Source organism: Vanessa tameamea, chromosome Z, assembly GCF_037043105.1.
Source record: "Vanessa tameamea isolate UH-Manoa-2023 chromosome Z, ilVanTame1 primary haplotype, whole genome shotgun sequence".
NCBI lineage: Eukaryota > Metazoa > Arthropoda > Insecta > Lepidoptera > Nymphalidae > Vanessa > Vanessa tameamea.
The window spans coordinates 20128-264650 of record NC_087341.1 but is presented as its reverse complement, the minus strand read 5'-3'; the positions used below and the strand labels follow the sequence as shown (position 1 = coordinate 264650).

Genomic DNA, 244523 nt, shown 5'->3' with positions numbered 1-244523 from the left:
AAAATAAACACAGTTCGACTGAGATGTATTTGTGCATCTCGTTACCTACATCTACTAGGTAAGGTTTGTATTACATGGCTCAACCTTAGATCGAAACATTTCTCGGAAGTTACTGACGACCGACGTCCCCACTTTTACCGACCGTAAGTAAATATATCTTGAATGCTTTTTTCGAAAGTATTCTTCTCGTAATCTTAATATTCCAACATCGTTACATCACACCTGTCAATGGCTGAATAAATAATAAATTCACAGCGTAATACATTTAATTTGTCTCGCTCGGCTAGTTCGAGTGTGTAGTACGCCGACGGGAGTACGGTCCGTACACAGACTACTACTACTGTCTGTCATTCTTTTGAGTGAGCCGACTCTAGAGACTGAGACTCGATATCCGCTTAAAGATAACTTCTACTGTAAAAGTTTTTAGATATACAACATTATAATAAATATACATTAACGCGTGCAGTCGCTTCCATGAATATTTATTATGCATAACTACCCGGTACATTCACGACTACCGCCACGCATTACGTACAAGCTCTTCACGTAACTTATTTCGTGTCCTTGGTCATAGACACGATAAAGTTTAAAAATTATCTGCCGGATATCCATTACTCCCGAGAAATTTCTCTTCGATCTCAACTAATATGGAGCTGCTGTAATTGTGGGACTTCATTATATATTAACAAACTCCAAACAAACGGACACAATATTTTATTATTTATCATGATGTCATATCATGCCGACTAACGCACTGTTTACAACGTTTTTTTAATATTTCTCGTGACAAAGACGCGGCTCGCGGTCACACTCTGGTACGAGTATAATACCTGAACGTCGGCGGCTCCGCGCGTGGGTGTATCTTGAATTTAAGAGAATAATACAATTGAGTTATATAACAAGTATATTATATTTGTGACATTTATAGCGACATTAACAACCGCATTATGTTTTAAAAAGTACAATGACGCAATAACAGCGCGCCGAAATCATTTATTGTAATTTAAGACTATTTCTTTCCTGAACGATTTATGAACTACGAATTATTATATATAATAATAATAAAAAAATTAATCATTAATAAGCCGAGTAGCCTCTCTGTTTCCTTTATTGTTGTTTTAGTACTTAAATAAAAGTAAATAGTGGTGGCCGACTGCTGTTGAGAGTCGATTAGTGGCCTAGTAATCGATTCTTAATTTAAATAGTCCCTCGTGACGTGACGTCACGTGACCATTTGTAGGTACAATAATGATGACCTTTTCAAATAGGTACATAGGTACAGTCCAGCTCAACACGAAGACTTTTTTTAAGAATTATATTTAGGTACTAAAGAATATTATTTTTTCTTAAGTACGCGACTAAGAGATGCTTATCTATGAAGACCCTACACCTATGGATTACTGTCAAGTGCGCCGTGCACGTTATTAAAACAAGAGATGGCACGGCGATAAAGCATTCGATAAGTTTAGCGCCGCCGTTTAGCCCGGATCTCAGAGAAATATTATCGTATCTATTAAACATGTTTCAGCATTCATCCGAGGGAACGTTGCGTAACACTTCTTTCAGCTATGTCAGCACGCATTCATCATTTAACCGACGTCGTCGTGACCTGCAACTTGGTGGATAATTTGTAAATACTAAGCCTGCACTATGTAGAGCTGACCCAGTTTTAAATTAAATGTCGAATGCTCCATTTGCATCGGTTTTATAGAATAGCAATTTCAAATTACTTATTTATTCGTTTTTATGTTCCAATTGTTATTATCTACGCGTAAACCGCTTTGAATGAACTTTTGTGTTTTCTTTTTAAGTGACAGATATAATTACCTTGTTGGTAGGGCTTATTGCAAGCCGGCCTGGGTAGGTATTACCCACTCATTAGATATTCTCTTACAAAACAGCAGTACTCAGTATTTTTGTATTCCGGTTTATAGCCAGTGTTAAATACACTAGGCACAAGTGACATAACACATTAGTTTCAAAGGTTGGTGATGTATTGGCGATGTAAAGATTGGTTAATATTTCTTTTTTTTATTAGACCACTATTGTCTATGGGCTGTGGTGACCACTGACCACTTACCTGGCGGCCAATTTACTCGTCTGCCTACTAATATATATGATAGTTATAATGAGATTGATTCATAGCGAAGTATTCGTAGATTCCTGTATGGCTACATACACATAGCTATGAATCAGCTCAAAACCAAAACATCAAACAGGTCAAAACCAAAAGTCGTGAAATTGTTTAATGAAATCGTATAGAAAAAAATCGCGATAGTACTAATTGAAAAACGATCATCATCGGAGGGTAAAACTTATGAGCACAACTCCTCACGTTATACATACAATGTACTAAATAGTAACAACATACTGCGAATATTACATTCATATGAACGTATTGGCTCTTATCGTTTAATATTGTGCACACCAAATTGATTTGAACCAGGAGCATGTGGTGTTAGCTAAACTATTTAAATTAGGTATACGCGAGCTCTCTAGTGGACTCGCAAGTTTTTTTTTTTCGAAAGGATAGTTGCTGTTTGCCAGAGTGGCCTCTACATCGTCACCGGGCGGGGACTCGTAATGGTAACGACGTTTTATAATGCAATTCAACGTATTAAGTGGACGACCACTCCCTCCTGTGTGCACTGGTGATACGTTGTTATAAATATCAAACAAAAACTGATTTAGCCCTGACACATGGTGTGAACTGACGTACGTCACTTCTTTTTATGGACTGCTAAACAGAGCTTACAGTAAATGTGTAATTTTTGTTTTTGAGTAAGTAATTCTATACATTATATTATAGCTGAATACTGAAAAACTGATAGTATGAATTAGTAACGTATGTTTAGGACCATTGTATAATAAATAACATTGACATCATACGATAAATTGTCTCCTATAACCGGTTGAATTGATTATTAAGTAACAAGGGACTAACGTAATCAAATAGACACAGGCAGGCTGTTCTTATTTGATTACAAGTTATGTTAAAAGGTTTTCATTTACCCAACAACCCCGCTTAGACATTAAGATCACTCGCGAACGCGAAGCGGTGTTTTAGTGCATTATTATTGGTAATAACTTTTCATATATATGATACAAAATACCCAAATGACAAGAGGATATTTTAATGAACATTTCAGAAATAGCAATATTTTTTAAACAGCGTCCAATAAAAATTACGGTTTTCAATAATTTAGTATGTATCTGTGCATGATATAATTAATGAGTAAAATAATCAAGCTAATTATATTTTAATAGTAATAAAGTTAAAGTAATATAAACACTTGTAGCCCAAGCCGTGGATTGCGCGTTGAATCCGTGATCAGGTGAAGGGCAATCGAGCTGTTCACCTGACGAACAGGACGCAGGGAGTAGCGACGCTCCATCTGAGGGCGAGGCGATACAAGCCCGTCCCGAAACACAACATAGGATAGAATGGCCGCGCTGCGGTCTAAAACATGGGCGACCGCCGGATCAAGTTTTGTTTGTGACTGTGAATTTGCAATTTGCATTTTATAGTCAACTAGCGACCCGGCCCGCCTTCGCAGTTTTTCAGTCATTAGACAATACAAACCTATGTCCCTGCGCTTTAAATCTGTAATCTCTTCGAAAATGTTCATTTAAATTACATGCTGTAAAGGTACTTAATTGGATAAGAATTAATGCTGTATTGCTTAAAATCGCTTCGAAAATAAGGCAATATTTATCGTAAAAAGTAAAGGATAAAAAATGCTGTGGGGTATGCCTAAGAGATAGACATAATATACCATCGCGGATTTTTTTGAAGATCTTTTTAAGGTGTATAATATAGGAGTACATTATTTTGATCTATATCGTACGATTCAGCCAGCATTTGCAATGTAAGAGCAAAAATGAGTTTATTATATTCTCTAAAATAATAAATAAAATAAAAAATAAATGTTTCTCTACTACATTGAGCATGTTATATACATATAAAACTTCCTCTTGAATCATCAAAATCCGTTATGTAATTTTAAAGATCTAAGCATACATAGGGACAGACAGCGGTAAGCGAGTTTGTTTTATACTATGTAATGATGATGATGATATTAAATGCGTTGTTTCACTACGGTGAGCATGACTTAAGAAAACATAATTAATCATAGTTGAATCACCGGGGAGTTATAGTTTCGAATTTATTTATTTAAATATTTACATTGAGGATTTAATACCCACATCAATATCATCCCCATATCATCAATTATTATTATTATTTTTTTTTTTTTATGTCATAGGTGGCAAACGTGCAGGAGGCTCACCTGATGGAAAGTGACTACCACCGCCCATGGACATCTGCAACACCGGGGGGCTTGCAGGTGCGTTGCCGGCCTTTCAGGAAAGAGTACGCTCTTTTCTTGAAGGTTCCCAAGTCGTATCGGTTCAGAAAAACCGCTGGCGAAAGCTGGTTCCACAGAGTGGTTGTGCGAGGCAGAAAATGTCTTAAAAATCGCGCTGTTGTGGACTTTCGGACATCTAGGTGGTGCGGGTGATATTTGGAATTTTGACGAGATGTCCGAAGGTGAAATTCAGCAGCCGGGATTAATCCGAACAATTCCTCGGAACATTCCCCGTGATAAATTCTGTAGAAGATGCAGAGCGATCCAACATCTCTACGCAAAGCCAAAGGATCAAGCAGATCGGAAAGGGCTTGATCGTCGATAATTCGAGCCGCTCTAGAGATACAGGAAGCCACGCGACTATTGATGTACGCTACTATCGCGAAGAGCTAGTCTCTTAAAGAGTAGTGAATATACTACAAAAAAGGAAAACGTTGCGGGTGTAATGATGAGCAATTTTAATTAGTAAGTGCTTCAAATCATCCCATCACACTGAGTCACATCATGAAAAGGCCTGAAATGAAACGGACAAAACTCTCATATACTGGACCGAACCTTGAATGTTTCTTTATTCGGGATCCGAGCCATTTGATCCATTTCATAAATTTGTTTCATAAACTTTCCTCTCCGCCTTCTATTTGCTATGTATGTTACTGTAAGAAATTTGACGATGACATCCGTTTCTACAATGCCTTATAAGAACTAAGTGCATAAAGTAATATTACTAATTGATTAAATATACCACGCGGGCGTCTGTAATGTCCTGATCTGTAAAGGTCAAGTAGGAGGTTCCGTTTAGAGATTATTATATCTGTTAGGGATATTACATATTAGTAAAAAGTAGTAAATTTATCTAAGTCAGAATCCCATTGTCTTTGATTCGTAAAGACTTGAGTATATATAACATTTGTCAATATGTATGGGGAGGATTCTGTAGTAACAATCAGTATATACTATAAACAGTAACTAAATAAGATCAAGAACTGAAAAGTGACAAATATACAGTAACTACACGTTATATTAGCGAACTTATGTATAACAATTAGTCTCTAGTTTACTTTCTTAGAGTTGTCATTACACAGGAATCTTAGGATGCGTTTTAAACATCAAGATAATAAGGTTTATTTGACATTTTGAAACCGCTCTTTCGATTTTCCGCGTTGACGCCGCGTCAGTCAGACAACGAATTTGCCGCGCCTGCCCCGAGACGTCGCGTCGCCCGTCACTGATCCATTCCTGATTGGATGTAAATGAATTATAACACCAGAATTTACAAGAAAATAACTCAGAGTAAGCATTTTAAGTTAAATAAAGTATTTCCTTTGTTTAAACAAGACACTGTTCTTGACTAAGATTTAAAAATCGTTTGGTTTAAAATAGCAACGTACCTTAAATATGGCTGATTAGACAAAGGTCTAAGAATAAGGCTTGACGTTTATAGCACCGCTATGGGTTGGTGTTGGTGAACTTTATTCGACACGTGCAGGTTTTCTCGCTACTTTTTCTTCATCGGCGAGTACAAGATTAACTACAAAGACTGAGCTATGAAAACTCAGAAGTGCCGAGTTCTAATCCGCGGTTTCCACTGGGCCGTCTCAGAACTATCCTTTCGATCGTACTGACAATTTCGTACAATCGAAACAGGTAGTTACGAATACCGTTTTATATAGGATCTGATCATTCATTAAACTTATTACTTATAAGTTTAATGAAAAATTCGTTCATAAGCGTGGTTCATTCAATTTAAGCCCTCAATTTGCCCAGGACTAAAATCAATAATTTCCTAACTATAGCATTACCAGAGTTGGCTTCACGCGCGGTAAATTAAAAAATATATGTATACCTATATGTACATTACTGCGTTTCAGTGTTATGTGTTTGAATATTGGCTTTGTTGGCGGGGCTCAAAGCTTTGTGTAGTTTTTACCCTATCGAATGTTATTAAGCAGAAATATTATAAATCATTGAACGGTGGCTGTTTTCATGTAGCCGATACTACGGTGTTTTTAGGAATAGCATTGGATTCTAAACTTCAGTGGAGACCTCATTTATAGTCCCTAACAGAAAGATTCAGCATTCAAAAATTAGCCCACTAACAGATATTGATACCGCTCGTCTAGTATTTTGGTTATTTTCATAGTATTATGTCATATTACTTTGGAGTAAATACTCATTACGTATATTTACAGTAACATTGATTACTTTGATAAAATCAGTCATAATCATTGTATGTCCACGACACATGTGTGCGTGGTACCCGACTCTGCAAAGTCAATAAATCCTTCTTGGAGCAAGGTATAAATTATTTGTAAAAATACATGAATAAATATAGCATATTATTCAACACAAGATTATGTACATGATAAAAAAGTATGGAGCTAATACTTGTTGACTTTCAGGCTGGATATTTTGTATAGTTAAATACATATTGAATTTAAATAACATAACTTTGTATTTTTGAAATACAAAGTTATGTTGGAAAAGTGTAACTACTGATTTTCTTGCCGTTTCTTCTCAGTAGAATTTACATTCCGAACCGGTAGTGACGGTGGCTTCATTTAATATTATTTTGTAAAATCAGTGCTTGTAAAAGGCTTCTTGAAAAAATCCCATCTGGGTAGTTACTGCAGGTCATAACTAAGGACGCAAAGTTTTAGTTCCCATGGTTGGCGGCGCATTGGCGTTGTAAGAATTGGTTAATATTTTTTAAAGCGGGTATGTCTATTGTCAGTGGTAACTACTTACCATTATTTGGCCCATTGGCCCGTCCGCCAAATATAAGTATATCCTTACATACTCTCCGAAACGCCAGTGAACGGAGAAAGCTGTTTTTTTATAATATTGTAGGGTAGAAGAGGCTCCGAAAAGCCTAACCTGTAATTTTCGAATATCATTTTCTATAAACTTTCTCCGCCATCTTGAAAGAGGTGCTAAATCTTTTTTTCTGCGAATAATTGGCTTTTTAGGCATCATCGCTACTTTATTTTTAAACATCATAACGTTGGTAACATTAAGTTCTATTACCCGTTTACCCAGGACACAGGGTTAAAATTTTTTTGTGGGACAATTTTATGCGCTTTTATACCAGGGAGCCAGAAAACGTTGAAAAAATTTCAATTTCAATATTTATAAGAATCATTAATAAAATATAACCTTAGTGTAATACATTTTTGAGTGAGTCTCTAGATGTTTTATATTGGAGGCGGTAGGCGGCGCTGCGCTAGTAAATACAATTCTTATTTCACACGGACAAAGTCGAGACGGCACTTAGTATAAGATGACTTGACTGACTGACTGATTCATTATCGCCGAGCATAAATAGTTTACGTAAAGTAAAGTAAAGTTAGAGCCATGAAATTTGGTGTGTAGGAATTTTTTTATTGAGTAGACATCCACTAAGGAAATATTTTTTGGAAATTCTACCCCTGAAATAAGGGTTGAAAGTTTGTAGGGAAGTTCATCATTTTTTAAGTTAGAAACATGAAATTTTATTTTTGGACTACAGATTAATAATGAGTTGATACGTATTTAAGCATTTCTGGATGTTCTACAGTAAGGGGTGAAATAAACGCCAATATGGTATATAAAGAGGTCTTAAATTAACGTAATGTTTTAAGTTAATCTGTAAACATATTCAACTACCACGCGAGTAAAGCCGCGGGCAACAGCTAGGGATATTATTAAATTACAAACTTTTTATTTAAATCTAGTTGATTCAGTGAATGTGCCTGTATTATTAATATAGCAATATTGAATTTTTGTAAAGTAAGTTTATTATAAATGATGTAGGCGCTCTTACAGTGTTCCACAACTTTTTGTATGTACCTACTAACCTGTTTTTTTCTTGATTTTATTAAAATATCTTGTAACATTTATAAAACTGTTTAGTTTTGTAAATGTGTGATCTCGTGAATACGTGTTCACACAACTAAAATGTCTATGAACAACATAATTATTACATTATTTTATTAGCATTATCGAATAAAGGCTATTTTAAAAATAATTATAAAATATAGTTACAGCATGATACTAAAAAAATAATACTGCATACTCATACAATACCTACGAATCATGAATTTGTCTTTTAACATCAACTAAACGACTGATATGTATGTAATGTTATCTAAGTACTATTATTCGAATAATCAATGGGATAGTTATTATGATTATATATTTTATATGTGTTATATTAGTAAAATTGTGAAACGTGAACTTTTATTTTTTTTTCAGAAAATGATTAAAGTTAATGTTATATATTTGATAAGGATTAATAATGAGTGTCAAATAATTTGACCCAAAATTATCGGGAAGCGAACGAACGTCAATAATTGAGCGTTAACGTAAGCTGTTATGCATATGAGCGACTGCACGACCGATTTCGATAAAAATACGCGATTTTGAGCGAATACCATGAACACGCTTCATTTAAGAAATAACAAATTCACCGATGTATTTAAAAGATAAGGTATGTGTCGGTTTTCGGGAACTGGTATAATATATTGTACAGGGTTTGTGTGTAAATATTGCGTAACTAAATGCTGTTTTCTTGGAAATTTGTGCTGTTATTATGGGCTTTCATATAGTAAATAAATGAATAGATTGTCATTATTCCAATTTCAATTCGTTTTAATCGATTACGCACAAAAAATGTATATTTCGTTGTAAAATTTTAGTTATAAATAATTGTAGTTGAAACAGTATTCAGAATTGACCCTAGTTCAGCTGAAAAGTAAAGATAATAATAATTATTGTTAACCAAAAACCAAAGTTTAGCTAATTTTAACCATGAATCCATTGCGCGCATTTCAAGAAAACAGTTCAACGGAATTTGGAAAATACCTTAACAATTGTCTCATGAAACCCCTTGAAAAAACCGTTAAAATAGGTCCAAATTGATCTCACAAAAATATAATAAAATTACCGATGTGGTGTTGTATCCAGCATCAACAACGTGATGTCCTTAGCAACCGCACTGTTCTCAGAAGTGCCCCCATTGGCACCAAATTTATAGCTCTGTTACCGATTACGAATTATTATAAATATAATTTAAAGGTATTATATTTATCAAAAATCGAAAGTGGAATTTGCAATTTCTAAAACTGAAAAGAAAGCATTAATTATTTGCTTGAAAAAATAAAGAATGAGTTAAAAACGAAATCTCTGATTCATTCTCTCGTGTCGGCTAGATTAGGCTTCTAATACTAAATGAAAATACTGATACTACCTACTATTCAAGCCGAATTATAAGTTTTCTAATTCAAATGCATTGAATTTTCCTCTTCAGACGAGGTTTGCCTAAAGCGCATTTTTCACTCGAATGAACACTTACGGCACTCATTTCTCATCCCAAATAGTATAACCGATTTAAAAGAAACTTACATTTCGCTAACAGCATAAAGTTCATTCTATAAGCAATATTCTCATTTTTATTATAACGGCAGAGATAAATCAAAACTGAAACACTTATAATATTTTAATTCATGTTTGTGCACTATACCGAGAGACAACTGTTTTCAAATGATTTTACGAAAGAAGCGTTGTTATCGTACAACTACTATTACTTCAACATTTGGTGACAAAAAAACGTTCCGCTTATACGAGACTCCCAGTCAAGGTAACCTACTCAATAAAAATATGAATCGGTCCACAACCGGCAAAGATATCGCTGAAAAAAGCTCAAAATCACCAAATAACCTTTACTTCGAAGTCGGCTCAAAAGTCTTATTGCAAAGTGCACTCAATTTGAATAACTTGAAAATGCGAAAGGATATTTGTTTGTTTGCCCTTCATTCGCGCGGTTCCGTTGCTCACGATTTTTGAATAGAGTTACATAAGTAGGTATACTTTTTATCCCAGAAAACCCAAAGTGGGCGATAGACCTGTAGCGTTACTATGGTAAGGGCTTCAGTTAACGTTTGCTGGAAGGGATTTTAGGTGAGAATAATAAAATTTGAGTATATTAAACATGTTTTTGTTTGTTGTTTGTTTTCCGAGGAGTGGCGTCGTAATTACCTCCCTGAGAGGGAATCGAGAAACAAATTAATAGAATAAGTTAGGTATTTGTTATGGTTTATCTTATTTTAATAAATAAACAAAATAAACTTATACTTTGTCTATGTACACTAAAGTCATTGATATTCAATTAAAGTCAAAAAAGAAATCATATGATTAATTTTTAAGCGTTATAACAAACTAGCTAAGCAGCCCGTTAAAACAACAACATAAAATTATTTAGTTGTTAAATTTAATGTAATTTATTTGTTGTGCTACATCATACAGGACTCAAGTAACAATATAAAAATTAAATAAGACTTGTGTTAACGTGCACTTTATTAGTTTTGCGATATAGCAAGGTTCGATATCGTTGGAATATGTTGTACCCGTGTGATTAGCTACGGACTATACATATTGGCTATACCTTATGTATAGAGAATTATGCCAAGCTCGTAACTTTAGACGCGCAGACTAATCATCCGGCCGCGTAGAGTGGTGTACACCATTAAGATAGCCTTTGAATTCGCAGGAAATGATGAAATTCGAATTTGCAAATCCTTGTTCCATGTCAAGAATAAAATTCCTAATGAATATAAAGACTGCGTATCTGACCACAATTTATTGATATAGAAAGCCTGATGATAAAGTTAGATGAAAATCCGTTTCGTCACCTATTATTTGAGGATTGCAAACACATATATTGCAGTATATAAGCGTGAGGGACCCCGTGTCATTATAGGATCAATTGATATAATGATCGTGCCGCTTTAACGGAGCATTGACAGTTTTAGGGAATGGTTTGTATTCTATGCAATGCCAGACGGAATGAGCTAATTGACTTTGGTCACCTGTTCCGAACCAATTAAAAAAGAGAAATAGCGCACACATACAGAACGTATATTCATTATACATATCTTAATCTATCTTTTGTTGTTTTATTTGACCGCATCCCAAATACGAAGTACGAACATAGTCGTGCGCAGGACTCGTTGTGATAAAGACGATGCTTGTACCGTGTTATATTATATCATACATGTAAACAAAGTAACGGATGAGTTGCTGCAAAAATATGCGGAAAATCTTCCAGCACTTGCTCTAAGATCGGTTGCGTAAACGTCGCCAATCATTTACGATTACAAAGTGCAATAACAACACAAAACTGCCGCGTTGAAATTTAATAATATTTGTACCGTTTGTATTTAGTAATTTTTCACAGAGAGGGAGGTTATAACATACGATTGAATCCTCGCTATGTTATCGACTCGCCCGGCTCAACGGGTATAAAATAGCCACACGTTTTAGGTATAAAAGTGTCCATGACACTCTGTATGAATGGTTCGGTGAATCAGTTAAGCCGTTTCTATATTATTTTATATTAGAAACGTCTTAACTTAATTACAGTTCGAGGGATATCGCTGTCGTTATTGAATTTCGGTACTTTTTCATTTTCTCATACATTAACGTTTTCTCTATAATTTTAAAATTTGAGATGATTGTGGTGTTGTTGAGATTAAAATAAACATATTCATGAAATATTACACTCTTTCGGGTCTTCGTACGAGATCGTCTTGTAGGTACTGATGAAAGCAAAAAAAAACTCTTGTTACAATCTAGAGCATTTATTTAAAGAAATTAGTTAGGAAAATTAACACCATCTGCCTTAGCGCATTACTAAAGCGCTTGATATACTACATTTTATTTTGACGTCATCTCCACATCATTAACATCTACTATTCTACCATAAGAACAAAAGGCTGCAATACAACGTGCGGTACATTAACACAAACAACACGCATACTTCTTGCTTACTCTACAGCTCAGGTACCACGCTGCAGCAGCTGAAAGCGCTATTACAATAGACTCAGATACTAAGTCTATGAGCATGGTATACCACGTGGAAGCTCATTTGTCTCTGGTGACGTATACATACCTGCTACTAAAGAAGAAAATACAACAAGTCATACGAGTTTACCACCAGCACATATTGCAGTTTCAAGAGTCATGTGCGTGGAGTCAGTATAATACAAAATTTACTCCACATAATAGCCGGAACTTAATGTTTAATCAATATAAATATCATAAATTGCATTTCTCTTTGGCTCTCACGGCACTGAAATATACTCGCATATAAAATTCATAAACAAAAGTGCTGGTTTCTTTCGCATATTTTATTCTCTAACATGAGGAACTTAGCATTGAGGACATCGTTTCGTCGAAAGAACTCGAACCCACTGACAAATTTGTTTGTATCTTTAATTTTACTCGTCTTTTTATTCTTACAACAAAGCCCACAGAGAGTTGCAACTTATGTGCTGAAAGGTGCCCCTCAACCGCGCGTTAAACATAAAGTTTTGACGTTATGCCACGCCCCATTTTGTTCGGCTACGGGCTGATCTTCCAATACGAGTAGGAAGCTAGCTTAGTTAGTGAGCTAGCTCACTCCGTTACTTAATTGACTCCGTTACAAAAGAATATACATATTTATAAAGGCTTTTTGGAAAATACAATAAATTCAATTAATTCATTAGACGGTTACCTTTAAGAGGTGTTGCAAATATACAACATATTCTTGCTTTATTTTATTTTCTTATTTATAAAATGATTTACGTGTCGTTTGTCTATTTTCGTTTCGTTGATACTTTAGTTTTATTCATTTAGTTTAGAAAATAGTGCGTTTAGTTTAAGTTTATATACAAACATGATAAATAATCGTCACTGTAATTGTGTTATCATGCAGGTACTTTAACTTATTAATAATAAACCTTTAGGAAGTAACGTGAAGCATATTTTGCTTCGTTTAGTAGAAAAAATAGTAAGGTCAGATATATAGCTTAAAACTGCGTTGGTGCCGCTTGTCAGTAGATGCGCTGCTTAAATGTTTTTACGCGAGCCGAAGTCGGGCGACCCAGAACAGTGATCTATTATTCAAATATTAGTGTTCCGAGCACAGTTTATTTCACGCGGACCGCGCTGGCACTAACGCTAACGCTGGCGCTTGCGACGCCCCGCTGGAAACAATGACATAGTGGCACGGGTACTTGGAGCACAGTTTGTTCCGCAATAAAGTCAATATCAATGATGATTCTTTCGAATAAACTTTACGACTTCGGCCGGACTTCGATTCGCAGTTTGACGCTCGAGAGTTCATTTAATGTCCGACTTTCACTGTTAAACTTGTTTAAACGCACCTTATAAATTGGATAACTGTGATTTGCGGCTTTACATGCGTGTCATGTGAAATGTAAACATTGCGCTGTTAATCTTATTAAATTATTTATTTCGTTATTTCAATAAGTCTACAGATCAAAAGAGGGTACCACCCACTTATAAAGAGTATACTCGTTACAGCTCACCCACCGTCGCCCACGTTGCGAATCCTCGTTAAGAATGTTGATTTTTATGAAATCCATTTTAGCGTTTGCATGCATAAGGAACATGCACCAAATTTCAAGAAAGTCGACCGACCGAATGCTGCCGACCGACCGAAGACGTATAGTTCGTATATAATTGCCGTAGCGATTTAAAGTTCCACTTTCCAGAGAGCTCTTTTTGTCGTTAAAAATATCAAAAAGTCTTGTTAGTACATCCCTGTAGATCGTACTAGTAGGCAGGAGTCTTCAGGGTGTATATCACTCACGTACCACAATCCGATAAACCTAAATACTTTTATCGCTGTGTTCCAGTTTGAAGTGTCATCGTAAATGCAGGCACAAGGAACGTAACATCTTTGTTCCCATGACTGATGGTGTTAATGGTTCATATGTGGAATGATTACAATTCCCATCATGGTCCATCGGCATTGGGTCTAGGGGCTTTCAGGAGAGCTTTTTTTAAATCTCTTTCGGTTGGCCAGATGATTCCACAACTAGAAAAACAATAATGTATAAAAAGTAAAGAACTTTGTCAAGAAATTTGGAATTCAAAAGGAAGGTTGTTTAGTAAACACCTTACTAGTCACAGGTGAATGACTTCCATTAAGTACAAACAATACCAGTACTCAATACACCACAGCACTAGTGGGTGTTTATGACAGAATATTGTCTCGATAAATACACCATCGGATTTTGTAGCACAAAAACACTATAATTGAACCTTTTGTTTGAGTCTTTTGAATTGAATATTTCTACAATCAAAATAGTTGTAGCACCCGCCACTGTCACTCAACGTCTGCCTCTGACACACGAAAATGTGATACTCGTCGGTTATTTAATTTTCGCTTTTATAACATGAAAAGCAGATGAATTTAATGTTTTGTGTGTCTAAAACAGCGGTCGCGCGTGCCTGTCCGGTGAGCGAAATTGATTGAATTTTAAATGTTATTATCAAAATTAATTGTTTGCAAGCTGATAGTTTGAATGGTTCCACCAGATAGTTTCAGTAACGAAATGTAATTATACATATAAGGTATACACGTAGAGGAATGATGTCACTCCGCGAGCCTAAGGAGTGCGACAGTCGTCATCAACCATCACGGCGAACTATAACCGAAACGTCAGTTCCCTGTTTTCGTGTCGGTAAAAATTTTAGAAATAAGTCATACTTAATTTTTTTGTTCTTTGTACCTTTTGTTGAACAAAATATTTTCATTAGCTTTATTAAGAGGTTCCAGCTGAGTAAAATAGAGTCCTCGTATCAAAACGTAGACGTCAAACTCAAACTCCTTTATTCAATATAGAAGCATTATACTTACTTATTGATAGTCAAATTAAACACTACCACCGGTTCGGAAACGGAAACACCCTGACCTGAGAAGAACCGGCGAAAGAAACTCAGCGGGTCTTTTTTTTATGTCAATCTATTTAAGTACATATATTGAATAATAAAATCATAAGTTCATCCATTCTCAGAGAAGGGCTGTAAATGTTCACACACGTGGGAACTCCTCTTATAATCTGGATGCCTTAGCGTGGAGGCGTGAAGAGGCATCTTGCGGACCGACGAGGGCGACTAGTGCAGCTCATTCTCGCTGACTGTACTGGCCGTCTTCGCGTTGGACTCCACTTCCACTTACCGACAGGTGGAGTGGAGTGATATGCCTACCCGGATGGTATAAAAAAAAACAATCTCTTTATTCATACGGCTCCAACACGGCGCCATCCACGGCTGCGGAGTACGGACTACGATTGGGTAAATGATGACGATCATCATATTTCGTACATCGTTTCACTCTGTAGACTGATTCAAGGAGCTCGCTCAAGTTGTTCCTACAAAATAGGTATAGGCAATATAATAATATTTAAAATAATACCTGAATATGTTTGGTTAGCTGAACTGTGTCCTGTCATAGTTCGATGTATTGTCAAACGATCGGCTTAAGAATATTTCCCACAAATTTCAACTGACATAGAAATAAAGATAGCAATGATATTATAATGCTCAAAAAATGTTAGGAAGTATGAATTGAACGTGAGCGTGTAACTTTGTAACTTCGCGAAGTTGTAATGAAAGACGTGTTTCATAGTTTCACTTGTTCATATTCCGAATGTTTAAGACGTCGAAATTTCAGTATAAGTTTATATATAAAGCCTAAATACTGCATCTAAAAGTCTAACTATTTCTTATATTAATAATATTTTGAGAGTTACTTTCTCATTAACAGGGTCCGATGCTCCTCCTGCTAGGGAAAATACAGGACTTGCGGCTGCAACGCAAAAGAAAGTAGTTTACATCACTGAACCACTTCGTTTTCTCGTATTATGCAATCATGAGATTATGAGACAAAGAACTATCATCAACGAGTATGATCTCGTCGATGATTTTGACAAAGGCAATAACATACAGAACAATGTAAAACGTTTTAAACAATAGGACCGTGTTATAAATGAACATTAAGCGTACTACGCTTTTGTAAATGTCCATTAATCCAGCTCAAACCTCAAAATCACCATGTTACAATTATTTTCGAGATAAACCACGAAAATGACGAATTCAACTTTGATTATTCACAGTATCGTGTTTTGTGGAATCGTCGAATCAAACGTGCTAAATGAACAAAGTTGATTTTATTACAGTCTACAGTTAAAAATACATCAGACAAAATCTAAAAAGTTTTCAAAATGCATCAGAGTTAAGGCTTCTCTTTTTTAATAATAAGCTAACAAAAGTTTGTAATTAACTTTTCGCATTATTGTAGCGCACGGAGCGGCCCCGTGTCGTGTAAACGATCCGTCAAGTGTGTCACGTCCTTATGGCCCCAAATTTTATGACTGAAACTCCCATAGACTGTTTTATAAATCATTTAAATGTCTATTAAGGCCTTGTACGCTACGTAACGACATCACTATAAAACAATTAGAAATTAGGCTGGCTCCGAACCTTTAGGCCATCAGGTGGTAATTGCTTAGCCTGCGTCTAGCTAAGGTTCTAATCGTTGTCAACATTGTTCTTGTTAGAGTTTAAAGGGAAAACAATCAGTTGTACCGTCATGTACTTTCCGTATCGAGCCCCAGGAGATGACATCGATCCACAGGCGTCCATATTAATAAAAAAAAATATATATATAGGGGTGCGTGGGATGGAAACGGTGAATCATGTGACTCGATTCAATTTTTTTTATATAAATTATGTATATTTTTTGGATACACTATAATTTTAAATTCCCAAAATGTAGTACAATTTTTTTACATATAGTTCCAAACATAATGTCCGTCGTAAGGTAAAGAAACAGACCAAACATCAATCGGCCACTAAAGAATTTACTAATTGAAGTTAAATTTGATCGATTTGGAGCGAAACATTTTCATTAAATTATATATCAAACATTAAATTATAATAATTACTTACTTTGTGGTAGGGCACAACAACAGGTTGTACAAGCCTGTCTGGGTACGTGCCACCCACTCAAAAGATATTCTACCGCCAAACGGCAGTACTCAGTATTGTTGTGTTGCGATTTGAAGGGTGAGTGAGCGCGTGTAACTACAACTAACAAGGGACGTAACATCTTAGTTCCCATTGGCGATGTAAGGAATGGTTAATATTTTTTACAGCGCCATTGTCTATTGGCGTGGTGACCACTTGCCATCAGGTGGCCCATTTGCTCGTCCGCCTACCTATATCATAAATAAAATATAAAATATACAAATAAATTGTTTGTGTTTTGTATTAAACTTAAAACAGGTACATGTTTTTTATTATTTTTATGGAATTGCTATCAAAGTGTGAACTTCACAAACAATTTGGTTTTAAAAAAGTAATATTGTTAGATAAAGTAAAAAAGTAGGCACGGAACGGTTTAGGGAATCTTGGTAGCTGTCTATGATTAGTGGTAAATTAAAATCCACTGATGTTATTCACTTCTCCATAACAGGAGTCCGTTGCAGACAACACTTACACCAACGCCGAATACACGCACGCGGCACGACACGACACGCGCTGGAAGCAAACGAATAAGTAGAAAGTTAACTTAGTATTCGACTCACTTGACAGCCAAAGTTATAATTCGGCCCCATAAGTGCCTCTTCCGCGGCTCGCAACCTCAACGAATTGTTTGCCTTGTTTAATTACGAAGTATTAATTCTTACATTTTAGTTAACAAAAATCTTAAGCAGCACTTTCGCTGTACAGGTACTTTCTAATTTAAACTTTTGGATTTCTACAAAACGGGAGCGACCGCTGCAGCGCTATGGTCTATGGTCGCCATACACGAGAAATAGCAACTTTAATTAAATTATAGAATTTCTTGCAAATTACCTTCGATATTGATAAAACTTGTTTGTTAAAAAATATAAAGGATTTTCATAATTATCAATCGCTTTATAATTATTTTGTGGATGTACCTGTTCGTCTTTATACTCACTGACTACCTCTCAGTCGGGGATATAACTACGCAATTTTTAGTTATTGATCAATAATAATATAACGACGGACTGTTGAATCTTCTTGGTGACGATTTCTAATGACAAAGTCATTCCGTCGTTCATGGCAACAACATTTTAATATTACACGTGGACCTTAATTTAATTGAAATGATTATTTACATAATTCTTTAACGCCAGTCGAGGGATGCCTGTCCGTAAACTTACGCGAATCTGACATTTATTACGGCCTGCGCCAAACGAAACACAAGTGAAATAATCGGTAGTAAAAATGTATTCTTATCGTGCATTTTTATAAATAATGCTCCAAATGTATGATATAGTTTCATATTATTTTACAAAGACTACGTGTAAGTTTACGCATTATATTCAATTTTTAACTTTTTCGACTACTGGCACTCAGTTACCTTGGCATTTCAAGGGCACCACATTTTAATAGTAAAGTCTAAAACTTCCTTAAAAAGCGCGAAACAACACATACTCAAGTTCAAACCGGATCGAACCCGTTCGCTGTCTCAACTAACCAAACATGTAGAAATACGCCCTCTAGGGACATTTGCTCTATTGTATATTTATAGAATTTCATTGCAAGAATCCAAATGTAAGTTGAGCTAAAACTAAAACCTTCGGTTGTTGGAAAACTAAATGTTTTCAGAAAATTGATGATGGTACCTCCATACTGACGATTGATCGACTCTATACGAGGAGAACGGAATGTTACCTATGGGTTATGTGTTGTTCTAAACTTTGACCTACTCGCAGATTAAGTCCAATATAACGAGCGCGGATTCGTCGCGATTGTCGCCGCTCGCTGCAGATGCCGAAAAAAATAAAACTTTAATTTGAGTGTTTTTCTTCGCATGGCGAACGACGAAACGAATGCATCAAAGCGTTATGAAGTTAATAAATGTTTTAACTGTATGCTTCACTTCGTTATCCTTACATTTTATAATATGTAAACATTTTATATTCGTGTAACAACTTGCACGTTGCACGAATGTTTTGTTCATAAGTATTATAATACTTATTTTATAAAGTTGTTTTTAAATCGTGTAATCGATGTTGCAGTACTTGGTGATAAATATCATTTAAACATTCTCCTCCATAAATATGTTATCCTTATTGTGGAACCAAAACTGTTTCAAGTAAAAGAAAGCCATACCTATGTATGTATGGTTAGAGTATTTTATCTACGAATGTGGGATAAGATGACCTTTAACAATATTTCTGAAGATTATTCTCTTAATTGTTCCTATAGTGATACTTTGTTGTATATACATATGTTATCAAAGAAATGTTTATTAATTGAACCAAGTTTTGGGTAAAAGTGGAACACGTCGCATTTGCCGCGCGAACGAGGAGATCACGTCATCGGTCGCGTGCGTGGCGAACGCGAAGAGGAGCCGCGTCACCTACAACTCGACAAACTGATAAAAATATAATTATCTCGCTCTAATATATGCCTAAAAGCGCCATCGAGAAGAACACAGTACTGCCGGGCAGTGCAACGGCGAAGCAGTAAACTTTATACAAATTCCAAGTTAGCGGAACGCACTCACTTCAGTTGTTTGCCAGCGGTCGTGCGGAGCGTACGCGTATTCTGTTCATTCCATAACTTTTCGTAACTTCGCCATGACATTACGCTGCGTTCTTGTGGTGCTGGCACTAGCCGGAGCCACGTTTGCCGGGCCCGAGGTCACCGAACTTAAGGTCGACGTAGTCAGCGTACCTGAAGGCTGCTCTGTCAAATCTAAACATGGTGACATGCTCACGATGCACTACACCGGCACTCTCGACGATGGCCACAAGTTCGACTCGAGGTAAGTGTTCTTCCCACGAAATTATATTACTGTTCCACGCCACAGTTTCGCAAGCGATATTTACTGTTATCTGTAAGCGGAGTTCAATTCCGGCGGCGATTGCTCGGTTGGTAATGAGCGTCGATAACGCGTTACAATGATTAGACTACATACGAGTATTAAAAATATTATTTGGCCTACTTATTGTGAAGTTGTAAACCTATGTTCTAGAACAATTAACCTAAATTGAACAGATTCACAGAGATGCACAACTGTTACTGGGCAGTTCTCGGTAATCATAATTTATTACTTAAGTTATTCCGGGAATATGATCATCATTGTTTAATTACACTTTTAAAATGGGTTGTGTGCGTTTGCTACTGGGCGTTTAGCGCTGGGAATTGCATTTCAGATAATTCAATTCGGGACGCATTTGTTCATTGAATCTTGCAGTAATTTAACGCTCATATAATATTGGAATGCACAACACCAATAGCCGTTGGTTTTATCAACAATTAAAACAATCAATAAAATTTAATTGAAACATTTAAAAGTTATGTTAAAAATGATTAGAGTATCTCGTATTACAGTATAACATTCTAAGCAGAATGCAATACGAGTTTCTATCATTATCATTTTTGTTATTTATTCGGTTTCTTATTAATTAAGTTTTTTTTTAAATGCCTGCTTTTTCATTTATTTTGCCTTCGTTTCGATTAAAAAAGGTAAACTTATTGATTATACGGAAATTAATAGTTGCTGAATAATATAACGCACCTACCTAATAGAATAAAAAAAATTCTTTAATCCGAAAAAAAGGCAGACAACGAAGCGAGTGTCACCGCGTAAATAATGATTTACATAAATATTTGAACATTATAATAACGACGTTCTTCCACTAATTAGTCGTCTATTGTTCTTAACCATTGTTAAGATGGCTTCCCATACTATAAATCATAACATAAATGCATACGAAAAACTTATAACGGGTCTCTCTTTGCATTCCGGTTAAAAAAAATTGATTTATTCATTAATCAGATGAAGTAAAGTTTGTTGTGTTTATTTCTCTTAGTTCGTCCAAGTCGGCGAAAAGCGTTGACAGTCACGTGACCGGTGCAAATAAAAAGAACACTCCGTGAATTATACAAAATTTAAAAACACTTTTAAAAATGTCTCGACATTTTTAAAAGTGATGTTTCAAATTGAACGGAAAATCAGGAAAAGGAAAATAATAATTACGGCGTAATTGATAGTCTTTTAAGATATTAATGTACGATTTTTTGTTTAATATAATATTCACATATTCGTAATCGTATTTTAAATCGAATATCTTGGCTTTGTGCGAGCCCATCTCGTTAGGTACCCCATTTATCGCATATTCTGCCGTCAAACAGCAATCCTTATAGTATCGTGTTCCAGATTGAAGGATGAGTAGGCCAGTGTAACTACAGGCACAAGTAACGTAAGATCTTAGTTCCCAAAATTGGTGGCGCATTTGACATGTAAGATGTTTCGTACAGTGTCAATGTCTGCACGGTGGTAAGCGTGGTAAGCAATTATTTAACTTATTCTATTATTATTAACAGAATAACTTTCAAAAACTGTTAGTTAAAGTATGAGCGAGAACAAACACACAGCCAGCAATACGGAATCCCGAGGAGGTGTTGTTTCCCGCGGAACTTGGCGTTGTTCACACAACTCCGCGTTATTGGCGCTTACGTGAATCTGCAAATTTCATCTTATACTTAATTTCACACCCTCGAGACGTCGCGCCGCGTTCGGTGCGAAATGTTCTTTAAAAGTGTTTAATTTTTTAATCGACGACTTGGGCACAATTCTAAATGTTTTGCGTCAAATGTGAGAACGGAATCATGTTAAAGCTCTCAGATTGTGTAAATTATTCACAAATAGGTACTTTTCTTCAATTTTTTCCTGACGAAGTGATTTATTATTTAAGTACAAGTACGTCCGACGTACAGGAAATTCTTAATACGTGATATATTATTTTTATCACAACGATTATCACCGGTAAATGTGATTATTCAATAATATGGGTTAACCCGCGATCATTTTTTAAAATACAAATAAATTGATCCAAAACTCTAAATAAATATATTCTTATTTGAAGTACTTTTTTCTCAAATGAAATACAGTAAAACAATTTAATTAATTAATTAACGGTCGTTGTGGTCACACTGGTGGTAAAAGTAATGTAATATCGAATCAGATTAAGTTGAGAGACAGCCGTCGACACCGCAGCCGAAACTTGGCTATTTAGACCAAACTACTAAACCAAAATAAGTAGGCGATTGCGGTCCCATTGAATGCACTCGGCTTAGTAATCTGCTTGATGGTTGCAGTACTAGGTAATTGCCAATTCATTAGCAAACACAGAGTCGGATTTAAAGGTCCAGAGGCCTTGGGGCCACAGAGGTGTGGAGGCCCTTGACCAACAGAGGCGGTGAAACCCTAATTATGAACCCCTATAAATTACATTATGAATTTTAATAGTTTAATTTCAATCTGTAAGCTGTAATTAATTTACCTGTATCGGTAACTTTTAAAACAGGTATTTGTTACATTATTATAGTTTGACTATATCTAGATAATCGTTAACTCGTCGGAATCTTTGCTGTGGGGTCCCCTCTCACGTGGGAGGTCCCTGGTCAGTTGCCCCGGTTGCATTCCCCTAAATCCGGCCCTGACCAAGTATGACTATATATTATAGTAGACGGCTAAGACTGTTGTCCTGAACCCACCATGCGCGCTGTGTTTCTTTTGAGACCTATTAGAGATCACAATGCGGTTGTTTATCAACAAAGTGATATCATTGCTATTGTTGCTCGGAGGAGATAATCTTAATAAATATTATGCCTTGCCACTACTTCAAATGGCGTTCCTATTGTTCATAAAACTATCTAGAGCATTTGTAACACATTTACTCCTTTCGCGTTTTAAGTTGCCCCTAACCGCTGAACTGCAGAGGCTTTGAGAACATATTTTTAAAATAATATTGTTATTGTGTGAGGCCAAATGTCCCAAAGCTGAGCGAACGCTGTTTGACCGCAGGTTGGTGCAATAATGATAGAATTTCTGGCGTCGCATTATTACTATTTAAACTCGTGAAAACTCTGCGTACTCCGTTTTCATCCCGCAATCATCTGTTGAATGAAAGCGTTCTCTCCTCTGGGTTAATTAACAAATATTTAAAAAACTATATGCTTATAAGTGACTGACGTCGCCGAAGCCAAAATTATTAATAAAAGTTTTATTTTTAAGTTAGTTTCTATGTACCTTTAAGCATTCAGTCCCATATAAAGTGACAACTGTAATCGCGGCTTCGCTCGGGGGTTGGGGTTGTTCGTCGGGTGTCAGGCATAAAAGGTAGCCCACGTCCTTCCTTAATGTTCACGATTGCTTCATACCTAATTTTAAGAAAATCACATTTAGCCCTGAACGAGTAACAGACAGACAGATAAACAGAGCGACTGTATGAAAACATTAACGCAATGATGGTCGAGTCGTAGATCTAGAGGACAAGTGTATTTTCTACACCGCGGTTTGTCTTCGTTATCACCCGCTTCATAGCTACATACAAATCATTATTATATCCTCCCCGTGGAAACTTGTATCATACAATGCAATACGAACAATAAAAACCGTTAGAGGAACATTCAAAACACGGTCTTACGGTCTGGGTCTACAGCCTATATCTTTGTACTTTATTGCTTTATTTAATACCATAAATGAATTGAAGTTATGGAAGTCGAAAACATTTGAACTTCAGTTATAATTTCTGAAGGTTTATTTTTTCTAAAAAATGTACGTCCGTTCCTCGAGAAACGAAAGATGCAGTGAAATGTTTTAGTGAAACAGCAAACGTCCTGCGTCCGTTGGCTTTGTTGTTATTTTATTTAAACGTAATTCCATCAAACGCTCGGCCGCGGAAGTTAGGTTAGAAGCCTTATTTAGCCGCTTTGCCTCGACACTTTGGTAACTTGCTCACAACTACTTACCTACATTAAAATTTTAAACGGAGATTATAATAATTTGCCTACATTAGACGCCTGCACGTCGGCGACTCGACTACGTGTAAGAGTCGGCGAAATTATGTTCAGGAGCAATTTAAGTTACGCGAAGTCAACTCGTCCGACAAAAATGAGCACTGCACCTTCCTCATCTAAATAATGAAAATTGAAATCCACTCGTCGATCGCACTCTCTATGAGCAACATTTGAAACGAAGTCCTCGTACTTTGTGTACTCTTTGTTGTTGGACATCACACGAACTTCGGTCAGGAATCCGCCAGGGATGCGGCATAAGACTAGTATATCTCATCAAAGCGGACACTAAACTATTAAAAAGTTTCTGTATTTGCTTCCGCTAAGTTCACGTAGAGAGAAATAAGTAACCATACATGTACTCTAAAATAAACAACAAGCGTGATGTGAGTAGGGAGGCTGCAACTGAATGATAACTCTTTGACAATTTCAGCTCATTTCGTTGCTGTTAAGGTCTCGTTACGCGATTTTGTGCGAGTGATCAAGGAAGTCAGTGTCATTACTTCATAAAAGTAGGATTGCTCCAAGTATTCGATTGTCCCTACGTAATGTTATATTCACCTAATGTGCAATACTGTGTTCTTTTTTATCAATTTGGCATTAAAATTATTAAAAAGAACTTATCTGTAGCATATTTTCATATTGAAATTTCAAAATAATCTACTCGGTTCTACAAAAACTCTCGTAACTTGTACAGTTTTAAATAGCACACTTCTATAAGAAACTATGAAAATATTTTGACAATGTTCTACGGTATCTTGCGCAATGTACGATGTGAACGAGCCCCCGAGCCCCCGGTTGTGCCGGGCCATAAATACGGTGCGTAAGGCCACAGACACCACGATTAGACCACGAGAGGCAATCAATTCGTTCCGACGTTTCATTATACAATTTTGATTACTTTGTATTTGTATTGTCCGGCTGTCGCCTTTGCCGCTTGATAGAAAATTAATGAGAAACTTCTCAATCGAGCTGAAGAAAATTAAGTTTCGAATGTGGAGGGATTTAGGGAGCGCAGCAGATAATTAAATGAGTAAATACGAGCGTGGTCGGCGCTCGGCGGCCGGCGGCTCGCCGGGCGCCGGGCCGGTGCAGACTCGATACTTTCATCATTACGTTTCGTTACATTATATTATATATTTATTAAATAAATAATCCATTCGATTCGCAACTCGTATGATTTCAGTGTTTTCTTGAAAAAAAAATTATCTTCTGTATTTTACTCATCAGCATAAGCATCGATTCTGAAAAAATACTGATGTTCATACAGATCCTCCGTTGCCGGCAGCTACGAGTTGCCGCGATTGATTCAACGCCGACTACTTGTATTATTGATCGTTTCGTTTATTTTAAATAAGTGATTTAATTAAAACTCTTTGCCGGTTCATTTGCATTGTCGGTGCGGAGATGGAAACCACAGTTACTTTTAAAATTATGGGGTTGAGTTAAAAATCGAATGTCTGCAAAGTTTTCATTTGTGTCAGAGCAGTGTACCAAATAAAGACATAATACATTTTGACTTCATAATATGATATTTATAAACTCTAGCTTTATAAAACAGTAAAGGTAAGTATAGATTATATGAAATGCATCGTTTGTTAACAGAATAGGTAGATATACATACTATACATACATACACACACATACACCAAGGTACAACAAGAATATTGATATCTTTGAAATGTGAGGTACGACACTGTCTTTATGTAATTGTGTAAAAACTAAACGCGCAAACTACACTTATCTCGCCAGAGATCTCGATTTTAAATATTGTTTTTTTTTTATGAAAATGTACTTGAAAGTTTTTTCGCGTGTTTGCAAACTTCACATCGCCTTTGATTGTGTTCTGTTGCATTGTTCGCTATTGTTGGCATCTCAGACAAAGTCCGTTCCCTCAAGATGTTTGATAGCTGTAATTGTGCTACTGTTCACATTATCAGATTCAACACTCCACTCCACTCAGCTCGCCTTAATTAACTCAAAACGTTAAATGACTGAATATTCAAAATATGTACTTTTGGTGCTCTAAAAGTAAAAAGCGACCTTGTATAACCTGTTAAGTGCCTGTTTAAGTCGAAGGCGTCAGAAATTACTTTTGAATAAAAAAAGCAGGTAATCTAGTAAAATGTAAACCGTTATCGTCGTAAATCGTAATGTATACCTAAAGAATCGGTCTCGGAAACGTGCGCGCGCATAAACCGCCAGATCCAATTAATTTCTTCGTCGCGCTTTAGACGACGTGTTGCTCCATGATTGCTACGCATATCGAGATAACTCTCTGTCACAGCTAAAGTCTTAAGAGTTCATGGATACGTGGCTTTAGTTCGGATTTATACATTACATTTGAAGTTGTAAATAATTACAAAACTAGTCAAAAGAAGTATCCGCTCAGCTTCTTTCGGCGACATTTTAGTAACAATAATGAGACTAAGGTAGGGTTTGATGTCGTACTACAATGACTATTAACGTGACCATCTGATCAGAAATTCACTCAATAAACCGTCTGCAATGTTTTCTATAAAGCCCTTTATAAATTCGAAGTAGTTACAAGATCAATTATTCGATCATACACGGAACGGCTAAATTGAATTTCTTGTACACGCGACAGCGCTCTTGCATCTCACGGATGGTGAGCCAGGGCTGTCGCCGGGCTGTCGATTTCATTATTAATCCACGTAGAGGTCCGCCCGCAAACCCCTTCCGTTGGAATATCTTTATTGAATGCATTGTCAGTAAATGAAAGCTATTAAAACGTGTGGGCCTATAACGACTGCCGACTGACTGCGCGTGTAACGGGCCTATACTTACCTGATTACAGAATTTGGCGTCTGTTTTTACGTTTGTGATTATTTTTTTCACAACTCTTATATTTTATGGTAGTCTGGGGTATAATCCTAAACATAAACTACCTCTATTTGACGGATCAAAAACGAATTACAATCATTCAAAATTTACTAAATATTTTAGGTAATTGTTGTGTTAGTCTATCCTCTTTACAGAATAAATATTACAAGTAAAGTATAATTTGTACTTATAAAATACGTTGGTTGATGGTTATACAGAAAACATATTTTCTGTTGTTCCTGAAAAAACGACTAAACCAGATTATAAAATATATTGCAAGCAAATTGTGGTTGTAAGAAGAAATGACGCTTTCGTTTGATATGGGCGGAGCCTACGAATGAGTTCAAAATAGAGATATTGATCTGAATCACATTTAGATACAATTTACACATTTGAGATATTCATAAGCCCCATATGAGAGACAAATACAAACTTCTCGTACACACAAAACAAAGCGCTTCGCACGAGTGTGGGTACCTGATCTGTGTAATCTCGAATGGAAGCTTCGAATGAATGACTTTGATCCTGTTCGTACGAGTACAGCAGGGCAGTTTAAAGGGTTCCACGAGAGTGCGTATAAAGTGCGTCTATATAGTATCAGCGACCCAGGTAACATTGTCTAATATTCAAACGGTATATTTGCAAGCAATATAGGATGGACTATAGAATACTTGCTTCCTTATAAATACACAAATATTACAAACCGTGACAACTAAATCGGTCATATTACGTTGCGTAGCTCGCCTATTCAGTACGGGAACATATTGTTTGTACGGGTGGAGTAGAACAATACAATTATTAGAATTAGAAATAATATTAAAAAATACGCTCTGCTGAATATATTTGTTTTATTTTCAATAAAAAATATATAACCAATCATCTATTCATTCACAATGGCCTTAAATTGTTTAATGTTTAATGAAATTATCCGCAAATATAATCTAATTTATATTTTTTTGCAGTCTTAACTGTCACTCGACTTACGCACGCTAAGACACGTTGTAGGACGAGAGTCGCTCAGTCAAATAATGCACGCCGATAAAATATTTGAACGTGGACGGGCGCGCCTTCGTAAGTGAACAGATCTATAATATATAAGGGCGGTCTATCATAAAAGGCATGTGTACCTAGAGAAAAATGCAGACAAAAAAACACGTGATCGGCATTTATAAATTGTAATTTTCATTCCAAATAATAATGAATATGCGTAGTAGTAGGTTAATCTTCTGCTTAGCAACAAACACGTTACCTACTGTTGTGGGTCCAGGTTGCTGGTCACCTCGGCAACGATAAAGAGTGATGTAATTAATCGACATTTTGCCGAATGATTGACAATGTCGAGAGGTCGAAATCGATAAACTTTTTGTCTGTCATTGAAGTTTCCTTGGATTACTATCAATAACAAAACAGGTATCGCTTATATTGCTACAAATGTTATCAAATATACCGAAAACAATATTTTGTTTTCAAAATAAACTTTAATTTCAAATGTGATTTAAATAAGTAATTAATACTGCTATATATGGAACTTAATATCAAAATGAATACGCGTTACTGTTCGACATTCAGGCAGCCGTCTTGTCTGCCGGCCGCTCCCGAAATATATTTCGTGCAGCAACACGTGTACTTGACGATCTTCACCTCCGACGAGCCGGCGAATTCAAATTAATTTAGCGTTTTTGTTGATCTAAAACTTCAGGCTCAAAGCCTCTAGCAAAAAGCATACGGCGCTGCGAAGACTGCTCTGCGAATTCAATGGCTTTGCGATTTGCTATGAAAGATTACTAAAGTATGCTTTTTGTTAGAGGTCGTCGCAGCTGAGCATCCGCTGAGCCCTGCCGCGAGTACAGGTGGGTATTGCGTTTGAAAACTGCTTCCATTCACTTTTCCTGCAAACCTAACAATCGGTACACCACCGACCCCGGCAGATATTCATCAGCTGAACTGCACGCGGTATGAGATCGAATAGGCTTAGGATACATTTAGGCAGGCGGTGGTAGAGCCTATTAGTTATAGTATTAGTTAGTACGAGGGGTGGCTAGTCACTGCTCTTTTTTTAAAATAAGTTTTTATTCAGTTCTAATATTACAGATACAATATCACTTAGGTTAGCTCACTGTAACCGCTATTCATACGTACCTATATACATGAAATGTTAAAGACTTTGTTGTCTTTGTTACCACTCAGTCTCATTAACTCAATCGGCATCGTGTATAGCTAGATATAGTTTGTCTTAACATCTGTTTGTGTGGATCAAATGTTGAAACTGAATTTTGAACCACAAATATTTTAAACTTTGGTGCTAGCGACAATACACAATACTTAACTAAATTTACGAAAAAAAAGTATTCTTATCAAAAATATTTTTAAGATTCCCCTTTTTGATAATTGAAAGTGGAATAAAACTTTATTTTACACTACAACGCAATTGAATATATCACAACGAATTCGATATGAATGTTATCCTTCCATCACGTATGACATACAGCATAATATTCGCTCGCATGTTCCCCTTCTGACTACGCACGACAAACTTAACAATAGTTAGTTTTGCGATGTTTTCGATGATGATAATACTACTTACGGATCAAGAGGCTACGAATAACCGTTAGTAGGAGAAAAATAAAAACATGACAGATGTAGTATGCTTATTAAAAAAATGCTATGCTATTATATGACCCTTTCAAATATATAGTAACACAGAAATTGCTGCTCTTGATTTGGTGACGATGCGGATGCCTTAAAAATGTTAATTTAGTACTTAAATTTTACTAAAGTACTTAATAGTTTTGTTGTCGGCAATGTTTACGCAAATGGAGATCACATAAATAAATTTAGACTCATCGGGCTGAGTACCTCGGGCCGACGCGGCGACGGTCACTCGTCGGCCTTCTGATAGACAGTACCCACACAGTAGGAGTCAGAAGTGGATGATAACATTTTGGACGAATGTGTTATCTAATCTAATCGTGGCTAAAGCCAGTTAAGTGGTTATCGAATTTGGAAATTGATTGTCTTATAAATTTGATATAAAATGATCTTCCTAATTTACCTAAAATACTTATATAAATGAAAGGACTATTTGGGTGTAAATTAATTCAAATACGTCTCGGATTTCAACTTAAAATAAGCAAGATGCATCTTAGTAGTTTCAAGTATATTTTTTCAGTCTCGTTTGGAAATGGTTTATCAACTTAAATGCAATTCTGTTCCCGTAAAACGAATCCTATATTTACAGCGGTACCTCCCTTGTCTCGTCTTGACTCAAACGTTTGCGTGTTTTGTAAATGATTCCTATAAACAAGCGTAACGATAAACGTATAGTGTCATAGAGCTGTAATGAGTTTGTTTTCCTCATATACGTTATTAAAGTGAATTAAAGATAATATTTAAATAATTAAACTATACACGTAACATAAACATTCGAATCCTAACATAAATATCGATGTACTTCATTTAAATCCAACTCCAGTCGATAAAACACGTTTGTACGGAGACGTAGGAGCAGGTGATACACCGCGGCCAAACTTTATGTTCGGGGCGAGGTTTACCGCTCCTTAATATTTAATATAGAAAAAATACAACCAAGAACCGATACATTGCTATTGCTACTTTCAAACGTAAACGTACTCGTTCGCGTTCTCGTGGACTTCGATCGACTCCAGAAACTGGATCATCTGGATTCTGGACTGGTTTCCAATAATATAGTTGTATTAATACATGGTGACAGTTTGTCTCTGAACAAAACGAATTTGGTTAAGGATACAAAATTATTATTTGAAATTCAAAATCAAAAGAAATGCAAATTTATAATTAGTACTTTTCCATATTCACATACCTTTACAGATGCACAGAATTTACATAATTATAACTTAAATATATGTTTATGCAATTTGACCCGATATTTTAGCAATGATTTTATGTTATTTGACATTAATAAATTCATTTATAGATTTAAGTTGACAGAGGGTACTGTGTACCTACCGATAAAATCCAGAAGACAAATTGGTAACCTGATTGCTCACAATATTAATAATTATTTTATGTGTAATGTTACCAAGGGTCATATGTATAATAATAAAAATAATAATCTAATTTATATATTAAAGTAAAAATATTAAAATTCATAATTTAACCTAAATAAAATGACAAAATGCTCTCCTACTTAAATAGTATACATCAAAATATGCAGGGCATAGGTGGCAAAGATCATGAAATAGAATTATTTTCGGAGTGTTATAAAACTCATATATTTTGTTTCACAGAGCATTGGATTAAAAGTTGTGACATATTTAATATCCCAAACTTTGAACTGTCAAGTACATTCGTAAGAGGGAATGATATTCGTGGTGGCTCATTAATATTAGTACGGAATGATATAGTTTGAAAATCTCGAAAGGATATTGTGGTTCTCTCTATGGAACGTACTATGGAACTATCCTGCGTGGAATTTCCCCAGTAAATGTACTGGGGAAATTCCACAGTACGTACATACATGCGTGTACCGGCCCCATCAGGAGATTTTTACCTATTTGAGACCACTATTGAGGATACTCTTAAAAAGATATGTAAAAGTAATAAATATGTAATCGGATGTGGTGACTTTAACGTCGACCTATTAAAAGAAACTTCGTCGAGTGTTCGGTCGGTCACCTTGTTAAGTCATTTAATCTAACGCACAGAGTTAATGAACCGACACGAATAACCAGCGATACTTCTACGTGCATTGACAATGTGTATTGTGACTGTGAAATATACGAAGTGTCAGTAACAAATAATTTAACTTCTGACCACTGTGGTCAGACTAACTGACATTGATACCGCTCGTCTAGTATATTTTGGTTATTTTCACAGTATTATGTCGTATGGAATATTACTTTGGGGTAAAGTTGCAGATATTGAATCTGTTCTTATTTTACAAAAGAGAGCAATCCGGTCTATTTATAATTTTGGAGCAAGAGACTCTCTTCGGGATGTTTTTAACAAAGTAGGAATACTCACTGTTGCGTCACAATATATTTACAACAACATTATGTATATTTACAGTAACATTTATCACTTTCATAAAATCAGTGGTAATCATTGTATGTGCACAAGAAGTAAGGATAAGCTTATAACGCCAAGTTTCCGACTCCGCAAAGTCAATAAATCCTTCTTGGGGCAAGGTATCCGTTTCTATAATAAAATTCCGGAGACATTTTTAACGTTGCCGTTTCATAGATTCAAATCATTTGTAAAAAATACATTGGTAAAGAAGGCATGTTATTCAATAGAAGATTATACAGATGATAAAAAAGACGTTAGACGTGGAGTTAATGCTTGTTGACTTCCAGGCAATATATTACATACATATATACGTAATTGGGATGTTGGGCCCAGAGTTCCTTGTGATAATAGACATATGTGTTTATGGAACCGCTTACGATACTTAAAAGCAAGCACTCACACAAGCACGCGCACGTGATACCAATAGTATACTCAGTTTGTTAGTTCAACGTTATAAAAAAAAAATGAACAACATTTGCATTAATTTTTGATGGAATATGTTCGTTTTGACACGACGTTCGCACCAAGCCTGGTTAGCAATCACGGCACTCGGCTATAAGTTCCCCTAACGAACGACTTTGATCACAACGGCGTGTGGTGCCACCGCAACGTGTTGATTCAGCCGTAATTGCCGGCACACAGTCGCGTAAACATTCTTACGTATTGGCAGCCTGGAAGGCTTCATATACTAGTTACGGTGAGGATTCTCGCGTAACGTTAGCGGATTAGTTTAATATAAAATTTATTTTGAATATTTTTAAATATTACGGATTATATTCATAATAAAATTGTAATAGTTATAACTTTTCATTACTGGAACATAGGGAATGTTAAGTAAATGTCTCGGTATAAGCAGATCTTCGGCTCTCAAGTGATTCTCCAATAAACTCCGCGCTGACTGATGTTTTCAATCTTTATTTATTTGAGACATATTTCGAAGTTATCCCGGCATAAAAACCGCCGAGTAAATATACGGTAAAGGCGCGTCGGTTAAAGTGTATTTACTAATAACGTCGGTGATTGAAGCTGCACGATCTTTGGCACGCCGCGCTTCAAAACTGCGTGAAACAGTCGTAAAAAGGCTCGCACAGAACCTCTACGATACACCCTACCGTAAAGACGTACCTACCGGCGACTAGCGACTCCACCCGCGGGCGGCGGCCACACTAGATGTGCCTCGTCAGCAAATTATAAAATATTTTGGCGGAATGAGACGATTTTTTTTAAGAATACGGTTTTTAAGGAAATTATTTTTCTCTCACAACATTTTTGATTAAATTACATAATTACAGGGCTGTTTAATTTCATGTAGCACAAACGAACCCTTTTTACGTAAATTGCGTAGTTTTAGGAGCATAAAATTTGGCACAGTTAATGTTTAATTGGAGAAGGAATGCAATGAAGCTAATATATAATATATAAAAAATAAATTAATTTGAAATACATTAAATTGATAAAAAATCATTCCATACACCAGTACACGTTTGACACACGCTTAGGTATGGACATATCACGCTTAGATCAAAATGAAACATTCATAGTTTACGTGTATACAGCCAATGATATAATACACGTCATACAATCATGTCGAAGGAAAAAACAATTCAACTTTTTTAACATTTGTGTTTTTTTAATGTAATAATGATCTTTCGAATCAATGTATTGTATAGTTTTATTGAATTAGTTCATTTCGAAAAAGCGACCACTAGTAATATATATTTTATGAAATTGTTAATCAATCGAAATAAGTTTTAATAGATCGAAGGCAGCGCCTTCCAGCGCCTTCCAGCGGCCGTATATGTTGTTGTGGCGCGGGCTGGCGCACGGTAACGATGCGGTCGCCGCCCCCCCCCCTCCCCGCTGAATTATTAACACGTGCCATCCAAGAAGTTGAATCGACAGAATTAAAACTTAGCGAGCTCTTTCATATTTCACCTACTTACGTTGTTTTCCCTCTGTTCAACCCATTTAGGAGCCCTCCAATTAATGCGGCCCTCGAAAGCCCGTGAAAGATACTGTGGAGTGTTTAAGAAAATTCATATTTTTATATAGCTATTTTATTACAGCTCGGACCATGGACGCATCAGCTTTTCGATTGCAATCGTGAATTACATTAAAAAAATTCATCCCAATGGGGTTGTATGGGGTAAATTGCACTTCGACGAGCCGCTGGAGCGTACGCGTATCGGGCAATGTTTTATGTTCCGATATTAAATGCAAAGAGGTATCGTGCCTCACATTACTCAATCCTCTCCACTCTCGCCATTAATCTCCAAGACTATCACGGAAGTAGGCTGGTCGGGAATGCTTGGTGCATCTTCAATGTAACAAATAGAACGGACGAACCATTTTTCCAATTAACTTTATATTCGTTTCGAAAAAGCGAAACTTCTCGTATTTGCTATCACGGTGGACCGTGAATTGTCAGCGGACACATGTGCTCAACTCTACCCTCCTTGAATAATACACGAACGGTGTACTGGCTTGAGTTCTTCGCACGTTTTATTGCGGACGATTGGCTACGGAATTTCGTTAGGTTTCGGTACGGCGGTCTTTTTAAAAATAAATTACGCAAATGTACGAGCAGAGTCTATGCAACTCGAGAAAAAAGATTTAATATTAGTAAAAGTAAGGGTTTTCATAAATTTCATTCATTTAGCCTATCTAAGTTGTCTAGCCGCCGTGGTACGGCGTTGTGAGCTTAGCAGCGTAAATAATTAAGAGCACTTTTGCACGCGGCGTCTCTCGCACCGCTCTTGGCGACATCGACGCCGTGTACCATATAATGCGTTCCGTCACGAGTATGAAACACCACGCCACCACCACAATACACTAGCGACGTTAATAATTTCCTTATAATAACAATTTGCAAAACCTGTTATTTCTTGTACAATAATTTCCACTGGTCTAAATAAGGCGTACGGTAAAGACGAGAAGACTATGACAAACGGATCACGTGCTAGAACAATATGTTACATCACTTAAAAAACACAAAATCTGTATAAAATGTATATTATTAATAATTTACAATTAGTAAAGTTATTTTAAGTAAACACTCGATACAATTTTGGAAACAACCAAATCGAAACTAGTAGAAATATAAAAGCATGCGACGGGAGCCGCCGTAGAAATGTTTGTATCCTGGGAACCGCCGCCCGTGAATCGCAACTGCTCCGAGCGGGTTCTGTGTCTTAGCGTTGAAACATTCATATTTTTAACGACTAAATGTCTCAGAGAGGTGAAGGCGCGCATTTTTTCAGGCCACACGTTTTCCTACAAAGTTAACATAAGCCGCACTTGACAAATGCGACGAGGAATGCTTATTTTGTATACTGTTTGTTTTTATTTTACAAAAAATATCCTCGCGTATACGATATACTGAGACATATGGTTATAGCTTAAGCCGCAGACGATTATTTACATCTTTCGGTTTTTCGAACTGTTTTGTGTCACTGTGGCCTATGACGAGGTATTTGCGTTTTAATCGAGCGTACTCTTACGGAAACCGTAATACTTCAAGTTCTACGTAGTAAGTGGACGTGCTTTGTTAATGGATTGTATAGCTTAGGAAAGAATTTTAATTTTCGAAACACGTATCGCTTAGTTGTCGATGTTAATTTGGTTGCGAGTTTTGTTAAATTCTTTGTCTCGTCCGAACAAGGTCATATACATTTAAAAAGAAGCAAATTCAATGAGTATCATATCAACGACACCTACGAGTCGATACTTCCGCCAATCACCGGCCAGCAACTAATCAACGATTCAGCTTCCAGTGTATCTGTCGGCTGCGGCTCCATTTTGACTTTATGATGATCTTTAACACTTTTAAATATTTAATGTCTGATTCTCAGCTATCTAGCAGCCGCATTATACCTTAGACGCCGGTCGACTATAAAACGTTTCAAAACGTCCTATATCGTATAAACTTTATTGTTTATATTATATTTCACGTACAATTTGTGGGTTATTTATTTTTATTTGTTCTTTTATAGTGTACATGTATAAAACTCTATTGCACTTCCAAATGATCACAACTAATCTGATGGCAACCGTCGTTGCCAATCCCTGATGTTGCGGCGTATTAATGAAATCCTCAATGAAAAATATATTATAAAAGTTAATTTTTTAAATCATAACGATTGTTGTCGAAGTAATCAGCTAAAAAAGAGCGCGCGCCCTCATCCTCCTCGCCTGATTGATCGCACACCCTTCTGTCCAATAAATATTAAATTTGTTCGGGCAATTTGTCTGTCTCACTTAGTTGCGAGCAAATGATGTATTAATACAGAAGATGCATCGTTCTTCGTTCTTCGAGATGTGCACAGCGGACGTGACGACTGCTTCGAGAGAATTGCGCCCGCAAACAGGGCTAGGTGTGTTTGAAATAGAAATTGCAACTGATATATAATAGAATATTTCATGAGATCCGCAACTAAACGTACTCCGCTAATGGAGTTGAGGAGATGCTACCTTAAGAGATTATTATATTCGGGTCGATTTTGCGGCAGTTACTCGATTTGAAACATGTTTTTGTTTTAAAAAATAATTAACAACAAACAAAAACTAAGACTACCAATTATAAATTTATAAAATAGCCGTCTAAGAAACTGTGAACTCGGACACGTTGTGCACGATTGGCACAGAGGATTATCAGATATGTAACTCGGTCACTGAAGACTCGAATTCCTGGTCAGTTCAAAGCAAACCTAAAGATGGATGAAACGTAGGTACATATACGAATGAATCCAAGTTCAACTTGAAGTAGAAGAAATTGTATGGCAAACGGTTTTATTGCATTTTCAATAAGCTCGAGTTGAAATTGTTGCAAGGACAAAAGGTTTAAAAGTGCTTGTCTATAAAATTGTGGAAGCTATTTTCTTCTTGGTCAGTGCGTGCTTGCACGTGTAGGTATGTAAGCTGGAGGACGTCTACAAAGCTTATTGGGATCTTTGAAAGTCTTTTGTGAATCCCGCCCGTAATCCTGTTAGTGACGGAGAGCGGTTAGCAAACGATAAAGTGACTTTCGTCTTGCGAGGCTCGAAACGAAAACTGACAGTTGGTTTTTAAAAAACTACTAACTATAAGCTGTCTCAGCAGTACTTTCAATACAGTTAAATAGTGATATTAATTTAAGCTTAGTTTCTAGTACTCGCGTCGACTACGAGTTCAAGCATGTATTCACATTCCACATTCACGGACGTGTGCAATATGTTTAATGCGTATAATATATAGTGAGGGTTGGGGGGTGAGGCCACGGAATATTTTTAACCCGGTCGAAAAATAGAGTGCATAGTTGTGTTTAGCAATATCCCATAGTTAATCTAATTTGGTAATAATGGACCTCCGTATAATTAGGCTTCAATACACGGACACGGAACGAATCAAAGCAAGCTGGTTTTGTATAAAATCGAATTGATAATTCACAAATGACTTTACTTATTCAGTACAGCTTTAAGTAGAACACAAACATACCTTTTAGTGACAAGGACGTTGAGGAAACTTTAGCAACAATTTGTTTTTACAAAAACATGAATTGAAACTTAGTTTATTGGAATCACCCACGTTTATAAATAATAATTGATAGTGCTCATAACGACCACAACAGTTCGATACTGAAACAATTGGTTTTGTTTATAAATTAAATATAAAACAATTACGAGTTTAAATCATTTATTTTTCTTTCAAACAATACCAAGGAATGCTATTCATTGTATTTGTGTCATTTAACAAGATTTTGAACATTATTGTCGTTGGTTGAAACAATAACACAAAAGCAGGTACGGTTGAGAGTGTCCTAAGATTTGATCAGAAATTGATTTCGGTTTTGATGAAGTCCTGTTTATTTTGCGGTTACTTGCGGGCGGCGGGCGCGGGCGGGGCCGGGCTGCGACACATAATGTCAATTCAGAATGCAATGAGCTCTGTACATTTTTGTGTGAATTTTCATTCGTAGCTTACAGTTTTAAATCTAAAATAACACAAACAAACAATACGCAAAATATTTACTTATACTTGTCGGTGTATGCGGTTAGACCTGTTTCAATTATTTACCAACTCGTCATTAAGAGTAATTGCAGATTCACTGTTGCAGCGTATTGTTTATTCAACTCAAGCAGTTAATAAAAATAGTTCTAGACTAAGCCACAAATAATTCGTCTAAATGTAATCTCGTTACCAGCTACGTACTTATCGAGGTTAATAAATTAAATCCTAGACATTACATTTCATTCTTTTATTAACGTGATTTCGAAAGAATTCATAAAGAGAACGCCTCGAGGGTTCAAAAGAGAGCAACTTGACTTTTTTAAGTATGAACCCTAACACTACTGAACTAATTCTGTAAAGAAGCCGCTTCAACTGTAGCACAGACACGCCCATACCGCCCATACTGCTGTCTGGTAAAAAACGTAAAATAATTTATTACTCGTTTGAATTCCTATATAAGCCAATAACACACCAAGCCCCTGTATGATCTTTATTTTAATTGTTTACAGTTTTTTTATTATTTACCTTGTGTATAAAAATATTTTTAAACATGGCTTCGACTTACCGTGCCCGTGCCTTTCTGTGACGTTTTAAGCTCAATATGTAAATAGTCCACGTAGGCGTTTATAATAATAAGGTACCTCCTATTATGACGGAACATTATTGTATACAATCGGCATCTTGAAGAGTGGCTCTAATACATTTATAATGAAGGAAAAAGTTTAAATACATAACGATTATTAATATTATTTAAAGTAACAGATAGAAACGGCTGCCACGAAACGATTGTCCATTATTTCGGCAGTTGCTAGATTTGTCCCCCCCCCCCCATGCCGACGTTAGGACCGATACTGACAAAAGCAAAATATCACTTCCTTCTTATTATAATTCTAAAACGTCGCGGTACGTCGAGTCTCAAAACTGGAAAAATTGTTACCCGATGTCTCATAACGTTACAAAAAGGAGTGTTGCCGGCTATAAATATTAAATTTGGCGTAGTCTCAGTTCGAAGCATCTGGTTCCTACACTAACCGTGATGTTAAAAATTCATCGCTGTGTTATCGTACCGGCTATTGTGGTTCTTATACGTGTTCGTTAGTAAACTCACTCGCACACTTTAAAATGACACGATATGGCTACATTTGGATGACAGCTTTTACGATTCAACTAAAGGAAGTGAATAGTTTTGTTTATGGTAAAAGCTAAACGTCGATATTTATAAATAAGCGTACTACAGAAAGAAAACACTTTCCGCGTTCGAGAGGATATAAAGATATAATTGACTAAATCATTAGCGGAGTGATTTGTGTTAGTAGCTGTCGTTGGTGGTTAAGATAACATTTTATACTAAAAATTAAAAATAATTTGATTTAAAAACGGTTCAACATCTTTCTCTTGATATAGAATGAAGAATAAAAACGAAATCTATAATTCGTGATTTTGTGAGACACATTAGATGTAAAGCTACGCCCGTGCCTAGTGTCGGGTAAGACACTAAGTTGGTATTCTTTTTTCATCATAAATCAATAAATGATTGAAGGCAGCCGTGGTTTAGGATGTTTTAATAGAATTCACCTAGGTAGTATGTTATGGTCTTTAGAAATATGAATATAACCTTATAATGAGACATCGCGGCAGACTGCGGAGTCGTGGGCGACATTGTTTGTTCCGTACGTAAGCACTGCACATGTAATTCATAAATTTCGGGAAATGATTCTCGTACAGTATTCGTTCGGAGTCGTCCCACTTCCGACTAAATATTTCACATCCGCCTTCGCCGCGGACTTCGGACTCCCCAAGACTTATTCGGATTTTTTTTTATAAAACTGTACTAATATGAACACTGTGCAAACTACATATATTACAAGCATACACAGCTAGTTTGTGTTATGTGTGCACACCTAATGACAGGGTTTACTAAAACTAGGCTCCTTTCATTTTGTATATTTTTACACGAACGTAAGATGTTTGATCCGATTTCGATATTTTTGATATTATTTTAAATAGATATAGTTGACTTTATTATAAATCGTAAAATAATCTTGTCTTCGATTCACTTGGACTTACTTCTTGGTTGTTGCGACTTTGGTTAAGGTTGGTAGTTAATGTGAGCAACACGGTAGACTTCCAGCATTTCTTAATTGAGAATAACAAAGGGACTATTTATCGTACTGTACAGGCGGTAGACGCCATCGCTCATTTTATATTAATCAGGAACAAAAGGCAGCTCCGTTCCATACAAAATAGTTAACCCTATTAAGTGATGTAGAATCACTTAAAAACAAATATGCATATTTCGTGAAACTGCATCACGTGCTACTCACGACTAATTGGTATTATTTATCATTAAAAAAATATATGATTGTATTCTATACGGTACTTTGACAGCGTTTGTTACGGACTACGATGTTATGACAGAGCTTAAGAATGCAATCACGGGTCTTATTATTCTGCGCGTCAACTGCAACTTAAATTGAAACTTGACAGCGATAGAAATGCGGATAATAGAAACTTCATCGTCGAAGTGGTTTCGATAATAAAAGAATCGTTCGGAATTAATAACAAGATCTCGCTCCCGGTGAAAGTATTATGTTTAAAATTGAGCAAAGTTTATATTGTGAGATGCGTCGAAGACTGTCTGATATAATATTAAGTATCGCGCGAGTGTGGGGGTGTGAAAAATTCAACGCCAGCAACCGCGCGGGCGCCGGCTCACGACGCGACGCCGCCCGCCTCTCGCCCGCTCGTCTCTCTGCGAAACGTGATGCAACTTGTTCGAAATAAATACAATTATTTATTTGCACTTTTCATTTGATGCCTCGAATTCATAGCGCCTTTTCGACTTCGTTTTGTTTGAATTGAAACCTAGAATTTGTGAAAGAAGCAATATTCAGTGCAATCGAAACGATATAAGTTGTTGTTCTTTGGCGACTTTACTCTGAATAAATAATTAGCGAATGCAAATTGCAAAACCTAAATAATGTTAAATCAATCGTTCGTTTGCTCATTAATAACTGATCAAATTATTCGATTATTAAATATATGTAGCCGTCCCGCTGCCTCCATACCTGTGACAATATTGTCTTCGCCACCACCAGGGTACTCCTTTTCATTTGATTACAGCTTAATAATTCAGAAACTCGTGAACGGCTCCACGAACGTCGCAGACGAAGACGCTGCCGAGTGTGTCCTGGGCACACACACTTGCATAATGACGTTTAGTCTTTATCGGAGTGAATTAATAACCAAAATTAGAATTTGAGATATACACGAAAGCCGATTAATGTATGGATTATGTTTAAAATGCTTATAATATATAATGTTAAAATAAAAGCTGCTGTTTCGCAGACTAAATGGCCAATGATCGATGACAGTGATGGTACTCGTAGTCTACCGTAACGATCGATGGCTGCCCATTGACGAGTGGCGACCGACACGCAGACGGACGGCCGGCCGACCGCTCCTACCACTTTCACTGACATGGTATTCGCTTAGAAATTGAATGTTTCATTAAACAAGATTTCCGCGACGAGAATTAATAAGCGCTTCTGAACAATTATGCGAGAACACGAATAATTCGTGGATCCCATTTCCGACGTTTGTCGAATGCACGCGAGTAGCGAACTCGCAAACGCTCCGCCATCGAATGTTCGCTCTTTAATTTAATTAACTTTGCTCCTCCGCGCTGTGGACTCAAGCGCCGTTATACTGTCCTACACACTAGCTATTCATATAATACAGTATTTAGTTTAACATTATAATTTTATAAATATTATTAATTGAAATTTCAACTATTCTCGGTATATTACTTTAAAACTCAGTCTTAGCTCAACTTGTAATTTCGGTTCGTTCGAAATTAAAGTGACTGATAGTTTGGTGAGTTTGAAAATAAACGAAAAGTTCGCATGTGTAGCGGTTTTTATTGTATGTGACGCAGTGGCGAAGTTATGAATTTTAGGCAGTGGTGACCACTTACCATAAAGTGGTCCAATTGCCCGATAGGTATATGATAGAAACGTCGTACGTAAAAGTTTATACAATACTAACATTCGTGATCCGCGTCCACAGGTGGCAATAAAGACAAGGTAACATGTTCCAAGCAGTATCGTCTCCGTCAACAACATCGTTTATGACGATTAAAATTTCGAGGAATATTTTATGCACCGACGAGCTACGTTTTAACATTTATATTTACACGCATATCTACTTATACAATGCATTGGTGATGGAGCTGAAATGTGTTGCTTCCGAACTAGAGTTTCTATTATAGGCTTATAGTGGCTCGTACGTTAGACGTCTACGTTGGTTAAATCCATGCGTGTGTGTGTGAGACAATACACATGGGCGTAGGCGTGTTTTTATATAATTATATAATTCCTAGAAATATCTAACCGCACGAAGTTTCCTCTCGAGGATATGCATCGAAAATTATCTCGTAAACACTGATAAATGCTAAGTTCAATCTGATATAGCGTTGTTTTATTTTAATGAACGTCAACTTAAATAATCTTAAACATTTATTATCGCGGCGTCAATTACTAAAACTAATCCAATAAACGTAATCGTTTCAAAAAAATATAGTTGGCTTGACTGATTTTCCTTTCTTTCTCCAGAGTTTCCGTTTATATATATCTATGAATATAAACTTTTTAAGCTTATTTTGAAATATTTTAGTAGTAGAATGTTCTAGTTATCGTATAAAACGACCATCACTTTTAATGCATTTTTTATATAATTCAAAAATCTAAATATCCATTCAAACAGGCTCTTACGAGCACTTTTGAATCGCGATATTATATGAAATGTTAAGGCTACCACCGCGGTCGGAATGTACGTTTTAGGGAGGAGATTTCTTACGAGTATATTTCGTAGTCTAAGCTTAGGCAAATATTTGCATCGTACATTTGTATTATATTATAAACTATGAAAATTATACGTTATCCTTATGGATCGTGTATTTACAAGGTGGATATTTGAGACGGTCGGTCAGACTAGCTACCTTCACGGTTATGACCACACGACGATCTTAAGACTGTCGATGAGTTGTGGTGATATGTTGTGACGTATGTTCCTAATAGATTGAGAAAATACTAACGTCAGCCAGAAAAATGGTAATGTCATTAAATCCGTTTCTAGTTAAACTTTACAGCGGGAAGGCATTGCCTGGCCGTTTATCGCGCCGAGAGCTCTAACAATAGTTTCACCTCTCTCTCGTGACGACTCGCTTTCGATTCGCGAACTATCTTGACCTCACTTTCACAGTGTCCTGTCGTACTGTTCGTCTATTAAGAAATCTTTAGCTTACATAACATATGTAGCTCCGACTCCATGTTAGATATTATGTTTTAAACCTTAGAACTAACCACATTTATAATCTGTATGCGCTACATTCGTGTTAGAGATGTGTGTTAGATGTTATAGGCAATATTAACTATCGTGCTCTGTATCCTGTCAATAGAATATTCTAATTAACCAACAGTAACACTTTACTTGGCGGCCTCGTTGATTCAACACTCGTACTTATAATAAATTACAGACTTAATTAGTATATAACATAATTATGAACTGATATTAAATGTAACTATGTGATACATATATCGTAATTCTGCAATATAAATAAATAGATAAAAGAAACACGCCGCAAGTGATAAACCCCCTTGAATGTATTGTACTACGCTACGTCTCAATGAGCATACTCGATACGATCGGGAAGAAAGTTTTAGTAGAAATAAACGTTGGTCAGTTAGCTGCGGTAACCGACAATGCAATTAAAACATGCTTGCAGAAATAACTCTCTCATCCGTTCGGTTCGACAATTATGCGCGGAAGGTTCGATCATTTTCGACGGCGGAAATGTTTAGTATTTACGGATTGCGACAGCGATAACAACTGTATTTTACAATACAAACCCCGCCTTCGATTGCTTTAGTGCGGTTAACTGGACGACTGATACGTTTTGGTGCTGCATCTACTTCGGCTTAATCTAACATAAGTGTATTATCGAACGTGGGAGATTTATCTCCGCGCACCGCGCTGCGGTGTCGCTCGCAAAAAATGTATGTTGCACTCTTCTAAAGTCTTCTTTTCTTAAGTTCTTATTGAATAAATAACGTTCGTTCCCTTTCTCTTTAGCTTTGGCTTCGTCGGGCTCTTCTCGCCCTGCGCGTTGTTTCGTCCCAGGGGCGAGTGTGATGACTTCTAACACTTGAGTCCGAAATGAAACTATACCAACTGTTGCTGGTTGCCGGTGAGATGACTGATCCTGACAGTCAGTCGGTACGGACAGTACCGATACGGGCTCGCTCGTACTATCGGTGTAATTAAATTTAATGACAAGATCTTAACAAAATTTCCGGTGAAAGTTAATTTATCTAAAACTTTAGTTGGCTTTTAGTTTTCGCTTTTTAGAGTCGCATATCATGACCCCTTGTGTTTCTCAATGAATGAAATCAAGTTATATAAAAACTCCAAAGCAGGACTTACGACAACTAGCTTTCACATTCGTAATATTAATTAGGGATTCGCTGCACACGGCGTGTCGCGGTCGTTGCTTCTCGCCGAGTCTTGCCTTTTCTCTCGTGGTGATTAAACAAGAGCAACTAGGCGAATATTTACACAGCGAATGGATGATGCAACGAAATTTAGTGTCACGAGTTTAAACATTGCAAGAGTCGTTATTAGTCTTCGTGTGTGCTCGGCGCACGTAACACGAGGATATTATGCGGATACTCCGCGGGTAGGAGAGAAAGTTGATAGGTCACTAATTCTACGAACACGTATGGACGTCGAGCAGACGTCGTGACGATGGGCACGCCAGTATCAGGAAACGACTAAAACACCTCTATGACGCGGCCGAAACTCTGAGGTTGTAGGCCATATTCATTATTTATGAATATGTTTTATCCTATATGATATTATAAAGTAAATAATTCCGCTTGTCACGCATCTCATTAAGCAGTATGCTGTGTGATGATGTTATACCTAATCGTTGGTTTATTTCAATATCCAACTAAAGTTTCATAATAAAGTAACCGCTCTATATTTAATGATTTTCCAACGTAAATATAAAATAGTAAAATGTACAAAATGTAGCAAGTTTTAGTGGTTCTTTCTTACGTGGTCTGGTTCGTCTTTGTTCTGTACTCGTTTCTTTGCACTTGAACTTTATTGAGTATAATATATGCGGTGACTTTCAAAATAATAACAAGATCTTGCCAACGAGTTACTGAAATGTCATTTCCGCAAGACCCGCTGCTCACTGAAGTTTATGTCGGCTCTTAGTTCTTACGACACCCACTGGTCGACTCATCGCATAAACTAAAACTGTACATAAAAGATTTCATCTTTTCAATTAATCGCGGGATGCCGGAATCGATAGTGTAATATTATATAATATCAATACATAATATCATTGCGTCGAGGCCGCGCCGGAATCACGCATGCATCATTAACGATACATCGAGCACTATGCAGAGCGTACTACAGATGATTTCATTCCGAAAAATTAAAATGTATAACCGAACATCGAAGACATCGAAGTCACGGACGGTTGCTGATGTATACGTCGCGTACTGGATACTTGACTCGAATTTCTTGTAAACATTGGCCCTCGACCGTCAATTAACCATTCATAATACATTTTTGTTTTCTAGTTTTCTATAGTTCCCTATGTTCGATTTCATCGGTTCAGTTGACCGCACCGTGCAACGTGACGATGTAATGTGATATAAATATTACAATATTTATAAGAACTGCGACTTCTCACTCCGTTTAGTGTCTCCGACTTTTCCAGGCGAGGACCTGTAAGCACTCGCGTATAACTTTAATTAGATGGTAATTCGGCTACTATGCAAAATAGAACGCGGAGGGCTTAATTAAGTCTGGTACAATGCCTGAACGGCGTTTCGAGATTCATACAATAAACACAGTTATTATCTGTAATAACCTCTCAGGATCTGCCGCTGTCGGAGTGATTGCGTTTAACAATTATTATTATGAAACTAATATACAATTAGAGGACGTTTTCATTTTCATAAGTACAATAACTGTCGGATTTCTATCGAGGGTATCCACAGTCAGTATACAGCTACTGTCTAGTCGGTCTCGACGTCGCGGGTACGCCTGCAGGTCCCGCTATATCAAATTCAAAACAACAAAGTTACAATCAGGTTTTCCTCAATTAATTTTCAAAAGCAACTTTACTAGTTGGGAAGTGTGTAGATCCGTGTGCCTTGAAAGACACGTTGGTAAGAAATATCATGAGCTCTTACAAAAAAAAAGTTACGAAATATGAAACGAATCTATTATTGTTGTTTAATGATTTCAAAGCTATTTACTAACTTTAATACTGGTTATATGAAAAGGAAAGTTATTTAGTTAGTCACGCCTTTACGTTTCAACGGATCTTCGTACAATTTAGACAGTTTTGAACACGGCTCATTTGTAACTCAGTTGAAACAAGAACACGAACTTACGTATTTTAACGGCAACAACTGAGAACGTTATACAGATACGCTTGAAAAGATTTCATTTTTAAGCGAGAGCATAGACCACGGACCGTCATTTGCAGCTACATATCAGTGCGAACACAAACGTAAATGTACCACGGCTGGGCAAATGTGTCCACCCGGTCCATATTGGAACGGGTAATCTTGTGACCACGTGATCTTTTTAAAAGTTACCTTACTTTAGTTAGGTACAACAGCGCATGCATATTTTAACGACCATGTAAAAACCCTTGACGCCTCATTCGCAATACATTCCCAAGAATGCTTCTGAATTTATTTATGGTGCGTTAGCAAATCAGTTATGAATGCGATAAGCTGTAATGGCCGCTGCAAACTACTTGCAAACAAAAGCCTATGTAATAGCGTTATTCCGAGCCGATTTATCTGATGGTCAGGCACATCGCCCAAATATATGGACAATATGCGCTAAAATAATATAAATAGTGCCTATGGCTTCTAGCATTAATGCAAATATGTTAATTTGTCTCTCCCGTCTGTGTGTATTGTTTGTTTGAGGAACTTCTAATTTAATACATACATGTATTACGTGTCCTACTTTTCTGGACATTGAATATTAGTTTCGATACTAAGACAAACTGCATTCAATCAGTCTAAACGCTCCCTCTATTAAAAAGGTGTATAAAGTATCGGCGATTTATATTATGATTCCACTTCCTCCACCGTATTGTCTAAAAGGCCACAACCGCCAGCTAAACCGACACTCAAAAAATATATTTCACTAAAAAATGAGGAAGTATCACTTATGACCAGTGCTCAATCAAAGTTGCACAAAGGCAACAATTTTGCTGCCAAAAATCTAAATAATATGAACGTAGGTACAGAGCGGAATACGGGGATCCACAATTCGGGGTCTTTTTATTTTAATGTTAGTTATGCTAACGGGATTACGTGTACGGACTCTAGGAAACACGGTTCCAATCTTCGTTTGGGGTCCAATTTTTGTTTTAATTAGAGTATTTTATGCATCAATTATTCATAGTTATATCTTGATAAAAGACCAGTAACTCATCTGCCTGGTGTTGCTAATATCCATGAGAGTTACTTTCCATCAGTTGAGTATCGTGCTCGTTTGCCACCTATGCCAAAAAAGTTGAAGTTTTATCGTCCTAATTACAACGAGAAAATATGTTTTTTATTTACTCGTATAAAGTAAGTGGTAAGTGGGCTGGCAATTGCGCCACCTGATGGTAATGGTCTAGACCAGTGATTCCCAAAGTGGTCCAGCTGGGTCTACGTAGGCGTGAATAAAAAATGGGGGTCCATAAGATGTTAATGGGGGTCCACGAAAATTTATCTGCTTTTGATAGTAAAGAGCAAAAATGTAAGGATAGTTTTTATAAGGGCCTACCTACATTGTTTTAAGTACCCAACTAAGCAGATAATATTTTAATAAGGCAAGCGACTGTTACTTGTCTAAACTTGCGTATTCGATATTACGTACAATTTCGTGTACAGACTTGCAAAGCACTATCCGCCCGACAATGCTTAATGCCTGTTCAGACATGAACTTGATCACCACTATAAATACTTGATGCCAATGGTAGCTACCTTTTTTTTCGTCATCAGTTTGAGAGAATCACTAACAAATTCATAGATTTTTATTGGTGAAATACTCGTAGGATTACTAAGGATAGAATTAAAAGCACCAATATTAACAAATTTAAATTTATTTCAATATTTAGTGTTTCTCTCAAACTGTGGTTACGGACACATGCCAATAGGTGGTCCACGAGAAAAATAAGTTTGGGAACTACCGGTCTAGACCGCTATTAGATATTGTTAATATCAAACATTCCTTACGTCGCCAATGCGTCAACAACCTTGGGAACTAAGAAAATAAGTAGCTTGTTGCGAACTATTCCAATTCTGTTGAGTTCACTTAAAAGAATATTATGTCGTCGCTCGTGATCCTTTCGTGTCGTTGCTATAAAAGAGTTAGATACTTTGTTTATTCCCTTCGATTACGCTCACCAGATTATTATAACAATATTCAAGTCTCAGATAGCGAAGAGCGAGTCAATTAAGTATTTCATAGATTGTTATAACAATCTTGACGTGTATATTAATATATAAGTTACAAGGTTTTCGATTGCTTTCCGCAGTCTTACAAGTACAAAGTTTAATGTAAGTCAATTTAAAAGGACGTTCTTGTTTCAGCTACGACCGCGACCAGCCCTTCACTTTCCAGATCGGAGTCGGCCAAGTCATCAAGGGCTGGGACCAAGGTCTTCTCGACATGTGCGTCGGTGAGTGAAGAATTTTCCTTTATTTTCTGTGTAAATTAAATGATAAATATAGATAAACAAAATTAACAATACCTGAACAGTAAAAAGGAAAGTGTCGAGAAGGGAACGGCCATATTTGCTTTTAGCAAACCGCATAAATTAGCATGAAAGCATTTTTGTTTGGAAAACTGTAATCGTTGCCGAATGTGAAGTTAATAAAGCGATCGGCGATGGCTGCCGCGAGGGTCATTTGCGTAATATTTACCGCTTTGCCGCGTCATTTCGTGTAACAACGGTAATGAGATCGCCGTTCATCTCTGTAATAACTCCTGTTTCCTAGTTGGAATACACAATGTACTGTTTATATGGAAGAGTAATTTGCTGATAATAATGTATACTAGAGTTAATGATTTCAAAATACCTCATATGATTAAAGTACAAATTGAAAAGCACCTTAATCAACCAGTACTAATAGACCCCTCCCCCCCAACACAATTAGCTACAATATATTTTTTATTAATACGTTTTTCACATTAAATCTGGCTGTAAGTGTCACATCCCCTGAACTAAGAATTTGTTCATGCATGTTGAATTTAACTAGCTCGAAGCTACACCGAAGCTCATTGTGCGAAGTTTCGTAAGCAACGTTGTGTACAGAAGTGAGAGGGAATCATGAAAACAGCAAAACTAAACTTGTTGCTCCCGGAATCTGCTGTGTTAACTAGTAGCTGAACTACGTAGTCGCCGTGACAAGTTATAATTACTGGCGATAACACGCCGACAGCGTCTAATACATGATCATACTGCAGTCGTAGAGTATTCAGAGGCCAATTGATGTGAAAAAATTATAGCCTTATTGATAGTTGCAAATTACACCAATTCTTTAACATAATCGTAACCTAACTTCACCTCATACTTAACTCTACTCCTTTATAGCAAACACCGACATAAATCAGCAAGTGGGTATAATATATCCATGTGTGTAAAATTGCACATAAATATTGAATTAAAAAATCATCACAAAGAAAGCTGTTCTTCCATTTAAGCCGTTTGCAAACTTTAACTGAATTGTTATAACTTTTGAACTACATTGTTTCATATGCAATTAAGACAAATATTTATTTAAATAGTTCAAAAGCGTTCTTTCTTTCTGGGCTTGAGCCAAAGGGTCAAGTGCAATGCTAGAAAGTTTGAAGCTCAATAGAAAAAATTCAAACAACCAGCCAATAATGCTCTAAAACCATCCAAGGTATTTTAAACCTTGAAGCCTTTGAATTTTATCAAGTTAAATTTTAAAACTAAATGCTTACAAGTGTTTCAAGAAATTAATCATATCCAAACAAAAGTTAACCTAAACAAAGACCTTAAATAATATTTAATTAAAAGTAATATGGATACTTAGGCAGTATACAATAAATAAGGAAAAAAACGTAGAATTAGGATTTCTTTAAGCGAATGTAACTATTCATAAAGAGCCATCACGGCTGCCATTGCGTCCGTTGTCCGCGACACCGACCGAACGGAATTTAAAATGGTTATAAAATGTCGATGAATCGAAAGCTCGATTGTTGGGGATAACATGTCATTATTGCATTTTAAATATTTAACCTAACGCATGTACCGCACACAACGTTTTTTCGCAACCTGCAAATATTGCTTAGAACATGATAACAGCTGCGAATATATAATATAAATGTATTTGTGATCGAGGCTTCAGGTAACAGTCATTCTATGTTTCAGGTGAGAAACGTAAACTCACGATTCCATCATCCCTCGGCTACGGAGAGCGTGGGGCCGGCAACGTGATCCCTCCCCATGCCACCCTCCACTTCGACGTGGAGCTGATCAACATCGGTGACTCCCCCCCGACCACCAACGTGTTCAAAGAAATTGACTCCGACAAGGACAACATGCTATCCAGAGAGGAAGTGAGTATTGACTTAGCGTTCCGAGCGATGGATTCAGATGGCGATAACGAGCTGTCGCGAGAGGAGGTCAGTCACTGATAGTTTTATGGTGAAGGGTAGTCCCGCGGTCCCACGAACCCCCGGACTCGTTAGTGGTATAGGGTCTGATGCAACAAGAGTACCACTATATGCATGGCTTCTTTAAAATATGCCTTCGTGTTTCACATGTGTATCTTTTTCAAATAAAATTGTATAATATTTAGATTTTACAACATAATAAGCTATTAATAGATTCGAAACTGATAACTTATCCTTGATTATATCTGTCGCTAATTAGCACTAATCAATTAGTCGAGTCGAGGCTTCAATTAGAACCTTTACAATATATTAATTAGATCGTTTCCTTTGTGCAGGTGAGTGACTATCTTAAGAAGCAAATGGTCCCCGCCGACGGGGCGGAGATGAGCGAAGATATCAAACAGATGCTGGAGAGTCACGATAAACTCGTCGAGGAGATCTTCCAGCACGAGGACAAGGACAAGAACGGCTTCATTAGCCACGAAGAGTTCTCAGGACCGAAACACGACGAGCTCTAAATTTATTATATTTAATACAAACCGCTCCTAAGCACAAAATATTAAAAGTTATTAGAGCGTGGACGTACTCGGCTCTTGCTCTAGGGCTCATATTTTACTACCAATTAACTAATTAATGTGCTAACATTATATTCTTTGATTAATCTTTTAGGATTTTTTTGACTTAGAAATACTCAAGTCAATTATTAACCGAGTTACCCATAAGGGGTCCGCCTGTAGCTGAGCACGTTCATGATAACATTCAATGTGGAGACGGCCTTTAAGACTTACGAGTGATCCTAGTGTTCTTATTCTGATACAAAGCATACCATAGTTACTCTCCTACTGTTAAAATCGAGCACAATGTCTTGTCTGTTTGTGTTTTTCAATATCCCGTGACACTTCCTCACATCGCTTCGTAGTATCCGTTGTTGTGCACGAGTTACTTTTCTGTTGAGTTTAATGTACTTAGTATACTTAAGTTGTTGGCGGCGCGATGAATTTGTTGTAACATTAAGATAGGTACAAAATATGTAATAATTTTATATAAACAAAAACATTTGGGCGAATCTTATTTTATATTATTATATAAAATGTTTCCTTTATATTATACTAAGATGTTATATTTTATACGTCGGTTTTTTATGTCTTATTTTTGTAATTACTTATTTATTCATATCGATTTGGTCTTTTGTTTTGCGTCTGCAAATTATATCGTGTGTCGCGTTTTTCTTCTCAAGATTCTCAGTTTACGGGGTACCGGTGTTGTGGATTTATTGATATGGAGGAAGACGACGACTACGGAATATATTTTATACACATTAACTGTCGCAATTTTATGTTTAGTTTCATAAGTCAAAAATAATGTTAAATATCAACTGATTACGTTATAAGTGTCTGCTAGGACACGAGCTGTGCAGTAGAAACCTGAGCATAATTATTGCAAATAGCAGGGAATTTTTAGTTAACTGTTCGTCACTTGTTCAAATAAAATATACTTACTAGGTAAAGCACTTTTATTTAATCACGTCCTACACGTTTTCATATGCTTAATATTGTGAAAGATGTCGAGACACGTCCTGTCTTTTTTGTGTAAACATCTCGTAATATTTCTAAAACTAGTCATTCAAATTACAAATTGTGAAATTTTAATTTTCTACATTTCTCAAGTTTTCAACCTAAAAATAGTCTTTATTTATAAAAGCGAGATATTAGGTTCACATTTAAGATATTTACAATTTTTTGTAATGTACAATTTTCCCTCCGACCACTTACAATACATCGTATGTGCGGGCTTAAACCATCAACTACAAAAATATACAAGTTCTAACCGTACGATAATATACATATGTTATATTATATTATAGATGTTATACAGACTTTATATACATATATGTTATTCCGTAATATAGTTTTTGCATGAAACTAGAAAAGGACAAATCTTGCTTTGAATAGGATTGATACAAGTGCTGCAGTCCAGACCATTTTCAACTACGATCTTCTGTCACTATGAGTTAGGAAAATGAGGGGTAGCCTACCAGTTAAGGATGAGTTTTATTAAAACGAATATTATAAGACTTCTTACTAAGAAAAAACCAAGTTTTTCTTATAAAGTATTTTAAACTTTTCTATAGTGAAAATACGTGAAGTTGTTGTTTATTATTTCTTCCATTTTGTCTGAGAAGGTTCACTAGAACTTCATAAAATGAATCGAGAACTATAGAACGTACAAAATAATTCTCCTTTTTTATTGTAGCTGCTGGAACACAACCGGCTGCATTCGTAAACTGCATCGCTGTAGCGGCTGATCACAATACAATAATTAGATGGTATCCTATATACACTTATTTATGTTAAGGCATCTTCCTATTGTATCTCCGCATATGTTTTTGGAAATAATACCAGTAAATGTTGCAAATGAAATAATACAAGTAGTACAATTTTACACGATGTCCGTTAGTAAATCAATATTTAGAAAAAGCGCATTAGTATTACATAATATATTTTGTTAACAATAACTTAACATTTTCTTATGCTTAAAAATACTATTACCTATACTTAGACTAAATTTCCATAGATTACAGAATTAATATGTATACTTATTATTCTAATTTGATAGAATTCATTTATAATAATAATATAATAGTACTCAAAATATTTAGTGTTTTCAATGATATAAATGATTATTATTATTATTATTGCTATCCACCCGAAATCAACTGTCGGGCTGGAAAATAGATCGAATTAAAAAAAACCATGACGCTCGGGATACCGCATCTTTTAGGTCCGCGTAAGTATTAAAAACGGGATCTCCCGCCAAAAGAAGTCTCAATGTCTGGCATATATATTAACAATTTCCATCACACCGCAGTTCATTGAATTTAAAGAGAAAAGATAAGCTAGAATAAGATATAAAGAACAATGATCTATTTATGAGAAAATTGTAAACAAAACTTTCACAATGTTCTTAATATGATTCCAGACTTATAGTACGAGATGATATTCACCACATTTTGATAGGCAACCTGGTGGAAATAAATTCTCCTAATCATAAATATGTGTAAAAATTTGGTTTTTAGCAAACACTCGATGGGTACACTGATTCTGCAGCGGGATCTTAGACTATAATAATTTAATATGTGTAAGTTCTAAGTAACATCAGTAATGCCATCTGTATTGGCGATTTAGTAACTAATTTATTTTATTATTTTTTTGTTTCAATTCAAGGGTTTTTCAATGTAACTCAATAAATTTATTCTTATTACAAAAATTAAGTCTTATTAAGTCCTATATTTAAAATGAAGTATAAACTTTTAGTTAAAAATTTTACAATTTTAGATATATGATTTACAATCATTTTTATTACTGGTAAGTAACGCGCGAGTTACTCTGTTCATATGGTCTATAGATCTATTGTCTTTGGATTTTCTTGTAAAGAATAAATCTTTAAAAAACGTTTTTCAAGATTACAGAATAAAATTAATTAAATAAAATATAATCTTACGTAGTTGAATCTTATCATTTTATTTTTAATGATTATTAAAAATTAATATGATATTGTCGTGGGCTATCTTCTTATAACTATAAAATAAAATTAGAGACGAATAGTACAATTTTGTATTGTAAATTGTATTGTATAGTATTCAATATTTTTTTTATTTAGTCTGTCAACTATTAGACAGTATGGAGTACAGTCCGACTGTAGATTCGAGTCTAACTGTCAGTCTTGACTGACTTTCACCAGGAAGCAAAACCTAACGTTATTTTGTCTGTTTCTAAGCTGTGTTCAGTTTCATATTTTAAACCAACGTATATGGTAGTGTCACCGCTGGTTCCTTAGGTATTCACTATCAACAACTAAAATATAAGTTTTAATATTTTTTTATCAATATATTATTTTTACTACGTGTGCCCTCGAAAACACAGGCTTATGTCTAATATAAAATGATATCTAACAAACGGTTAGTAGCAACATGTGCCATTATTTTTTGCTGCAATATAGCCCTACTAGGGTTGTTTGTAAAATATAATATCGGAGAAAAATGTTACATTACAATCGACGAGCACCAAAAATTCCATCCTATTATACCCGATGACTTTTTAAGTTTTGGTATTGATACGTCTGAAATAGAGAACTACGATAAAGTTAATTTCACCAACACAAGACTCAGAGAGCTAGCTGCAGCTCTGGCTCCCGCGAGACTCCGGCTTGGTGGTACCATGTCCGACCGTTTAATATTTAGTTCTGAAGACATTCCGTCAGCGACATGTAACCATTGCCCTTTGAGTGCTGCTACCGAGACCTGTACTGCAGTTCAGACTCTTTGTAAGCACAAATTTTTACCATTTTTTATAATGAGTGGTCAGAAGTGGACAGAAATAAACGAATTCTGTATAAAAACGAATACAAAATTACTTTTTAGTTTAAATTTATTATTACGTGATGATCATGAATGGAAGAGTCAAAACGCTATTGAAATTTTAGAATACTCAAAACATAAAAATTTTGATGTTGATTGGCAGCTTGGCAATGAACCCAATTCATTCCACCATGTTTTTAACTTATCCATCAGCCCACAGACCTTGGCTCATGATTACAAAAAGCTTAGAAAGTTACTAAACCATCATGGTTACAAAAAGTCATTGTTGGTAGGTCCTGATACAACTAGACCACAAGAACACCAACCTAATTGCCTCAAATACATGGTAGAGTTCCTAGGCAATGGTTCTCATTATATAAATGTTAGATCCTGGCATCAGTATTACTTAAATAGCAGAACTGCCACTTTGGAAGACTTTTGGAACCCAGACACTTTGGAACTACTGAGTGAACAAATTAAAATTATGCAAAATCACACCAAGAAATATCACAACATACCAATGTGGCTAACTGAAACGAGTAGTTCCTATGGGGGCGGGGCGCCTGGGCTATCCAATTCTTATGCAGGTACCCCTCTCTGGGTAGACAAGTTGGGTTTGTCAGCAAAGTATAATATAACAACTGTGATAAGGCAAAGTTTCATTGGTGGCAATTATAGTCTGATTGATGATAAGCTAGAACCATTACCAGATTGGTGGGTTAGTGTCTTGTACAAAAGACTTGTTGGAAACAAAGTTCTGAAAGTAAGCTGTAAATGTTCCCGCTACCAAAGGATATATGCCCATTGCACAAATAGAAAATACACAAATGATACAACAGCTGTAACCATTTATGCCATCAATTTACAAATGGACAAAGCAAAATTCCTCCTTAATGGAACTGCCTTTCACGGTGATGACTTGCACATTGACGAGTATATTATAAGTGCTCCTTCCAATAACAGAAGAACAAAAACAATTCTATTGAATGGCTGGCCTCTTTATTATGAATCATCTGTTCCAGAAATGCAACCAAATCATATAAAATATGGTAATCACGTGTCTATGCCACCATATTCCATAGGATTTTGGGTAATTAAAAACACTTCTTTAAAGAACTGCAAGTAATCTGTAAGTATCATCCAAGTGACCTGTATGGTCAGATTTCAGAAAATTAGAATAAATTTATTTTTATTAAGACTTTCCCGTGATTTTTGGATGCATTAATAGTGTGTAGTTATGACATACTTAAAACTCATATTATTTATGGTATAACTGTAATACCACTGCTGGAGCTCAGTTCTATTGTCATTTTGCTCGAATATAATAAATGCTACAACTTCAGGGTCTGCTAACTTGCAATCATAATCACTTTTGATCTCATATACATTTACTTTTCTACTTTTTATATAATAATATAATTATTATCCAGTTATATCCTCACTATGTAATGGCTACCTTTTTTAAACATATTACTTCACAATTTCAAAAATGTAGTTACATGTAGGTATAAATAAGAATTATTAAGTGTTAGCATTATGAAATGTTGTGAAGGGTTAGTAAGGTAAATTATGATCTTGATGGCTGGTTCATGCTAGACACATTATACATATGATTGTATGTTCTGATTGCATAATCTGCCACAACTGACGTCACCTAGACACAAATGTGTGCTGACATTAAAATTTATTGTTGCTCTTAATAAAACTTGACAATTGGCTGCCTTGTCCAATGGTCAAGGAAAGTTCTATGAGTGACATTGAATTGCATCTGGAACTTTGGTCTTTGTTATCACTGTTCATTATAAGATTGTCTAGACTTGATGTGAATACTATATTTAGTTCTGATTATTATTTATATATATACATAGATTATTATATTGACTGTTGATTGATGTACTGATTTTGTGCTTAGATTGATTTTTTAAAATATTATAAAATCCATATTTTTCCAGAATATGTCAAAAACTTACAAAGATAAAATAATTACACTTACACTGCAGACATATTTTTGAACCAATTACACAACTGTTCTTATTTACATGTATGCCTACTATTTTTCGACTTACATTTGTCATACATTTCAAGGTCTCACTCAATGTTTTATTCATCAATGTGGATGTTTAAAACACATGCTAGGAATGAATCTTTCAGAATATGTTGTAAGACTAATTGTTTCAGCAGAATGAACAGAATTAATGTTTTAGAAAAAAATCTATACATACAAAACGAATACTTTGTGATTCGTTAATTATAGAAACTGTGTTCAAACATGTTCTTCCATAATTGTAAACCTCACAGAATATACCAGCCTTTTTGTTATTTATTAAAAGTAAATATATATATATATATATACCGTTTTGTACAGTAATACCCGGACTTGCGTAACACGGAGGGACGGCCAAATAGAACGAGTATGTATTTATGAAGTAATTTTTAAAGATATAAAGTAACGACGCAAGTTCCTATGTGAATGGGTGCTTCTTGCACCTTTGAAGTGGATGGCTCTCGATTATTTCATGAGTTAAGGTAGTTCGAGAAATGACGCAAGTCGAGGGATTACTGCACATGAATTTGTGCTATACTTATATACAAATAATATTTCGTGCACTGTTGCTGATGTTGTTGATGTGATTTGAGGTGCCTAAATGTAAGACTGATTAGAATTACAATATTATTATTTTTAGTTCTATAATGTGCCTAAGACGAGGTTCAAAATAACCAACTGGTTGTTCGTTGATATTTTATAATCGAGTATATCTTCCAAAAGTTAATTACTCTAGAGTTTACCTAAGTACGGGAGTCACGACGGACGGACGGACTACTTTACAAAACAAGTGAGTCTAGTTGTTCATTTGAGTGAAAATTAATGAACAGTAAAGTGGATCTGTGCTATCTCGATATGAAAACACTTAGTGAAATTTATTTATGTCTCAAGGCCGATATATCTTTTAGCGAATTCATTAATTATGTGTATGTCTTAGATATAATTTAACGACTTACAATGACATACATCCCAGAGATTGTATGTATTCATGAAGATCTGTTCTTAAAATCGCTTGTATTTGTAATATTCTATTTATTATCTTAAAAACTTATTTAAAATGTGTCATTATTAATTTCTCAATGCATTTTTTCCTTAAAGTTAAACCGTAGTATTTTGTATTGTATAGCTACAATGTTTAATTTTAATCTTTATGTTTCATAAAAAAATCGTAATCACAGATGATCCCAACGACAATGTAAAGACAAACATCACTAAATGATACGCAAAGGTGACTTGACGCTCGATAAAAAACAAATAGCCAACTTTATCAGCCAGCATGTCCATGTAGGCTGCGATAACCCGAGATGTGTAGCCTGTCGACCCATAAGTAATAGAATTTAAATTTCTTTATAATAATTAATGCTGCAATACGTCGTTGTCAGTGCCTTTTCCGTTTTATGCTCTAGTTTGTATTTTACATACAAATGTGTATAAAACGTATATTATGTATAAAATTACAATAATTTATATTTTGTTAAAAGAGAGATTTAGTAGCATTTTCTACATACTTAACTTATAAGTGAAAATCCAACGTGTAATGTTTTATTGCATTTGGAACTTGTATTGTTAGATAACTAGTAAATTAATTATAATCATTTTTTAAATAATATAAGTGTTAATGTATTTTTACGTTACTACATTAGTAATATACGTTGTACTGTTTATAGTACTGCCACTAGCTATGTATACACAGATTACTACTACATATTTTTACTAAAGTAAACTTAGTTTATTCCAAACGTACATATATATTTCTGTCAATCAAAAGTAACCGAACCAAACAGGACATAACATATATTACATTATATTTTGTGAGTGTATCGTAATTATTTATACATAACAAAGAAAGCTAGGACATTAGGAAAATGTAATTTTTTTTAAATAATTGAACAAGTAGCTTGAGATTTAATTTTAATATTTGTTTACAATCATGGTGAGTATTTCGTAGGGCTAACTAATGCTTTCATTACCTAAATCTAAAATGCCTAATGTCACCAGAGGCTTACTCGTGTATAAATGTTATATGTAACAGAGCTGCATACGTCTATAAATAAAAGCATTATTCCTTCATTGCCTTTTTATTTCCTACATTGACCGATTTCGCTCACGGCTAGCAAACCGCGCAAGTGATACTATAGTGCAAAACGATTTGGGCGCGAACACGTGCTTTCTTTATTACGTCAGTCGTAAAATAAACCATGGGAATGTAATCGGGAAAATATATGCAACGCCGAACGCCGATGACGAAAACCCAAAGCAAGCTTGTAAAAAATAGAAATAATTAATGTATCATAAGATATATCATTGTGAAAGGTACTCGCGTAGCATACCCCATCGTTTACTGCTCGCTACAAATATAATATCGGCACTCGCAAAAAGAGCTAAGTCCACCGTGTTGCACCATTAGGAACTAGTGAATATACATCCGACTCCTGCGGGTTGCCTCATGATGTTTTTAGCACAAGAACAACAATAAATATAAATGAAGCATATGAAAACTGTATAGCGTCCGACCGGATTTGAGTTTTCGATCTTTGATTATGATTGACGTGTTCCATTCGCCCTCTTGGCTTGCGTATGACATACATAATAAAATTGAGTAATTTCTAGAAGAATTTGCAGATTGTATTACATAAGATGTAGTATAATTGAGATATTTTTTGCTCTTGGATCCTACGACGCGGATCACAAGAGAAAATCCCTTGTCGGTTATGTATGTTCCCTATACAAATGGGATTTGAGGAATATCCTAGGTTTAATCCTAGAGAAATCCTCATATCAATTCAGATTCCAGGAGTTTTCTTTTCCTTTAGGTCAAAACGAAATTAATGGAATAGTCACAATCGATAGTGATCATTCCTCTTACATATACATCGTGGTAAATGTGTATTCTTTAATTTGTCTTTCAGCACCATGCACTAAAGTTTACCTAATACATATCTGTGTATTATCTGGTTTCGAACTAAAAACAAAATGTAGCTCTACTATCTATGTACGACCGCGCTATTAAAAAGTCAAATCTTAAAATAACGTAACGAATAACGATGAAAAAAATTATCCTTATTAGGTTTTCATTACAGCGCGCTAAATTAAGAATTTATTTTCAAACAAGTTTAAAAGTCACTACCCATTCTCAGGTTATTTTCCTTGGTCAGGATTAATTCAATTATTATCGTAGTCACAAATAATTTTTCTAATATAGTTTTAAGTTAAATCATTTTCTGATGCAAAAACAAACGAAGACTTTACCGTAATTTAGAAAATTATACTAATTTATTTTTACATGTCAAATGTTTTATTTTCAGGGTAAGGTTTCTGAACGCTTCATTTTCTATGCTAGTAACACGATTAATCTAAATATAAATATGACATGTTCGATCAAAATTAAATTCAAAACTGTTTTACAATCAGTCAGTCAGAGTCCACTGTTCAGTCAGTGGCTCAGTGGGCAGTGCAGTGATCAATGAGTAGAGAATTCCTATATTTTAGATTCGTTCTTTTCAGTAACATAACACGAAAAGCACTTTATATATAAATGAAGTGATGAATGCCTATTAGTGGATGGTGATCAGTATTTACTGCTGCAAGTTACGTACATAACGAAAAATACTGTATACAAAATGAACAAGTTTATGCTCCTGTTATTATTGGTGACGGCCGGCTTCTGTTATAACAAGAATGAAACTGTATCATCGGGTGAGATGATAGATCTAATTTTTTATACAATTATAAATAGTAATAGGAACGAATATACACTTATGTAACGCAAAGTAAATATTTATTTTTAGAAAAATCAATAGTCGTAATCAATAATATTGCAAGTTGCAACTATGTGCGCAGTCACCCTTGAGAAGGAGCCATTTTGAGGATCGAGTTTCAGCTTTTACTTATTGATTACACAGCCTCCTAGTTGTTACTTGAAACTTCAGTTCCTTGCTTCTTAATACTTAACACTGGACTATCAAACATGTTATTTCTATTTCATATGAGTCTATGCATAACACTCATAATCTTCATAACACTTTGACAAGTTGTCTATTAAATTTCTACAAAGATTTGCTTAATCAATCAAAGAAAATAAAAGAAAATCTTATTTGTTCCATCCAATAAATATATTTTGTATAGAACTCCTATATGAAGGCTGAATGAGCAATTATAAATACTAGTATTATACATGAGTTTGTCGGCACATTTACATTTAATGCCTAATAGTAGCTTATATTTCTTAGTGTCCTGGTCTCGAGTAAAATGTGAACTCGAACTATTGTTTAGCTTATTCACTAGGCTACATGCATGCTTATAAAATGAAAAAATATTTAGTAATATTCAACTGTCTTCTAGCAAGTCGCAGTTCACATATCTAACAGTAAACTTGAGAACACCACTCCTCGGGTACTTGAGTTTCTTTTAAAAAAAGTATTTTTATCTTCTCCCAAAATGTTTCTACAACGGCCATCATGTAACTACTATTCTTTAAATTTTTCATCTTGTATTGCTTCTGATCAGGTCTTGAAAATAAAATGGATATGCAAACAATTAAACTATTTCTGTTTTGTAAGGGCAGCCAGTGCACTGCTAATGCCAATGTTGCCAGGACATCACAAGCACGCAAAGAGAGCTATATTTGTGTGTGGGTGTGTTGGCCAGACTAAACACCTCTTGAGCTCGCAATTTACTTTCGTTTCTGATAGCTTTCCACAATTTTATTTGTTTGGCATTGTATATGACTGAAGTAACAATATAGGAAGCAAGAAATGGTTAAGAGCCCCCGAGACATGCATTGCGTAGGAGCTCGCATAATGGCTCCTTAACACAGACAAAATATCTTGGGCTCATTATCATATTTTCAGGCTCTTGCTACAATTTTATTAGATTTAAAGCTGTAATGTAGATTATACGGAGAAGAAAAAGCAAGTACCTCAGTAGTTACTCTTTTCTGACAATCAAGTTATATAGATAATTAAATACAATTGTATTGTGTAACATTAAAATTGGCTGTGAGCATTGACGAGTGAACTGTCAATAAAATTTAAAATTATATTGAGGCAAAAAAAAATTAAAAAAAATCGGTAGAGTTGGAAAAGTTTTTAATCTAAACAAATCCTCAAAAGAAAGTGCTCCGGAAGTCCGATAAATTATTTTAACATTACAAATAGATTTACAAAAACAAAGTAATTTTCTTATAATATTCTAAATTTAATTGCTAACATAATCGGGCACCAGGATGTTTACTTCCATTTAAATTAAGCTTAAACAAATATTTACTGAATATAAAAAAAGTTCAATAAAAATATTTGAATACATGTCAACTTTAGGTAAAATTATTCAAAATAGACAACTTAGTTACTTAAAGTTACAAATAAGTCAAGTTTATCAACTTGATTAAACCAAATTTCTAAATAATTATAAATTAATTTAAACAGTAAATTCAAATAGTGAAAAATAAAGTTTGAATGCCAAATTTTTTATAAATGTAAATAAATTTCTAATTAAACATCGCGCGGTTAAATTTCGGCGAAAATAAATATGTAAAAATTACATACCGAGATCCAGTAATATAAATTAGTGCGATAAGGTTTTACTTCCTTTAAAGTTTCCAAAAATCCATCTTCACCAAGTAAACTTCAAATTATAAGTTTCCCAGAAGTAAACTTCTATTTAAATCTTCAAAATATCCATCGAAATGAAGTTGAAATGTTCATCGAAAAGCGTTGAAAATATCCAATCGAAGATAACGCCAAAGAAAATAATTCCCGAAAATTATTCAAGAATAATCATCCCAGTAAATAACTGAAGAGATTAATCCATGAAATAATTGAAGAAAATATCGTAGAAAAATAACTGTAGAAAAATAATGTTGAAAAATAACTTTCAAAAATAATGTTGAAAAATAACTGTAAAAGGAGAAATAATTCTGATTAGAATCTATTATAATTTTCGAGATACTATACTTTTAACTTTAATATTTCAAACGACTTACCCGGTCAATCCCGGTTATTTTTCACAAATAACAAAATGCATCGTGGGAAATATTCTAAAGTTCCCTGTAAAGAACCACAATCGTTGTTACGACACAGTACAATTCGAATACATACAAATTTCGAAGAAAGATTCAAAACTTACCACGACATGGATTTATTTCCAATTCTTCATAATAGAACTCACTGTTCATTAAAACAACTATTTTCAGCAATATTCAAAGTTTAAAACAAAATAAAAGTTATAAAAACTTCGAAAATAAATTAGCGTCACATTTCGCCTCAAAAAGCGGAAGGGAAGTGAAGCTTTAGACAAATGTCAAAGATCATCTCAAAGATAATATAAAGATAATAAATTACAATTAGTTCGGAAATGCATAATGCATAAAAAGTGCATTTAATTTCAAATGTCAAAATTAGCGGTAATTTTAAATTATGCGTAAACATAACCTTAGAAATTATTGTCAAAGTCAATTGACAGATGACATCCTATATTTTATGTTAGAAATTCAATAATTTTGTTGAATTTACTTTAAAAGAATGTAAACATTGAACGTGCGCCAAAATTACGTTACAGTTGCTATTTATCCTGGATGTTGAGTAATAAATTCAGCACCTTGCATCTGCACTCTCACTCGCACTTGTAGAATAAGGAAGTCTGCCTTTGAATACTTTCACACTTTTAATATGATTGTTACCACATTTTTATTTGTGTAGGTTAAAATCGGAACCTATCCATCTGTCTTTTTAGATCATTATGATATTTTGTTGCACTGAATGTTCAATGAATTCTATTTATATAAGACTCTAGCAATTTAAGTGGTCTATCCGTCTCACTGATACATGATCGTATCATTATTTCAGATGACTTCAAATGCTCCCTTCCAGATGTCACGACCGTTGACGACAACCTCGATATTAGCAGGTTTAGGGCTGACTTCGCGAAGATATCAGAGGTGAGGAATTGTTCTAAATATTGAATGATACTAAAACATTTCCTTCTGTACTTGTGCTACGGCAACACAAGTGTTTCTCAGTTATTTCTATTTTTTCAACTAAGATTAATAATATCTTTCTGACATAGGTGAAGTTTCCTGGAATCATCGGACCGACAAATGAGCATCTTATTTGTAAAATAAAATGCATCGATGGAAATTGGGTGGGCCCCCTTTGTTCCCAAACACCAAGTAAGTATTTTATGAGAGTCTATTATTTTTATTTTTTCCTTTTCTTTTTAAAACGAAAAGGACAATACTAATTTATTCAGTAACAGTCAAATCAATTACAGATGGTAGATTCCAGCCGGTCTTCCGTGAATGTCTATACCGCAATCAAAACCCCTTATTAGCTGTTGCCTTTAAAAATGACTCTATATTGGTAAGTAAACGTTTTGTATTTTATTTTGATACAATAATAAATTTAATTGACATTCTTTAAACTTCTGTCATAGATGATAAGCCTTAACTCTTCAAACTTAAACTTTCAGAGAGAAAGCGACCGGTGAATATATGTAATGGTTAGTCGTTTTAAATGGATCATTCCACTGATTCCTAATAACTAAACAACTTAATAGTTGGTGGTGGTGTTATTTGGTTGGTGTATATTTTAAATTCTAACATTACAATACTAACATTGAACCGCTGTGTAAGAAAGAAATGTCTCGAGTTAGTATTCTTTGACACGGCACTATATTTCAGATCGATACTTACTTTCCACATGGATCTGTAATAGTTGCCAGATGCAAGCACTTTGGCTTGTACAAGCTTACAGGGGAAAACATGCTACGGTGTGAGAACGGCGAATGGTCGTCTAAGATGCCGCAGTGCGTTCCAACTTCTGTGATCACGAACTATACAGGTACACACAATACACAGTGAAAGAATACGACTTTATTGTTTGTTTAATGTTGTTCTTTTCGAAAGTCATAAGTCGTTTTAATTCTCGATCTTAGGTGGTGCTCCGCCCACTATCCAGTACATCGCCGTGACTGGCTCCGCTATAGTGGAGCTGAGCGGCGAGCTTTACGTGTACCCTGGAAGCACGGTGTGGCTAGACTGCCTCTGGCCACAATCCATGGGAAAACCGGACTGGAGCTGGACCCAGTTGTATAGACATCATGCTGGTAATGACACAGTTGCAGTATCCGAGTTTAATGACTATTTTGTAGGATATTTTGGGTGTGTTTGGGTGTCCGGCAGAATTCAGTTAGATACACGGTGCCCAAAGTTACGTAATGGTAGGAACAAGCATTGTAATCGATCGCATGATGATATATATGGCCACGCCCCTTATAAATGGATTGATTACTCGATTGCATTAGGATAATTCAGAAAGCGTTCTAAATGCCTCTGTTGCTGTTGCCAGATTAAAAAAATATTAAAGACGCAAAAAAGTACAATTAATGAGTGCTACTTGGGAATTAAACGATCGCCTCCTGGCTATTTCTTTGTAACATTGATATTAACAAAAAAAATACCGGTTTCTTCTCAGGTCTGAGGTGTTTATTTCTGAACCGTTGGTAGCTTTTTTTCTTGACTATCAATAAGTAAGTGTTTTGCGTCTGTAATGAATAAAGAAATTTGGTTTGACTTGATTTGGGAACGGCTTGCAGAGTGGGCCAGCCACACAGGCGAGACGGACCTGCACTACCGCCTCGTGCTGAACCGCGTCTCCGCCCGGCACAGCGACAGCTACACGTGCACCTCCCCCGCCGGGAACACCAACACGGTCGCCATTAAAGTTGTTAGTGAGTCTTCTTGCATGGCTATTTAAAGCTTGCCTATTAAGCTTGAGCCGTTGACAGCAACCCACCGAGCACCTCGGCTGTCGTGTGCTTTGTAACTACGTGTCCGGGTTTGTCTACAACCGACAGTCATCCTTTTTATAATGAGCAGTTGATATGCACTTTCCTCTCCAACAAGACTCATTTCACGTAAGTTTAATTGCATGATCTTTATGTCGTTGTACCAATTCTAATTGTAATTGTTACTGCTGTGTTACTCGTATATAGATCTCTTCACTCACGTAGGCGCGCCTCCGCGTTAAATTATCGGAGTGAATTTACTGATACAGTCTAATCTATATTTTTTACTGCGGTTATTCTTGAAAGTGTCATCTGCGTGAGATGATAGGCGTAAGTAAGGCATCCTAACTGATCCATCCTGTAAGCACGATACTCACTCTAACGCACGCCGATAATTGAACGCGGGTGGGCGCGCCTTCGTAAGTGAAAAGCCAGACGTCGTTACGCCGTTAGCAACAGCAAGCGCATGCCACAAAATATGACGTTATCGTTTGAAACGACGAATATTTCAGACAAGAACTGTTTTATTTAGAACATAATATAAGCCCTGTATAGAACTGTTTCTCTTCAGAAACACTAGCTTCAATTCTTCACATTATATCTTCACACCCGTAGATACTCGCAAGACGATTCGCTGACCGAGCGAGAGGGAAAGGCGCGAGAGCGAGACAGATGATATTTTTAAGACTATATAGGGTGGCTCTTTTATATATTGTTTTCCTATATTTTAATTGGTTAATTTTATTTTCAATTTCTGTATAGATAGTTAATAATTTTTACAAATAAATATTTCTTCTTATACTCGCTACAAAAAAGTAGTTTTACTATAACGTCCATTACAATGCTTTAGTCTAAATCAGGAGAAAAAACTGCTTTTAATTTTGAAATCATGCTACTGACGAGAGCATTTGTTAATATTTAATTAGATTGGAACCCTTTTATGTTGTAGATGATTTAATTTCAACTTTATTATTTAAAAAGTAGGACTTAATTAGCCCGCCATGTGCCCTTGTATCGCGACGCGTCTCTAAGGCTGTTGTGTTTTTGCTTCCAGACATAGTTTGTCCGCCGATTAACGTTTCGTCACCCCATGTTCATCAGTTCGCACAAGGCACGCGGCTGGGAAATGCTGTTCACTTCAGCTGCCAGCCGGGCTACCACCTCAACGGTTCTGCTATTGTCAACTGCATGGGTGACGGTGAGTCGCTTTCAGCGATTCCATTTCAATTATATTGCAATAGGAAATGGTCGCGATGCTCTGACATATATGTATTATGTATATGTTTCATACATGTCGTGATGTTGAAGTGTTCTTTATTCCCTCGCAGGGCGTTGGTCATCACAACCGCCTACGTGTGTAGAAACATTTTGTCCAGTGCTCCGAACGCTCGGAAACCACCTTAGCGTCGTGGAGTATAACTCATCTTATGGCGGACGCGCCGTATTCGCTTGTTCGTGGGGGTATCGACTCATTGGAGCCCCAGGGCTAGAATGTGAACTGGATGGAAAGTGGTCTGGCGAGATGCCGCACTGTATCGGTGAGTATATAGAAACGTCCCCGAAAGTTACTTACGGACCTGACAGGTACTCTAAAACGAGCGTTCTTGTTCACAGCTATCTATTGTCCCGACCCCCTCGTGCCGGAGAAGGGTCGCTTGTTAACAACGGCGACGTCCAAGGACGGAAAGTATCCTGTCGGCGATCTAATCATATACTCGTGTGAAGAAGGTTACGAGATCGTCGGTGAAGCTTCAATAGTGTGCACTGAGAACGGGTTCTGGTCGCACCCCCCACCCTTCTGCTTACCTCCGTCAGAAATAAAAAAATCTGATACTATTTATATAGATAATACGACTCTTGTCAATTTTGAAGAATAATAGCCTACAAAATATTTACATTAAAGATATTTAGTAGAACATTTTAGATCTTAAGAAAAGTATATCGATCTTATTGACAAAAGTGATCGCTCGTAAGTGTTCCCTTTTAGAGCTCCTTTAAAATATATCTCACTAAACTGTATACTGAAGTTTATTCTACAGATGATATTCTTATATTGATAAAAATATACTTTAGAAAAATGGATTACTATTTTGTGAATTTTTCTCAAACGATACGCTTTATGAAAAATGTCCTAAAATATAATAGATTATTAATATATTTAAGTAGCCATTTAAATTATAAAAAACATATGTAATAATGTATCGATATATCGTTCATTTCAATCAAATTTGTACACAAACAGATCCAAACCGAGACTAAATTGCTTTTACAGCAAACCACGCAAGGTAAGCTAAATATTGTGACACTCTGTTTAACCTTTATACAAATTTGTATGAAATGAGCACTTATAAATAAAGTAATCGAAGCATGAATCTTTTTTAATTTATACGTAACATCAGAAAATTTGTCCAAAAGTCGATGTCGAATAACGAAGGCTTATTATTTACACGACGGGAAACGTTTAGATGACGTCCAACCGAGTGATCTCGTATTCATCGCCTTCAGACTTTAGGGTTCCTCAGAAATTATTGCTTAGACATCTTCGCTAACGATGATTATAAATTAGGAAGTGCATTTAGTTACGTGCCGTTATTTTGACTCAATAAATTTTTCTCACAACCGTTATTTACATGGCTAGGAGTAAGGATTAGTCTCAATTAGTCTGGCGACACATAAACAAAATATTTCAACAACTAAGATTCGATGAATCTGTATTAAAGTTATAATATAAATAATATAACAAAGGTAGTGCAAGTGACATTATTACAATCATTCTAGAATGAAATGTACGAAACTTACATTTTAGAATATTTATTTTACAATGTTTATTTTATGACGAATTTAAATTGGTGTGTTACATAATAATCAATAATTATTACTATACTAATAGTAATACGTAAATTATTATTATTTCTTTGTAATTCATTATTTTTGTGCAATTAAAAACTATTTTTTAATTATAGATTAAAATTATTTAAGTATAGATTTAGATTATGATCGGTTGTATAGTTCAGACTGTTGCCTACTGTTGTAATGAAAAGAAAAAAAACTTATGTCAAAGTTCAGTCGGACCGAGGCTGGAGGTCATTCCAGTGTCCTGGATTTTGTTGATTTGAATTGCATGCATGGGCCCTGCCTGCTGGGTATGACGAACAGTGCGCACCGCGGTTTCCGCTCATTGTTTTGCGTTCTTGCTCTCAAATGAGATTTCATTCCTTATTCATTTTTAAATCGTGCATACGTGAAGACCGTTATTCGTAAACTCATATATTAAATTAATATTCATTATATTTTGAATAAACTCAAACGTTACTTTGTGTCTGCACTATGGCTAACTATAAATCACAAGTGTTTCTCTTTTTGGTCGTATTCGGGCGATATTTTGTTTGCTCTGGTGATTTTTATGATAGTTCTGTAATGCCGCGAGTTGCAATTTCGATTTTAGCTCGGAATAAAGTTAATAGTTTACCGTATTTCTTGACCAGTCTTAGGCTATTGGATTACCCAAAAGAGCGCATTGACCTTTGGTGAGTATAATATTTTAAATGATTAGCATAACCTGCACTACGCATCCAGAATTTAGGTTATCTACTGTGGTAAGTCTTTGATCGATAGATTCCAGAACAAGTCTAAGCACAGGATGCTTAAAACGCCATCTTGTTACATGCTAATTAACTCATATGTACTTATATTCAGTAATACTACAAATGTACGATCACTGACAGCCTCTTTCTTAAAAATAAAAGCTTCACTATAGTCTATAGTGAAGCTTTTATTATGTAAAATTAGTAGATCATGGGTGATAGGGCTGATAGGCCTTGCTGTGAGCCTGTCTGGTTAGCTATAAACCAATTTTCATATATTCTACCATCAAGCGGCAATACTTAGTATAATTGTGTTCTGGTTTGAAAAGTGAGTGTGCCAGTACAATTATTGTCACAAGTGGTGCATCGGTGATGCAAGGAACTTGCAGTGATGACCGCATACCATCAGGTGGCAATTGCAGTTCCACTTACCTTCACTTTAATCTTTTAAAGTGAAGGTAAAGGTTTTTACTATATTCAAGAAAACAGAACTGCTATTATGACTAAGATTGGGTTAATAAATTAAAGAAGTTTGTGACAATGCTACTGTGGATAACATTTACATTAGCATACATTAGCAGCCTGTAAATTTCCCACTGCTGGGCTAAGGCCTCCTCTCCCTTTGAGGAGAAGGTTAGGAGCATATTCCACCACGCTGCTCCAATGCGGGTTGTTGGAATACACATGTGGCAGAATTTCATTGAAATTAGCCAATGCAGGTGTCCTCACGATCTTTTCCTTCACCGCCAAGCATGAGATGAATTATAAACACAAATTAAGCACATGAAAATTCAGTGGTGCCTGCCTGGGTTTGAACCCGAAATCATCGGTTAAGATGCACGCATTCTAACCACTAGGCCATCTCGGCTTATATATATTATAAATAGAAGGCTAATTAAAAAATCTACTTCCAAATAGAAATATATCGATATACGACAATTTTGCGCATAACAATCCAAAGAGAAACCTGTATATGATAAAATATGAATTCTCTGTAAAATTAGTTTTTATACACTTTTTAAATAATTACTAAATAAAAACTGCAATGGTGTTTCTGGTGAGGACAAGATTTATCTGGAAAGTAACAATTCAAACAATTAATTGTTATGAACATTAAAGTATACATACATATTGTTCATTTTTATTATGACGATGATAAGATTGAAATGAGGTTAAATTTCAGAGTGTAGTAAGCTACTATGGCTCAGATATTAAACATTTTGATTATGATGATTTAGGACCAATGTACATTTATATCAACACTGGATAGTTGTGAAACATTTAAAGTACTAAAACTGTAAGCTACCACTGATAATTTCATATTCAAGAAATGTGTTGTTTTTTATTTATATAAGAAAAACAACCTCACAACTGCATAATCATGTATTAACGGCTGCTTCACAATATATTTATGATAATATAATTTATACAGAAGAATATACAAAAGTATTCCATAAAAGATGATATACATACTATTGATACAAGAAATAACAATAAACTTGTAACCCCTACTTTCAGTTTGCATACAGTACAGAGAACGTTTTTGGGCAATGGTATACGCATATATAATAAGATACCGGGAAATGTAACCAATTTACCATTTACGAAATTTAAAAAGTTTATTAAGACTAAATTAATAAATAAGTCTTATTATTAATTAAAAGAGTACTTTTTAGAAAAAAACACCTGGATTTAGGCTCGGGTTCCATCACAGGACACAAATTTTTGTAAAAAAACAGCATTGTAAATCTGTTTATTTGAAAAGAGCAGCTATGCGAGTTTCTTGCCGTTTCTTCTGGCTGGAGGCTGCTTTCCGAAACGCTGGTAGTATTTTAATATCGACGATTCAAAAACGCTTCATTGTGAAGTTTACTTGAATAAAATTGATTCGATTTTATCATAATCTTGTCTCTCTGATTAGAAAAATAATATTTTAAACGAAAATGTATATTAAATGAGCTATGCCTATCTAAAGCCAGCATTGCTCATGCTCATTTGAATAAACAAACACGATAGGGTTGCATGGCTGCCGACCGCCTTCCCCGAAAAGAGTAAATAACTAAAACATTAAAACGACACAATGTCGAAGGTCATCCGGCCGGGCCGGACGTCCTGGATTTTATTGATTTAAAGTGAAGTCTGGAACGGGGTGGGGAGCGCGGAAGCTAGGTAGAACTAGTTTTTTATAGGATGCGCGTAGTGGAGCCGGTCAACGCGTTATTATTCATTTGCTTTTGCTAAGGGAAGACCGTGATTCGTGAACTCGTGAATATGTTGTTGATTTATTGATTCATATTATTTTTTACAAAGTGTCTGCACTATGGCTAACTATAATTCGCAAGTGTTTCTCCTTTTAGTTCTCTTCGGGCGATATTTTGTTTGCCCCGGTGATTTGTATGACAGTTCTATAAGGCCGCGTATTGCAATTTCAATTTTAGCTCGAAATAAAGTTAGTACTTTACCGAATTTCTTGACGTGTCTCCGGCTATTGGATTACCCAAAGAGCCGAATTGACATTTGGTAAGCATAATACTTCTAATCGAATTTTTTTTAAAGATAAACAATTCTTATATTTTCTACCTTATACCTATTACATTTTTCATACGCGTTGCTAATATGTAGTTCTTAATTATCTTTATTTACCGTACGATACTATTCGACTCAACGACTTATGTATATCCACTTAATATAATTCCAAAGTTTCGATTGCAAATTATCAGCATTGAAAACGTTTTTTTTTCACGATTTCTTAACGAATACCTTAGACTATTCAAGATCTCGACCAATATCGCGTAAATTCAATGTCAAAGTTGTTAATTTGCTTTTAATCCAGTGATTGGATTACATGATCGATCCAGAGTTGCGGTCACCTACTGCAATGCGACGAATGCACTGCGCTTGTGTAAAACAAGTCAAAACATGTCTATTTCATACAAATCCCTCTTTTTGCATTATTGTTCAGACCGGTCGAGAACACAATTATAATTAATTAATTAAACAAAATGATTCCAATAATTACAAACTAAGGCATTGTATTCTGTTTATAAACGAATGATATAAGTATTATATTTGTAAGAGTTAATTTCGTACCAACATACTTAGTCGATAATAACCCAGTTTGACGTCCGCCCAGAGACGTGCGCGGCATATCATGAGAGCAGTTTCTGGTATACGTTTGTTTTTAATCATACGAGAGTGTTAAAACTGCCATTGTTGATAACATTTGCGTGAATATTTCGACATAGTGTCAACGAACTATTTATGGTTGCATTACTGAATCAGATAAAATAATGAAATAGTCATCGCAACGTATTTAGACTATTAGATATCTCGTAAAATTTATTTAGCTAATAGAACATTAACGGCATACTTTTCTTTAATGTCGAACTGACATAGCCAGTGACGGTGATAGATTGGTACAGAAAATTGAATGACACTGATGTACGCTTCTTACAAAAAAAAAGTAATCTGCTTAACCGTTCGCAACGACTATCAGCAAAGAACGATTCTATCGTAATCCTTTTATTTAAATTATAGTATTTAGTGTTAGTCTAAATTAAATAATTATTTACAGGATCCACACTGAAAATAATTACGATGAGACGGAAGAAATTCTGCAGAAATGGGCTGAAAAATATAAGAATTTGTACCATTCATTTCACTTGTATTCGCAAGTGTCGCCCGAGCCCAAGGAAGGAAAAAACGAGGTGAAAGTTTTCTGGGACACGGCGCAATACAAGCACGTCTCGAAGCTGAGAGAAGAGGCGCTGAACTACGCTAGGGACATCCGGGCCGACTACCTGTTTGTGAGTGGTTTTCCACCCAATCATTTCAATTTTATTCGATATCAGCGGCAGTTCCGTGGACTCAAACTTATGTCCCTTTTAATTTCCAGACGTTGGATGCGGACGTTATCCTCACGGAACCGGCGACTTTAAAGATTCTCGTCGGTCGCAAATACAAAATTGTGGCTCCAATGCTCATTTCGGATGGATTGTATTCAAACTTCTGGTCAGTTGAGTACAGGTGCTCAATTAACTGTGCCTGGTTCGCGTTCCTTCCTCCAAACTCATCGGCGAGCTTTGTTTCAGGGCTGGCGAGTCAAAGGACTACTCCTACGAGGATTCCTCTTACTTTATGAAGTTCTTTAAAAGAGAATTACCTTACCTCGGATGTCACAACGTACCGGCGGTACACTCCGCGGTGCTGATCTCGCTAATGAACGAGTCGTCCGATTATCTCACCTACTATCCTGAAGAGCATTCGGATTATATGAACTACGGCGACGACGTCACAAACTTCGCAGCGAGCGCGCGCCGCATTGGTATTGTATACCTTACCGTATATTAGACACACATAGTGCACTACGCACACACAGCACAGTATCTACTATACGTCCTATTAAACGACATTTACGTTCTTCCAAAGGTACCAAGATAAAGCTGTGCAACGATCAGTTGTTTGGCTTCACCACAATGCCGAACAACGACAACGAACCGGTGAAGGAAACGCAAAGATTTATCAACTTGAAAGTGGACGCATTGGGTCACGAAGTTGATTTCCCGCTTGACTCCGATCTGAAGAAGTACGTGACGTACCCGAAGTGGTCCAAGTTCGGATGTGACATGGTATACATGATAAATCTCGACCGACGGCCGGCCCGGAGGAAGCTGATGCTGAAGATCTTCAAAGAACTCGGAATAGAAGTGAAAAGGTTACCCGCTGTGGATGGATTGTACGTATGACATTCGCTCACTCAGCATTGCGCTTAGGGCTACTGCTCCGACGGATAATTTAATTCGTATATTTTAATTTTAGAAGACTGAACCGGACCATGCTTCGGCGCTTGAAAGTGCAATTTATGCCTGGTTATGAAGACCCCTACCACAAGAGGTAACTTTACTGTTGGTGACGTCATTGGCCCATTCATGTTTTACTTCTACAATTATTAACGACTTATCTATTTTCAGACCAATGAAAGCGGGCGAAATAGGATGTTTCCTGAGCCACTACAACATCTGGAAAAAGGTAATCCACAGCTCCGTGTAGTGGCTTAAGTCAGCCTCAAGGGACATCTCTAATCAATCTGTTTCCACAGATCGTTAACAGGAAATACTCTCTGACCATGATTCTCGAAGACGACGTGCGCTTCTCGCCGAACTTCCAGGACAACTACAGGAAAATGTTGTCTGAAGTTAGAAATCTCGATTTTGACCTTATGTAAGTACCATAACGTTTTGATCCTCCAACTCTCCAAAACGCTCCGACAGCAAAATTATTCAGAAATAAATTAAAATAATTGTTTTAATTAGCTACTTAGGAAGGAAGATACTTATGGAGGCCGCTGAGGAACAAGTCACTCCTCATACGACTCGGCCGCGTTACTCGTACTGGACTGTGGGATACTTGCTGACCGAGAGGGGAGCTAAGAAGCTTCTCGATGCCAAACCTCTTCAGAACATGTTACCGGTCGACGAATTCCTTCCGATCATGTTCGACCAGCACCCGAAGTGAGTACCGACACCTTTCCACAGAACACATTACAATAACGGGACTCGCACTTATCGGACTGCGTACTCAACGTAACTTTTTATTTTCAAGTACGACCTGGAAATCATACTTCCCGAACCGCGACCTCGTAGCTCTCTCTGCGCAGCCGCTCCTGGTCCAGCCTATGCTCTACACCGGCATGCCGGGCTACGTCAGCGACACGGAGTTGTCCTCGGTTATCAACACCAGGACCTTCTCCTTGCGGAAAGATCTGTAACGCGATATCGAAACTGGATTCACTGATATATCTTTTAAATGAATTTTCTGCGATCACTGCGACGGACGATGACTATGGCTATGATACTCCCTGACAGGAGTACGTATTTTAAGAAAGGCATAAAGCAAAGGGTCCGATTTACTGTAAGCTAAATATTGTACGTTACCGTGCCATTCCATAGAATGGTAGTAAGTTGTAACTTTTAACTTCTCGGTGTTATATGTAAGTTATTCCATCGTAAGGTTCTGGCGATGAGCGAAGCGCGCGGAGCTCGAGTGTTAACATATCGTGACAGTGATTTCTAATCAACGAGAACTGTCTCTTTAAATTGATCCTTTGTTTTAACATTGTTATAACTTTTGACTTTTACAAAAGAATACCAATCTTTGTAATAACATCTATTTCTATTTTAACATTCGATTGTTTTTGTATATTATCTATTGTGGTGTTATATTTTTATAAAAATTTACACAATGACTGAACGTAGTTGTTTTTATTAATATTATTATATGTATATAGGTTAAATTAAAAGATATTATTTACACGATTAAATAAATGCATTTATAGTTTTACATTTATAATAAGTTTATCTTTTATATTTTCAGACTAACTGTTTTCTCGCCAAGTACTTACGTATTTTGTGTCGAATTTATGCTACGTTTCATTTTGTGGGTTTTTGTTTTACGAGAAACTCATTATGATTGAACTTCTTCACCTGCGTCTGTTCAATTGTTTGTCAGGAAGAGGTTACGAATAGCACTCTTATAAATTAGCCAACACTATCACGGGATCATTGTTGCGACGGAACCGCACAAACTAAAACGTAGAAAATACTAACAACATAAATAAAAAATGTAACACTAGTCGTTTATGCCATTCATGTATTTTATGTGCCATGTAATATGTTCCTAGGTGTTTATTAAATGCAAATTAAAAATCCAACGTATTTTACTTATCAAACAAGCAACAATCATCTCATCTTAAACATAGCGACCCGTACTACAGGACCTACACTACCAGGACCTGGCTGGGTGCAGAGTCGGAGAGCCGGGAGCTTTGAGGCACCTCGCGAAGCTTTGAAGTTGCTAGTAGTATATACTGCACGTTCTCGCTGCCCACGTTTCACACTCGAGGAAAGGATTTGTGGTTTCAATACTTAACCTGAAGTCTGGACGAACTGATTTTTATTCCGGAAATTTTAACAAAACAATAGAAACACCTTAGGGAATGGTGTTAATCCTCATAAAGTCGGTTGTGTTTGAGTAACTTATAAAAATATTACTTTTAACGATGAAGAGAACCATAAGTTTCCGGCTTTATTGAATGTCGCCAAGTATTCAATATCAAATCGCTCTGTTAAACGATTCCTCAAATCTTTCATATTTTCCTTTTATTCGTAATAATGAGCGTGTTTTAAATAAATAAATAAATTTTATACAATCGTTGGGAATTTTAAGGTTTGGCACATTTACAATGAATACTCCTATAAATAAATAAATTAAGAAAATTTTGTTATAGCGACCTCCACTCAGTACGAGTTTATGCATACGTTTCCAACTATGATAATTACGCAAGACAAAACTAAATCATTCATTTAGTATTGCCTGAAACCGAATAATTTGGCTCGGATAAAAAATATAAAGAGGTCACAAGTATCACGCTGATACTGACTAAATTGATACCAATTTTTTTCTTCGAAATGTGGTTAGTTTCTCTGTTTTTGCTTACTTTTTTTAAACAACTCAACGGATTTTGATACAGTTTTCACAAACAGAATGTAAACGAGAAAAGTATCTCAGGTTCCAAAACAAATGGGAGATTGATCGCATGTGACACTAAAATACAAATTCTCGGTAGCACAAAACGCGAAACGACGCATCTTTTTGATATTACGTCAATAATGATAGTGACAGGCGTGAGGCGACATGACATTTGACGTAATTAACAAAACGGGACCGCTCAGAGACGATAGTAACTATTTTTAGATTTTTTTAACATATGTAATACATATGATGTATCACACAATTAAATGTTTGATAGTATTATCACTTATTATTACTTATAACACGAGATAGTCTTCATTTTAACCGTTAGAAGTCGGGACAGTAATCAAAATCAAAATATACTTTAGTCAAGTAGGCTTTTACAAGCACTTTTGAATCGTCATTTAACAAACTATATTAAGTGAAGCTACCATAGGTTCGAATGCAGATTCTACCGAGAAGAACCGGCAAGAAAATTGGTAATTACTCTTGTTCAACATTTAAAAATACAAAGTCATGTCAGTTAAATACAATTATATACCTATGTATATAATACATCCTACCTGGAAGTCAACACGTACTCTGCGCTAAAAGATATATATATATATTTATTATAAAAATAAATTATTATGAACTATTTTGTTTATTATTTTAATATATTTATTTGCTTCCCTATACATAGGTTTAGTGAAATTTTGACAGACAACGTAGCTAGCTATATATGTCCAGATCGCTGACATCACTTTACCTTTATCGGCAGAAAATATATTAACGGTTTATTTTAACAGTTTATTTATTTGAAGAGATTAAAATTAAAACTTATTTTGTCCTATAATCGCGAAGTTAGTTATTTTTATTGAGACTATATGTAAACAAACTTCTAGTGACGAGTTAAAAGTCGATATTCATTTATAAGTACATGGCCCTAACTGTAGTCAATACAAATACTTAAAGCTAGTTATTTAATCTCACTAACATTATTAATGCGGAAGTTTGGATGGATGTTTGTTATTCAATCACGCTAGAACCGCCAAAACGGTCGAACGGATCCCAATGAAATTTGGCACAGAGATTATTGTGGATTAGCACGTCGGTTACTTTTATTCCAGAAAAATGTACCCTTACACCTCAACCCGAAAGAATGATAATTATCTTTGGTGTAGACCGCCTCCTTTTAAACGTCAAGTTATTATTTTAGGCATGTGCTATTTTCAATGTGATTATTATTTTAAGTAATAGATCGCTTCTTAAAGTTTTATGTTACCTACATTTATCAAAAATATTATCGATTAAAATTGTATCGATATTAAATAGTACCCTATCAGTGGTTTACTGTAATGATAAAGTTGACTTGGCGTACAGAGCACACTTCCTATGTACGACCCGTGGTGGTCCAAGGGTTAGTTTGTAAAATTTTCGGATACTTAGTAAAGTTTTCTTAGTCTGTCCTTTCGAGAACTACAGTGTATCAATGTATAATACCCAATAATAGAGTCCATTGATCGGGTTTCTGGTTTTGGTGTGAGTCCGGAAACAACAAACAAACAAAAACACAAAATTATTATCTCGTTATAACAGAAGCATATTACAATATTACTAGAGGTAGAACCGGAAACAAGTACAATACAAATTATAGTTTTCATTAAATCAAAAGTTAATTATATTACGTTTCTAGTTATTTTGTACATAGCTATTGAGTTGGATTGTAGGTGAAAAGAAACCAAGCAATGTTAGCAATTTTTTTATATTTTAGCAAATACAAAAATTTATTCGTTTCGAAAATATGTTTTAGAGGAACTCCAATAAATTGAGAAACAAAATAAAATAATATTACAAACAATATTTAGGAGCAAGTCAATCACAACTTAGAATCGGCTAATAGTTGAAACATCATTTCTATCACTGTCCTCGTGGGCCGGCCGGTCATTCCTCGTTGGAGATAGGGAAAGTCGTGACCCCTTGTGTAAGCAACATTATATGTGTCGAAATGTACCCATTTACTGTCACAAACGAACTGTTTTAGAAAGGCGGCACAGTTTGCTGAATCGCCGAAGTCATCACGACTCGTGTTTGCTACGTCTGCAGTTTCGCAATCTTTTATACGTTCTTCGTAATACTTCCATAGGGGCATACGCCAGATTCTATCTCCTGTTTGACTGCTGGCCGTGGAAACGTAACAAAATAATTCTTCCGAATTCGTATAACAAGCACACGCTGCTCCTCCCAATGAGTATATTAGTTCTTTGGACATCGTCCCTATGTCAAGAATAGCCTTTGGCCAGTAGTTCCTGGCGTATACTAAGCTATCTGCGATCAAAAGACGTCCTTCACGTGATGGCACTCTTATATGAATCGATTTTCCATGAGCATTTGATATTACATCTCCAAACTTCGGACATCTGCCACTTGGCATTAACTCGCATAGGGGTAGGATGCCTCGAATATTGACAGGCAATTTAAGAATAGCCGCGGCGCGTGTAATTGCTAGTACACAAGCTGCACCTGCCATGTCACCTTTCATTAACATTAAATCTCGCATCGGTTTGAGGTCTAGACTGCCGCTATCAAAGGTAACGCCTTTACCGATAAGTACTATGGGTCTGGTGCACTCGTCTGCGCCGAAATAACTTATCTCAACGTAAAGAGGTGGCTGAATTGAAGATTTACCTATAGCAACGAAACCTCCCATTTCGTGACTTGCTGCCCATCCCTGCGTCTTGATTTCGACGTTGATGTTTAATTCACAAAGCAACTCAACTGCAATTTTTGCAAAAGATGTTGGGTTTAAATAATTTGGAGGCATTTCTTGGAGATATCGAGCTAAGTTTTGAGATGCAGCTTTCAGTGCACCAATTTTCCATCCGTAAAAATCACAGTCATCGAAAAGTTCAATTTCAGCATTTGGAACAATTTCTTTATTAGAAGGGCTTTTGTATTCCTGGAATTTCCATGTTGACAGAGTAGCACCTTCTGCAGCGGCTTCGGCATTACCAAATGATTCCACGTGAATAACAGAGGGCTTAAACTTTTGAAGGGCTCGTGCGCCTATTCCCGCTGCTATTCTTATGGCTTCTTTGCTTTCATCTAATTGCTCAATCGTATTAAATGATAGACATTCAGTTCCGAGACCAGCAACCGCTACATAACCATAAGTGCTATCCAAATCATAAAATATTCTATACTCCCCAAGCCGCGGTATGGGGGTCAATTTTAATTGATTCCAAAGTTTACCACCACATTGTTTGTCATATTTTTGACCACTTGCCGTTAAAATCGCCCCATCATCTTTAACGTTTTCATTAAAATATACACCTAGAACTAACCCCTTATCTCGAATGGCGCACAATTTCGGATCGTTCACTCGCTTTGGTGGTCCATATGAGACACAGTCTGACCTAGGTATTTTAAATTGCGATATGCACCTGATACATCTGATACTATTTCTGTAATGAAACATTTTTGAAGTAACTTTATTCAATGTTAAATATAAATATTGTCTAATTTACATTAAATTTACATTAAATTGAAAAAAAAACAGATTTTCGAAAAGTACTCTGTGGAACCGTCATTATTTCATCGCCTAATAGATTAAATGTAAAATAATTTATATCCTTTTTTATAATGAATTCATAAAACATATAAAAACTTCATCATTATAAAAACATAATTATTCAGCGAAGAAATTCACAAGAACTCACAAACACACATATTTCACAATACAATCAAATAATCACACTTTGTCTTTTGGAAATCGTCAAGAAGTCTTCTTTTTCATCCACTGAGGCAAGTACCGGTTAATCCATTCGGGAATATTCTGCAAGATAGATTCTTGTACTTGACGATAAATAATGAGTATTAATAATGGAATCGCTAATCGTTCATCTTTAAAGAAATAAACCCAGAACGCTACGAGTAATAAACAAACATCAACCGTGTAATCAATTGCTGACCTAACGTTAACTTTAGCTCTCTCTTCCATTTTTTTATAATCTATAGGTATCACGACAGTTGCTCGTTCAGTCGTTTTAAGCAGAACTCGCGTCTCATTCGATTGCGGTTTTTCAGTTGTAAGTGTACTAGAATTGAACTTTTCTGTATTGTCGGAAATCGTCCTTTGTTTTTCCAAAAGATCTTGTTTCGTTTGGTATGTTTTCTCGGGTGATTTGGGGTTTTGTATTTTTATTGAATTCACTTTATTTTTCTGTACTTTTTTAACGACCTTTTTCTTTTTTGGAACAATGTCATTTTTCTTAATGTCTTCTCTCGTTTGTTTTTCTGCGACTTGTTTCAGATCTTCTGTGTTAAGGTAGAGAGGCGTACTTGCCTTTTTATGACTACCATACTCTTTTACAATATTACCGTAATAATCGATAACCGTTTTACCTTCGTCGCTAAGCTTATCGTCAACTGCTTCTACTTTTAACTTTTCTTCCTTTACTTGTGCATTTGGTTGCGAAGGTTTATCAGTTTGTTTTTTGCTTAGCATTTTAGGAAAACTAAAAGGTTTTTGCTTTGTAATTTTACTAAACAAATTTATTTTGTCATCTTTCTTTTGTTTATTTTGCAAAGACTTATCTTCTTTTATAGTTTTTGATGCAATAGTTTTATTATCTATTGCGTCGGTTTCTCTTTTCTTCAATATTGGCTTCGGTATAAAATTGGGGTCTGGTAATAATAAAGGTTTCAAAGGTTCAGTTTCAGGTTCCTCTTCCTCTTCTATGGGTTCACTAACCGAAGACGAAGGTCGTGTAACTTTGTTCCTTGGGTTGTAGGTTTCCTCTTCTTCCATTAATTGACCTTCCCTTTCTAATTCTTCATTGAGACTATTATCTTCTTCGTCAGTATAGTCCCCATCCGTCGATACAGTACTAGCGGTATAATCTTCGTCGAACGACATATGTTGCCATTTGTCTGAATTGATAGAATCTTGGCGTGGCGCTGGATTGAACTTGATATCCTTGCTGTCAAGTGATTCAGATTTCGTTAAAACTTCGAGTGTAGTTAATTTATTGTTAGTCGTATCTGTTGCTGTCGCGCCGGCGTCGGTATCGGTTTGTTCAATACTGTTGCTGTACGGAATGTGATTTTGTTCGAGTGAGAGTGATTTTTCATCTAATTGTTTACTTTGTTGCTCCTTCAAAGCAACTGCTTTATAAAATCGAGCCATGGCGCGCTCGTGAAGTAATTCCGTTGAACTGACAGCGTTGCGAAGGGGTTTGAAAGGCATCACACATCGCGAACTTAGCTCTGGAGCCGACAATGATATCGGCGGAGGCGATAGCGAGTCTTCTAGATCTAATTGAAACGACTTCCTTTTTTCTGAAAATTAAATATTTTCGTTTTTAATCTTGTTTATTTTTATATATACATTTAATAAGATTAAATTAAAAATAGATATCGCCTCAGTACGTTGTATTAACTAGCTAGCCAATATATCGCTTGAAATGTCAATCGATAGAATTATAAACATTCACGTTCTCTAAATATATAATAACGTAATCATACACACATATAATACGTATGATTATGTTATAAGAATTTAAACACTCGTGTGCCTCAAGATTACAAAAATAATAGCTTGCCAATAATTGGCTCGTAACTTAACAATTCTTATACTCATACAACGCTCATTAAAATTTTATATACGTTTGAAATTCGCAAAAGCATCGAACTTGTAGATTGATATGAGTTCTGTTATATATGATAACATAACTCATATCAATACAAGTTCGGGTTTGTGTGTTTCGGGCGATGGTATTCTCACACTGACACGTGACTAATAATAGCTCAAAGAGCCGTTCAGCGCAGTAAAACTGGAATACGACGATTCGAAAAACTTTATTGAATACCCATTAACTACACAAATAGTTTGTTTTAATATAAGTAAGAATTATTCAACACGAGCGGAGTTTAAATAATCTTCACGATAAATGACAATTCGCAAATTTATCTCCATGGATATGTATGCATGTCGGTACATATTTTTAATTTGCAGGACAAAACATTTGACTGTTAAGATTACATTCAGTCTATTAGAACAATGTTGGATAATGAAACAATTGTGTACGTAAACAGATGTTACCATTGCAAACATATATATATGTTAAAAATAATAATTCTATTCTATTTGGGTTCACAGATCGACCACGTGTTAATTATGTCTTTACCATCCTATACCTCCATTGAATGCACATTGTTTTTGCGGTGTTGTAGATTTCAAATATACATTCGCATATACTTCCCAACGTGTATCGCAGTGTCAGTCAAATCGCAGTGGCACGAACAAGTTTATTCAATAATGAACACATAAAATACAATACCGATATGATTTTGTGGTCGAGTTCGCCGTTACTGCTCGCTTTCTAATAGAGAAGTTGTTTCTATAGTATATGTATTCGCATGCTTTTTTATTGAAAAATAAAACGTAAATGTCGATACGTCTGTAAAGATAACGTAAAACTTACCGGATTTTTCGTTTGATTTGGTGCTGTCTGGACACAGCACCAACATGAACTCGTTGCTCGTGGCTTCGTTAGGAACGGACACTCGTTTTTGTTTTCTAAGAGGCGCCGGTGAGGCGGTGGCCGCAGCTGGTACCTGCACCGAAGAGGCAGCGGCCCGTTTACGCCTCGGCGCCGGCGATACGGGCACCTCCTCGCCTCCCTCTCGCGTCATTGCTTCGTTTATAATACGCGACTCTACAGCTAGGAACTCCATATCCACAGAGCGACCGGGAATTTTCACTGGCACCGACTCTTTACTGGGTGCGCTCATTCCATATGGGTTTTCGGCCTTTACACGAAACCTATACTCACTGCCTTCAATTAGATCAAACAGTGTGACGTTTGTCTTACGGCTCGTAGTTGCCTTCAGCCAAACATTCCACCCACTGCGATAGTATTCGACTACATAGTTTCCGATACGACAGCCTCCGTCGTCTGCGGGCGGCTCCCATCCCAATGTCACCGACTTATCGACCTGTCTTGCTACTAATACATTCCTAGGGGCGTCAGGAGGGGCAGTCACGGTCACGAGGAAGGCAGCCGTATCCTCACCGATATTATTCTTCGCATGAACCTGATACTCGCCGCGATCGCTCCGACGTGCAGAAATTATTTTTAACATGGAAAACTTTGGTGTGTTAGTTATTGTTACACGATCGTCCACGATTAAGGGCTGCCCGTCGTGCCGCCATTCCACTACCGGGGTAGGCTTACCGACGATGGTTGTTTTGAGGAATACCGTTTCGTTAATCTCGTATAGTAGTCCATCTTCGTACTGACGAGGATAGCGTAGTTTCGGAGCAGCTTCCAGTGATAGCTTCGCTTTGCACACCGTGTGACCGGCGCGGTTCGTCGCTGTGCACTTGATTTCTCCCTCGTCGCTAGATAGAGTCTGATAAAAAACGAGTACGCTCGATGATTCATTTGTAGATATTGTCGTTCGTCTGCTGCTAAATATTTCATAATCGTCTTTGAACCATGCTATCGTGGGGGGAGGTGAGCCTGAGAAAGTCACTCGGAATTCCGTTTTATCATTTTCAAGTGCGGTGACGTTTTCTATATGTTGGTGGAATACGGGGGGATGCTGAACTGGGCTATCGGTATTAACCGTGAGAACATCGGAGAGTTCGCTGTATTCGGAGCGACCTACGGCGTTTATTGCTGCTACTCGGAACTGATAACGATGCGGAGGCTCGAGTCCTGTGAGCAGCAGCTCGGGGCGTAGTACGACGGGCGGGGCGGTGCGCACCCAGTCTATCGAACCAAGCCGGTTACATTCCACTTGATAACCACGCAGCGGTGCGCCACCGTCATGGGCGGGTGGCGCCCACTTTAATGTTATCGCATTGGGCTCATCATCCGATTGAAGTGGAATTATATCCGGCTTACCAGGCGCCGTCGGCCGTCCTGGAATTGAAAAACGAACTAATGTACCGATTGCATAAGTAGGCTTTGTACTGAGTAAAGGATTCTCGATCAAAATGAACTAACAGAGCGTTTTTGGATTGTATAATAAATATGAGTTCCCTTTAGATGACTTCTTGGTTGTTGTAAGTTTGGTGAGCGAACCTTATAATTCATAACGTACCTCGCACCTGATCTTAATCTTGCGAATACGTCTTATGAAACAATTCATACGAACTTTTCAATAAATATTCATTATTGAGCTACTCATTATTATTATTATATTATTGTAAATATTCGATATTTGTCACCAAACCGACAGATAAGTGAATAAAACTTTTTAGAAAATAATGCGCGTATGAAACCATGTCGGCTTAACATAATTTACAAAAATGGATGTTTAATTATCGTTCCACAAACCCAGGCCTTTCGATTTGTTTTGGTGTGCCACGCTAGAAAAGCAGCGAGCGGTCTCTTTATAAATAGACGTATAGGCTGGGTCTTGGGCCAACGACAATCGCGTGTGGGTACGCGAGTTCATTCGTGTCGAGGGGCAGGTGTGAATGTCCACTAGATATGTCGGAGCATAGTGTGATATTCACCTGCTGACTTCCAGTGGACGTTCTTCCTTGTCTTGTGCGCGGCGTGGGAGGAAGAATGGTTGCCCATGTCGGCGGCGACGCGCGCCGACACACTGAGCGGGCGCCCGCGCACTCCGCCCCCGCCCGCGCCTCATTCCGCCGCGACATCATCTCTGCGCTGGGAATAACTCACCGACTAATTCCCGAACTATTACGAACTCTGATTGATGGTTACCATTAGCAAGGGGCAGGGAATGATTAGACGTCACTCAATTACATCTAAGACATGCCGTACTCGCAAAGATAAAGTTCCTACGCCAATGTTTCAAATATATATAACTCCTGTTTAATCTATACGAACTGAAATGACATATAAGTATTGCATACTGCAGTATCGGTTCCCGCATATAACGTTCTGCTCATAAACGACTTATTTATAGAATATTGTGTTAACATCTACTGGCAACTTAAATAGTCTTTCGCGCCATCTCTCGGAATTACGGACACATAGCAAGTGTTGCCGTGAACATTACGTAGAAAGATATCGTTACAGACTTCGTTAGCGAGTTTTACAGATAAATATGTAGATGGCGGTAAGCGAAGTGCCGAACTGCCGACAAGTTATGAAATAGAATACGGTCTGCTTTTTTTTAACTTTTTTTTAAATATTAAATAGCATTCAAAAAACGAAACCATAATATGTAGATTTATGTTAACAAGTCAGGAGCATTCTTTTGTTTCAGCTTTTATAAGTGACCTAATAAACATTTCATAGCGTTGGCGGGACACAATCGAAACGAAGAACATGGTATTTTTTAATAAATTATAGAAACAGGTAGGTTTCTACTTGTCAACTAAAAATATTTATATTAATTTACAATAAAGAATATTAAAAAACACCGTACTCAAAAATGGAAGAAAACTTAAAAAGGAATTTAAATAAAGAATTAAAGTTTTTTCAGCCATATATGGCTTTTATTTTTATTACTATTATATACATGTTACTTATTTATTTTTGTTACAATTATGCATTTAAAATATATATATTTTTGTGGTGGTATTTACAGCACGCAAAAATACTAGTTAACATCGACTATTCGATCGATGAAATCATAATTCGAGGTCGCACAGCGCGCTGTAGAGCGAGCTACAAATATTACAAATTATCAAGTGATAAAGACAATATAAACATAAAAATAAATAAACCACAAAGCAATGAGTGAGATTAAATGACTAAAACAATCATCATTATAAAACTAATTTGAAATTCTTAACTCCGTCTATTTTTGACTAGAAAGATCTTATTATTATTAAATAAAAAAGGTTCAAGTATTATCCCAGCAGCTCACGCGTTTCAGGGGGTTGGCGTTAGATATAAAAGGCAGCCTGTCTTTCCTTGGGGTTTAGACTTGCTTCATACCGTACTTGATTAAATTCGGTTCAGAAGCAATGCCGGTTTGGCAGTAAAAGCGTAACACAGACAAAAAGACAGACAGACTGAGTGACTTTGGCAATTTTTAAATTGGCAGTTAGTTTAACTACACTGTCAATCGATTCAGTGGCGCATTTTTACCTAAGTTGGCCTTTTGCTAAGCTACCGGTAAGAATAACCGGCTTCTATGTGTACGGAGTCTAGTAGGCACTTTAAATGTAATCATAGCGAGCAGAGGTAGCGTTGCATTGCATATGCATGTTATGTGATATATTATAATGACTTTGTTCATGCACATAAACGAACTGCAAGAACTGCCGAATGTTTCTTTCAGTTGATAAACACAGAAGATTACAAAAAGTCGCACGGACTTCTATAACTGATGATATTTTTTGCAAGTGTACACGTGCCATTGCTGGACTACGGCTCCAGGCTTCTGCAGCCCCAATTTGGGTTGGTATATATTCTGTAGAATCACGCAGGTTTCCTCAGGATATTTATCTTCACTGCCTCGCACAAAATGAATTGAAAACATAAAGTAAGCACCCGACAAGTGGTCGGTGCTCGCACGAGTTAGTATCCCGTAATCTTCGGTTAACAATCACTGGGTCACCTTTGTACAAGTTGTACAAGAGTATAGACATACCAAAGGAATATTATACGTAGGTCAGGAAAAATAGACTACAAGTAGTAAAAGGAGTAGTACCAGTAAGTACCGGTCACGAACTAATGTTCCTATTTTCAGTTGTTACGGAGACGCAATGTCACGTCGACATACAGCGGCTGCTGTGCGTTATTAGATAATATTAACTTAGGAGGGGATCTTTTCTATGTGAATATTAAATAATTAAAAATGTCAAACGTTGATAAATATTAATAAAAAGCTTTGAACAAGACGAAGCACTATACGTAAACCATGGGTGCGGCTGGCAGACGGCTTGGACTAAAGGACGTTCCAAGGCGAGAAGGAAATTCGTGTTAAAATTTCAGCGCAACACCGGGGGGCCAAGGCCCCTCTTTTAACTACTTGGAGTTCAGTTATTCAGAATTACCATTGTCCGTAAATTGGCACTGTAAGAAATATTAACAAAACTATAGATAGCCAATGCGCCAACAAACTTAGGAGTCAAGATATCATGTCCCTTGTGCCTGGAGTTACACTGGCTCACATTTAAAACCGGAATACAACGATACTTAGTATTGCTGTTTGGCGGTGGAATATCTGATGAGTGGATATTAACCCACCCTGACGGGCTCGCACGAAATCCATCCTCCACGGGTACACGTGAAACCAAATATAACCAATAACCATGTACTAATGCTAGATATGTTATTTTTTAAGGTTTTTAAATGTATTAATTTATTTTTATATGGTTCTATAGTGAAATTATTTAAAACCTCTCTCTGAGCGCGGGATTAATATCTATAACTATAAGTTCGTGTTCTCAACTATCCCCTAAAAAATATCCTCAAAACTACATTTAACCGATAACGGTTTTGTCGATAGCGCGAAAAAGATCGAACCTCGGGATGACATGAATAGTTTATTCGGTAATTTTAGTATTCTGTAATCGTGAAATATTCAACTGAAAAGTCAAATTACTCAAAATATACGTTTTAAATAATATACAATTTGTATGCAGTATATAACTTTTATTTATTTCTTTTTTATTTTGTCGTCGTGGTTCTGTGACGGGAAGCTGTTCATGAATATTTCGTCATTACTGGCTTTTTCACTCTACGCAAATTTGTATTTTCCGGAAACGTGGTCAAGTGGTCGGTTTCCCTCTAGCTTATGACACTCGATAGTCTGTCTATTCCATAAATAAAAAAACAAATTAAAAAGTATAGAGATGCTGTTGTTACACACCACAGACAGACTTAACACACACATTGCCACTCGCTGGCGCCGTCAGACACGAGACTATTAGACAGAAAAGTTGGTACGTAGACCAGAGACCTCGCTCTCGAGACATTGACGAGGCGAGCATGTTCTGCACAACCCAGACACTGTCAACGCGCTGCCAATCTTCATATCTATCTATGTTACATTTCTTCGTGTTCTAACGGAACTGTAAAAAATGTTGTTGGCAGCAAGCTAGGATAAGTATGAAATAATAGATTGAATCCCTCCCCAGATATGTCTATATATCGTAGATGGGTACAAATTACACAAATATTTCTAGAACATGTTTATTTCTGTCTGGTAACGAACGATTCATGGTGACTTCAGTCAAAAAAACGCGAAATGTGACTAATGAGCCAATTACGTGTAAAAGATTCCTTATGATATTCGTTTAAAACGATATAGATGTGTAAGCGCGACCTACATCGCGCTGGAGCCGAGCCAGACCCGGGAGTACAAGGTGACGGCGTGCTCCGCCGCAGGAGTCCGACGCCGACTCCTGTACCAATCAGATGTATCTTGGCGAAGGAAACGGTCACCACATCGAAGTATACATGTTTCTACTCGTCTGAGCTGTATCGATCTTATTGATAACATATGTGTGTATATCTTATAACCTAATTTTAAGTTTATCTATGTGTACAGTTTTATCGACCTATTAATAGCCATTGTAAATAGATTAATAATGTTTTCAAATGGTCCCAGAAATAGTTTCTTTAAATTTTAGGTAGGTCGGGTATTTCTTACGTTACTCAATAGATATTTTGTAAAAAGATTATTATTTATATTTTTATAATATACAAGCTTCGAATGTTTCGTGTACCGGTGCCAGTCCAACCCACAACCCAACCCAGAGTCAAAAAATTTAACAACTGTTTATTTCAATCTCAAAAGTATGAAATAATATATTTTTTTCAATGAGAGGATACCTTGACACTTTGACTGAGGAACACAGTAACGACTACCGCAGCTGTAATGTGGAAGTTATAACACCAGTATACCCGTATAAACGGGCGGTTTCCGTTCATCAAGTGACATAGACAACTCGTGGGTGCTTTGGCTCATTATATAGATAATACTTATTTACTACAATACTTTTACGTTTACATATGACCAGCTTCTGTCCGCGGCTTTGTTCGCATTGAAGATGAAAATATTCGTGAAGTCCAAGTACATTAAGGGGCAGTTTTAAATACATCATCAGTGAGACAGGAACTTTAGGACATCAGGTAAAAGTTGTTATAGTCTTATTATGTAGGTAACTATAATTTAGTAGTACTTGATCATTATTTTTAAAATATAATATGTCCTAACACAATTAATATTATGTTTATAAAGCACCTTCGCAAATGGTAAATTGTTTGGGAACAAATTTGGTTACCATAAAAAAGGTTATAGTGAGCCAAGCTTAAAAAATATATAAATGCTGTGTGTACGTAACTCTAAAATTATGTCATGAATGATTTTTGACGCTAACCATTACGCAGCGCGCGCAACGGAAGCTCTCAAAACTAATTAATGTTCTCCCTATTTGGTACCATTTTTCATGGACACTCCGCTCATATTCGTCGTAGATACATACTTATGATAGCCCTTCCTCAGCCGTTTCCCTCTAAACCTCATCCTCTAACGTTATAATTTTGTTCGTCTGCAAGTTACCTATTGACCCATTGTTTAGTGTATTGTTGAATGTATAATGGTCAATTATAAATTATTGTATAACATTTATTGTAAGTAAGTTTGCTAGCAATCTTGCCACCATTCTACGCGGTCAAGATTTATACAGTAACTATTTTTAATTCATATTGAGTACTTAATGTTATCAATTCTTATGTTAATAAATTTATTATGAGTATTGTAAGTTAACATAGCACTAGCGAGAGCCAGGTCAGCGTGGGAGTTCAAAGCCAAAGCACCGCGCCGTTTCATATGTTTACTACTGTAGCTTGTAATGCGTGTGAATTATGCCCTTTAGGAATCACAAAGGGCGTAATTGAAATGCTTGTGGGTATATCGTTAGACTTGAGCACTTCTGTAGACAGTTTCCCTTAATTTTGTGTCTGAATAAAAGCATTTGTTGTCATTGATGATTATGAATTATGATATATCCTTACGTCGATATTTGTTCGGCGCTGACAAAACCTTGTATGTATCCCTCCCACGTAATCGGGGGTGTATGTGAGTCTTCTGGCTGAGGGCCAGATTACTCATTAAAAACTCTCTTCGTGGTGAGTGCTGCTCGCCTACGGAGACATGCCGCGGTACTCGCCACACCAATATACACTAAGACAAGTCAACACGCCTTACAGTTAACTGTAAGGCGGATTACTAAATAATTCGTTATTTAGTTCTATTAAAAATACAAATTTTGTAGATAATGTTTGCTTTGCATAATGTAAGAAGGATTATAAGGAGTAGCGATCTTAATGTAACCGATGGCAAAATATGTTAATGTTTTGTATGTACGCAAAAAATAAACGATTTTTCCAGCAATTGTTACGTAGGTATGTATGTATTAATACTAGGAATAAGCATAAACTTGTTACTTCAATTACCCGATACCACGTGGTTAGTAACTCTTTTGTGGGTTAACAATGTATACGTTATTAGGTTATTACAAAAGGATCCCAGAAAACGTTCCAAAATATTCATTTGTAACATTTAAAAGAATTGTTAAAGGTCTTTTGTGTGCTAAAGGATCTTAAAAAAATCATTTCTTTTTGTTGTGCAATCAACTGAGGAGTCATTACTCATCATCATCTCATCATTAGTTGATTGCACACTTTGGGAACGAGGCGAACGCCTCCAGGCTGATTCAAATAATGATTTTTTTTTATTGTAGGATAACAATAATTGTAAAAATTTACATTTATAACAAATTAGTAAATTTCGCCTCATCAGGTCCGAGGTTTTTATGCACGAACCGGTGACAGATTTTTGAAGATCAATAAGTAAATGTACCTAACGCTTTTATATTGAATTAAGATTTTTGACAGGCAGACTAAGCTCCGCAAATAATGCTGTTAGAAGAGTTAGGCAACTGAGTAGCAGAGGTATGGACATGCTCGATTAGAAAATTTTAGTATTTTTCATAAGTTTCTTGTCTTACAGTATTTTTCTTCAGGATAAATATTGTCATAAGAATTATATTAGGATAATTACAGACTAAAACACAAGCAGAGATCTGTCGTGTCTGCTCGTGTTTATAACGTTGAGATGTTTTTATAAAAGTTGGAATAACGCATGTGTCGCAACGCATTACCGGGATTATTGTGTTATCGATGACTTCGATCAGTCGAAGCGCGAACAACACAACACTTTTGTGTAAACTTATATGTTACACACAGTTTTCGCTGCCAAAGCCAACACATCGAAGCTTTGGTTTCTATAACATATTGTAAATATTATTTGATACATCGTGTAATAATAATTAAAAAATTATGTGCCCCTTCACCACCACCACGAGACCACACAAAGCTCATTAAATCATCATTACTACATCGTACGAATATCGTATCGTATCATATCGTAGTTTTGAGTTTTATAAAATTCCAAGGTCGCGTATGTTACTTAATTGTTCAAGCAAGTTAGAATCTATATAACATTTATATCAAATAATTATTTTATTAAAAAATTAACTAGCAGTTTTATTCCAAGTAAATTGGTAGTAATGACAGTTTCTAACATTGAGTGATATTTCATTATCTTGCATCAGTTGCGAAGACCATATTTCATCTATCAATCTTCAGGCTTTATTATTTTTAGGGCCAAAATGTGAGCCCCGTGGTGCGCCCGTTGGCGCTGAGAAAGTATCATATTTGTGACTACTTACTACTTTGTTTTTTACTACTTACTACTTTACTTGTGTTACTACTTCAAAAGTTCTTTAAACTAGATATGATTTGAATCAGTGTAACAATGAGCCACCGATACCTGCTTGTTGTCAACTTCGTCAAAGACTTTACAAAATCTTTATAGCTATATTATATCAACAGGAGTTCGTTTATCAATTTTATTGGTTTAGATAATTCGGAAGTAAAGCAAAGATTTGTTGTTGATTGGTTGACTGTGATTTAACGAACCCATGCTAGTTATTTGGTGGTGCAGTTATTTATTGTTTTAAATAATAAGATAATTTTTCGAATACTTTGGATAAAGAAACTAGAATAGATAGAAATTAGTTGTTTATCACCAGTTTCATAAATTGGGACTTAGTTGAATATGATTAGACACAAAGAGTTCTTATCCGTAGAATATATTCTCCGTAAAAGTGCTTCTTCAATAATGAATAGCCCCCGAATTACTTCCTAAATCTTATCGTTTTCCTCGTTTTAAAATATTGTATTTGTAATTATAGTATGGATGTATAAATCCATACTAATATTATAAATGCGAAAGTTACTCCGTCTGTCTGTTTGTTGCTTTTCCACGGCCTACATACCCGAAATTGATGAAATTTTGTATGAAGCAAGCTTGAACTGCAAGGAGGGGCACTGGCTAATCTTTTTTATGCCTGACAGCTGACACCAACCCCTTAAACGAGAAAGAAGTCGCGTGCGACAACTAATATAATATAAACCCACACACACCAGGCACAACATCAGACATAACCTTGCTAAAGTTAGCTAATATCATGAGTGACGCAAAATAAAAAGGTGTCATACGAGCAAAGTATTTGGGACGATTGCAAATCGAATTCGAATTACAAAAGAAAAATATATAAACTTTTTACTTTGAATATGATGATTTTTTTATTTTACATATTACTCTACTTAAGGCGGAGCGAGAACGTTGTCATAGAAACCACAAATGAAAACAGACAGAGAAAGTCAGTCAGTGACGAGTGAGAGTCCGGTGAGGAGTACGTGCGTATGTATGGTAATGATAGGACGGACCGACGGACGGACGGACGCTCATGACGCGTTTGCATTTGCATCGATTCGCCATCATGATACTGTATTTATTTTTTAGTTTAAATATGAATAAAAGATCGACTGCTCCATATAATTGTTACTGAGGTTTAAATAAGTATACAGATACTTTTTACATATTGACGGTATACAACAGTATACCTAACCTAACGGGGGAGGTCGTCTATTACGTATATCGTATATATATGAGAATATATTTTAGACCAGCTTTGGTTCCGACGATATAACAACGGCCCAAAGTATTACGCATAAGAAAATCAGTCAGATAATCTTTTTTATCAGAATATACTTTTTAAATTGTATTACAATGCAGACTAAACTAATAAATATCAATTTATATTAAACAATGAGAACAAAAATCTAAATATATTTTTGACGCAAGTCCTTATGGCGAACATTGTAGCGGCCACGGCGCCGGTGGGCCCGTTGTCATCAGACTCCTTTTGTAATATTTTTCTTTTGTCCCGAGTTATAATGGAAAGTGAAAAGTTTTTAATTTATTAACATCTAGGTACAGAAGTTTTCTGAAGTCGTCACACAGAAGTACGAAGTCAAACAAGAGTCCGAAGTCGCTGGAGTTGCTACTCGAACAACATTCATACTTTCACACAACTTATTAATTTCTATATTTAAATCAGTTCTATTGCAATATCAGACAAGCGAATCATCTCGTAGTTCAGTGCGCAGTTGACCTGATTGCCCTCTCGAGAGACGTATCTCATTATACATTGATTGGCGCTACGTGGCTCTGTTTCTTGCTTATAATTAGAACGCTGAACGCATCTAACAAGAAAATTATGTCTTTTTCTATAATAGCAAATCAAAAATAGCACGCGTTGCAGAGAGATCGATTTGAATGTCGCTAAGGATCTTTACAGCACTTTGCAGAATAATGTTTATAGCTCACTAGCAACAGGTCATTACGAAGTTTAAATTGACTCATTGCAATTGTGTTCGTGTTGCATCTAATGCCGCCTGACAGCGGATTCCGTGTTTTAGGTCTTATTATTATAATCGATCGATTGCACGGCCTAAAAAATATCCACCGCCATCCTAAGTGAGGTCGCTCATATAAATCCTAGTAATCGATTTCAATTATAATCTATTAGGGACGGACACTGGATATAAATCTATGTGTTCGTTTTTTTAAATACCTGTTGTCAAATATTTCATTGCTTACAGTTCGCTAAAATACGTAAAATACAAAAACGATATTCGGAGGGAAGCTTTCAGAGTTAATTCTAGAAAATATATACCCAACAAATATACTCTGTATGGGAGAATTGAAGATGTTTAAAACTACAGAATAGTCTAGCGTCTTATACATATTTATACGGGTAAGTACAACTGTTATTGAGACAATAACAGTTTTGTTTTTTTTTTAATTAGGATCCGTCGAACTTCTTATATAGCTCAGCTAAATAGTTTCAGTATTAAAACACGATAAACTACGACACGTATAAGTGACAGTACCTCTTTCGGTGTTGTTAATGTTGGCTTATAGTATTCTCATTGATGTTGGCGTGTGATAGTTCGGTTGCCAGATTCGTTACCTTACTCGTATATAAAGACGTGAGCTTAATTACTCAATTGCAGAATACCGTGCTTGTTTTAAAAATAAACCTCTGGGGTTACCGTTTTGTATACTGTCGATACCTACCAGTATGTGATGTGATGTTACGTTGGATCGATTTAATGATCACAAAGGCCATATGTGGTAACATAAACCTTGCCCGTTCGAATAGAACGGTTCAGCTTGCGCACGTTCGAGCACGAGCCTTGCAGGCTTCGCTCGACTGCCACCGCAGACATTATCGCTCGGTAATCCTCTAAAATATATTTTATATGCTTAATGTAATAATAATAAAGGTGCCTTGTAATTGTAGTAATGCCTTGTATAAGGTGGTGTGTTGTACGCACGCGTACGATAAGATACCAACATGATGTTTGCCAATACTATGTATGCACAACGTATGTGGAATGTCGAACGGGTTCTTTACGTTTACAAAAATCCTTTCTAGTTAAGTACGTTTCAGTTGCAGTACATCGTTTTGAATCTATTAGTTAATGTTAACGTTAACTATAAATTGTGTATTTTGATTCTTATTAGATAAAGCAATTACTTTTGGGTTTTTAGAAACACGTCTGTGGGTCGTTGTGGTTTATCTTCTTACGCTCTGGAATAATACTTACTTTCGAATCGCATATTTTGGTATTGAGAACAAATTAATGCATATTAACAACTATTTCGACTACATGCGTAGCATACTTGTTACTTCCAGGCAGGATATATTATATACATATGTATGTATGTATCGAATTTAAGAAAGACGGTTATTTTTTAAAAATACGCAGAACCGCTGACCTTGTTCTGGTCATCGGCTCTGCTGATAGTTATAATAATTCTATGTTTATACTGCAGAGCTACTTTAAGATATCGACGGTATTTGTTGATGATGAATATAAAAAGGTGAGTGTTAACAAAATCAAGTAATAGTTCAGAATAATTAATTTTATTTAACCAACTCAGTTTTTTCTTATTTTAGCCACATAGATTTGATTTACAATCTTTTCCCCTCGGAAGTCGGTAGCAGCGTGTCTTGCACTCAAATCAACTCTCTTTTATTAAATCGCCCGCCCACTAGAGGCGAATTTTATGTAGAGTATAATAAAATCACCCTTATTAGCTATATACTATATTGACTAAAATAACTTTGTATTTTAAATATTGAAAAAGAGTAACTACTGAGTTTCTTTCCGGCTCTTCTCGGTAGAATCTACATTCCGAACCGGCGGTATCTTCACTTAATATAGTTCTGTTAAATGACGATTCAATGGTGTTTGTAAAAGCTTACTTGAATGAAGTATTTTGATTTTTTATTTCCATAGTAATTTCGTCTAACAAAAGTCATGCTTTTTCGAGGTACAATTAACGAGAAAATAACTTTTCATTAGGTTTAGTAAGGTAAGTTTTCATCATTATAAGTTCAATATCAATCATAATCCAACTGCATACTACTTATTAGGTAAAAGTAGATAATATAATTCATAAATATAAAACTGATTCTTCGATCCCTATGTGTGTAGACAGACTAATTTGTTTAGTATTATTTTTATATTGTATTTTGAAGTAGGTGCTGTTTCCCGGTGCTCACCGGACATGGTCACTTCGATAGGTATGCACCAGATAAGAAGCGGGAGGTGACATCATCTTCGTGTCGTATATGTATATGGTATTAACAGATGCTGGATAGAGATGTTCTCTTTATGCGAAAGTGTCTTGTCGCAGAAGCAAGCCTCGGAGCGGGAGCGCGAGGAGAGTGCCTCCGCTGACCCGCTCCGCCGAAGAAGATAGTTGCCGGAGCCCAACATTTGACAAACTGTTGGGGTGCCGAGTCCATTTTATTTTTCATGAACATACATGTTATGCATATTATTAACACTTGTTTCGTAGGAATGCTCTCATGCTCGTGCATAAGTGCTCTCGATCAGGCCCCACTGTACTTTTATGTTTAGCAGTGTTCCTGCGAACGGCGTAATAATATAATGCAGCTTACGTTTGTAGTCGGATAATAAATATTAGCGTAATGCAAATTTACTGCGCCAAGTGTTTCGACTTCATTCTGCATCTATTCTTGGCGCAAAAGGCTGTGATTGTGAATAATTGCAATAATTGAGTTCTCCTCGTAAATATGAATGACTTTATAAATGTAGTTGCTATCCATAAATAACGAAGCAGCCTTTCGTCATGAAATGAACGCCACGCACGAACTATAAAACATGCAAACGGATTCCTTCTGTGGCAGAAGTAAAAATCATGATTATCTTAATATTTTAGACACTAGTTTCGATCACTAAAAATGAAAAATCGTTTTACTGTTGTGTTGTTGTTTAGCAGGGCATTACTAAAGAGTTCGTTGTCTGGATTTGTGCCACTTTCAGGTTTCCACTGAAAAGATTTTGCTTGAAGACTGATATATTATATACTGGATTACTCTTCTTCGAAACGGAAGACAACCATACAATATGATTAATCCTTGCATATCACTAGAAATGTAAATAGAGTGAAATATCAGTGTTTTAATTAAACGTATTTTGCGTATACGAGCAATGCTCGCTGTTTTTCGTGTTGCGTGTTCACGCTTCCTTAAGCCATTGAGTTGACTGTGGCAGTTGTGGACACGTGAGCGAAGGTTTCTGGCGGGGTCAAGGCTGAGTAGATGTTGCGCGATCTCTTTACTTTTGTTGTAAAATAAATAAAATGGTAGAACCATTAGCAGTTGCAGAGCATGCATACGAGCATGCTCGGGATTTAGGTATATGTTTCCTATAGTAAGCAAGTCTACTTTAGTAAAAACGTTTGAAGAAGGTAATTCGATATTGAGTTTTTAAAAATAGTTATTATTGTGTAGCGTTATAACGTTGTTTATTTTTATATTTTCGTTGTGACTGTTTCATTTTAATTGTATACAATGTAAGCAGCCTTCTCGGACCATTGGTGCGTGCCGCTGGCCAGCCGTGCTGCGGATGGACAGACAGTGACGCACACTCAGGCAAATCATTATCTTCCTCGCTAGCTTGCCAAAGTGCTATATCTTGTATGCCTTCGAAATTTCAATCTCGTATTCGCAGGTCGGCAAGCACGCCACCTCTCGATACTGCAGTGTGCGGTGCAGTGATTTCTATTTTTGTTGTCATCTTCTAAATCTAAACGATTCAGAGACTGACTAAATTGTAGAGTTTGTAGAAAATTATAAAATAAAGGAAATCAGGAAAATTGTAATCATCAAAGATGTAAACTGAATCTCCATAAAATCATTATTCTTGCGGATGTGCCCCTCAGTCGCCTATTCTCCACTGAATGGACTAATTTTAATTTATTAATTTCTCAAGTATCAATCTTTAAATATTTTGTTTGTACTTATTTGAATTATTAACTATTAAAATAATCTGAGATTAATTATAAGCAATATAAGCAATATATAAAGTGTCCGTGAATAGACGTTATAATAAATTTAGTTTTAGAGGACCACCGCAGAACAACGCAAAACTACTTGAACGTTTGCCAAGTTAAAGGGGCAATATTCCAATTGGAAGATTGGGATCTTTGAAGAAAAATTCCAGTGACGTCCTTGATGTTTTTATTATTTCTAAGTAAATATATGTATATATAAAAACAAGATCAGGTTATCGTTGCATTATCTATTCCAAGGAAACTCGCAGTAGGCACAAGTTGTAGTTATGTTTATTTGAAAACATATTTCTCTATTCAACAACGCACACGGGACACACTTCTCTTTTCGTTATTTCCCTCTTTTGTAACTCTCTCAGTAATTATAACCAAAATATATGACATGATGAGCCGCTACACAATCTTTGTCATCTTCATTCAAATGTCCCGACCCGAATAGTTATGTCCATAATTCTCTATAACCTATTCCAGAGGAAATGGGAATAAAAATAAATTAACCTTAGATTTACGTAATTTATGCGATTTGCTAATAACTCAGCTGTATCGTGCACTACTAAGAGTTTATGATTAATATATTTACTGATATAATAATACAACACTATTACACAAAACTACTTATTTCCACTTTAATTTTACTTCCAAAATTCCGATTACAGTTTCGTCGACGTCCAAAACACAATTATTAATCAAACTCTAGACCAATGATATCGGGTCAATGTGATGTCAAATGTTGTTTATTTGACTTTTCTCCTTTTATGGTTAGAATAGATTATATGTGTATTGGCCTATCAAACGGCGTTTTTTTATTCGATTACAATGATTACCTTGCAAATCTTTACAATATGACCATACAAGTGCGCTGATAATTAACAAGTAATCGCAATCGATATAAAACGAAATTCGGATAAAATGATTATCTGTTTACTTCCTCAATGTTATTTTATCGTCTGAAATGTGAGTCGACGGCCTTTCTAGGGATAACCCTTGACTCCAAACTTCAGTGGGGCACCCATTTGAATGCCCTAGCAGGGACACTAAGTAGTGCCATTTATGCAATAAAAACAATATGAAAACTCACGGACATAAGTACTGCTAGACTAGTTTATTTTAGTAATTTCCACAGTCTTATGTCATATGGAATGTTGTTATTGGGTAATGTAGCAGATATTGAAATAGTATTTATTCTGCAGAAAAGAGCTATCCGAACTATTTACAATATTAGCTCTAGGACATCATTACGCGAAAAATTTAAAGAAATAGGTGTATTAACGGCTGCTTCACAATATATTTATGATAATATAACGTTTATACAGAAGAATATACAAAAGTATTCCATAAAAGATGATATACATACTATTAATGCAAGAAATAAGAATAAACTTGTAACCCCTACTTTCCGTTTGCATACAGTACAGAGAACGTTTTTGTATAATAAGATACCGGGAAATGTAACCAATTTACCATTTACGGAATTTAAAAAGTTTATTAAGACTAAATTAATAAATAAGTCTTATAATTCATTAAAAGAGTACTTTTTAGAAAAAACGCCTGGATTTAGGCTCGGGTTCCATCACAGGACACTAATTATTGTAAAAAAACAGCATTGTAAATCAGTTTATTTGAAAAGAGCAACTATGTGAGTTTCTTGCCGTTTCTTCTCGCTGGAGGCTGCTTTCCGAAACGGTGGTAGTTTTTTAATATCGACGATTCAAAAACGCTTCTTGTGAAGTTTACTTGAATAAAATTGATTTGATTTGATTTGAATGTAACCACATATTTGTAATTTTTATAATTAAACTGTTAATGTTAATTCTATTCCGGTTTCATCAGACGTCTTCTTATTGTCATTTAACTTTGCCATTAATTTTCTATCTTATATGAGTATACATTTGTATAGACAATGTTATATTAGGTGAGTTTTGTAAATGTGTTTCCCGGTTCAAGTAAAAACATATTGCTCGTGGTTTTTCAAGACGGAAAAATATCAATCTTTCGAACCAAACGGTGACAAAAGTGTAATGGTAGGTTAGGTTAGGTTAGTTAGTCCAAAAATTCTGGGGTACATGTCAGTCGCCTCCTCGTGGCGTACCCTGGGCAACGAGGCCGGCTTGAGCTTGCTCGTCGGCCACGGCTAAGACTGGCGGGAGGGAAGCCGCGGGGCCGCTCCTGGTACGTCCCTGATCGGCGTCAGGGCGGACCATGTGAGTGGCCTCGTTGGCTAGGAGGGAGTGGGAGGGCTCGCTACTCGAGCCTCCCAGGTGTTTTACACCGGCGGTCGGCGGCGGAGCCTACCATCTTATCCGCCGCAGGGCGTCAGCTTCGTTGACGCCCAGCCTCCTGTGGCGGACTCGGGGGAGTTCGTCACATTCACACGTGGAGGATGAGGGGGAAGGCGCGCACTAGGCGCGCTTTCCATGTATATTCAGCCGCCTTACGGCGGCTGCCGCTGGTGGGGTCGCGGTTGCATGCCCTTGGCGATCCCGTTGCCTCACCACTCGGCGGCATGGTGGAAACCCGAGGATGGTTTTAGTGGGTAGGACAGGGCATTAGCATCAGCGTGCCCTGGCACGGGGCATTGGGCCCCGGTTGAGTCCCACATACCCGTCCCGGTCCCCCGACCGGGCGGCATGCGTAAATGCATTTCCTCCTCGTTAAACAAAAAAAAAAAAAAAAGTCCAAAAATTCTACGAAGAAGTCAGCGTGTCTTTTACAGATAGTGTGTTTAGACGCTGATGTTTACTAGTTTTGTTCGCAAATTGTCTTTTGCTTGTTTTTGTGGGCACAAGTACGGATTATTTTTATTTGCGGTGCTATAGCCTGTGTTTTTGGGTTCTGAAGTGTCGACGTGTAGGTTACGGGTCAATAAAAGTCACGGAGGGCGCGACTACTAAGAAATAAAATTTCACCAACTTACGCCGCCCACGAGTATCACAGTTCCCATTACTATCTTTAAATAATAGATAAAATTAAGGACAAATTAATTAAACGAAAAAGGTCACGAAATATATATATCGAATCTTAATTGTGAAGAATTAAGACTTTTAAAATGTAAAATAAATTCGACCTCATCTGATACTTTAGATAACAAATCAGACGAAGTCAACTTGCTTCGACTTCATTAAATCTAAACAAATCGCTTGAAAATGATCGCACTAATATTATCATCATAGAGTTTTAATTAAAATAATATGTAATTAATGATATTTTACATTTATATCATCTTTATTATTTCTTATATTTTGATTTTAAACATCCATTTGCCACCTCCTTGTTATAAATAATATTAAATGGATGTTTCCATAATCCGGGTTGTACATCCACCTCATCCCACTTCGAGCTCCCCGTCTCCACGACACCTCCAGCTCCATCGAAAGGCTTTATGCGAGGGGGATTAAATATGAAACAATAATCGGCAATGCATTAAGGGATTACTCCTAAGTTATAAGCCGCGGACCGCAAACGTTTATATCTGTTCACCGGTAAGTTGGCACTGACGTATATCACTATTTGCCAAAAATCATTAAATTGTGTTCATAAATATCTAAAGACAACGACATGAAATAATCTAATTTATACTATGCTTCAGTTAAAGTCAGAAATTATACATTTTATATAGACATTTGATCTGACATGTCTTCAATATCTGTTTATTTCAATTTTACTACTCGTTACTGATGTTTAAAGCAAATAAATGTGTTTTTATTGAGTCATTTCGCAAATTTAAAGCAAATTATTAACTAAATAATGACGTGCCAATGCGAGTCGCATGTGTCACGCGGTAAGCGAAGCGAAACAAAAACAAACGTGGAAGTCAACAATCAACATGGCCGCAAGATACTTCATCGCCGCACCTACCTAGGTACCTAGGACTGGGTGCCGGCACGCACATGCGTGTTCTCGATATGTATGTATATATAGACGTGAGTGTTGCGGAGGATTAGTTAGGAGGACTTGTTTATGCGATGTTGATGGCGAAGCCTTTCTCAATAAGAATGGAATTACTACGAAAAGTCCCTTATCCCGGTCGAGATCATCGTTAGTTGTTCAGATTCTTGATTGGTTAGTTAGTTGTCTTATTATTTGAGTATGTAATGAAAGAACTAACGTCTTATAGACATCTGCTTTCTTTATAATATTTTAACTGATTTCCTCCGCGGTTGCGGAGAGGAAAAAGCAACATTTTTTTACTTCGGTTCTATGTACACGAAGCACTTGGCAAGAGTTTTTATTGTCGACTCAATTAGAAATGATTCGTTTTATTACTGGAACGAATATAGAGCATAGAATGATCTTTGTCTCAACAAAATATGTAGCTAATGCTCAGCTCGACAAGTGTTTAATGGCGGGACGTTGGCAAGGGTACGTAGTTAAAATATCAGAATACAAAAAAAATTGGTCATATTTTTAACCATTATATGGTTAAATCTGTACCATGTTAGAACGATCATTACAAGTTTAATATGATTAAAAGTTTAATTCAATCAAGTATTCTCAGTCAATTTTGAAGTACCTACAGCGTACAGCAATTTTGGAGCGCAGCGTTGGTAATGAAAAGTCTATTTGAATTTGTATTTATTTTACTGCCAAGAACTACGAGTCGTTTCAGTACCGAAAGTGTTGCAGCGTAATTAGAAACACAATAAACTTGATGGGTAACTTGATCTCATTTGCCAACTCCAAGATTGCAAATCTCAGCGTCGTAATTAGCCGACTCCCGACCATAATAGCGGTACCGTCTCCCCTGAGTTGAGCGACAGTTGACCTACTCGATCAAGTATTTATCGGCAGAAGTTGTGGTTGAATTCGGTAACTGCTTTAATTCTTAGTACCGCGTTATTTGTGCCAAGTTTCGTTAAAATTGTAAATGCAAAACAAACAATCTAACACATCAATTATTTATTGCACCGCGCAGACGGACGGACGGAACTTATTTTTGTGTCGTTGTTTTCTTGGATACGCCAAAAATGTTTCTCGAAGTACAATGATTTATTAACAGTAAAAAATGCACGGAGTTAGGCTGGCTGTCGTTAATAAAAAAATAAGGCATTCATAAATGGACAGTTAAAAAATTTTTCAATGGCGTAGCACTAAAATATGAATAATAATTTCATTATACCGTTTTAATTGTTGATCAATTCCTGACACGACCGAAGCTGTCTCCGTCAGTAGGTGATGTTCTTGCAGATATTAGGTTAGGTTTCGTCAAAGCTGGTGTTAGATACTATTAAAGGATACTGACTCCACGCAATTTTATTTTATCATATATATTTGAGTTTGTTATATATAGATATTCTTGTATTCTTTAACATTCCTATTTTTCATGATCAATGATGAAAATAAACCAAATTATACTAATCGATCTGTTAAAATTATCTGCATTGACCCAATCAAAGACATTTGGAGGCATCATTCATATTTAAGTAAAGAGTTTAATTTAACAGTGAGATATTTTTCATGTTTCGAAGAACATGACTGAGCTATTTCGAATCTCAGCAAATGGGATGCGAACAGATGCAAAAGATAAACCGTGAAATATAGAAACAAATATAAGCGATTACCAACGACAGCTCACGCGCTAAGATCGAAACAACTCATCTCCCGTTGCAGAGTTATGTGAGTGTGCTGAAAAATCGCCGTATGTATCCGATTATATAGATTGCATAAAATAAAAACATCCGATATATAAAATGCAGTTTCACGGATGTGTGGCGGCTGCCAGCTTGTTTGTAGGTGGTCGATATTTTGGGCGAAAATCAGAAAAACAGCCGTCGCCCACGAGCTCTCGCTCCGAGCTGCGAGTGCTGACTCCACCCTTCTGGTATTCGTGAGTAACAGCTTTGCGTAATACAGGTGATTTATTTTAGGAATTACAGGGGATTATCGACACTACACCTGTTGATTTTAAGGCGCTTTTAGTGATTGCGTCATTAGTACTAAAGGATAGAAAAATCTAGCATTCGATTGCCTGCAGCGTGTAGTTTTGAATCATTTTCGTTAAGTAAATATTTTTGGACCGTTTAAAATGCAGACAACGTTCGTCGACTAATATTGCACAATATATTTGCTCAGTAAACATCGAGATAGCAAATTGTAAGAGATTACGGAAACACAAACACACGACGCCTGTAGTCCTTTGTTAATTTATATCGTGATGACTCGACTGCTCTTACTACACTTATTACTATAAAATGCAGAAAGATCTGCAAATAAAATCGAACAAGATTTTTTACGTTCTCAGCTTTGTCTTAATTTTACCGACAACATTGTCAGTATAATATTTGTTACAATAATGTCATCGTGGTAACACGATGCCATGTTGCGAATTCGTAGCGACTTTAATATAGACGTGTTTTTATTAATATCTCACCTAGACACGGACCGCAGGCCCACACTCGCGCTCACCTGCGCTCCGCCCACTCCAATTAGGACTGGAGCGAAATATAACATCTCCAGTTTCATTACAATTTTATCATTTTCAGCTTTTTGAAAAAAGGGTGTCCTGTTGTGGTCAAAACGTAGGTGTTGATTAAAAACCAAGCCCTGTAATGTTCCTTTCCCGATAGTTTTGTATCCTGTACACAGTATGTGTATAATATATCCGTAAACGATTGGAAAAATCAGAATAGTAGCCTCGCACGAGTGATAACTATTTTAACACAAATAAAAATGGAATAACCACTTATGCCGTCTGATTATTGTCAGCAATTCCAAATTATTAAATATCCATTCAATTTTATGTCAAAGTAATGCTACACATATCTACTTACGTGTCCTTAATATTATAAGCAATTTAGAATAAGAAACAGAAAATTATTTTCATGGATTAAGACGATGGACAAACTGAAAATAGACCAAAAACATAAACCGGGGTCGCGAGCGGTGACAGGACTGTTTACAAACCCTTGTGTTGTCGGTGGAAGGTGTAAGGTGGAGTGTTAAATGCTTCATTTCATAAATTTTGAAGCATTTATTGGTTGCAAGACAGAAAATATTTAAACCTACCGTTCACTTTTATACAGTATTTGAATGACTTCAAAGTTCTAGAATAGTGCTACAAGTCGTGCAATGTAGATTCATAAGTATAATATATTGTTACATTCTCGTAAAAACAGTAACTAAATACTCTAAACGTTGTGATCGTCATCAATTTTTCGATTTGGCACCGCGTCCGCTGGTCATCGTGTGCCTTTACGGCATATAACTACAGTCCGGCAAAGCGCAGAGCTGGCCGTCTGCGGCACTTGGTATGTTTCGTGCCTGTGTACTGGGCGACGGCCAAGTGTCTCCTCGTAAATTGTTTCGGCCTAATCAACAAATTACACTATTTGTATTTGGAATGTTTGCTATGGTAATTAGAACTCGCCCTTTTTGCCAGCGCCCATCGTATCAATACTATATATTTACATCGACATCGGACAGCTCGGATTGTCATGATTAGTTACGTTTAAGTACTAATTTCAGGAGACGACGCCGGTTAGTTTGATGAGTTTGATCACAAGTATATTTGGAAAACAGCATCTTCTTTTGTAAAATTAACATTTTCTCTTTTAGCAAATTCTTATTATTTGTCTCAGGGACATATTTTCAATTGAACATTGTTAAAAATATTTTTATCTACAAATTTGTAAATGCTCTTAATATAATTAACGTTAAAACGTGCCAATAGTGCCATGTTAAGGTGGCAAGTCATATCATACACCCGTGTGTACATATTTAAATTTAAAAGACTATATATAAATACTAAAGTAATGTATTGCTTTGTTTGATAATTTTTTCACTTCATGGTAACATTCTTGTATAATAGTGTTAAAGATAATATTAGCGTTCTTTAAAAATATGAACTGTATTTGTACTTCTTACAAAACATTTATTCGCGTAAGCAATTATTGGAACGAGTATGAACGGTATGCGCATTAAAGCCGGACTCGCGACGAATATACCCGTGACGTCATCACCGGGACTCGTAATTAATATTCTAAGAATTCGTCTCGGGGGTGACCACTGCGAAGTACGAACGAATTTAAGTAATATTGTGAAAAATATGTTTTGTAGTATTTAATTAAGTTGTTATCAAGGTCACGGGCTCCAGACCGTGATATTTTCAAAACACTTTTTTCAAATATTGTCTTAATTTTTATTTAGTATCTGTACTCTCATAGGGAAAATAAATTTAATGGAATTAAAAATTAACCCGATGGTATATTAATGTTATATAGTAAAAGATAAAACTAAACATATATAAATTAAAGTATAAATCACTTTTGAGTTGCAGAGAATTAAGCCTAATTAGCGACGTATTTAAGGTGAACAGCACCGCGTATGTGTGTTACGGTTACAACCAGCCGCAGCTGTAGCGGTGCCAACAAGGCAGGATAAATCTGCCGAATTCAATGAGATAAAAGAAATACGCACTCGGATAATATCGCGGTCATATTAGATATGTCTCACACAGAGAATCGTTAATAAAATCAGCCTTATTTTAAAATAAATAAAGAAATCTTGTCTAAATAAATATTTTAAAGAAGTTTTTTCAAGAACCCCTGCGGATCGCGAGCGCACCCCTAGCCCCCCTTCCCCACCCACTGCACTCAAAAATAGCTCATAATTATGTGTCACACCCGCACTGAGATCACATTCACGATCGCTTATGAGAACATTTTACATGACGTGAGCGTAAGTTATGAATCAATGGTATTTTATACAATTCGACTCGTGCGCCGCGACGGCAAACGGCGCCCGCGCTCTCCTCGCTCACTTGCCGTAACGTGGAGTCATGTTCACTTCATTGTTCCTGCCTTATCTTACGCCTTAGTTTTTACTTTCAATTGCCATTAATTTCGATGTTTTACACTTGCTACGCGTCCCTAGTCTGTCTGCTTGTAGAGTTAAATAAATAAATAATTTTATTTCAACCGCAAGAACGTTCTATAATGACAAAACAAAGGTACAGCGACTTTATTGTTTAAAAAAATGAAACAGTAAAGACAATAATAAGTAAAAAAATATTAAGTAATCGGTCCGTTTGTTTTTTTTTATCACAAATGGTATATTTGAGAACTAGATGCACACGTCTCTTTAATTCATTTCTATAAGAACTCCCTTCGCATCTCATTCTTGAAATGTTATAAGCGACTTACGGTGATATGCTATTAAGACGCGTGTGTCCTTTAGGTGTCCTATTATTTTACGATAGTGTTCTCAGGTAGATGTGGATGTCAGGGCGGCAGGAGGAGACTTACTGCGGGATAAAGCTAGTTACATGTGTGAAGCCTCGAAATATCTTTATCGATATTCGTAATAATGATTCGTTATTGCTACTGCGAGTACGTCCGTTGCAACAATTAAAATCATTCGCTTGATTAAATTACACTTTGTATACTTTATTGCAGAATGGAAATGTTTTTGTGATATCAGATGTAAGGAGAATCAATGATGCGATTGTAAATTAAGTATCCATGCAGAAAATGTAGTCAATAGTACTGCATACGGGCTCTTTGACCAGTGATGCAAAATTAAGCACTTTTAACGACAGCGCCACCTAAATGAATGGTCATTATTATTAAGATTCTATATAAAAACAGAATAACTGCATTTCCGTCCTTTTATTACATAAAAATAATAATTTTAATTACTCAAGACATTCTCAACGGCCACTTGGCTGGCGTCGGGAAGATCCGACACGTCAGAGCACCTCGGTGCCGTCCTCCATCTAATCTCTTGAATAGTAACTACATAGTTCCGCGGTCTTAGGCTGTCGATCGCTTGTATCCCGCGTACGAGACATTCTGTTTGCTTCACACGCCGACAGTCAAAGGCTCAAAGCCTTTCGGCCTTTGTATATCGATAGACTTAAAGGGAGGTCGTTATACTGATCTAGACTTATATGTTCGTGCAACACAGATTTGTACTAGCCCGTCTGGGTTACCACATACTCATCACACATTCTACCGCCAAGCAGCAATGTGCAGTGGTGACCACTTACCATCAGGTGGTCCGTTTGCCTGTCCACATACTAATGTTATAAAAGCTAATACAATAATGCTGTTGTAAGCGCACAAACGATCCATATATTCGTGTCTTATTCCAAATTATGTTTTTGTCCCGTTTGCTGTTGATACACTTTGACCTTGGAGTAGTACCTAATGCAAAGAGCTTTAGCCAAACTATAACTCCTCGCCTTACTGCCTCCACTGACGACAGGAGGGCTGGTTCGTTTTTTGCTCAGAGGATCGGAATTGCGATTCAACGGGGAAATGCTGCTAGCATTCTTGCCACCATTCCACGCGATCATGATTTATACAGTAGGTATTTTTAATTCTTATTTGTATATATTTAAGGACTTAATGTTAATAATATCGATTAAAACAACATAATATTATAATACATTCAAAGATAAATGTTATAAGAAGTATATGTATATATATGTTCGATAGATGAATTATTATTGATGTTTAGGTTTTGTAATTAATATTTCATGATTAACATAAGTGGCTATATATATACGTTTCCGAGATTTTCAGTTGATGAAAGAAATGAAATGTTTGATAAACGTTCGATAGTTGATGTGCCTACGAACTGAAATTATTTTTAAGGATTCGTATTGTTTTTTATTTGTTATTGGTGCTGCAGGCTGGCGGCGGCGGCGGCGGCGCGGGAGCGGGGCGCGTGCAGGAGGCACGCGGGAGCGCGCGGCTCGAAATAACCCGTCGTATTTCGGTCGCGCACCCGCCGCCCGCCGCCCCCGCACCGTCCGCACCGCCCTCACAGCGCCGCCGCCGGCGCAGCGCCCGCTCAGCCGCTCCGCACTATCCGCTAACTATTCGCAATCGACCGACGTCTTGGTTGTTGGACTTGGGTTATAATGACTTGACTTCTGCTAAATGAACCCGTGGACTAGTATAAGTTTATCGCAGTGGCGTATTTTTTTTTTATTGGGCGAGTGCCGAAGCGAACGCTCCCATACGATAAGGACTAATAGCGTCGAGTGAGAGTTTTTTCGTGCGTTGTGCTGCCGAGGCGGCGTGATGGAGAAGCAGTCCAGGTGGTCGGAGCAGCGCTCCGAGCAGCGTAGCGAGCAGCGCAGCGAGCAGCGGGTGCAGCAACACTCCGAGCGGCGCGAGCAAGTCGTGCAGCAGCAGGAGCGCGTGCAGCGCACCGAACAGCACTACACACACCAGATGCTTTCACAGCAAGGTCAGTTCAGCTCGACGTTAGGAGACTAACATCATGTCGCTTCTAACACGCCTGCTGACATCGTCCGCTTAGACCTGACATTGCCATCGCGACCTCATTATATTCTGTGTATTTCGTACTTATACAATTTTAAGTAACATCATAAATGTCACACGCCGGTCGGCTGTGTGAGCGGCCGCTGCGATCGGCCAGCGACTGTCTTCGGTTTCTTTATTTTAAGTAACACGTCCAGCAGGAAGAAACCGAAGACGGCAGGCACTATTTGTGCATAGCGCTTTTCCACCGAGCGAGATAGTGCGGCTATTCTGGGGCGCGCGTGGGCGCACGCCGCGAGCCGCGACCGGGGCGCAGGAATGCGTTCCCGCTCGCATATTTCTCACACTTGTTATTTTTTTACATTTCGAGGAATGATCTCACTGTCTCCGGTCTATCTTCGATTTCAAATGAGAATCGAAAGCGAATTGTTTCTTTATGACGATTGACGGCGAGGCGACGAATTTACGCGGCGCAGCACGGTGCCTCCGAGGCTGGAGCGACCCCGATCGGAGCCTTTATGCAATATTTAAATCGTAAATGGCGAACCGAGCGATATGACCGCGTGACTTCTCTCGTATCTCCGTTAAGGTTGCAGTGCGAATTCATACATTAAAACTTGTTTACTTTTATGGCACAAAGTCGCGCCCATATAAGGCTCAGAGCAAATAAGTATGTATCCATTCAAGGGTCAATTTTCCTTAACATGAAAACGTCGACTTGTTTTGACAAGGCTACTCACGTTTACTGATGCAAGTCATTTAGAATAGAGACCAACTTTGATACACCTTTGGTCAAAATGTGATAACAAAATGAGGAATTCAATTTCTTATATTCAATTTGGTAATCGTTTAATAATTATAGAAATAATAATATCTCGTTTACATGTCTTAAGTGACGCAGCAGTTGGTTTGCTAAATGCTTATTAATAATAAAAATTGATTAAGCGTGTCACTAAAAAACGAGATCGATCGTATCAGCGTGTGCGTGTCGGCGTGTCGGTAATGAGAGAACGCAAAAAAACGTAAACAGAGGTTCAAAAAGTATGGCTGCCGTTACGTACGGGAGAAACTTCGAAGCACGAACTCAAAAAATGTAACTAGTCCGAACTCTTAAAACCGTATACTGTAATCGTACGTGACAGCGATCGAGGGAATAAAATCATAATAACGAGACGACATCGATACGCTAACGCTAAAGTCGCTAAACTATGTAATCGGTTCGTACATCAGTAAATTAGATAAGAAGACGAGACCAACGCAAAGCGACCCTGCGCCGTCGAGCAGCAGTTGTTCAAACTAAGATTTTGTTAAGTGTAATGAAAATAGTAAACACTGGAGGCATGCGTGACTCACTCGCGTAATGGTACCCGATATTGTATAATGTACTCGGCCGCGATCGGCCGCGATCGGCCGCGATCGATCTTATAGAAAACTGATTAAAACAAAAACAGCTCTAAATCGAGCCGATGTGACTCGTATCACTTAATTACAGAGCCCTTCGGGCTGTTCCGTTTGAAATGAACTTAATGGTACGAAAAATTAATAATATTGTGATTTATATTGTGATAATAATTAATTAATTATATGCATTATAGAAAGTGCTCTAGCAATTACACTTCAGCTGTAGTCATTCCGACATTTAAATTTTTTATTCAAATGTGTCGTTCACTGAAGCGAAAAATTTAGTAAAAAATAAAGTAATATCACTCGCATACAATACATCCGATGACGGTGTGCAGGCGTGACGTTGACGTTTTTGTTCTCGCTTGCTAATTATCTGTTTTCTATTTCACCGTGCAGTGGGAACGCAGTATAATAGCAAGTTTTGCTCGTCGATTGGAAAACGTCGGCAAAGTGTCATCAGTTTTCACTATCTTTCGAATCAACCTCTTCTTAAATTGTACTTTTAATGAGATCCACCTGATGGAATAGTTTTGGTTGTAACCGCACATTTCTATGTATTGTGTACATTCCTGCTAAGCGCTTAACATTTAGACAATACTAAAGTATTTTATTGATAAGCTGTTATGATGATGATTTGTGAGAAATGGTATTTTAAATGATCGCCGCCGTTGTTGCCGTGTGCTGGCAACACGTGTCACCCGGAGCTAGAACATTATATTGTAATGCATTGTTTAAAATACTATTTGTCGAAGAATAAGATGCGCTCGCGTTGTAATAATACCGCAAAGCAAATTACTTCTTCCGCTTCGCACCGTTCGTGAATGTCGCGTACTTTACAGTTTACAATTAAAGTTAATGATCACCTGCCTTGCAACTTTCACATTCTTCTACTCATGTAACCTAATATGTTAACCCAATATGAAGCGTGCCACAAACACACACAACAATTCGGTTGACTATTTACGGAGTCTCGAAACTAAATTATTCAGTCTAGACTTTTGTCTACTTTTATAACTGTCACGGAGATAAGTTTAAAGCAAAAAATTTAAGAGTGTTAGGAGTATTTAAATAACAGGGTTAATGACGATGACTATCAAAAGTCCCGGGTTGAATCCGCGCTCGTAACTAATGTGCGCAAGCGCATGTAGCATGGTTCCGCTACGGACCGAGGTGCTCGCTCATCATAACGTAACATCTTAACTGTAGCCCGTCGCGGTGCTTGCTCTCATCTCGTCTTTAGGTAACGTCGTATCTTACATCTAAACCTTACCTTCATTTTTAGATATACAGTTGAATAAAGTAATTAACCCATTCATTAAAAATATATTTAATTTCGTTGCGGCGTTACATTGTTTTCCATAAGTTGCGTTTTATGCTCAGTCCTATCCATAATGTACTTATCGACTGCCAACAGTAATCCTATATTGCGGTCAATAGAAAGGCTGTAAACTTCAATTCGTCTACGGTTACGGGTTAGAGGTTTACGTCACAATTCGTCGAAACGAGCCGATTCAAACACTATAGAGCGATCGAGATCGAGATGAGAAGTCGATAGCTCCCATACAGGTGTGCGAGCGAGCGTTGCAACGAAAGCGAACGAAAGCGAAAGGCAGAGCTGTCAAAACATTCCGGCAACATCGCGTACCTCAACCCGGCGTGCTTTTATCCTGAATATCATCTTTGCCGTCGCCTCACTGCTACGAAACGCTGCGATCTTATTACAACTGATCACTAGAACGGGATCTGTGATCAGCATTAATATCTTTGAGAGACTATATACTAAATATTTTATTTTTAAGTCAGCAATCGAATTTTCGTTAATCACAGCGAATAACGTTCTTTGTTTACAAAGTAACAAATAAAATTAAGTGCACAATTAAGTTAAAGACGATTCAATTATTGTAATAAAATTGTATGAGCCGTCTTATACAATTATTATTATAAATATAAGTTTAGTCGAACCTTATATATTAATAGCCGATTTTTGTCCCAGTGATTATGGGACGATAGCTGCACATAAAAAAACGGTTATGGTCTCCTTCTGAAGAGCTCCAGCCGTAGATGTGCAGAAAATTAAAGAGGATTCTTGATGGCATTTTATTAAATTGTTACGAACTAACAAAGAATTTCTTTTGAAAGTCATTGGCCGGTTAGAGAGCGCCGCTATAGATGTTTAAAAAAAAATTAAATACGTAAACAAAATTAAAGTAAATTGTTTTCGACAAACTCCAATTCTAACTGAACTAATATATACTATTTGATATTAAAAATTTCATTTAAAAGAGGATTCATCATTTTCGCGCCAAATGAGTGACTTGCCGTTTACAATGAATTGAAATCAAAACGAAATGTCATAGGTTTCGAATTCCGAAAATTCCTAAAACATCTTTTGAATAAACGCGAAGTTTCGCGGGAGACCCACTAGTAAATAGTAAAAATGCAAATTGCGATAGCACATAAAATAATTTAGCAGATGATAATCTCTGATTGAAAGTATTTTAACAACTTCCTCAATTCAAAACTGGTACAGACATTTGATACCGTGCACTCAGGTGATTGACCCAACGAGTGCCTAACAAAGATTAGGTTTTGTCACGATCGCTTGTTGGGTAACCTAACGAGACAGCAACGTGTCTGTCGTGTCGTGTAACGATGAAGAACAAATCTTAGTATCAAAATCTAGTATATAAATGTCATTAATATATAATATTCTTGATACTCTCATATTCACTTTTCTGTAAAATGGAAACATTTAAGGAGTCTATGGCAGATACTCGATTACCCTACACTTGCGACCTCTCTAGTAGTTTGAACTCGTAGTCGTTCAAAACTTGTTGCAATATTTATTAGCTCGATAACGTTATTTAATCTTTTATCATGATCTTACAGCACAACCAACGAAACGATACTAGCAACTCATAAGAGAAACCTTGACATATATGTACAAAGGCATTCGTCGATAGCCTTCATTAACTATTTGATTCAGTACACTACGGTATATAATAATGTTGTTTTCCAACTTTGTATTCCTATTAATGCTGAAGACTTAGTCGGCACCGCTCATAGAAGATCAGATCATTCGATACATCGCGCAGATACCGTAAAACATATCAAGTGCTTACCGAGTTTTCAGCCACCGTTAAAGTGAATTATACGCAACTGTATCGGCGGTTATCTGTAGTAACAGTAAGTGCCAGCCTGCATACAAGCAGCGCCGCGTTGGACGCACCGTATTATTATACTCCTAAATGATTATAACGTTTCTGCAGTTACTCGCTACCCTCCGGAGATGTTGCGTATTGTCAAGCAATGTGCATTAATACGACATACGACACCAAAATAACCTTTTGCTATAAGCTTTTTATATTGATTTTAACATATATATTTTTATTATTGTACTTAACACTTTGGAAACCATATAGATAGATGTTAATAGAAAGTTTGGAGTTGGACGAATTGAAAAATAAATAGAGATCACATGTTGCAAAATATTTACTGTTTTTGCAGAAAAAGTCCAAACAGGGTACGGTGACCGAGAAAATGAAATGTTTTTCGGTGCAACCTTTACGCAGTACTGGTTTATAACGTTTGCAATATTCGTTGGCGTTTATGTCAGGTGAAGTTATATCATTTCTATGTAGCGAAAATGAATTAGTCAAACAGGAGTAAGAATACATCGTTCAGCCATAGGAACTATATAGATTTTTTACTGATTTTTATATAAAAGATAAATGGTTAAACAAAAAATATATCTCCAGCTTCCAGATCTCGGGGCGGAGCAAACGGCATACGAGCACGACAGTATTTCCTACATAAACATTTATATAAACGACGCCAGCGTTAGTCTTAGCCCGAATGTATCGAAGGTAGAATGCAGTAGTCGTAATATAAGCATTTCGTACTTTCGTACTTCGTATTTCCTCTCTCTAGTGTCGGCCATGTGTCCTTTTGGTAATTTGATACTTTATTTTGATTACTGAGACTAGATGACTAGCTTGCGTGCGTAAAATAAATAACTTAATGTTATTCAAGTTCCTTTAATGAAATATCTCTTATATTTTATAGTTATGTATCATCGCCCTCGTGATTTTGCTTAAATTATAAAGAAACGGGCGCCACCTGGGGCATCGTCTAGGTTTCGAATATAAATAAACATACATATAAAACCTTCCGGGCGAGATCGTCACGAAGTTAGTCCGGGAGGTAAACACGTTCGTACATTGATTCGATTACGCGCTTCGCAAGATAATTCGATGTTGCGGCGAATTCAGTTACTCGATAAATTATCGAGGTAGAGATTTAGTAAAATTATCAAAAAAATGTACGCATGTAAAATTATTAAAAAAATACGCGTATCTAGAGACGTATGTACTTACGCACTGCTAAATAAAGTATATGTACTAAATAATTGTAGGATTAGGTAATTTAAATAAATTACACAATAAGGGTGTTGCCGATCACTAAGCATCGGTCGACTCTCGAGCATCGGTATCGGATTGTTTACGAGCAGTTCAATAAAACCGCCAAAAGCAACAGATGTTGTGCTATTTACTTTTAAGAGCTTGATTTAGTGCGGAAATTTGGAATTAGTCTGAAAAGTTGATTTTACTTTGAAGGTATTTGCAAAATTGAATTAGCGGTGCGATGACTGATGTTTCGTTTGATAGATATTTTGTTCATATAGGTATGTTTCCACCGAAGGAAATTCTTTTTTAGCTTAATTTTATTACTGTATGTGAAATAAAACAATAATACAATTTTTAAACATCTGAAGATTTTCTCTTGTTTTATGTTTTGTCATTAGTTAATTGAAATAAAGACAACACTACGATAGTGCTCAGGAGCTCTTTAATCGATGGCAAACGAATATCAATTAATTATACCATCTCAAAGAAGCCTTATAAAATGATTAATAATATACACGTCATAAAAGTAACCTCGAACCAACTTACTACACGACCGTTATGATTCATAGATGTAGAGGGCCAGTAGAGGGCCAGTGACCATATGCTCTGAGTGGGTCAGTCCAGCAGCCACGGTCTGTGGGGCAGTGCGCGTCACTACGCCTAGCTACTAGGACGCTTTCGACCACGCAATAATAAACACTGAAGCTATTACGATAAAGAACATTTTGACTAAACTCGTTAAATGCGAAACTTGTTGTAAATGAAACGACAACGCCTATAAGTACACTAGGCTTAGGTCTTCATTTGTAAGGAAATCAAAATCGCTCCGGCTGAGAATTACAAATTACCGAAAACTACCCGACTCGAATACGTTGCATTTGCGTCCCTCGTTCCGTTCATACCCTCGCGACTGATAGAATCTGTAAGCATTAAATGTCGAATCACTATTTTGTTTAAAATTATTTATTTGTAGAGATCTAATCATGGTTACACGTAAGTATTCAAGTTTCTAGTACTTGCTAATTGCTTGTTTGATGATCGTTATATTTGTTGTTTATACAATTAGCAGAAATCCATAACATCGCTGGTATCATCAGAGATGATATGGATATGTAAATTCGAATGTGGATCTGGATACGAATTTATGAATAATATTTTACCGATTTGGATACGTATACGAAAGTATTTCGGATTATCCGATTGTTTCGGATCGTTTTAGTTATAAACATTACATTATTGTGAAATTGAAAAAGAAAACATTACAAGATATTAATTTCGCTTAATTTGTTGGCTATTATTTGGAGTTAGGTGTGCGCAAAGATAAAACAAATAGCCTTTAAATACAATTAGCAACTCTCTTCAAGTGTAACACTATACAAAAACTAAATTATACTTGATATATTTTTCATCGGATTCGAATACGATTACGAAAATGCTGCGCCCACGGAAATTAATAATTAGCACTGACCATTAGGCCAACCGACATTATTTAATTACTCGCCGAGATGTTCCTCGAGGAACAACTTTGATAGCCTTTCTGACTGACACCGTCTTAATCGGCTTATCTACGTGAGTACATAACTTGAGACAATTATAAAAATACTTCCATGATAGATCTGTGGGTATTTATAGAATTCGGGGTAAAAGCTTTACTATGGCGCGGACTGCGGCCGCGTCGAGAGTAAACTAATTGATCGAGTATGACGGAGAGTCGGACGAAAGAATTGCTTATATCGATCAGCAGCAGCGAACAGCAGCCTCAATTAACAAATAGTGTTTACTCACTCCCAAAAATATTTCAGACCTCTTTGTAATCAGTGCTATACATTGAAATAATATTTACTCCTACTGGCGTTGGGTAAACCAAAGGTACAACTATCTAAGTAGCCATCTCAAAAACCTCGTAGTTAGGACAATAGTCACATTAATAACGGACCACCGACTGATGATAACATCTAATGCAAAATTGCTACACATTGAAAGAATTTTAACACATATTTTTTGTTAAAAATCATTAAGTTTTTTAAAAAATGTTTTTAATTTCATGGTCGGTGATTCTAAATGTACCGTTCGCTTTCAACATATCGCCAAACTCGTCTTCGTTCCATGCGGCTCGGGTCCGTATTGAGTCACAGGTTACGCGTGTTCGAAAGCTTGTTAAGATAATGCATTTAATTTAAAGAATAAACTATGATTATCTATTAGAAATATCAATAATTTATATCTTGTTTATTCTCAAGTAATATTTTCCTTGGACTCTTTACATTAACTACTTTTAGGTAAATAATAAAATGAAGTATATGTAATTAAATGTTGCCGTTAGAAAATACAAAAATATTTATAGAAAAGACATGTCCAAATGTGTTATTTCATAATACTGACGTGTCTTGGGCGGGAGCCAACGGACGCCCACTGACTGACTACGCCGTCCAAATAGCTCGGCTTACTTAAAGCTTGGTAAAATGTTCCCTGTTGGCTAGTTCGTACTGCCAGCGAGCAGCTGCCTCGGCAGATCAAATCTTATGACTTTAGGAATAGTTTAGACGATATGCGGTATGCTAATTATTTATATTGAACGTTAATTTTTAAAGTGGACGAAATGCAAATTAATTAATACATTATTTAAAAAATATATATTTTCTTTAATGATACAAAAGGAATTTTGCGCAAAGTTATCTGTTAAACCGAAAGAACACAAATATGTGTTCACAAACCGATACTTACACTATACTTTTTTTGTAAGAAATATTTTATTAGACATATGATTGGCAAAAAATATAATAGTGGTCCTGGCACTGTATTGTTGAAAACCTGCAAAAAGATGTTGGTATGTTTTTAAGATATTACGGTTTATTTGTACCGTCCAGCGACCTCTTTTTGTCGTATACAATAAACACACACAATTTGTCCAATACTCGGCATTTTTAATTGTTAAACTTCGCTGAACAGTTAGCATCTAGTGGAACATAAACAATACGTTTGTGTGTAATGTGGACGGTTAAGAAGTTACGAAGCACCGTGACCTTGACCTTAAAATAATATCGAGGTTTATCAATAACGTTCCTATAACACCGGGCTTGTTAAATAGGCTTCTTGGCACAAACTGTGTTCATGACTACATATTTGTTTAAATAATGAATTCTAAATTATCTTTACATTGACTTATTAAAGTGATTAAACTTAAGAGCCGGCTCGTATAGAAAACGTCCGGATAAAGATTGCGTATTCTTTTTTTTTGGTAACCTACAAATAACATATTTTATTTTAATCTGCTTCCTAGGTGATTTAAAAATAATTAATCTTTTTAATATCACATTCGTCTTTACAAAATTAAACACGTTTTTTTTTAAAATATTAATAAGCGAGTAATGAATTTTTAAACACATTTGTCAAAACATATATTAAATGAAAAATAAACGTTTATCGGGAATTGCCGAGCTACGACCGCGCAACCGGTTGCTCGTTTTGTAAGTACGCATCGGGCCGACCGACGACCGGTCGTAAAAACACGCGTAAATGCACTATTACATATGGTGTGTATATCAGAATATATGTATAATATAATATATCTTATATTGTAATGAGATTTATTTTACTGCAATTTAAATATATGTAAATTTGTTTTTGGCTCCTGTCAAATCAATAATGATAGTATTTTTTTTTGATTTTTATGTTCGTAATTCGTGTACTTGTCTACTGAAATGGAGTTCGTAATAAGATCCGAGTGTTGTGTACGAAAATAGATGGGCGAAAAGAGCTCGATCGCCTCGTCACCGCTGACTCACTCGTATCCGAGAATTGTAGGTTTTATAACGGAGTGCGGCATATATTATATATGAGATTATTTCCAGATTATGTAGATATTCTTGTAAAAGTTTGTAATCAATTAAAGCGAATATTTTATATCACGTCTAAGTATGAGACAAGTCATGTTTTCGAATCATTTTAGTTTTTAAGCTTACGATTTTTTTCATTTCATTTTAAATATTTTGAAACATTTTATATATATTTATATAAGCAACATTGGCTTTTTTAATTGTTACAGTTGAAAGCGCTGGTGGCGAACGCATACCGATCACTTCAGGGAGACATGGAGACTTGTCTCCACCTATTTTCGAGCAGATATTTAAAAATGCAAGATTTGCGCAAGGTGGCAACGCTAAATTTGAAGGAAAACTTCGAGGAAACCCAACACCTGTTGTTTCATGGACCAGAAAAAAGGCACCATTGGTAGAATGCAATAAATACAGCATGAGTTACAATGAGCAAACTGGCGATGTATCTCTACTCATCAAACAAATAGGACCTGGTGACGAAGGAGAATATACTTGTACTGCCCGAAACCAATATGGTGAAGCAATTTGTTCAGTTTATATCCAACCCGAAGGTGTTCCAGTGCCCACCCATCAAGCTTCACAGCAGCAAAGCTACAAGCATGTTAGTGAAAGTGTTGAGCACAAATCTTATGGAACACAAGAATATTCAACCGAACAGTCCCGGCAATCTCAAAGGTTCGCGTATACAAATGGTTCCGATATTTCATCGACTGAAGATTTTAAAGTGGACACTTTTGAATATAGGCTATTGAGAGAGGTTTCATTTAGAGAAACTATTACCAAGAGATTTATTGGTGAAACTGACATTCATATAAACACAGAAGTTGATAAGTCTTTGGGACCAGTGTCGCCACCTAAAATATTTCAGAAACCTAGAAATTCTAAGTTACAGGAAGGTGCCGATGCACAGTTTCAAGTACAATTGTCGGGTAATCCTCGACCACGTGTAACCTGGTTTAAAAATGGCCAGAGGATAGTTAACTCAAACAAACATAACATTATAAATACTAATAATCAAACGATCCTTAGAATAAGAAATACACAAAAGTCTGATTCTGGTCACTACACTCTTTTAGCTGAAAATCCCAACGGATGTATTGTTACTTCTGGGTACCTTGCCGTAGAATCACCTCAAGAAACATACGTACAAGACCAAAAATCGCAGTACGTAATTGATACTCAACAAGTAGAGACTGAAAGAATAGAAGTAAATGAAAAGGCCCTTGCTCCGCAATTTGTAAAAGTCTGCCAAGACCGTGATGTAACAGAAGGAAAAATGACGCGATTCGATTGCCGCGTTACGGGCAGACCTTATCCAGAAGTCACGTGGTTCATTAACGAGAGACAAATTCGAGACGATTATAATCATAAAATTTTAGTAAACGAATCTGGTAACCATGCGCTTATGATTACGAATGTTGACCTTAGTGATAGCGGTGTAGTTACTTGTGTAGCACGAAACAAAAGCGGAGAAACATCTTTTCAGTGCCGTTTGAACGTAATAGAAAAAGAACAAGTAGTTGCTCCGAAATTTGTTGAACGTTTCAGTACTTTAAACGTGCGAGAAGGAGAACCTGTTATACTGAAAGCGCGAGCAGTCGGCACACCTACACCGCGAATCACATGGCAGAAGGACGGCGTTCCGATTATACCCAATCCAGAGCTACGAATAAATACCGAAGGTGGAGCCTCGACATTGGATATACCTAGAGCCAAGGCGTCGGATGCGGCATGGTATCAGTGCACTGCACAAAATGTCGCAGGCTCCACAGCCACTCGGGCGAGGCTTTATGTGGAAGTACCAAAAGAGCCTCCGCCTGAGCAAAAGCGTCTGCACTTACCGCGACCCACGAAAATAATTGAGCCAGAGTAAGTATAATAATTTACTATTATTTTGAATTTCAATTATTGTTAATTTCTTGAAATTTAATTTTAATTATAAATGTTTTAGGCCCGCACCTGGACCAGAAATTATATATTTAAGGCACGTGGAAAGAGCACGACCATACGTTCCTCCGGGTGAAGAAGACCGCGTCTATCCTCCACCACAGTTCATAGTACCACTAAAAAGTGTAACACAAATGGAAGGTGGTAAAATTCATTTTGAAACGAGGATAGAACCGGTCGGCGACCCAACGATGAGAATTGAGTGGTTGAAAAATGGACAAAGCATTGAAGCCAGTAAGTAGCATTATTGTACAAAAATAAAAACAAAATGCGTGTATAGTATATAACATGTAGACTGCTAGAATAGTATTGTATATTTTTATAGTAATTGCTTTGGGGCAACATTGCAGATATCCGGGTTATTTGTGATCTAGGGCTACGAGACTCATACAGTAGATATACTTACAGTTTCGTCCAATATATTTACAGTATAAGTTAGATGAAAAACGCTTGTGGCAGATTTTAATACGATATATTCAAATTCCTTTTCTAGGTTTTCCTAAATTACAAACTGCAGTTGAGATTCTTTCATTTTCTTGCTACTGTCAAATTTAATTGCAACTGATAAACTAATATTTATGTAATTTTGGGAAATCGATAGTACTAAGTTTCTTCGCGGTTATTTTCTGTAACATCTACGTTCCTTTAATATAATTTATATTGAAAAAAATATGTATCGTTTGTATAAGTAGTTCTTTTTTATGATTTACATATTTTATTTTAGGTTCAAGATTTACCTCAGTATTCCGTTTCGGGTATATTTCTTTAGACATGCTCAGTCTTAATATTCAAGATAGTGGTGAATATACGTGCAGAGCAGTAAGTGCTACTGGCATTGCAGAAACCAAAGCGATTTTACAAGTGACTCCCAGAGCGACGATTGAAAGAACAAGTCAACATCCAGAAAGTTTGCAATATATTCAGCAACTAGAAGACTATTCCAAATATCAACATCAGGAGTCTATAGAAGAACAAACATCGCAAAGACCACAATTCATAAGACCATTACAAGATCTTGGCGAACTACAAGAAGGCCGGAATGCGCATTTTGAAGCGCAACTTACTCCAGTTAGCGATCCTACTATGAGGGTGGAATGGTACAAAGATGGCAAATCTATTACAGCCAGCTCGCGAATCACAGCAATCTTCAACTTCGGCTACGTCTCCCTTAACATCATGCACCTACGGGCTGAAGATGCAGGTTCGTATACAGTGAGAGCTGTTAATAGGTTAGGCGAAGCTATCAGTACCGCTTCGATAAGAGTAGCTGCTAGGAGTACAGTTACGACAGATCTCGGTATACCTGAACAACGTAGATATATAGAGAAGACTGAGCAGTTAGAAGCTTATCAACAACAACAGCATCAAAAGTACTATCAGGAAATACCTGAGAGTACACAGAGACCAGAATTTAAAACACCAATCAAAGATCAAATTAATATAAAAGAAGGGGGCTTTGCGCATTTTGAAGCTCGCCTTGAACCAATTGGAGACTCCACACTTAGAGTGGAATGGTTAAAAGATGGACGTCCAGTAGAAGCTAGTTCACGAATTACTACGTTCTTCAATTTCGGATATGTAGCTTTAACCATAAAATCTGTAACTATTCATGATGCCGGTCACTATACATGTCGAGCCTATAATGCACTTGGTCAAGCTACTACAAGTGCCAATCTCACTATAGTTACAAGAAAAGATATTATAGCTGAATCACAGCATCCCGGAGGACTAGAAAAAATTCAGTACTTAGAAGATTCTAGTAAGTATTCGAGACGAACGGAAGAAGATGTTAGAATTACTCAAAAACCTAGATTCCTTGGCCCTTTGAAGGGTACAAACAAAATTGTAGAAGGACAAAGCGCCCATTTTGAGGCAAGAGTAGAGCCACAAAGCGATTTAACAATGACTGTCGAATGGTATTTCAATGGAAAGCAAATTAAATCGGCTAATCGAATTCAAACCTATCACAATTTCGGTTATGTGGCTTTAGACATAACTAGTGTCCGGGCGGAAGACGCTGGCGTTTATACCGTGGTAGCACGTAACGCTGCTGGAGAGGCGCAACTCAGTGCTTCTATGTTAGTTGAAAGTAAGTTATAATAAATATGCTTAGAATGTTTTTATTTTTATTAACAGTTTTTATTAACTATATAATATAATACTATTCTGTGTTTTTTTTATTTTTTAGCCCGCTCAAGTATTGATACCTCAAGCATACATCGTGGCTTGTACGAAAAAACACGACAAATAGAAGAATCAAAATTTGTTGAACCGATGTATCATATTGAAGAAATCTCGAAATCAAAGCCTGTTTTCGTACAACCTTTATCAGATCCTCAACCCGTGTCCGAAGGTAAAAATATTCACCTCGAGTGTCGATTGGAACCTATGGGTGATCCAACAATGAGAGTTGAATGGTTCCATAATGGAAGAGCAGTAACAGTAGGATCTCGATTTAGGACTTACTACGATTTTGGCTTTGTAGCACTGGATATTATTCATGCTACTTCGGTTGATTCAGGTGAATACACTGTTAGAGCAGTTAACCATTTGGGGTCAGCGCACACATCAGCAATGGTGAGGATTATTGAAAGATCAGATATTTTAACTGATACTCAAAATGAGCAAGCTGTAGAACAAATTCAAATGCTAGAAGATGCTAGTCGTCGTAGCAAACACGTGCAAGAAGATATAACTGTCATGCAAGCGCCTCAATTTTCAAGGGCGTTACATAATATTGAAACCGTAGAAGGTACCAATGTGCACTTAGAATGTAGACTGCAACCAGTCGGGGATCCTACTATGAAAGTAGAATGGTTCTGCAATGGCAGACCAATTAAAACAGGTCATAGGTTCAGACCAGCTTACGAATTTGACTATGTCGCCTTAGATCTTTTAAGCGTATATCCAGAAGACTCCGGTGTATATACATGTCAAGCAACAAATCAATTAGGAGAAGCTGTTACATCTTGCGCCTTACGAGTCATGGCCAAGAAAGACTTAATTTTCGAATCACAGCATCCTTCTGGCTTAGAAAAAATTCAATATTTAGAAGATACTACTCGTTATAAAAAAACAGATGTTGTAGATGAATCTATAAGTATCAAGCCTCGATTTATAACAAAGCCGAAGTCAATTGACAGTGTTAAAGAAGGTAACCATGTTCACTTTGAGTGTAAGCTGGAACCAGTTACTGACTCAAATCTAAAAGTTGAATGGTTTAAAAATGGTCAACCAGTTACAATCGGCCATAGATTTAGGCCAATCCACGATTTTGGTTATGTAGCCCTTGATATCATTGACCTTATAGCCGAAGACTCAGGTATTTATACCTGCAGAGCTGTTAATCTTGTTGGCACTGATGAAGTGAATTGCAAATTAACGTGTCGAGAAACGGCCGATATTATAAGAGCTACTCAAAATGAAGTAGGTTTAGAACAGATACAAGTTTTAGAAGATAGATCTAAATATCACAGAACTGATATTATTGATGAAATAACTACTCAAGCACCCATATTTACAACATCATTGAAAAATGTTGAAATCAAAGAAGGACAACGAGCCCACTTTGAGTGTAGACTCATTCCCGTTTCTGATGCAACAATGAAAGTAGAATGGTATCATAATAATAAGCCGCTAAAGAGTGGTTCTAGATTTACGGAGACAAATAACTTTGGTTTTGTTGCACTCGACATTATGTCTTGCTTGCCAGAAGACTCAGGTACATATACCTGTAGAGCAATCAACGCCCTTGGAGAAGCTGTAACATCGGGCACTGCAATAGTACATTCGAAGAAATCAATTTATCTAGAATCCCAACATGAAGGTGCTCTACCAAGACTTACACAGCTAGAAGATTCTACAAGACATCAAAGACAATCGACGCAAGAAGAATTAGTTACCCAAGCGCCTGTTTTTACTATGCCCATGAAGGACATTCGAGTTGCCGAAAATCAAGCAGTTCACTTTGAAGCCAGACTTATACCAGTAGGTGACCCGAAATTAAGAGTTGAGTGGTTGAGGAATGGAGTTTCTATTGAAGCTTGTAAGTATATCAAAAATATATTGTATTGATATAACATCGATTAGTTCGTGTGTATTAATCGTTTTTAATATTTTCAGCAAATCGTATCACTACCATGCATGACTTTGGCTATGTTGCTCTGAACATGAAGTATGTGAATCCTGAAGACTCGGGTACTTATACTTGTCGAGCAATAAATGAACTCGGAGAAGCGGTAACATCATCTACCCTCTTCGTTCAATGTAAGCAAACAAAATATAAAATGAAATACGTACATTATTTTTTAAAATTTTGTTTCTTATTAATCATAGATTACATAATCCTATATTATATGTGTATTTTTAATCATATTGTTGTTTAATACAAATCATGTGAATTAATGTTATTTTTAGCTAAAGCATCTTTACAATTAGAAACGGTTCATGAAACTGCGTTGCAAAAAATACGACAGTTGGAAGATACATCCCGCTATCAACGCAGAGAAGAAGTTGAAATTGCTGTAAACCAAGCTCCTCGATTTATTACACAATTAAATGGGCCTTCCAAATTAGTCGAAGGGCAGAGTGCGCATTACGAGTGTAGAATAGAACCTTATCCCGATCCGACTATGCGAGTCGAATGGTACTTTAATGGAAAAGTTTTACAAAGTGGGCACCGCTATCGCACGGCTTATGACTTTGGCTTCGCAGCCCTTGATATTCTAACAGTATACGGAGAAGATTCTGGTGAATACACTTGTAAAGTTATCAATAACTTAGGTCAAGCAACATCATCTATCAAACTCAATGTTCAATGTAAGTGTAACTATTGTAATTATTGTTTTTTAAATATATGTGATACTATGCACTTTTATATAAAAATATAAAAAGTATCCATTCTTATATAATTAATTTATGTACTAAACTTAAATCTAATACGGCAAACCTAATTCTTGTCTCTATATAATGGGTGGATTTTAATAAGATAGCAGTCTTCTAGTCCAGGCGGTTGCCTTAAAAAACGTGTACAACAGAATCAGCACTAGATAACGTTCTTATTAATGATGTTTATTTTCTACTTTTTTTTAGCAAAAGAATCAATTATTAGAGATACACAACATGAGAGTGCTTTAGAAAAAATTCAATATCTTGAAGATGACAGCAGATATAAGCGAGTCGTTACAGATGAAGGATTTATTGCTGAGAAACCTCAATTTGGAAAACCTCTCAAAAATGTACACGTTGCCGAGGGCCAATCGATACATCTAGAGGCTACCTTAACTCCTGTAAATGACCCCACGATGCGTGTAGAATGGTATTGTAACGGAAGACCTATTCAACAGGGCCATAGATTTAAGACTACCTATGACTTTGGTTATGTGGCATTAGATGTTTTGTATGCTTATGCAGAAGATTCTGGAACTTACATGTGCAAGGCGACAAATGCTGTCGGTGAAGCAGTAACAACCAGTTCTGTAAATGTAGATGGTATGTATTTCGCTTTTATTATTTGTTTGTTAATTTTTGAATGGTTTTATAGAATTAATGAATCAATTTTTGTTTTTTATTAGCCATGGCTTCATTGTATCTGGACACATTAGATGAACAACGCTTGAAAAAGATCAAAGAGCTCGAACAATACGAGAGGCCAAAAGCCGTCGAAGAAGATAAACCAGGACAACGGCCTGTATTCTTAACTGCTTTAACTAGCTTAGAGAACCTAAAAGAAGGTGACCGCGCTCACTTCGAGTGTAGAGTAGAGCCTATTAATGATCCTGATCTCAATATTGAATGGTTCCTTAATGGTAAAAAAATAAAGACAGGTCACAGGTTTAGAACAACACATGACTTTGGATACGTCGCATTTGATATATTATATTCCTACGCTGAAGATTCTGGAACGTACATGTGTAAAGCCACTAATAAACTCGGAGAAGCAGTAAACACGTGCACGTTGAAGGTTGCAAGTGAGTATTAAAGATTATTATTATTATCTTCTGAAAGTCCGAGTGGAATTGTTATAGATTCCGGGAATTAGTACTCAACGGCTTATTTTCCCAAGTAGTGGGTTTTTATGCCATGATTTTTAATGTTTTCTGTAAAATTCTTAAAAAATTTACGCTTACTAATTTAAAGTGTACAGCATTTGTTTCCTTAACACATTACTTGCATGTACATTATTTTTATAGGTCATCGAAATATTATCTTAGACACCCAACATCCTAATGGCCTTGAGAAAATAAGACAATTAGAGGCTCAAGGTCATCAATCAAGAATAGAAGTTGAAGAGCCTAAGATTTCGCCTCCAAGATTTGTAACAGAACTCAGGGGAACAACCCATGTTTTTGAGGGTCAAACGGCACACTTTGAATGCCAAGTTGAGCCAATACACGATCCCAATTTGCGCATTGAGTTCTATCACAACGGCAAAGCATTGCAATCTGCGTCACGGTTCCATATCACTTTTGATTTTGGTTATGTGTCATTGGATATACAGCACTGTGTCCCAGAAGATGCTGGCGAATATTCTGTAAAAGCGATTAACGCTCTTGGTCAGTGCACTTCCTCGATTTCAATGACTGTAACCGCAAAAGGTAGTATTATATCGGAATCTCAACGTCCAGAAGGTCTCGAGAAAATTAGAGAATTAGAATCAACAGAACCATTTAAAAGGCCAGAAATACCTGAGCCCGTCACTAGGCAAAGACCTGTCTTTACGCAGCCTCTCCAAAACATCGATAATATACAAGAGGGTCAGACGGCTCACTTTGATTGTAGGCTTATTCCTGTTGGAGATCCAACACTCAAAGTAGAATGGTTCAGAAATGAAAAATTAATAGAAGACAGTTCTAGAATAACCAAAACACATGATTTTGGATATGTTTCTATGACTATTTCTCACGTGCGTGATGAAGACGAAGGTGTTTATATGTGTAGAGCATCAAATTTATTAGGTGAAGCAGTTACAACAGCTGCCATGAAAATAAAAAGTAAATACTTATTTTTTATTTAATTTTTTTTTAATTTACAAAAATAAGTCGTTATTTACTAAAAAATAATTTTAATTAACCATAATTATATTTATTTTTATTAGCAAAAGCATCAATTCAAATGGATACACAGCATCCAGAAGGAATGAAGAAAATTCAAAAATTGGAAGAACCCCTGGCTAGAAAAGCTGATGAACCAGAAAGAGAATTTGAAAAACCAATCTTCACTCAGGTTTTGACCGGTCCATCTGAACTATGGGAGGGGCAACACGCTCATTATGAAGCTCGAGTGGTCCCTGTTGGCGATCCTAGCCTGCGATTTGAATGGTATATTAACGGCGTTGAACTTAAAATGGGTAAGTATTTATTGAATACTGTTATTAGTAAACATTGTTTAATATTAGTGTTTGGATATAATATACTATAATTTATTATAATTTCATTCAAAAATACTACTTGATTTAACTGCTTGAGTTTGACAAATCAATTTCTTTATATATATGATAAATATAACAAAAAAGACTAAGATAAAAATGAAAACAACATGAGAAATTTAATTAGATATTGTTACTCAATTCACAGGTTCACGATTCCGCACTACGCACGATTTCGGTTTTGTTACTTTGGACATAAATTCAGTTGTTGCACAAGATGCAGGATTGTATATGTGTAAAGCAATAAATAAGGCAGGAAGCACTGTGTCTTCCACTTCTCTAAAAGTAAAAACAAAATCAACAATTATTGATGAAGCTTTGAGACCTGAATCATGGCAAAAAATTCAGATGAAAGAGGCAGCCATGAATAAAGTACCAGAAATGTTTATTGACACTGGTGTTCAACAAGCTCCTATATTTACCACTCACCTTAAAAGCTATGATAAACTTGTTGAAGGACAACATGTTTATTTGGAAGCCCAAGTTGAACCACGGACGGATCCTAACTTAAGAATTGAGTGGTTTAAGAATGGAGTATCATTAACCACTGGATCAAGATTAAAGAGTACTTTTGACTTTGGCTTGGTAACGCTCTCTATTAACTCTTTAAGAATTGACGATTCAGGTATATATACATGCAAAGCTACAAACTTGATGGGTGAAGCGGTTTCCACTGCTTCGATTAAAATTGAAGACCGTCATTGGCTGCTTGGTGAATCATTACACCCGCAGTCTTTAGACCGTATCGGAGCACTAGAACAACCTAAACCAACTAAGCCAGAAACACCTGAACCAGTTTATGAGACTCCTGTTTTTATTTCTCATCTTAATAACATCATATGCAAGGAGGGTGATAATATTCACTTTGAGTGCAATGTTGAACCATCTAGAGACCCGACGCTAAAGATTGAATGGTTCTTCAACAACAAACCTTTGCCGTCCGGGACTAGATATAAGAGTACCCATGATTTTAGCTATGTGTCATTGGATATTACGCATACCTATGAAGAAGACTCTGGTATTTACACATGTAAAGCTACTAATAGCAAGGGATCTGCTACAACGTCTGGTTCTTTGAGGTGTACTGGAGATAAACATATTTATTTGGACACTCAGCATCCACAAGGCAAAGCTGGTTTAGAAGCTGTTGAACAAGCAGAAGAAGCAAGACTATCCAAAACAAGAAGGACATCTGTTCCAGATGCAGAATATCCTAAGCCTGAATGGGTGGTACCAGTGGCTGCTGAACATCAGTTAATTGAAGGACAAGCTCTTCATCTCGAGGGTCAAGTTGAACCTAAGAATGATCCTGATTTAAAGATTGAATGGTATTTCAATGGCAAAGTTTTAGAGCAAGGCTCTCGGTTTAAATTGACAAGCGACTTTGGTTTTGTTACATTAGATGTAACGGACGTGTATGAGAGGGACAGTGGAATTTATACATGTAAAGCTTATAATAAAAAAGGAGAAGCGTTTACCTCTTCTACAATTTATTGCACCAGTAAAGAAAACCTTATTGAAAGAACTCAGCATCCAAAAGGTAAAGAGGGATTAGAAAAAATACAAAATCTCGAAGAATCTCTTCGAAGAGAGCCTGGACAGAAGCCTGAAGATGATACAGGAAGACCACCTGAATTTGTAACCGTCTTCCAAGATATTACTGATATTAGTGAAGGTCAGATTGCTCACTATGAAGCATCTTTAATACCCACCGGTGACCAAAGTATGGTAATCGAATGGTTTTATAATGGTAAATCAATTGAAGCTAGTCATAGGATTCGTACAGTATATGCTTTTGGAATGGTGGTGCTCGAAATTTTGGGTACAAAGACTTCTGATTCTGGAGTATACTCTTGTCGTGCTACAAATAAATGGGGACAAGCCGAAATAAATGTTAAACTTGAGTGTGTAGACAAAAGCAAAGGACAAAAACCTAAGTTCACTACACATATACAGAGCATCGAAGGTCTTAAAGATGGCCAATCAGCACACTTTGAGTGCACTGTAATTCCAGTTGATGACCCGGACATGAAGATCGAATGGTATCATAATGGCCAGCCATTGCGTCATTCTACAAGAATAAAAACTATTTCTGATTTCGGTTTTGTAGTACTTGATATTGCGTACACCCAGAATCATGACACCGGAGAATATATTTGTCGTGCCTATAACAAATATGGCGAAGATTTTACTAAAGCAACTATAAATTGCTATGGAAAGGGTGGTGTTTATTCCGATAGCTTACAACCTGAATCTCTAGCAAAGATCAGGGAGCTAGAAAGCTTGCAAGGCATGCAACAACAGGTACAAGCACTCGCTTCTGCTGAACCACCTAAATTTATAACACAGATACAAGACGTAACAAAATTAGTGGAAGGACAAAGCGCCCACTTCGAAGCGAGACTAACTCCTGTGGACGATCCCGATCTTAAGGTTGAATGGTTCTATAACGGTAAAAAATTACCACATGGGCACAGATATAGAACTTTCCATGACTTTGGAATTGTTATTTTAGACATTCTTTATTGTTACGAAGAGAATTCTGGGGAATATGAGTGTGTCGCGACGAACAAATTGGGTCGAGATTCAACAAAAGCCATTCTAAAATGCACATCAAAAGAAAATTTAATTCTGGACTCGCAACTCCCGCGGGTAATTTATTGAATATTTAGAAATATATTTGTGTGGTTGAAATAATGCACTAATTTTACTAATATATCTTTTTTATTCTTTAAGGGCATGGAAGGTGGTTTACAGAAATTACAAACACTAGAAGATTCTATGATACGCAGAAAGGAAACTGAAGTAGAAGAAAAACGTGGAAAAGCTCCCGTTTTTACAGTTCCTTTATCAAACATTGAGAATCTAAGAGAGGGTGAGAATGCTCACTTTGAGGCTCGTTTAACGCCGACTGATGACCCTAATCTTAAAGTATGTACTGAAAGAAAACCTTTTTTTTTCCAATTATGTCTTTAAACAAAATTATATCACTAACTTATTTTTTTTTAGGTGGAATGGTATTGGAATGGAAAATCTTTGAAGGCTGGGTCTAGATTTAGAACATTCTGCGATTTCGGTTTTGTAATACTCGAAATATCTCCAACTTATCCCGAAGACTCTGGTGAATACTTATGCAGGGCATATAATAATTATGGCGAAGCAGTGACAACAGCTACAATGAAAGTACAAGGAAAGAGAAACATTATTTTAGAATCCCAATTACCAAAAGGTATGGAGGGCACAATCGACAAGATAGCTGCCCTGGAAGGATACACTGGTACTGTTGACTCACTTACACCAGAAACAGAAAGTGGTAATCCCCCTGAGTTTACTACGACACCGTCTGATCTCATATTATCGGAAAATTCATCAGCTCATTTCGAATGCCGTTTGATTCCTGTCAATGATTCCAGCATGATAGTTGAATGGTTCCATAATGGCAAACCACTTTTAACTGGCTCTAGAGTAAAGACAATTAATGATTTCGGTTTCGTAATATTAGAAATTGGTGGTGTATATCAACGCGACGCTGGCCTTTACACTTGTAAAGCAACAAACCGACACGGTGAAGCAACAGTATCATGTAAACTTCAGGTCAAAGGTAGACAAGGTATTATCCTTGAGCCTCAGTTGCCTTCTCATTTTAAATCTGGCACTGAAAGTATTCAAAAACTAGAAGAGACGCTTCACAAACGCGAGGAAATTACAATTGAGGATGAAAAACCAAATCCTCCTAAATTTACTGTTGAAATTAAGGATAACCTAGATGTAAACGAAGGAGGGCCTATTCATTTCGATTGCCGGGTTGAACCTGTCGGTGATCCCACTATGAGAATTGATTGGTTTTATAATGGTAGACCTTTTGCGACGGGATCTCGTGTACATATGCTAAACGATTTTGGATTTATTGCATTGGACATTGATTACATATATACGAGAGATGCTGGTGAATATACTTGCCGTGCTACCAATAAGTGGGGTTCGGCAACGACAACTGCTAAAGTCACATGTAGTACTAAGCGTGACATTATCTTAGAATCTCAGTTACCACAAGGTATGAGTGGCGAGAAAATCAAAGAATTGGAAAGAGGGCGCGTTAGCGACGCTCCTAAAGAAGAACCCGTAGTGAATACACCACCTAAATTCATTACTCAAATTCAATCGCACACTATAGAAGAATCTGAATCTGTGCGTTTTGAATGCCGCGTTGAACCAAAACAAGATCCTAAACTACGAATCGAGTGGTATAGAAACGGTAAACTTTTACCTTCAGGTCACAGATTCCGAACGGTGTATGATATGGGATTTGTTTCTCTTGATATTTTATATGTTTATGCTGAAGATTCAGGCGAATATGTATGCCGTGCTGTAAATGACTTTGGAGAAGATTTTACCAAAGCGACTGTATCTTGCAAACGTAAGTATTTAAGTATACAAGCAGTTATTTTGGTATTTTGTAATTGTAATTCATATTCACTTTTTTTTAAATAGAACTGCCAGACATCATTTTACAAAACCAAGTACCGAAAGGCATGAAGAAATCAGAAGCATTAACTCAAATGGAGGCAACTATTAAAAAATATACTTCCGAAGTATTCTTAACTGAAGACGATCTTTTTGACATCGATAAGAAACAACCTCCTCGGTTTGTAACACAAATACAAAGTCAAACTACCTTGATTGAAATGGAATCGACCAAATTTGAATGTCAGCTAGCGCCTGTAGGAGATCCTAACATGAAAGTTGAATGGTTCTTCAATGGCAAACCTTTGTTACACAGTAAGTATATGTTTACTAATCAATATATATACTTTTTTAAATGACAAGAGGAAACTTTACTTTTTCACCTTAGTAGTTTTACAATAAAGGACAATGGTCGAAATTCTATAGAACTTTTTCTCATCTGAAAAGTTAAAAAACAAGTATGCATAGTATTTTATTGTAGCCCTAAGAAGGTGCAATTTTTTATAATTTGTAAATCTAAGCACAACAATGAGGTTATTTTTGAAATAGCATTGGATGAATATTATTTGTATTGCATTAAATATATTGTAATTCCGTGCATGTTTCACTGCAATCCCGAAGGGTTTACGCTTTAAAGGTAAATATACAACTTAGTACATACCTGATGCTCCAGGTCCCATTTTGCGTGAAGAATCAGCATTATGGTCCCAATCTTAGCGCAAGCGAAAATTTTATGTATTTTGAAACGATGCTTTTACGGAATCACTATTGTTAAAATTTCTTGTTTTCATGAGATGTTTTTTATTAATTTATATTTCTAGTATACGACAGTATTTGGTAGGGCAGAATCTGACATTGTCAATTACCCATTCTGAATCGCAGTTTCCTATAATTTATTATAATCATATTATGTTTTATTTTGGTTTAATTTGGTTAATCATTTTCAGAAAATCGCTTTACACCTATTTATGACTTTGGTTACGTTGCCATGAACTTCGGCTGGGTATATCCAGAAGATAGCGGTGAATATCTCTGTCGAGCTACTAATTTGTATGGTATGGATGAAACCAGAGCGGTTATAAAAACTACCGGCAAACCAGGCATTGTATATGATTCTCAATTGCCAAAGCATATGAAGAGTATTGAAAAAATACGGGAGATGGAAGCTTCTTGGCAAGTGTAAGTATTATTAAGAATGAAAATTGTATAACAATCATATTTAATTTTTCTGAATGTTGTGACTACGTATAAATATAATTGTAGTGGACCTGAACAAGCCGTGGAAGAAACTAAACCTCGTTCAGCTCCAGTGTTCGTAAGCCGCCCAGAACCAGTAACAGTCGAGGAAGGAGAGTGGGCACGTTTTTGTTGTCGTGTGACAGGCCATCCAAAACCACGCGTGATGTGGCTCATCAATGGAAATACTATTGTGAATGTAAGGGTTTTTTACGAGCAGATAATTTTGACCGTTAATAACTATAATTATTGAATACAATCGATTTAAATTCATATTCGTATCTTTTTTGAAAGCTTACAAATTTAAATTCCGCAGGGGTCTCGATACAAGTTAACATATGATGGAATGTACCATCTTGATATACCAAAAACCAGGCAATATGATACAGGCAAAATCGAAGTAATTGCTAGAAGTTCAGTAGGGGAAGCTTTAGCAACCACCGAGTTAAAAGTTATACCGAGACACGATGATTATAGAGGTGTTCTCAAAAACGCACCAAGGCGTAAGTATATCAACTTATTCAATAAAACACTGTTGGCAGCAAGTATTTAAAACTTAAGGTGCTCTTTTATCTGCTTACAATGAATGAGTTTGAAGAATAAGGCTTACATAATTCTGCTGCACTAATACACCTCCACAAATCACGCAGACCACACAACCGCTTAAGCACAAATATCCCTCGCTTCCTTGAAATATTCCCATTTACCATATGAAGGAGTGCCGCTAAACACCTGCTTCTATCGCCTTAGCATCGGATTCTAGCAAAGGTATGTTTTGTAGTACTGATCTAAAATACTAAAAGCTAGGAACAATATTTTTATATGAATCATTAATTTTATATACAGCTTGGTATGATGAAACAACTCAATATCAACGCACTGAAACTGAGTTAGAAAAAACATTCGAAGAAAGGCAAACTATGCAACGTCAGGGTGTTATTGACCACAGACCTGAGTTGAAGCCAAAACTAGTTAAGGATGCTGAAACAGAATGGCAACAGACAGTGAAGAAAAAGAAGAGTGAGGAGTATTACAATAAATTGCAGGAGCTTGAAAATGAACAAATTGTAAAAGAGAGTCGGTTAAGAGAGTCTTCTCGTCAATATTCTATTCCTGGAGAGAAAGTAACAAGCTCTTCAGTCGCTAGAAGTATGGCACAGAAATATGAAGACAATTTGTACGTATTTAAGTTTCATTTAATATGAAAAGATACGTAAAAAACTTTAAAATAATTTTATGATTCTAATAAAATATCTTAAATTTCAGGGATATAACAGAAGAAGTTGTTGAAACGCAAACTCAAAAGAAAGTTCAAAAGCCGAGAATACCTGGACCATCAGAATCTACAGTTCACGGCAAGGAAGTGCATGTCGCAAAACAAAAACAAATTCAAAAAGAAGTTGTTGGAGATACAGAAATTACTCGAAAAATTACATCAACAGAAACAACTGAAGTAGAACATAAAGCTCAAACACAAGAGAGAGTGGTTGAAGGCCCTGTCAAACCTTGTACACCAGCAGTATTTACTAAAAAAATGCAACCTTGCCGTGTTTTTGAACATGAACAAGCTAGATTTGAGGTAGAGTTTGATGGAGATCCATTACCACAAATAAAGTGGTATCGTGAAAACTTTCCTATTAAGAATTCACCAGATTTCCAAATTCATACATTCAGCACCAAATCCGTTCTTATAATTAGACAAGTTTTTGTTGAAGATTCTGCAGTATTTGCAGCCGTAGCCGAAAATAGAGGCGGTACTGCAAAATGTAGTGCTAATTTAGTTGTGGAAGAACGTAGACGTCAAGGCAGGGGTGGAGTCATCCCGCCTAGTTTCACTTTGACAGCGCAAAACGTCAATGTCACTGCTGGTCAATTGGTGAGGTTTGATACCAAAGTTACAGGGACAAAACCTATCGATGTATACTGGTTGAAAAATGGTAAGAAAGTTCAACCAGACATAAGAAACAAGATCTTGGAGGAAGATGGCACATATACTCTTCTTATTTTAGAAGCTTTTACGCAAGATTCAGGTAAATATGAATGCGTGGCCATAAATAGCTCAGGCGAAGCAAGATGCGATGCTGAATGCGCAGTTAATGCTCCAGCTACTAAAGATAAACCAAAGCCCCAAACTAAATCAGCTAATTCTCCGCCCGAAATAATAGAACCGCTAAAAGACAAGGTGGTCACTGAAGGACAAGCTATTGAGTTTGGATGTAAGATTGTCGGTAAACCTGTTCCTACGGTGCAATGGTATAAAGGTGAAAAATTAATTAAGCCATCCAAGTACTTCCAAATGTCTAGAACTGCCGACGATTACACTCTACGTATTTCTGAAGCTTTTCCAGAAGATGAGGGTGACTACAAATGTGTAGCTTATAACTTAGCCGGTCGTGTGACTGTTGCTGCTAAACTTAAAGTTCTGCAACCAGACCAGGCGGAAAACTTACCGACGCTTACACCTCTACGTGACGTTGTCGTATACGAGGGTCAACCCGCACAGTTTAAAACTCACATCACTAGCAAAGCAAAGCCAACCATCCAGTGGTTACGAGAAGGTGCTCTTATACCGGAAACTCCTGATTTCCAAGTAAGTCAAACATTTGTATTTTTTTGAAATATTAATAATTATTACGTAGTTATATAAGTAATTTTGTTCGATTATTGTTTGGTTGTTTTCGTAAACGAAATATGAAAAGTAAAATCTTATAAATCCCATTTCTTATCACCTCCACGTAGTAACACTTCTTGGTACAGATCTTATTCCAATAAATATCCGTGGTGTTTAAGTTAAGACCCACGTGTTCTGTCCATTGGATCAACTGGGCTAGAATATTCTAATAATGGAAATAAATATGTAATTATTGAAAGCAAGTTTATTAAATACAAAGAGATCAAAGAAATTCTGAGAATTTGATTTATTTGCAGATGATACACGAGGGCAATAACGCTGTGTTGTTGATTGGCAACACTTATGAAGAGGACACCGGCACATTCACTTGCCGTGCTACTACCGCCGCGGGCCAGGTCGAGACCTCGGCTAAGCTAGTCGTCAAAAGTAAGACATAGATACAGGCAGCGAGCTCGCGTCGCGCACTCTTAATCCATTAATGTAGTGTTTCTTTGTTTCATCTCTATACCTCAATGAGATCGGGTGAAAACTACTACTTAACTACTCAGTTGACAAGCGAAAATAAACGAACACGTTAGACGGCATCACACAATCGTAGCGGTTCCCGCAGTAACGATCCCGCCCGCTTCCTAGCAACCTCGCGTAAACTCAAGTCGTGATATTATGACGCATAGACCTATTGGCATGCACCATCTAGCTTATCTCAAATGTCCAAATCATAATTACGATGTTGTACAAAAGACAGAACTGATCCGCGCGCTCCACATTGGACCACGGAGCGCGCACATCTAACAAAACTCGCTAGTGGAATACTGTAAACTTAACTCGGTAGTACAATTTGCGCGATACTGCATCTAACATTGCTGTACAATTAAGCTTTTTGTGTAAATAGTCATAGTAAGACACCACAACAGGCGACGAAGGGCTACGAGCGTCGAGCGAAGAGCTTCTGTAAATTTGGACACACGGAACATGTAATTAACACGACACGAAATATTCGACGACTTGTTTTGTTTGCTTTACCGCTACGATGTTTACTAAAAGTATTTGTTACCGAAAATATTTGTGAAGTAGAACACATTGCGTGATACACAAGACGCGTCTTTTGGCGAAACGTCAAATGTATTTTTCACCCAATACTCTCCGTAATGTTAGCCTATGCTACTTTACTCGACTTTACTATTTATTTGGCCTTATTAACATTAAAAAATATTTTATGCTTTTTGTGTTTTATTGAGATCCGACCTGTAAAACTTAAGTAACGATCTCAATTTCTATCATTTCATCAAGCACATAATTTAATTTAGGAAAATAAATTTCATTTGTAAATGAAACTTGGACTTGATTAACATCAAATTGTGGTATGACACGTGAAGAGATTCAGTCGAATCAAACACACGTACGTCACACCCGTGTGACGTACTTACACCGCAATGGCCCATTCGTACGGCATATCGACTCGTGCGATACGTACTCAAGTCCTCGTTTTAGCTTTATCCTCGAGCATGTATCATATTTGTAACGTTATTTCAACTTACCGCTATAGGACCCGTCAATCTAACAAGTTGCACGCACGCTGCGGTTTGTTTTGCCGTATTCTAATGTCACCTAACAGTTGAGACTAACTTGTCAGTGTCACGTCATACTACGTCCTACATTTACGTCTTTGTATTTACCGTGAAGTTGCGAGCCCGCGCTGGTAGGTGCACGCGGGCTCGGGGTGGTTCGTTCTCGTGAACGCAACATTTGCCGTGGTGATTACTGCAGTACTTCAACTGCTTTCGCTTAAGTATCTGATCTATATTTTTTTCCGCTGTCAACTCTACGTGACAAAGAAACATTCAAAGAAATGTCAATCGCGCCTGCGACGTCGAGCACTCTCCTAAGTTCGCACGCGTTACTTGCCTTGCCAGTTTCTATGTTTTGACAAACACTGCCGATGTTGGTGACCTTATTAATGTTTTCTGCAAGTACAAATCCGAATTGAATGAGATTTTTATAGTTTAACGTTACAGTGATCTTTAACTTAGTTTGATTTAAGTGCACGATATTGTTAAAATTAAATTGTGTTGTATGTTTCACCTAATTGTATTAAATTATTAGGCGTGACAGAATTTATCACTAAATATTTAAGTGCCTACCTATCCATATTTAATATATTTATAAAAAAAATTTGTATGTTACCTTTATGTGAAAACTGTTTAATAAACGCTATAAATTAATCATTTCGCATTATTATACACACAAACAAACACGGCATAAAAACATCCCGATATAGTACGATAACTTTAAACTTCTTCTCATACAAAGAGTTCACGAATATACGATATACGATTCACGAATATTTATTTATGTTATCCACACAACGCACTGACACTTACGTTTAGTACCGATGTTGTCCATCAAAATGTTGAATGTCCATCATCATATTTGAAGGCACAGAGTTGAAGTTACCGAAAAAGTAATTGCGACATTGATGGACGGCGAGGTAGCTACAGTTGCTTTATCTCATCGACTGGCACACCTCTATCTAAACCTCTATTCTATTCATGGCATTGAAAATTTAGTTTTAATATATCATAGATTTTTCTTTGCTACTGTTGTAACTAAACAGTCAATTAACTTTACTCTAATACAGGTTTGTTAGAATTTCACCATAGATACATGTTAACTAATTTTGAATGAGAGATAGTCTTGTGGGAGTTTTAAATTTGTCCTAATAATAATTAAGACAATTTAAAATAGGTATAGAGGTATTGAAATAGGCAAAGACATTAACAGACACCTTACACGAATACACAATATTATATAAGTAAAACATACACTCGGTATGTCGTTGAATCGAAGTACCGAAATGTGTGCAATAGTACAAAGCAAGCGACAACAACCACCCAAGTGAGACGTGAGTATTCGATTACGTTGCACGAAGGTAAGTTCAAAGTCTTTCATAAAAATAATTGTTCGAGCTTCGAGGAAATAATAAGAATAAGCTTATGACTTTTTGTATATAATATTTTTTTTTATGAAGGAAATAAACTACACGGGTCGCAATATGTTTTCATTCTATGTAGTGATATTAAAATAAAAATATAATTTATTAATCATTCAAAAAAGCATTAACATACGTATCGTGCTGTTATTCGAGTTCATGTTCCTAGTGGAAAATCGAAAGTAAAATTTTAATCAGAATGCTAGAATTAGCTTAAACATTATCAATTGAAACAATGATAAAGGAAAATAATTTCGTTTCAAATTTATTTTCATTTTAGTGAAAACACCGTCGGTGTTAAAGTTGTCAAATTTTCACTGCGTGGCGCTTCGCTCCCCCATTTTATTAGCACCTTATAATTATCGTAGGCAGAAAAAAATTACAATTTTGTATTATTGCCGTCAAACAGTATAACAACGCGAACCCTAAGAATGTCACGATCAGAGTTTTATAACAATTAATGAGCACAGAAATCACAAGCCTGCGAGTGAAGATTGTATTATTGTTATGTATCCTAGATATTTGTATTTAATTCATGGGATGCCGTCTCGACTCTAGTTTTGTGAATAGTAACTATAGAAGCATTGAAAATTTTTAATAATTACACATACAATGACACATTACATATTTCAAACATTTATGATTTAGAAACAACACAGGTATCGTGTGTCTAGTATTGCGATCTAAAAGAGCGTTCGATTATAGTTAGCTCATAGTACTACTAAACTAATTAACAATGTCATTAAAATACGGTCTGTATTTAATTAGTTATACAAGCCTTCCAAAATGCTATTTGCATTTCCCGAACGACGTCGCGCCGCTGTGGGGAATATATTCAGTACTAAAATATCAAAGAAATACGTTGTCTGCCTAAATACTAGACTGGGCAATCGTATTATTATCGTGTCCCGAATATTCTACAATGCTTTTAAATGATAATATAGCTTTTTTACATCAAGCGAGTAGTCGCATTTTCTTTTCGGATGCCAGCAACGTTCACTTTACGCTGTCTATAAATATCAGGAATTATAGACAGCGTACATATTGACGTGCAGAATCGCCTGATTATTTCTCGAAATGAAACAAAATATTTGACAAAAATATACAACCGACAAACAGGAATATTTTATAATCTCCATTTTTTTGCATCCTCCCAAAATATAGTTTCAATTATCTCTTAAACAGGTTTTTATGTATATGAATGTTCGAGAAATCTCTAAGAGTTTTAGAAGATAGTATAAAGCAAAAAAAATATTACATTACGAGACATTCGGGGAATTCGTCTAGCCTGTTTCATCTTAAGATTTAAAAAATGTCTGCTGGGGCAGCGGAATGAGATTTTAAATTTCCTATTGACATTAATGAATAATATTTATTATGTGGCCGTAATGTTTCACGATTTCTTTTTGATCCCGGAGTGACCCACTTTTTAATGATTCAACAGGAGTAAATTCAGCTGACCTAGAAATTCCCGTAAAATAACAAAGTTTTAAAGTAGTGTAGTATTTTAACTGTTTGATGTTTTTACGACGTGTATCGATATCCACGGCTGCATTTTCTAATCTTATTAAGCATTCCGTATTGTTTAGTAAGCTTTGTACCCTCTCTGTCTGATGCTGTCTTTTCAGCATCACGGATGTTTACTATTCCGATTGAATCTTTTCGTGACACTATTTGAACTAATGGGGCAACGATGAGCTCGTCACTGTTGGTATCGTTTGATTTATCAAGATTGATCGGATGTTATTTAATAGCTTCTTTTGAGCTTCTGTGTTGGTGTTAATTCTATTATTACTTTTATACAGTTATTATCATCACTCCTATTACAATTATTGTCCACGCGTGATTTATCGGCTGAGCAGACGAGCTTTGGACGTTCACATTTTTACACCTTTACCTTCTCTTGAGATATGTGAAAGTCAACAAAATTATATTGATAAATTTCGTTTATTTTTCAAGATTAAGTCCAATTAAAGAGAAATAAAATTCTAAAAAATTCTAAAACTTGCTAGTTAATCTCATAAAATGAACACTTACCAACCTACAGTGGCGGGTGTTGGAGTTTTCTGGTGTTGCGAAAGAATCAATAAAATATTTTGTACAAACAGGTGTGTTTTCAATTTTTTTTTACTGTTAATTCTGTTCTTCGTAATAAAGTAATCCAATCCAAAAAAATATATTTGGGGTATTTTGCGATTTTATAAAAAGGCACAAATTTTACAGCACCCGATATATGCAGACTATCAAACGTACGATTCGCGAATGCACGATGTTTAATTTATTATGTTTAGTGGGCATAATACTTTTATTTTGCACTGTATTTAATTATTTTAAAATATTTCAATATTTATTTAAAATAAATGTGTTGATAATAGGAAATTTAAAACATAGGTATGTAACCTCTACTCCTGCTGCCCCTAGCGGATATTTTTTGAATCTTCAGAAGAAATAGGCTAATTTGTTTCATGTAATAATCATAAATAGATAAAATGAGTAACAAATTGTACAAATAGGCCAGTGAGCGAATACACACTGTGAAAAAGTTTCACCACGTCTGTCGCTACCAATATTAAATGTAGTTGAATATAATACCATTTTAAATATGTAATAGTCAATACAGACTTATCACTAAATAACAGCTCTTACTAATGGTGACTTGAACCCTGATTTGAATTAATTATATATGATGCGGACTATATATTATGTTGTTCACCTCTTTATTATATAAATAAATTATTGCCATCATATAAATAATATATTTTAAAAACGTACGTATTTTAAGACTGACAAAAAGATTACACGGAAATATAAAAGTAAATTTATATTTATTAATCTTAGTTTCTGCATTTTTAACTACTAAAGAACAGGCGCTTATATACAAAAATATAAGTTCCATCAAGAAAGTATTACATTGCTGCATGCTATTCAATTATTATTATTTATATACTATTTTATAATTTTTAGATTTTAAAGTCAGTAAACGATGTCGGTCCTGTACCCGTTTTGGTTTAGCTGGGAACCTGCACTCTTCATTTCCCAGATCCGTCGTCGTCAGAATATTGTAACAAGTAATCTAACAACAAGCGCTGCCAGAATGTCTAGCGTACCAAATGTTATTCGACTGACGTCATGATCGAAGAAGTAATCGGAATAGACGACTCCAATCGAAGGCGTAAAGATTGTACACGCGTGTCATGCAACTGGCTAACCGTTTTCTGCTGTATCGGGCAATACAGAAAATTCTTGATGAATATTGTATGACAATGTATACCTTCATTTGTTCCAATAACGACTTCAATTACATTCAACACGCAGTTTTCTCACGAAACCAAAATAAACTCCATAGCTCATTGTTACTATTGTAAGTATTTACCTGGGGTAAAAATATCCTGTCGATTTGTGAAACGAATCAAGTTCGAAGTTGTTTCTTTATTTATACTTCTTCTTCGATCGGGATAGGCTAGCGATAATTTTATATTCGGAAAACGTTTAATTTATATGTACGCGAGTAGACAAATGTACTTTATTGATTTCTCTACTTGCGACGACTATCGTGAAGGACGTCAAACCAAAATCAAGTACCAAAAATTGTTGATCGCTTCCTTTGATCTCGACTCGTGCCACCCACCGTAGCGAATGTAATGATTACGAATATTAACGAGTGACGGGTCCTCAACAATAATCGCTTCCATTTCCAACTGCAATTTAGTATAGGTACATTGACTATTACAAATGACAAACTTCGACCGCAACAATTATTAAAACCTTTCCTACGTGACATTGGCGAAATAATCTGTGCCTTGCCGGCACAACCAAAAGCCATTAAGCTAAGAATTTAATTGAATAAAATTTTAGTGCTTACGACTCGTTCACGAATCAAAACGTACCAACCGATGAACACTTACAGACGAAATCTATTTAATAAAGTTCCACTTTTACTAAATGTTCATGATTTATGTTATTGTTTATAAATCTCTATAAAGACACTAAGTTTTGTAACAGTATAACGTAACGGAAGATAACGGTATAGGTATATCGAAATCATTTATGAAAAACTTAAAAAATAAATCTACTCACGACTTACAGCTATTTTACAGATTTCAAAATATAGCGGTGCTTGATGGTTTTCTTTCGAGATAACTTACATATTCTTATAAGAGTAAACGAGGGATTTATGTAAAATAACCTGAACATCTCCCTCACAATGATTAACTGTCTTAATAAAAAGTAAAATGATTGAAACGTATTGTTCTAAAATCAATAATTAATTATGTTAATGATGTATATTTAAAAAATTCAAAATTTGAAAGATGTTTTTGATAAATAGATTCTTAGTAGGGTACAAAATAAGACAGTAAAAACGTTGTGAATATAAAACATAATATACATATAAGTCAATGATATACAACACCAATTACCTATTGACTTATACGTCGTATCATTATCATCCTGCTCTTATCCCAATTTTATTTGGAGTCGGCGCAGCATGTCTTGTTCTTCCATACTTCTCTGTCTGACAGCATCCCACAATTAACATTCTTTCCAGCCATATCATCTTTCACACAATCCATCCATCGTTTCTTTGGTCGTCCCCTATCTCTATGTCCATCCACGTCCATGCTCAAGACGGGTAAACGGGACGGGAAAACGGGGTCACAAATTGTTCCCGTAACCTGCCGCCATTTCATCCACCCTGTGTTAATCCTGTGCTACACCGTTCGATCTATTTCGCTATCGCCTTGAATGAGTGAACCGAGATACCGGAAGTAGGAGCGGACTGGAAGGTCCAAGCCATCAAGCGTTATGGCTTTAGAAGTCAATGTTATTTCCAATTAATCCTTATTTGATTTCTTTTCGTCTCGATAGAAGCAACTTGCCACAAAAAGATCAACAGTTCTTATAACTACTATGAAGGAAAACTACACGTAAATAGAAATATAATTATTAGAAATATATGTAATTCATAATAATTAAAAACTACATTTGATTATAATTACCATTTATTTGTCAAACTGTACTGAAAAGCTTAGGTAATAGTATCAATTATTATTGATTTACGTATCGTAGATAAGGTTACAGGACCACATACTGATACAAGACAGTTTCCACACAATATAAGTTTTATAACGATTGAACATTATCAACACCGTTTTATATTAATTAAATCAAAAATAATAAAATGGCATCGGTAAGTAAACGTATAGTGATAGAATAGATTAAATTACATCGGAAATAAAATAAAATAGATAATTAATTACAAGAGTTAGAATTAGGGCTGCCAGCTTTTAAAAAATATAAACAAAGAATTGTTTTGTCATATGAATAATTATAGTTACACAAAATACTTTTTCAAAACGTATGCTTTTATTATGAAACCAATTCAACACTTATCCAAATAAAAAACTACCCTATAGTAAAATATTGAAAACCGACTTAGGATGATTCGTTATTTTATTATGCATATCCTGTCTAATTGGATTTGTAACCAATAAAACTAAAAGAGTTAAATTTAATAATTGCACTAATTTAAAATTATCAGTATATAGTATATTAAAAATAAGCAGAAAATTCTTATATTTGTCTGAAAACATAGGACATTTTTGTATAGCTCAATTAGATTATACCTATGCGCTGGAACTATATTAAAATATTAATATATAATGAAATAGACATTCTAGACATTTATCGGAAATATAATCAATATTCAGCTAATAACTATAATGTTTGGGTATAATATAGTATACAAATAAAAACGGTTGGCAACCCTATCAAAAATATATTTAAATTAATAACTGATACTGGATACTGAATTGAATGAAAGATTTCAATTTCATTTGTAAATACTGTGTAATTGACAGTGTGCTTAATGCTTATCAAAAATCTATTGTTTCGGTGAAATTTAAAGTACCCATGAGTATAAATTTATAGACTTTTTTAAATTGACTTTATTAGGTAGGTACCTCTTCGAATTTTTTTAACTATATTAAATGTACGTAGTTTCTTTTTTCACACGACGTCTTCATTTAGTTCCTTTTATATACATCATCATGGAGCCGAATCTTGTATTATGTATCTTATGGCTTAATAGTAGTTAATACTAAAAAAACTTTTTTGCATGTGTACCTAACTAAGAATATTTTGTTATAACATAAAATGGTTTTGATGAATAATGTTAAGATAAAAATAATTTTTTTAACCACAAACAAAAGAATACCCTTGAAGACGAATAATTTAATAACATAATTTTATCATACTAGGGTAGTACTTCACACGTAGCACTACATAATTATTTTCATAATTAACAAACAATATATATGCCTATATAGGCACACACCTACCTATACATGTATATACGCAGTACAAAAATTTGGTGCATTTAAATTATTCTTTAAACATAATTCACACAACAATATTTACACAACTTTCGAAATAGACAGATGATTCCTTTTGTAATACAAACACTTCACTATCACAATTATTTCATTCACATGGGAGGAAATTTACAAAGAGGTGTAGAATATTTCTAGGGAAAATTATGAGTACCTTTCCATTTTAAAATAAATATATACTATCATCTTCATTGCAAGTGACACTGATTGACACAATATTGAATAGGCAATTAATTGTATCATTAACTTGCACTATCAAAGTGTTTTGGCAGCAGTTTCATTTGGGTTGGCTTCATCCAGTTTTTGAATTCTTGAAGTGTTGCCCACTTCATAGTGACCCTGCATGCTTTAATACAAATATGCAAATCTAATTTAATATATTTTGATGACACAATAAATTTTAAGGGGCTTTTTTAAGACAGGTCAATTTATAATTAAGAGGGTATTATATTTATGGAACTGAGGAGTGATATATCACCCACCAAACCAAAATACAAAAATATAGAGTTAATAATTTGTTTAGACTTATATATTTCTACTATTTATAAGCACTTTTAGTAGTAGTGGTAATATACTAAGATCTAAGTTGTTGTGCTTAAATTGCCCCAGTTTTGTTTGAGTTTCAAAGTCAAAAGTTACAACTTTTAAAATATCTATAAATATATTTATCAAATTTTCCAATACTCATACAACAAGATTAATAACTTATTAAACACAATTATTTTTATTCAATTCTATTATTTAGAATATTATTAGACCATTCAGAGAATTACATTGATTTACATTTGCAAATACGAACATGGCACAATAGTAATTCAAACTCTATTATTGTTGTCTTCTGGTTTGAAGGGTGAGTGAGCCAGTGTAAATACAAGCACAAGGTACATAACAACAATAATAGAATCCACTAAACAAACTTAAGGATCGGATACTAAGCTGTTTTTAGGTTAAAACAGCATACTATCTGATCCATACGAATGAATCTATAAGTTTTAAATTTAAATTAGTATGAAAAGTTTCTATACTTGATTAAAATATTTATTTCAGAATTGTCTTGTACTTTAATGAAGTTTATGTGTCTGTCAATGTATTTAAAATAATATCAAGACTTTGAACATTTGCATATCTACCTAATATAAATTAATTAGCATCACCTGGGATATACTTAAATAATAAATTAAGTTATAGTGAGACTTTAAATTTATTAAAGCACTCTGTTTTCATTTACTTCTTTGTGTATATTGATATACTCATGCTCGTTGATGAAATCTGTTTGTTTCAGCCATTCTGTCAAATGTACATATATCCAACCCCTTGTGATACTAAATAAAATCTTAGTCCTTATTTAACTAGACTGCTTTGAATAATACAACTCTAACATAAACAGCCATTAAACAAATATATACAACTGACTCTTAACTTTTATTCAGTAAATAATGCCAGATGAGAAAACTTTTACATGTATGTCATTACATTAATATAGAAAGTTCTTTTGAATATGCTTTATATTATTTTCTATCAAAGTGGAGATAGTTAAAGATGAGCTCGTTAACAACTCATTAGCATTGAGAGTAGAGTAAAAATTATGCGATTAAAATAAATGATTTTTATTAATAAAAATCATGTTCACCACTAGTATTGATCAAAATAACAATTTTCTTATATTTGAGATTATTTATTAGTAAACTATTGTTTTTGTTTAGAGTTATGCAGTACTCATCAATTATTGTAGATGTACAGTTTAATAGAGTGCAGTTATTGTTACAATATATGAACATGTACTAAGAAATACTTAAAATTATGCATTTTAAAATGAATGTTTCTTTATTTTAATACCATCCATCTTGTTGTACTGTAAGTTTGTTCAGTAGTTTTCCGTCATCATAAGAGGCATTACCTGCCAATAAACTAGTATTGAAAAAATTACAAAGCCTGTGATATACATTTTTGAGACCGATCTACACTTGGCTTATTTATTGTAATTTTTAATGCACCTTTATTTAATTTTTTATGTTAATAATCAGTAATGTGTGTTTGGAAAAATGGAGTAAATAATAAAACATGTGTAATTTTTACAGAATCAAGAAAAGACGATATTCGAAAGATTTATGACCAGAAGACAGAGAACTCAATCGAAAAAACAAAAGATTCCCAAGATTTAACAAGCAGAGTTGTACATCAATCAACAGAAGAAACAAATATTTTAAAACTACAAAAAATTGTTGATGTACAAACGCGCCAAGTGCCGTGGAGAAAAAAGCCTCAAGATCATTCAATCGAAACAAAAGCAGAAGATACTTTACAGACAAAACACTGGCGAAAAACACGTGCTGAAGACTCTTCGAAAATTAAAAAAGTAACATCTTACGATAAAAATATACTATCTGTAGAAAGCGAGCAATTAGACACAGATAGAAAAAAAAAGAAAATTGAGCACGTTAAAGACGATGCAACTGATATAAAAAAGAAAGAAATTGCATCCACCGAGAATGTTACAAAAGAACCAGTACCATGGACTCAAGAAGGAATTAAATTGCGTCCTACAAAGATAGAAAAAGTGGCCATCCAAAAAGATAAAATAGAAGATGTTAGCTTAAAACAAGTAAGAAAAAGTTCTCTTCAGAAAACTGAAACGCTACTTATAGAAGAGTCCCTAACAGCTGTTGAAGACACGGTAATACTAAAGGTCACAGATTCTGACAAAATACTAACAGAAACAAGTAGTGAAACGCCAATATGGCGTCGCAAAAAGAAATATACTGAAAAAACCGAAACTCAATCAGACGTAGTTGTAGATGAATTTCAAAACCAAACCAAAGTTTATCATGAAGAAGGAAAATCTCAGGAAGTGTACCAAAACTCAAAACAAAAGGAAAAACCAATAGAACAACCTAAAGAGGTTACTTGGCGCACTGGCAAGAGAAAACCTATAGAAGAACAAACTAGAGAAGTGATAGATCTAAAACCTATTCGCAAAAATGAGACAATCAGTAAAGAGAAACCTGAAGATGTTCATCTCAGATCTATTCCTAAAATTAAAACAAAAGTTGAAGATCAATTTGATGATAAATTGCTTACAGGTAAGAGACCTACTGAGGGTGAACACCCTATTGAAGAAGTGGTGCTTAAGCCTGTGCCGAAAACAAAGCCACTTAAAGATGAAGAACCTGTTGAAGGTGTGGTGCTCAAACCTGTGCCAAAATCAATGGCATCTGAAGAAAAAGAACAACCACATCTCGTACATCTGAAACCCGCTTCTGAAGAAAAACCTCAAGAAGTTGTACAACCTAAAGAAGTTAAATGGCGCACAGGCAAACAGCGACCAAAAGAAGTACAACCTGTTGAAGAAGTAGTACTCAAACCTGTGCCGAAAACAAAGGCACCCGAAGAAGAACTCCCGCAGGTTGTCCAATTAAAACCCCCTGTTAAAGAAAAACCAAAAGAAGATGAAGAACCTAAACAAGTTAAATGGCCAACAGGCAAACAGCGACCAAAAGAAGTACAACCTGTTGAAGAAGTAGTACTCAAACCTGTGCCGAAAACAAAGGCACCCGAAGAAGAACTCCCGCAGGTTGTCCAATTAAAACCCACTGTTAAAGAAAAACCAAAAGAAGATGAAGAACCTAAAGAAGTTAAATGGCCAACAGGCAAACAGCGACCAAAAGAAGTACAACCTGTTGAAGAAGTAGTACTCAAACCTGTGCCGAAAACAAAGGCACCCGAAGAAGAACTCCCGCAGGTTGTCCAATTAAAACCCACTGTTAAAGAAAAAACAAAAGAAGATGAAGAACCTAAAGAAGTTAAATGGCCAACAGGCAAACAGCGACCAAAAGAAGTACAACCTGTTGAAGATTTAGTACTCAAACCTGTGCCGAAAACAAAGGCACCCGAAGAAGAACTCCCGCAAGTTGTCCAATTAAAACCCACTGTTAAAGAAAAACCAAAAGAAGATGAACAACCTAAAGAAATTAAATGGCCAACAGGCAAACAGCGACCAAAAGAAGTACAACCTGTTGAAGAAGTAGTACTCAAACCTGTGCCGAAAACAAAGGCACCCGAAGAAGAACTCCCGCAGGTTGTCCAATTAAAACCCACTGTTAAAGAAAAACCAAAAGAAGATGAAGAACCTAAAGAAGTTAAATGGCCAACAGGCAAACAGCGACCAAAAGAAGTACAACCTGTTGAAGAAGTAGTACTCAAACCTGTGCCGAAAACAAAGGCACCCGAAGAAGAACTCCCGCAAGTTGTCCAATTAAAACCCACTGTTAAAGAAAAACCAAAAGAAGATGAAGAACCTAAAGAAGTTAAATGGCCAACAGGCAAACAGCGACCAAAAGAAGTACAACCTGTTGAAGAAGTAGTACTCAAACCTGTGCCGAAAACAAAGGCACCCGAAGAAGAACTCCCGCAAGTTGTCCAATTAAAACCCACTGTTAAAGAAAAACCAAAAGAAGATGCAGAACCTAAAGAAGTTAAATGGCCAACAGGCAAACAACGACCAAAAGAAGTACAACCTGTTGAAGAAGTAGTACTCAAACCTGTGCCGAAAACAAAGGCACCCGAAGAAGAACTCCCGCAGGTTGTCCAATTAAAACCCACTGTTAAAGAAAAACCAAAAGAAGATGAACAACCTAAAGAAGTTAAATGGCCAACAGGCAAACAGCGACCAAAAGAAGTACAACCTGTTGAAGAAATAGTACTCAAACCTGTGCCGAAAACAAAGGCACCCGAAGAAGAACTCCCGCAGGTTGTCCAATTAAAACCCACTGGTAAAGAAAAACCAAAAGAAGATGAAGAACCTAAAGAAGTTAAATGGCCATCAGGCAAACAGCGACCAAAAGAAGTACAACCTGTTGAAGAAGTAGTACTCAAACCTGTGCCGAAAACAAAGGCACCCGAAGAAGAACTCCCGCAGGTTGTCCAATTAAAACCCACTGTTAAAGAAAAACCAAAAGAAGATGAAGAACCTAAAGAAGTTAAATGGCCAACAGGCAAACAGCGACCAAAAGAAGTACAACCTGTTGAAGAAGTAGTACTCAAACCTGTGCCGAAAACAAAGGCACCCGAAGAAGAACTCCCGCAGGTTGTCCAATTAAAACCCACTGTTAAAGAAAAACCAAAAGAAGATGAAGAACCTAAAGAAGTTAAATGGCCAACAGGCAAACAGCGACCAAAAGAAGTACAACCTGTTGAAGAAGTAGTACTCAAACCTGTGCCGAAAACAAAGGCACCCGAAGAAGAACTCCCGCAAGTTGTCCAATTAAAACCCACTGTTAAAGAAAAACCAAAAGAAGATGAAGAACCTAAAGAAGTTAAATGGCCAACAGGCAAACAGCGACCAAAAGAAGTACAACCTGTTGAAGAAGTAGTACTCAAACCTGTGCCGAAAACAAAGGCACCCGAAGAAGAACTCCCGCAAGTTGTCCAATTAAAACCCACTGTTAAAGAAAAACCAAAAGAAGATGAAGAACCTAAAGAAGTTAAATGGCCAACAGGCAAACAGCGACCAAAAGAAGTACAACCTGTTGAAGAAGTAGTACTCAAACCTGTGCCGAAAACAAAGGCACCCGAAGAAGAACTCCCGCAGGTTGTCCAATTAAAACCCACTGTTAAAGAAAAACCAAAAGAAGATGAAGAACCTAAAGAAGTTAAATGGCCAACAGGCAAACAGCGACCAAAAGAAGTACAACCTGTTGAAGAAGTAGTACTCAAACCTGTGCCGAAAACAAAGGCACCCGAAGAAGAACTCCCGCAGGTTGTCCAATTAAAACCCACTGTTAAAGAAAAACCAAAAGAAGATGAAGAATCTAAAGAAGTTAAATGGCCAACAGGCAAACAGCGACCAAAAGAAGTACAACCTGTTGAAGAAGTAGTACTCAAACCTGTGCCGAAAACAAAGGCACCCGAAGAAGAACTCCCGCAGGTTGTCCAATTAAAACCCACTGTTAAAGAAAAACCAAAAGAAGATGAAGAACCTAAAGAAGTTAAATGGCCAACAGGCAAACAGCGACCAAAAGAAGAACCTCAACTCGAAGAAATGGCGCTCAGGCCAGTGCCAAAACAGAAGATTCTTAAAGACAAACCAGCAGAAAAGACTATAAGCGAAGTTAAAAGTAAACATCAAGAAAAAACAGTAATTGAACATTTTGATACAGACACAAATGTTGAAGAAAGTAAAGGTATGGTAGTCTTTAAGTACTTATTGAGTCATTCATAATATTTTTTTAACAGATGCATGGCAGAATATTTCGTATAAGTTAATTTTATTTTTCATGTTTATCATCTCTTATGGTATTCATTTAACCTAGCTTTTAAATATATATTCGTGTAGATAAATATTTTAGAAATTGTATATACTTAAATTGATTTTGTGTCTAATGTATTATATGTACGGTAAGTTTATTGTAGTATTGTTCTCGTAAAAATAACCTTTAAAATCACCAACTGGTACGTTAAAAAACTAACCGAAGCAGCATAAGCATTAACAAAGAAATATTTTGCAGAAGTTGGACCTATAATTATTCAACCGATCAAAGCCATAACCCTAAATGAAAACAATGCCTTTGAACTTGAAGTTACATTTCAACCGGAAGAAAATAACCATATCACTTGGTTCTGTAATAATAAAATACTTAAACAAAGCGACGATTGCTATATAAATATTGAAAATGGAAAATCCACATTAAAAATTATGAATGCAGATAAAAAGAAAGTAGGCAAATATGAAGTAGTAATTGAGAAGGATAATATTGTTTCGAAATCCGCAAGCACTGTTAAATTAGCAAAGTCAAAAGACGAGGAAAACATAAAACCTCCCACTTTTATTAAGCCTTTGCAACCAAAACAAGTTGATGTAGGTGCTGTTGTTTTACTGCAAACAGTGGTACAGTCGAATCCGTGTGCTTCATTTCAATGGTTTATTGGTAATAAGGATGTTGTTAGTTATACAAAGGAAAATAAAATTCACTACATATATATAACAAACAAAAACAATGTTTCGTGTTTATGCATCGAAAATATGACACAAGATCTTTTTGGAATAATTACATGTAGAGCTGAAAATTTTGGGGGTTCTGTTTCATGTTCGGCCTCACTACTGAAACGGGAACACACTAGGCAGTCATCAGGCAAACCGCCAGGATTTGTCGTCAGGTTAAAATCGGCAACGGTGATGGATGGAGATGCAATTCTATTAAACTGCTCTGTTACTGGAGAACCATGTCCTACAGTTGATTGGTATCATAATGAAAAAAAAATTCAGTGGGCTAGAGATGTAACTTTCGGTCGTCAAGAATCGGGATTATGTGAACTATGCATAAAAGAAGCTTTCCCAGAAATGTCGGGCAACTACAGTTGCGTAGCTACAAATGAGCTTGGGTCTAGCAGCTGCGAATGTTTTGTAACTGTGGAAGGTAGCAGAACAGTTCTAGTCATCTGAATGCATGTGTAATAAGCACGACAATTGTTAGATTTGCATTTGTAACGCTAATATTAAAATATATGCCATATTGATATATTGCAATTTGAAATTTATATCGAGCTTTTAACTAAGAATTGCAATTATTATGTCATTGTCATTCGATTATAAAAAAATATACATTTAAAACCTTTGTAAGACACAAAGGTTTTATTTAAAACAAATGATATAATGGTTGACGAAGCACAAGCTTTATTTGCACTCCAACCGCACTTTACTCGTTTGTTGAGATTTTAGGACAGTAATAATGCAGAAAAAATAAATTAAAGAAACAGATATATAATTCAAAAATAATTTTATTTTTCAGCATACGAATACGTGCCTAGTGTCTCTGAAGAAGACGTTTTAAGTGACGAAGTAAGTAAAACATTTAATGTCTTAATAGTAATCTGACAACTCTTCATTTAATTATTAAGGTACTTGTAACGTTACGATACATCCAGATCACAAAACAACGTATAAATCTAAATCACGATTTCTAACATAAATTTCGAATCGTTTATTATTTATGGTACAACAATATATTAAAGCATTTAAAAATTTATTGCATGATTAATTTTAATCAACGAGATTAGTTTGATGTAAATTATAATAATGTTTAACGATCGTTAAATAATTTCAGAAAACAAGTGACATTGAAGAATTTGCTCCAAAGATTATAAAAGCTTTACCGACGGTCATTTCGACTACGGAAGGGGAGTTGACGAGGTTTGTTAATATCTTTTTTTGAGTAATAAAATACTAGAATGTGTATAGATATTAACTTGTACTATTTATCTAACGACAGATTGGAAGCTAAAGCGATTGGTATTCCCAAACCTGAAATAAGATGGTTGAAACAGGGAGTGCAGATTGAGCAATCTCAAGAATATCAAATAGAAGAATTAGACGACGGTACTTCGATTTTGATTATCCCGGAAGTATACCAAGACGACACCGGTGAAATAACATTCGAAGCGTTTAACGCGTTAGGAGTTACGTCTACTATTGCAGCGCTGTCCGTTGAGAGTAAGCCAAGATGTGAACGCTACATTTTTTATCGTTCAAAGTTCAAATCGTGTGCAGCTTTTAATGACTTTCCTTATTAAATTTAATTGCTATGTTTTCAGTTTTGATATTTTCAGCAACACGTGAACGCTGATTATTTCCAGGAACGATCTACAAATTTATCGAAGGTCGAATAAAAACTGTCCTTGGCCCTGGCCTACCTCCCATTTCTTCCTCTTACACCTTATTCTTATTTAAAACTATTCAAGATTTACTCTTAACGTTTCTACGACACTTTCTACTCCAATTGAACGACATCTCTTTTCTATATAATTGTAATGTTATAAATTGTTCACAATATCAATTATGCCTTAAAAGTAGAAAATACTAATAAGTAAACTTAAATACAAACAAATACAAATATTGTTGCCTTCTGTTTACTAATCGAAAATTTAAAAATACAGTTCACTTATCTTATCGGTTCAAATGAAATACATATTACATTAGAGAAAGAAAAATACTATGAATATGTTTTTTTTTTAAGGTGTCGTTGGAACCAGAGATTACAGAAAACCAGAATGGGTAACGCATATGGAGGAATTACAGGCAGCTCTTAAAGGTAAACATTTTTATGATAGATGTACTCGCTGCCGATTTGTGTGACTTGTGACTCGTCCTAATGTTAGTATTGCTTAGTATATATTTTACCCAGAGGTTATGAAAACCTACCCGAGACAAAGACTGCTATCCAAATTATACTTCGTTTAATAATGTTCTATATTCTTATTACTGATGTTATTGAGTGGCACCAGTGCACCATTCAATAATCAACGTCTCTTTATCATTTCGTAGATTTGATACAAATAAGTTATATTCATTGTAATTTATACAGGATTATCGGTGATTCCACGTGTTCCCGCTAAGAGGTAACAGGGGCGACTATTTGCAATAACTTTAACTATATACTTACTACTAGCTAAGTTTTATTAAATAAATTCTTGAAGTTGCATATTTTGTCGTATTTTGAAAAAATCTAAAAAACGTGATACCTCAAAAATGATTTACTTTTGAATTATACATGATATAGGAGTTATTGCAAACAGTCCCCCTCATCACCTCCCGACGGGAATACGTGCAATTGCCTATTACCCTGTATAATTTTCGAACCTGCTCAAGTATTGTATAATCGCCGCAAATAGTCAATTATCTAACGAGTATCAATTTGCGGGGCTGAGTTTCCAAAGTTAGGCTAACCTAGGCCAGGGTAGGTAGTCGCGGGCCATGCCGCAATGCCACTGACAATTCCACTGATCACTATCACAATCTTTAGTGGACGTGGGTTTTTTATGATTCGTATCCTATGTCTGTTTTTATTTAATATTGTTTCATTTTAAAATCTTTAAACTAGTACCTACATTTGTGTTTTTTGTAATACGATACGACAAAAGATATATTATTTAATATGTATTAAATAAATGTTCCGTAATATGATCATTAAATTAGGATAATCATTATCATTGCAGCGAGTCAATCGGTGCCAACTTTTATCCAGCAAATATTGGAGGAACGAGTTCGCGAAGAGGAGTCAGTCACTTTTGAGGCAATTTATAGAGGAAACCCAACACCAGGTAAATCAAATAAACACTTAAGTCACGGACTTACGAGTATGATCATGAATATTATTTAAAATTTGTGGAGTTACATTTGGTTCCGAACTCCGTTTTTGTCATTAATAATAATAATGATAATGTTTATTACGTGGTTCAACTAGGACAATATTCATCAATAAAATATTCATCAAACGAAATTTAGATCAGGTACTAGCTATCCTAGCTAAGCTAATTCAATAACCTGTATTAAGGATAATCAACTCTCTCCCCGAAAGTTGAAATAATCGAAATCAAAATCAAAATATACTTTATTCAAGTAGGCTTATACAAGCACTTTTGAATCGTCATTTAACAAACTATATTAAGTAAAGCTACCAGCGGTTCGGAATGAAGGTTCTACCGAGAAGAACTGGCAAGAAACTCAGTAGTTACTCTTTTTCAACATCTAAAAATACAGTCATGTTAGTTAAATACAATTATATATGTGTTACATATCCTGCCTGGAAGTCAACTAGATTACATTATAAATATCGTCTAGGTTATTACAAAACCTACTTTAGGAATAGGATTCACATAAAGTAAAATGTTTGTGGGTAAATAAAATAGAGGAATATTTTTGTGTTTAATTTTTTTTGTTGTATGTGGTTGCGTGAGTGTACGTGCATGTTAATATATGTTCGTGTGGGTGCGTGTGTGCGAGTGTGTGTGAGTATGTATGTGTTAGTTGAAATTAGGTTATAGAAAGATTGTATTTTTCTGTTTCATCGTACGTCTTCTTTAGCAGAAACGCAAACACGTTTTTTTTTTCTTTTACTGAGCCAGTAAGTCAGTGTAAATAATAAAATGAACACAAGTCTGCTCATTATACAAGTAAGGACAAAGGTAATAACCGAATTGTTTAGTGCGTCGTTTGACGAGCAATGTAAGGAATCCTCTTAGGCTGGTATAGATTATTTAATTTTTAGACGAATGATTGTTTTCTGCTAAGAACTCCACAAAGTATTAGTATAACAAAAACTGTTGATATTATTTATATATATATATATAAATATATATTGTTTTAGATATCGTTTGGTATAAAGATGACACTGTTATAAACTCCGATGACAATTTCATTATAGAAAACAAAGACAATCGAACAATTTGTAGAATAAGAAAAGCTAAGAAAAGTTTAGAAGGAACGTATAAATGTAAAGCTATAAGTGACATTGGCATGGCAATAACTAAAGCTAATTTACAAGTATTTGAAAACAAAGAGAATTTTGAGAAAATATCGACTAAGAAAACAAAAATCTTTAAAACAGAAACGACAAAAAAAGTGACAAAAGAAGCAGTGTCATCCGTGAGTGCAATTGAATTCACAAAGCCTCTTGAGACAGAGCAAAGAGATGAAGAAACGGCCGAAGTTATATTTAGTGAGGCTGATACTATAGAAACTACTGATATTGCTACACTTAAAAACATCGAAGAGAAAACTAAAGTTGAAAATAATGTAACGGAAATATTAGAACCAGTAATTTTTTCACATGAATATTTAATCTCTTCTCAACAACAAAATGAGGAAACAGTACAAACGTTGGAAAAGACATATGAACCATATAAAGCAGTATTAAAAACAGTCGAAGAAGAATTGAAAGTGTCAGCCGAAATTAATGAGTTGTTAGAAGTGGTTAATGCCAAAGAGTTTGGCCCTGGCGAGTCACCCTTGAGAGAACTAGCTAAAATTGGATTCATGCTAAGAAGAGGTATAACTACGGAAGAGATCGAATGTTTGTATGATTCAAAATACTTCCCTGCACTTCGAGTGCCACAATCACAATCTGCTTTAGTGAATTTGGTTGAACGCCAAGGTCACGGTGCTCTTATAACTGAAGTGCTCACGGAGGAAACGACTCAAAATGAAGATGTCATTGCTGCAAAAGTAGGATTCCGGGCCTTCATGAAAATGGTTGAATTAAAACATGCTGCTGTTGAAGAGGTCATAGCTCACTTGTATCCAGAAGATTTCAAGCCACGTGCCTGGGAACAGAAGGAAGCTCATGAGGTAACTGTCAATAGTTAATTTTTACGTAAATATGGCAATAGTTAAATTATTTTTTTTCTCCACGCATCGCGACGTTTATTTCATTCGTCTATCTAAATGTCTAGTTATACTTTTTTTTATTAATATTAAAAACGCTTATTGAACGGTTTAGAAAGCTGTAAATAGTGTTTCTGTGTGTATATTTACAGCTTTCTAAAAATAATGTGTCATTTCAGATAATTGAACAATCATCTACTGAAGAACTCGCCCAAACGTCAACAATAAAAGTGATGAAAGGTAAATTAAAAAAAAAAACATTATAATACATGTCGTAAAACTTGGTAAGTCAATATTGATGAACGAACAATAAATCTTGTTGCAGATTTAACCCTTACTTCTGATGAAAGTAATAAAGACGGTAAGTTTATAGGATTATCCATAGACAATGTTCTTCTAAACATTTAGAAATTGATTTTAAACTTTTTAATTATGCTTATGCTTTTATTTCAAACGCTTTACTTACAGGTGTTAAAACAGCGACTTTAGTTTTTTTTTTTCGTTTTATATATTAATTTATTTTAATTTTCGTAACAACAGCAATTACCTTTTGCAGTTTGCAATGCAAATGCAATGTAACGTTATTATTTATATTGCTTTTTAAGGTGTATTATCCGTAGCTTACGATAAAATTGTTTTAAATAAACCACATTAATTTCTCATATACAAAAATATTCTTTAAAACAATTTCGCTAGTTTCACATGGTTTTGTGTGATTTTAGCGGAACTTAATTCTATCCTTGTATTATTTAAGTTAATAAATTAAAAATATTGTATTAGAAAATAAGTAGTATTTAGAGTGACGCATAATATCAATACCAGATTAGTAATGCTTGTACTCGTACGTATGATATTATCAGTAAAATTGTAAACATATGAGCTTCAACATTATTGGATGTATTTTATAACGCTTTTATTGGATACTATAACAACAATCTAATATAATGTCAATAAGTAGTAGTGTAAGTATATATTTATTGTATAATCATTCACACGTTCACTAAGCGCCATATAAATTCAAAACTTGTAAAACACGTTATTAACAAGGAGCAAGATACTCAAAAATAACTTATTAACAAAAGCTTTACGCTGTTGTACATAATGATTTAATACACTGATGTCTGTGTCACTTTAAACAATATTTACGGTACTGTGTATTCACAGATGTCAGAGCGAAACGCAAAAAATACAAAAAACAAAGAGTAGGTTCAGAAGAAGTAGTTGAAAATACAGAAATTTTGACAAAAGAATTGAAAAACTTACAGCCACAGCAAATAACGGAACATTTAGAAGTAGATGAGACAGAAATTTTAGATGATGAAAGTTTTGTTTATTCTTCTGCTGTTCCCACAGATATTTCTGATAGTAAAATTGAGATAATACCTGCGAGTGTAGTAACACATATGAGAACTGAACAGCAAACACGAAATATTGTGGCGAACGTAAGATTTGACACTAGTTATCCAGTTGTAAGTAATGTTCAAAATGCTCATTACAAAGAGGAACCGTTACAATTGAATCAAAAACATGTTTTGAAAAACGTAGAAGAAACCTTTAGTGAGTTAGAACCATTAGAGATAACCCAAGTAGAAGTTATTAGCTCCGTTGATGAGTATCGAGCAAGTAAGATAAAAAACGATAATACTGCTCATACAGCTATAGTTCCCGCAGAAACTGTAGTGACAGCTGAGACACTTACAAATATCTCAGTCGTGGATATTGATAAAGAGGAAATACAAAAACAGAACGCAAAGTCGACAATAATTTTACAGGAGGCTTTACACGTCACACATGATACTATGTCAGTCAAAGAAGCGCCGTTAAAAGACTCCACAATAAGTAAATCGTTTGCTACACCTTCGGTATCACCTTTTACTGAACTTAACGTTACCGAAATTAATGAAGAATCTAAAGAACAAGAATTGCTCAGTCAAAATACTGATAAAGCTGTTACTTCTAAACTTAACTTCAATTTACTGGAATCTGTTGAAGTTGGAGAAGTTTTTATTGAAGATAGGTCTGGTAAATATTATCCTGAATTAATAGTACCGACGGAAATGGCAAAAAAAAATATTTTAGTGTCAAATCAAATAATAACTCAAATTCATGATGTTCAAGAAAAAGAGGGAACCTTGAATGTTCCTAAGGTACCACTTTTACAAGAAGTGAATTTAGATATTACATCTGAAGACAGTATTGTTGTTTCTATGAAAGACATTCATGAAAAAGAAGGTACATTAGAACTTTATGAATCTCCGGTGAGAGCTACAGTAGCAAGCGATTTAGTATTACATTCCAGTTTGACTAATTATATGACCACACCACATATAAAGGAATCGGATTTTAATGCAGAAATTTTTTCTTCTAAAAAAGCTGAAATAGCCTTTAACGAGCACCAACACAAGTTTAACACCGAAACGAACATTAATGATTCTGAATATGCTTTACAAACGGATGAAGTTATCATAGGCAATCAAGCACGTGTGACCATATCAGCACTAGATAAAAACACTGTCGAAGAAATTCGAATTCATGAAAGCGAAAAAGAGTTTTTACAAAAAGACGATAAACAAACGGCGACAGCTAATGTTGATATTAGAGCAACAGAATCTATAATCATGTCAGAAACAATAGGAATGTCATCAATGACTGAGTTGGAAATTCCAGATGTAGCTGATGATAAAGTAGCTACGGAAGCTGTTGTTACCGAGAATGCCAAAATTATATTATCACCCTTTGTACACGATCAAGAAACTTTGCAGTCATACACCTCTAAACTTCCCGAAAATATCTCAATATCTTTAATCCCTAATATACCTATTTCTGTTTTAGAAACAAGGTTAACTGATTCTGAAAATAAACTGGAAACTGATAAAATTCCAGAACTTTTAAGCACTAAACCAATATCTACCCATCAACTCAAAACTCCCGTCTCTTTAGAAGTAAACACCGCAGATCAATTGGATTATTTACATCCATTTGTTAGCAGCCATCATAGTGCGCATGAACAAAGAGATCTGCATAAAGAACTAACTGTCTTCCAAACTACAGTTCAAGAGCAATTGCGAAAGTTAGATGATAATCCAATTCATGAAACTCAACCAATAGCTTCCTTTATGCCAAATGAAAGTATAAACGTTGTTGAGACAATATCTAATTGTAACGAGGAAGACCTTATCGTTCCAAACATTTTTACAGATAAGATTGCCAAAATTAATATTGATATTGAACATAAAGTACCTATAACATCTGAAGTTAATTTAAAGGATTCCTTGAACCAGTTAGATAATTTGAAATTACCACGTGAAGAAGCTAAATTAGTGCATAATCTATTTAATCCGTTAAACATATCTGAAAATAAAATCTTAGATAGTCAAGCTTCTTTAGAAAGAATCATTACACCAGACATGAAATTTGTTAAACCTAAATTAATTTCAGTGGAGGAGAGCGTTAGAGTTACAGAAATAATGCCCAATGAGAAAGAGGAACTTTATGAAAACCCTGAATCATTTGAATTACCTAGCACAGCTACCGCCGATATCGTTAGTAGACCTGTTGCAATATCTTCAGAGTTATTTGAAAATTTAGCTGTTGGATTTACCGAAAGAGATGTAATTCCAAAATATTCTACAGCTAACATAGAAAATATTGCTCACAAAGAAATATCTGTATCAACTGCAGAATCTATTGAAAAGGAAGGTATTCTTACTTATAATAAACCAAAAACTGTTGAAGCTTTAACAAATATTGATTCTAACCAAGCAGTTATAATAAATCAAGTTCAATCGGAGGCTTTTCCGACAACGTTTAAACCACAGTCAGTAGTTGGAGTATCAATTATCCCACATGCAATAACCGCCGAAGCTTTAGTGCAACATGAAATTTTAGTACATTCTTCAGAGAGTATTTTAAAGAAGCAAGAGAGTTCCAACAAAATGAAAGCTTGTGTATCTGTTTCGGCGCTAACAGTTCCAGAGCACGAAGAAAAAGTAACAGCGGAAAAAGAGAAGACCCTTTTAAGTCATATTACGCCCGAAAAACAAAATGTCACTGTAAAATTATCTGAACAACGTGGTGTGGAAACAATAGAAACTTTAGCACAATGCGATAACATTAAAAAATCAGATAACTTTGAAATTCCAAGTAAAACAGCCCTGATTAAAATTGATGACATTTATGGTAAAGCTGCGAGTGTGGAAGAAGCACTAATTATTCAAACAACAACAGACATTACTGATAATATAAAAGAGGCAAAACCAGAAGTTAAAACATTAGACCATTTGAACTTACAACAAACAGAAACTATACCAGCTGAAAGAGAAACATTTATATCTGAAGAAAAGCCTAGAAAAGCGGTAGCCTCTTCAAATCTAGTAGAATCACAGGCTTTAATTGAAAGTGCTATAGATGTTCAGGAAAAAGAAACAACATTCAATAAGCTAACTTGTTTACCGATTCAAGATGCTTCAGTTGAATTTATGCAACATAGTGGGATTATAAATACTGAAGTAATTTTATCTAACAAAATAGAGTTTATCGAAAGCGATAAAAAACTTGAAATGCAAATATTAAATACAAATGTTCAAGAACAGAAATCAATTGATGTTACAGAAATATTCCCTACTGAGACTGAAATTTATTTCAAAGAATCATCTAAAGCTATATCACATACGTTGCACCCTACACCAAATATATCAATAATTCCTTCTATTGAGTCCACTGAGACAACAGTGAATGAACAAGAAGGTATGATACCTTCGTCGGTTGAAACTAAACCACAAAGAGCAGAATATCATCTTACACCGTCACAACATGTAGATATTTCTGAGGAAATTGCAGCAGAAAAGGAGAGTAATTTAAAGTTAAGTAATATACCAATGACAACTATTAACGATATTAATTTTAATTCACATCATCATATAAATGTAGAAGTTTGTCAGATATCTGAACTGGAAGAACCTATTAAGACATTAAAACATAAATTCACAAGTATTAAAGATTTTAGTCTAGAGCCTGTGAAAGCACTTAATGTTTGCGAAATTAAAGCAGAAGAAAGATCTGAAGATTTATCAGTTAATAAAATCATAAAAGAAGAAAAACCACAAGCCAGTTTTGAAATGAGTGGTCATATCGATACCAATGAAATAATACCATTCGAAGTTGAAACTATTTTATCGACATCTAATTTAGATAAAACGGGAAAAATTACCCCTAATATCGAACAATCTGCTCCGTGTGTCACTGTTCTTGAAATTGAATCAATTGAGAAAGAAGAAACATTAAACGTTGAAGTAAAAGGACACCCTAAACATGTTGTATCATCGATTGAAACAAAACCCTCTATTGAGGTACATGAAATAATACCCTCTGATTCAGAGTTAAATTTGTCACAGAAAAGTATTCCAAAAACAGAAAAATTGTCTTTGCTGATGGAGACACAGCATCACGTCACCGTAATAGATACATTAACAAAAGAAAAGGAAGAATTTCTTAAATCACAAGAAATTTCAGTAAGTAGAGAGCAACAATCTAGTATTCAAACAGCCCATCATATTATAACAAGTGAAACTATAGCTAATGAAGATGAAACGAAAATTAATGAATTTTACAAACCCTTGATTGAGACTGCTTCAAAGTCACATATTCTAGAAGAAAGTTTAAACAGAGAAGAACAACAAACGTGTGAAACTATAGGATTAGTAACACAGTTAAGCGAGCCTCAAACATTAAATGCAAAGGAAGATATAGCAACTTTTAAAGTTGCAGAAAATGCCGAAGTAATAATCCAAGAACAACCAGGCCCGCTGGGTGACTATGAACCAAAAGAAGAGACAGCTTTACTAACACAAGCGGCTACAAAAGAAGTGATAACTTTACTCCCACAGATACTGGAAAGTACAAAACTATTAAAAGAAAACAGTGTTGTAGAGACCTGCGTCGATTATGAATTGGAGGTTCATAAAAACTATGTCACGCAAGAAAATATTGCCCATGAACTTTCTGAAAATTTAGTCGTTGAGAAAAAACTGCCTAAAATAGCTGAAAAACAAATATTAGAATTAAGCAGTTTTGAACAGACTGAAATAGTAACTGAAGAAAAGCCGAAAGATTTTAATAAAGCAGAATCTATTAAAACCCAAAAGGCAGATGAAATTGCTATTAATTTCCAAGGAGTAGATGTAACTAAACAAGAGCCTTTAGAGAATGTCAGTGATCTCATTAGTACAGTACAACCCAACTTGAAAAAAGCTTCAGTTGACTTAAACTCTCACTTAAGCTTAACAGTTTCTGAAAAGATTTGTGAGGAACCAGTTACAGATATTTCAAATGATGAAGTAAAAGCACTAAAACTTACCGAAGAACTTTTAATTGTCAGACCTGTAGAGCAAACTATAGTTATTGCTGGAGAAAATATCGAAAATATTACCAAGAAACTAAAGGTGGAAGAAAAATCTCTAAAATCCGAACCTATTCAATACGAACCTTTGAACCAAATAGAATTTTTAATCCATGAAAATGAAGTAGAAACAAACTTTGATAAAATGTCACGCTTAGAAAATGCTTCAATTTCTCTTACACACTTGACACATTTACAATGTACTGAAAATATATCTGAGTCTCTCGTTGATGATTTAGCGATACCTTTAGCTCAGACACAAAATTCGACAGTCAAAACAAATAACATGTCTACTCTAATTGTCACAGAAAACGTTACTTTACAAAACGAATCTGACCTACAAATCACAGAACCAGTCAAACAGAAACTAAAAGCTGTGTTCAATTTATCAAATGAATTAGAAATTACTGACAAAACTTTAGAAGAACACCTCACGCCGTATAACGAAATTAAACCTAAATTACATGATAGCAAAGTGTCTTTTGTAGAAGATGACGCAGACGTTACATCGTTTCAAGACAAATTTAAAATAGGTGAGTAAATTAGCGTTACTTCTATTGCAACACATGAGTAAGGTTCCTTTAAATAATTTTAATTCAAAACCTACATTATTTTTGCTTGTGTACTTTACTATTCTGACTTGCTTGAAGTTATTTTAAGACATTTATGTATCCGTTATGTCAACATTTTTAAGGTTTAGAGGGTCTAATGAGGTGAGACTGTATTGATTATTTATATAATATGTAATCTTCTCTGATTATTTCATTAAATATTATACACATCTTATGACTCATATCTCAATATGCACATATGTATATCTTACTTCTAAAAGAGCCGTTACCTGGATTGTAATCCGACGGGGTTTATAGTCTACATTACATTATAAAAAATATATATTAAATTATGGTTATAATGTGTAATTCAAATTAGTTTTCTAATATATATTTTTTAATGGTATTAATGTTTTGAAAGTCATAAGTGGCTTAATATCTCATTTAATTCAAGTTAAAAATCAATTAAATGAATGTAGTAAACATATATTTTACTGAAAACACAACTACATATTTATTGCTACGAAAGTTGAAGAAGAATTCATAGCATTTTTACCTTGCAAATAGTCAATTACGAATGATTTTAAAATTTTATATAACCATTGTTAATTTACTTCAATGAAACTGTCAGGTTATTAGCTTATTTTATCAAAATTGATCCATAAAATATAATATGTAGAGAATTGTACTTCTTATTAAGCTTTCATTTTATTGAATACATGTATATTGTAATTTGATACAGTATAATTTAAAAAAATATTTATACATAAATAGATAAAAAACTTATAAGTTTCATACAAGGTATAAGCTGACTTTAATCAATTTGTCTTTATTTTTAATATTTGAACAAGGATAAGATTTAAATTTAATGAATTAGATTTAAATAAAATTAATGTTAACATTGAGGCCAAGAAACTGAATTCAGAGTACATAATCTATGTGTTTAAGTTTATTTTGTTTTTTCTTATTTCAAACCATGCCAGATACTAAGCAATATCAAATAAAAACTACAACAAGAAAAAAAATTTTTTTTGGGAAAAGTATTTTGAGTAAAAAAAAAATAATACAAAGTATAAATTAAATACTGTAGATGCCAATGACTTAATTCCAGATAAAACACATCTACTCTCTCTATCACCTAAATCATCCGACGTAGAAGAATCGGAAGAAATTGTAACAAAATTTATGCAAGCTCAAGGAAATAAAGAACCTATACAAATAAAAACAAAGCGAACAATACTAAGAAAAAAACGAAAATCAAATGATATTAACAATGTAGAAGGCGACGTCGTTATAGAAGAAACAATAGATGACGAATTTGACAAACTTAATAATATTAAAATGGCACATGATGTAAAGATTGAGGAATATCATGGTGAAGAATATGTTAATGAGAATTGTACAGACCAAAGTACAGTCGAATTACCAGACGATCACATCAGCCTGCCAAAACTACCAACTCAAGTTTTTATTGAAGAGATGTTTGATGAAGACACGCGTGTCTCTAAAAAATCGTATAATGTTCCGGTTCTTAAAACCCACGAAATAATAAATGATAATGTCCCAACACCTGTCGAAGACATATTCGTACAAGAAAAATTGAATATCACTGAAGAAACTAATGAAAAAGTAAAATTAACACAAAGAAAATCGGATAAAGAAACAAAAGAAACTATCGAGACCACAAAGCGCGTGATCAAAAAGCAAAAAGGGAAAAAGCAGGAAAAAACTGAAATAATAACCGTCGAAAAAGAAGACGAGGAACCAGTTACTACGGTGTCCGTGACTGAAGAAACGACACCGGAAGAAGAAGAACCGAAACTCGTCGAAATTATTGAACTTCCTGAGGAAACAGTGGTTGAAGATGTCGAAACGCCTGAAGGTAAGCCAAAGCAAAAGAAAATAACCAAACGCATCATCAAAAAGAAGGTAGGCCCTAAGGTCGAAACTACACAAATCATTACTGAACAAGAAGACGACAAAACACCCGTCACTTTTGTGTACAAAACAGAGGAACTCACTGATGACACACTTACACCTCTCGACGACATTGTTAAACCAGAGACGGCACAGGTTATAGAGGAGGCTCCCGAGCAAGTTAAAGTGACACAGGTTACGACCGAAACTGGTGAAATGAAGACTGTCAAGACCACGAAACGTGTAATTAAAAAGCAAAAAGGTAAAAAGCAGGAAAAAACTGAAATAATAACCGTCGAAAAAGAAGACGAGGAACCAGTGACTACGGTGTCCGTGACTAAAGAAACGACACCGGATGAAGAAGAACCGAAGCCCGTCGAAATTATTGAACTTCCTGAGGAAACGGTGGTTGAAGATGTCGAAACGCCTGAAGGTAAGCCAAAGCAAAAGAAAATAACCAAACGCATCATCAAAAAGAAGGTAGGCCCTAAGGTCGAAACTACACAAATCATTACTGAACAAGAAGACGACAAAACACCCGTCACTTTTGTATACAAAACAGAGGAACTCACTGATGACACACTTACACCTCTCGACGACATTGTTAAACCAGAGACGGCACAGGTTATAGAGGAGGCTCCCGAGCAAGTTAAAGTGACACAGGTTACGACCGAAACTGGTGAAATGAAGACTGTCAAGACCACGAAACGTGTAATTAAAAAGCAAAAAGGTAAAAAGCAGGAAAAAACTGAAATAATAACCGTCGAAAAAGAAGACGAGGAACCAGTGACTACGGTGTCCGTGACTGAAGAAACGACACCGGATGAAGAAGAACCGAAGCCCGTCGAAATTATTGAACTTCCTGAGGAAACGGTGGTTGAAGATGTCGAAACGCCTGAAGGTAAGCCAAAGCAAAAGAAAATAACCAAACGCATCATCAAAAAGAAGGTAGGCCCTAAGGTCGAAACTACACAAATCATTACTGAACAAGAAGACGACAAAACACCCGTCACTTTTGTATACAAAACAGAGGAACTCACTGATGACACACTTACACCTCTCGACGACATTGTTAAACCAGAGACGGCACAGGTAATAGAGGAGGCTCCCGAGCAAGTTAAAGTGACACAAGTTACGACCGAAGCTGGTGAAACGACGACGGTCAAGACTACGAAACGTGTAATTAAAAAGCAAAAAGGAAAAAAGCAGGAAAAAACGGAAATAATAACCGTCGAAAAAGAAGACGAGGAACCAGTTACTACGGTGTCCGTGACTGAAGAAACGACACCGGAAGAAGAAGAAACGAAACCCGTCGAAATTATTGAACTCCCTGAGGAAACGGTGGTTGAAGATATCAAAACGCCTGAAGGTAAGCCAAAGCAAAAGAAAATAACCAAACGTGTCATCAAAAAGACGGTCGGTCCTAAGGTCGAAACTACACAAATCATTACTGAACAAGAAGACGACGAAACACCCGTCACTTTTGTACACAAAACAGAGGAACTCACTGATGACACACTTACACCTCTCGAAGACATTAATAAATCAGAGACGGCACAGGTTATAGAAGAGGCTCCCGAGCAAGTTAAAGTGACACAAGTTACGACCGAAACTGGTGAAACAAAAACGGTCAAGACTACGAAACGTGTAATTAAAAAGCAAAAAGGTAAACAGCAGGAAAAAACGGAAATAATAACCGTCGAAAAAGAAGACGAGGAACCAGTGACTACGGTGTCCGTGACTGAAGAAACGACACCGGAAGAAGAAGAAACGAAACCCGTCGAAATTATTGAACTTCCTGAGGAAACGGTGGTAGAAGATGTCGAAACGCCTGCAGGTAAGCCAAAGCAAAAGAAAATAACCAAGCGCATCATCAAAAAGAAGGTAGGCCCTAAGGTCGAAACTACACAAATCATTACTGAACAAGAAGACGACAAAACACCCGTCACATTTGTACATAAAACAGAGGAACTCACTGATGACACACTTACACCTCTCGAAGACTTTGTTAAACCAGAGACGGCACAGGTTATAGAGGAGGCTCCCGAGCAAGTTAAAGTGACACAAGTTACGACCGAAACTGGTGAAACGAAGACGGTCAAGACTACGAAACGTGTTATTAAAAAGCAAAAAGGTAAAAAGCAGGAAAAAACGGAAATAATAACCGTCGAAAAAGAAGACGAGGAACCAGTTACTACGGTGTCCGTGACTGAAGAAACGACACCGGAAGAAGAAGAAACGAAACCCGTCGAAATTATTGAACTCCCTGAGGAAACGGTGGTTGAAGATATCAAAACGCCTGAAGGTAAGCCAAAGCAAAAGAAAATAACCAAACGTGTCATCAAAAAGACGGTCGGTCCTAAGGTCGAAACTACACAAATCATTACTGAACAAGAAGACGACGAAACACCCGTCACTTTTGTACACAAAACAGAGGAACTCACTGATGACACACTTACACCTCTCGAAGACATTAATAAATCAGAGACGGCACAGGTTATAGAAGAGGCTCCCGAGCAAGTTAAAGTGACACAAGTTACGACCGAAACTGGTGAAACAAAAACGGTCAAGACTACGAAACGTGTAATTAAAAAGCAAAAAGGTAAACAGCAGGAAAAAACGGAAATAATAACCGTCGAAAAAGAAGACGAGGAACCAGTGACTACGGTGTCCGTGACTGAAGAAACGACACCGGAAGAAGAAGAAACGAAACCCGTCGAAATTATTGAACTTCCTGAGGAAACGGTGGTAGAAGATGTCGAAACGCCTGAAGGTAAGTCAAAGCAAAAGAAAATAACCAAACGCATCATCAAAAAGAAGGTCGGTCCTAAGGTAGAAACTACACAAATCATAACCGAACAAGAAGACGACAAAACACCAGTCACATTTGTACACAAAACAGAAGAACTCACTGATGACACACTTACACCTCTCGAAGACATTGTTCCACTAGATACGGCACAGGTTATAGAAGAGGCTCCCGAGCAAGTTAAAGTGACACAAGTTACAACCGAAACTGGTGAAACGAAGACTGTTAAGATCACGAAACGTGTAATTAAAAAGCAAAAAGGTAAAAAGCAGGAAAAAACGGAAATAATAACCGTCGAAAAAGAAGACGAGGAACCAGTTACTACGGTGTCCGTGACTGAAGAAACGACACCGGAAGAAGAAGAACCGAAACTCGTCGAAATTATTGAACTTCCTGAGGAAACAGTGGTTGAAGATGTCGAAACGCCTGAAGGTAAGCCAAAGCAAAAGAAAATAACCAAACGCATCATCAAAAAGAAGGTAGGCCCTAAGGTCGAAACTACACAAATCATTACTGAACAAGAAGACGACAAAACACCCGTCACTTTTGTATACAAAACAGAGGAACTCACTGATGACACACTAATACCTCTCGAAGACATTGTTCCACTAGATACGGCAAAGGTTATAGAAGAGGCTCCCGAGCAAGTTAAAGTGACACAGGTTACGACCGAAACTGGTGAAACGAAGACTGTCAAGACCACGAAACGTGTAATTAAAAAGCAAAAAGGTAAAAAGCAAGAAAAAACGGAAATAATAACCGTCGAAAAAGAAGACGAAGAACCAGTGACTACGGTGTCCGTGACTGAAGAAACGACACCGGATGAAGAAGAACCGAAACCCGTAGAAATTATTGAACTTCCTGAGGAAACGGTGGTTGAAGATGTCGAAACACCTGAAGGTAAGCCAAAGCAAAAGAAAATTACCAAACGCATCATCAGAAAGAAGGTAGGCCCTAAGGTCGAAACTACACAAATCATTACTGAACAAGAAGACGACAAAACACCCGTCACTTTTGTACACAAAACAGAGGAACTCACTGATGACACACTTACACCTCTCGAAGACATTGTTAAACCAGAGACGGCACAGGTTATAGAAGAGGCTCCCGAGCAAGTTAAAGTGACACAAGTTACGACCGAAACTGGTGAAACGAAGACGGTCAAGACTACGAAACGTGTTATTAAAAAGCAAAAAGGTAAAAATCAGGAAAAAACGGAAATAATAACCGTCGAAAAAGAAGACGAGGAACCAGTGACTACGGTGTCCGTGACTGAAGAAACAACACCGGATGAAGAAGAACCGAAACCCGTCGAAATTATTGAACTTCCTGAGGAAACGGTGGTTGAAGATGTCGAAACACCTGAAGGTAAGCCAAAGCAAAAGAAAATAACCAAACGCATCATCAAAAAGAAGGTAGGCCCTAAGGTCGAAATTACACAAATCATTACTGAACAAGAAGACGACAAAACACCCGTCACTTTTGTACACAAAACAGAGGAACTCACTGATGACACACTTACACCTCTCGACGACATTGTTAAACCAGAGACGGCACAGGTTATAGAAGAGGCTCCCGAGCAAGTTAAAGTGACACAAGTTACAACCGAAACTGGTGAAACGAAGACGGTCAAGACCACGAAACGTGTAATTAAAAAGCAAAAAGGTAAAAAAGAGGTAAAAACGGAAATAATAACCGTCGAAAAAGAAGACGAGGAACCAGTGACTACGGTGTCCGTGACTGAAGAAACGACACCGGAAGAAGAAGAAACGAAACCCGTCGAAATTATTGAACTTCCTGAGGAAACGGTGGTTGAAGATGTCGAAACACCTGAAGGTAAGCCAAAGCAAAAGAAAATAACCAAACGCATCATCAAAAAGAAGGTAGGCCCTAAGGTCGAAATTACACAAATCATTACTGAACAAGAAGACGACAAAACACCCGTCACTTTTGTACACAAAACAGAGGAACTCACTGATGACACACTTACACCTCTCGACGACATTGTTAAACCAGAGACGGCACAGGTTATAGAAGAGGCTCCCGAGCAAGTTAAAGTGACACAAGTTACGACCGAAACTGGTGAAACGAAGACGGTCAAAACCACGAAACGCGTAATTAAAAAGCAAAAAGGTAAAAAGCAGGAAAAAACTGAAATAATAACCGTCGAAAAAGAAGACGAGGAACCAGTGACTACGGTGTCCGTGACTGAAGAAACGACACCGGATGAAGAAGAACCGAAACCCGTAGAAATTATTGAACTTCCTGAGGAAACGCTGGTTGAAGATGTCGAAACGCCCGAAGGTAAGCAAAAGCAAAAGAAAATAACCAAACGTATCATCAAAAAGAAGGTGGGTCCTAAGGTCGAAACTACACAAATCATTACTGAACAAGAAGACGACAAAACACCAATCACATTTGTACACAAAACTGAGGAACTCACTGATGACACACTTACACCTCTCGAAGACATTGTTCCACTAGATACGGCACAGGTTATAGAAGAGGCTCCCGAGCAAGTTAAAGTGACACAAGTTACGACCGAAACTGGTGAAACGAAGACTGTCAAGACCACGAAACGTGTAATTAAAAAGCAAAAAGGTAAAAAGCAGGAAAAAACGGAAATAATAACCGTCGAAAAAGAAGACGAGGAACCAGTGACTACGGTGTCCGTGACTGAAGAATCGACACCGGAAGAAGAAGAAACGAAACCCGTCGAAATTATTGAACTTCCTGAGGAAACGGTGGTTGAAGATTTCGAAACGCCTGAAGGTAAGCCAAAGCAAAAGAAAATAACCAAACGCATCATCAAAAAGAAGGTAGGTCCTAAGGTCGAAACTACACAAATCATTACTGAACAAGAAGATGACAAAACACCCGTCACTTTTGTACACAAAACAGAGGAACTAACTGATGACACATTTACACCTCTAGAAGACATTGTTACACTAGATACGGCAGAGGTTATAGAGGAGGCTCCCGAGCAAGTTAAAGTGACACGAGTTACAACCGAAACTGGTGAAACGAAGACTGTCAAGACTACGAAACGTGTAATTAAAAAGCAAAAAGGTAAAAAGCAGGAAAAAACGGAAATAATAACCGTCGAAAAAGAAGACGAGGAACCAGTGACTACGGTGTCCGTTACTGAAGAAACGACACCGGAAGAAGAAGAACCGAAACCCGTCGAAATTATTGAACTTCCTGAGGAAACGGTGGTTGAAGATTTCGAAACGCCTGAAGGTAAGCCAAAGCAAAAGAAAATAACCAAACGCATCATCAAAAAGAAGCTAGGTCCAAAGGTCGAAACTACACAAATCATTACTGAACAAGAAGACGACAAAACACCGGTCACTTTTGTACACAAAACAGAGGAACTCACTGATGACACACTTATACCTCTCGACGACATTGTTAAACCAGAGACGGCACAGGTTATAGAGGAGGCTCCCGAGCAAGTTAAAGTGACACAAGTTACGACCGAAACTGGTGAAACGAAGACTGTCAAGACCACGAAACGTGTAATTAAAAAGCAAAAAGGTAAAAAGCAGGAAAAAACGGAAATAATAACCGTCGAAAAAGAAGACGAGGAACCTGTGACTACGGTGTCCATGACTGAAGAAACGACACCAGAAGAAGAAGAATCGAAACCCGTCGAAATTATTGAACTTCCTGAGGAAACGGTGGTTGAAGATTTCGAAACGCCTGAAGGTAAGCCAAAGCAAAAGAAAATAACCAAACGCATCATCAAAAAGAAGGTAGGTCCAAAGGTCGAAACTACACAAATCATTACTGAACAAGAAGACGACAAAACACCCGTCACTTTTGTACACAAAACAGAGGAACTCACTGATGACACACTTACACCTCTAGAAAACATTGTTAGACTAGATACGGCACAGGTTATAGAGGAGGCTCCCGAGCAAGTTAAAGTGACACAAGTTACGACCGAAACTGGTGAAACGAAGACTGTCAAGACCACGAAACGTGTAATTAAAAAGCAAAAAGGTAAAAAGCAGGAAAAAACGGAAATAATAACCGTCGAAAAAGAAGACGAGGAACCAGTGACTACGGTGTCCGTGACTGAAGAAACGACACCGGATGAAGAAGAAACGAAACCTGTAGAAATTATTGAACTTCCTGAGGAAACGGTGGTTGAAGATGTCGAAACGCCCGAAGGTAAGCCAAAGCAAAAGAAAATAACCAAACGCATCATCAGAAAGAAGGTAGGCCCTAAGGTCGAAACTACACAAATCATTACTGAACAAGAAGACGACAAAACACCCGTCACTTTTGTACACAAAACAGAGGAACTCACTGATGACACACTTACACCTCTAGAAAACATTGTTACACTAGATACGGCACAGGTTATAGAGGAGGCTCCCGAGCAAGTTAAAGTGACACAAGTTACGACCGAAACTGGTGAAACGAAGACTGTCAAGACCACGAAACGTGTGATTAAAAAGCAAAAAGGTAAAAAGCAGGAAAAAACGGAAATAATAACCGTCGAAAAAGAAGACGAGGAACCAGTGACTACGGTGTCCGTGACTGAAGAAACGACACCGGATGAAGAAGAACCGAAACCCGTAGAAATTATTGAACTTCCTGAGGAAACGCTGGTTGAAGATGTCGAAACGCCCGAAGGTAAGCAAAAGCAAAAGAAAATAACCAAACGTATCATCAAAAAGAAGGTGGGTCCTAAGGTCGAAACTACACAAATCATTACTGAACAAGAAGACGACAAAACACCAATCACATTTGTACACAAAACTGAGGAACTCACTGATGACACACTTACACCTCTCGAAGACATTGTTCCACTAGATACGGCACAGGTTATAGAAGAGGCTCCCGAGCAAGTTAAAGTGACACAAGTTACGACCGAAACTGGTGAAACGAAGACTGTCAAGACCACGAAACGTGTAATTAAAAAGCAAAAAGGTAAAAAGCAGGAAAAAACTGAAATAATAACCGTCGAAAAAGAAGACGAGGAACCAGTGACTACGGTGTCCGTGACTGAAGAAACGACACCGGAAGAAGAAGAACCGAAACCTGTCGAAATTATTGAACTTCCTGAGGAAACGGTGGTTGAAGATTTCGAAACGCCTGAAGGTAAGCCAAAGCAAAAGAAAATAACCAAACGTATCATCAAAAAGAAGGTAGGTCCTAAGGTCGAAACTACACAAATCATTACTGAACAAGAAGACGACAAAACACCGGTCACTTTTGTACATAAAACAGAGGAACTCACTGATGACACACTTATACCTCTCGACGACATTGTTAAACCAGAGACGGCACAGGTTATAGAAGAGGCTCCCGAGCAAGTTAAAGTGACACAAGTTACGACCGAAACTGGTGAAACAAAAACGGTAAAGACTACGAAACGTGTAATTAAGAAGCAAAAAGGTAAAAAGCAGGAAAAAACGGAAATAATAACCGTCGAAAAAGAAGACGAGGAACCAGTGACTACGGTGTCCGTGACTGAAGAAACGACACCGGAAGAAGAAGAAACGAAACCCGTCGAAATTATTGAACTTCCTGAGGAAACGGTGGTTGAAGATGTCGAAACGCCCGAAGGTAAGCCAAAGCAAAAGAAAATAACCAAACGCATCATCAGAAAGAAGGTAGGCCCTAAGGTCGAAACTACACAAATCATTACTGAACAAGAAGACGACAAAACACCAATCACATTTGTACACAAAACAGAGGAACTCACTGATGACACATTTACACTTCTCGAAGACATTGTTCCACTAGATACGGCACAGGTTATAGAAGAGGTTCCCGAGCAAGTTAAAGTGACACAAGTTACGACCGAAACTGGTGAAACGAAGACTGTCAAGACCACGAAACGTGTAATTAAAAAGCAAAAAGGTAAAAAGCAGGAAAAAACGGAAATAATAACCGTCGAAAAAGAAGACGAGGAACCAGTGACTACGGTGTCCGTGACTGAAGAATCGACACCGGAAGAAGAAGAAACGAAACCCGTCGAAATTATTGAACTTCCTGAGGAAACGGTGGTTGAAGATTTCGAAATGCCTGAAGGTAAGCCAAAGCAAAAGAAAATAACCAAACGCATCATCAGAAAGAAGGTAGGCCCTAAGGTCGAAACTACACAAATCATTACAGAACAAGAAGACGACAAAACACCAATCACATTTGTACACAAAACAGAGGAACTCACTGATGACACATTTACACTTCTCGAAGACATTGTTCCACTAGATACGGCACAGGTTATAGAAGAGGCTCCCGAGCAAGTTAAAGTGACACAAGTTACGACCGAAACTGGTGAAACGAAGACTGTCAAGACCACGAAACGTGTAATTAAAAAGCAAAAAGGTAAAAAGCAGGAAAAAACGGAAATAATAACCGTCGAAAAAGAAGACGAGGAACCAGTGACTACGGTGTCCGTGACTGAAGAAACGACACCGGAAGAAGAAGAACCGAAACCTGTCGAAATTATTGAACTTCCTGAGGAAACGGTGGTTGAAGATTTTGAAACGCCTGATGGTAAGCCAAAGCAAAAGAAAATAACCAAACGCATCATCAAAAAGAAGGTAGGTCCTAAGGTCGAAACTACACAAATCATTACTGAACAAGAAGACGACAAAACACCCGTCACTTTTGTACACAAAACAGAGGAACTCACTGATGACACACTTATACCTCTCGACGACATTGTTAAACCAGAGACGGCACAGGTTATAGAGGAGGCTCCCGAGCAAGTTAAAGTGACACAAGTTACGACCGAAACTGGTGAAACGAAGACTGTCAAGACCACGAAACGTGTAATTAAAAAGCAAAAAGGTAAAAAGCAGGAAAAAACGGAAATAATAACCGTCGAGAAAGAAGACGAGGAACCAGTGACTACGGTGTCCGTGACTGAAGAAACGACACCGGAAGAAGAAGAACCGAAACCTGTCGAAATTATTGAACTTCCTGAGGAAACGGTGGTTGAAGATTTCGAAACGCCTGAAGGTAAGCCAAAGCAAAAGAAAATAACCAAACGCATCATCAAAAAGAAGGTAGGTCCTATGGTCGAAACTACACAAATCATTACTGAACAAGAAGACGACAAAACACCCGTCACTTTTGTACACAAAACAGAGGAACTCATTCATGATACAGTCACACCACTCGTAGACTTACTCACACCAGAAAAGGCTAGGATTATAGAAGAGGCTCCCGAAGAGGTGAAAGTAACCGAAGTTGTTTCTAAAATAGGCGACAAGAAGGCTGTTAAAACAACAAAGCGCGTGATCAAAAAACAGAAGGGTCCGAAACAGGAAGTTACTGAGATAATAACTGTCGAAAAAGACGGAGAAGAACCTGTCACAACTGTCACCGTATCGGAAGACAAGTCGCCCGAAGAAATCGAGTCACAACCGATAGAAATTGTCGAATTTCCTGAAGAATCGATGATCGAAGAAATCAAATCACCCGATGGTAAGTCTAAACAAAAGAAAATCACAAAACGGACTATCAAAAAGAAGGTAGGTCCCAGGGTTGACACCACACACATCACAACCACACACGAAGAAGACAAAGCACCCGTGATCTCTGTACACACAACACACGAATTCACAGACGATACACTTACCACTTTAGACGATTTACACGAACCAGTCCATGCTCAAGTTATCGAGGAGGCTCCCGAGGAGGTCAAAGTTACTCAGACCGTTACGGAACAAGGTGACACGAAAACTGTAAAAACAACGAAGCGCGTTATCAAAAAGCCTAAGGGCTTGAAACAAGAAGTGACAGAAATAACCACTGTCGAAAATGAAGGAGAAGAACCCGTGACAACCGTAACCGTAAGGGAAGAAAAGTCACCAGAGGAAGGAGACACGCAAACAACAGAAATCGTCGAACTTCCGGAAGAAACGTTCGTTGAAAGGGTCGAGTCGCCGGAAGGTAAGCCAAAACAAAAGAAAACAACTAAACGCATTATCAAAAAGAAGGTAGGTCCTAAACTCGAAACCACACAAATCATAACTGAACAAGATGACGACGAAACACCCGTCACTTTCGTACACAAAACAGAGGAACTCATTCATGATACAGTCACACCTCTCGTAGACTTACTAACACCAGAAAAGGCTAGGATTATAGAAGAGGCTCCCGAAGAGGTGAAAGTAACCGAAGTTGTTTCTAAAATAGGCGACAAGAAGACTGTTAAAACAACAAAGCGCGTGATCAAAAAACAGAAGGGTCCGAAACAGGAAGTTACTGAGATAATAACTGTCGAAAAAGACGGAGAAGAACCTGTCACCACTGTCACCGTATCGGAAGACAAGTCGCCCGAAGAAGTCGAGTCACAACCGATAGAAATTGTCGAACTTCCTGAAGAATCGACGATCGAAGAAATCAAATCACCCGATGGTAAGTTTAAACAAAAGAAAATCACAAAACGGACTATCAAAAAGAAGGTAGGTCCCAGGGTTGACACCACACACATCACAACCACACACGAAGAAGACAAAGCACCCGTGATCTCTGTACACACAACACACGAATTCACAGACGATACACTTAACACTTTAGACGATTTACACGAACCAGTCCATGCTCAAGTTATCGAGGAGGCTCCCGAGGAGGTCAAAGTTACTCAGACCGTTACGGAACAAGGTGACACGAAAACTGTAAAAACAACGAAGCGCGTTATCAAAAAGCCTAAGGGCTTGAAACAAGAAGTGACAGAAATAACCACTGTCGAAAATGAAGGAGAAGAACCCGTGACAACCGTAACCGTAAGGGAAGAAAAGTCACCAGAGGAAGGAGACACGCAAACAACAGAAATCGTCGAACTTCCGGAAGAAACGTTCGTTGAAAGTGTCGAGTCGCCGGAAGGTAAGCCAAAACAAAAGAAAACAACTAAACGCATTATCAAAAAGAAGGTAGGTCCTAAACTCGAAACCACACAAATCATAACTGAACAAGAAGACGACGAAACACCCGTCACTTTCGTACACAAAACAGAGGAACTCATTCATGATACAGTCACACCTCTCGTAGACTTACTAACACCAGAAAAGGCTAGGATTATAGAAGAGGCTCCCGAAGAGGTGAAAGTAACCGAAGTTGTTTCTAAAATAGGCGACAAGAAGACTGTTAAAACAACAAAGCGCGTGATCAAAAAACAGAAGGGTCCGAAACAGGAAGTTACTGAGATAATAACTGTCGAAAAAGACGGAGAAGAACCTGTCACCACTGTCACCGTATCGGAAGACAAGTCGCCCGAAGAAGTCGAGTCACAACCGATAGAAATTGTCGAACTTCCTGAAGAATCGACGATCGAAGAAATCAAATCACCCGATGGTAAGTTTAAACAAAAGAAAATCACAAAACGGACTATCAAAAAGAAGGTAGGTCCTAGGGTTGACACTACACAAATCACAACAACACACGAAGAAGACAAAGCACCCGTCATCTCTGTACACACTACAAACGAATTCACAGACGATACACTTACCACTTTAGACGATTTACACGAACCAGTCCATGCTCAAGTTATCGAGGAGGCTCCCGAGGAGGTCAAAGTTACTCAGACCGTTACGGAACAAGGTGACACGAAAACTGTAAAAACAACGAAGCGCGTTATCAAAAAGCCTAAGGGCTTGAAACAAGAAGTGACAGAAATAACCACTGTCGAAAATGAAGGAGAAGAACCCGTGACAACCGTAACCGTAAGGGAAGAAAAGTCACCAGAGGACGGAGACACGCAAACAACAGAAATCGTCGAACTTCCGGAAGAAACGTTCGTTGAAAGTGTCGAGTCGCCGGAAGGTAAGCCAAAACAAAAGAAAACAACTAAACGCATTATCAAAAAGAAGGTAGGTCCTAAACTCGAAACCACACAAATCATAACTGAACAAGAAGACGACGAAACACCCGTCACTTTCGTACACAAAACAGAGGAACTCATTCATGATACAGTCACACCTCTCGTAGACTTACTAACACCAGAAAAGGCTAGGATTATAGAAGAGGCTCCCGAAGAGGTGAAAGTAACCGAAGTTGTTTCTAAAATAGGCGACAAGAAGACTGTTAAAACAACAAAGCGCGTGATCAAAAAACAGAAGGGTCCGAAACAGGAAGTTACTGAGATAATAACTGTCGAAAAAGACGGAGAAGAACCTGTCACCACTGTCACCGTATCGGAAGACAAGTCGCCCGAAGAAGTCGAGTCACAACCGATAGAAATTGTCGAACTTCCTGAAGAATCGACGATCGAAGAAATCAAATCACCCGATGGTAAGTTTAAACAAAAGAAAATCACAAAACGGACTATCAAAAAGAAGGTAGGTCCTAGGGTTGACACTACACAAATCACAACAACACACGAAGAAGACAAAGCACCCGTCATCTCTGTACACACTACAAACGAATTCACAGACGATACACTTACCACTTTAGACGATTTACACGAACCAGTCCATGCTCAAGTTATCGAGGAGGCTCCCGAGGAGGTCAAAGTTACTCAGACCGTTACGGAACAAGGTGACACGAAAACTGTAAAAACAACGAAGCGCGTTATCAAAAAGCCTAAGGGCTTGAAACAAGAAGTGACAGAAATAACCACTGTCGAAAATGAAGGAGAAGAACCCGTGACAACCGTAACCGTAAGGGAAGAAAAGTCACCAGAGGACGGAGACACGCAAACAACAGAAATCGTCGAACTTCCGGAAGAAACGTTCGTTGAAAGTGTCGAGTCGCCGGAAGGTAAGCCAAAACAAAAGAAAACAACTAAACGCATTATCAAAAAGAAGGTAGGTCCTAAACTCGAAACCACACAAATCATAACTGAACAAGAAGACGACGAAACACCCGTCACTTTCGTACACAAAACAGAGGAACTCATTCATGATACAGTCACACCTCTCGTAGACTTACTAACACCAGAAAAGGCTAGGATTATAGAAGAGGCTCCCGAAGAGGTGAAAGTAACCGAAGTTGTTTCTAAAATAGGCGACAAGAAGACTGTTAAAACAACAAAGCGCGTGATCAAAAAACAGAAGGGTCCGAAACAGGAACTTACTGAGATAATAACTGTCGAAAAAGACGGAGAAGAACCTGTCTCCACTGTCACCGTATCGGAAGACAAGTCGCCCGAAGAAGTCGAGTCACAACCGATAGAAATTGTCGAACTTCCTGAAGAATCGACGATCGAAGAAATCAAATCACCCGATGGTAAGTTTAAACAAAAGAAAATCACAAAACGGACTATCAAAAAGAAGGTAGGTCCTAGGGTTGACACTACACAAATCACAACAACACACGAAGAAGACAAAGCACCCGTCATCTCTGTACACACTACACACGAATTCACAGACGATACACTTACCACTTTAGACGATTTACACGAACCAGTCCATGCTCAAGTTATCGAGGAGGCTCCCGAGGAGGTCAAAGTTACTCAGACCGTTACGGAACAAGGTGACACGAAAACTGTAAAAACAACGAAGCGCGTTATCAAAAAGCCTAAGGGCTTGAAACAAGAAGTGACAGAAATAACCACTGTCGAAAATGAAGGAGAAGAACCCGTGACAACCGTAACCGTAACGGAAGAAAAGTCACCAGAGGAAGTAGACACGCAAACAACAGAAATCGTCGAACTTCCGGAAGAAACGTTCGTTGAAAGTGTCGAGTCGCCGGAAGGTAAGCCAAAACAAAAGAAAACAACTAAACGCATTATCAAAAAGAAGGTAGGTCCTAAACTCGAAACCACACAAATCATAACTGAACAAGAAGACGACGAAACACCCGTCACTTTCGTACACAAAACAGAGGAACTCATTCATGATACAGTCACACCTCTCGTAGACTTACTAACACCAGAAAAGGCTAGGATTATAGAAGAGGCTCCCGAAGAGGTGAAAGTAACCGAAGTTGTTTCTAAAATAGGCGACAAGAAGACTGTTAAAACAACAAAGCGCGTGATCAAAAAACAGAAGGGTCCGAAACAGGAAGTTACTGAGATAATAACTGTCGAAAAAGACGGAGAAGAACCTGTCACCACTGTCACCGTATCGGAAGACAAGTCGCCCGAAGAAGTCGAGTCACAACCGATAGAAATTGTCGAACTTCCTGAAGAATCGACGATCGAAGAAATCAAATCACCCGATGGTAAGTTTAAACAAAAGAAAATCACAAAACGGACTATCAAAAAGAAGGTAGGTCCTAGGGTTGACACTACACAAATCACAACAACACACGAAGAAGACAAAGCACCCGTCATCTCTGTACACACTACAAACGAATTCACAGACGATACACTTACCACTTTAGACGATTTACACGAACCAGTCCATGCTCAAGTTATCGAGGAGGCTCCCGAGGAGGTCAAAGTTACTCAGACCGTTACGGAACAAGGTGACACGAAAACTGTAAAAACAACGAAGCGCGTTATCAAAAAGCCTAAGGGCTTGAAACAAGAAGTGACAGAAATAACCACTGTCGAAAATGAAGGAGAAGAACCCGTGACAACCGTAACCGTAAGGGAAGAAAAGTCACCAGAGGACGGAGACACGCAAACAACAGAAATCGTCGAACTACCGGAAGAAACGTTCGTTGAAAGTGTCGAGTCGCCGGAAGGTAAGCCAAAACAAAAGAAAACAACTAAACGCATTATCAAAAAGAAGGTAGGTCCTAAACTCGAAACCACACAAATCATAACTGAACAAGAAGACGACGAAACACCCGTCACTTTCGTACACAAAACAGAGGAACTCATTCATGATACAGTCACACCTCTCGTAGACTTACTAACACCAGAAAAGGCTAGGATTATAGAAGAGGCTCCCGAAGAGGTGAAAGTAACCGAAGTTGTTTCTAAAATAGGCGACAAGAAGACTGTTAAAACAACAAAGCGCGTGATCAAAAAACAGAAGGGTCCGAAACAGGAACTTACTGAGATAATAACTGTCGAAAAAGACGGAGAAGAACCTGTCTCCACTGTCACCGTATCGGAAGACAAGTCGCCCGAAGAAGTCGAGTCACAACCGATAGAAATTGTCGAACTTCCTGAAGAATCGACGATCGAAGAAATCAAATCACCCGATGGTAAGTTTAAACAAAAGAAAATCACAAAACGGACTATCAAAAAGAAGGTAGGTCCTAGGGTTGACACTACACAAATCACAACAACACACGAAGAAGACAAAGCACCCGTCATCTCTGTACACACTACACACGAATTCACAGACGATACACTTACCACTTTAGACGATTTACACGAACCAGTCCATGCTCAAGTTATCGAGGAGGCTCCCGAGGAGGTCAAAGTTACTCAGACCGTTACGGAACAAGGTGACACGAAAACTGTAAAAACAACGAAGCGCGTTATCAAAAAGCCTAAGGGCTTGAAACAAGAAGTGACAGAAATAACCACTGTCGAAAATGAAGGAGAAGAACCCGTGACAACCGTAACCGTAACGGAAGAAAAGTCACCAGAGGAAGTAGACACGCAAACAACAGAAATCGTCGAACTTCCGGAAGAAACGTTCGTTGAAAGTGTCGAGTCGCCGGAAGGTAAGCCAAAACAAAAGAAAACAACTAAACGCATTATCAAAAAGAAGGTAGGTCCTAAACTCGAAACCACACAAATCATAACTGAACAAGAAGACGACGAAACACCCGTCACTTTCGTACATAAAACAGAGGAACTCATTCATGATACAGTCACACCTCTCGTAGACTTATTCACACCAGAAAAGGCTAGGATTATAGAAGAGGCTCCCGAAGAGGTAAAAGTAACCGAAGTTGTTTCTAAAATAGGCGACAAGAAGACTGTTAAAACAACAAAGCGCGTGATCAAAAAACAGAAGGGTCCGAAACAGGAAGTTACTGAGATAATAACTGTCGAAAAAGACGGAGAAGAACCTGTCACCACTGTCACCGTATCGGAAGACAAGTCGCCCGAAGAAGTCGAGTCACAACCGATAGAAATTGTCGAACTTCCTGAAGAATCGACGATCGAAGAAATCAAATCACCCGATGGTAAGTTTAAACAAAAGAAAATCACAAAACGGACTATCAAAAAGAAGGTAGGTCCTAGGGTTGACACTACACAAATCACAACAACACACGAAGAAGACAAAGCACCCGTCATCTCTGTACACACTACACACGAATTCACAGACGATACACTTACCACTTTAGACGATTTACACGAACCAGTCCATGCTCAAGTTATCCAGGAGGCTCCCGAGGAGGTCAAAGTTACTCGGACCGTTACGGAACAAGGTGACACGAAAACTGTAAAAACAACGAAGCGCGTTATCAAAAAGCCTAAGGGCTTGAAACAAGAAGTGACAGAAATAACCACTGTCGAAAATGAAGGAGAAGAACCCGTGACAACCGTAACCGTAAGGGAAGAAAAGTCACCAGAAGAAGGAGACACGCAAACAACCGAAATCGTCGAACTTCCGGAAGAAACGTTCGTTGAAAGTGTCGAGTCGCCGGAAGGTAAGCCAAAACAAAAGAAAACAACTAAACGCATTATCAAAAAGAAGGTAGGTCCTAAACTCGAAACCACACAAATCATAACTGAACAAGAAGACGACGAAACACCCATCACTTTCGTACACAAAATAGAGGAACTCATTCATGATACAGTCACACCTCTCGTAGACTTACTAACACCAGAAAAGGCTAGGATTATAGAAGAGGCTCCCGAAGAGGTGAAAGTAACCGAAGTTGTTTCTAAAATAGGCGACAAGAAGACTGTTAAAGCAACAAAGCGCGTGATCAAAAAACAGAAGGGTCCGAAACAGGAAGTTACTGAGATAATAACTGTCGAAAAAGACGGAGAAGAACCTGTCACCACTGTCACCGTATCGGAAGACAAGTCGCCCGAAGAAGTCGAGTCACAACCGATAGAAATTGTCGAACTTCCTGAAGAATCGACGATCGAAGAAATCAAATCACCCGATGGTAAGTTTAAACAAAAGAAAATCACAAAACGGACTATCAAAAAGAAGGTAGGTCCTAGGGTTGACACTACACAAATCACAACAACACACGAAGAAGACAAAGCACCCGTCATCTCTGTACACACTACACACGAATTCACAGACGATACACTTACCACTTTAGACGATTTACACGAACCAGTCCATGCTCAAGTTATCGAGGAGGCTCCCGAGGAGGTCAAAGTTACTCAGACCGTTACGGAACAAGGTGACACGAAAACTGTAAAAACAACAAAGCGCGTTATCAAAAAGCCTAAGGGCTTGAAACAGGAAGTGACAGAAATAACCACTGTCGAAAATGAAGGTGAAGAACCCGTGATAACCGTAACCGTAACGGAAGAAAAGTCACCAGAGGAAGGAGACACGCAAACAACAGAAATCGTCGAACTTCCGGAAGAAACGTTCGTTGAAAGTGTCGAGTCGCCGGAAGGTAAGCCAAAACAAAAGAAAACAACTAAACGCATTATCAAAAAGAAGGTAGGTCCTAAACTCGAAACCACACAAATCATAACTGAACAAGAAGACGACGAAACACCCGTCACTTTCGTACATAAAACAGAGGAACTCATTCATGATACAGTCACACCTCTCGTAGACTTACTCACACCAGAAAAGGCTAGGATTATAGAAGAGGCTCCCGAAGAGGTGAAAGTAACCGAAGTTGTTTCTAAAATAGGCGACAAGAAGACTGTTAAAACAACAAAGCGCGTGATCAAAAAACAGAAGGGTCCTAAACAGGAAGTTACTGAGATAATAACTGTCGAAAAAGACGGAGAAGAACCTGTCACCACTGTCACCGTATCGGAAGACAAGTCGCCCGAAGAAGCCGAGTCACAACCGATAGAAATTGTCGAACTTCCTGAAGAATCGACGATCGAAGAAATCAAATCACCCGATGGTAAGTTTAAACAAAAGAAAATCACAAAACGGACTATCAAAAAGAAGGTAGGTCCTAGGGTTGACACTACACAAATCACAACAACACACGAAGAAGACAAAGCACCCGTCATCTCTGTACACACTACACACGAATTCACAGACGATACACTTACCACTTTAGACGATTTACACGAACCAGTCCATGCTCAAGTTATCGAGGAGGCTCCCGAGGAGGTCAAAGTTACTCAGACCGTTACGGAACAAGGTGACACGAAAACTGTAAAAACAACAAAGCGCGTTATCAAAAAGCCTAAGGGCTTGAAACAGGAAGTGACAGAAATAACCACTGTCGAAAATGAAGGTGAAGAACCCGTGACAACCGTAACCGTAAGGGAAGAAAAGTCACCAGAGGAAGGAGAGACGCAAACAACAGAAATCGTCGAACTTCCGGAAGAAACGTTCGTTGAAAATGTCGAGTCTCCGGAAGGTAAGCCACAACAAAAGAAAACAACTAAACGCATTATCAAAAAGAAGGTAGGTCCTAAACTCGAAACCATACAAATCATAACTGAACAAGAAGACGACGAAACACCCGTCACTTTCGTACACAAAACAGAGGAACTCATTCATGATACAGTCACACCTCTCGTAGACTTACTCACACCAGAAAAGGCTAGGATTATAGAAGAGGCTCCCGAAGAGGTGAAAGTAACCGAAGTTGTTTCTAAAATAGGCGACAAGAAGACTATTAAAACAACAAAGCGCGTGATCAAAAAACAGAAGGGTCCTAAACAGGAAGTTACTGAGATAATAACTATCGAAAAAGACGGAGAAGAACCTGTCACAACTGTCACCGTATCGGAGGACAAGTCGCCCGAAGAAGTCGAGTCACAACCGATAGAAATTGTCGAACTTCCGGAAGAATCGACGATCGAAGAAATCAAATCACCCGATGGTAAGTCTAAACAAAAGAAAATCACAAAACGGACTATCAAAAAGAAGGTAGGTCCTAGGGTTGACACTACACACATCACAACCACACACGAAGATGACAAAGCACCTGTCGTCGCTGTACACACTACACACGAATTCACAGACGATACACTTACCACTTTAGACGATTTACACGAACCAGTCCATGCTCAAGTAATCGAGGAGGCTCCCGAGGAGGTCAAAGTTACTCAGACCGTTACGGAACAAGGTGACACGAAAACTGTAAAAACAACAAAGCGCGTTATCAAAAAGCCTAAGGGCTTGAAACAGGAAGTGACAGAAATAACCACTGTCGAAAATGAAGGTGAAGAACCCGTGACAACCGTAACCGTAAGGGAAGAAAAGTCACCAGAGGAAGGAGACACGCAAACAACAGAAATTGTCGAACTTCCGGAAGAATCGACGATCGAAGAAATCAAATCACCCGATGGTAAGTCTAAACAAAAGAAAATCACAAAACGGACTATCAAAAAGAAGGTAGGTCCTAGGGTTGACACTACACACATCACAACCACACACGAAGATGACAAAGCACCTGTCGTCTCTGTACACACTACACACGAATTCACAGACGATACACTTACCATTTTTGACGATTTACACGAACCAGTCCATGCTCAAGTAATCGAGGAGGCTCCCGAGGAGGTCAAAGTTACTCAGACCGTTACGGAACAAGGTGACACCAAAACTGTAAAAACAACAAAGCGCGTTATCAAAAAGCCTAAGGGCTTGAAACAGGAAGTGACAGAAATAACCACTGTCGAAAATGAAGGAGAAGAACCCGTGACAACCGTAACCGTAACGGAAGAAAAGTCACCAGAGGAAGTAGACACGCAAACAACAGAAATCGTCGAACTTCCGGAAGAAACGTTCGTTGAAAGTGTCGAGTCGCCGGAAGGTAAGCCAAAACAAAAGAAAACAACTAAACGCATTATCAAAAAGAAGGTAGGTCCTAAACTCGAAACCACACAAATCATAACTGAACAAGAAGACGACGAATCACCCGTCACTTTCGTACACAAAACAGAGGAACTCATTCATGATACAGTCACACCTCTCGTAGACTTACTCACACCAGAAAAGGCTAGGATTATAGAAGAGGCTCCCGAAGAGGTGAAAGTAACCGAAGTTGTTTCTAAAATAGGCGACAAGAAGACTGTTAAAACAACAAAGCGCGTGATCAAGAAACAGAAGGGTCCTAAACAGGAAGTAACTGAGATAATAACTATCGAAAAAGACGGAGAAGAACCTGTCACAACTGTCACCGTATCGGAGGACAAGTCGCCCGAAGAAGTCGAGTCACAACCGATAGAAATTGTCGAACTTCCTGAAGAATCGACGATCGAAGAAAACAAATCACCCGATGGTAAGTTTAAACAAAAGAAAATCACAAAACGGACTATCAAAAAGAAGGTAGGTCCTAGGGTTGACACTACACACATCACAACCACACACGAAGATGACAAAGCACCTGTCGTCGCTGTACACACTACACACGAATTCACAGACGATACACTTACCACTTTAGACGATTTACACGAACCAGTCCATGCTCAAGTAATCGAGGAGGCTCCCGAGGAGGTCAAAGTTACTCAGACCGTTACGGAACAAGGTGACACGAAAACTGTAAAAACAACAAAGCGCGTTATCAAAAAGCCTAAGGGCTTGAAACAGGAAGTGACAGAAATAACCACTGTCGAAAATGAAGGTGAAGAACCCGTGACAACCGTAACCGTAAGGGAAGAAAAGTCACCAGAGGAAGGAGACACGCAAACAACAGAAATTGTCGAACTTCCGGAAGAATCGACGATCGAAGAAATCAAATCACCCGATGGTAAGTCTAAACAAAAGAAAATCACAAAACGGACTATCAAAAAGAAGGTAGGTCCTAGGGTTGACACTACACACATCACAACCACACACGAAGATGACAAAGCACCTGTCGTCTCTGTACACACTACACACGAATTCACAGACGATACACTTACCATTTTTGACGATTTACACGAACCAGTCCATGCTCAAGTAATCGAGGAGGCTCCCGAGGAGGTCAAAGTTACTCAGACCGTTACGGAACAAGGTGACACCAAAACTGTAAAAACAACAAAGCGCGTTATCAAAAAGCCTAAGGGCTTGAAACAGGAAGTGACAGAAATAACCACTGTCGAAAATGAAGGTGAAGAACCCGCGACAACCGTAACCGTAACGGAAGAAAAGTCACCAGAGGAAGGAGACACGCAAACAACAGAAATCGTCGAACTTCCGGAAGAAACGTTCGTTGAAAGTGTCGAGTCGCCGGAAGGTAAGCCAAAACAAAAGAAAACAACTAAACGCATTATCAAAAAGAAGGTAGGTCCTAAACTCGAAACCACACAAATCATAACTGAACAAGAAGACGACGAAACACCCGTCACTTTCGTACACAAAACAGAGGAACTCATTCATGATACAGTCACACCTCTCGTAGACTTACTCACACCAGAAAAGGCTAGGATTATAGAAGAGGCTCCCGAAGAGGTGAAAGTAACCGAAGTTGTTTCTAAAATAGGCGACAAGAAGACTGTTAAAACAACAAAGCGCGTGATCAAAAAACAGAAGGGTCCGAAACAGGAAGTTACTGAGATAATAACTGTCGAAAAAGACGGAGAAGAATCTGTCACCACTGTCACCGTATCGGAGGACAAGTCGCCCGAAGAAGTCGAGTCACAACCGATAGAAATTGTCGAACTTCCGGAAGAATCGACGATCGAAGAAATCAAATCACCCGATGGTAAGTTTAAACAAAAGAAAATCACAAAACGGACTATCAAAAAGAAGGTAGGTCCTAGGGTTGACACTACACAAATCACAACCACACACGAAGAAGACAAAGCACCCGTCATCTCTGTACACACTATACACGAATTCACAGACGATACATTTACCACTTTAGACGATTTACACGAACCAGTCCATGCTCAAGTAATCGAGGAGGCTCCCGAGGAGGTCAAAGTTACTCAGACCGTTACGGAACAAGGTGACACGAAAACTGTAAAAACAACAAAGCGCGTTATCAAAAAGCCTAAGGGCTTGAAACAGGAAGTGACAGAAATAACCACTGTCGAAAATGAAGGTGAAGAACCCGTGACAACCGTAACCGTAACGGAAGAAAAGTCACCAGAGGAAGGAGAGACGCAAACAACAGAAATCGTCGAACTACCGGAAGAAACGTTCGTTGAAAATGTCGAGTCTCCGGAAGGTAAGCCACAACAAAAGAAAACAACTAAACGCATTATCAAAAAGAAGGTAGGTCCTAAACTCGAAACCACACAAATCATAACTGAACAAGAAGACGACGAAACACCCGTCACTTTCGTACACAAAACAGTGGAACTCATTCATGATACAGTCACACCTCTCGTAGACTTACTCACACCAGAAAAGGCTAGGATTATAGAAGAGGCTCCCGAAGAGGTGAAAGTAACCGAAGTTGTTTCTAAAATAGGCGACAAGAAGACTATTAAAACAACAAAGCGCGTGATCAAAAAACAGAAGGGTCCTAAACAGGAAGTTACTGAGATAATAACTATCGAAAAAGACGGAGAAGAACCTGTCACAACTGTCACCGTATCGGAGGACAAGTCGCCCGAAGAAGTCGAGTCACAACCGATAGAAATTGTCGAACTTCCGGAAGAATCGACGATCGAAGAAATCAAATCACCCGATGGTAAGCCTAAACAAAAGAAAATCACAAAACGGACTATCAAAAAGAAGGTAGGTCCTAGGGTTGACACTACACACATCACAACCACACACGAAGATGACAAAGCCCCTGTCGTCGCTGTACACACTACACACGAATTCACAGACGATACACTTACCACTTTAGACGATTTACACGAACCAGTCCATGCTCAAGTAATCGAGGAGGCTCCCGAGGAGGTCAAAGTTACTCAGACCGTTACGGAACAAGGTGACACGAAAACTGTAAAAACAACAAAGCGCGTTATCAAAAAGCCTAAGGGCTTGAAACAGGAAGTGACAGAAATAACCACTGTCGAAAATGAAGGTGAAGAACCCGTGACAACCGTAACCGTAACGGAAGAAAAGTCACCAGAGGAAGGAGACACGCAAACAACAGAAATTGTCGAACTTCCGGAAGAATCGACGATCGAAGAAATCAAATCACCCGATGGTAAGTCTAAACAAAAGAAAATCACAAAACGGACTATCAAAAAGAAGGTAGGTCCTAGGGTTGACACTACACACATCACAACCACACACGAAGATGACAAAGCACCTGTCGTCTCTGTACACACTACACACGAATTCACAGACGATACACTTACCATTTTTGACGATTTACACGAACCAGTCCATGCTCAAGTAATCGAGGAGGCTCCCGAGGAGGTCAAAGTTACTCAGACCGTTACGGAACAAGGTGACACCAAAACTGTAAAAACAACAAAGCGCGTTATCAAAAAGCCTAAGGGCTTGAAACAGGAAGTGACAGAAATAACCACTGTCGAAAATGAAGGTGAAGAACCCGTGACAACCGTAACCGTAACGGAAGAAAAGTCACCAGAGGAAGGAGAGACGCAAACAACAGAAATCGTCGAACTACCGGAAGAAACGTTCGTTGAAAATGTCGAGTCTCCGGAAGGTAAGCCACAACAAAAGAAAACAACTAAACGCATTATCAAAAAGAAGGTAGGTCCTAAACTCGAAACCACACAAATCATAACTGAACAAGAAGACGACGAAACACCCGTCACTTTCGTACACAAAACAGAGGAACTCATTCATGATACAGTCACACCTCTCGTAGACTTACTCACACCAGAAAAGGCTAGGATTATAGAAGAGGCTCCCGAAGAGGTGAAAGTAACCGAAGTTGTTTCTAAAATAGGCGACAAGAAGACTATTAAAACAACAAAGCGCGTGATCAAAAAACAGAAGGGTCCTAAACAGGAAGTTACTGAGATAATAACTATCGAAAAAGACGGAGAAGAACCTGTCACAACTGTCACCGTATCGGAGGACAAGTCGCCCGAAGAAGTCGAGTCACAACCGATAGAAATTGTCGAACTTCCGGAAGAATCGACGATCGAAGAAATCAAATCACCCGATGGTAAGTCTAAACAAAAGAAAATCACAAAACGGACTATCAAAAAGAAGGTAGGTCCTAGGGTTGACACTACACACATCACAACCACACACGAAGATGACAAAGCACCTGTCGTCGCTGTACACACTACACACGAATTCACAGACGATACACTTACCACTTTAGACGATTTACACGAACCAGTCCATGCTCAAGTAATCGAGGAGGCTCCCGAGGAGGTCAAAGTTACTCAGACCGTTACGGAACAAGGTGACACGAAAACTGTAAAAACAACAAAGCGCGTTATCAAAAAGCCTAAGGGCTTGAAACAGGAAGTGACAGAAATAACCACTGTCGAAAATGAAGGTGAAGAACCCGTGACAACCGTAACCGTAACGGAAGAAAAGTCACCAGAGGAAGGAGACACGCAAACAGCAGAAATTGTCGAACTTCCGGAAGAATCGACGATCGAAGAAATCAAATCACCCGATGGTAAGTCTAAACAAAAGATAATCACAAAACGGACTATCAAAAAGAAGGTAGGTCCTAGGGTTGACACTACACACATCACAACCACACACGAAGATGACAAAGCACCTGTCGTCTCTGTACACACTACACACGAATTCACAGACGATACACTTACCACTTTAGACGATTTACACGAACCAGTCCATGCTCAAGTAATCGAGGATGCTCCCGAGGAGGTCAAAGTTACTCAGACCGTTACGGAACAAGGTGACACGAAAACTGTAAAAACAACAAAGCGCGTTATCAAAAAGCCTAAGGGCTTGAAACAGGAAGTGACAGAAATAACCACTGTCGAAAATGAAGGTGAAGAACCCGTGACAACCGTAACCGTAACGGAAGAAAAGTCACCAGAGGAAGGAGACACGCAAACAACAGAAATTGTCGAACTTCCGGAAGAATCGACGATCGAAGAAATCAAATCACCCGATGGTAAGTCTAAACAAAAGAAAATCACAAAACGGACTATCAAAAAGAAGGTAGGTCCTAGGGTTGACACTACACACATCACAACCACACACGAAGATGACAAAGCACCTGTCGTCTCTGTACACACTACACACGAATTCACAGACGATACACTTACCATTTTTGACGATTTACACGAACCAGTCCATGCTCAAGTAATCGAGGAGGCTCCCGAGGAGGTCAAAGTTACTCAGACCGTTACGGAACAAGGTGACACCAAAACTGTAAAAACAACAAAGCGCGTTATCAAAAAGCCTAAGGGCTTGAAACAGGAAGTGACAGAAATAACCACTGTCGAAAATGAAGGTGAAGAACCCGTGACAACCGTAACCGTAACGGAAGAAAAGTCACCAGAGGAAGGAGAGACGCAAACAACAGAAATCGTCGAACTACCGGAAGAAACGTTCGTTGAAAATGTCGAGTCTCCGGAAGGTAAGCCACAACAAAAGAAAACAACTAAACGCATTATCAAAAAGAAGGTAGGTCCTAAACTCGAAACCACACAAATCATAACTGAACAAGAAGACGACGAAACACCCGTCACTTTCGTACACAAAACAGAGGAACTCATTCATGATACAGTCACACCTCTCGTAGACTTACTCACACCAGAAAAGGCTAGGATTATAGAAGAGGCTCCCGAAGAGGTGAAAGTAACCGAAGTTGTTTCTAAAATAGGCGACAAGAAGACTATTAAAACAACAAAGCGCGTGATCAAAAAACAGAAGGGTCCTAAACAGGAAGTTACTGAGATAATAACTATCGAAAAAGACGGAGAAGAACCTGTCACAACTGTCACCGTATCGGAGGACAAGTCGCCCGAAGAAGTCGAGTCACAACCGATAGAAATTGTCGAACTTCCGGAAGAATCGACGATCGAAGAAATCAAATCACTCGATGGTAAGTCTAAACAAAAGAAAATCACAAAACGGACTATCAAAAAGAAGGTAGGTCCTAGGGTTGACACTACACACATCACAACCACACACGAAGATGACAAAGCACCTGTCGTCGCTGTACACACTACACACGAATTCACAGACGATACACTTACCACTTTAGACGATTTACACGAACCAGTCCATGCTCAAGTAATCGAGGAGGCTCCCGAGGAGGTCAAAGTTACTCAGACCGTTACGGAACAAGGTGACACGAAAACTGTAAAAACAACAAAGCGCGTTATCAAAAAGCCTAAGGGCTTGAAACAGGAAGTGACAGAAATAACCACTGTCGAAAATGAAGGTGAAGAACCCGTGACAACCGTAACCGTAACGGAAGAAAAGTCACCAGAGGAAGGAGACACGCAAACAACAGAAATTGTCGAACTTCCGGAAGAATCGACGATCGAAGAAATCAAATCACCCGATGGTAAGTCTAAACAAAAGAAAATCACAAAACGGACTATCAAAAAGAAGGTAGGTCCTAGGGTTGACACTACACACATCACAACCACACACGAAGATGACAAAGCACCTGTCGTCGCTGTACACACTACACACGAATTCACAGACGATACACTTACCACTTTAGACGATTTACACGAACCAGTCCATGCTCAAGTAATCGAGGAGGCTCCCGAGGAGGTCAAAGTTACTCAGACCGTTACGGAACAAGGTGACACGAAAACTGTAAAAACAACAAAGCGCGTTATCAAAAAGCCTAAGGGCTTGAAACAGGAAGTGACAGAAATAACCACTGTCGAAAATGAAGGTGAAGAACCCGTGACAACCGTAACCGTAACGGAAGAAAAGTCACCAGAGGAAGGAGACACGCAAACAACAGAAATTGTCGAACTTCCGGAAGAATCGACGATCGAAGAAATCAAATCACCCGATGGTAAGTCTAAACAAAAGAAAATCACAAAACGGACTATCAAAAAGAAGGTAGGTCCTAGGGTTGACACTACACACATCACAACCACACACGAAGATGACAAAGCACCTGTCGTCTCTGTACACACTACACACGAATTCACAGACGATACACTTACCATTTTTGACGATTTACACGAACCAGTCCATGCTCCAGTAATCGAGGAGGCTCCCGAGGAGGTCAAAGTTACTCAGACCGTTACGGAACAAGGTGACACCAAAACTGTAAAAACAACAAAGCGCGTTATCAAAAAGCCTAAGGGCTTGAAACAGGAAGTGACAGAAATAACCACTGTCGAAAATGAAGGTGAAGAACCCGTGACAACCGTAACCGTAACGGAAGAAAAGTCACCAGAGGAAGGAGAGACGCAAACAACAGAAATCGTCGAACTTCCGGAAGAAACGTTCGTTGAAAATGTCGAGTCTCCGGAAGGTAAGCCACAACAAAAGAAAACAACTAAACGCATTATCAAAAAGAAGGTAGGTCCTAAACTCGAAACCACACAAATCATAACTGAACAAGAAGACGACGAATCACCCGTCACTTTCGTACACAAAACAGAGGAACTCATTCATGATACAGTCACACCTCTCGTAGACTTACTCACACCAGAAAAGGCTAGGATTATAGAAGAGGCTCCCGAAGAGGTGAAAGTAACCGAAGTTGTTTCTAAAATAGGCGACAAGAAGACTGTTAAAACAACAAAGCGCGTGATCAAGAAACAGAAGGGTCCTAAACAGGAAGTAACTGAGATAATAACTATCGAAAAAGACGGAGAAGAACCTGTCACAACTATCACCGTATCGGAGGACAAGTCGCCCGAAGAAGTCGAGTCACAACCGATAGAAATTGTCGAACTTCCTGAAGAATCGACGATCGAAGAAAACAAATCACCCGATGGTAAGTTTAAACAAAAGAAAATCACAAAACGGACTATCAAAAAGAAGGTAGGTCCTAGGGTTGACACTACACAAATCACAACCACACACGAAGAAGACAAGGCACCCGTCATCTCTGTACACACTACACACGAATTCACAGACGATACACTTACCACTTTAGACGATTTACACGAACCAGTCCATGCTCAAGTAATCGAGGAGGCTCCCGAGGAGGTCAAAGTTACTCAGACCGTTACGGAACAAGGTGACACGAAAACTGTAAAAACAACAAAGCGCGTTATCAAAAAGCCTAAGGGCTTGAAACAGGAAGTGACAGAAATAACCACTGTCGAAAACGAAGGAGAAGAACCCGTGACAACCGTAACCGTAAGGGAAGAAAAGTCACCAGAGGAAGAAGACACGCTAACAGCAGAAATTGTTGAGCTTCCGGAAGAATCGACGATCGAAGAAATCAAATCACCCGATGGTAAGTCTACACAAAAGAAAATCACAAAACGGACTATGAAAAAGAAGGTAGGTCCTAGGGTTGACACTACACACATCACAACCACACACGAAGATGACAAAGCACCTGTCGTCTCTGTACACACTACACACGAATTCACAGACGATACACTTACCATTTTTGACGATTTACACGAACCAGTCCATGCTCAAGTAATCGAGGAGGCTCCCGAGGAGGTCAAAGTTACTCAGACCGTTACGGAACAAGGTGACACCAAAACTGTAAAAACAACAAAGCGCGTTATCAAAAAGCCTAAGGGCTTGAAACAGGAAGTGACAGAAATAACCACTGTCGAAAATGAAGGTGAAGAACCCGTGACAACCGTAACCGTAAGGGAAGAAAAGTCACCAGAGGAAGGAGACACGCAAACAACAGAAATTGTCGAACTTCCGGAAGAATCGACGATCGAAGAAATCAAATCACCCGAAGGTAAGTCTAAACAAAAGAAAATCACAAAACGGACTATCAAAAAGAAGGTAGGTCCCAGGGTTGACACTACACACATCACAACCACACACGAAGATGACAAAGCACCTGTCGTCTCTGTACACACTACACACGAATTCACAGACGATACACTTACCACTTTAGACGATTTACACGAACCAGTCCATGCTCAAGTTATCGAGGAGGCTCCCGAGGAGTTCAAAGTTACTCAGACCGTTACGGAACAAGGTGACACGAAAACTATAAAAACAACAAAGTGCGTTATCAAAAAGCCTAAGGGCTTGAAACATGAAGTGACAGAAATAACCACCGTTGAAAATGAAGAAGAACCCGTGACAACCGTAACCGTAACGGAAGAAAAGTCACCAGTGGTAGAAGACACACAAATTCTTGAAATCGTCAATTTTCCGGATGAAATTATTGTAGGCGAAATGAACTCACCTAAGGGTAAGTCGGACAAAAGGAAATTACGAAACATATTGACAAGAATAAAATTCTTGTCGATTGATATTTTGTTCCTTGCGTGGTATAATTTTTAAGGAAGAAGTGATATTACATAGAAAATCGAATTCCAGTTACCTAGTGTAAAATATTATCAACTATTTTACATATATGTTATTATAAATTCACAATATATATTTATATTGTGAACTTATAGAGTCGAAATGTACGCCTATTAACTACTCTTCTTGGTTTACGCGGAAATAGTTTATAGTGTATTCGAAATAAAATTACTTATTTCCGTATTATAAGACAATAAGAGTAAATTTAGATGGGTTTGACATTGAGTTTCAATTAGAAAAATTGTAATTAAGCTTCCGTTATACCGTATTTACATACGTTTACTTGTGTATTGCATCATTGCTCGAAGAAAAATCAATTAACTTTCATGCAAACCGACAATTTGTCTGTTGTCATAGCTACTCTTAAGTTAAACTCTTAGTTCGTAACATTTGTTTAAGCTAATTTTCAATCTACAGGAGTTACACTATCGATGACTTGCGAGAATCATATAATAACGTATTCATGTCGTTGTTTTTGCCGTGGCAGTGTAGTGCATCACATGTTTATGCAGTTTTATTAGCCATATGCTTCATGTGCTACACCGTAAATAACGACAATATTCTGACCGTGTTCGCGGAGTGATAAGACTTATTTTTACTTCGGAGTTGACTATGTCTGATTTTACTAAAGTATTTTCATGCTAACAGAGTAATTAAGTTTAATTATTTTGAAACAACGTCATGGACATGGTCCGAAAAAGATTAACTTGATTTTATATAGTTTGTTGTTACTGTTTAAGAATCATTATTTAATAAATAATAAAGGCTTAAAGGCTAAATAAAGGCTTTAACATTATAACTACTATTGTAATTATTATCCATGTGACGTTAGGATTATCAACGTATAATTTTAAAAAGAAAATGAATGTTCTAATTTTTAATGATGTTAATGTTTATTTCATTGTTTTTACTATGCTTAGTTTGAGTTGTATCTTATAGGTTATTATTTATTACAGAAACGGGACAACATGTAAACAATCTTCAAAAAACCACGACAAACATGCCTGAACAAGTAGAAGATGAAAGCAGTGCAAGAAGACCAGAACCAGTTGAAAAAATGAAGACGAACAAAATTTTAAAACCTCAACAAATGGAACATGGCTCTATTAAAATAAGTGCCGCTCAGTTTGCGGAAGAAGTAGTACAACCACAATTTACTAAACTTAAACTAAAAAAATCAACAATAAAACCAAAACAAGAACCAACAGTCACATCGTTGCCGAAAATTCAATTGAAAAGCCGTATAAAATTTTTTACTGATTGGCCGCCAAAGGATATCAAACCTATTATTACGTTTTTGGGAAGTGTAAGACAAAACGGTGAGCTGTCGAGAAATATAAAAGAAGCATCAAAAATAAAAAAGAAAGCTGTTAAAATATCAGTACTCCCAGAATTAGAAAGACCGGTATTAGAAAAACCAGAAGACTTTAGTTATGAATACGTGGAACAACCTTTAGAAATACCGAAAGGCACTGTTAAAGAAATAAACTTACATGACGAAGATTTAAAAGAAAATGATAAAAAAGATAAAGATTTACCTTCAAAACCTGACATAATTCAGTTACAAGAAAATGTAAGTTTAATAAAGAAAAAACCGAAACTGAAACCTATGCGAATAGAAGAAATACAAGTTGATCAACCTCAGTTTGCAGAACCACAGTTTAAAAATCTTAAATTAAAAAAAGGTGTTGTCAAAACAAAGCCAGAAGGTTCAGTTGTAAAAATACCAAAAATACATCTTAAAAGTCGCATAAAATATGTAACCGAATGGCCTCCATCGATAATAATACCTAATATAATACTTTTAAGTGCCATTCGACAGAACGGAGTTCTTTCTAGAAACATAAAGGAGGCTGCTACAATAAAGAAAAAGGTAATCAAAGAACCGAAAATGCCAGATGGTCATAAAACGGAATTAGAAAAACCAATGTTTACCCATGACGATATTTTAGAACCTAGATCAAAAATTGAAGAACAGCAAATAAAAGTTGTCGGAGAAACTATTGATAATGATGAAACAGAAAAATATATAAACAAGGATGTAAAAGAGGAACCTACGGATGATATGGAAGAGGAACCTCAACATGTGACAATAAAACCGCGACGTTCGAGTATTAAAAAAGTTGAAGAATTGGTTGATGAAGTAACTATAAAAAAGAAATTAAAGCCAGTTCGAAAGTCATCGGTAACACTTCCAGAAATAACTGAACCGGAAGAAGTTACTTTTAGACCGAAGACTGTTAAAACTAAAGAAGATGTCGAGCAAGAATTTAATATACATTTAGATTCTTATCTCGAAGAAGAAATATCAATGTCAAGTAAAGTTAAATTAAAACCCCAAAGGCAACCAACATTTAACGAAGAAGCTAATGAAGCTTCCATAAAATATTACAAAGAAAATGATGATGGAGTAGATGTAGTTGAAATCATTGATAATGAAGAAATGGAGGAAAGTTCTAATGTCACTATGCCATTGAAAAAAGCCCCGATTAAGAAAATGTCAGTGGAATATATGGACGACGTAGCAGAAAATATATCTTTATCTAAGAAAAAAATATTAGATAAGAAAACCGAATTTATTGAAAATGTAACATTTGAATTGGGTAAAAAAGAGGATTACGTGATTGAAAATCAAGAGATTGCTTTTGATATTAAACAGCAATTAGATGAATTTAAGCAAGAAGAATTATCTCTATCAAGTAATATAAAGCTCGTACCTAAGAAAAAAGTCACCATTACTGAAGAGACGGATGAAACATCGATACAATTGCTTAAAGAAATTGAAGATGATAGCCAAGCAGAGGAAGTTATTATTAGTGATGGCGAATCAGAAGAAAATGTAGAAATGATATTTAGGAGAAAACCTAAAAAACCTACTTACGAAGTTAGTGAAGTAGAAGAACAAAGTATTGAATTAAAACCAAAAAAAGTCAGCAACAAAATATTTGAAGATGAAGAACTTACTATATCGGCAAAGCGCAAACCAAAGAAATCAGGACCAGTTCAAGGTAAAAAATTAAATCAACGTATTTATGCTATTACAGAAACTACGATCGTAAATAATGAAACCGCCCCTGAAATAGTACAATATATCTATGTTGTTATTTGCAGAAGCAGAAGCATCAATGAGTATAGCCAAAGAACAAGAATTTCCCGGTAATTACCCAGTAATCAGCTTAAAGCAGTCAGACGCTCAAATAATACATGAAATATGATTTTTTATTTAATGATTTAAAATATTTCAGAAACTCCAATAAATGTTCGATGCGGTGATACAGTGTTTGCTGTTTATTCTTACGTCGCAGAGACAGACGAGGCTATAAATCTTGTAGAGGGTGAACGATTATACATACTAGGTACAATAAAATTATATTTTATAACCTATCTTCGCTTAAGTATTAAAATCAAATTTTATTAAAATTTAAACTTAAAATGAATAAAGACCATTGCATAAGTCTGCCATAAATAAAAGTAAATCTTTCCTGTCATTTAAAACAAAAGCCCTTGAAAACACAGTACAACATTTTTATATTTATAGAAACTACAAATCAAGACTGGTGGTATGTTCGCAAACATCTCACAGAAGAAAAGGGTTGGGTGCCGGCGCAATACTTAATGGACGAATCGAATTATACATTATATCTTCAAAAAAAATTGAATGAGAAAATTGATAAATTGCCCGTTTTTGAAAGTAAGTAGGATTATTTTATTTAAAATATGTATGTCTATAGTACAGCAATTTTAGAGTAACAACTAAATATCTACAATGATACTTTCAGAACCTACTTCCGAGGAACAAGCTATCGCCCCCATATTTATTGAAAAGCTACGCCCGAAACATACTCCAGACGGGTCAACAGTACAGTTTGAATGTCAAGTCGAAGGATTTCCTAGACCTCAAATAACGTGGTTTAGACAAACGGCTATAATAAAACCATCCCAAGATTTTCAGATGTATTATGATGACGACAACGTAGCCACACTAGTGATTAGGGAGGTGTTTCCAGAAGACGCGGGAACATTTACGTGTGTAGCTAAAAACGCAGCAGGGTTTGCTTCGAGCACCACTGAATTAATAGTCGAGGCACCACTATCTGATCATGGTTCTGAAATGACAATTCTTTCTAGAAAAAGTTTATCTAGGGAATCGTCATTAGCGGATATATTGGAAGGCATTCCACCAACATTTTCAAAAAGGCCAAAGGCACAATACGTTGACGAAGGCTCACAAATTTTCTTAGAGTGCAGGCTAGTCGCTATTCCCGAACCCGATATCGCTTGGTTCTTTAAAGGAGAAGAAATAATGACAAATGATAATATTCCCATAGCTACAGAATCCGATATGCACATGTATTGTAGTGTACTAAGAATATCTAATGTCAAAAAATATCAAGAAGGCACATACACAGTACTTGCAATCAACAGGGAAGGCGAAGCCAGCTTACCAATAGTTCTAAAAATTAAAACTGGTGAAAAGGAAAAACCACAAGTAATAGAACCTCTCAAGAGTATGACTATTAGAGAAGGAGAAAGCGTCGTCTTAGCAACTCAAGTAGTGGGAACTCCGGAACCGAAAGTTTCGTGGTATAAAAATAATAAACCCATTAAAACCCTTACACAAAAAACCGATGGAGATATGCACTCTATATCTATCATAAATCCGAAGAAAGGCAAAGACGACGGTTTGTACACTCTCAAGGCGATGAACTCGGAAGGATCTGCTGAAACCAGCGCTGTAATAACTATTGAAGGTAAGGATTGAATTTATATTACTAATTTTCTTCTTCTATATATGTCTATCTCTCTCTATTCTATACATATAATAAAATCGTAACTGATCGAAATCTGTACATAGAAGATATTTGAGAAAAAATTGTACTGCGGGTATTTATTTATGCGATAGATTACAAAAAGGTGATTTTTAGAATGTTTGTCTGTTTGTCAGTTCGTTTGTTACCGCTAATCATGGAAACGGCTTCACCGATTTGAATGCGGTTTTCACTGATATACTGTAGTTAAATCAGGGTAACATATAGGCTTTGTTTTATTAAAATCGGTTGACAAATAAAAAAGATATGTCAATTAAAAAAAAAAATATTGCAAAATATTTATTGCAAAAATGTCGTCAAGTTAATTTGGTTGAAACTTTGACTAACTATAGTCTGTAAAAAGGTTATAATTGACAGTTATTGTGAACACAAAGTTAAAAAAAAACTGCTAATTTAAAAGACCAATTTAAGTTGAGCTTTCAGGAATGTAGTCGATCATATAAAATTGGGTTTAACTTATACTAGTCCATTTCGGTCGGCCACGGCCTAGCCAATATAAGCCGCTGCCCCCGCCCAATGACGCTGTAGAGGCCATTAGGCATACTCAGTTCGAAAAAAAGCGGCGCTGCCTGTAATATTGAATGACTGCAAGCATGTTGACGCATATTAAAATAATATTTAAAAAGCTCGTGCTAATAATACTATTTTTTAAAACCAATGTACCTATTATGTCTCCGTAATATATCTATAATATGATAGGTTAGTACGATGTTATCGTAAATAAATCATTTTAGGTACCAAATTACTTTGCATTGACACTATGTAAATTATAGAATAGGTTAATCTTTTGTGTCTTAGTTTGTGCGTTGATAAATATTTTTTTTTTTTAAAAATCCTCCCTAACAATAATTAGTTTAGTCTTATAAAATATTATTTTGTTTGTTTACTAAAATATATTATAGGCTAGGTTAGATTTATAATAAAATAAAAATCTATATACACATATAAGTTTGCTTGAATATAATATATTATAGAACAGGTTAAACTTTTGTTTATTAGTTAGTCTGGTTGCTGTGTGTTATACTGAAAATCTTTTATGTAAGTTTAATTTTCGTCAACTCGGATAGCTAAGCAGACTTACTTCATTATTATATTGTTTCTTAAAAATCTGCGCTTTCAATAATTAGTTTAGTCGGTGAATTGGTTTCTGAATTTTTACTTTGTTCGAATTGATAGAACATATCGAAGGTAGTCAGATCCCCTCATCAACTAATAAAGAGCTGATGATTTTCAAACGTCTGTTCAGATTTGTATGGAAAAAAAAAACTAAATTTTCGTTTGTTACCGCTAATCTCGGAACCGACTTAACCGATTTGGATGCGATTTTCACTGATTTATACTGTAGTATTGTTTTATTAAAATCGAGATGTTATGGAACCAGGGCTGATGAGGTTAAAACTTTTTAAAGAGTTCTAGTGGTGTTACATCAACCCTTTGCGTTTGAAAATAAATATGCTATAAGTATAAATGGGTGCGGCAAAGATGACTTTATGTTTATGCGCCGGTTCCTTCTGATTCCAAAAAAAAATCGTTTACTTTTAAGCGAGTCCAGTGCACACGGCTAGCTTTATGTGAGTCTGTCGCGTGTTCGCAACTGCAAAAAAATCTATGCTTTGATCCCCGACGGCACTACGTGTAATATTGTGTAATATACATTATGCAGTTAGTCTAATACTTAATGGGAAAGACGATGCCACGACAGTTTCAAAGATACACAGATATGTCAACCATATAATACTCCCACTTTTGAGGCTTAAAATCACGTGAACGGAGTCGTGGACACCAGCTAGTCATTCACATTATTGTTTTCAAAATGTTTATAATTGACTTGTCTTTTTTGGTTAAAAAAAGTTTTATACTATGAAATAATTTAATACTTATATAAAAAATAAAGAGCGTTTCTTTTCAGAATCAACGGAAGAAAATGAGGAACCACCTCTCTTTATCAATAGATTCCAAGAATTAACAGTCCGAGAAAAGGGTACGATCATATTGAACGCAAAGGTCACAGGTAATCCTATACCATTAGTAACATGGTACAGAAACAATCAAATTCTTACTCCTAATGAAACTGTCACACAAAACTTTGATGGTGAAAATATTGAACTCGTCATTATTAATGTCGATTCAGAAATAGATTCCGGCGACTATAAATGTGTCGCAGCAAACACTGCCGGTAAGGCATCTCACGGAGCCCGAGTCACCATAGATGTGGATGAGGTGACATTTGTCAGAAACCTTAAGAAACAATATGAGATACAAGAGGGCAAAACAGTTATATTAGAATGTGAAACTTCTCACACCGTATCCACAAAATGGTATCATAATGACAAAGAATTGAGTGGAATGGATCACAGGGAAATTATACAAGAAAGTCGTATCCACAAATTGAGAATCAAGAAATCCAAATTGTCCGACAAAGGAACAATTAGGTGCGTGGTTAAGGGGCAAGAGACAAGCACAAACCTGATCGTCCACGAAACGTTACCAGAGTTCATTCGTAAATTGCAAGACTTCGAAGTTAAAGAAAGGGACATTGCGATACTTGAAGTCGAAATCAACTCTGAAACAGCCGATGTTGTTTGGGAAAAAGATGGTGAAACGATTAAAGCTAAAAGACATAAATACGACCTTGAAAAGCGTGGTAATATCAGGAAACTGTTTATAAGAAATACGTCTGTTCACGATGAAGGTGAATATACTTGCAAGTTGCGCGATGATGCATGTACTGCCGAAGTGACTGTAGTAGAGTTGCCGCCGGAGATAATCAAACGACTTCGAGATCAGAAAGTTAACAGGGGTAACAAAGCTACGTTCGACATCGAGCTCACAAAAGGTGATGCGCTTGTCAGATGGTTTAAAGACGGTGCTGAGTTACAGTTCTCGAATCATATTCAGCTTACGATAGACGGAAAAAAACAAAAATTGAAAATATACGACAGTGAGAAAAGTGATGAAGGCGAATATACATGCGAAGTTGGGAATGATAAGTGTACGGCTAAACTTTTAGTTGAAGAACCATCAATTGACTTTACGTTGAGACTTCCCGAAGTAGTTGTTATACCTGCTAACACTGATGCGTACCTGACAGTCGAAGTACCCGAAGATAGCCTTACGGTAACTTGGTTCAGAAGGAAGACCATGCTTGAAGATTCAGAGAAGTTTACGCTAATAACGGATGGTAAAAAACGTACTCTCATAATAAGACATTGCACGGATGACGACCAATGCGAATATTCGTGTCAATTAATGGACACCAGGTGTACCACTAGACTGAAAGTAGAAGGTACGCATGCGCAAAAGCGCATTTTAATATGTTTGTAATAAGTGACTTAAAATAATATAGTTGCTTTTTATAATAGTAAAATTACTTTAATATTTTTTTTGTCGTGTTAGCCATTACTATGTTATGTTATGTTAATCGATTTAAAAATTTCAGTGATTGAGTTTACGCCTAAAATTTTGGACTACGAGAAGACATATAGGGTGAAAAGAGGAGGTGATGTCACGCTCTACGTCCAGTATGAAGCCAACCCCCAGCCTAACGACGAGTGGGTAGTCAATTCGAAAATTATTAAAAAGTCTAAGCACACTAAACCCTTCATAGACTCTATGACAGCAAGTCTTACTATCAAGAAAATAGAACACTCAGACGCCGGTTCATACAAACTAAGGCTTGAAAATAATTGCGGCGTAGTAGAAATTGATATTGAAGTCATTGTTTTGGGTATGTGTAAAATTCATTTGATTTTTTAAGTGATAAAATGCTTGAAAATATACTAGAATGTCCTCTAAACTATTACAAATATGACGTATATATCTGTGTCGTAAAGTTTTGTCTAATGATAAATTTATTTAAAACCTAGACATATCTTCACCACCGGGAAAACCTCGCGTACTGGATGTGGACGACAACTCTGTTAGCATCTTTTGGTCGGAACCCAGTGACAAAGGTTTCTCCGAGATCGAGTGTTACATTGTCGAATATCAGGAGCAAAATACAACGGAGTGAGTTCTTGATTGTATTTCATAAAATCAATTTTATTACGCACAGCACTCACGAAACACAATTCGTCAGAATAATAAATCGAAATAATATTCTTTCCAGGAAAGGCTTAACAAATCATGCTCATTTATTAACAAGAACTTGTAATTCATGCTTGTCACACTGACGTTCACCTCGAAGCGCAGCTACTTCTACAATAATAATACTATTCACTAAAACCCTGTCCGAAACGCGCTGCATCTTCTGGTATTTCTGTTATGTATATCGGGTCCGCAGGTTTTCAGGTTTTTTTAGGTACACAAAAAATCGCTATATGTACCGCTATAATATTTAGTTACAAGCTCGACTTGATTTTGTTCGGATAGAATCAATGAGAAAATTAACCATTTCCTTCATCGCCAAAGCGCCACTAACCTTATGAAATAAGATAACTCACTTAACTCACCAACGATAAGAACTCACCCTTCAAACCAGAACGGTTTGGCGGTACAATATATGTATGATGAGTTGGTGGTACACACCCAGACGGGTTTGCAAAAAGCCAGAGCTCGAGTAAATTATATGTAGTGTATATGTTACTATAAAAGCTCGAACTACGGTAAATCCTAAGATTTAAGAGTAAGTCTTAGGGTTTACCGCTATGAGTTGGTAAATGTAAGTATTTCTGAAAATGGGACGATTTTTTCGAGCTTTTACCATTCGTATTCAGTATATGCTAGGTTTTACCGCTGTCAGCTGGTAGATGTTGGTTTTTCGAATAAAATAATGAGTAATTCTTAATCACTTATTTCAATTAACTATTAGTCAAAACCTTAGGTATCAAACGATAGTAATTAAATAACTAACCTAACGTAACCTATTTAAATCATTTTCATTTCGGATATTATTTTATAACACGTTATGACATGATTTTTTTCAACGTTTACCGTGCCTTAAATGTAAATCCTAAGATTTACTAAGTGAATGGTGGCAAAAGTTCGAACCGCAAACCGTTTTGGGCATTTACCATTAAGAATTGGTAAATCTTAGCTTTACAGTAACATATATATTTATGTCTTTATTATTATAGAAATGTGAAAATTTGTTGCAGATGGTTGTCGATAGAAAATATTCAAAAGACTCAATATTGCGTCAAGAATCTTAAAACAATGTCAACGTATAAATTCAGAGTTTTCGCTGTAAACGAAGTTGGCGTAAGCGGATCGTCCGAAACGACTGAGTACATCCGCGTCGAGAGAGTGATGGAGAATCAGCCTCCGACCTTGAAGAAACCTTTATTGGACGTCATAGGCGGACCTGGTGATGATGTCGAACTTACTTGCATATTCGGAGGTCTTCCAGAACCAAAGGTCACATGGTACAAAAACGGTAAACAGTTAAAAACAGCCAAAGCGACGTACGTCAACAGAGTCGCGACATTAGTGGTCACGGCGACAAAGACAACTGAGGGGTTATACAAGTGCGTTGCGACTAATGATTTCGGTGAAATAGACACGTCTTGCTCGCTGGAAATTCGAAAGAAACCGACTGTTGTCGTGGCAGACGAAGAAGTCGATCAGAAACATGCGGTCGGTGAACGCTGGTCGGTGACGGCGGTCATCAGTGGTATACCGAGGCCGAAGGTCGTGTGGTATAGGAACGGGTCCAGGGTAGATATTACGGAGGATGTTGAGATTGTAACTGAGGATACTTCCAGCCTGATAAGAATATCGACTCTACAAAGGTCTCATGCCGGGAAATATACAGTAGAGGCTGTGAATAAGGCTGGAACTGCATCAGCAGAAACCACTATAAAAGTTTACGGTAAGCAAGGGATCCATTTGATTATTATTTTCGTATAACATATACGTGTAAGATATGTAAAGATATGTATAATCTTAAAAATATAATTTTACCATACATCTACTCACTTTTTGCAAAACTATTTGGTATGAGAAAATGATAGAAAAATATTTATCTAAAGGAATATGACCAAATTTTGTTTGGGCAGTTACCTAGGTTTTAAAAAAATATTTTATTTTAAAAAATATGTGCATAGTATAGTGTAGTGTAGTCGTGTAGTCGTGTAGTCGTGTAGTACAGCTGATATATTATCTAAAACTGTCCATTGTGTAGTTATAACTATCTCCTTATTCGGTGTAACCTCGACTTTTAATGATCATTTATATATATTTTACGATAGACAAGAAAGTCATCTAAAAATATCAGATACTGGTAAGAATTCGAACCAAAGTTAGCTAAAGCGATAAATCATTGTCTCATGTTATTAAACTATCAAAATAAAGCGATCGATCGCATAAGCGAGAATAGTTTTCTCGCAACCAAAACATTGTAATCGCGTGGGATTTTATGGCATTTACGGTATTGGTTCAACAGAGTATAACTATATGGCGCAAATGGGTGTACCACAGGGTTCAATTTTAGGGCGTGTGCTGTTTTTAGTATATGTGTTAGAATTACTTTATTTTGTAAATAAGACTTGCGACATTGTATTATTTGCAGATGATACATCCCTTGTTTTTAAATTCGCAGAAAAAAAAAACAACTATGACATTGTAAGCAGTGCTCTGTCACGGGTTATATATGTTTATACAAAATTCAAATCATACTTAATGTTCGGTTGTTGTAAAAATTATCACGAAATTAATTAACATTGAAACAAAATGTTTTATCAACTTAAATTAAATAAATATAAGGTTATTTTAAATTATATACGCGTTGGTCGCGGCGTTGAGATTACCACGGACGAACTGTTTGAAGATCAGTTCAGTTGAACAGAGTGAGTGTGGGGCACGCCATTTCTAGTGCGTAGTGGATGTATCTTCTATTTATTTAATTATTATAATAAAGTATTTGATGTCTCTGTCTTTTTACTGCATCGCAAAAGAGATTGTTTACACAATAATATTATTATCAATTGATTCGATCACACGTATCACACTCACTAAATGAGTGATCAAGCTAGTTTTAAGTGATTTTAGTCTAAGCTGTCTATTTCTGCCTTCAGTCTTTTTCTTTTAAAATTTTGCCTTCTTTAGAATTTATATAAAGTCTAGAATAAATTTGTTTTATAATAGCCTGTCGTAATGTAACAAGCCCTTTTTAAAATGGTGAATAATGATGATAACAACGGATCTTTTTATATTATAGAGACCTCATCCAAAGTGATTCGACTTGTGACGTCATAAACATAAACTTCCCGAAAGTATACAAAATGTCGGAAAAGGCAATTTTGCCGATACAATACAATTACTATTGTTACTATTGTTAATGCAATATCCATCATCACTTCTATTTACTAAAATTATAGACCAAATTAATAAAATTACCTTGCACATTTATTTTGACTACTAGGCCGTTTAGCATCATGTCCACATTTTGGATGAAGTCATAATCTGAGTTTAAGTTCTATGTTTTGATCAGTTCCAGGCGGAGTCGATGCAGATCGCGAATTTTCAATACCAAAATAACAATTGGAATAACTCTTTATTTTCAGACAAACCAAGCAAACCGGAAGGTCCCGTCATAATGAGAGAAATAAGTCGAGAGTCTGTTACAATAGAATGGAAGCCTCCCCTCGACGATGGCGGGTTGGATCTGATCAAGTATGCTATAGAGAAGCACGAACCGGAGTTAGACCAATGGGTCAAGGTGGCTGATGTTGACAAGAACATAGAAACGTACTGCATTCAGCGGTTGAATGAGAACTGCGAATACATGTTCCGAGTAATGGCGCAGAATCCGATAGGAATATCCGACGCCTTGGAGAGTGAGCCCATTGTTATCAAAAACGCTCTAGGTATGTAAATATCTGAGACCAATATATATTGTACAGTGTAACTAGTGTTGACTCGAAACGCAAGCCATATATACTGCCGTAATATTTCAATCATAACTCATAAAGAGTGTTGCAATAAAAACATATTTCATCCACAGATGTGCCATCGCCGCCAATCGGTCCGCTCGGGTTTTATGGTATTGACAATGATTCTGTCACCATCACGTGGTACCCCTCCGAGAAGAACGGTGGGTCGGCTATTTTAGACTATTCCATTGAAATCAAACAAGAAGGCAAGAAGTGGAAACACGTAGCCACATCGTTGGTGATTTCCGCCAAAATCAGTAAATTGTCGGCGGACACTACGTACTCGTTCAGGATATGCGCTAGGAATGAAATTGGCACAAGCTTGCCGTACGAGTCTGATGAGAAGATTACCATCGGCAAGACTTTGTGTAAGTTGAGTGCAAGTTTACTTTTATATTTTCGTCGACCCTACGGAGAACAGTACACGCTTATTGAAAGATCCGAAACACTTCGGATATCAATAGTGTTTCGGAAGTGTGTATATTATTGGAATAAAATATATACATATATAACCATAATTTATCAAAACCACCTTTATTGCATAATGAAGTGGGATAGCTTGCATATTGTTGTATAACCGATTTATATTTACGTTTCCCAGCGCCTCCGTCGCGCCCGCAGCACGTCGTCATACGAGAGACGACGTCGCGCTCCGTCACGCTGCAGTGGATGGCGCCGGAGAGCGACGGCGGCAGCGTTGTCACCAGTAAGATACACGCACATCCCTACGGACTGCCGGAGAATGCCGAGATACGTTACGGCTTTAGCTATATTCCTACTTTGTTTGCAGATTACATTATCGAATACAAGACCGTGAAGGGTAAATCTTGGTCTAAAGTGGTGACAGTGATGGGGACGGTTTTCGAGCGCTGTATAGAAAACATCAAGGAAAAAGACGAACTACTGTTTCGCATATCGGCCGAGAACGTGGTGGGAGTCAGTCTGCCTACTGAATCTGAGACCGTTCGCCTGGAGAAGTATGCGAGTGAGTAACTTATATGACGGCGCTGCCGAAGACTTTGGCTATGGGAATGTTATTTGTTGTTGGAACATGTAAATATTTAATGCTAATTAATGATAATTTCAGCTGTGCCGTCACCGCCCACCGGCCCCCTAGAAATCCGGATGATGGGCAACATTGTAATGACGTCATGGGGAACTCCCGAGTGGGACGGTGGCGCCCCTCTGCTGGGCTACCACATCGCCATCCGTGACGTCACCAAAACTATGTGGATGGAAGTCGGCAAAATGGACGTCCATAGCCTCAAGTTCAACATAAAGGACCTCAGCGAGAACCATACTTACATGATTCGGATATACGCGAGGAACGAGATCGGCCTCAGCGAGCCGCTCGAATCGGTGGAGCCCTTCAAAGTGATCCCCTGCGAAGGTGAGCATTGTAGTCGATTGGCTGCTATAGCACACACAGTCGGAACTGTGTGTCTTTTATTTAATATTCATGATTCGTTTCAGATTCTCAAATCGACGAGGAGCCCGGCGAGCAGACGGAGGTTACTGAGCCAACCTCCTTCAGTACGCAGACTACGACCTCCTGGCTCCGAGATCACAACATGGACGCCGACATACGTTCCTATGCGCGAGGCTCACTCCTCCGCCGAGACGAATACTTCTTTAGGATATGGCATTACGCGAAACAACTCTTCAAATAATAAGCAGCTTTCAAGATTTGCTTACCGCAGAGCCTTTATTACTAGAACTTTTATTAATAGACAGTGCAGTAATCGTTCCCTCGTCACTCGAATCGATCAGTGACGTGATGACGTTACGGTACTCTACTGTCGAACCGGCACTGCTCGCCTGTGATATTACATGTCTCGTAGTACGCGGATAGACTATTTATTGTTCACAATTGTTTTATGTATAGCCGGTATTTATTATTTAAGATAATTTATGAGAGTCTGATCGTGTCGCGGCGGGCCAATCGGGAGACGTCAATATAGGTGCATATATGGGACCCGCGCTACCGGTCAGGCTCTATTTGTACTTCAAATATTTATAATAAATTAACAATTAATACGAGTGGCTTTGTTTTATTTTAAAATTCTTAGCGATGCAACTTTTATACTAAAACACTAGAGTCGCGTCTTCGTCGTCTCAATAAATATAACTTAGAACGCTGAATAGTGGTTATCATTTTTTAACGAATGCAATGAACTGTAAACATACGATAAAATTAATAAGTACATAAAACAAACATAAATCCTACTATTAAAGGTCAAAACCAAGACTGTGAAATTGATCCAGGAATTAAGTGAGGGAACAATTACAGAACACTACAGAATACCTCACTCTACACTATATTTCAGTGGAAGGTATTCTGTGAAAACTTACTACACCTGCATTTTCTGGAGAGGGTTTCTAATTTGATCCATACTAGAGTAATTGAATACACTTACAATCCATCAGGGTTGCTAGTGAAAAAATATTTTGTCAGAGAACAAAAATAAATAATAAAATAGAAATAAAAAGAATTGGCACAGAAAGGTATGTCAAAATTAAATGATACTTAAACAGCACCGACACACATTCCCCGATAAATAAGAACGTCATGTAAACAATTTGTTCAGATATTGAGTGAATGTAAAAGTGAGATCTAAAGTCCGCCGCAGCGATAAATCGCCATGATGACATCTTACGCTTTTCGTTCATCAGAGTATAACAATGTGGCGTCCCTTTAGACAGATTGTAGGTTTCGTCGTGGTGTCGTTTTAAACAAATAAATATTTTTTCTATTGATATTATATATTATAATATACCACGATTATTTTTAAGTATTTAATCACAGATAAATTACATTGCCACATTACGATCAAAGTGGCGGAGTATATGTCCTTTGTCGTAGTATAAACATAGTATCGCTTTTATCTGCTCAGTTAATTCCATCAAGATCATTTATTTACCATATCGGTATACTCCGAGTCCGTAAAGTTGAAACACGACATCTCTTGATGTAGAAAAAAACGAAAAAAAAAAATACAGAAAAGCGCCTTAATTCGCTTGTGGAACAGAAATCACTTCACTCAATAGTCACAGTAAACATAAAATACGAAGGAAATATTTAAGCGTCCAAAAATGTAATCAGACAAACTTATCAATTATTAAAACAAAATAGAAATTCAAATGTTTACTGAACAGAGTGTATGAATTAAGAGCGACGGCAGATAAGGTTCCAAAAAAAAATAATACTTAATTTAATTTCTTAAAATTACAATTTAAATTTATAGCTAAAATTACACGCTGATCGATGTGAGATACAAGAGTGACAATTTAAAATACAATTGTTACTGAATTCAAATTCACATAGAATTACCAAAACTTAATGTCATCAATTTTATTTTTAGTTTCTCTGAACATATTTTATCACTTGCATCGCGCTACTGCGCATAACTTAATCAGCAGATCCCACGACGCGCGGGGATGTATGTTACTTTCCCTCCTGCAGAACAGCGCAACAACCGATGACATTCAGGTTGCGAGGTGTGCTGTGGTATTTTATTCACTGGGTCTATGCTTCTTCTCTTAACAGTTTTTGGAGGCTCTATTTTTTCAATTTCTGTCCCTTGGTTTCCTGATGATTTCTGATGTACGCGTTTTCTATATATCTTATGGTTCATAAATGCAATACCAGTGCACTTAAAATAATTCCGTAGAAAGGAATCGTTATAAACTGGGAGCTTACGTTGTTTGTGAAATAGTTGGAACCAGTAAAATTTATTTGTTCGTTTGATGCAACATTCTAAGATCGATTGAATTTAGCTTGAGAATAGTCTTTGAATCTTTAATCTGCTCAGTTTTAGGTAAGTCAGTTATTTTCAGTAGGTACGTGTTCTTTAATACCATTATTATTAATAAGTACTTGTAAATTCTCGGCATTCTATTAGGCACTCAAGTGGTTATGTCGCTAGAGTGCTTCCTTTTAGTGTGCTGAATTGATACTGTTTGCAAGATATTTTTTTTCTGGTTGGCTTAGGGAAGATAACGATATATTGTCTGTCGTCTGGTGGTTCTACCGCTTCAACATTCAGTGAATTGCTAGGAAAGGTTGAGAAGGAAAAATACTTGTTACCACTTGTAACCACTCTGTGGAACCAGCTTTCGCCGACGGTTTTTCCGAACCGATACGACTTGGGAACCTTCAAGAAAAGAGCGTACTCTTTCCCGAAAGGCCGGCAACGCACCTGCAAGCCCCCCGGTGTTGCAGATGTCCATGGGCGGTGGTAGTCACTTTCCATCAGGTGAGCCTCCTGCTCGTTTGCCACCCATGACATAAAAAAAAAAAAAATCTCTCAAATGATACGCGTACTTAGAAATGTATCAATTATTGTTAGATATTTTTGACTATCAATGTTAAATAAATCAAGGTGAACTATGGCAAATGGTTTAGCTAGTGGAAGAACTGTTTGGAATTTAGGCTTTATAGGATTGCTATCGTATTTAGGTGGACCGCAAATGTGAATTCTTTTATGTATTTAGTAACTTTTTGATAAAGACGAGAAACATTCGTTGATACCGCGATGGTTAGCCTTACCTTCATGGTAATTTTTGATTATTTCCAGTTGTTTTAAAGAATCCTTAATATTTTCTATTGCAAATTTTGTAAGAACTAGATCCATGAATATTTTTTTTAAATTAATTTGAATTGGAGAAATTATGTAATCGAAGATTTATGAAAATATTTTACCTTAGGGTTCCCATACTCTTTAATGGCATTTACAGCGTCATTTTCTAAATAAGAATTTGAAATCGGAATGGTAATCTTTAAAAAATTTGAAATGGCTAAGCAACGATTGGTTTTCCTTTGATATCACAAACTACATTAAATATAATTTGTTTATGAAATTTGCTTAAGGGACAACCTCTTATAGGGGTCATATTGAAAAAAATGTAATTTTAGTTCTGTCGGAATATCCAACATCGATTTTTATCATATTAAGACTCAACTGCCATTTTGTATATTTTAACCTGTTATATGCTTATTGGTGCCTGAAAAAGTTTTAAATTTCTGATAAAGCTGAATAATTCATTATTCATTATATATTAAAAAAGACGAAACAGGCATTGCATGAATACTGTTTCATACAAGTAATCAATGGCCACATTATTGGTGGTAATTCTATAAAATATACATGTATAACTAAAACTATTACGCTAATTTTCAAAATATTTTTTTTCTTCTAATGAACTCTAATTTTAATTGTTAAAACATCCTAAATAAATAAGGGAATTCTAATGTTGTTAGTCAAATTTAATTAATGATTGCGTGTCCTGGTTTTACTCATATCTGTTATTTTTCTGTTACGGATTTCTGAAATTATTTGATGGTAATAAATAAAATGATTATATTGGTAACATTAGCCGACAAACGGTCAAACTAAATAACGATACAGCTAATGTTCGATCGGTCATTTCTTTTACGGAGATACGAGTGGTCGTATCGAACAGGGAGAGGTAGACATTTCTAAGTTACATGTTGGAGTGGATTTTTAAAATATCGTGCTGGATTCATATACGTTTTGTGACGTTTGGTTAAAATATAAAAATATTCGTTTAGGATGAGAATTAGCGTAGCAATCGATACTTTTTTAGTTTAGACACATGCTATTAATTCACGTGTGTTATTAAATCGGTCACGTTTTTCTGTTATGTAACAGATACGAACGATAAAGGCTTGTTCACGTTGGTCTCGCGTACGAATTAATAGATAAATATTATTTATAATTTAATATTACTTCTACATCTGTTATATAATATATAACAATTATATATTTTATTACCCAAGTACATGCATTATTAGCAACTTATTCAATTTTGTTACTAGTTGAAAAAACAAGTATTTGTGTTTACATTAAAAAAATGGATTGTTTGTTTTAGGAAATATGCCATTAACACCAGCTGAACGAGAGCGAAGTTAATATAGAGAACGCTTAAAAGCAAACAATCCTGAAATATGGAAGGAGAGGAAAAAAGAGAAGCTGAAAGAAAATTTCGCAATTGTCAGAAGGAAGTGTTATAAGTCAGTTTAAATGGATATGTAACTGTGGTATGATTGATTTTCAACACAATTGAAATAATTTATGACCGATTATAATCTTTTTTTTATTTACCTACTAATTCATAGGATATAGATTTAACATTAGGTTGCGCCTATATCCAGGTCTGATATCATAATATCAGACCTCAGATATAAATTTTGAAATTCTACATTTATTTATTTAGGGTTGCTATTTAGAATGGCCCTAGTATTTCCTTTCTGTTACCTTTCTGTTACAAACAAATTATTTTCCAATCTGTTTCATATCCGTAACTTACAATTTTTTTGAATATGACGCATAGGGATTTCTAAAATTGGGTCCTCTATGTCAGAATGTACAGTTAACGTTCGAGAGTCTGATACTGACGGAGAGATTTCAGTGGGGTTTACAGCAATTGAACTTGTTTCCTCGTTATGGATTTACATGAAAAATAATCTGCGTTGGTATTACGTTTGCCCTGCTTATATATAACTATTAAATCATGTTCACTTAGTTTAAGTCTCCATCTAGTCTGTCGCGGATCTTTAAGGTCCATTACCCACAGAAGCTCTAAAGGTCTATGGTAGGTTATAATTTTAAATTTTCCGCCAAAAAGATAAGGACTGAATTACTTTGTCGCCCAAAGGATCGCTATTAACTCTTTTTCAGTAGTACTGTACTTAATGTCACTAGTATTCAAAGTCCTAGAGAAATATGCTATAGGCTTATTGGATCCAAGTGGTCCTTGAGAGTGTACTTACCACTCCAATAGCTAACTTGACGCATCTGTAGTCAGTAACAATTCGTTTGGTTCTCTTTTAGTCTCTAGTTAATGATGTCCACTGACAAGTAGTATGTACTTAATACCATAATGAAATATTGTCGATATGTTAAATGTTTTGTTTAAGTTAGCACTAATGACCAATAAAGGTTTACATTGATTTACATAATGTTAACATTTTAATTAGACACTAATTAGACATTAAATGAAAGTTCGATCCGATCCAAGTAGCGCGCTATTAACATAAAGTGTCTCAAGCGCTGTGCCCGTGGCAGTAACACGTCGACTGGGTTTACATCGAGCCGATCGTATGAAGTTGCACTTGAGTATCAATCACCGTGTCACTGGTCACTTACGGACAGTTGTACGAAGTGCGTAACACAACTGCCAGATCACAGTCGTGATGTCAACGTGTTACTTAGATGAATACAGCGCTTCAGCAATTCAGAAATCAAACTTCTTCGGAGCTGCTCATGACGTCCAGCATCCTGTCGTACACATCCGGCAGGTAATCGAAGTGTCCGTTGCCGCTCAAGTCGTTCTCGATGCTCTTCTTGAAGATCTCCCAGCTGAGTTTGAATTCTGGTTCGAATAACCTGCGCCATCGTCTATTTTATATTTCCGTTTCATAAAAAGAATATTTTAAGTCGAAAGCCTCTCGATGTATTTGTGAGACCAAAAATTGTGAAGAGAACAAAATTTAAATTTGAAGATTTATTTCTAACAATACTCAACACAATTATATTTATATATTATTACTGGGATATATTTATGACAACAGCCTTATTTATAAATTAAAGATGACTACAACAGTCTCCAAGTTTTAAATATATTAAGAATCATAAAAAATACCCGCTATAATGATAATAATAACTCTTTATCAGTACGTAAGTAGTATTATTTCTCGAACTCGAAAAGACATTTTATTTAACAATGCAAGGAATGTTGTCAGAGCATTTCTTGTCTTTAAAACCGTGAATGTTGCGGAGTCCCGACACGTGCGCGCCACGTGACACCTACTTGTGTATTTCTTTAGCCTTTCGTGAGAGTTATTGCCAGCGTATCTTATATTCTGACATGTGCTTACACTTGCCGCTGACGAGTTCCCCCATCTATCCTTCGTGTGCATCGCCTGATCTTATCTAAGTCCACATTATGTTGTCCTAGTGTCGTATAGTCATAATAAAATCATAGTAACAAGTTACACACCCGCTCACGCAAGCCATAAAGTTTCTTATGTGGCTGGAACTGAACAGCTGTACCAGGTTCGTGCCGCCGGTGCAGTTAGACCACTGAGCGTCTGGAGCCAGCAGCATGGCCACAGCCTTCCCGCGACATATGAGAGGCGCTCCATACATTCCCTTAGGTGGAACGTAACGAGAGAAATTAGAAGATAATGTTTGCCGCTATGATGATGCTGAGTCGACCACCGTGTCTCATTATATAAATGTTAAAAGGCCTATTAGAAGCAACGTTATCCCACGACACTACCTCAACTTTTGCTAAAAGTGTGTACGACGGTACCTCGTGTCTTGTCTGTTGAAGAGACAAGTCAAGGTTTCCGAGTTATGTAATACTGCTGTCTGTGTATACAACAATAAGTAGTATAATTTTTAGATTTAAACCGCTCAGCTTTCTTTCCTAAAGCGAGAGACGATCTTATGCTTTAATTTAAAGTACTTGCACGGACTCGGTGAGAATCGAGCAGAGATCCTTCGTTCCGTACGCATCTTTATTTTTCACTGAAACCCATTTCATTAATTACTGGCCAATGGCAACTCCGTGTGACTTACATGGCATGGCTGCGCTTCCCTGTCGGGCTGAAACAATAAGGTATTCTTATACTTATTTACAAGGGAGCACTTTGGTAAAAAGTCAATTTCCAGTAATTTCTTTGTAAAAATGGAGTTTGAAATTTTATACGATACAATTTTTAACAAGTATAAAATGTAACTTTATTAAATTAAAGGTTGTTGTCGTTCGAAACTTTTTAAATCCGAAATGAGGGCATAATGCTATCATTATTTAGTAATAAAACAATTACTCACATCCTTGACACAGATCGACGAGGCCTTGTCGAAGTACCCCACGAAGCCCAAGTTAGTCATAGCTTTTTGAAATTTCATTGTGATGGTGTTACACCACAGGCTCTTCTTCACAATTATCAAGTACTGCACCCGAATATTCCGTTGGAGAAGGAATTTGTGGACAGGGTATATTTTATCCTGGAATTACAATTAAAGTATTTCCTTAAAAGCTGGCGACGCAACTGCAAGCCCCCCGGTGTTGCAGATGTCCATGGGCGGTGGTAGTTGATGTACGCATGCTAAAAAGGTTAAAAGACGCACCTTCTGTCGACTAACTATCAAACTCCTTTCAATTCTACTCAATTCCGATGACAAGATCAACCCGTGTGCAGCGAATAAGCGAAGTATATTTTAAAATACTTTTATTTGTTATTCAAGGAACTGATGGTTGTATATACAATATTAATTTTATACAGGAAGTAACAAGCACGCATAGCAATATTTTGGCGTTGTCGTTTAAGGACAATATTACAATATTACAGTATTGGAAACGAAGTTCGTAAGGCGTTACGAGACTTAAATACCAAAGTGCTCCAGGCTGCGTGTTCAATCCAATATTTTTACTATTTATCAAAATTTAATTCATTGCTGTAAGGGTTCCGTTTGACCTTCCTTCCGGAATACAAGCGATCCAGAACGAGCGAACTCGAAATAACATTTAATGCATGGTGCGCATCGTATAGCAATAGCCTGGAGTATTGAATTAGAGCAGACAATCCTGACAAAAAATTCAACAAACCTTTTAGCATTAAGGCTCTGTTTCTCGGAGTCGAAAATGCAATGAGCATTTATAGAAGAAGCCTAAGTGAACTCACACCCTTGTAAAAGAAATGCCAGCCGGGCATCAGGCACTCCTCGTGCAGCGCTAACACCTCATCCCCTTTGTAATCGATGTCGATCGGGCGCAAGGGAATCTCGGCTAGGACGTCTGGAACCCTTTTAGCTAGGATAAGGATGGCCGGAGACTTCTGTATCGTGTAGGCTCTCTCCCCGGTGCTGTTGGACACTGGAAACAAGGATCAGTTTTGGAATTTAATACGATTGTTTTGGATTTTTGTATTATGTTATTTTGTTATTATAAACATTATAGCAGGATTTAAGAACGGCTATCATTACTATCACAGTAGTTCATTGTAAAGTGTCTTCCAATAAGACGACGGTTAGATTTATTAATCTTTTATTTCTACTCACACTTTGACCGACTCTCGGCGAGTAAACATCGTTATCGAGTAATTAAATCCTAACTCAAAACATTCAACGAAACGAGATATTTTGAAAAATGTCACAGTTTTTGTATTTTTTATTAATTGCCCTAGCAAACAGCACAACCCGTGATAACGTTAATAGGATCCAACCAATTTAATGAGATAAAAATAATAAAATTATTTTATCCTTATTTATTCACCCACTAAGGGGTCAAATATGCAGAAACGCTAAAATACGTATATTCTCATTTTTAATGAGTATCTCAAAAATAAAGTTCCATTTTTCTAACTTACAAAATGCTTCCATACAAATTTTCAACCCTCATTTCACGCCCTTAGGGGTAGAATTTCCAAAATTCCTTTCTTAGTGGGGTTTTACTCAATAAAATGATCCTGCTCACCAAATTTCATAGCCCTAACTTTAATAGTTTACGCTCGGCGATGATGAATCAGTCAGTCAGGACGTGTCATTTTATATATATATATATTTTTGTCGTAGCTGCCATGAAGTTTAACGGCATTATATACAGTTTATCATTTGCGCAGTCACATGTTCTTACTGTATACTAATTTAGAAGGATCGGTTCAACCGTTCTTGAGTTATAGCGGGACATAGAGACAGACAGACAATAATTTCGAAAATGGTAAAACTGATGTCAGTGGGCCATAAAACGAATATTTATAACGAAATTCGACAAAAACATTGAGGGTACAGACAGACTCTACAGATTTATATAGTAGTATAGATATAAGCATAATCCGCACTACATTTTACAAGGAACGCCTCGCTGCAGACTCGCAGTGAGCTGCTCGTTAGTGGAAACGAAAGCTAGACATAACAATATTTCGAACGAGGCGTTACGAGTTTTACATGAGACGTGAGTCGAGATGCGTTTTATCAATATCGAATACCTGTGTAATATGTATGATATGTACCGACTTGCTCTTGACTTGCTCGGAGTACTGACACGAAATCTTCCTAAATAATAATAACTTTCGTGTCCCTTTATGTAGAACGAACTGTGCCAAAAGTCGCTTTTTGGTAAGAGCATGTGACGATTATATTCAACATTACAGTAATGTACATATCTTTAACGTGGGTCTGTTTAAGTTCTTAAGAGCCGTAAAAACTATTTGTCATTAATATCCTGTGTTTTGTTTGTTTTTCTTTTTGTTTGTTACAGCTTAAAAAACTTTTTTGATCTATTAATTATCTTATTAGATTTTCTCCATGTTTTATGTAACAGTGGAAACTTTGTTGGCTTATGTAAGACTTTTTTGGTATAAAATGTTTGTGAAGTATACTATGCTGAGTGTTGAGAGTTGCCCAAAATAAAATAAAATCAGACCACATTTTAAATAAATGCAATGGTTGTTAAAACAGTTTCTACACGGGTTGCATAGAAAATGTTTTATTAGAGTGAATTAAGACCGTATAACCGAAACCAGTCCTACGAGTTGAAAGGTATCACAATCAAATTAAGGTACAACTCCAAATATGAGTGACAGTAAATTATGCCACAGGCTCTACAATGTCCCACAGGTGGGCTAACACCCCTTCTCCGTTTGAGGAGCAGGCTTGGCGCTTATAGAATACGCGTACGCTCTGTGTTTATAGTACGAAATTACTTGCCGAGATTCATCGGTCAGCACAGATTTTTGAGTGGCGTTAACGTTGCGACGGGTATTCTATCTGTTGTCAAGTTAGAAAATCGAGGCTGCATGATGATTATCATGAGATATCTAACTCACACTTGGGGATAATAATCTTAGTGACTTGGACTCGTATTCCGCGACGCGGATGCCTGTACGTCGCGCCCGTCACCACGTTGATGGGCCGGGTGTCGTGTTCATGCACTGAAGGGTCGGCGATGCACACACACGCCGTTATGACCACCGTCCTGGACAGCAGCGTCCCGACGCACAGGCCGCGGTAGCGTGACGGAAAATATACCTAGTAAGAAATCGGACACGTGTAAACAACGCTCTGCGATTACGTTTGCATATCATGAAATGCTCTGCACGAAGCGAGCACAGATCCTGTATATAGAGTAATGCACGGTCTTGCGGAGATATTATTAGCTTTGGTTTATATTACTTAGTTTTAGTTTTTAAGGGAAAGTAAACTTACTAAAAAGGGTACAGAACCGTCTCGCGGCTTGAAGGGCTCCCTACCGAAGCTTACTGTCGCGTACAATCCTAAAATGAAACAGAATAGAATATACTCAAGTGTGAATGATTCCTGTTGTATAATATCCGCTTACCAATCTGGACGATTATTTTCCATTCGTTCATTGTTTTGAATGAAGAATTTAAAGCGCAAAAACAACTAATCAATTTTATTTACGATCGGTTGATTTTGTTTACAAAACATTCGCCGAAGCGTTCGATAACACAATCACTTCCATAATTTAACGATATTTTAGTACATGGAAAGTGTAGTTCACGGTAGTAATACAGTTCGGCAACCTTAACTTGTATAAGCTACCGATGGCGATGCGCCCCCGAAGGCGGTGGACGGTCGGCAACGGCACGGCGGCAAAAAAGTTTTTCGAGACATAATTTTTGCTGCGCAAGTAAGTTATATAATTTTGTAGAAATAATTGAAGTTGTGAATCGTGCTTTTTATTTTCTGTCAATAATGGAGCACAGGCCGCAACGAGTTACAGTCAGTTAGTAGTTACAGAAGATGTCTCGCGGAGATACCTGTCACCGCTTGCGAGTCGCCGTCAATTGACGGCAGAAGAGATTACGCCGATTACCGACTGTCACGGCTGCTTCAACAGCGCTGTGTCGTTCGAAATGTAAATCGTATCAAAGCACTGTATCTCTCTGTTCCTAGCTGGAGCTCGAGTGTTTGTTTTTTTTTCTTTTTACTAATGACTCATGAACAAATCTCAATAGAAATAAACACAAAGAAGATAAGAAGAAAAGATAATAACGTTGTGTTGTTTAAGAGCTAACGCCGGCGCGTAGCAAAGTATCAAAAAAATGCGAGCAACTTCATCGCCGAGGAAATCCGGTCATCTCCGGAAAAAGCAATAAATCGTGCCTAGCCGCAGATAGAGGGATCGGGCTTAAGGGCGGGGTGCGTACAGGAAAGGCCCGAGAGAAGTAGTCCCGGGTAGACGGATCGATACGAAGGCGTCCTGTGCGGACTCGCGGCCGGCGCGCCACTAGCGGCTCGGTGCTCGCTAGTCGTTCGTCGCCTCCCGTGCCCGCTGCACGGCCGCTGCTCCCGCTGACGATCGCCGTCTCCGCGATTTCCTTGTGATATCCCTGCCGACAGACATGGAGGTAAGACATTTACTTCAATATTACTGATTAGCGAATTAAACAAATACTTTTTTTTATATTTACGTATAATATTCTTTTAAATAATATGAATATATCTTTGCCTAAATTTTGATATTCATTATGACGACTTAATTCATAGTTTTCGAAAAATAAAACACAATTGTGTTTCGATACATTAAAAATAGCCGAAAAACTTTTTAAATCATAACAAAGAGAGAAAGGAGGCAGACGGCATCTCGCTGTGTGGGCTCGACCCGCAATCCGCTGCTCAATAACACGAGGCGTCCCCAAGCTACGCAAGCTATCCCGTCCCGCTCCGAATACTTGGAATGGTATTCCAATGCCACATGTGGACTCGTTCCTTTTTCTTTAGGCCTCCGCGTTATGATACTTTATCTCAAAGCGAATCAATAGCGGGCAAAAAATAAACGCAAAGCGAAGCGTCTGTTTGTATTCGTGCGGGCTCGGTTTCATAATCCATGTCGTGCTTGAGGCCTTTGTTAGAAATAAATAGGTCAGGGGTGCAGGGGTGCATTACCCGACCTCTCGTTCAGGCGCTGATGGTGGTGGTGTCGGCACACTCTGTAGTGCCTACGCGATACGGCTACAGGCGACGTGGACTACCTGCGCCTTGCACGGGGTCATTTATTGCCATTAATCTTAAGCTCTGAGAATATTATTATTTAAAAACCATAAAAATAATTTTGTGTTATTAATTTTTAAATGTAATAAATAAAAAGTCATAAACACCTCTCGGATATAGGACTCCCGTGTTTATCGTTAACCCCGAGAGGAAGCTGCGAACTTCGTGCCGTCGACCGTTTCCTCTGTATCAAATATCTAAATAAACAATCAACGTACGAATTCACCAGCAGCTGGGAGCTCGTTATCTGCCTGACACCCGGGAATGACCCCAGTTTATTTTAGTTACGGCACCGCGGAACTGTTGGACGCACACACACGGGTCTGCCACTGCATGGATCGCGTACAATTAATACGTATTATTCTCCCGTTCAATAACGACGTGCACATTGCACCGTCCGTGCGACCGTTGCATGTTTGGCGAGAACTAAACATTAAGTGATGATAGTTTCATTATATATCTTTATATAATACTAGCGAGCCGCCACGGCTTCGCACGGGTGCAATGCTGCCACTAAATATACTACAGAATGTCTTACAACGTTCACAGTTTTTCAGTCGTTAGACAACACAGACCGCTATGTTTCTGCCTTTTAAATCTGTGATATCTTCGAAAATATTAATTTAAATTGCATGCTGTAAAGGCCCATATTGATCTATATTGAAGGCACAATGTATTTAAGGTACTTAATTGGATAAGGATTAATGCTGTATTGCTTAAAATCGCTTCGGAAATAAACCATTATTTCTCATAAAAAGTAAAGAATATAAAAGAGGCTATTGTGGGTTATCGCTAAGAGATAGACATATACCACCGTGGACTTTTTTGAAGACCTTTTTAAGGTGTGCAATACTGTAGTACATTATTTTGATCTATCTCGTAGGGTTGAGCCAGCATTTACAATGTAAGCGCAAAAAATGTGTTTATTTACGACATCACTTTGGAAACCTCTAAAATTGTCAGTGTTTCTCTACTACATAGTGCATGTATTATACATATAAACCTTCCCCTTGAATCAATCTATCTATTTAAAAAAACCGCATCAAAATCCGATGTGTAATTTTAAAGATCTAAGCATACATAGGGACAGACAGCGGTAAGCGACGTTGTTTTATACTATGTCACGATAATATTAGAATATATATTGTTGTGAATATATATGCTTGTTGTTCAACCGTCTTCCTACAGACTTACGACCGTGCGACGGCCGACAGTACGACGTACGATAACCCAGCAGTGATATCAACGAAGGATAGCTTGTATTGTGTTCTACGAGATGATTGTTCGAATTTGAGCAGAAGCTTGAAAGTTATCGCGGGCATGATAACGTCGTCGACAGTTACAGGTCGACCTATCGGCTCGTCGGCCCACCGGCGACTCCGAACGCACAACGACAGTCACTGACTGGCCGAGCTCTGTATTATCGGTCGTACGTGAGCGACGGAGCCGTTGACACTGATACTGTTTTTTGTTTAGACAAACATCCTTCTTATATCGCCATCTTGCGTTTCCAGATATAACGTTAGAATTTAATGCAACCAGTACATTCATGTATCCAAAGTTATGTTTTCCGCGAATATTAAAAACGAAGGTATAGGTGTAGGCAATAGTTTGTTGCACGCGGACGCCATGCGCGCGTGGGTCCCACAGGCGCGACTCCGCCGCACACGAACGGTCACGGTATCATTAGCATTCTATTTTAACGAATGCGTATTCGAACGTAACTTGTAACGCACTTCGGCTACGTCGTCCTTTGTTTACATATTCCCTATAAACAACATATAAAGGGGCGTATGGTCTCGACTATTACTATTACTGCTCACTGACCACTCGCAACTTCAGGTTTCCTTATACCACTGGTAGGCGGACCGGCATCATCACGCAAGAAATGTTGACTATTCCTTAGTTGACTGCAACCGTAGGAACTGAGATATTATGTCCCTTGTGTTACACTGGTTCCTTCGATCTGGAACACGACTATAATAAGTATATGACCAATGGCTTAACTAACCCGGACGGACTTGGCCAAAGCCCTACCACCAAGTCTCTATCTTAACAATTGTAAAGAAATAAATAAAACTGTAATTTTCTTTAAACAATAACTGATCAGTGACACATAATAAATGTTCATGTTTTGTGTCATGATTAGTTCTGTAATACTTAAATACCTCGTCGCTCTGTGTGTGCTGGCGTGTCCCTTCAGAACTTGCAAATAGTTGCACAACGGCGCTCCATACAAACTTGTAATTTTCCGTTGGACAGATACACCTTAAAGTGTCACAGAAGGAACCTCCTTAGGTTGGATACGTTTACGTACGATAAGGGCACAGTACCGCTTTGCCGTTATATATATACAGGTACATGTGTGCACGTGTACCTGGTGGTGTTTGCATATAATAAACAAAAGTCGATGCGACTGCGAATTTATTTTAATGATTATTGTTATTTGTATTAAAATTGGCGCAGCTCTTCTTTTTTGTTACAAATTACCTAAGCCCTCTGACCGTCCGCGAACTGTTAAATAACGCAAAGCGAATTTATGTTCCATATTTAAACTGTGATTTTTGTTGAATACTGATCAATTAAGTTCCAACAATAGTATTATCGGGTAGTTCCCGGAGCACTGTACAAAGTACTGCAAGTTATTTAGTCTGTTCGAGCCTAGAACATCTCTTCGGATGTTTTCTGTAGAAAAGATATTTTATGTAAGCGAAAGATTGTTTCAATGAGAACGACTTTACGTGATTATATTACTAGAGTGAACCACGATATAATTAGTCAACTGATTGAGTTCAAGAAGTCGTTTCCTTATAAACATGGCATATGCAGCGGTATGACTGTATGTGTTTGCGTGTGTGTAAGTCACAGATGCGTCTTTTGAAACGGTATCATACATTTTGGTTGAATATTTAAGCCAAAGGGATTGCAAAGCGAAGCGCCGGCTGTTAGCGAAGTTCCAGCGCCCGGACCGAACGCCCGACAACATGCACTATAAGTATTATTTCTAATACAAGTATCTTTTCAGCTTATACGTTGGTGGTGGTCGCTGGCTACCCTGGTGGTGGTGTTATCGTTCGCCGCGGCCGGAGAGGACGTGTGGGAGCGAGAGGGCGAGCACGACCTGCTCGTGCGCAACGCAAGGGGCGCTAAAAATAGAGGTATCACTCGCTTCCTACTAGTAGACGACTACCGCTTGCGACTTTTATTAATAAGCCTTGGAGGAAGTTATATATGTACGGGATAGTGGGAATCCTTGTTTTGTTACTTCGAAAGAAAGTGCAATAAAGGAATACACTTAGAGAAACCCTAATAAAATGTCTTTATTAAGCTCATACAAAAACAACGGTACCAGGGCACCGCGACTGACAATGAATAACTATTTCATTCAACCGACATCCATTTTCCTACAATTGTTACCGCAATCTTTTTCAATGTCGCCTTATTTAAAGATTTTCAAAAGATGTTTATAGTGTGACACACACACAATACATTGTTTTAAAGTATTTGTAAAGCAAGGTCTTTTCTCGCTGTGTGTTTACGAACTTAAGGTGAAATATATTTTAATATTATAAGTTATGACTCCATGTTCTTTTAAGATAATTAATTTACGACAGGATCAGCTGTATCAAAATCGACCAAATTGTTTATTATGTGTCTAATGAAATAATTAACAAAAAACAAATATATATTTCTATTAAACTTCATTGAAATGCCTTAATGAAATGCATACGACGCTCCAATGCGACGGCCCATGTCAGCATTGAAAATCCATGTCGCATAGAGTTCTGTCTCGTGCTCGGGTAAGTCTGATGCTACGTTTGTTTTTTGTTTTTATCGAATGAAACGAAGTCCCTCAAGGGTTATGTATTAATAAACGACATCGTTAGCAGGTCCATTTCGATCACGTCCTTTGATGTATACTGGTTACGACTCAATAAGTTCATTAACAGACTAAGAGACTTCTCGTGCAACGACTCGATTGTTGTAGAATCGGCCTTCTATTCCTTTGATTGATACCGATTTAATCAGAAATAAATGATTGCAAGTTATTTATAAAAGAAACCACGAAGAATAAGCCTCTTATTATACGATTAATAAATCTTTAAATAATCACTAAACGCATTCATTTCTAAAAGAGAAAAGAGTACAAAACGTTTTTTAAAAGTCCTTAATATACCATTACGGGCATTATAATTCATCGCATCGTTTTATTTATCGCATTTTATTAACTTATTAAAGTATCGTATCGGCCAGTGTCAATCTGCTCAATATATCAGAATGGACATTTTAAAATTAATACTCATGCTTAAAATAGCTAGTGAAATATATCGATATATTTCCTCTAATCAAAGTCGACAGAAGCATAATCGATTGAATCATTCGATACAAGCGATTACATTTTAAAAGTAATTAAATATAAAGATTGTTATTGTATCGAATGGACGATGAACTTCGTATATTGTAGAGATATAATTTAAACTAATCGGGTGCGTTTCGGTTCAATAGATTTACGGAAATTAAATACGGAAGTATAATTCTTAATTTAAATCGAATTTCCCCAAAGCGAATAAAATGTCAGCAAAAACAATTATTTATTAATCAATACAATTATTATTTTCAATTTATTTTTGTCTCTGGGTCATGTTGGGTCATGTCCTTAGAGTTACAATTTTTAGAAGAACTTTTAATTTGTGTTATGTGGTTTTATTGTAAGCTACATGAATAACCATGGTGTCGTTAATTCTAAACCTACTCTGTACTCGGACTCGTTTAATACGATACTCTGCTGAGACTGTCGCTTGCTGTATTATATTATATACGTAATGTTTTGACGTTTGCCAGAAATGGCTGCGTGGGTTTTTGATTAATGCTCAATGCAATAAATAAATAAACAAAGGAACTTAATTATATAATTATTCGTATAATGTGAAAACCACAGAGCGTATTCAGGGCGCGCGCTAAGGTTTATAAAGTTGCGCTAGTACTGGGCACACTGTTCTCTTTGCATTAGTTATTTGCCTCGACTGTAACCTCGGATGGTTTCTAATGAATTACATTGCATTGTATTGACGTAGTACAATCAACAACACGGAACAATTTCAGTTAATATGTAATGAACTTAAATAGTAGAATTATAAATTTCGAACGATAGAATAGTCTGGAATGTACACCGAAACAGTGAAGACAGTAGCCAGTTATGAATAAATAATAAAATGAATGGTATGTACGAAAGGCGGTCTCATCGCAAAGAGAGTGATCTCTTCCACATTTTACTAGCATTCAGACGGAGGACTTGCGGTGAGTAAGTCGGTGACACTCAATACAATCGCTTATTACAATTGTTATGATCACCAATTCTCTTACTACTTACTATTTACTATTGTCGGAATAACAAATATTTATTGTGTTTTGTGGCTTATGACAAAGTGTCGCATGGACTCTAACCACAGCCAGTACCAGAACTGTCCGCATTACTAATAATTAAATAAGATATTTTGGCCTCGCCCCTAGTCAGCAACGCGAGTCTCACGCAGAGCCCAAAGCACGTGCTCCGACGTTGTTTTGTTTCCTAAGCCGGCTCTTAAAATATACACTCACACTATGATAGCACAGCGTATGTCCCGAGCCGCGCGTGTCGTTTCACCACCACCACCACCACCACTGTGTGCGTATATATCGGACTTGTTGTATAAATTTGTATTTTATGAAAGTTTAATTACAATCATTCTTCGTCGTATTTAACAAATTAAAATTTAATTCCACTTTTTTTGCGTAAAATTCAATCCCCGAAAGTAGATATGGTGTACAGCAATCTTCCATTTCGAGCAGCATACTCCACCACGCACAGTCCAAGTGCACATGCACAGCATAGAAGCGGAAATGGGCCGAGTAGGCATGATGTATACTGCAAGCTCTTTCGTTTATTTATTAAATCCTTCATTAAAACACATTTTCATAAATTGAAGAATAATGTAAATATCAGGAATAATGTTATGCGAGTCCTGCATCAGCCCGGTAGCGCTGCTGCGCTGCTGTGCTGCTGTGCTGCTGTGCTGCTGTGCTGCTGTAGATAACGTTTTATTGACTATTGTTTAGCGGATGTGTTCCGTGCCCCTGAGAACGTGTAACGTGAATGCAAGAAAGCCTTACAAACTCAAATTCCTTTATTCAATATAGAAGCATTACACTTACTTATTGATAGTCAAATTAAGCACTACCACCGGTTCGGAAAAGGAAACACCCTGACCTGAGAAGAACCGGCGAAAACAACGCAGCGGGTCTTTTTTTTCTCGTCAATCTAATTAAGTTTGTTCCTTGTACCAATGCTATGAGAATAACATTTTCTCATAAAATCATTAATATTTTTCCGCACATAATGTCTTGATATCTATAAATTTATACTTAGTGATTCTTTGGGTCCTAGGTTATAGATTGACTGCAGCACAAATACAGTATGGATAGCGGCTGCGTTACCCCAAAGCATAATACCGTAAGACATTATACTGTGAAAGTAACTGAAATATACTAAGCGAGCCGTATCAACATCAGTAAATAATCTAATTTTTTTGACCGCAAATGCCGCAGAACTCAGTCTATTCGCCAATCCATTAATATGGGGACCCATTGCAACTTGGCATCAACAGTAAGGCCAAGAAATTCAGTTGATTCAACTGGATCCATCGATTCCCCATTGATAAGTACACCAGCTTTTACATTTTGCACATTTGGTGTACTAAATTTTACAATTTTTGTTTTTTTATTATTCAGCCTAAGATTATTCACGCTAAACCAGTGTACTATATCAGAGATAGCATGGTTTACTCGTACATAGTCATACTGTACCTGTTTTATATTAATTTTAAAAACCAAAGAGGTATCATCAGCAAACAATACTATATCATGTTTGTTTCCAACAAGAAAGGGCAAGTCAGTTATGTATATGAGGAATAGAAAAGGTCCAAGAACTACAAATAAATCGTTCGTCGTTTTGAAGTAAACATTGAGTTATGTTTCCCAGAGACCTGTCGCTACGTGCGAGGCGCTTGGTCCGAGTGCGACCCGAAGACTAACATCCGATCCAGGACCCTCACTCTGAAGAAAGGCGACCCCACCAGCTGCGAACGCGCCAAGACCATACAAAAAAAATGTAAAAAAGGTAAAGTTTTCTTAGGTCATTCGCATACAATCAGCTAAATAAAATAATGCTTATTTTTACTCGAAGTTGCTAAAAGACCATGTAGTATACTGTAACTTTATTTATAACACTCGTATGTGAATCAATACTCATTATAATATATGATGATGATGGGTTTTCTCTGTCAGCCTGTCGTTACGAAAAGTCGTCCTGGAGCGAGTGCAGTCCTAACGGTGAAATGTCGCGGACGGACATGCTGAAGGCCAACAGCGACCCCACGTGCGATCAGAGCCGGCGCATCACCAAGAAATGCAATAAAAATAAGCAGATCAAAGCGGCTAAAGACAAGGGTGAGTACGCGAGACGCGCAGACGCCGCGTCACGGACACTTCAGTCTGACGTGACGTAACTATTCATCATTAGTCGTTTGTTTATAATCAAGATTATATGTTACTTTTTGTATCCAAGGAAGGTCAGTTTTATAGTTGAAAAGAGCGACATCCTTTCGCTTAAAATATTGTTACATGTAACGCAGTGTATAGTAACGTATGTGTTTCCGTTGCAGGTCGCAGAAATCGTCAGTAAATTTTCAAATGAAATTCATTTTAATCGACTAAGATTTTCATTATAAAATGAATGGTGTTCGATCGTTGGTTTGAATTAATGTAATAGTGCCAAATTAGAAAAATAAAACACGTGTTTCTACACTCGGTTATCATTGTTAGACTCGATATCACAGTAAACTCTATACTAGACGCAATTTGTTTTCACTAACTATAAGTCGAATCTTTGATATTAATAAATGAGTACTTAAAACTTTATCTTTTATTACCCTATCGCTTAAGGTTTCACGTTCGGGCTGAACGGTAATTGCATGCCAACCCCTTATGTCGCATACATTGTTTGTCCTGAAACCTTCAGAGACTCACTAAACTTTGATTAGTATTAGTCATCATATAATTCCCTAAAACTCTCAGAGACAGTACTAGACACTAGAAATAACTAAGCAATTGTTATGACGTCTAAAGGCGTCTCCTCTCCCGGAAGGTGTTCTCTTAATGAGCCGGTAAATAAAAAATTAAGAGATAGAAATAAGAATTAAAGAAAAACGGTTTAAGGATAATTTTTTTCTTGTAACGATTCAGGCCAACTGAAAAATAAACTAATGATTTTATTAACAACGATATCCCGACTTGTTTCTCTTTTAATGTCATGAGAAGTAACAGCTCCTCAACAAAAAATAAGCGACTAATCATATTACTAAGTTTATTTAACTTTATTGGCGAGTAGTTACTGTGTAGCTGGAACGACAACTCTCCAATGTTCATTTCTACAACGAACGGCTATAAAGTAATTACATTTTGTTTCGTGTTGCACATTTGTTACAATACATTGAAATGAAATAAACACAAAACCTTTTTTTTTAATAACCGACAGCATTACGAGTAGGGATGCCAATCCCGCCAATGCGGGATCCCGCATCGTTTTTGCGGAATCAGAAATGTGGAATTATTACACAGAAAAACATTATATATCATTTATTGATTAATCTACATTTAATTTTACAAAATAAGAAACATCACAAGTACATTAGTTATTATAGATACAATGACTATTCATAAGAATACTATTCAATTGTTGATTTTCTATAGTTCAGTTAGAAAATATCAACAATTTCATAGGCAGCTGATACCGTAAAGTAAAGTAACTGTACTTTACTGATGCAAGTAAATAAATTACATTCATAATTATAACGATGCATTAACTGTTATTAAATTAAAATGTCGTTCAATCACACATATAAGCTGGAAATTAAATTTTTAATCTAAATTTAATTTGTAAGCAAACAAATATCTAGTACAGACACTGATTAACTAGGAGTTTAAAGGAGTTTTCATCTAGAGAGCTCTTTTTACTCTTTGACAGTAATTTTGAAATGTATGCACCATTTTCTACAGATACTAGTTAGACTGTTACTAGTTGCAAGTTGGATACGGACTAAAGATCTAATTAAGGGATGCCACTGCTGTTCTCACTGACTCTGGAGCTGCCTCGATATTAGCATCGTTTCAAATATACCTATTTTACCCAATCAACAATTTTTATTCTGGATGCAGGCTTAGCTATACCTCTTGATGTGATAAAGAAAAGATTAATATTTGTTATGTACCTACATACAATACGTTTTATAAACAATCCTTATCAAAAATTTAATTTTTAAATTTTTAGCAGAGTGCTAAGCCAGACAGACTGTATAAATGAAAGTGTCAGTTTTATAATCAAACGCGGGCTACGAAAATATGACAGAATTTTCATCAATTAAACTATTACTGCCAGTTCGTAACGATGTTAGTTTAGTCAGTAGAAATTTAATCTACGACCTGAGGTTTATTACATTAGGGCAGCAGCAAGTTTAGATAATTGATGTATTAAACTGATGTGTTAAAGTGTTTACATCTTGACAATGTGAACTCATAATTTTTCCTTGTTTTTGCTGGTAACAGATATATTTTTAAGCAGTTGTTTTATAAGTAAATTTAAAGAATTGTATTAAAATTTAAATTCCTTTCATCCTCATTCCACCATTTTATCGTCTCTTGAACAGGCTGAAGAATATTTACTTGACGGTATAGATGATTCTTTGGCAGCTGTCGACTGAAAAATTGCGGAGTTCGACAGTGAAGCTGACCCCTTCGAATCACGAATGTTGCAAAGTTCAACGTCCTCATTAGCGTTTGATGCCGTTTGAGGGACCACTTGCATTTTTAGAAGCTACCGTCGAAGGGCGTTGCTTAGCGTTAGACGCTTATACTTCGACAAGGACTTTGCGTTACGTTTTTGCCCCTCATTTTGCCGAGAAAATCGAGGCATTGTGTCGGAATTAGCACTTATTTGCTGTAATTGATTGACCAGTTGAAAAATATTTTTGAAGTTTATTGCATAGCATTAGACTCTTCGACTCCGACGAGGACTTTGTGTTGCGTTTTTTGGTCCACATTATGTTGCGATGTGCTCGATGCATTGCGTCGGATTCACCGCTGATTTACTGTAATTTATTGACCAGTTTTGTAGTTGCATAAGCTTTATCCTTTACGCTGTATATTTTATTGCAATTGGTATTTGGACTGGGTCGCTATTAGAACATCGTCTGGATAAACTATGCACCTTCACCGTAACTTCACAGCAATTCAGAAGCAAATGTTTTTGGTGCTGACGACGTGCCGAATGGTAGACAAGTCATCTGAAATAGGTGATCCTGGTGGAGATTGTAATAAAAATTGAACATTAGGAATCTGCAATGGTGTTAGCGTTAAATACATGAAAGTAGACTTGAGTTAAGCGTTGAGGAACAACAACCACCATTGGGATGTATAATCTTCGATGACGGCTAATAGTTCCAAATTTTCAATTTAACGGAGAGGCATTTTAATGTTCATTTTAATGAAGACCCAACTTCAAATAAAAAGGAACATCAAATAATTAATAATATTTAATATAATTGACAATATATATTTTTCCAGTTTTTGTTACAATCATCCATTATCTTTTGTTTTTCAACCCAGATTGACAATTCCCATGTTAAATTCAAAAATATTATTTTTCTACTTTTATTTATAAAAATGTCAAACCAAAATTCATCACATTTATAACAATCTGTGATTGAGTAAGTCATTAGTTAGAAGATATACAACCTTTAATGATTGCTTATAAATATCTTATTCAAAATAATTTATAGGCTTACGTAAAGCCAACTATAAATAAACTTTTAGGAGCCGACCGTCATGACAGAGTGAAAAGACGACGCTTTTATGACAATACGTCACCCCGTGCGTAACCTAGTAACAAGCGAGGGCTCGCCCTTAACGGAGAGGAAGTCAGATAAGCTGATTTAAGGCAGAAAGATCGGAGCTTGACTCAAGATGGATTCGAGCTAGTGATACAAAATAAATAATATAAGTTTTCCAAAATGAAATCTTCAAAATATCCAAAGAAATCATGTTGAAAATGTTCATCATAAAACGTTGAAAATATCCTAAGAAATGAACGCAGAAGAAATTAATCCACGAAAATAATTGTAAAAAGAGAAATAATTTTGGTTAGAATTTATTTACGAATTTCGAAAACCTATACTTGTTAATAAACGATAAGTCATTGTGGAAAATAATCGGGATTAATCAGGCTTTCCTGGTCAATCCAAATAACAAAAAGCATCATGGGAAATATTCTAAGAATACCGTGTAAAGAACAACAATCGTTGTTAACAAACAGAACAATCGAAATAAATTCAAATTTCGAAGAAAAAATCAAAACTTACCACGAGGTGACAAATATCCGAATTAATTTTAATAATCCAATAAAGATTTAGGTACATTCATTTCTTCATACTGGAATACATCGTTCTTTCAATCATCTATTCTCAACAATATTCAAAGAATAAAGAGAAAGAAAAGGTATAAAACATCGAAAACAAATTTAGGTCACAATTCGACTAAAAAGCGGGAGGAAAGTGAAGCCTTTTTAGGTGGAGAGCGGCAGTATCAAAAAATAAAAACGGACAAGTGCGAGTCGGACTCGCACATAAAGGGTGCCATAGCAGCAAGTAACAAGGTTAATGTTTATGAAATTAAATGTTTTTTTTTTTATATGTGAGTTGATTAAATGAAAGGTAAATTGCGGTTTACGATTTATGAAATAAAAAACAACTACTTACTATATCTCGTTCAAACCAAGTTTGGGTGGAAGTGTACATGGTAATCATATGTAAACTTAACAAAATATATTCAAAATAAAACTCTCTCTCAAACGGTCTCTCGCGCAAACTATTCAGTTTAGAAAAAAAATATGTTTGAAACCTCGATATCATTTTTGAAGGCTATCCATTGAGATCCGATAGATAGTATGGGTTTGATGAAAACAATTTTTTGAGTTTCAGAATTGAGTCTAAGTATGGGAAACCCCCAAATTTGTTGTTTTTTTTGTGTGAAAATCTGAATGCGGTTCACATAATACATCTACTTACCAAGTTTCAACAATATAGTTCTTATAGTTTCGGAAAAAAAGTGGCTGTGACATACGGACGGACAGACAGACATTGTTGTTGTTTCAAACGATGACGTCATATATTAAGGCTACGCTGTTGTTGCAAACGGCGCGCGGCGTAACGAAGTACTTCCTTAGACAAATGTCAAAGATTTAACGTTGTTTGAGAGAACTTACTTTTATCCTCGTTAGGAGCTCACTATCAACATCATCTGCATGTGTAGTAGCTGCTTCTCCATGCTCATTAAAAAAGCTACTTTGCCTGCCTACATAAAGGAAATTCGAGCACACGCGTCAATTGATACTGGAAGCTCAGTGAGCTTTATTAATGATTTTTATTTTAGCTTTGAGTCTTAAAGATATTTCCTAGTAATCAAACTATTTCTATGACATCGACTAATTTCACATCACTAGTTGATAGATGTAAAAAACCTTTGTGTTTATTTATTTATACGTAATGATATACTGGAAAAACATTCATTTTTAGAATTTTCTTTTGGAGGACCTAAAGAGCCGATTATAGTTTGTAATGTAGCAGAAGCGTCAGTTCATGCATTTCCTTTATTTGCAAACATTACAGTCGATAGATACCTAATTTTTCTGAAAGAATTCATACTATCTTTCACAATAAAATATTTCTATTTTCTGAAGAATTAGTACAAAGATTTCAATCATTAAAATCAGACATAATTAATTCGGATATGTATGCAATTGATTATAGTCTTCCACTTACTGTCGAGACCTCTGACCATTCTATTGCTGCTGTTATGCGTCAAGATGGTCGACCTGTCGCATTCTTTGCGTCATTCATTCTTTCTACCGAATCATTCTATGATTAATCAGCTATTGAAAAAGAAGCTTATGCCATAGTAGAAGCTCATGAAAACATTATCTTTTCGGACTAATAACCGATCAAAGATCCTTATCATTTATGTTTAATAATAAATTGACAAATAAAATTAAAAACGGAAAGCAGTTTAAAGCTGGCTCCATTTAAGTACGACATAATTTATATGCCAGGTAAGCAAAATGACGCAAAAAGAATTCCTCAGCTAAAGTACAACACACAAAATTGATTTCATTACATGAAGCTTTATGTCATCCTGGAGTTACAAGAATGGTTCACTGAATTAAAACAATGAATCTATCATACACTATAGAGGAAATTAGAAACATGATAAAATCTTGTCGTGTTTGTTCAGAAATAAAGCCTAATTACGTACGGAATCCTATTCCTGGACTAAACTAATTAAAGCAACAGCTCCATTTGGAAGATTAAGTCTAAACTTTAAAGGACCAATTCCCAGCAATACGAAGAACTAATATATATAAACTTAACGAAATATTTCTTATATTCGGTATGCCATCTTTCATACATACTGATCGTGGAACAGCATTCATGTCCTCCGAATTGAAAGAATTTCTTTATAGTCGTGGCATTGCAACGAGTCGAACTACGCCATACATCTCGGGGTAATGGTCGAGTAGAACGCCTTAATTCAACTTTATGGAAAGCTGTACAATTAGCATTACGTTCTAAAAACATGTATATTGAGAATTGGGAAGCCGCCCGCCTCAAGCATTACATTTTATCCGCTCTCTTCTTTGTACTGTTACAAATTGCACGCCACACGACATAATGTCTGTGCACACAATAAAACCTGCAAACGGTGTATCCGTACCGAGTTTGTTGATAAATTTGGAGCAAGCTCATATGCGGAAATTTAATCGCACAAATAAATATCACCCACTTGTTGAAGAGGTAGAACTGCTTCACGTAATGTGGGTGAATGTAGTAACATTTAACCGTACATACGAGGTGTTATCTTATACCAAACAGTTGGTATGTATGTCCTCTTACACCATTCACCACACATACGTCGCCTGCTGTCCGTTTCGTTCCTAGCTTTCACCTTCTTGATCACCTCCAAGATATACCACAATTGCTCTTCAGGATCAGGAGATTTTCATCTAGCTGCTATCACTGGAGAGGTACGCCCCGAGCAGCAATCGACTGCCATAAGCGCGCGATGAACACAAAAAATATGCCGCCAAATCAGACACGAAGGACCACGAACAGACTCCAACATCCACGTCACTTCGCACACTGGGTCACAATTAAACCAATACCTCCAGACGAACACTTTATTGTAGGCTTAAAAATTAACAAAAAAAATCTTTCTTCTATATAACACAATGAACCACATAATAAGTTTAATATTATTTTACTGATTATAATTAAGGTGCTTTAACGCATTCAATGATGTTACGACACGTTTACTGTTTTCGAATTGTTTCCTATATTTATGCTACAATCAGGGATTTAAAACGTTATAATAATTACAATTCGCTACCAAGACTGGGCTAACGCATCGGCGCCTCGTAATGTAAATACCAGCGCATTCAGAAAGGAATATAACTCTGCCTCTAGGTCCTTCAAAAACGTGATTGCTAAGGCGAAGACGGAGTACATTGGCAGAATTGGCGAGAGATTGGTGCGCCTACCTTCAGGAACACGTGCGTTCTGGTCTCTCGCTAAGGCTGTCTTAGGAAATTTCTGTCAGCCCTCTTTTCCATCTTTGCACAGAGACGGTGAGTCATTGGCCCATACCGCGAAGGAGAAAGCTGATCTTTTAGGCTCTCTCTTCGCGGCGAACTCGACTCTAGATGACCGAGGAAAGTCACCACCAACAATCCCGCGGCGTGATACCGCGATGCCGGAGGTTACATTCCGGCAAAGTGCAGGTCGTAAAGCACTTCTTTCCTTGGATATTCATAAGTCGAGTGGACCCGATGGCATCCCTCCAATCGTGCTACGGACTTGTGCGTAGCACGATTGGAGGTTTATATTAAATAAAGATTTTTGAATTTGACTTTGATGATACTCAGGTGCGGCTTTACCTATAGTGCAGGGTATGCGGTGCACGCGGGCGCCTAGTCTAATGGGCCGCGGAGCACACTCTTATGCGACTCAACCACCAAAGATGCGTCCCTCGCGGCAACGCAACGGCGCTGTCAAAACAATGCGCTTGAGTAACGCCCGATGCCGGGCGCGTGGTAGCGAAGCAGGGCACGACACACAAAATGTTTTTACCTACTCTACACAATAACTTTTTCGTCATACTTGTACGAAATGTTCACTTTTCCGCCCACTCCCATCAGTATGACGAAATATATGTCGGCGATTCGCCAGAATTCTCCCCGGGATTCATATAGAAATCCAGAAAAACTCTTTTTGCATTAATAAATTTAATATTAATAGTAATAATTGTGTAGTGATTGGTTCTACAATTGTCCGAAGAATGCCCGCCTGCACTTACTTTCTTTTCTACTAACTAAACTACGACGTCCTTTTTTTATATCAACAACAAGACCATATTTATTTTGTTACAAACATAATAACTATTAATGGCTTATAATAATAAAAAATAATATAAAATTATTTTTGATCTTAATTAAAAATCCAAATATATTGTAATTAGCTTAATTATTTATCACTATCTATATTACAAATATACCGGACAAATCAAATTTACACCTTTCTTGACAAAAACAAATCATATTTATATTTCAAAATTATTAAAACAAATTTTATGACAAAAATAGATCATATTTATATTTCTAAATTATTTAAATAGTATTAGTTAATAATTGCCATAACCAAAACTTCTATTAAATCTTAATTTATTTAATTCCTTACTTATTATAATAAATCTGTCCGGAAATCATAGGCTTAACGCCATAGGTACAAAACAAATGTTAATTACTTGCTTGATACATTCTACATTCCAAAATAAGAAATATAACTTAGTATAATCTAAGATTGATTCTAAAATATGAATTACAATTTATTATTCTACATTTTGCTTACTTTATTGCTAAGAGTAGATAATATTTCCTGCATTATTAAGTCCCAAATTAGCTGATAGATGTCTCTTTACAGATTATAAGTTTTATTCGATTTGTTACATATATTGACAACAGATGGCAGCACGGCGAACGCTCATGGATATAGTTTTGTTTTGTTACATACATTGAAACCAGATGGCAGCACGGCCGAGCGCCCATATATACAATTCAGCCCTAAGGAGGATAATTAGACCATCTCAAACCCGTTCCTACCTAAAAAACACTTTTTACTTCCCAACGGCATTTAAAATTGTATTGTTTGCACCCGAATTTCTTTTTGAAAATATAACTGTAAGTATTCCATTTTGACCCCGCTCCTACTAGAGGGCGCCAGGGTACTTGTTGCACACGGGCGTCACAAGGGCTACAGCCGCCTCTATTGATACTTAATTAGTAGATTTTAAGTACACTTACTTAAAAATTGTTTTGCTTGTACAAATTTAGATGGAAATAATAAAAGTAAGATACAAAAATAATTTTTCAATATTGCCTTAAACATTGTACAAATCAGTGGGATTAGCCACCAAAATTATTTAACAGATATGAATCTGCAAAGTCAAATGATTAAAATATAATTTTCACTTTTGAGTTCGTGTTTTTTTTAAAGACGGTTTATTTTTTCTAAGATATGTACCTATATTCTCTGATTCGTATAAAAACCATATGTTTTTTCATCTGAGACAATGGGTTCCTTAGGAATAGTTTTTCATTTTGATGAGTACTATCAAATCGAGTCGAGTATTAACACTTTCTGTGTTCCTATATACTACGTTTTCATTTTAGGTGTTACAAGCTTATAAGCATGAATGTTCATTTTGACCAAGTTTTCAAAATAAACCTACATCGATATCTCGAAAAACTTCTGCTGTTACATACTTTAAGGTTAACAGATGTACCTGTATACATTCATGTGTATGTACACATGTAAAGCTTAACACACAAGCTTTCTAAACCCATACAGACTAGCATTTACTTATTTTCTGATCTTCTATACCTATACTACACATATGCTACTGTAAAAGTTCGAACTACGGTATATCCGAAGATTTTCCAGTAAAACCTAAGATTTACCAATTCTTAATGGTAAATGCCCAAAACGGTTTGCGGTTCGAACTTTTGCCACCATTCACTTAGTAAATCTTAGGATTTACATTTAAGGCACGGTAAACGTTGAAAAAAATCATGTCATAACGTGTTATAAAATAATATCCGATATGAAATCGATATGAAAATGATTTAAATAGGTTACGTTAGGTTAGTTATTTAATTACTATCGTTTGATACCTAAGGTTTTGACTAATAGTTAATTGAAATAAGTGATTAAGAATTACTCATTATTTTATTTGAAAAACCAACATCTACCAGCTGACAGCGGTAAAACCTAGCATATACTGAATACGAATGGTAAAAGCTCGAAAAAATCGTCCCATTTTTAGAAATACTTACATTTACCAACTCATATCGGTAAACCCTAAGACTTACTCTTAAATCTTAGGATTTACCGTAGTTCGAGCTTTTACAGTAACACATATAATAAAATCGGTTAAGAGGACTACAAGAGCTACGTGCCCTTGAGAATCGCACGCACACACTTACACAATCGACAAAAACGGCAAGCCCGTGAACTAATGGCTACGCGAGGTAACGATGTTAGGCTCGAGTATTCTAATAGATGGCGCCGAACCCAACGGAGTAAGTAAGTAAGATCAATCATAAATCTCATAAAAAATAGATAGATCAACAGAATTATTTTTATTTATTTTGATTAATTAACAAATGATTTTAAAATAAAACTGATTCAATTAAATTTAAAATATTTTTATTTATATTTGGTACTACAAGTAAGAATTTAAAAAATTAAAACATTTAGTTTTAATTTTTTTATTAAAATCTTTTATTTAATTTCACTTGTATGTATGAATATATATGTCCAGGAATCTTGCAATCAATATTTCACCCACTTCCAAGCTTCAACTTCTGAAGCTATGGAGCTGAAATTTGGCACACATATTTAGTCTCGAATCTCGATAACAATGCACGATTCATTGATTGCCGCCATATCTAATTCAATATGGAGGACGCTACAAAATGGTGATTGAAATTTTTTACAGCAATCCCTATGATATGATATCGAATGAAAGATCTCGATAAGAAAAATGCAACAAGAAAAGTAACGTCATTCTAGATTCAATATGGCGGACGTTACAAAAAAGTGATTAATGGTTTTTGCCAAATGCCTTTACCCAATGTTTAGTAAGTACGTGCCAAGGGCTGAATTACGCTGTTCTATACGTGGGATACAAATCTGTTTGCAAATGATCATTCCCATATCCCATATCGCCCTTAGTAGAGTTAGATCTCTAGAAAGACTTCAGATAGAGCAGTTACATAATTCAAAACTGAGTGGAAAAAGGCCATACAATATTGATACTTAGAAAAATATGGGCAGAATGAGATGAATAGAGATAGTCATAAAAATATAGTTCATTTCTACTACCCTGTATTCATAACACTTTATTGGATTAATTATAATCTATAAAAAAAAATTTTTTTTAATTACGTACAAATGACACTTCACAACAATTACTTTTTTTTGTAACGATTTAACTTAATTTTTTTTATTATTAAAATTAATTCATACATAACTATAATTCCTATTATAAACAAAATCGATAAAATTAAATTCTTACGCAATATAAATAGCTTCCGTGTTATTGTTTTCGACTTTCTTTATTCTGTAAAAAATAAATAGATGTTAGTAATTATATTTTATTAATTATGAAAGTATTTAAAAATGATGTGTATCTAAATATGTCCCGTAGTACTTTTAATAAAAAATAAATAATATTACTTCGGATTCGTGGGGTTCGAATCTAATCATTTTCAATACATTTCCTTACATTGACCAAATACTCTACCGTAATCGCTAAAATGAAGTTGAAAAATCTGATTCTATGCGAACGGATTGCACTTTTTTTTCTAATAGATGTTTCCAATATTAATAGTTTATAAAAATATATATTTTATTACTAACTAGCTGTTACCCGCGGCTTTGCCCGCGTAGAATATGAATATATTTACAAATTAACTTAAAATGTTACGTTAGTGTAATACCTCTTTGTATACCACATTGCTGTGTATTTCAGCCCTTAGGGTAGAATATCCAGAAACGCTTAAATGCGAATCAACTCATACTTAATCGGTAGCCCAAAAATAAAATTTCGTCCTTCTAACTTCACAATGACGGACTTCCAGACTAACCTGTATACGAAATGTCAAACTCTATTTATTCACTCCCTTAATGGTAGATTATCCAGAAAAGCTTAAATACGTATCTACTCATTTTTTATCAGTATCCCAAAAATAAAGTTTCATGTTTCTATCTTAAAAATGACGGAATTCTATACAAACTTTCAACCCTTATATCAGCCCCGTAAGGGTAGAATATGCAGAAACACTTAAATAAGTATCTACTCCTTTTTAATCAGTATCCCAAAAATAAAGTTTCATGTTTCTAACTTTAAAAATTCCATACGATTGTTCAACCCCTATTTCACTCATTTAGGGGTAGAATATCCAAAATTCCCTCCCGAGTGGGTGTCATGATATGTTATTTTATAAGTATACAGCCTAAAATATAAGTTTTATGCTTCTAGTTCTAAAAATTGTAAACATGACAATACTTTCAACAACTTACAACCTTTCATCCCCCTTTTCAACACTTTACAGCACTTTTTTCCAAATAAAAAGCCTATGTCCTTTCTCAGGCTCTAGACTATTTGTGTACCAAATTTCATTTAAATAGTTTTGGCGTGAAAGCGAGACAGACAGACAGACAGACAGACAAAGTTACTTTCGCATTTATAATATTAATTGGAAAATATTAGTATGGAAGTATGGATTGTTATTTCAATCGCTAGAGAGCTCCGATAATAACCGCGTCCGATCGCTGCTAAATTCAAAGTGCTACCGGCTACAGGGAGAACCGCGGCCTCCGACGAGCCTATAGCAC

At 36.6% G+C, this 244523-nt stretch overlaps 11 protein-coding genes across 13 annotated transcripts; 8 read left to right on the top strand and 3 right to left on the bottom strand.

The window, feature by feature from the left end:
* The first annotated feature begins 19689 nt into the window (after positions 1 to 19689).
* LOC113403999 (FK506-binding protein 2) lies at positions 19690 to 52152 on the top strand. Of its 2 annotated transcripts, none has more exons than XM_026644720.2 (4): positions 19690 to 19998; positions 48599 to 48687; positions 50407 to 50594; positions 50987 to 52152. In XM_026644720.2, exons 1-4 carry the CDS (start codon positions 19811 to 19813, stop codon positions 51167 to 51169), a joined length of 648 nt encoding a protein of 215 aa, XP_026500505.2. In that variant the 5' UTR covers positions 19690 to 19810; the 3' UTR covers positions 51170 to 52152. The 2 variants fall into 2 exon arrangements, with proteins under 2 accessions (XP_026500505.2, XP_026500504.2); XM_026644719.2 differs by having other exon boundaries at positions 50407 to 50660.
* Positions 52153 to 54420: 2268 nt separating this feature from the next.
* Positions 54421 to 59120, top strand: LOC113403996 (heparanase-like). The gene has a single exon (XM_064220354.1). It carries the CDS (start codon positions 54593 to 54595, stop codon positions 56132 to 56134), a length of 1542 nt encoding a protein of 513 aa, XP_064076424.1. The 5' UTR covers positions 54421 to 54592; the 3' UTR covers positions 56135 to 59120.
* A 1352-nt stretch (positions 59121 to 60472) lies between these two features.
* On the top strand, positions 60473 to 68205 carry LOC113403997 (locomotion-related protein Hikaru genki). Of its 2 annotated transcripts, none has more exons than XM_026644718.2 (10): positions 60473 to 60748; positions 63895 to 63986; positions 64115 to 64217; positions 64319 to 64407; positions 64728 to 64887; positions 64982 to 65152; positions 65642 to 65776; positions 66888 to 67031; positions 67162 to 67371; positions 67448 to 68205. In XM_026644718.2, exons 1-10 carry the CDS (start codon positions 60673 to 60675, stop codon positions 67708 to 67710), a joined length of 1443 nt encoding a protein of 480 aa, XP_026500503.1. In that variant the 5' UTR covers positions 60473 to 60672; the 3' UTR covers positions 67711 to 68205. The 2 variants fall into 2 exon arrangements, with proteins under 2 accessions (XP_026500503.1, XP_026500502.1); XM_026644717.2 differs by having other exon boundaries at positions 64304 to 64407.
* A 727-nt stretch (positions 68206 to 68932) lies between these two features.
* Positions 68933 to 76126, top strand: LOC113403994 (glycosyltransferase 25 family member). The gene is made up of 10 exons (XM_026644714.2): positions 68933 to 69360; positions 72992 to 73223; positions 73313 to 73428; positions 73509 to 73741; positions 73846 to 74152; positions 74236 to 74310; positions 74388 to 74445; positions 74516 to 74637; positions 74730 to 74927; positions 75019 to 76126. The coding sequence occupies exons 1-10, from the start codon at positions 69161 to 69163 to the stop codon at positions 75182 to 75184; spliced, it is 1707 nt and encodes a 568-aa protein (XP_026500499.1). The 5' UTR covers positions 68933 to 69160; the 3' UTR covers positions 75185 to 76126.
* Positions 76127 to 78675: 2549 nt separating this feature from the next.
* LOC113403995 (cytosol aminopeptidase-like) lies at positions 78676 to 80467 on the bottom strand. The gene has a single exon (XM_026644715.2). The coding sequence runs from the start codon at positions 80402 to 80404 to the stop codon at positions 78806 to 78808; it is 1599 nt and encodes a 532-aa protein (XP_026500500.2). The 5' UTR covers positions 80405 to 80467; the 3' UTR covers positions 78676 to 78805.
* A 130-nt stretch (positions 80468 to 80597) lies between these two features.
* LOC113403993 (titin homolog) lies at positions 80598 to 85607 on the bottom strand. Its single transcript, XM_026644713.2, has 3 exons — positions 85457 to 85607; positions 83412 to 84857; positions 80598 to 82266 (listed from the first exon to the last, which is right to left on the bottom strand). Exons 1-3 carry the CDS (start codon positions 85521 to 85523, stop codon positions 80702 to 80704), a joined length of 3078 nt encoding a protein of 1025 aa, XP_026500498.2. The 5' UTR covers positions 85524 to 85607; the 3' UTR covers positions 80598 to 80701.
* Positions 85608 to 109470: 23863 nt separating this feature from the next.
* On the top strand, positions 109471 to 139477 carry Sls (sallimus). The gene is made up of 21 exons (XM_026644736.2): positions 109471 to 109869; positions 119760 to 121419; positions 121502 to 121731; positions 122222 to 123586; positions 123686 to 125542; positions 125620 to 125763; positions 125914 to 126315; positions 126589 to 126987; positions 127071 to 127466; positions 127689 to 128489; positions 128594 to 128845; positions 129072 to 131575; positions 131660 to 131854; positions 131933 to 133340; positions 133415 to 133702; positions 134335 to 134566; positions 134651 to 134822; positions 134940 to 135126; positions 135470 to 135800; positions 135890 to 137213; positions 137552 to 139477. The coding sequence occupies exons 1-21, from the start codon at positions 109701 to 109703 to the stop codon at positions 137690 to 137692; spliced, it is 14457 nt and encodes a 4818-aa protein (XP_026500521.2). The 5' UTR covers positions 109471 to 109700; the 3' UTR covers positions 137693 to 139477.
* Positions 139478 to 148659: 9182 nt separating this feature from the next.
* LOC113403088 (titin-like) lies at positions 148660 to 212419 on the top strand. The gene is made up of 27 exons (XM_064220280.1): positions 148660 to 152812; positions 153137 to 154045; positions 154418 to 154467; positions 154733 to 154818; positions 154898 to 155118; positions 155642 to 155716; positions 156621 to 156725; positions 157772 to 158751; positions 158967 to 159027; positions 159113 to 159148; positions 159952 to 165717; positions 166847 to 177445; positions 198639 to 200690; positions 200794 to 200838; positions 200928 to 201038; positions 201221 to 201373; positions 201462 to 202433; positions 204421 to 205797; positions 205951 to 206238; positions 206378 to 206519; positions 207608 to 208320; positions 210014 to 210316; positions 210454 to 210750; positions 210984 to 211088; positions 211173 to 211367; positions 211470 to 211772; positions 211856 to 212419. Exons 1-27 carry the CDS (start codon positions 148660 to 148662, stop codon positions 212050 to 212052), a joined length of 30294 nt encoding a protein of 10097 aa, XP_064076350.1. The 3' UTR covers positions 212053 to 212419.
* Positions 177502 to 198265, top strand: LOC113403086 (titin-like). Its single transcript, XM_064220464.1, has 2 exons — positions 177502 to 197566; positions 198195 to 198265. The coding sequence occupies exons 1-2, from the start codon at positions 177502 to 177504 to the stop codon at positions 198263 to 198265; spliced, it is 20136 nt and encodes a 6711-aa protein (XP_064076534.1).
* Positions 212420 to 217348: 4929 nt separating the features above from the next.
* On the bottom strand, positions 217349 to 222782 carry LOC113403087 (uncharacterized). The gene is made up of 8 exons (XM_026643526.2): positions 222752 to 222782; positions 222619 to 222686; positions 222240 to 222441; positions 220098 to 220288; positions 219244 to 219420; positions 218989 to 219015; positions 218405 to 218556; positions 217349 to 217791 (listed from the first exon to the last, which is right to left on the bottom strand). The coding sequence occupies exons 1-8, from the start codon at positions 222780 to 222782 to the stop codon at positions 217647 to 217649; spliced, it is 993 nt and encodes a 330-aa protein (XP_026499311.2). The 3' UTR covers positions 217349 to 217646.
* Positions 222783 to 223511: 729 nt separating this feature from the next.
* Positions 223512 to 232362, top strand: LOC113403085 (uncharacterized). Its single transcript, XM_026643524.2, has 5 exons — positions 223512 to 223784; positions 227453 to 227585; positions 231446 to 231583; positions 231751 to 231912; positions 232128 to 232362. Exons 1-5 carry the CDS (start codon positions 223779 to 223781, stop codon positions 232145 to 232147), a joined length of 459 nt encoding a protein of 152 aa, XP_026499309.1. The 5' UTR covers positions 223512 to 223778; the 3' UTR covers positions 232148 to 232362.
* Positions 232363 to 244523: the final 12161 nt, after the last annotated feature.

Excerpts from the sequence above, each read along its gene's own strand:
- LOC113403999 (XM_026644719.2), top strand. The coding sequence starts at position 19,811 with ATGACATTACGCTGCGTTCTTGTGGTGCTGGCACTAGCCGGAGCCACG. Across the intron at positions 19,999-48,598 it reads GGCCACAAGTTCGACTCGAG|CTACGACCGCGACCAGCCCT; the intron begins GTAAGTGTTCTT and ends TTCTTGTTTCAG. Across the intron at positions 50,661-50,986 it reads ACGAGCTGTCGCGAGAGGAG|GTGAGTGACTATCTTAAGAA; the intron begins GTCAGTCACTGA and ends TCCTTTGTGCAG.
- LOC113403996 (XM_064220354.1), top strand. The coding sequence starts at position 54,593 with ATGATATCTAACAAACGGTTAGTAGCAACATGTGCCATTATTTTTTGC.
- LOC113403997 (XM_026644717.2), top strand. The coding sequence starts at position 60,673 with ATGAACAAGTTTATGCTCCTGTTATTATTGGTGACGGCCGGCTTCTGT. Across the intron at positions 64,218-64,303 it reads CCTTTGTTCCCAAACACCAA|TCAAATCAATTACAGATGGT; the intron begins GTAAGTATTTTA and ends ATTCAGTAACAG. Across the intron at positions 67,032-67,161 it reads TGTCAACTGCATGGGTGACG|GGCGTTGGTCATCACAACCG; the intron begins GTGAGTCGCTTT and ends ATTCCCTCGCAG.
- LOC113403994 (XM_026644714.2), top strand. The coding sequence starts at position 69,161 with ATGGCTAACTATAAATCACAAGTGTTTCTCTTTTTGGTCGTATTCGGG. Across the intron at positions 69,361-72,991 it reads AAAGAGCGCATTGACCTTTG|GATCCACACTGAAAATAATT; the intron begins GTGAGTATAATA and ends AATTATTTACAG. Across the intron at positions 74,638-74,729 it reads AATCTCGATTTTGACCTTAT|CTACTTAGGAAGGAAGATAC; the intron begins GTAAGTACCATA and ends TGTTTTAATTAG.
- LOC113403995 (XM_026644715.2), bottom strand. The coding sequence starts at position 80,404 with ATGTTTCATTACAGAAATAGTATCAGATGTATCAGGTGCATATCGCAA.
- LOC113403993 (XM_026644713.2), bottom strand. The coding sequence starts at position 85,523 with ATGGGCAACCATTCTTCCTCCCACGCCGCGCACAAGACAAGGAAGAAC. Across the intron at positions 84,858-85,456 it reads CGTCCACTGGAAGTCAGCAG|GACGGCCGACGGCGCCTGGT; the intron begins GTGAATATCACA and ends TTTCAATTCCAG. Across the intron at positions 82,267-83,411 it reads CAAATCAAACGAAAAATCCG|AAAAAAGGAAGTCGTTTCAA; the intron begins GTAAGTTTTACG and ends TTTAATTTTCAG.
- Sls (XM_026644736.2), top strand. The coding sequence starts at position 109,701 with ATGGAGAAGCAGTCCAGGTGGTCGGAGCAGCGCTCCGAGCAGCGTAGC. Across the intron at positions 126,316-126,588 it reads TATCAAACTCAATGTTCAAT|CAAAAGAATCAATTATTAGA; the intron begins GTAAGTGTAACT and ends ACTTTTTTTTAG. Across the intron at positions 126,988-127,070 it reads CAGTTCTGTAAATGTAGATG|CCATGGCTTCATTGTATCTG; the intron begins GTATGTATTTCG and ends GTTTTTTATTAG.
- LOC113403088 (XM_064220280.1), top strand. The coding sequence starts at position 148,660 with ATGTGTGTTTGGAAAAATGGAGTAAATAATAAAACATGTGTAATTTTT. Across the intron at positions 152,813-153,136 it reads AAATGTTGAAGAAAGTAAAG|AAGTTGGACCTATAATTATT; the intron begins GTATGGTAGTCT and ends AATATTTTGCAG. Across the intron at positions 211,773-211,855 it reads CAAAGTGATCCCCTGCGAAG|ATTCTCAAATCGACGAGGAG; the intron begins GTGAGCATTGTA and ends GATTCGTTTCAG.
- LOC113403086 (XM_064220464.1), top strand. The coding sequence starts at position 177,502 with ATGGTCGAAACTACACAAATCATTACTGAACAAGAAGACGACAAAACA. Across the intron at positions 197,567-198,194 it reads CGAAATGAACTCACCTAAGG|TTTTATTAGCCATATGCTTC; the intron begins GTAAGTCGGACA and ends ATGTTTATGCAG.
- LOC113403087 (XM_026643526.2), bottom strand. The coding sequence starts at position 222,782 with ATGAACGAATGGAAAATAATCGTCCAGATTG. Across the intron at positions 222,442-222,618 it reads ACGGTTCTGTACCCTTTTTA|GTATATTTTCCGTCACGCTA; the intron begins GTAAGTTTACTT and ends ATTTCTTACTAG. Across the intron at positions 218,557-218,988 it reads GGGAAGCGCAGCCATGCCAT|GGAATGTATGGAGCGCCTCT; the intron begins GTAAGTCACACG and ends GTTCCACCTAAG.
- LOC113403085 (XM_026643524.2), top strand. Across the intron at positions 227,586-231,445 it reads AAGGGGCGCTAAAAATAGAG|AGACCTGTCGCTACGTGCGA; the intron begins GTATCACTCGCT and ends TATGTTTCCCAG. Across the intron at positions 231,584-231,750 it reads ACAAAAAAAATGTAAAAAAG|CCTGTCGTTACGAAAAGTCG; the intron begins GTAAAGTTTTCT and ends TTTCTCTGTCAG.